Source organism: Pogoniulus pusillus, chromosome Z, assembly GCF_015220805.1.
Source record: "Pogoniulus pusillus isolate bPogPus1 chromosome Z, bPogPus1.pri, whole genome shotgun sequence".
Taxonomy (NCBI): Eukaryota; Metazoa; Chordata; class Aves; order Piciformes; family Lybiidae; genus Pogoniulus; species Pogoniulus pusillus.
In genome coordinates this window covers 19,527,726-19,816,083 of record NC_087309.1, presented here as the reverse complement: position 1 = coordinate 19,816,083, position 288,358 = coordinate 19,527,726, and the positions used below count along the sequence as shown (strand labels likewise).

General features: G+C 44.9%; 1 long non-coding RNA gene and 1 pseudogene across 1 annotated transcript; one reads left to right on the top strand and one right to left on the bottom strand.

Moving 5' to 3' along the window:
- Nucleotides 1-58,771: 58,771 nt before the first annotated feature.
- Nucleotides 58,772-63,226, bottom strand: LOC135193258 (uncharacterized). The gene is made up of 2 exons (XR_010309140.1): nucleotides 62,231-63,226; nucleotides 58,772-59,132 (listed from the first exon to the last, which is right to left on the bottom strand). It is a non-coding gene; the product is annotated as an uncharacterized LOC135193258 (long non-coding RNA).
- Nucleotides 63,227-93,701: 30,475 nt separating this feature from the next.
- Nucleotides 93,702-94,757, top strand: LOC135192914 (uncharacterized; annotated as a pseudogene).
- Nucleotides 94,758-288,358: the final 193,601 nt, after the last annotated feature.

Sequence of the window (288,358 nt, the reverse complement as noted above, 5' to 3'; positions counted from 1 at the left end):
AACTTCCTCTTCACATTCAGTCTGAATCTCCCCACCTCCAGCTTTGCTCCATTCCCTGATATCCTGAAAAGTCCTTCCCCATCTTTTTTGTAGGCATCCTTCAGATACTAAAAGGCCACAAGAAAGTCACCTTGGAGCCTCCTCTTCTGCAGATTGAACACCCCCAACTCTTTCAGTCTCTTCTCACAGCAGAGGTGCTCCAGCCCTCCGATCATCCTTGTGGTCCTTCTCTGGATATGCTCAAGCATGTCCACATCCCTCTTGTAATACTACTTCAGGTGAGGTCTCACCGGAGCAGAGTAGAGAGGGAGAATCACCTCCCTAGATCTGCTGGCTACACTTCTGATGCAGTCCAGTATCTGGTTGACCCTCTGGATTTCAAGTGCACACTGCTAGCTCATGTTGAGACATTTTCCAAAACTTTTTTTATACATTCCATTGAGAATCAGATGAGAGGAGTGGGCATAATGAGAGGAATGGCATAAAGTGTTCTGTGGCCATGAACTCATACTTTTTGTTTCCTGGTGGACTGATGCTCACTTAAGTTCAGGGAGAAGCATGTGCAACCTGTAAGCGGTCAGACATGTAGCTGAGCTCCTATGAAGAAGTGATTCCCAAGCAGAAGACATATAAAACTGGACTGCAACACGTCAGATTCCTGCATTTGGTATGAAGGCTTAGGGAGCGGTTTTCTACTTGTTTTGATATCAGTGTGCACTGTTTTGGGCCTCACAACTTAAAAAGGAAGTAGAGATGCTTAAATACACCCAGAGGAGATCAATAAATCTAGTGAAAAAGCCTAAAGTCATATTCTATAGCGCTGCTTCTGATTGTTGTGGTGGCCAAAGTGCAGAACCCTGCACTTGGCCTTGTTCAATCTCATCCCATTGGCCTCTGCCCACCCAGCCAGCCTGTCCAGGTCCCTCTGCAGGGCTCTCCTACCTTCCAAAAGATCAACACCTGCTCCTAGCTTGGTGTCATCTGCAAACTTACTGATGCTGGACTCAATCCCCTCATCCAGATCATCAATAAAGATATTGAACAGGACTGGGCCCAGCACTGATCCTTGGGGAACACCACCAGTGACTGGCTGCCAACTGGATGTGGCACCATTCACCACCACTCTCTGGGCTCTGCCATCCAGTCAGTTCTTGATCCAGCACCGAGTGAGTCTGTCCAAACCATGATCTGCCAGCTTGGCTAGGAGCTTCTTGTGGCAGACAGTGTCAAAGGCTTTGCTGAAGTCCAAGTAGACTACATCCACAGCCTTCCCCACATTCACCAGGAGGGTAACCTGATCATAAAAGGAGATCAGGTTGGTGAGGCAGGACCTACTCTTCCTAAACCCACGCTGGCTGGGCCTGATCCCTTGGCCATCCTGTAGGTGCTTTGTGATGGCACCCAAGATGACCTGTTCCATGACCTTGCCTGGCACTGAGGTCAGGCTGACATCTCTGTAGTTTTCTGGCTCCTCCTTACGACCCTTCTTGTGAATGGGTATCACAGTGGCCAGCTTCCAGTCTTCAGGGACCTCTCCAGTGAGCCAGGACTGCTGATAAATGATGGAGAGTGGCTTGGCCAGCTCAGCTGCCAGCTCTCTCAGCACCCTAGGGTGGATCCCATCCGGTCCCATGGACTTGTGAGGATCCAAATGACACAGCAGGTCCCTTACTGCTTCCTCATGGATTAGAGGGGGACTGTATTGGTCCCTGACTCCATCTGTCACTTCAGGAGTCCAGTTATCCTGGAGACAACCTGTCCCACTAGTGAAGATTGAGGCAAAGAAGGTGTTAAGCACCTCTGCTTTTTCCTGATCCTTTGTCACTATGATCCCCTCTCTATCTAACAAGGACTGGAGGTTGTCCTTGGCCCTTCTCTTGCCATTCATATATTTATAGAAACACTTTCTATTTTCCTTGACAGCCATGGCCAGCCTGAGCTCCAAGTGGGCTTTTGCCTCTCTAATTTTTCCTCTACAAGACCTAGCAACTTCCTTGAACTTCTCCTGGGACACCTCCCCTCTCTTCCAAAGGTGATACACTCTCTTTTTAATCTTTAATTCCTTCAGTAGCTCTCTGCCCATCCAGTCTGGCTGCCTCCCTCATCGACATGTAAGAAATGCAATGTCAGACTGGTACACCCCATTAATTTTTATATGAGGGGTAGAGGAAATAAAACACTATGAACTCTTAGTAGTCACTAACTGACTATTTTATCTATGAACTGAGAAGTTTTTGAGTTTAAACTTTCACGAGGCAGACAGAGAAGTAAAGAAACAGACAGACTGAAGATATGGATGAGAAGATGGGAAACTGGGGCTTGGAAAAATGTCAGATATTTATATGAAACAAAATTTTACCTCTAAGTACACTGTATTTCTTAAAGAAATGTTGATTTCTGGAAAGACAGAAAGGACCAAAACCCAAACCAAAGCAAACAAAAAAAGCCACTTGTTAAATGACATGTTTCAAGAGGTTGGTTGAAAGAGTTTGGGAAGAGACTTTACTGATGAATAGCAGTGAAGGACACGCATTTTTTAAATAAACTAGTATAGTATTTCTGCATTTAATAAGCAATTCTTGCAGATCATTAGTATCAAGCTTTATACTAGAGTTACTCTTTGGGATATTTATAGTAGGAATACATCTTAAAACAAGAGAAGTCAGAGGCAGACCAAGGTTTAAGCATCACAACATGTTTAGTGAGCAAATGAGTGTGAAAGAACATGAAAACATTTGTGAAAGAAATAGAGGTAGGGAGAATGGAAGTTTGAACTTTGTGGCTTACGTATTATGAGAGGTCACACAAGGTGACTGCTATTTTAGTTTTTGGCCTTAAAAATCCATGAATGAATTAATGAGTCTATGATTGTGGGACAAAAGCTAAAACAAGGTTCAAAGACTGCAAACCCACAGTCAGTTATTAGTGAAGACTTATGAAAATAAATAACTGGTGACTAACCTTGTCCTTAACTTGTATTCGAAGCTGCTGCTTTTTAAAGGGACACTGTCACTTTTTCCATCTTACAAGGAGAAGAAGAAAAAAAATATATTAAACCTTTGTCAACATAAACTTTCCTTTCAGGTTTATTGCAGTCATAAACTATACTGCACAATGAAAAAAAATATAGTGTCATCTTGAGTCCATCAAACTTGTCACTAAAAGGTTAAGTAATTTCTTAGCTTAGCTTGACCTAAAGAGAAAGATGCATGCTGCAGATATTAATACTCTTTTTTTTTCTTTTTCTTGCAATTGCAGACAAAATGTGCAAACAATAGATAGATACTGCATTAAACAATAGATAGATACTGCATTCAGATTCACAGCAGTTAGATAATTGCATCAGTAAGTTCCAAAGATTTGAAGGTTCACGCAGTGGGTGATTTGCAGTGCTAAGCATTATGGTTTCCAGAGAGATTCACATATTGAAAGTTGGTATATATGTGAGGTAACAATCCAGTCATATGCATTATGTTTGCCAAACTGGCTAGAGTTGTACTCACTGAGCCTATTTTGAACCTGATAGTCTAAGAATTCCCTTTTACCTTTTAATATTCAAACACAGCCTCATTGCATCTCTCTCTCTTTCTATCTTTTATCACTCCTCTTGTCTGTGCTCCTACATTCTTCAACTTCACTGTTCCTCTGCAATTCTGCAACTGCATAGACTTTAGATATAAACATTGAGAGAAAAATGAGCTGCTTCTGTTTATATGGGAACTGGTTCTACAGGGTTCTGCATTTTGGCCACAACAACCCCAAGCCGTGCTACAGGCTGGAAACAGAGTGGTTGGAGAGCAGCCAGGAAGAAAGTGTCCTGGAGTCCTGTACCCCTAAATTCCTCTCCTGCCTGGACTTCGGGGGGAAAGGGGAAAAGGGGAAAAGCCACCTGGTTTCCCCCCCACCTCGCCTGCCCTGCATCCGTGAAGGGGGGGAGGAGTGCCCCGTGAAGGGGGGGGGCGACTGCCCCGTGAGTTCCCGCGCTGGAGCCAGGCTGGGATTGACCGTGCACTTTCGCGCCTAAGGTGTGGTAACTCTGCCCTTTGCCTAGCGAAGGTTATAAATATTGGAGGTCTTCCCGCTTTTGGGGTTCCCGCTTTGGATTTTGCCTGTGCCTGGATGTATGTATCTGCCTGAGCTCACACACTCCCCTGTGCCTGGACTGCAGAGAGACCAAGGATTCGCTTTCCTGTTAGGCACACCTTTGTGTGCCTAACGACCCTTAACGACCCTTAACAACTCCTGCAGCCGCTGGAAAGGAAGAGGAACATAGACCTCACGAGCCAGCCTGAGTGAGTTCTTTGGCTTAGCTTAATTTAGTAAGAAACCGCTATTAATTAATAGCTGAGGCCTTTTCCAACTTCTAACTTTATTCTAAAATAGTCAGATTATTGATGGTATCCTTGTAGATTAATTCTCGTGTAACTGAACCTGTTTATTAAACTAAATTAATCTTTGTATATATAGTTGTGGGGGCGGGTTTTTGGAAAAATAAAAAATATCTATTTTTGATAAATTCTCGACTCGGCCACGTATTCCTGCCCTCTGCAACAGAAAGGGACCTGAGGGTACTGGTAGATAAGTAGACGGAACATGAGCCAGCAGTGTGCAGAGGTGGCCAGTAGGACAAGGGAGGTTATTCTTCCCCTACGCTCAACACTGGTCAGGCCACACCTTGAGTCCTGTGTCCAGTTCTGGGCTTCTTAATTCAAGAGAGATACTGAGATACTGGAATGTGTCCAGAGAAGGGTAATGAACTCGCTGAGAGGGCAGTTGCAGGGGGTGGAGTGCTACCTGCATGTGGGCAGAGTTAGCCAGCCCAAGGGGGCCGGGTTAGCCAGCCCAGGGGCTAGCCCTGTAGATTGTTATTGTAAGATGCCCTATCTGTACCATGTCAGTAACCATGGCCCAGGCATGAGCTATCCACATGTACCAATCCTAGACTAAGTTAGCTGTGCACACCTCTTCCAAGTAAGCATATAACTCACTGTAACACAGAAATAAAGTGGAGAATGAGCATCTAACCAAATTGGTGGACCAAGAGTTGTTCGTCCAGGGTGCAACACTGGCAACAGCCTATAATTTCATTCTTACCAAAATATCCCATCTAGGCTCAAACTAGCACAGCAGATCACATCAGAGGTATATCCACACTCAGAAAAGTCTAGCACCCCTATCACAGTATCATCACATTAAAGAAAAAAAAAAAGAAAAAGAAAAAGAAAGGGGGAAAAAAAGAGCATTTCTAGTCACATGTAATAGATCAATGCATGGATAATAGGTTAATCTACCTGCTGCTCACATGGCCTACTGCCCCTTCTTTCTCTCTCCTTCCCTGATGTGAGATAAAAAGAAGGAACATGGAGTGTTTTGTTGTGGAGGGCCTGTGGGCCCAAAAGCATGATTATTTATGCCTGCTCTGCCTAGATATGTCTCTCTGCCTGCACCAGGGGTAAACAAGCACAAACAGGCGCAACAGACCAGGGCCATAAAGTCAGTTGCCCAGGACACCTGATTGTGCAAGTCCCCACATGCCTACCTCGTGCCTGCCTGGTGCTGGGCCCATGTGATTCCCATATTTGGAGTCCAGGCCTGTGGGTTTTACCTAGTATGGTAAGGTTTGGCTGACTGCCAATCTGATTGGTCATTTGAGTGGCCAATGAGACCATTAACTGTCAGCCCACATTTAATAAAGAGGGGTGCATGGGCGCAAGTGCTAGACCCTTCCCCACGTTACTTGCGGCTCCACCACATGCCTGTTTGTCTGCCTGCATACTTCCTTGCAGCTGTATGCCTGCCTTTAGTCAGTGTTAAACCCGTGCTCAGACTGCATGGTATCCTGCCTCCGCACCTGGAGATCCTGCCTGCATACCCCCGGAGATAGCAGCCAGCAGGATCCAGCAGCAGTAAGGCCAGAGGCTCTTATTTCCCCTGACACCGGAGAATTCCAGCCTCGAAGTCCACAGGCAGAGACACTGAAGAATTGGACACTAGGCACAGTCTGACGCAGCCCTGGAGGGTGATTAATAATTGATAAGAACTGTGAGTAGATGCCTCTGTATAATTTTGATTATCTCTGCCATAAAGCAGAGAGCAGCTTTCAGCTCAGCTTTGCTGGGCAACTAGTGTAAGACCCCAAGCAGCATTAAGCCACAGCGAAAACTCTCTCTCTGTATATAGTTTGAATATTTGCTAGTTATTAACAAGTTTCTGTAGATATATATTCCCATAATGTCTTCATAATCATGTAAAGAACAATTTAATATTAAAGTTCAGTGGTTGGGGGTGACGAGAGTTGAAAATATTGGATTTAAATATATTTTTTTTATATAAATGTCCTCTCACATTAATCAATTTCTCCCCTCCATCAAATAGGTGTATGTACTAGGAATCCCCCTCCGTGACAGTTTTCATTGAGTTACCAAAATTATTTTCTAGTTTATTACAGGAATATCAGATTACACCAAAAGAGAGAGGGGAAGGAAAACCAGAAAAATACTCAAATTAATTTTTATAGGAACTTACACCACACAAAAATAAAAACAAAAAGAGAAGAAGCCTAATCCCACCCCAGAATTCAAACCACTGAACATCTCATGAGTGTGACATATCACCAACTTATGCCATGCAGCCAACATTGATGAAAAAAGTGTGGGATATATATACGTGTGTGTTTATATATATAATGTGGCTCAAACCATTACACTATAGGTGACTCCTTTTCTGAGGGGAATAGAGGGTATAATATGTCAGGCAGACCCTACTAGCTATTAGGGTCTTCAGCCCATTGTCCTGAAGCAGTCTGCAAACCCTCATACCCATGAGCCAGGGGCTCCTGAAGTAACATTATCCACCAGGGAAACACCTTCAGGAAATTAAGACTGTTCCATTCCCAAGGGGATGTGACTGACAGCCCAGTTGAAGTGCCTCTACACTTTTTTACTTCATACATCTTCTTACTTCATCAAGTCTCTGAAGTGTCTATATACCACTGAAACAAACGTGGGCAATAAACAAGATGAAATAAAAATCAGAGTACAGATGAAGAGCTATGATCTCATAACAATTACAGATACATAGTGGGATGGCACCAGTGACTGGAATGGAGTCCTTAGTGACTATACATTTTAGGAAGGACAGATTAACAAGATGAGGCAGTGGAGTTGGCCTCTATGTGAGCAAGCAGATAGAAGGATGTTGTGGGAGATAGTGTCAAATGTTTTACTGAATTCAAGATAAACCACATCTACCATCGTCTGTCTACCTGATTATGTCCTCATAAAAGGCTATCAGGTTGGTCAAACATGACTTCCCTTTAGTAAAACCATACTAACTTCTCTTAATGACCCCCTTGTCCTTGATATGCCTAAGGACAGCACCAAGGATAAGTTGCTCCATTACCTTTCCAGGTATGGAGGTGAGGCTGACCAGTTTATAGTTACCTGGGTCCCCCTTCTTAATCTTTTTGAATACTGGAGTGACATTTGCCTTCTTCCCATCTCCAGGCATCTCTCCTCTTTTGCTATTGCTTACTGAAGATGGTGAAGAGTAGTCTTGAAATGACCTGTGCCATCTCTTTCAGCAGTCTCTCTCAGAGTGCATGCAATCAGGACCCATGGACTTATGGATGTCCAAGTTACTCAACTGTTCCTTAACCCAGTCCTCATCAATCAAGAAAAACTTTTTTTTTTCTTGTCTTCCTCTGGGGCCTCAGTGATCTGGGACTCCTGAGCAGTCTCCATGATAGATGGAGACAAAGGCAGCATTTAGCAATTCTGCCTTCTTTGTGTCCTCTGTCACCCACATCATTCATCAGAGGGTTTACATTGCCTCTAGTGTTGGTTTCTCCTGCAATGTATTTGACTAAGACCTTTCTGTTGTCCTTGACCTCCCTTGCAAGGTTGAGTTCCAAAGAAGTTTTAGTCTTCCTACAGGTTTTAGCCTTCCTACTTGCCTCCCTACATACTCTGACAACAATATTATACTCCTCCCAAGTGGCCAGCCCCTCCTTCCATGATCTGCAGACTGTCTTCTTCCACTTAAGTTTACTTATCAGTTCCTTACCTAATCATGGAGGTCTCCTGGCTTCCTTTCTCAAATTCCTATTTGCTGGGTGTCATGGAAGGTAGCAGAGCCCTCTTGCAGGCCCCAGTTGTGCACACGATTGTGGCTCACATGAAGGCCAAGTCATTGCAAAATCAAAATAATATCTCTATCTGCTGTCCCAGCAACTACAGAGCCTCTGAGAAGATTTCTCCCTCAGAGGGGTAAAAGGTAAACATTGGCTATGTTTTGAGACAAAGATCTTGGTTCCCATTGCCCGGTGAACATCTGTTAGGGGCTGACCCCTGGGTGGTCCTACAGATTGTTTGGGGTAATAATTGTCCAGTTGTATGAATTGATTATAACTTTGTACCAATCTGTAAAATTAACGTAAAATCACCTGAACTGGCTAAACACACCTCTTTTGAACACTATAAAAATGCTGCATTTGCCTTAATTGGGAGACCTCTCTCGCTCTTAACCCTGCTCTCCTTCTGAATGACACCCTGCCTGCACACTCATCGCTCGGCATTCACACCGTAGTATTAAAAATTACGACCAGCTTGACACGAACTCGGCACGAACTCGTCAGCCTCAGGGGCCAGGGCCCAGCTCAGCCTGGACCTGCAGGAGGCTTGGACAACACGTCTGAATTCATAAATACTTTGAAACTCTTCTGAACTGCATTTGGACAGTGAGTAATTGACAAACTCTTTATTTAGAGACTGAATAATCTCTCAAGACTCAAATGAACTCTCTCAAAATCACAGACTCTCCTTATTTTAGCCATTCTATATTTTAATCTGCAACCGCGAACCAAGAACTTACGTGGGATAGCTATAAATAAGTTTGGGGAAGGGGTTTTCTAGTGTTTTAGTAATAAACCTTTTAATTTTCTTTTTTTATACATTGGCCTCGCATGTTATTCCCCATAAATTCCCCTATACTCCATTCCGTAACACTGGGATGTTCTGATTTTGAGCTTGTTCCTAATCTTGTCCAATGCGTAGATCTGCCTCTAATAACAGAGGGTCAAACTGGTAACTCTACTTTTGCAATAGCCTATTCATTAAAACAGCATTGCTAGAAGCTTGTGAGGTACCTAAATTCATTAAGCGTGATCAAATCAAAACCATATCTCAGTATACATTTCAATTCACAGCCATCTGAGCAAGACCTCTGCTCACCACCAAGAAAACAGGCTGAACATAACAAGGTGATATCCATCAAACAAACCCAAGCACATCTCTCTCTCTTCCCTTCCCCCCCACTTTTTTTTTTTTTTTTTTTTTTTTTTTTTTTTTTTTGTGAATGCAGTGGTGTGCAATTAGCAAAAACAGGTGCTAAGTATAATATCTGAGCATATAACTTACATAAGTGTGATGGTATAATTTCAGTGGCCTGTCACAAGCCATCTCTTAAAGTGTGACATCATTCTATGCCACAGAAAACCAATGGATCCAATAATCTTTGCTGTGTTAACCTTGACAAAATCATAACTGTGTTACCTCTCTATTTGTTTTGTGTCCACATGATCCTTTAAAGGAAAAAAACTAAGAAGAAATAATATCTTATCATACCCCTACAATAAACTCTTATCCTTAACTACAGTAATACTAAAAATTGATAAACTAAAGGAAAAATTAAACCATGGAATTGATTCTGAATACAGAAAAAGAAACCCAAAAGAAAATTTGAAAATGGATGTTACACTACCTAGCACTCTTCAAAAAATGATGAAGCCATGGCATGTAGAAAACAAAAAGGAAACCTTTAAGTCAGTCAACCCAAAAGAAAAAAAATTGTTAATCTATCATTTTTACCCTGTTAAAACATCGACAAACTTAATATTCTTACTCCAATATACTATTACAATTAACAAGAACTTAACATCTTATCCAATAACTTCTCAGATCTATCACAATCAAAAGGCTAAAAACATTATCACAATTTGCATCAGTAAAATACAACCAGTAAAATACAAAAATGTGAATCTGCCACTTTGCCACAGAAGGAGCTGGTGCCAGCTTTGCCAGCTGAGCTGGTGCAGGGGAGGGAGGCAGGGTGCTTCCCAATGCCAGGCTGTGCTCAAGCTGAGGAGGAGGGTGTGTGTGTGTCAAGCTGTGCTGGGTGAAACACAAAAAACCAAACCAAACAAAAAACAAAAACAAACAAACAAACAAACAAAAAAAACACATACAAACAAAAACCCCAACCACAACAAAAAAATTAAACTGAAAACCAGCCCCCTTCCCCAAACATCAAGACAAAGAGACCGCTGCAATCTTCCATTGTTTCAGAGCTTTTAAGTCCTTTTTCCCCCCTTTTTTCTCTAAACTTTATGATGCAATCCAAAGTGAAAAACTTGATCAGTCATTTCACTTCTGCAGGAACCTGTCCATTCCACTGTGTTCAAATCTTTAATCAATTAGGAAAAATTGGACAGAGCAGGAACTGAGCAATTTAGCAAGGCCTTGTGTGCCATTGTGGTGGTAATTTGTAACACCTTTTCTTGAAAACCTGTTGAATGCAAATAGCCTATCTCTCTGAAGCATCCAGTCTTAACACAGGCCCACTGCCCTCCCAACACAACACCTGTAACCACAGGAAATGCTGATGGGATCATTTCACAGGTCCCACAGCCCCGAGCTGCATTACACTCAGCCTTCTCAGGAAGATCTTACAGCCGTGGGGTTTGTTTCCTGGGGGGGTGAGCTATGAGGTGTGGGGGATGATAAGGGTGGATCTGGGACTGTTTTCCCTTGGAGCTGTTGTCACTGGAAGAGGATGAAACATCCAGTTCCTTGTCAGTAACTTAGATGAATTTTGAGTCTCTTCAGATGGCAGTTAATCACTCAGACAGGATTCAGCTTATCAGCAGTTGCAATCACAAATCTCTGAATAGAGGCAAAGATTCCTGAAATACCTGTCACAGAGGGGTATTCTGCCTCCTACAACAATTGTGGCGGAGGGGAGAAATTAATTGGTGTGAGATAACCTTCTATAAAAATATACAGTTTATTAAATTCAATTTTCTGAACTCTCGACACCCTTAACCACTGTATTTTAATACTAGAAGGATCTTACATAGTTATGAAAGACTGTTACGGAGGGGGTTTCTCTAATCTCCCTTATTTGGGGGGGTTGAGAAATTCATTTGAGATGGTATTAATTTTTTATAAAAAATAATTTATTAAAATTAATATTTACAAACTCTTGCCACCCCCAACCACTGTGTAATAAATTATAGTTATAGTGCAAGGTTATGAAAACAATTAGGATATGATTTATATAGGGATCTGATTAATAACTGTTAAATTATCAGCTATAGACAGAGAGAAAGATTCCCTTAGGCTTAGTGCCACCTTGGGACTATGCTAAGGAATCAAGCTTTACTTATAAGTGTTGCTCTTATTAATTATTAATCACCCTCCCGGGGTTGTGTCACAGCCTGTGCCCAGTGTCTGGACTTCCAGGGGCTGGAATCTTCCCGGCTTGAGAGGGAAACTGGGTGAATCCTCCCGGCTTGAGGGGGGACGATAAATCTTCCCAGTCTCTGGAGTAAACAGGTTTTGTCTAACCTTTTGTTCTCATGGCGTGAGATGGTCTCTACCTCAATGCTGCTGGTTCTTCTGAATGCTGCGTGTCCATGGATGATCAGCTGTCAGGCCTCCAGGGACAGGAGAGGGATGTCCATGCAGTTTCTGGCACAGTCCTTTCAATAGCTAGCAGGCTGTTTGTGTGGGTTTGCACACAATCTAGAAAGTCTATTCCTGGTTCTTCTTACCAGGCTAAAGCTGGGAGTCCGTGCTCTGTAGATAAATGCAAGATAGCTGGCCAATATGCACAGCTGGCTCTAGACTTAGGGGCTATCGGCTCCCCATATATATATCAGGTACAGGCTTGAATGTGCTCTGCATCTAAAGGTACGCAAACAGGTTATCTGTGAGTTGAAATCAATGCACGAGGTCTAAGCCTCAGTGAGCATGCAAGTGAGGGCCAGACTCTATGTCTAGGCCTTGCAAGCAAGTCAGGCAGCAGGACACTGCAATGTGGGTCAAAGAGCTGAGCTGCACTGCAGGCAGGGTCAGAGAGCTGAATCTGAATAGATCTGATGACAGCTGGGTCTGAACAGCTGAGTCTGAATACTCTGAACATGTGGTGCATCTTTTCACCCCTCTTTATAGACTGTGGGCTGAGGTTCATGGCCCTTCGGCTATCCAAAGTGACCAATCAGGTTGGCAGTAAGCCAAACCTTACCTTAATAGGTAGGAGCTGTTTGCCTCGACCCTCCTAAATATGGGGATCACATGAGCAGATCCCAGGGATACACGGACCGCGTGTGTATGTGTTACACAACCCTATTCACTACCAGTTGTCCTGGCAGGAAAACATGTCCAGGCATGTAGAGGCATAGGGAGGCCTCCGTTTTCGGGCCTACAGCCCCTCCACCACAAAGATATTCTAGGATTAGTACCAAACCATAACTTATTAATAACTAGGAAACAGTTTTGATTATAAACAGAGAGAGGATTTTTCCTTGTGGCAATTACTGCCTGGGGGGTCCATATGCTGCTTGCCCAGAAAGGTGGGCTGGAAGCTCTATATGCTCTACGGCAGGAGACAATAGAAATTACAGAGGCATTAAAGCATTTACTCACAAATCTGACTAGTTATGAATCACCCTCCAGGGCAATGTCACAGCCTATTAATAGTGTCCAAACTTCAGGGGAGTCTTTGCCCATGGACTTTGAGGCTGAAATCCTCCTGGCTTCAGGGAAAGGAGAATCTTCCTGGATTCTGGTGAAATGACAGTCTCTGATCTTGTTATCCTGGCAAAGGATGCAATCTCCACCCTTGTCTCCTGGCTTCTTCTGGATGCTCTATCCAGGGACTGCTGGCAGAACCTCAGGTGTACAGAGAGTACGATGCCATGCAATGTCAGCATGGTCTCATGCTGGCTTGTACGCTGATCTCATGCAGACAAGTGGAGTCTGCTCCTGGTTAACTCAGCAGCAGTGGCACGCTTACCAGGCAATAATAAGCAGCTGGCGTGCAATAGGATGCACAGCTGCACTGGAGTCTGAGCTCCACATATACACAGGCAAGCTTAAGTGAGCTCTGCAAGTGAGTACGCAGGCAGGCAAGCAATGCAGGGGAGTAAGCACATTGTTTACCTGTGTACCCCCATTTATTAAATGTGGGCTGAGATTAATGGCCTCTTGGCCACTAGAATGACCAATCAGGTTGGCAGTCAGCCAAACCTTACCATAATAGGCAAAAGCCACAGGCCTGGACTTTCCAAATATGGTAAACACACAGGCCTAGCACCCAGCAAGCATGAGCAGGGCACATGGGCTTGCACAAATATGTTTGTAACCACATTTTACAACCTGGACCCTGGGCAGGCCAGACTTTGTGGCACCAGGCCTATTGTGCCACTTTTATCCATTTAATGTGTTTACCTCTGGTTTGGGCAGAAAAACATGTCCAGTAAGAACAAGGCACAAACAAGCCTATTTTCAGGCCTTCGAGCCCTCCACACCAGGTTCTTTCCAATTCTGACTGACTCTGTGATCGCCATGGTGAGGGTGACAGAACACTGCAAGAGGCTGCTCAGAAAGATTGTAGATTTTCCTCTGGAGATTTTCAAAACCTGCCCAGATGCATTCACCTGTAGTTTACCCTAGATAATCCTGACTTGGCAGGGCATTGGACTCAATGGTCTCTGGAGATCCTTTTAAGTTCCTACCAGTCTATGATTCTGTGATTCTCTTTGGGGAAAATTCCCATGTCTAACTATGTGAGACCCTGAGTGTTTTGGCTGTCTCGAGTAGTGCCACTGAATGTGCATCTTGAACTCTACACACCTCTGGGGGTACTAGTGTGCCCTGTATCTGCCACACAGCTGGCCACTCCATTCCAATTCTGCCTGGATTCCAGAGAAAAGCCATCTGTCATGATGCCAGGCTTCATGCTGCCTGAAACATGGAGAGGATTATGTGGCACAAGTCTGCACCCTCATCATGAAGAAACTTGAAACTGCTCCTATGACAATGCCACAATTTCCAAGCCAGGGAAATAGTGATAACCCATCTCATTGATATGTATTTTTCCCATTGTTTTTCCTTCCCATTTTCCCTCTGCTCTGGTCCAATCTAATAGCCTTGGTTCATCAGCCAGTTTCCAAGGAAATTGTTTGAACCTTAGCACAATCACCTCCCATCCCTTGCAGGCCAGTATGGGTCATGAAGAACTGCAACAGGTTAATCCCACATGATGAGCTAACTTGCCTGTTTATCCCCAGCACAGAAGTGAGGGAAAAGTAGCACAGAAAAAATACAGGTTGAGATAAAGTGAGGGAGAGAAGAGTTTATAGCAAAAATTAGATAATATAAAGGACAATTACCATAGCTAATAATACAATGCACAATTACCTAAGTTTAGCCTATTTTGCAGAGAAAACAGATAGAAAGGCAAGAAAATAAAACAGCAGAAGGCAAAAAGGCAGTGTGTTACCCAATTCCCACCTGTCTCACTGCCATTCCTGCAGAGAAGCACTGACATCTGAAAACTTGGAACCCAAAAGCAGCAACTGGAACAAGAAGCAGTCTAGAAGGTTTCTAGAGTGTGTGGAAGACAACTTCTTATCCCAACTGTTACATGTGCCTACCAGGGGGCAGCCCTGCTTGACCTACTGATCACAAATAGAGAGGAGCTGGTGTGGGATGTGGTGGTTGGAGGCTGCCTGGGGTTCAGTGACCGCAAAATTAGAGAGTTTTCAATATATGGAGAAACCAGGAGGGGCATCAACAGAACCTCCACAGTGGACTTCCGAAGGGCAGACTTCAGCCTATTTAAGGAACTAATTCAGAAAGTTCCTTGGGAAAAAGCCCTTGAAAACAAAGGGGTCCAGGAAGGTTGGACCTACTTCAAGAAAGAACACCTGAAGGCACAGGAGCAGGCTGTGCCACTGAGCTGGAAGACGAGCCGACGAGGGAGGCAGCCAGACTGGATGGGCAGGGAGCTGCTGAAGGAATTAGAGATTAAAAAGAGAGTATATGGCCTTTGGAAAAGAGGGGAGGTGTCCCAGGAGAAGTTCAAGGAAGTTGCTAGGTCTTGTAGAGGAAAAATTAGAGAGGCAAAAGCCCATTTGGAGTTTAGGCTGGCCACTGCTGTCAAGGAAAATAAAAGATGTTTCTATAAATATATGAATGGCAAGAGAAGGGCCAAGGACAACCTCCAGTCCTTGTTAGATAGAGAGGGGATCATAGTGACAAAGGATCAGGAAAAAGCAGAGGTGCTTAACACCTTCTTTGCCTCAATCTTCACTAGTGGGACAGGTTGTCTCCAGGATAACTGGACTCCTGAAGTGACAGATGGAGTCAGAGACCAGTATAGTCCCCATGTAATCTGTGAGGAAGAAGTAAGGGACCTGCTGAGACACTTGGATCCTCACAAGTCCATGGCACCAGATGGGATCCACCCTAGGGTGATGAGAGAGCTGGCAGCTGAGCTGGCCAAGCCACTCTCCATCATTTATCAGCAGTCCTGGCTCACTGGAGAGGTCCCTGAAGACTGGAAGCTGGCCAATGTGATACCCATCCACAAGAAGGGTCATAAGGAGGAGCCAGAAAACTACAGACCTGTGAGCCTGACCTCAGTGCCAGGCAAGGTGATGGAACAGGTCATCTTGGGTGCCATCACAAAGCACCTACAGGATGGCCAAGGGATCAGGCCCAGCCAGCGTGGGTTTAGGAAGAGTAGGTCCTGCCTCACCAACCTGATCTCCTTTTATGATCAGGTTACCCTCCTGGTGAATGTGGGGAAGGCTGTGGATGTAGTCTACCTGGACTTCAGCAAAGCCTTTAACACTGTCTGCCACAAGAAGCTCCTGGACAAGCTGACAGCTCATGGCTTAGGCAGATTCACTCTGCACTGGGTCACGAACTGGCTGGAAGGATGGACCCAGAGAGTGGTGCTGAACAGTGCCACATCCAGTGTACAGCCAGTCACTAGTGGTGTTCCCCAGGGGTCAGTGCTGGGCCCAGTCCTGTTCAATATCTTTATTGATGATCTGGATGAGGGGATTGAGTCCAGCATCAGTAAGTTTGCAGATGATACCAAGCTAGGAGCAGGTGTTGATCTGTTGGAAGGTAGGAGAGCCCTGCAGAGGGACCTGGACAGGCTGGCTGGGTGGGCAGAGGCCAAAGGGATGAGATTGAACAAGGTCAAGTGCAGGGTTCTGCACATTGGCCACAACAACCTGAAGCAGTGCTGCAGGCTGAGGACTGAGTGTCTGGAAAGCAGCCAGGAGGAAAGGGACCTGGGGGTACTGATAGATAGTAGGCTGAAGATGAGCCAGCAGTGTGCCCAGGTGGCCAGGAGAGCAAATGGCATCCTGGCCTGTATCAGGATAGTGTGGCCAGTAGGACAAGGGAGGTTATTCTTCCCCTCTACTCAACACTGGTGAGGTCACATCCTGAGTACTGTGTCCATTTTTGGGCTTCTCAATTCAGGAGACATGTTGAGGTGCTGGAAAGTGTCCAGAGAAGGGCAACAAAGCTGGTGAAGGGCCTGGAACACAAACCCTATGAGGAGAGGCTGAGGCAGCTGGAGTTGTTTAGGCTGGAGAAGAAGAGGCTCAGGGGAGACCTCATTACTGTCCACAACTACCTGATGGGACATTTTAGCCAGGCGGGGGGTGGCCTCTTCTCCCAGGCAACTAGCAACAGAAGAAGGGGACACAGTCTCAAGTTGTGCCAGGGGAAGCATAGGCTGGATGTTAGGAGGAAGTTCTTGCCAGAGAGAGTGATTGGCATTAGAATGGGCTGCCCAGAGAGGTGGTGGAGGCACTGTCCCAGGAGCTCTTCAAGAAAATCCTGGATCAGGCACTTCGTGCCATGGTCTAGTTGGCTGGATAGGGCTAGGGGATAGGTTGGACTGGATGATCTTAGAGGTCTCTTCCAACCTGGTTGATTCTATGATTCATGTTACAATCTGAACTTCAAGACCTATTAATACTTTGTTCCAGCCACCACTTTCCATTTGAATTTGTTATGACAGCAGCATAGGAATTAATACAAAGAGTAGATTCAGTTTAATCCATTACTTTTGTACCTGATTAATAGAGATTTGGAAAAAGGTATATAACAAGTATTCCATGCCACTGCAATATGCTCTTGTGGCTAAGAAGGCCAGTGGGATCCTAGGGTGCATTAAGAAGTGTGCATCCATCAGATTAAATTAGGTTCTCCTTCCCTTCTACTCTGCCCCGGTGGGGCCCCAGCATGTGCCTTATGAGAAAAGGCTGAGAGACCTGGGGCTTTTTAGACTGCAAATGAGAAGACTGAGAGGGGATCTAATAAATGTCTGCAAATAAATGTGGGCTGGATGTTGAGAAGGAAGGGAATGACTCTTCTGGTTTGTGTCCTGTGATAGGCCAAGGGGGAATGGATATAAACTACAGTGCAGGAAGTTCCCTCTCAACATGAGGAAGAATTTCTTTACTATAAGAGTTATAGAGTACTGGAATAGACTCTCCAGAGAGGTTGTGGAGTCTCCTCTGGGGACTTTCAAAACCTGTCTGGATACATTTCTGCATGACATGCACTAGATTATATGGTCTTGCACGGGCAAGAAAGTTGGACTTGAAGATCTCCAGAGGTACATTCCAATACCTAACATCCTGAATCCCAAATCCTGACATAAAATAAACAAATTCCCTGTTTTGACAAGGCCTTAAATCTTTCCCAGGGAAAAAAAAATGTGCGGTAGTGACTTCTTTGCTCTATAATAGAACTGCTCATTAACTGATACTGCAGACAATGTGAGTAGGAATCTATGCCATGCAATTCCTCAGTAAGGAGTCCATCATCTAGGAGATGTGGAAAAAAATAAAATCATAAAATCTTAGAACTGTTTCAGTTGGAAAAAAACTCTAAGATCATTGAGTGCAACCATCAATCTAACACCACTATGGTCATTGAATCATGTCCCAGAGTATACACTTTGTTTTAAATACTTGCAGATATGGTGACCCCACCACCTCCCTGGGCAGTGCCTTACCACTCTTTCTGTAAAGAAACTTTTCCTAATATCCAATTTAAACAGCCCTTGGAGCAACTTGAGTTCATTTCCTTTTGTTCTGTTGCTTGACACTAGGGAGAAGACACAGACTCCAGTATCACTACAGCCTCCTTCAGGGAGTTATAGAGAGCCAGAAGGTCTCCTCTCAGGCTTCTTTATCCCAGGATAAACAATGCCATTTCCCTTAGCCACTCCTCATAAGACTCCAACACTTCACCACCTTTGTTGCCCTTCTCTGGACATGCTCCAGCCATTCAATGTCTTTCTTGCAGAAAGGGGGTCAAAACGGAGCACAGTATTTGAGGTGCAATTTCACCAGTACTGAGTACACGGGTGTCGTGGAGGGCCTGTAGGCCCGAAAAGAGGCTTGTTTATGCCTTGCCCTGCCTGGACATGTTTTTCTGCCAGGACTCCTGGTTGTAAACAGTTTGTGTAAGCCCCCAGCCACCCAACTGATGTCTCCCTGGGCTAAGCCCATGTGATCCCCATATTTGGGAAAGTCCAGGCAAGTGGCATTTGCATATTATGGTAAGATTTGGCTGACTGCCAACCTGATTGGTCATTCTAGTGGCCAAGGGACCATTAATCTCAGCCCACATTAAATAAATAGGGGTGTACAGGTAAACAAAGTGCTCAGACCCCCATGCTCAGACTCCATTGCATAGCTCCGATGCTCAGACCCTTGTGCTCTGGCTCATTTGCAGATGCCTGCCTGCGTACCTTACTTGCAGAGCTCATGTAAGCCTGCCTATATATATATATATATATATATATATATATATATATATATATATATATATCACAGTATCACAGTATCACAGTATCATCAGGGTTGGAAGAGACCTCAGAGATCATCAAGTCCAACCCTTTACCACAGAGCTCAAGGCTAGACTATGGCACCAAGTGCCACGTCCAACCTTGCCTTGAACAGCCCCAGGGACAGCGACTCCACCACATACCCAGGTAGCCCATTCCAGTGTCCAATGACTCTCTCAGTGAAGAACATTCTCCTCAACTCAAGCCTAAATCCCCCCTGGCGCAGCCTGAGCCTGTGTCCTCTTGTTCTGGCGTTGGCCACCTGAGAGAAGAGAGCAACCTCCTCCTGGCCACAACCACCCCTCAGGTAGTTGTAGACAGCAATAAGGTCAGCCCTGAGCCTCCTCTTCTCCAGGCTAACCAATCCCAGCTCCCTCAGCCTCTCCTCATAAGGCTTGTGCTCAAGGACTCTCGCCAGCCTCGTCGCCCTTCTCTGGACACGCTCAAGCATCTCAACGTCCCTTCTAAACTGGGGTGCCCAGAATTGAACACAGTACTCAAGGCGTGGTCTAACCAGTGCAGAGTACAGGGGCAGAATGACCTCCCTGCTCCTGCTGACCACCATTCCTGATGCAGGCCAGGATGCCACTGGCTCTCTTGGCCACCTGGGCACACTGCTGGCTCATGTCCAGAAGGGTGTCAATCAGTACCCCTAGATCCCTCTCTGTCTGGCTGCTCTCCAGCCACTCCGACCCTAGCCTGTATCTCTGCATGGGGTTGTTGTAGCCAAAGTGCAGCACCCTGCACTTGGAGCTATTGAACCCCATCCCACTGGACTATGCCCATCTGTCCAGGCAGTCAAGGTCCTGCTGCAGTGCCCTTCTGCCTTCCAACTCTGTCACATCTGCCCCCAGCTTGGTGTCATCTGCAAACTTGCTGATGACTGACTCGATGCCCTCATCCAGATCATCTATGAAGATGTTAAAGAGGATAGGGCCCAGCACAGATCCCTGAGGGACACCACTAGTGACTGGCCGCCAGATGGATGTGGCACCATTCACCACCACTCTCTGGGTCCGGCCCTCCAGCCAGTTCCTAACGCAGCACAGAGTGTTGCCATCCAAGCCCCAGGCTGACAGTTTAGCCAGCAGTTTGCTGTGGGGGACAGTGTCAAAGGCCTTGCTGAAGTCCAGATAGACCACATGCACAGGCCTCCCCACATCCACCAAGCGGGTCACCTGATCATAGAAGGAGATCAAGTTGGAGAGGCAGGATCTGCCCTTCCTAAACCCATGCTGGCTGGATCTGAGCCCTTTGACATCCCTTTGTTGCGCTCTTATCACCCCCAAGATAACCTGTTCCATCAGTTTCCCTGGCACTGAGGTCAGGCTGTTCCCAGGTTCCTCCATCTGACCCTTCTTGTGGATGGGGACCACATTGGCCAGTTTCCAGTCTCCTGGGACCTCTCTGGTGAGCCAGGACTGCTGGAAAATGATGGAGAGTGGCTTGGCCAGCTCAGCTGCCAGCTCTCTCAGCACCCTGGGATGGATCCCATCTGGTCCCATGGACTTGTGTGTGTCCAGATGGCTCAGCAGGTCCTGAACTAATTCCTCATGAATTTCCAGGGCAACACACCGCTCCCCGACCCCATCCCCCAGTTCAAGAGGCCACTTGCCCTGAACTCCTCCCTCCTTGCTGTTGAAAACTGAGGCAAAGAAGGCATTCAGGACCTCAGCCTTTTCTACATCATCAGTTATAGTGTTCCCCTCCTGGTCCAGTAAGGAGTGGAGGCTCTTCTTGCCCTTCCTTTTAGCGTTGATAAATTTATTGAAGTGCTTTTTATTATCTTTCATGGAAGTGGCCAGCCTAAGTTCTAGCTGGGCCTTAGCCTCCCTAATTTTTCTCCTGCATAATCTGGCTATCTCCTTAAACACGTCAGGAGAAGCCTTCCCCTCCTTCCAGAGGTGATACACCCTCTTTTTTTCCCCCAATTTCTTCAGGAGCTGTTTACTCATCTAGGCTGGTTGCCTTCCCCGCCGACTCATCTTTCGGCACATGGGAACTGCCAGCTCCTGTGCCTTCAAGAGCTCCTGTTTAAAGTAGGTCCAACCATCCTGGACCCCTTTGTTCTCAAGGACTGCTGCCCAGGGGACTTTGGAAATAAGTTTCTTAAGGAAATTGAAGTTTGCCCTCCGAAAGTCCGAGGTGTAGGTTTTGTTGTAATGCCTCCCTACCTCCATGCATATTGAAAACTGCACTAACTCATGATCACTACACCCCAGGCAGCCTCCCACTCTCACATCTCCTACCAGCCCTTCTCTGTTGGAGAGCAGGAGGTCAAGCTGAGCTTGACCCCTAGTAGGCTCACTTAACAGCTGGGTCATGAAGCTGTCCTCCATGCACTCTAGAAATCTCCTGGACTGCCTCCTCTCTGCTGAATTAAGTTCCCAGCAGATATCTGGCAGGTTAAAGTCACCCACAAGGACAAGATCTGATCTTGAGACAGCCTCCAGCTGTTTGTAAAATATCTCGTCTGTTTCTTCATCCTGGTTGGGTGGTCTATAACAGACTCCAACCAGGATGTCAGATTTATTAGTCCTCCCTCTGATTTTAACCCACAAGCTCTCAACCCCTGCATCCCTCACCTCAAGCTCAGTGGCATGGAGTGACTCCCTAATATACAGAGCCACCCCTCCTCCTCTTTTCCCTTGCCTATCTCTCCTGAAGAGGTTATATCCCCCCAGTATAGCAGCCCAGTCATGCCTGTCATATATATATGTGGAGTCTATAGCCTCCTGCCAGATGCTGTATTGCCTGCCTTTACCTACAGAGCTCAGACATCCTGCGCGCCCTCTGCCTATCATTGTCTGGTAAGTGCCTGTTGCCACTAAGATAACCAAGAAGCAGACTCTGGATTGTCTGCACACATGCAAGATCGGCCTGCTAGCCCCATGTGAACTGTGCTAGAGACTGCATGACATCCTACTCCTGCACCTGAGATCCTGCCTGACTCAGAATCCCTGGACAGAGCATCCAGAAGAGCCAGCAGCACAAAGGCAGAGATTGCATCCATTGCCAGAAGAACTAGCTCAGAGACCATCATTTCCCCAGAAACTGGGAGGATTCACCCTTTCCCCTCAAGCCAGGAGGATTCCAGCCTCAGAGTCTATGGGCAGAGACCCCTGAAGTCTGGACACTGGCATAGGCTGTGACGTAGTCCTGGAGGGTGATTATTGATTAATCAGAATTGTGGGTAAAAGCTTAAATGCCTCTGTAAGTATCTGTTGCCTCTGCCATAGAGCAGAATCAATTTTCAACCTGCTCTGCTGGACAGATAGCATAGACACCCCCAACGGTATTTGCTGCTGGGGAAAACTCCTCTCTCTGTTAATAGTTTGAATGTTTGCTAGTTATTAATAAGTTACTTACATATTTTATTCTAGAATGTTTTCATATCTGTGTAGAATATTTTAATATTAATATACAGTGATTGCTGGTGGTGAGAGTTCAGAATATTGAGTTTGATAAATATATGTTTTTATATAATATTATCTCACCCCAATTAATTTCTCCCCTTGACCAAATTTGGCGTGGGCAGCAGAATACCCCTCCGTGACAAGGGGCACAATGACTTCTCTGGTCCTGCTAGCCTCACTATTCCTGACACAGGCCAAGATGTTGTTTGCCACCTGGGCATATTGTTAGGTGATTTTCAGATGGATGTCAATCAGCACCCCCAGACACTCTACCACAATCCAATAGCTTTTCGTGGGCACTTAGTACCTAGGACACTTGATTTTGCTATGCCTTATACAAATGACCTTATCCAATTGACCAAAATCCCTCTAGAGAGTCTTTCTAGCTCTGAGCAGATCAATACCCCAATCTAATTTGACGTCACTTGCAATCTTACTGAAAGCACACTCAATCTCCTCATCTAGATAACCAATACAGATATTAAAGAAAACTGACACCTAAAGTGAGACCTGAGGAACACCACTTTTGACCACCCACTAACTAAATTTAACTTCTTTTATAGTAATTCTTTGGGCCCATCTGTCTAGCCATTTTTTGGCCCGTTGAGGCATCCACAAATCCAAGCAATGAGCAGCCAGTTACTCAAGGATGTTATGGGAAAACCATGTCAATGCTTTACTAAAGCTCAGATAAGTAAAACAAATCTTCATGATAAAATGGATCAACAGGTGTTTGGTTTTTTGTTGTTTTTTTTTTTTTTGTGTTTTTTTTTTTTCAGATTTAGTTCTGCAGAGTAAAACCAATTAAACAAAACAGGAAAACTAAAAATCTAGTGAGATACCAGTGCTTAGAATTGTTTCCAGTAGTAATAGCTGATTAGGGTGTTTTGTTTGTTTGTTTGTAATGAAATATTCGTTTTTACATTAAACAACTTGGTTGTATTCCTGTTTTACTTTACATAACTTTCTTCAATCCTGTCTAGTGTGAGGGATCTTTGACACTTTGGAAAAACTAGGAAGAGCTTCATCTAGATATTCTTCTTTGAGAAGTCTGTGTTCTTCTGAACTGCTCTACCTGAGTTTTATTAATCCTAGGTCTTTAGTGATGATCAAAGGAAATATTTTTGTGAAAGAAAATAGTTTATATAGATTCTGCTTAATAGGAATAATTCCCGCCGTGACATGAGAATCTCTAACCTTTCTTATTATTGCCAAGAGGTTTTTTAAGTAATTGAGTTTTGAAAATTACTTAATCACTCAGCTCTTAAAAACAGTTCCTGGAATTAATTTTCAGGGAATTATTTGCAAAACTTGTGAAAGATATAAAGTCTGAAGGACTTAAAGGCTATGGTCTGATCTGCCGCAGGCACTATTTAGCAAAGACAGTACTTCAGAAACACATCCCATAACTGGCTGAACTGGTATTGTGAATTAGCCCCAGTAGCAGAGGATGGTTTTCAAATATATCCAGGTTGTGACCACACACAGCATTGTATATTTACATTAAATTCTGATAGCAACTGAAGTATTATTTCACCTTTGTGGCATTGAGGTCACAGACCCTGTGGCTTGGTGAATGCAGAATCAGCTTTATTGCCCAAGACAGAGGTTTAAATGCATGGTGGAGTGTGTAAACAACAGGTAATCCCCAATGAAAGATGCCAACATGGCAAAAGGGCCTACTCGGGACTGCAGGCACAGCAGAGGGCTAGCCCAGCATAACACATAGACAGTTAAACAATAGACAGCATAAACGGAAAGCATCCTTTCTCAATATAACAGATAGCTAGCATTCTTCTCCACAAGGCTAGAGCCATGTTAGGGCTAAGGTGATACAGAACAATTCCTCCCTAATTGGATATCAAAGACTTTCTATTGCCTTGGCCGATTTCTCACAAACTGCTCTTTGTCCTCAGAGTTGTCCCTCTCTTTGCTGTCTCCTCAGTGAAACTTCATCCACACCAATTCCCAGGCACCTTGATTATTTGCAAGATTTATTTTTGTAGTGTTAATTCTTTGTTCTAGGATAAAAAACATGCAAAACGTATGATACAAAGGTTTAGCAATACAGAAAGCGAGAGTGATTGTGACAAGCATCGTCATGATTTTGACATAAAATTCTTCAGATATGTTCAAAAGAAGTCCATTAACTGGAAGCTCTATTAAGTGTCAGGAAAGCAATTCAAAGAATTTGAGCTATTGACAGGATGACATTTTTCATCTAGAAGCAACTTTCAAAGTTTTGAAACTTATTCCTTTTCTGTATTGTGTTGAAACATTAATTTTCTTAATGGATTATGTAGGACTAGAATTTGTGTCCAATGGAATGTAGGCACTCATCTCTCCCTTTCAAAACAAACAAACAAACCAAACAAACAAACAAACACACACCCTGAATTGCAATCGTTGTGTTTTTACCTAATATATTTTGTCAAAACAGAATGATAGGATACTACTCATCTTAATAAAATATATTCTGACCAGCAACATTTATCAACTGTTCTCTTTAGAATGCTAAAAGATTTTTTTTTTTTTTTTAAGGAAGAACAACACAGGGAACAATTAGATAACCATTTGAGAGAATATGTTACGCAGCTGAAGTCAGTGTAAAGTTTTAACTTCTTAGGCATCCCTAGGGGAGATTTTGTTCTGCAAACACAGTGTCACAACCCTTGTTGCAAGCATGTGCTGAAGCTTGTAATGCATTTCTTCTGAACCTTTAACACTTCTGCTTTCCACACAAGGTTCATTTACTTTTTTAAAAACAGATCAGAGTTGTTTTTATACTGTCTTGATTTTAATAGACACTGAGGTACCTTGAGTCCACATTTGAATGCCTTCGTCTAAGCAGATTTTAATGTGACTGGTTGGCAGTGAAAGGAAGAACATGGTTCCAATTCTAGAAAGCATCATTCCCTGTGTTTTCTGGTTCATTAATTATTCCTTTCAGAAATTTCTATACTACTTGTCTTTCTCATGTCCAGTTCCTTAATTAAAATTGTGAATGCCCTAAATGTTTAACTGAAATCCAGAGACTTTCTTAATTTGTCAGTTTGAGGAATAACTTCTCATGCATCACTAGTTAAGAGTTTGGCATAATGTTATTATATAATTATTTTATCCCCAACATTAGTATACAGTCTTTACTATGCCCATTTGAATGAGCTCTGTGTTTAGATAACTCTCTCTCTGTAATTTCTGTCCCTGTAGAATACCCACACTTGTCATTGGCTTACTTTCCCAATATCTGTAGCTCAGTACCAGTATCTTAGCCTGGTTGCAAAATAACACTTTGTGCTAGTTTGAAGCTAGATAGAATGTTTTGGTGAGAATAACTAGATTACAGGCTGTGAAAGGAAAACAATGGTGATGTCTACTTCCCTCACAGTCTTGCCAAGAAGTATGTGTAGAAGAAATTAAAATATTAGATAACACTCTTGCCATTTTTCCTTTCACTCTTGCTTGGGCTGCTGACTGAGATGCATCTCTCTAACACACCCTTCCATTTGGACTAACCCACCTTTGCTTCTTAACCTCTTGGTCAAACTTCTATTCTTCCTTGGGACTGGGCTAAGGTTGAGAGGGGCAGGGGGAAGGTGAAGGGGTGATTGAGAAGCCCTTCCTGGGGACTCAGGTTTCTGGGAGGGGAGTTGTGTTTCTGTATTACCTTTTATCTTGTATATTTCTGTCTATAACTGTATATACTGTTAATATCTCTTTGTATATTGTGCTAGCTGTAAATATAAGCTTCATTCATATTTCCAGAGCCAACTGAGAATAGTCTGGGTGATTTCTAAAGCGTGGGGGGGCAGAGAACACCCAAACCGTCACACACTTTGGTTTGGTTTTCCCCTGCTTCTATGTCTGATCCTCACATTCTCAAAGCCCATTCATCATTGCTTCATTTAACCAAACACTGAATCCCAAGGCAGTGTGGAATGCCTAGTTTGTACCTGCATGTCTGTAGAAGAGCATTCATTAACCTAGCTGTTTTAATTAGTTTGCTGCAATCTTTCTCCCCTCAGCTGAAACACATGGAGTGAATTTGTGATCAAATAGAATCTTATAAGAGTTCTTGACAGGATGAAAAAATCTAGAATACTGTACCATACTACAGGAAATACTATTTTAAATATTGTAACTGTTAAGACTTCAAGCACATGCTTTTATGACTCAACACAGGTCTTCCACCAGGAGATGTCACTGGGTGATGGCAGAGCCTTTTTTAGATTGAGGACTATGAGTAACACTGAGAACTGTAGAGAAAAAGACAATAAGGGCTTTCAAGGACAGAAGCGAGTTCATGTAAATATTTGTGGAATGAGCTCTGTGTTCTATTCATTCCTTCCTGAATTCACAGTTAATTTATGTTTTCCATTTCTAAAACACACTAAATTTTGCTTTGTGCCACAGGCTGATGTCCTGAGATGCCATGCCCAGCCTTCCATAGCTGTGCTAGTTTGAGACTACCTGGAATATTTAAGTGAGAAGAATTAGATTATGGGCTGTGAAAAGGAAGCAATGGTGATGTCTACTTCACTCATAGGCTTGTTGAAATTTATAAAAACAAGAACATAAACATAGATAACGCAGTGGGTCTCTGTCGCAGCTAGTGTCTGTACTTTTCTCCCTGGCCTGCTTTCTGTGTAACTAATCCTTCTGCTTTCTAACCACTCTGGCCAATCCTTCAAACTCACCTTACATGTAAGACAAAATCTAGAATAAGGTAAAAGGGTGGAGAGAAGGTGGAAAGGTGGTTGGGAGTCCCTCCTGGGCACTCTGGTGGGGTGTTGTGTTTCTGTATCACTTTTAACTTGTATATTTCTGTATATATCACAGTATCACAGTATCACCAAGGTTGGAAGAGACCTCACAGATCATCAAGTCCAACCCTTTACCACAGTGCCCAAGGCTAGACCATGGCACCAAGTGCCACATCCAACCTTGCCTTGAACTGCCCCAGGGACGATGACTCCACCACCTCCCCAGGCAGCCCATTCCAGTGCCCAATGACTCTCTCAGTGAAGAACTTTCTCCTCACCTCGAGCCGAAATTTCCCCTGGCGCAGCCTGAGGCTGTGTCCTCTTGTTCTGGAGCTGGCCACCTGAGAGAAGAGAGCAACCTCCTCCTGGCCACAACCACCCTTCAGGTAGTTGTAGACAGCAATAAGGTCTCCCCTGAGCCTCCTCTTCTCCAGGCTAAACAACCCCAGCTCCCTAAGCCTCTCCTCGTAGGGCTTGTGCTCGAGGTCTCTCACCAGCCTCGTCGCCCTTCTCTGGACACGCTCAAGCATCTCAGTGTCCTGTGCTAAGCTGTAAATATAAAGCTTCATTTCTTAACTCCATCCAACTGAGTCTGGTCTGGGTGATTTCGTAAGAGTAAGGTAGGTGAGTAACACCCAAACTGTATGCTGATTCATACCCCACTGAGGTTGTTAGGATGATGGTCTCTACCTGCTCACAGCTCTGGCCAGCCTAGCTACAGGCCCCATCAAGTTAGGCTCAGCTTGCAGGCTGATATCTGGGTCTGACCTCTGTCCATCCCTATCCCCATAAAGATGCTCAGCGTCTGAGACTGGGCCTGTCTCAGGGACAGGGGCCGAGAAGTAGCAGACAAGAATCATGGGACAGGCTCTGGCTCTATTTTCTACCACCGCAGAAGAACCCTCAAGGGAGTTGTCTGGCAGGTAGGTAGTGTGAGCTGTTCCATTTCAAAGGCTGTGGAGGATGTAAGTTCAAATTATACTCAATTTATTGAACTTCCCTTGCTTAACAAAGGTGTTTCTAGGAAGATGAGTTACACCCAAGAAGTCAGATTTTCAGGTGAAGTGTATAATTCTGAGAGATCAGTCTTACAGCCTGTGTCAAAACAGACTTTGGAGCTTTTGTGAAACTGCACCCTGGCATGAGGCACAGGAGCCTCTGAAATCTGCCAAGACATTCACCTTCATTGTGAGTGGCATGAATTGAAGTCTTCCACCTCTGCAGCACAAAGAAGCAGAAATGTAAACATGAAAGGCTGGATGCTGACTATCTGACTGCGATATTAGCATGGGTTTCTTACATTTGTTCTGTTGAAACTGTCAAAGTTCATATAAATACTTAAATACTCATTAGATTAGAGAGGGAAATTATTCTGTGCCTTAACAGTTAATTAAACAAGGGAGGGAATAAGTAAAATTTTGTGGTATGTATTCACAAATAACGACTGAAATCAATTTTTTAAAATACTGGTTTATCTATATTGAGATCTTCCTTGAAGTTTAGATATATACTGATGGTGATGTTATTTTTTTTTCCAAATGCTGATGTTTGGATGAAGAAATGTCCATAGAAATCTTGTTCATTGTTAATTTCAATTGTAAGAATTGTACATTTAAAAGTAATTGAATACAAAATAACAAGTGTGGGGATATTTTTGTTTTGTTTCATTTGTTGTTTGGTTTGTTTGGTCAGCTGGTTTGTTTTGTTTTCAGAAAGAAACTTTTACAGTTGTCCTGGCAGGCCATTAATCCTGCCAGGCAGGTTTAATCCTGGCTCTCTTCATCCAGTTGAAGCAGGGTCCAGGAGTGAGTATATAAGCAAACAATAAGAGTTTCATCCCAGCAAAGCCTTGAGGGTTAGGAGGCTTAGCACCATGTGTCAGGTGTCTTGTACTGCCCTCACCATGCCTGTGTGGTCAAAGGAGGCATGAAGCTTTGAATTCATTGGCCAGAACAATGGTGCTAGTGGCTATTGGGCAGTTTGACTTTCAAATCAAGTATATAAAGGTGGATAATTTAGAAACCATGCCTTTCTCTATTCTGCCTTCTCTACACTATCCTTTGGTACATGAGCCTTTGTCTGTACAGAGCCTTCCTACTCTCTTCTCATTTGTGGCTTGTTAACAGGAGGCCACGTGTATGCAGCTCACACTGGCCAGCTTAGCAGCATCTCCTTCCCCCTGTGCCTGAAATATTTGTATTTTATCCTGAGATCATCACGAGTTTGAAAGTGTCTTTCGTACAGGAGACTTAGGGCCAAAGAGTTGTGAGTACATGTGCTAGAGTGAATGCCAAGACTCAATATGCATTAGTTAGATTTTCTCCTATTCTCATGTTATTGTTTTCCAAGTTCTGATTGTTTAAAATGTTTAATTCTGTGCAATTGCTTCTTGTCAACCAAAAATCCAAAGAACCTCAGGGAATTTTCCCAATTTTCAAATATTAATATTACAAATTAATAGTAATAGAGAAATTAATAGTCACAATTCATAATGGATTATTAATTTCTGCTACACAATTTAGTGGAAGTTAGCTTATCAAATATATGGGTGAGTAGATAATGAAAATTTTGGAAATTAAAACAAAGTCCATTTTACAAGTAATTCCCAAAAACGCCCAGACCAACCCAAATCAACAACAATACGCAAACAATAAATACTTCCATTTGAAAATCATTGCAGAGGCACAGTCAACTTAAAAGTCAAATAGATTCATATATTGATAGAAAAACTGTTTTTTTTTTCACTGCCTTGAATCCTCTGAAGTAACTTAAGTAACTATACGTCTCAGTTCAGTCAAGTTCTGAAATTCAAGCTTAATGCCTTTACAAAAGAGACAGTTATACATCTACGTAACTGTGAGCACTTTCTTAGTAAGTTGGATTTAAAAGGATTAAAATATATAGAGAGATTTCAAAACTTTATTAGCCAAATGTAAAGAGCAGAATGACACATTCTGTTTTTACCAGGATCTGACCTTTCTGGATTTTGATGCAAACTGAATTAACAATAATGATGATATTCTCCATGACCTAATTTTGTTGGAATTCCTTCTGTTTCACATTATTTCTGTGGTTGTTAGATTTTCACAGTTTATTGCAATAGATTAGATCAATGCAATACCAGATGAACATCTTATTGACAGGAGCAGTGTGCAAGAGTTGCTTCCCATAAACTTTGTTAGACTTGCCAGCCCTCAAAGCTTTAGATATAGGCAGCCTAACAGAGAACTTTGCTCCAGAAGTATGCAGTATTTCACTATAATACCTCCATCATGGTCAATTAGCCAGACATGTTCCTGGCTTTTATCTTCAAAAATCATGCTTCTTATTTTTTGTGCTTCCAGAAGCTATTTTTGAGTAATTCAGTGTAATAAAGTGTGATGCTTTGGGCTCTTACCCACCCCCCCACACTTTTGGATTTGCCCCAGCTGACTCAGACGGCCTCTGGGAATATAAATGAAGCAATTTATTTTACAGTAGCAAATATACAAGCAGCTATTCACAATATATACAGTTATATACAGAAATATACAAAGGATAAACAATACAAAAGCACAATTCCCCGCCCAGAAACCTGAGTCCCCAGGAGGGGCTTTCAAACCACCCCAACACCTCCCCCCGGCCCTCTCAACCTTACCCCAGTTCCCAAGAAGAAGAGAGGTGCAGCCGAGAGGTTAGGGAGCAAGGTTAGTGGGAGCAAGGTTAATGGGATGTGACTAGGTCTGAAGGCAAAGGCAGAAGAAAAAGACAAAATGGAGAATGTTTCCTTCTTCTTCCCAGAGTTCTAAGCATGACTGTGAGCGAAGGAGACACAATTGTTTTTCATTTCACTGCCCACTATCTATTTTACCAAAACATTCTAGCTTGCTTCAAACTAGCACAATCCACCCCTTGTCTACTTCACTCAGAATCATCATAGAATCATCATAGAATCAACCAGGTTGGAAGAGACCTCCAAGATCATCGAGTCCAACCTATCACCCAGCCCTAGCCAGTCAACTAGACCATGGCACTGAGTGCCTCATCCAGTCTTTTCTTGAAGACCCCCAGGGACGGTGCCTCCACCACCTCCCTGGGCAGCCCATTCCAATGGGAAATCACTCTCTCTGTGAAGAACTTCTTCCTAACATCCAGCCTATACCTACCCTGGCACAACTTGAGACTGTGTCCCCTTGTTTTATTGCTGGTTATCTGGGAGAAGAGGCCAACCCCCACCTGGCTACAATGCCCCTTCAGGTAGTTGTAGACAGTAATAAGATCACCCCTGAGCCTCCTCTTCTCCAGGCTAAACAGGCCCAGTTCCCTCAACCTCTCCTCATAGGATTTGTGTTCCAGGCCCCTCACCAGCTTTGTTGCCCTTCTCTGGACAGAGTATCGCTGAGAATTATCCAATCTAATCTAAACTAATATTTACACTAAAACAATATATAAAAGTTCAGTTCACACTTCAATCAGATATAGGTGATTCAAAAGCTCAGAACAGGGACTCCCGGGTGATGTTGGGTTCGTGCTCACATACTGTAGATTTCTCTCAGTGTTGGACGCCGATGTTACCTAGAACAGAAAACTCGTAACAATTTGTATTACACACTCTGAATTTAAACTCTCTCAGCTAAGGTTAGATTTCTCTGTGGAATACACTGGATTTCACCATTCTCCTGCATTACTCAGTAGGTATGACCAGGACCTTCAGCAGAAACCACCCCTCAGACAGGTTTCCCTTCGCCTGTAGGAATAGGGGAATGGCCTGTTAGCAGGGAACAGCTGCCCAAGACGAAACAAAACACAGTATAGACCTTGGGCATGTAATGTGTGGGTCAGACAGACCTCAGAAGAGTAAGATAAGTAAGATCCTATGGTCAGGACTGCTCAGATAGTTGCATAGCAACTTATATCAAGGAGCAGAGAAGAAAGTAGAAACAGCGTCTTCGGCCTGAGCAGAGTATCAGCCAATCATGTAGTAGTTACTAACTTTTTACTGTAATTCTATCCAATCAGTGATTAACATGCTAGCCCTTCTGATACAATATATACCTGCCTATTTTTCTAATAAAGTGGATTTTTGGCTTGCATCAAGTCGTTGCCCTGTCCCTTCATTGCGGCAAATGGTGACTCCCGATGTGATATCGGTGCTTATCGTCTGGGATATGAGGACGACCGGCCGCAAGCCTCTGGGAACTGAAAGCTGCTGAAAGGAAGCAGATTGTGTGCCCTCACTTCATCACCTCCTCGAGATTGGTAGGTGAGCTCAGAGGAACTTAAACATGGGGAATCAAACCTCATATGAAGAAAGGGACGTTTATAAGCTCATGAAAGATTTTGTATATGAACATAAGAAAGACATATCTGGTTATGAGCTGGAATTACTTATGAGATGGGTCAAGGGTAAATTCCCTGACACTACAGAAATCACGGTTTTTGAGTCGGAACTATGGGACAATGTAGGGGTCTGTTTATGGGATCTTTCTACAAATGGTGATTTAGAAGCACAGCGCTTGCTTGCACCGTGGCAAAAGGTGTTTGAGGCTGTTAAAGAACAGGAGGGGAAGTTGGGGAGAGCATTTAATCCCGTAGACTTAAAGAAGAAGGGAATGCAGGTGAATGCTCTGATTCAACCCTCTGCCCCTCCCTTGCCTTTTGATGCTAATGACTTGCCTACTCTATCGGCGCCTAAGCCACGAGTGCGATTTGAGCCCACTGTGGGAACTTCGCAATCAACATCATTTAGCGAAGATAATTTTGAGTTAGTTCCCTTTGATCCCGAAAAGGAACCAGACCCGTATCTACCAGATGGTCATGATCCCTGTGTGGTGTGGGCAGCAATTAAACAATGAGCTTTAGACGAAGGGGATGCTGACATGGCAGGGCGTATTACGATTCCGCCCCAACCTGCCACAGTACCAGCCTGCATTATCCCAGCACCGGTGATCTATCCAGGGTGTGGCGGCAACCCCCAGTGGGAAGCTCTCAGCTTTTCAGTTACCAAAGAACTGCGTCATGTTGCCGCTGATAATGGACTGGGTTCACATTATTTCACGGGACTGCATGAGTCCGTTTGTGAAAGTTACGTTTTAACACTTTATGATTTGAAGACAATAGCCAAATTGCTTTTAAATTCTTCTCAATACATGCTTTGGGAGTCGGGATGGCGTCAGAGTTTAGAAACTGTTTTACAAAGGTTTGCAGTGGGAATAATCCAGCCCTGCAAGCCTTAACTATGGATTATCTGATGGGCACAGTGTGATGGTTTGGGGGTTACCCCGCCCCCCCACACTTTTGAATTTGCCCCAGCTAACTCAGACGGACCCTGGGAATATAGATGAAGCAATTTATTTACAAGCAGCTATTTACAATATATACAGTTATATACAATTATATACAGAAATATACAAAAGATAAACAATACAAAAGCACAGCTCCCCTCCCAGAAACCTGAGTCCCCAGGAGGGGCTCTCAAACCACCCCAACACCTCCCCCCACCCTCTCAACCTTACCCCAGTTCTCAGGAAGAAGAGAGGTGCAGCCAAGAGGTTAGGGAGCAAGGTTAGTAGGAGCAGGGTTAATGAGTTGTGACCAGGTCTAAGGCAAAAGCAAGAGGGAGAGACAAAATGGAGAAAGTTTACTTCTTCTTCCCAGAGTTCTCAGCGTGACTGTGAGAGAAGTTGACATCAATTGCTTTTCATTTCACTGCCTGTTATCTAGTTCTTTTACCAAAACAGTCCAGCCTGCTTCAAACTAGCACAATCCACCCCTTGTCTACTTCGCTCAGAGTATCGCTGAGAATTATCCAATCTAATCTAAACCAATATTTACAATAAAACAATATATATAAGTTCAGTTCACACTTCAATCAGATGTAGGTGATTCAAAAGCTCAGAACAGGGACTCCCGGGTGATGTTGGGTTCGTGCTCACGTACTGTAGATTCTATCGTAGATTCTCTCAGTGTTGGATGCCGATGTTACGTAGAAGAGAAAACTCCTAACAGATTGAATTTAAACTCTCTCAGCTAAGGTTAAATTTCTCCGTGGAATACACTGAATTTCACCATTCTCCTGCATTACCCAGTATGTATGACCAGGACCTTCAGCAGAAACCACCCCTCGGACAGGTTTCCCTTCGCCCGAAAGAGAAAATACCCAAACAGTTTTCCCTAACAGATTCTTTTCACATACAACAGGAACTTTATCACCGTCTACTGTTTGGACCAAGTCTGATTGTGCAGGTCCTGCTCTGTTTACTGAACCTCTACTATTTACCAACCAGGTAGCTTGTGCTAAACGTTTGTCCCAGTTTTTCAGAGTACCACCCCCCATGGCTTTTAGGGTGGTTTTCAGCAAACCGTTGTAGCGCTCAATCTTCCCTGAAGCTGGTGCATAGTAGGGTATGTGATAGATCCATTCAATACCATGCTCTTTGGCCCAGTTTTTCACAAGATTGTTCTTGAAATGAGTACCATTGTCTGACTCGATTCTCTCTGGAGTTCCATGTCTCCACAAGATCTGTCTCTCCAAACCAACAATGGTGTTATGTGCAGTTGCATGTGGAACTGGATAGGTTTCCAACCATCCAGTGCTGGCCTCTACCATCATCAGCACATACTGCTTGCCAGAACAAGATCGAGGTAAAGTGAGGTAGTCAATCTGCCAGGCTTCACCATACTTGTACTTTGACCATCTCTCACCATACCCTAAGGGTTTGATTCACTTAGCCTGCTTAATAGCAGCACAAATGTCACAGTCATGGATGACTTGGGTGATAGCGTCCATGGACAAGTCAACTGACCTATCACGAGCCCATCGGTATGTTCCATCTCTGCCTTGATGTCCAGATGAGTCATGGGCCCACCGAGCTAAGAACAGCTCACCTCGGTGTTTCCAATCAAGGTCAATGTCAAGATCAGAGTTGGTATCAGCTTGAGCAATCTTAGCAGCTTGGTCTGCCTTCTGGTTATGTTGATGTTCCTCAGTAGCCCTGCTCTTAGGCATGTGTGCATCTACGTGCCGCATCTACATGGGAATTTTCTCCAGCCGTGCATCAATGTCCTGCCATAGATCAGCACACCAAATAGGCTTTCCTTTCCTCTGCCAACCATGCAACTTCCAGTCCTTCAGCCAACCCCATAGAGCATTGGCTACCATCCACGAGTCGGTGTAGAGGTAAAGGATAGGCCAATTTTCACGTTCAGCCACATCGAGAGCAAGTTGAACAGCTTTTACCTCAGCGAACTGACTGGATTCCCCTTCTCCATCTTTCGTTTTGGTAACTCTCCTGGTTGGACTCCAAACCGCTGACTTCCATATTCGCTTGTTCCCAACAAGACGACAGGAACCATCTGTGAACAAAGCATAGTTCTTTTCCTGATCAGAGAGATCACCATAGGGAGGAGCTTCCTCAGCACGAGTTATTTTCTCCTCCGGAGGTTTGGAACAGTCTGTGCCCTCCGGCCAGTTGGTAATCACCTCCACTAGACCAGGTCAGTCAAGATTACCCATTCGTGCTCGTTGGGTTATCAAAGCCATCCATTTAGACCAGGTTGCATCTGTGGCATGATGTGGTGATGAACCTTTGCCTTTGAACATCCAGTTAAGAACTGGCAGTCTAAGAGCTAACAGCAATTGTGACTCAGTTCCAATCACTTCAGAAGCTGCTTTCACTCCCTCATAGGCTGCAAGTATCTCTTTCTCAGTCGCAGTGTAATTTGTCTCTGAACCTCTGTAGCAACGTCCCCAGAAACCAAGTGGACGACCACGAGTCTCATTTGGAGCTCTCTGCCAAAGGCTCCAAGTTGGACCACTGTCACAGGCAGCCATGTACAGAATGTTCTTAATGTCCGGACCAGATCTCACAGGTCCCAAGCCCACTGCATGGACTACTTCTCGTTTAATTTGATCAAAGGCTGCTTGTTGTGCAGGTCCCCACTCAAAATTGTTTCTCTTATGAGTCACATCATGCAGAGGTTTGACAATCTGACTGAAACCAGGAATGTGTAGTCTCCAAAATCCCACCACACCAAGGAAAGAAAGTGTGTCTTTCTTACTGGTGGGAACTGCCACAGTAGAGACTTTGTTAATCACATCCTGAGGAATGTAACGGCGACCATCCTGCCACCGCACTCCCAGAAACTGAATTTCTTTGGCAGGTCCTTTGACTTTGTCGCTCTTAATGGCAAAACCTGCTTGCAACAGAATGTCAATGATTTTGTTACCTTTCTCAAAGACTTCCTCAGCAGTTTGGCCCCACACAATGATGTCGTCGATGTACTGGATGTGTTCTGGAGCTTTACCTTTCTCCAGTGCATTGTGGATGACTGAGTGACAGACGGTTGAGCTGTGTTTCCACCCCTGAGGCAAACGGTTGAACTGGTACTGGATTCCTCTCCAGGTGAATGCAAACTGAGGCCTGCACTCCTTTGCTATGGGAATAGAGAAGAAAGCATTAGCAATGTCTATGGTAGCGTACCATTTATACAGAAATATACAAAAGGATAAACAATACAAAAGCACAACTCCCTTCCCAGAAACCTGAGTCCCCAGGAGGGGCTCTCAAAACACCCCAACACCTCCCCCGGCCTTACCCCAGTTCTCAGGAAGAAGAGAGGTGCAGCCAAGAGGTTAGGGAGCAAGGTTAGTAGGAGCAGGGTTAATGAGTTGTGACCAGGTCTAAGGCAAAAGTAAGAGGGAGAGACAAAATGGAGAAAGTTTACTTCTTCCCAGAGTTCTCAGCGTGACTGTGAGAGAAGTTGACATCAATTGTTTTTCATTTCACTGCCTGTTATCTAGTTCTTTTACCAAAACAGTCCAGCCTGCTTCAAACTAGCACACACAGGGCCGTTAGCCGATCCCGTTGCCCAGGTGAGAGATTGTCCGAGAGAAGCTCTGGACGCCACTAAGGAGGCTGCTAAGCGAGCGCTCCTTAAGATTCCAGATACCCGTAAACCCCAAAAGGCTTTTACGACTATCATGCAAGGACCAAAGGAGTCGTTTATGGACTTCGTAGCCTGTCTTTGTATCTCTAAAGAAAAGATACAAAAATTTGAACCTTGGCAATACCTGGGATGGAAAATAAGAGCTCAAAGAATAACACCTCAGAAGGTTCAGCTGCAAACTCAAGTGAGCAATTTGCATGACAGTCAAAAACTACTAGGTTCTATAAATTGGCTACGGCCTCTTCTGGGTATTTCTAATTCTGATTTGGCCCCACTACTTGAACTTCTAAAAGGTGACATTAATTTGTCTGCCCCCCGTTCTTTGACTCCAGAAGCAAAGAAAGCCATTCAAAAAATCTGTGAAGCCATACAATCGCGACAGGCTCATCTTTGGGACCCTGACCTGCCACTATTTCTGATCATTTTGTGGGATGATGTTAAACCTTTGGGTCTCATCTTTCAATGGGATTTGAGCCTGAAAGATCCATTGCTACTTCTTGAGTGGGTCTTTTTACCCCATCAGTCTTCAAAAACTATCTATTCCCAGCCAGAAATGTTTCTCATATTATCATGAAAGCTAGGAATAGTGTCGTTACCCTAACGGGCAAACAATTTTCAGTCATTTACACCCCGCTTACAGATGCTTATTTTATCTGGCTGATGCAGAAGTCCTTACCATTTCAAGTGGCAGTCCAGGGGTATGCGGGTCAGTTTTCAAATCACCCACCACCCCACAAATTGTTTCATTTATCTTTCGCTCTGGCAGAGGAACCTAAGAGAAGCTTTCAACCATTGGATGCGATTACCTTTTTTACAAATGGGTCAGGAACATCACAAAAGTCAGCAATAGTTTGGTGGGATGTTAATATGAATGTTGGAATTCAGAAGTTTTTTTATGTCCAGGTTCCTCTCAAATAGTGGAATTAGCAGCAGTAACACGTGTGTTTCAATTACATCATGATAAGCCTTTCAATTTAGTCACTGATTCTGCCTATGTGGCAGGGATTGTTATACGTGGTGAAGCTGCTGCACTTAAAGATGTTTCCAATCCTCACCTTTTTGATTTGCTGCAGAAATTGATTTTTCTTTTAAATAATAGACAACATTCATTTTTCATTATGCACATTAGATCTCATACTGACCTCCCAGGATTTCTTGCAGAAGGGAATCGTCAAGCAGATTTGCTAACTTTACCAGTTTTGACTTTACCTGATCGAATGGCTCAGGCTAAGCTCAGTCATATGTTTTTCCATCAAAATGCAAAAGGCTTCAGAAGGCAATTTGAATTGTCTGCTCAACAAGCAGCAGATATCATTGCATCCTGTCCAGATTGCCAACGTACCATTGTACCTACAGGTAGCGAAGGTGTTAACCTTCGTGGATTAAACAGCTTAGAAATCTGGCAATCAGATGTGACCCATGTTCCAGAATTTGGATTGTTTAAATATGTACATTCTTCTATTGATACCTTTTCTGGAGCATTATATGCCTCCTGTCACAAAGGAGAAAAAGCAAAGGATGCAAAAAAGCATTTTCTTAGAGCCTTTGCCATGGTAGGAGTGCCTCGAGCTGTTAAAACTGATAATGCCCTGCCTATATTTCTCAATTCTTGCAAAGCTTTTTTTCAGAATGGGGAATTCAGCATGTCACTGGGATTCTACACTCCCCTACAGGGCAATCTATCATTGAGAGAGCACATCAGACTTTGAAATCTCTTTTGCAGAAACAAAAAGGGGGAGGAGGGATTTCAGTGACACCTGAAGAAAGATTACAAAAGGCTCTCTATGTTTACAACTTTTTGAATTGCACAAGAACAGATGCTATTCCACCAATAGTGCGACATTTTGCAAATAATCGCCTTTTTGAGCTTCAGGAGAAGCCACCAGTTTTAATTCGTGATTTAGAATCAGGTAAAGTCAAAGGTCCTTATCCTTTAATAACATGGGGAAAAGGATATGCTTGTATTTCCACAGAGTCAGGTCCTAGATGGATACCAGCAAAATATGTTCGTCCCTACAAGGGATCGATTCAAGAAGATCAGACGGACAAGGACAAAGTAACATCTTTGACTCTAGGATGAAAGTTGCAGTTATTGTGATCTTGGGAATATGGGAGGTTGGATTAGTTGTTAGTTTACTTTAGTTAATGTCACTGAATTAGAATCGCTTTGTTTAGTTATGGTCACTTTTTAGAATTCATTTTTTATAAAATCTTTTGTGGGATGGGGACTAATTGGATTTATTTGTAGTGTGTAAAAATGCTTTGTTATGTATTGCTTATAATATTCTTGCTACTTATATTGCTGCTATGTATTTTGCTGTGTATTTAACGAATGATTGGTTGTGCTACTGTTAGGTTCTCCTTTGTATAACAAAAAGGGGGAGATGTAGGAATAGGGGAATGGCCTGTTAGCAGGGAACAGCTGCCCAAGACGAAACAAAACACAGTATAGACCTTGGGCATGTAATGTGTGGGTCAGACAGACCTCAAAAGAGTAAGATAAGTAAGATCCTGCGTCAGGACTGCTCAGATAGTTGCATAGCAACTTATATCAAGGAGCAGAGAAGAAAGTAGAAACAGCGTCTTCGGCCTGAGCAGAGTATCAGCCAATCATGTAGTAGTTACTAACTTTTACTGTAATTCTATCCAATCAGTGATTAACATGCTAGCCCTTCTGATACAATATATACCTGGTATTTTTCTAATAAAGTGGATTTTTGGCTTGCATCAAGTCGTTGCCCCGTCCCTTCATTGCGGCATTCGCCTGAAGATGAAAATACCCAGTTTTCCCTAACAGATTCTTTTCACGTACAACAGGAACTTTATCACCGTCTACTGTTTGGACCAAATCTGATTGTGCATGTCCTGCTCTGTTTACTGAACCTCTACTATTTACCAACCAGGTAACTTCTGCTAAATGTTTGTCCCAGTTTTTCAGAGTTCTGTTGCGGAGAGCAGGAATACGATACATGGCCGAGTTGAGAATTTATAAAAAATAGATATTTTTTTATTATTTTCTCAAAAACCCGCCCCCACAACTATATATACAAAGATTAATTTAGTTTAATAAACAGGTTCAGTTACACGAGAATTAATCTACAAGGATACCATCAATAATCTGACTATATTTGAAAGTCACAAGTTGGAAAAGGACTCAGCTATTAATTAATAGCGGTTTCTTACTAAATTAAGCTAAGCCAAAGAACTCACTCAGGCTGGCTCGTGAGGTCTATGTTCCTCTTCCTTTCCAGCGGCTGCAGGAGTCGTTAAGGGTCATTAAGGGTCGTTAGGCACACAAAGGTGTGCCTAACAAGAAAGCGAATCCTTGGTCTCTCTGCAGCCCAGGCACAGGGGAGTGTGTGAGCTCAGGCAGACACATACATCCAGGCATAGGCAAAATCCAAAGCGGGAACCCCAAAAGCGGGAAGACCCCCAATATTTATAACCTTCGCTAGGCAAAGGGCAGAGTTACCACACCTTAGGCGCGAAAGCGCACGGTCAATCCCAGCCTGGCTCCAGCGTGGGAACTCACGGGGCAGTTGCCCCCCCCCTTCACGGGGCACTCCTCACCCCCCTTCACGGCTGCAGGGCAGGCGAGGGGAGGGGGAACCAGGAGGCTTTTCCCCTTTCCCCCCGAAGTCCGGGCAGCAGAGGAATTTAGGGATACAGGACTCCAGGACAAGTTCCACCCCCGATGGCTTTTAGGGTGGTTTTCAGCAAACCATTGTAGCTCTCAATTTTCCCTGAAGCTGGTGCATAGTAGGGTATGTGATAGATCCATTCAATACCATGCTCTTTGGCCCAGTTTTTCACAAGATTGTTCTTGAAATGAGTACCATTGTCTGACTCGATTCTCTCTGGAGTTCCATGTCTCCACATGATCTGTCTCTCCAAACCAACAATGGTGTTATGTGCAGTTGCATGTGGAACTGGATAGGTTTCCAACCATCCAGTGCTGGCCTCTACCATCGTCAGCACATACTGCTTGCCAGAACAAGATCGAGGTAAAGTGAGGTAGTCAATCTGCCAGGCTTCACCATACTTGTACTTTGACCATCTCTCACCATACCATAAAGACTTGATTCGCTTAGCCTGCTTAATCGCAGCACAAATGTCACAGTCATGGATGACTTGGGTGATAGCGTCCATGGACAAGTCAACTGACCTATCACGAGCCCATCGGTATGTTCCATCTCTGCCTTGATGTCCAGATGAGTCATGGGCCCACCGAGCTAAGAACAGCTCACCTCGGTGTTTCCAATCAAGGTCGATGTCAAGATCAGAGTTTGTATCAACATGAGCAATCTTAGCAGCTTGATCTGCCTTCTGTTTGTGTTGATGTTCCTCAGTAGCTCTGCTCTTAGGCATGTGTGTGTCTACGTGCCGCACCTACACTGGAGTTCTCTCCAGCCGTGCATCAATGTCCTGCCATAGATCAGCACACCAAATAGGCTTTCCTTTCCTCTGCCAACCATGCAACTTCCAGTCCTTTAGCCAACCCCATAGAGCATTGGCTACCATCCACGAGTCGGTGTAGAGGTAAAGGATAGGCCAATTTTCACGTTCAGCCACATCAAGAGCAAGTTGCACAGCTTTTACCTCAGCAAACTGACTGGATTCTCCTTCTCCATCTCTCGCTTCGGTAACTCTCCTAGTTGGACTCCAAACCGCTGACTTCCATATTCGCTTGTTCCCAACAAGACAACAGGAACTGTCTGTGAACAAAGCATAGTTCTTTTCCTGATCAGAGAGATCACCATAGGAGGAGCTTCCTCAGCACGAGTTATTTTCTCCCCTGGAGGTTTGGAACAGTCTGTGCCCTCCGGCCAGTTGGTGATCACCTCCACCAGACCAGGTCGGTCAAGATTACCCATTCGTGCTCGTTGGGTTATCAAAGCCATCCATTTAGACCAGGTTGCATCTGTGGCATGATGTGGTGATGAACCTTTGCCTATGAACATCCAATTTAGAACTGGCAGTCTAGGAGCTAAAAGCAATTGTGACTCAGTTCCAATCACTTCAGAACTGCCATAATAGAGACTTTGTTGATCACATCCTGAGGAATGTAACGGCGACCATCCTGCCACCGCACTCCCAGAAACTGAATTTCTTTGGCAGGTCCTTTGACCTTGTCTCTCTTAATTGAAAAACCTGCTTGCAACAGAATGTCCATGACTTTGTTACCTTTCTTGAAGACTTCCTCAGCTGTTTGGCCCCACACAATGATGTCATTGATGTACTGGATGTGCTCTGGAGCTTTACCTTTCTCCAGTGTATTGTGGATGACTGAGTGACAGATGGTTGAGCTGTGTTTCCACCCCTGAGGCAAACGGTTCAAATCGTACTGGATTCCTCTCCAGGTGAATGCAAACTGAGGCCTGCACTCCTTTGCTATGGGAATAGAGAAGAAAGCATTAGCAATGTCTATGGTAGCATACCATTTAGCCTCCTTCGATTCCAGGTCATGCTGGAGTTACAGCATGTCCAGCACAGCTGCACTCATGGGTGGCGTCACCTCGTTGAGGGCACGAAAATCTAATGTCAGTCTCCAGTCTCAGTTAGGCTTGCTCACAGGCCCGATGGGACTGTTGAAAGGTGAATGAGCTTTCTCAATGACAGCCTGACTCTCCAGGTGACAAATTAGCTGATGAATGGGCAACAAAGAGTCAGGTTTAGTTCTGTACTGCCTGTGGTGCACAGCTGGAGTAGCAATTGGCACTTCCAAATCCTCTATGTCACGATGTCCCACAACTGCAGATTCATCTGAAAGTTCAGGTCTAATGGACAATTTCAATTTATCATCCTCAATCTCTACAGATGCTATTCCAAAATCCCATTTGTGACCCTTAGGATCTTTGAAACAACCTTGTCTCAAAAAGTCAATTCCCAAAATGCAGGGCGCATCAGGATCAGTTACAATAGTATGTGTCTTCCACTCTTTACCATTTAAGCTGATCTCAGCCTGTATCTTAGTTAACTCTTGAGATCCACCAGTGATTCCAAAAAAAGATATGGACTCTGTCCCTTTACAATTTGATGGCAATAAAGTACATTGAGCACCTGTGTCAACTAAAGCCCTGTATTTCCAAACTCTTGAACTGCCATGCCACCTAATAAATTCATTCCAATAGATTTGGTTCTCTCCACTATCCCTTTCCTCCTCCTGGCTGGAGGCAGGGCACCCCTAATGCTGAACATGGCATGTAGGGTTTACACAGTGATTGGTGTTGTGACAGGAATTGCAACTGTTGTAACAATTGCAGTTGCTCTCGGGAGCTGAAGAAGTGACAGCTACTTTTCTGGCATTATTGCCTCTGTTTCTGCCACTCTGCAGATCCCTGACCCTCTTTGAAAGAGCTGAAGTAGGTTTACCATCCCATTCGTTCATGTTCTCACCATATGTGTCACGCAGAAGTATCCACAGTGACGCACGTGATTGCTGCTGTCTGGGTGGAATTTGTCTCCTGCTGGGCTGGAATTGCCTTGCAGGAGGTGGGCGTCTGTTCCTGATTGCAGAAACATGCACCCATTCAGATGATGCAGGAATGGTATCTTTTACCAGATTGGTAATGGTTTTGAGATCCTCCTTCAGTTCTTTCATGGTATCTTTAAAACCATCTTTAAGCTCTGTAGTCATAGTCTTTATGGCACAGATTATACCAGAATGTGACAAGCTATCCTCAATCTGCCTGAGCTGGTCAGTGAATTCACCAACAGTGAAAGATCTTCCATTATCACTCCTTGCTAGAAACTTACTGACCAAGATGTTAGCATAGGATGAAGGAACAAGCTTAATCAGCTTCTTCATGAGACCTGTTCCCAAAGGAATATCGTCAGGCTCATGTGTGCCATGATCTCCAGAAAGCACTTCCTTCACAGCAAAGACCTTCAGAAGCTTAATTCCCTGCTCAATGGTGTTCCACTTCTTGGCAGCCCAGGGCAGATCATCTCGGGAAGGATACCTCATAGCCACAGCCAACAAAAGGCATGTCCACAAGCTAACCCTACCAAGAGGACTTGCTAGGTGTTTGTCCACTCCACTCTCCTTAGTGAGTGGTCCCAGCTGCTTGGCAGACTTGTCTCCTACCTGCAGAGCATTAGCACCAATGCCACAGCATCTCACTAGCCAGCTTAGGATTGGCTCTCTTGATTCCCTTGAGTATTCCTTTCTAACTTCCCTGACTTCTCTGAGAGGATCATTGGAGTCCTGGATGTCATCGTCCTCCACTTCCTCCTGTTGATCTGGTTGTCCTTGGCCTAGCAGAACCTTCTTCATAGCACTCCTAAACTCATTGGTACCATCCTCTCTCTTGGCAGCCAACCTCACAGCACTCTTCTCATTTGAGTATTGTTGTCTCAGCACATTTACAAGGTCTCACAGACTAACTATCTCCTCCTCCTCCTCTTGCTGCTAATCACCAGAGGTCCCCTCTCTTACATCCTCCTGTGAACCACACTTTGTCTTAGCTTTTGCCTTAGCAGATGCCAGAAAGACCTGAACAGCAACAGACTTGGACGTGTCTGCTGGAGGGTTCAAATCATTAGGGGTCTGACTTGGAGCTTGTGAGTTCAGATCTGCCTTACTTTTAATAGGAGGATTTTGGTTCTGGTCTGCTGGCTGGGAATTTGAATTGGCCTAGCTGTTGTCATTAGGATTTGGACTGACTGGGCTAGCGTTACCAGCATTAACAATGTTATAAGCGTTAGTGGGATTATTTGCCTGTCCTCCTGGGATGCCTGCCAACCCTGAGGTGTTTTGATTGTTGCTAGGAACATTCTGATTTTGGGTACCTGCCTGTGCTCCTGGGGCTCCTGCCGAACTCTGTAGATTGTTGTTGCTTTTGTTATCATTGTTTATATTAGTGGCGGGAACATTGGCCGTGTTCCCAGCACTTGGAGAAGGAGGGGCAGAGGCTGGCAGAGAGGCAGCAGATAACTGTGTTCCCTTGTTTTGCTGTTAAAGAGGCTACTTCTGAGACACAGAATTTTTCCTAGGTCTTACGGAAGCTGGTTTTGAATTTTTCACCAATAATGCCAAAATTAATATGAATATTAAAATCATGAGGCAAATATTAAAAACTGTGAGAAGAAAAACAGTTTTACACGAGCATGTGCCTAAACAAACAGTTGGAATTCCTGTTTTAGGCTGAATTATTTGCATCAAAGTTGTAGGTAAAGCAGAATTTTGATTGATTGTCACATTATTGATGAGTGCTCCCATAATATTACTTGTAATATTCTCAGAGATATTAAAACCAACATAATAAAGGATAAAATCACCCCAGCTCCAGAACATGCTTGAAACTTTGGCTTTAGCCTTCTTATAAGCTAAATCAATAAAATAAGCAACAATTTGAGCTTTTATCCAATTAAATGCCAAGAAAACAAAACCAGACCAGAGTAACACCCCACACAAGTACAATAGCTGCCTTATTAGCTTAATCTTAATTCCCAGACTTAATTACCAGTCACTCAAATAACTAGCCCCACGTAGGGCGTCAATTAAAAATGTGATGGTTTGGGCTCTTACCCACCCCCCCACACTTTTGGATTTGCCCCAGCTAACTCAGATGGCCTCTGGGAATATAAATGAAACAATTTATTTTACAGCAGCAAATATACAAGCAGCTATTCACAATATATACAGTTATATACAATTATATACAAAGGATAAATAATACAGAAGCACAATTCCCCTCCCAGAAACCTGAGTCCCCAGGAGGGGCTTTCAAACCACCCCAACACCTCCCTTTGCCCTCTCAACCTTATCCCAGTTCCCCAGTTCCCAGGAAGAAGGGAGGTGCAGCCGAGAGGTTAGGGAGCAAGGTTAGTGGGAGCAAGGTTAATGAGATGTGACTAGGTCTGAAGGCAAAGGCAGAATGAAAAGACAAAATGGAGAATGTTTCCTTCTTCTTCCCAGAGTTCTAAGCATGACTGTGAGCGAAGGAGACACGATTGTTTTTCATTTCACTGCCCGTTATCTAGTTCTTTTACCAAAACATTCTAGCTTGCTTCAAACTAGCACATAAAGGACTTCAATATGCTCTACCATTGTGACTGTAAATCCAGGTGTTAATACTCCCAAGTGACTCATCATCTCACTGCAGATACCCAATAAAGTTGCCATTGGCTTGCAATATACACTGAAGAAAACTATACAGCCAGCTGATCTTCTCATTAAAGAAAGTACTACTGTAGAATACCAGAATATTATCTGAGCTGACTAAGTTTTTAAAGACAAGAAATTATAGAACTAAATAATAGCTCTTTTCACAGATTGCATCTGAGAACAATCATGGAAGCTGTAAGAAACTACAAATTGAGGACAAGGAACCAGCTTGTAGAGCAGGACACAGATAATGGCGTCAGTCTGGTTTGTAAGCTGAATACTGGTTCTCCAGTCTCGCTTCTAAGAGTCATCCAATTCTGATAAATTCAGTATGATCTGACTTATCTCCGGAAAGGATGTAGTTCTGAAAGATTCACCATCTTTGACTGAGAGGAAATTTGGGGAAAGTGGATAAAATATTGCTAAGGAAATTGTTGATTACTTTTTTGCTTGCTACAGTAAAAAAAAAAAAAAAAAAAACAGATTTAATATTGTTGTTGTGATAACATCTTAGATGTAATAAATTTGTTCATATCAAGTGCAGGATAGATCTGGCCCAAATGAGTGAAAAATGGTAAGGAAAGTTTCTGTCAACTGCGATATTCTCATATCGCAGAGACCAGAGCAAGACTTAAAATTTTAGGGACTTTTCACTGCTTTTCTGATAGTAGTCAACTGAAAAATGGTTTTATTCTTGTATCATCCTGGATTTCAAGGACAGTGATATCTAGGGCAACTAGGAAAAGGAAAGGGAAAGGGAAAGGGAAAACAAAAGGGAAAGGTAAAGATGTCACGGTAGGCCGATAGGCCCAAAATAGGCTGAATACACATCCTGGCTTGCCCAGCCATATTTTTCTGCTCCACAAGAGAAGCAAGAGCAGGGAAGAAGACAAAAGAACCTGGATCCACTAAGTCTAAGGACTCTGATCCTCCCAGAGTCCTGTAGCAAACAAGGTACACACACTCAGCTTGTGCAAGGCCTATGCTTTTCCCAAATTTGGGTAAAATAAGCCATTGGCCTTACCTTATATGGTCAGGTTTGGCTAATTGCCATTCTATTTGCCTATTCTGTGTCCAAAGGGAAATGAATCTTGGCCCACATTGATAAAAAGAGATACGCAGGTAAACAACATGCTCTGCTGTGCTCCACTGTGCTATTCATGCCTGCTATTGTCCACTTCCATTGCTTACTGCTTTATTATTTGCCAGGAAACTCCACTGTCTTGAGTTTACCAGGAACAGGCTCTAAATGCTTCCACGCGATCAGCCTGTGTAGCCAGCATTCCATCATGCTGAGACTGCATATCACAAGATATCTGCCTGCACCTGAAAGTCTCCTGCTAAGATTAAAAGTCTTGGAGATACACAGATCATCCAGAGGAGCCAGGAGACAAGGTCAGCAATTGTCTGCCTCCTATCCCCAGATGCCTGGGAAGAATCAGGTCTCAGCAGCAAACAAGAGAGAGCTCCCTGAAAGCATTTGGGCATTGACTGGGACTGTGTCTAGCTCCATGAGTTGGTAATAATACTTTTGCGAGTAAATACTTAAAGCCTCTTTGTGAATCTCCTTTGCCTTCTGCCATAAGCAGAAAGAACTCCTTGAGTCCATCTAGTTGTCGTAGATGGGGTATTCTGTGACCTACACTGATTAAGTGGAGGGGAAAATTAATTAATGTGAGAGGATATTTATAAAAATATGTATTTATTAACTTCCAATATTTCAACTCTTGCCATCCCCAACCACTGGACTTTAATATTAACAGGGTTCTTTACACTGTTATGAAGACATTCTAGGATATATATCTACAGAAAACTTATTTATAACTAGCAAACATTCAAATTATATACAGAGAGAGTTTCCTCACAGCTCAATGCTGCCTGAGGTCTTGTACTGTTTGCCCAGCAAAGCTGAGCTGAACACTGCTCTCTGCTTTATGGCAGAGGTAATCGAAATTACAGAGGCATCTACTCACAATTCTTATCAATTATTAATCACGTTCCAGGACTGCGTCAGCCTGTGCCTAGTGTCCAATTCTTCAGGGTCTCTGCCTGTGGGCTTTGAGGCTGGAATTCCCCGGTATCAGGGGAAATGACAGGCTCTGGCCTTACTGCAGCTGGATTCTGCTGGCTACTATCTCCTGGGTTATGCAGGCAGGATCTCCAGGTGCAGAGGCAGGATTCTGTGCAGTCTGAGCACAGGTCCAACTCTTCCTCCTCAGGCCGATCAAACGCAGACAAGTGGGTCTGCTCCCGGCAACCCACGGCAATGTGCACACCAAGCAATCATGCAAAGGCAGGCATAAAGCTGCAAGGAAGTACACAGGCAGGCAAGCAAGCAAGCATATCATATCATAGTATCATAGTATCATCAGGGTTGGAAGAGACCTCACAGATCATCAAGTCCAACCCTTTACCACAGAGCTCAAGGCTAGACCATGGCACCAAGTGCCACGTCCAACCTTGCCTTAAAGTGCCCCAGGGATGGCGACTCCACCACCTCCCCGGGCAGCCCATTCCAGTGTCCAATGACTCTCTCAGTGAAGAACTTTCTCCTCACCTCGAGCCTAAACCTCCCCTGGCGCAGCCTGAGGCTGTGTCCTCTTGTTCTGGCACTGGCCACCTGAGAGAAGAGAGCAACCTCCTTCTGGCTACAACCACCCCTCAGGTAGTTGTAGACAGCAATAAGGTCACCCCTGAGCCTCCTCTTCTCCAGCCTAAACAGGCCCAGCTCCCTCAGCCTCTCCTCGTAGGACTTGTGCTCAAGGACTCTCACCAGCCTCGTCGCCCTTCTCTGGACACACTCAAGCATCTCAATGTCCCTTTTAAACTGGGGAGCCCAGAACTGAACACAATACTCAAGGTGTGGTCTAACCAGTGCAGAGTACAGGGGCAGAATGACCTCCCTGCTCCTGCTGACCACACCATTCCTGATGCAAGCCAGGATGCCACTGGCTCTCTTGGTCACCTGGGCACACTGCTGGCTCATGTTCAGGTGGGTATCAATCAGTACCCCCAGATCCCTCTCATGTGGCAGAGCTGCAAGTAATGTGGGGAAGGCCCTGCACGTGAGCCCGTGCACCCCTATTTATCAAATGTGGGCCGAGAGTTAATGGTCTCTTTGGCCACTGGAACTACCAATCAGATTGGCAATCAGCTGAACCCTACCACACTAGGTAAAACCCACAGGCCTGGACTCCAGGTATGGGAATCACGTAGGCCCAGCACCAGGCAGGCCCGAGTGGGGTGTGTGGGAACTTACATAATCAGGTGTCCCTTTGTTCTTGTTTACCCCTGGTGCAGGCAGAGAGACATGTCCAGGCAGAGCAGGCATAAGCAAGCCTGCTTTCAGGCATGCAGGCCCTCCACAACACTAGTGGGTAAGTGGTATATTGACTGAAAGAGGCATTGGACTGCAGGAATCTTCTCTTCCAATTCAATTAATGTTTATGTATTTTGCTAGTTATTACTAGATCTAGATATTATCTATGTAATGTTTCTATGACCGTGTAAGAACCTGATATTATTATTATTATTATTAAAATTAGTGGACAGGGGTGGCAAGAGTTCTGACACTCAACATTAATGGAAAAAATACCATCTCACATTAATTAATTTCCCCTTCACAAGGAAAGGAAAGGGAAAAGAACAACAATATCAACAACAAAAATTCAAAACTCAAACCCAACAAAACCCAAATCAAGCAAAAAAAAAACTAGTAACATCCTCCCCCCCCAAAAAAAAAAAAGCAACAACTCTGTATCTTCTAGAGTCAGGGCATGTGAAATTGGGTTCAGTGAAATGCCATGTTCGTGTAAGTATCAGTAACAGTAAAGAGATAATTTCAGAGCTCATGCATCCAAAATTTTTCTTTCCCAGACACTGCAAAAGCAATGCAAAGCAAACAGGCAGATAACCATCAGTGACAAAATGCAGTGAACTGAAATATTAGCCACACAAATTTTAATGTGCTTCTACTTGCCCATAGCTTCTGAGAGAGTAGTTAACAAGAACAAAAACAGTAATAACTGGGAACATTGAAATACTCCTTTTTAAATGATTTGAATACTGAAATAAAAATGTAAAGGAGTGAACATATGAGGAAAAGTTCTTCTGTATTAAACACTCCTGGACTCCAAATCTTCTCATTGCAGATGCACAGCTGGTAGCCATTGCAACAACAACTGTAATTCTGTAGTATCCTCCTATATAGGCTGTTGCAGCTTGTCTGTTTTGTATTCTCTGTCATGTCTTAGTCTCTTTTTATGGTTTCATTCTTTATCCTATGTAGTAGTAAACAGATAAGATATATTATTTTCTGGATATTTATGCAAGTTGCAGTAATAAAAGAACACTGTAGTCATAGTCACTTGGAAATTCAAGATTGACTTATATAATGATTTAGGGCTAACATTCATGGTGGAATAAATTTTTATTTTGTTAATGAATCATCTATAAAAGATCAACATTTCTTTATAAATATTGATTCAAAGACTGTTTCTCTAACACTGCAGCCACTATCAACAAAGTCTAAAGAAACCCCCCAAATATTATGGTATAAATTAATCCTTAAACATGAAGTCTGATGCATCCTGCATTTTTTTCCTAAAGTCCTTGTAAGTCACTTGGGATTTAAAAATTGCAAAATATTGCTTAGGAAAATTTTGGTATATGCACATATTAGGATTGTTTAGCAGATAAAGTCTCTGTCCCACTTACTTTCTCTCTGTATTGGAAGAGAATTAAAATAATAAACAATTTACTCAGAGAATAAAGTGCTCTGGGATCCATTGTTGGTTTCATGTCTGGTTTGGTTTTTTTTTCCTTTCAAAAATTGAGTCAAGGCAATATTTCTTAAAAAAATACTATATTAAGATAAGAAACAAACCTAGCATGTAAAAGCATTTTGATTTTTCAGCCTGTCAAATTTTGATGTGACAAACTGCAATTTATTGTGGAATAACTGTCCATTTCACATGCCATTTAAAGTCAGATTAACACTTTGAAATATTTTAGTGTGGATCTCAATAATTGGTCCTTATTTGGTTTGAAATGTCATTTGAAAAAAAATAAGAGAAAAAATTTCAAAACCAAGACAGTGTTGATGAAAGAACATTTCTACTTGGAAATCTGTCTGTGAGGAGTGTTGGGTCCTGGCACTCTGTATAGGGTTAACACTTCAGGGGGGAAAGCCCTGGACCTGACCCTAGGGGTCTAGACCACAACACAGGGGTGGGTCTGAACACCACCAGGTGATGGTTAGCCCACTCCCCACTTCCTGTCCCATAAAAGCAGGGGGACTTCCTCTCTGCCTCACTCTCTGCATCTCTCTGCACCCATTCAGCACCTCTCTGCATCTCCCTGACTCAATCATACCACCATTACCAGCCGTTTTACCACGTGGCCATCACCCACAAGGCAGACAAAGCCACAAGCACAAACTCAGGTTGTATTTATATGTTTTGTATTTTGCCTTCCCTTCCCTATACCACTGTAACCTCCCTACCTCAGATACCTCTTTTAAGTTATTGTTAAACTTTTCTTTTTTTACTTCCAAATCAAGTGAGATTGATTTATTTGGGTGGGCTTACTTCTCTCTCTCTGTCTAATTCCTTTCTTTGGGAAAGGAGGGGGAAGAGGGAAGGGCACTCTAGAAATTTATCTGAGTCTCGGGAAATTTAAATTAGAACTGAGACACACTCAAAGTTGAGGGTGGCAGAGACAATGGCTCCATTACATATGAGCAGATCAATGGTCTGCTTAACCTAGTGGCTGACTTGAAGGACGAAGTGCAAAGTCTAAGGGCTAAAAGGAATGTGAAAGGGAATTGGACCTATGGCACCATGCTCTGCAGACCTTCATAGTAGAGGGAGGTCAACCAAGAAGCAAGGAAGAATGCCTGCCAGAAGGGGAAATGGAAAACCCTTCCAGCCCTCTTCCCCTCTTCAGTTGCCCTTGCCCAACAGATATAAGGCACTAGAGGTTGAGAGTGAGATGGTTTTGGGGGCAGAAGCACTACCATCTGGGGGGTTCACTGAAGTAAACCAGTTGCCCCCTCACATCAGAAATAGTACCTAAAAGAAAAAGAGGAGGGTAGTTGTTACTGGTGATTCCTTCCTCACAGGAACAGAGGGCCCTGTATGCTGGTAAGAGGGAGTACTGCCTTTGTAAAAAAGGGGAGGTATTCCAGAAAGAGTTCAAGGATGTTGCTAGATCTTGTAGGAAAAAAAAATCAGAGGCAAAAGTCCATTTAGAAGTTCTGCTGGTAATGCTGTTAAGGAGAACAAAAAATGTTTCTTTAAGTAAACTAATGGCAAAAGAAGGGGCAAGGACAACCTCCAGTCCTTGTTAGATAGAGAGGGGTATATAGTGACAAAGTATGAGGAAAAGGCAGAGGTGCTTAACACCTTCTTTGCCTCAATCTTTAAGAGTGGGACAGGTTTTCTCCAGGACAACTGGACTTCTGAAATGACAGATGGAGTCAGGGTCCAGTATAGTCCCCATGTAATCTGTGAGGAAGAAGTAAGGGACATGCTGAGACACTTGGATCCAAGTGTCTCACAAGTCCGTAAGACCAGATGGGATCCACCCTAGGGTGATGAGAGAGATGGTAGATGAGCTGGCCAAGCCACTCTCCATCATTTATCAGCAGTCCTGGCTCACTAGAGAAGTCCCCAAAGACTGGAAGCTGGCCAGTGTGATACCCATCCACAAGGAGGGCCAGAGGGAGGAACGAAGAAAATGACAAACCTCTAAGCCTGGCCTCAGTGCCAGGAAAGGTCATGGAACGGGTCATCTTGAGTGCCATCTGTGGTGAAGGGGTAGCAGCCCCAAAACTGAGACTTTTCTATGCCTCTGCATGCCCAGACATGCTTTTCTGCCAGGACCCACGAAGCAGCAAACAAGTTGCGTAACACACACACACCCGGCCCATGTACCCCTGAAGTCTGGGCAGGTAATCCCCTATTGGGAGGGTCCAGGCATATCTCTATTGCCTATTGGGGCAAAGTTTGGCCTACGGTCAACTTGATTGGTCATGTTAGATATCCAATGAGCCACGAATCTCAGCCCCAGAGTCTATAAAGAGGGTGCACAGCAGCACCACGTGTCAGATATTCAGTCAGTCAGTCTGGTCAGATGATCCAGACTGTTTACCAGATCAGAAGCTTAGAGCACATGGACTCAGCTCTGATCCACAGAGGTATCCTGCTGCTCTGACCCGCTTGCATTGGCCTAGACAAAGGATCAGGCCTCGCTCACTCGCAAGCATTACAGAGGCTTAGACCTCGTCCATTGATCTCAAGGTGCAGTCAAGCTATCTGCAGCCCCTTTGAGAAGCAGAGCACATTCATGCCTGCACCATACATATATGGGGAGCTGAGAACCCCCTGCCTTGCATAGAGCTATCTTGATTCTCCTAAGGAGTTAAATCTCCCTGCAGCACGGCATAGACCCTGCTTACCTGGCATAAATGCTGCTTGCCAGCTATCCTGTAACTCCGGAAAGACTCAGAGCCAGCAGATCCCTTTCCAGATGGTCTGCAAACCTGCAAACACAGCCTGCTAGCTGCCAGTCCGTGTTAAGAGGCTACACGGGCAAATCCTTCTCCTGCATCAGGAAATACCTGCCAGCTGATCATCCCTGGACTGTGTTTTAATCTTCTTTTAACTTTTACTAACATCACATTCATACATCAAGCTAGGATGGACATGAATCTTTGTACTGAGATTTACCCTCTTGATTTATACTTGTTCTACGTCAGAGTTCAGATATACAAGTATTTATACACACAAGAATGCAAGTTTCCAAGCTATTATTGTCTGTTTTTTGAGATCTATGTTAATGGAAAACAACGTTTCTGTAAGTTACTAACAGCACTGGAACAAAGCATGTTGGTCTATATATGTATGTAGTTCAGTGTGACATTCCTGAGGGAATTTTTTAAAAGCTTTTTACCAGATGCCCTTGTCACCTGTTTCACAAGATTGTTTTAGCTGCAGTAACAGGTTCAGGAACATCAGCATGCCTTAATCAATATTCAGAATTCATTTTGCTATTCAGAAAACAGTGAAAAATCATCTCTGTGTCGTGGAACGCAGTTTTGCGGCAGAATTTATGGGGGAAATACGCGAGGCGTTGACTATTTTATCAGTGATTTATTGCAAAGAATGCGAATTCCCTCTTCCCGAAACTACACCACCACTGTGAATTCTTTTTGATTGAGATCAAAGTAACATTTCCGAATATGGCAAATTAAAGAGTCTACGATGTTTAAAGAGAGTTCTTTGAGTCTCTGGTTCGAGTTAATAGTTCATCAGCTACTCACAGTCTGTAGCTTGGCAGGGAGTCCCTTTCTCCCGATGAGGGTCCAGGCATGCAGGCTTTAGCCTCTGCGACTCGGCGTCCGCCCGAGGCGAGGCTAGATCGGCGAGCAGTTTGTTGTTGTTAAGTCCGGGGAAGGACAGGAGTGAGGTGAGATCCAGGGCAAAAGAGCAAAAGGCAAAAAGCAAAAGGCAAAAGGCCTCGATCCTGGCCTGTCCACCATTTTTATAATGTTCCAAAACAGGACTAGCCCACAATTCAGACCACTTTTACGTTGTTCACATACATTGGTAAAAAACAGTAAGCAATTTATATAATTGGATAACAATACCTAAACAATGTAAAGACCACCCCTCAGGCCAGCCCACCTGCAGGTGCTGGGCAGGCCTAAGATAGTCGTTTCTACTTAACCAAAACAATACCCTGTTGTCTGGAAAGCAAGGCCAAGTGAAAAGGAAACATGGCCAGTGTTTACCTCTCACTTACCCTAGGGAGAAATCTTCCCATGGGACTGAAAGATTGTTTTGGTTTTTCGATGCTTCTGGCTTGAATGTGAGGCACTAGAAACTACACAATATAGCAAAAGCTTAGAGAGCCTTTGCTACTCTCCATGACAGAAAGAGCACATCATTATAGATCCTTATACAAAGCATAATGGAGTAAGTGGAAAGACTTAAGTGTTTCAAGTCTGTTGGCAAAGCTAGCAAGAGTCCTGTAAAAGAGGAAAGGAGGAATGATGACAACCATTCAAGAAAATTAAACCGTCTGTTAGATTAAGAATATGACAACTTGCTAATACAAAGACATCACAAAACAAAGTAACTCTCCTATCATTCTTAAAATTCCAAGGACTTACAGAAGGATAAAACCCAGCAGATTATGTTTTTGTTTATTCAACTGAACTGATATCAGTCACACAAGATCTACTGAAGTCAGTATAACTATGCTGATATATATTACATCTGGACGTCACCAACGGGATGACATTTAGCAAGGCCAAGTGCAGGGTTCTGCACTTTGGCCACAACAACCCCAAGCAGCGCTATTGGCTGGGGTCTGAGTGGCTGGAAAACAGCCAGGAGGAAAGGGACCTGGGGTACTGATACATAGTAGGATGAAGATGAGCCAGCAGTGTGCCCAGGTGGCCAAGAGAGCCAATGGCATCCTGGCCTGCATCAGGAACAGTGTGGCCAGTAGGACAAGGGAGGTTATTCTTGCCCTGTACTCAGCACTGGTCAGGCCACACCTTGAGTCCTGTGTCCAGTTCTGGGCCCCTCAATTCAAGAGAGATGTTGAGGTGCTGGAGCGTGTCCAGAGAAGGGCGACAAAGCTGGTGAGAGGCCTGTAACACAAACTTTATGAGGAGAGTCTGAGGGAGCTGGGGTTGTTTAGGCTGGAGAAGAGGAGGCTCAGGAGAGGCCTGTAACACAAACTTTATGAGGAGAGTCTGAGGGAGCTGGGGTTGTTTAGGCTGGAGAAGAGGAGGCTCAGGGGTGACCTCATTGCTGTCTACAACTGCCTGAAGGGACATTGTAGCCGGGGGGGGGGGGGGGGGGGGTTGGGGGGTTGGTCTCTTCTCCCAGGCAACCAGCAACAGAAGAAGGGGACACAGTCTCAAGTTGTGCCAGGGTAGGTATAGGCTGGATGTTAGGAGGAAGTTCTTCACAGAGAGAGTGTTTTGCCATTGGAATGGGCTATCCAGGGAGGTGGTGGAGGCACCGTTCCTGGAGGTGTTCAAGAAGAGACTGGATGAGGCACTTGGTGCCATGGTCTAGTTGACTGGATAGGTCTGGGTGCTAAGTTGGAATGGTTGATCTTGGAGGTCTCTTCCAACCTGGTTGATTCTATGATTCTATGACATAGTTCAGAAAAATAGCCAGTTTCCCCTGAATGGAGGGTATGATTGCCTACACAGTGCATTAGCAGACTCAGTAGCCAGAGAATTCATACTGAAGTGATCTGATGCCAGAAAGAAAAATTAATCTTCATGTACTGGGAAGTATGTAAGTATAGAAAGTTTTCTTCCAGTTATTTAGTCTGGAGAAGACTGAGAGGAGATCTTACCAGTGTATACAAATATCTGAGGGGTAAGTGTCAAGTAAATGAGGCCAATCTCTTTGCTGGTCAGGAAATAAATCTAACTAGAACTAAGTATGAAAAATGTAAGGCAAATCTGTTTTATATTAGACTGCTTTTCATATGTTGTTGTCACGGATGGGTATTCTGCAACCTACGTCGATGAGGCGGAGGGGAGAAATTAATTAATGCGAGAGGATATTTATTAAAAAAATTATTTATTAAACTCCAATATTTTCAGCTCTTGCCACCCCCAACCACTGAACTTTAATATTAAATTGTTCTTTACACGATTATGAAGATATTATGGTCTTCAAGATGCTGGGAAAAGCAATTGAGGGAGATGGAGCACAGGTAATCTTTTCACCTATACCCTTAGTTGCAGGTTGGAATACTGAGAGGAATGGGAAATTGTACTTGATTAACAAGTGGCTCAGAGTCTGGTGCCACCAACAAAATTTTGGATTCTTTGATCTTCAGGAACTCTATATATGGCTCTGGGTCTGCTAGCAACAGATGGGGTACAGCTGACTCAGAGGGGGAGAAAGATCCTTGCACATGAGCTGGTTGGGCTTGTTGAAAGAGCTTTAAACTAGTGTCGCAGAGGGGATTCTGCCGCCTACACCAATTGTGGTGGAGGGGAGAAATTAAGTGGTGTGAGATGATATTTTATAAACATAAATGATTTATTAACTTCAATATTCTGAACTCTCTCCACCCCCAACCACTGAATTTTAATATTATTTTGGATCTCACATGGTTATGAAAAACATTCTAGGAATAATATCAAACATTAACTATTATTATCTAGCAAACATTCACCCTATAAACAAGAGAGAGGAACTTTCCTGTGGCAAATGCCGCTTGGGGTCAATAAGCTGTTTGCCCAGAGATGGGCTCAAGCCCTTTCTGCTGTATGGCAGAAGGCAATAGAAACTACAGAGGCATTAAAGCATTTACTCACAAATTCTGATTAATTATCAATCACCCTCCAGGGCTACATCACAGCCTATTAGAAGTGTCCAACCTTCAGTGAAGTTTGCTTGTGGACATCGAGGATGGAATTCTGGCTTCAGGGGAAAGGACACAATCTCTGCCCTTGTTTTCCTGGCTTCTTCTGGACACTCTGTCAAGGGTTTCTTTATCAGGAACTTCAGGTGCAGAGGCAGGATGTCATGCAGTCTCAGCATGGTGTCATGTGGACCATGCAGGCTGATCATGTGCAGACAATCCAAAGTCTGCTCCTGGTAACTTGGCAGCAGTGAAGCTTACCAGGCAGTGATAAGGCAGTGGGTGTTCAATAGGGTGCATGGCTGCACGTGAGACTGAGCTCTGTAGATACAGGGATACTTAAGCATAATAATGAGAGTGAGCAAGCACATTGTTTACCTGTGTATCTCTATTTATCAACTGTGGGCTGAGATTAATGGCCCATTGGCCACCAAAATGACCAATCAGGTTGGCAGTTAGCCAACCACACCATAATAAGGAAAGTCCACAAGCCTGGACCTCCTAAATATGGGGATAGCATGGGTCTAGCACCTGGTAAACATGAGCTGGGTGTGTGGGCTTATACAACCACGTTACACAACCACATTACACAACCTGGACTCTGGGCAGGCTGGACTTTATGGCACCTGGCCTATTGTGCCCCCCTTTGTGTTTACTTTTATGTGTTCACCTCTGGTTTGGGCAGAAAAACATGTCCAGGCAAGACAAGGCATATATAAGCCTATTATTGGGCCTATCAGCCCTCCACAACAACTAGAGTGGAAGGAGAAGGAAGTTAAACAGGACAGTAGTAGAGACAAACCAAAGGAGGCTGAGAGTGGTAGGCCAGAGACAGGGGTAAAGCCAGCAGCCCATCTGAAGTGTATGTATACTAATGCACACAGTATGGGTAACAAACAAGAGATGCTGGAAGCCTTGGTACAAGAGGAAAACTATGATGTTGTTGCCATCACAGAAACATGATGGCATGACTCACACAATTGGAGTGCTGAAATCAATGGCTACAGACACCTCAGGAGAGACAGACAAGGAAGAAAGGGTGGAGGAGCAGCCCATTAAGGATGCTTTGAATGTCACAGAGGTAGAAATTAAGGATGATCAGGTTGAGTCCCTATAGGTGAGAATTAAGGGGAAGGTGTCTCAGACGGGAAAGTTTGTTTGGGGGGAGGGGAGGTTTGAAGTAACGATATGCGAGGCCGATGTTTTGTAAAAAGGTATAAGTAATTTAATATTATACACTAGAAATCCCCTTCCCCAAACTTATTTGTAATTATCCCGCGTAGATTCTTGGTTCGTAGTTGAGATTTAATATACAGAATGACTAAAATGAAGAGAGTTTATGATATGAGAGAGTTCATTGAAGTCTTGAGAAGTTATTCAGTTTCAAATAGAAGTTTATCAATTACTCACTGTCCCAAATGCAGTTCAGAGAAGTTTCAAAGTCTTTATGGATTTTAAGGCACGTTGTCCGAGGCTCCACGGGTCCGGTCGAGCTGCATGCTGACTCCCGGGGCTCGTAAGGATCGGGCCCTTGTCCGGAACGGTGCAGTCTTGAGCTGGTTGCTTGCGATGCGAATGCCGCGTGTGTGTGCGTGTGTGATCAGCAATCAGGGTATCGAGCAAAAGAGGCACAGGGTATAGAGCGAGGGGCCAGTTAAGTTAAGGAGCAAGAGGTAAGGAGCTGCAAGTGGGTACATTTTTTTTTATAGTGTTTCAGAAGAGGTGTGTTCAACCAACTCAGTCAGACTCACGTTAACTTTACAGATTGGTACAAAGTTGTAATCAACCTATACAATTGGCTAATTCTTACCAAAAACAACTTATGGAACCACCCAGGGGTCAGCCCCCAGCAGATGTTTGTCGAGTGGTCACCGTGTCTGAGAATTCGAACCCTTTTTCCAAAACATAGCCATGTTTATGTCTTTGTTTCCCTGAGGGAGAGATTCTCTCAAGGCCTGTACGCCTGCTGGTACAGCAGCTGCGTCAGTGCAAGCAGATAGGAAATATTGTTTTGACTTTTTCGATGGAAGGCCTCTGAGCCACAATTTTGTGTACGAATGAAAATTCTGCAATAAGGCAAAAGGGCTCTGATCCCTTCCACGACATATTCCACCCCCTGGCTCATAGGCCAGAAAATAGAAAAAGAAATGGAATGTACAAACTATACACAACTATTATATACACAATACCTCTAAACCTTAAAACATACAAACAATGTACCTAATACATAAACATAACTATAATCTAAACCAGTTTAAGACAGATCAATCCCTATATACCCACCCCCTGAATAACAAATAGCTTTCTTAAACATTCACAAAACAAGAAATGTGTGAAAGCAACTCAGAAGTCTGGGACAATCCATCGCGCGCTTATGCGATGAGTTTTCCCACTCACATCGGTTGCTTCCCATGCGTACAACCCATTTGATTTCGATAGGGTCATAGGCACAACTCCAATCGAGGGCAAGTTTACCATTACTGGTTGTCCTACCTGTAACTTGTGTAGTGAGTGTTGATGGTGTTGGGATTTATCTGGTGGATAATTAACATTTCCTACTGGTTCATTAGGACAAAAGGCTTTGATTTTTGGACTACCATAATTGCCCCATCGATTATTTACAATGAAGACTGCACGTGATAAACGTTTATCCCAATCACCTCTTGATACAATGGCATGTTTCTTGATTAAAGCATTTGACCTTTCTACCACACCATTAGCTTGAGGATAGTAGGGAGTATGAAATACCCATGTAACTCCCTCACCCCTAGCCCAGTCTTGTACAGATGATGCTGTAAAGTGAGATCCATTATCACTTTGGATGTACTCTGGCATTGGTAAAAAACCGAACCACTGCTTCAAGGCCTCAATAGTCTGAGTGCCTGTGGCAGCATTAGTTGCTGTAGCCATGACCAATCCTGAGACTACTTCCACCCCCACCAGTATGTATTTCTTCCCATGTGAGGGTTTAAATGGACCCACATAGTCAATTTGCCATGTGCTCCATAGCTTCTTATCTTCTCTAATGTGTTGAGCTGGTGCTAGGTTGGGGTGATTGGCTTTCAGCCTAATTGTGCACTGTGGACAAGCTGAAATGATTGCCTGACAGGTGGTCATAGAAATTGGCCATCCTCTGGATCTACATTCGTAGTAGAGGTCTGCCTTTCCTGAATGGCCTCTTTTAATGTGTAGCCATTCAGCCAATCTCCACCACTCATCCTTTTCATCATTGACCATGTTTATTTTTGCTAGGTAATCTGCCTGATTATTCCAGGTTGCAGCTGGAGTTTGCTGTTTGGAGTGCCCTTTAACCCAACCTACTTGAAGGGGTCTGGATCGGCCTATCTCCAGCAGCCTTTTCCAGTCATCAGCCCTCCAAACTTCTACGTTTGAAACCTTCCACTGATTCGCTTCCCACTGGCAAATCCACTCAGTGGCGCCTTTGAACGTGGAGTAGGAATCAGTGTAAATGGTTGTTGCTCCATGCTCCGCTGCTAGCATGAGAGCACGCAGTTCCCCTACCTGTGCACTGCCATCACCTTCCTCAGTGATGGTTTGGCCTGTGCTAATCTCTAAGGCAGCGGCTTTGTAGTGCCACTTGAACCCCACCCTCCGTGAGGATGCATCTGTAAACCACACTCCTGACTTATCTGAGTCTGCGGTTATTGCTGGGGCCACCTGAATAGGAGAAGGTTTATATGGTTGACCCAGCAGTGCTCCATCAGGGTTTATGGGCTGCTGCAATTTGGTTACCTTTGTAGGTCCTTCTGTCAGTGTCAAAAGCTGTGAGATTCCCTCCAGGTAGGCATACCACTTTCTTACGGTAGCCTTTTGGGCAATCCCTTCTGGTGGAGGAGATCCTTTAAGGATCGATTTCAACAGTGGGAATGGGCCTTGCACTATAATATCTTGTGTAGTGCGAAGCTTCTCTGCCTCTTTGACAGCTCGAGTTAGGGAAAGGAGTCCCTTTTCCCATTCCGAGTACCGTATCTCGGTCTCTTTGAATGCTGTTGATGAAAATAAAAGAGCTCTGCTAGGACCATTGGGTCCCCTTTGAAATATTCCACAGTATGAGGCATGCTCGGAAAAACCCCATTCAGCCCTTAGGGCATCTTGTGGGTGTAAGGGCCCCAACTTCTGATATGCCTTCAGTTCATCTTTGAGAACTTTCAGGCTCTCAGAATGTCGTGGAGTCCAATCCCAAACTTTGTGTTTCTTAAGCAAATCATACAGAGGACGAGCAATCACGGAGAAACCTGGGATGTGTTTTCTCCAGTAGCCTAAGGTGCCCAACAATTGTTGTAGCTCCTTTCTGTTTTGGGGCATTTGGCCCTTTTCAATTTCTTGTAAGGTATCCTCTGGAACTGACACTGCACCTGCCACCCACCAAGATCCTAAGAATTTAACCTCCTGGCTTGGGCCTTGGCACTTCTCCTTTGGAATAGTCAGTCCTTGGTCAGTCAACAATTTTCGAATGTCCTCAGCTACCTTTGCAACCTGTTCCTTGTCATCTCCTCCTACCAAGATGTCATCAATGTAATGATAAACTTTAACATTTTTAGGAAGCTGAATAGTGTCAAGCAAAGCTGCAAGTGTGTTATGTGCAATAGTTGCACTGTGTTTGTATCCCTGTGGAAGACTGTTGAATGTGTATTGAATACCTTGCCAGGTGAATGCAAACTGTGGTTTGTCCTCTTCTCTCAGTGGCACCATGAAGTACATGTCCTTCACATCCATAGTTGCCATCCAGGCGTGAGAAGCTGCTTGAATGGCTGTCACTGTGGAAGATAAACTTGGAACTGCTGCAGTGAGAGGAAGAGTGTTATTATTGAGTTTTCTAAAGTCAATAGTTAATCTCCACCTGCCATCTGGTTTGCGGACTGGCCAGACGGGTGAATTGTAAGGAGAATGTGTTCTGGTGATGATCTTCCTTTTCTCCAGGTCAGTTATCACTTCAGTAATGCCTTGCCTAGCTGCTGCTGGTAATGGATATTGTGCAACACAAGTAATTTGTGATTTTGGTAGTGGAGGAGCAGTTTGCAACATTCGGACACGAGCATGAGCTGATTTTGCCCCTTTTGCCCCCATTTCATAATAACCAAAGCTCCATAATGTACCATCTGGAAGATGCCATCTCCTGCCTGCCAAAACATCAAATCCCAGAATATTTCCTGGATAGGGACTTAAGGCCACTTCTACTATAGTGCTCCTTTTTTCCCCAGGCAACCATAATCTTGTTTTAGCCAAGGGACATAGGTTGGGCTGTCCTGTGACACCCATTATCTTTACCTTTCTCCTGGATGGCAGGATTCTTAGGCTTTTTGCCAGTTGCACATTTAGCACTGTAATTTGTGCGCCTGTATCTATTAGATACTTCACAGCAGTTCTGTCCGGTCCTGTTGGAATCATAATAGCAGGTTCAGGTTTGTCAGACCATTGGCATGCATACACGAAGCGATAAATGTGGCCTGAATCATTCACCGCTACTTCTAGGTTTTTTGTTTGCTTTTGGCCCCCTGCTGATCAGAAGTAAAAGACTGATCAGGCTTGTTAGGAGAGGCGGCTCTGGAACTCCTACCGTGGTTCCCTCCTGTCTCTCTTTCTTCAAGGAGGTGTTTCATAGCCTTAGCTACTATATCTTGCATCCTCTTTTCTAAACCTCCCATTATTCCAAAAAATTCAGTTTTCATGGGGTCTCTCGCCCGGTTCCTTTTCAACAAATCATGGGGTTTCACCCCATATTTGGTGTTCTGCCTCTGGTATGCATCTTGCCCAAAATAGGGACTCTGCCCCCAGGACATCCTCGAGCTATAGCGACGATTTAGCTCAGGGCTCCCCCTGGGACTAGACCGTGGGCTCGCTCTAGGGCTCCTTCTGGGACTCCCTTTGGGACTTTCCTTGGGAGAAGCACTCTGGGATGCCTTTGCGTGCCGTACTTCCTGCTTCTTCCCACGTGGAGTGACCACGTAGCTGCCTTTGTTTCCAGGCTGCTTTTTCTCAGAAAAGGATGCCGGCGGAGATGCAGGTTCATAATAACCTAAATTATACCCTTTGATGGATAATTCCTCCAACAGATCTCCCCATGTCATGTGGTAGGTTAAATTATACCCTGTTGCATCACCAAATCGCACTATTTCCTCAATTTGCTCTTTTCTTGCATCGCATATGCTCCTTAAAGTTCCTGACAGACCTTTTACTAAGGGTCTTAACCGTCGTGGGTCTATCGGGGCATCCATAGGATTTGAATAAATTCCCCCCTCATACATAGCCTGCACACACGCTAACTTAGTAACTGCTTCATCCAATTCAGCACAAGTTGTGATACGAAATTTTGTTGGTTCATCCCTGTCTACAGGATCAAAAGAACTAGCCCAATAAAAGATTCTAGAACTTAATGCAACATCCCCCTCGGGACCATTCCCAAGGAACACTGCAGGTCCCCAGGAACTTCTCCCCACTTCCTCGCGGGACAAGATTACCGAATCGGCACCACTCTCCACCACCCTGTATACATAGTCAGTTATGGTTTCATGAGGCATGCGGGAATACATTTCCCTAAACTCACGCATCTGCAGTGCCGTGTATGGTCGGATTCGCGCAGTCGTCGTTCCTTTGCCCTTTTTCCCGTAAACGGTTTCCGATTTGAACACGGGTCTCACGGGGAAGGGTCTCATTCTCCCGTAGATTTCCTCCATTTCCTCATCGCTGCTGCTTGGTGTGTTTCCAGGCAACGGCTTGAGGCGGTACTTTTCTTTCCGGCGAGGCTGCGGATGTACGTAGTCATAGCTGCTGCTGTGCAATGGCGGCTGTGGATCAAATGGCGGATATCTGGCGTGGCGGTCCGTTTGAGTCGTGGCGGTATGAAGAATGGTCACTCGTGGCGACAGTGGCTGTGGTGGCGGCGTCCGCCGCTGATTTAGGGACGCTCAGGTGCGCGGCAAAGGGTCTGGTGAAGGCTGCAATTGCGGTTCCTGCTGCCGCGGCTGAAAAGATTTTGCCAACAAGTGCAGTTGTGAACTTTCAGTCCTTACCGGCGAAGAAGTTGACAAATCTCGGACAGCTGTCGGTTCTGACTGTTCTTCTGAAAAATGCATTTGGGGGTCCTCAGGTACCACGGATTCTGTATCGGCAACGGCACTCTCTCTGTCCCTTCGAGATAGCTGAAGCTCTTCTTGTACCGCTTCTAGTTTCTTGTTTTGCCATTGCATCTTAGAACGGAGATTCTGAATTTCAGCTTGTAACTTTTCGATCTCCTTTTCTTGCCTTCCACTTTGCCGTTCCCAGCTCTCTGACTCTTTTTTCAAGCGATTAATTTGTTCGTTAAAACGCTCTTTCGTTTCTTTCAATTCAAGTTTAGAACTATTGATACCATATTGCAAATTATCAAATTCATATTGCGCTCGGATTGAGCACGCTGCTACTGTAACGATGTGCTCTTTATCTTTATCTTCCTGCAAAGTCGTATACAACGTGGCTACCGTATCTGCCAACTTGTTCAAAATTTGTTCTGAGCTGACTAAATTATTTATATCCAGTGCCGGTTTTAAATGTTCCAATCCAATAATATCTGCCATTCTGTAAAATAAATCCGTCTTTCCTGACCCTGCTTCGTCTGCAGCCATTATGTCTCAGACGGGAAAGTTTGTTTGGGGGGAGGAGAGGTTTGAAGTAACGATATGCGAGGCCGATGTTTTGTAAAAAGGTATAAGTAATTTAATATTATACACTAGAAATCCCCTTCCCCAAACTTATTTGTAATTATCCCGCGTAGATTCTTGGTTCGTAGTTGAGATTTAATATACAGAATGACTAAAATGAAGAGAGTTTATGATATGAGAGAGTTCATTGAAGTCTTGAGAAGTTATTCAGTTTCAAATAGAAGTTTATCAATTACTCACTGTCCCAAATGCAGTTCAGAGAAGTTTCAAAGTCTTTATGGATTTTAAGGCACGTTGTCCGAGGCTCCACGGGTCCGGTCGAGCTGCATGCTGACTCCCGGGGCTCGTAAGGATCGGGCCCTTGTCCGGAACGGTGCAGTCTTGAGCTGGTTGCTTGCGATGCGAATGCCGCGTGTGTGTGCGTGTGTGATCAGCGATCAGGGTATCGAGCAAAAGAGGCACAGGGTATAGAGCGAGGGGCCAGTTAAGTTAAGGAGCAAGAGGTAAGGAGCTGCAAGTGGGTACATTTTTTTTTATAGTGTTTCAGAAGAGGTGTGTTCAACCAACTCAGTCAGACTCACGTTAACTTTACAGATTGGTACAAAGTTGTAATCAACCTATACAATTGGCTAATTCTTACCAAAAACAACTTATGGAACCACCCAGGGGTCAGCCCCCAGCAGATGTTTGTCGAGTGGTCACCGTGTCTGAGAATTCGAACCCTTTTTCCAAAACATAGCCATGTTTATGTCTTTGTTTCCCTGAGGGAGAGATTCTCTCAAGGCCTGTACGCCTGCTGGTACAGCAGCTGCGTCAGTGCAAGCAGATAGGAAATATTGTTTTGACTTTTTCGATGGAAGGCCTCTGAGCCACAATTTTGTGTACGAATGAAAATTCTGCAATAAGGCAAAAGGGCTCTGATCCCTTCCACGACAGAAGGCTAAGAAGGCTGACATTCTGGTAGGAGTCTGTTATAGACCAACCAACCTGGAAGAAGAGGTTGATTATTTACTCTTTAAGCAAATTGGAGGCTGCCTCAAGATCATCTGCCCTTGTTCTTGTGGGTGACTTTAACCTGTCAGACATCTCTTGGATTTTAATACTACAGAGAAGAAGCAGTCTAGAAGGCTCCTAGAGTGTGTGGAGGACAGTTTTCTATCTCAGTTCTTATGTGAGCCTACCAGAGATGCAGTCCTGCTTGACCTGCGGCTCACAAATAGAGAGGGGCTGATGTGTGATGTGGTGGTCGGAGGCTGCCTGGAGTCCAGTGACCATGAAATTATAGAGTTTTCAATATATGGAGAAACCAGGAGGAGCATCAAGAGAACCTCCACATCAGACTTCCAAAGTGCAGACTTTGCATTATTTAAGGAACTAACTCAGAAAGTTCCCTTGGAAACAGCCCTTATGAAACAAAAAGGTCCAGGAAAGTTGAATCTAATTCAAGAAAGAACTCTTGAAAGTGCAGGAACAGGCTGTCCCATTGTGCTGGAAGATGAGCTGATGGGGAGACAGCCAGACTGGTGGGGCAAGGAGTTTCTGAAGGAATTAAGGGGAAAAAAAGAGCATGTATCACCTTTTGGAAAAAAAAAAAAGGACGTACCCCAGGAAAAGTTCAAGGATGTTACTAGATCTTGTAGGAAAAAAAATTAGAGAGGCAAAAGCCCATTTAGAAGTTCCGCTGGTCACTGCTGTTAAAGAGGATAAAAAATGTTTCTATATGTATTCTAATGGCAAAAGAAGGGGCAAGGACAACCTCCTGTGCTTAGTAGATGAAGAGGGGAATATAGTGACAAAGGATGAGGAAAAGGCAGAGGTGCTTAACACCTTCTTTGCCTCAATCTTCAAGAGTGGGACAGATTGTCTCCAGGACAACTGGACTCCTGAAGAGGCAGATGGAGTCAGGGACCAGTATAGTCCCCCTGTAATCTGTGAGGAAGAAGTAAGGGACCTGCTGAGACACTTGGATCCTCACAAGTCCATGGCACCAGATGGGTTCCATACAGGGTGCTGAGAGAGATGAAAGATGAGCTGGCCAAGATGCTCTCTGTGATGGTTTGGATGTACCCCGCCCCCCACACTTTAGAAATACCCAACTAGGCTCAGCCGGCTCTGGGAATATGAATGAAGCTATTTATTTACAGCTACCACAATATACAAGCAGATATTTACAATATTATACAGTTATATACAAGGTAAAAAGTAATACAGAAACTCAACTCCCCTCCCAGAAACCTAAGTTCCCAGGAGGGGCTCTCAGCCACCCCTGCACCTTTCCCCTGCCCCTCTCAACCTTACCACTGTCCTAAGGAAGAATAGAGGTACAGCCAAGAGATTAAGAAGCAAAGGTGAGTGGAAGGTGAGGTTAGGGAGCTGCAGCTCAATCAGTGCTGAGCCAGAAAGTGAAGACAAAATGGCGAGAGTATTATCTAACATTTACTTTCTTCTTCAGCAAGACTTTGAGGGAAGTAGACATCACCATTGTTTTTCTCTCATAGTCTATAATCTACTTTTTCTCATGAATACATTCTAGCCTGCTTCAAACTAGCACAATCTCTATGATTAATCAACACTCTTGGCTCACTGGAGAGGTCCTCAAAGACTGGAAGTTGGCCAATGTGATGTTACAGCATTCCTTCAGGTAGTTGTAGATAACAATCAGGTCACCCCTGAGCCTCTTCCTCTCCAGGCTAAACAGCCCAAGCTCCCTGTGATGGTTTGGGGGTTAACCTGCCCCTCCCACACTTTATATTTGCCCCAGCTAACTCAGACAGCCTCTGGGAATATAGATGAAGCAATTTATTTACAGCTAGCAGAATTTACAAGCAGCTATTTACAATATATACAGTTATATACAATTATATACAGAAATATACAAAAGGATAAACAATACAAAAGCACAACTCCCCTCGCAGAAACCTGAGTCCCCAGGAGGGGCTTTCAAACCACCCCAACACCTCCCCCCGGCCCTCTCAACCTTACCCCAGTCCTCAGGAAGAAAAGAGGTGCAGCCAAGAGGTTAGGGAGCAAGGTTAGTAGGAGCAGGGTTAATGAGATGTGACCAGGTCTGAAGGCAAAGGCAGAAGTGAGAAGACAAAATGGAGAAAGTTTTACTTCTTCTTCCCAGAGCTCTCAGCGAGACTATGAGAGAAGTTGACATCAATTGTTTTCATTTTACTGTCTGTTATCTAGTTCTTTTACCAAAACATTCTAGCTTGCTTCAAACTAGCACACTCCCTCAGCCTTTTCTCATGGGGCTTGTGTTCCAGGCCTCTCACTAGCTTCGTCATCCTTCTCTAGACATGTTCCAGTATCTCAACATCTCTCTTGAATTGAAGAGCTCAGAATTGGGCACAAGACTCAAGGTGTGGCCTGACCAGTGTTGAGTACAGGGCAAGAATAACCTCCCTTGTCCTACTGGCCACACTGTTCCTGATGCAGGCCAGGATGCCATTGGCTCTCTGGGCCACCTGGGCACATTGCTGGCTCAGCTTCAGCCTACTGCCTATCAGTACCTCCAGGTCCCTTTCTTCCTGGCTGCTCTCCAGCAACTGTGTCCCCAGTCTGTAGCGCTGCTTCTGGTTGTTGTGGCCAAAGTACAGAACCCTGAACTTGGCCTTGTTAAATCTCATCCCATTGGCCTCTGCTCACCCAGCCAGCCTGTCTAGATCCCTCTGCAGGGCTCTCCTACCCTCCAACAGATCCACACTTGCTCCTAGCTTGGTGTCATCTGCAAACTTACTGATGCTGGACTCAATGCCCTCGTCCAGATCATCAATAAAGATATTGACCAGGGCTGGGCCCAGCAGTGATCCCTGGGGCACAGCACTAGGGGCTGGCTGCTAACTGGATGTGGCACCATTCACCATCACTCTCTGGGCCCAGCCCTCCAACCACTTCTTGACTCACATTAGAGTGAATCTGTCCAAGCCACAAGCTGCCAGCTTGGTCAGAAGTTTGTTGTGGAAGACAGTGTCAAAGGTTTTGCTGAAGTCCTGGCAAATTACATCCACAGCCTGCCTGTGGTGGATGGTCACATATGTCTATGCTTGCCTGGACATGTTTTCCCACCCAAACATGTTTTTCTGCCCGAACCAGAGGTAAACACATTAAATGGATAAAGGGATCACAACAGCCCTGGTGCTATAAAGTCTGGCCTGCCCTGGTTATATAAGGTTGATGTAAACAGGTTGTATAAGCCCACGTGCTTAGCGTGTAGCCCACCTATGCTCTTCCCATATTTGGGGGCAGCAGACTTATAGACCCTTCCTTATTTGGCATGTTTTGGCCTGCTGCTAAATGTTTATTGAACAATATTGTGGCCAAAGGACCATCGATCTCATCCCACATCTGATAAATACAGTGATTCAGGTAAACAAAGTGCCTTCTGCCACCTCCTCCACTCACCTGTCCTAGCCTTCTCGTTGCCTGGAGCCTCTACCTTTATCCACTATACATGACTCTTTGTTCCACGGTACGCTGCACTGATCCAGTGGGCGATCAACCAAGGCGTTCCTGGCCAACCACAGCTCCAGCCTGCCGCCAATCCAGCTCACTGCATCAGCCTGATTTGGCCCATGGAATCTTCTCAACATGCCCCAAAATCAGAATTGAACTATTACCTCCACGGAAATCAACTATGCGGCTTTCGCTACACGTATTTTGGGACCACAGAGACTGAATCTTCCAATTAGTGAGTAATTAGTTTCTCACCAACCTGATCTCCTTTTATGATCATGTTACCCGCCTGGTGAATGTGGGGAAGGCTGTGGATGTAGTCTACTTGGACTTCAGTAAAGCCTTTGACACAGTCTGCGACAAGAAGCTCCTAGCCAAGCTGGCAGCTCATGGTTTGGACAGATTCACTCTGTGCTGGGTCAGGAACTGGCTGGCTGGCAGAGCTCAGAGAGTGGTGGTGAATGGTGCCACATCCTGTTGGCAGCCAGTCACTAGTGGTGTTCCCCAAGGATCAGTGCTGGGCCCAGTCCTGTTCAATATCTTTATTGATGATCTGGATGAAGGGATTGAGTCCAGCATCAGTAAGTTTGCAGATGACACCAAGCTAGGAGCAGGTGTTGATCTTTTGGAAGGTAGGAGAGCCCTGCAGAGGGACCTGGACAGGCTGGATGGGTGGGCAGAGGCCAATGGGATGAGATTGAGCAAGGCAAAGTTCAGGGTTCTGCACTTTGGCCACAACAACCCCAAGCAGCACTATAGGCTGGGGACTGAGTGGCTGGAGAGCAGCCAGGAGGAAAGGGACCTGGAGGCATTGATAGATAGTAGGCTGAAGGTGAGCCAGCAGTGTGCCCAGGTGGCCAAGAGAGCCAATGACATCCTGGCCTGCATCAGGAACAGTGTGGCCAGTAGGACAAGGGAGGTTATTCTTCCCCTGTACTCAGCACTGGTCAGATCACATCTTGAGTCCTGTGTCCAGTTCTGGGCCCCTCAATTCTAGAGAGATGTTGAGGTGCTGGAACATGTCCAGAGAAGGGCAACAAAGCTGGTGAGGGTCCTGGAACACAAATCCTATGAAGAGAGTCTGAGGGATCTGGGATTGTTTAGGCTGGAGAAGAGGAGGCTCAGGGGTGATCTTATTACTGTCTACAACTACCTGAAGGGAGGTTGTATCCAGGTGGGGGTTCACCTCTTCTCCCAGGCAACCAGCAATAGAACAAGGGGACACAGTCTCAAGTTGTGCCAGGGTAGGTATAGGCTGGATCTTAGGAGGAAGTTCTTCCCAGAGAGAGTGATTTCCCATTGGAATGGGCTGCCCAGGGAGGTGGTGGAGGCACCATCCCTGGAGGTCTTCAAGAGGAGACAGGATGGGACACTTGGTGCCATGGTCTAATTGACTGGCTAGGGCTGGGTGCTAGGTTGGACTGGATGATGTTGGAGGTCTCTTCCAACCTGGCTGATTCTATGATTCTATGATTCTAATCGAACTGTATTGATTTGAGTAGCTAAGGAGTTTCATTGACTTTGCCAGTGGCACTTTATGCCACAAGACTCTCTGACCAGGACCTTTCCAAACCTCTACCAAATTGCTTAATCCTGCTGTAAATAGACATTCTGTAAAATAGATTCACTAACCGCGTACAAAGAATTTGTGTGGGTTAACTGTACAGAAGTTTGGGGGAAATTCTCTTTGTATATGTATTATTAAAGTATTTAAAACCTTTCAAATTGGCCTCATATCTAACCCCAAATGCAGCCTCAAACCCCTCTAAAACACTGCCCCACATTCACCAGGCAGGTAATCTGACCATAAAAGATCAGGTTGGTCAGGCAGGACCTGCCCTTCCTAAAACCATGCTGGCTGGGCCTGATCCCTTGGCCATCCTGTAGGTGCGTTGTGATGGCACTGAAGATGACCTTTTCCATAACATTGGTCAAGCTGAAATGTATGTAATTTCCCAGTTCCTCTTTCGGGCCTTCATGTGGATAGATATCATACTGGCCAGCTTCCAGCCTTCAGATATGCCTCTGAGCTGATTGTTTTCAGTTGTCATCAATCATGATTACCAGGAGCAAAGATATATTACTCAAATGAGTATCTGGAATCTGTTGTTAAATTGCGAAATATGAGTAAAGAATATTAATACAATTGTTACATATTTATTAATAACATTATTTTCTTACCTTATATGGCCTTTTGTGCTTGGTTGTGCAAATAGATTACAGAATGCATACAGTGTGTGGGAGAGTACCAAACAATTTTGGAAAACTAATAAAATACAAAGAGTAAGCTTTTGGAGATTTTTGCAGTGCAATATGCCACTCGCCCTCTAGGGGGACTCAAGAGGCTCCTTTCTGCTGAAGCAAAAAGGCTCAGTTACAGTTACAGAATAAACAGAATCAAAGTATCACAGTATCACAGTATTATCAGTGTTGGAAGAGACCTCACAGATCATCAAGTTCAACCCTTCACCACAGAGCTCAAGGCTAGACCATGGCACCAAGTGCCACATCCAACCTTGCCTTGAACAGCCCCAGGGACTGTTCCACCTCTCCGGGCAGCCCATTCCAGTGCCCAATGACTCTCTCAGTGAGAACTTTCTCCTCACCTCGAGCCTAAATTTCCCCTGGCACAGACTGAGGCTGTGTCCTCTCATTCTGGTGCTGGCCACCTAAGAGAAGAGAGCAACCTCCTCCTGGGAGTCTCCTGGGACCTCTCTGGTGATCCAGGACTGCTGGAAAATGATGGAGAGCGGCTTGGCCAGCTCAGCTGCCAGCTCTCTCAGCACCCTGGGATGGATCCTGTCGGGGTACAGAGGCTGGCGAGAGGCGAGATCGGGGTACTGACGACTCGAGACAGCAGCTTCTAGGCATCTGTGCATCAGTACATCAGTACCGCTTTATTAGGGTAGTGCAGTGTCTTATATAGTGCTCAGAGGAGGTGTTTCCAGCCAGCCTGGGGCTGGCAGAAGTGGACAGTACAGATTGGCCCCAAGTTATGTGTAAGGCAGAGATAGGTTACCTGTGGTAAACAACCTGTGAGTACCACCCAGGGGGGCTGGCCAGGGTCAGCCCCCTTGGGGCTGTGTCCGCCCTGGGGGCCGGCAGATTCCACCCCCTGACAGCTGTGCGTGGGTTGCTCATGGTTGCCAGCTTAGGCCCCTGGGAATCAGTAAGACCCAAGGACACTTCTCATCACAGGGCCTGATGTTTACATTTCATGCTCCGCTGCAGGAGAAAGCTTCCCGCAGGATCCCATCTGGTCCCATGGACTTGTGGGTGTCCAGGTGGCTCAGCAGGTCCTGAACTAATTCCTCATGAATTTCCAGGGCAACACACCGCTCCCCGACCCCATCCCCCAGTTCAAGAGGCCACTTGCCCTGAACTCCTCCCTCCTTGCTGTTGAAAACTGAGGCGAAGAAGGCATTCAGGACCTCAGCCTTTTCTACATCATCAGTTATAGTGTTCCCCTCCTGGTCCAGTAAGGAGTGGAGGCTCTTCTTGCCCTTCCTTTTAGCGTTGATAAATTTATTAAAGTGCTTTTTATTATCTTTCATGGAAGTGGCCAGCCTAAGTTCTAGCTGAGCCTTAGCCTCCCTAATTTTTCTCCTGCATAATCTGGCTATCTCCTTAAACACATCAGGAGAAGCCTTCCCCTCCTTCCAAAGGTGATACACCCTCTTTTTTTCCCCCAATTCCTTCAGGAGCTGTTTACTCATCCAGGCTGGTTGCCTTCTCCACTGGCTCATCTTTCAGCACATGGGAACTGCCAGCTCCTGTGCCTTCAAGAGCTCCTGTTTAAAGTGTGTCCAACCATCCTGGAACCCTTTGTTCTCAAGGACTGCTGCCCAGGGGACTTTGCAAATAAGTTTCTTAAGCAAATTGAAGTTTGCCCTCCGGAAGTCCAAGGTGTGGGTTTTGTTGAAGTGCCTCCCTACCTCCATGCATATTGAAAACTCCACTAACTTGTGATCACTACACCCCAGGCAGCCTCCCACTGTCACATCTCCTACCAGCCCTTCTCTGTTGGAGAGCAGCAGGTCAAGCAGGTCAAGTAAAGAGTTTTATTTACAGATAAGCTTTCTAGCATATTTTCTCACAAAATAGTACCTCCGGAATCTTTCCAGGGCTGTATTATAGCCCAGACAGTACCCAAAGGACTCGGAGGCATGCATTCATTGGTATGGTAACCAGCAGAACTGTTAGAGCTTTCCCAGAGCTCTGGCAGGGTGCTGGGGCTTGCGTGGTCTCTGACCTGGTCACAGTCCATTCTCAAGTGGACAGTGCTCTTCCAGGGATCTGAGATTGGCATGGAGGTTCACAGTTGTGCAGGCAGACATGATATCTTGCTGCTTGGCAGTAACCTGCTTTCTCTCACAACTCAAACTGTGGTGAGGTCTACGTAAGCAAGCTCTCAAGCTAACAACTGCTAATCGCTTGCAATAGATGTAACTGCTAGTGGCAGTAATGCATCTTGCTTGGGGGCACATGGCTCTCTCTACCTTAACCCTTCTGCACAGTCTAAGCTGTCATTATCTCCTGGTGGGGTTGTTCATGCTACAACTGCCCAGTTTCAGGCAGGTTTTGGCAAAGACTTACTTCCTACTGCATAGGCTGCTGTGCTTCTCACTGGTAATGAGGCACACAAAGTTTCTATGTAGACAAGCTTAAAGCATCAAAGCTTGGTATATCAGTAAGGCTGGTATTGAAGTAGTAGAGCTAGTTTAAATTAGAAGAGCCTGAGTATAATAAGGTATAGCAAGCCAAGGTGAGGCTAGGCAAAGCAAGGCAAGGCACAGCAAACTGCAACTTCTGGTGTACTTTGATCAATTGTCCGAGTCTTAATTGCTCAAATGGACAACTGAGATTATGGCATCCCTTAACTAATCAGAATGGCACTTTGCCAGAGCCAACCATATTAGGTGAAAACATCAGCTTACTTTACCCAAATTTGGGAAAACATAAGCTTTGTATGAGGCAGGCACAAGCCAAGTGTGTGTACCTAGTTTGCCACCAGATATAAACAGAAGCAAAGCAAGTTTGAGCAAGCCAGGGTTCTTAGACTCAGTGGCTCCTTCTACTTTGTCCTTTTTTGTGGGTCTTCCCCTAATCTTGCCTCTTCTCCCAGGCAACCAGCAATAGAACAAGGGGACACAGTCTCAAGTTGTTCCGGGGAAAGTATAGTCTGGATGTTAGGAGGAAGTTCTTCACAGAGAGAATGATTTGCCATTGGAATGTGCTGCCCAGGGAGGTGGTGGAGGCACCGTCCCTGGAGGTCTTCAAGAAAAGACTGCATAAGGCACTTAGTGCCATGGTCTAGTTGACTGGGTGCTAGGTTGGACTGGATGATCTTGGAGGTCTCTTCCAACCTGGTTGATTCTATGATATTAGGCCTATTTTGGCCTACCACCACAAACTACTGGCTTGATTTGGTTACTGAGTAATTATTGATTACACATATATGTTTTTTAAAATGAGATTTACTGCGTAAAACTGATGTATGTTTCTAGTTTTCAACATGTGTGCAGTCACTGAGAATAATATAATGAATAGATGGCTCTTTATATTACCTGCCATCTCCTGTATGGTTTTAGGTTTATGGTTTCAGATATTGCCCAACATAACTGTTCTGATAACATCAATTAAGTAAAAACATATTTAAAATTTTCTTTCCTGGGAAATGTAAGAAGTGAGAAATTTGTAAGATGTTCCACATATATACAGTACTGCAGATTCCAGAAAAAGACAAACAAATAAGACTGTATAATAATAATAGTTTTTTTAACAGAGTATGATACTCAGTTTCAAAACAGAACACACAAAAAACCCAAACCCACGCCAAAAAAGATAAAACGAAAACCAAATGAAAACTCATCACCAAAAAAAACCCAAACAAAAAAACAACAACAACAAAAAAACAAATCACCAGACACAGTATCCCATAAGTAGGCTTCTGCAATGAGGTTTCACAGTATCACAGTATCATCAGGGTTGGAAGAGACCTCACAGATCTAGATAATTAATACAGTTAAAGAAGTCATCACTATCTTTTTGTTATTGATGGCCACAGGTTGTTAAGCAGCAAGATTGCAGCTGCAAATCTATTTTGACTGAATGACTATCAGCAAGTGTCTAACTGGAAAGAATAAACTCCACATTTGCAAATTGCCATGGACTTCCAGTGAAAGGTTAAGGCTTATTCTTGTCCACTAAGCATCTGAATATCTGCTTGTCCACTAAGCATCTGAATATCTGCTTGTCCACTAAGCATCTGAATATCTGCTTGATTGCAAATTCATGCTGATTACAGAATTATTGTTCCTTGGCTAGTTAACACAGGGTCCCTGTCTGCTCTCCCTGGAAGTACTGTGCATACATGTTTATTCTCTATGTCCTTAGGCAGCAACAAAACAATTCCAGCACACTGTTAACTAGTTCAGAAGCCATTAAGTACCAAGATGAGGATCTACTCTGTTGGCTAAATTCCGTATTAATGGTACAGCAGAGACTGAAGCAGCCCCAACAGTAATTCTATATGGCAAACAGAACTAGAGGTAAGCACCACAGCTCTAAAAATGATGAACAAGGTCTGGAAGTGACAGTACAGGATATCATTACAGTGGCTTGATCAGGTGTGACTGAAGAAGTATGCTGTGATTTCTTTGTTACCATGGATGATACAGAAGTCAGGGTCCTTTTAATTAATTTTTGCCTTCTCCTTCCTTTTCTACAATGTTAAAGAAAACAGCTGGTAGCTGAGTTCTCGAAGCAGAGATTAAATCCTGCTGGGACAATATTTTGATCTGATTTTTTTTTGTTTTAATTATCAAAACAAATAGAAGCACTTCCCACAACCTTCTTCTTCAGAGAACACTATGAGGCACTTATGTGAAAGGTAAATTATGCCAGTGAAGATATTCTGAAAAACTGCCATTTCAGTCTATGAAAATGTATCATTCAAAAACTATATCACAGTATCATTAGGGTTGGAAGAGACCTCACAGATCATGAAGTCCAACCCTTTACCACAGAGCTCAAGGCTAGACCATGGCACCAAGTGCCACGTCCAACCTTGCCTTGAACAGCCCCAGGGACGGCAACTCCACCACCTCCTCGGGCAGCCCATTCCAGTGTCCAATGACTCTCTCAGTAAAGAATTTTCTCCTCACCTCAAGCCTAAATCTCCCCTGGCGCAGCCTGAGGCTGTGTCCTCTTGTTCTGGTGCTGGCCACCTGAGAGAAGAGAGCAACCTCCTCCTGGCCACAACCACCCGTCAGGTAGTTGTAGACAGCAATAAGGTCACCCCTGAGCCTCCTCTTCTCCAGGCTAAACAATCCCAGCTCCCTCAGCCTCTCCTCATAGGGCTTGTGCTCAAGGCCTCTCACCAGCCTCGTCGCCCTTCTCTGGACACGCTCAAGCATCTCAGTGTCCCTTCTAAACTGGGGAGCCCAGAACTGAACACAATACTCAAGGTGTGGTCTAACCAGTGCAGAGCACAGGGGCAGAATGACCTCCCTGCTCCTGCTGACCACACCATTCCTGATGCAGGCCAGGATGCCACTGGCTCTCTTGGCCACCTGGGCACACTGCTGGCTCATGTTCAGGTGGGTATCAATCAGTACCCCCAGATCCCTCTCTGTCTGGCTGCTCTCCAGCCACTCCGACCCTAGCCTATATCTCTGCATGGGGTTGTTGTGGCCAAAGTGCAGCACCCTGCACTTGGAGCTATTGAACGCCATCCCATTGGACTCTGCCCATCTGTCCAGGCGGTCAAGGTCCCGCTGCAGAGCCCTTCTGCCTTCCAACTCTGTCACATCTGCCCCCAGCTTAGTGTCATCTGCAAACTTGCTGATGACTGACTCGATGCCCTCATCCAGATCATTTATGAAGAATTTAAAGAGGATGGGGCCCAGCACTGATCCCTGAGGGACACCACTAGTGACTGGCCACCAGCTGGATGTGGCACCATTCACCACCACCCCCAAGATAACCTGCTCCATCAGTTTCCCTGGCACTGAGGTCAGGCTGACGGGTCTGTAGTTCCCAGGTTCCTCCCTCCGACCCTTCTTGTGGATGGAGACCACGTTGGCCATTTTCCAGTCTCCTGGGACCTCTCCAGTGAGCCAGGACTGCTGGAAAATGATGGAGAGCGGCTTGGCCAGCTCAGCTGCCAGCTCTCTCAGCACCCTGGGATGGATCCCATCTGGTCCCATGGACTTGTGGGTGTCCAGGTGGCTCAGCAGGTCCTGAACTAATTCTTCAGGAATTTCCAGGGGAACACACTGCTCCCTGACCCCATCCCCCAGTTCAAGAGGCCATTCTTCTCCTCCTCCTTCCTTACTGTTGAAAACTGAGGCGAAGAAGGCATTCAGGACCTCAGCCTTTTCTACATCATCAGTTATAGTATTCCACTCCAGGTCCAGTAAGGAGTGGAAGCTCTTCTTGCCCTTCCTTTTTGCATTGATAAATTTATAAAAGTGCTTTTTGTTATCTTTCACGGAAGTGGCCAGCCTAAGTTCTAGCTGGGCCTTAGCCTCTCTAATTTTTCTCCTGCATAATCTGGCTACCTCCTTAAACACATATATGTGACAAGAAGACACTGGGATGGTAGTGCATGGGATTAGCAGAAGTGTCTATAATGGAAAGAGAAAATCTAGAAATGATCAGTGAAGAATTTTAGTCAATACTTTCTTGTCATATTATGAGGAAATACTTCCCATTAAAAATTATATTGAGTTCAGTTCATATAAGCATATGGAAAGAATATACAGCTACAGATTTTTAAAGGGAGAATAAACAGGATAATGTGATCAATTGCAAGTTTCTTTTAGATTTAAAGCAAAATTATTGACCACTTGGGACAGGCCTAAATTTGCAATGAATTAGACTGATTAAAAAATCAGTGAAATGAAAGGCCCGTGTGCATATCAGATACCCTTGTTCAGTTTGTCTGTAAGTCCTGTTGAATCTTGTTTTTTACATAAATTGTGATGCTAACCCCTACACAAATTGTAGCACTACAAACTACTTGTTTTTACTTGTACAGAGAAAGGATTTTTCTTCACTAATATTCCTATGCTGAACCATACAAGAAGAGCAAAGTATTCAGGACAAAGTATTTTCATAATTTTTCATTATTTGATCTTGAAATACTGTTGAAGTTAAGGGAATTCAACATTTACAGTGCAATTTCCCTTGACAATTCTGGCTGTCTTAAATGCAAAATTTGATAATTAAAAGTCTACATAGTTCAGACAATGTGATGACATTATTCCAAACTTAGTAATATAATCAAATGTCACTGAGACTCAATATGTTTATTTCTCTCAAGCTTAAGAACTTCAAAATAACTTTTAAAAGCTTGTATGTAATCTGAATGTGTCAACTGGATTCTCTAACTTAATCAAGAAAGAGGACTAGACACCTGTAGCAGACATGTCATATCCTCCTACAGAATATACCAAGGCAGAGCTGTATGAATCGAATTCTGCAGCAGACTTTTCATTTTTGTTGAGTATAATCGATATTATAGCATACATTAATTATATTTATATTTGTAACTCTAAATTTATACAAACTGAACTTCATTTTAAATCTTGCCTTTAGATATTTTGTTCCTTGCTAGTGGTTTATGCAATACTACTGAACCAAATTAGAAAAAAAAAAAAAAAAGAGTTTTTTATGCAGTGTGTTTATCAACTGTGTTTATCAAAATAATTTTAAATGTCCAAGTTAATGCACTACTAAATGAGTTATTGTGCTTGTGCTGAACAACATCCACAGATCACACTCACCCTTTTTCAGGTTTTCAGATATTTCTATATGAAATGGTTTATTCTGTTATCAATGGTGAGAGGAAAAGCAGCAGAGAGAAGCATCTCAGAGAACACATCTCTGAAGACTTTTATCAAAGATATTTTATGAAAAGTTGTGCTAAATATTTAAGATTGTTTATACTATTGATATCACAGTATCACCAAGGTTGGAAGAGACCTCATAGATCATCAAGTCCAACCCTTTACCACAAAGCTCAAGGCTAGACCATGGCACTAAGTGCCATGTCCAATCCTGCCTTGAACAGCTCCAGGGACGGCGACTCCACCACCTCTCCAGGCAGCTCATTCCAGTATCCAATGACTCTCTCAGTGAAGAACTTTCTCCTCACCTCGAGCCTAAATTTCCCCTGGCGTAGATTGAGGCTGTGTCCTCTTATACTATTAAGATTGTACTTTTTATGCATTTAAAAAACTTATGTAGAATACAACAATGAGAAAGTTCTAATATGTGTTTGTTTATGTGTTTTCTTACTACTATATTGTTTTGCTAGGATATATATATTTATAAAGAAGTAACAAGTTTATTTTTGGCCTTATTGTTCCTGCAACTCAAATTTTTTTCAAAGTTTTAAACTATGTATAAAAAGTGAAAAAAAAATTAAATCACTGAACTGATATTCTTCATTGATTGATGTCCTCTTTGTTAAGGAGGGGTTTGAATCTGTGTTAGGAGTGAATTGTAATGAGGTCAATGTAAAAATTATTAAATAGTTTATTAAATATATAAAGAAAATTTCCCCAAACTTATTTACAATTAATACACACAGATTCTATGATGCAGTTGGTAAAACTATTTTTGCAGAATGTATATATTCAGTCAAATTAAATTTAAATGACTTAGGAAAGTTTTTTAGAAAGTATTTATAACTGGAGAGTCTTTCAGCACAAACTGCCACTAAAAGGTTAGACATAAACTTTCCCAAACTTGAGTAAAGAAAGTTAGTTTGCTCACTGGTTAAGAGTCTCAATATTTGTAAACCAAAAGCATAGAACAGGAAAATTACAGTCACAGCCACGTGGTGAAGTTCAAAGTGGTGGTGGGGGCTTTGCTGCGTGTTTAGTTCAGATTGAGCACATCACCTGAGAAGGGCCACAGACATGAGACAAGTATTCTGTGGCTCTTCAGGAAGCCATCGGAGTGGTCAGCCACCTGGGCAAAGTGGGATCCAGGTTTGTGGGCTGAAGCAGTCGGATTGAGGGCTGTGTATAGCAAGGAGTATATCCTCGGGGGGCGGTGCAGAGGGCTAGCACAGCAGCCGGCAGGTCCCGGTGTCACAACTCGTTGCTCGGCTATTGCTAGGTTGTTACCTATATTCTGGCTCATCTGAGTTCACGTTCTGTATCCCAGCCTAAGGGCAAGCTGTTTTCAGTCCCTCGGCTAGATCAGGAGGGGTCAGGGCTGCTGGTTGTAAGGAAGTCCCCAGTTACAGGTGATGCAAAGTGTTGTGGCACATAGAGGGGTGTAAGGCAAACGTGTAGCAAACAAAACAAAAACAGCAGCAGCAAACAAACAAATTTGCTAGGTTTTTAGCAATTTGACAATTGTTAAAATTGAGCACTTTCTGTTATCTCTTGTAGGTTCCAACGTCTCCAGCTTAATTAGCTCCAACACACCCTGTTCTGCCATTCACGTAGTGATATATTTTCATTTTTTCATATTCTTATATTCTGCTTTGCCATTCTTTTATTGACATAGTGTCATGGAGGGTAGCAGAAGCCCTTAGCAGGCCTCCCTGTTGTAAAAGTTGCAGTGTCTCACATTTTAAGCCAGAAGCATCGTAAAACCAAAACAATCCTTCAGCCCCATGAGAAAGTCTCTCCCTAGTCGAGATAAAAGGTAAACAGTGGCCACTGTTTTGGCTAGGGGGAACGGCAGTTCTCATGCCCGCTCGACACCTGGTGTGAGCCGAGCTTGGGGTGGTCTTAGAAATTGTTTTGGTAAGAACTGTCCAATTATATAGGTTAATTGTAATTTGTGCCAATCTGTAAGAATAACGTAGAATAGCCTGGACTAGAGGGTTACACCTCTTTTGAACATTATAAAAATGGTGTGCCTTCCTGGATCGGGGCTTGCTTGCTGGCTTGAGCTTGCTGGTACCCGCTCCTACCGCTCGCTCGCTAGCCTGCCTGCCTGCCTCGCTCCTGCCACGGTGCCCTCACGTTCCTGGTCGGCCCTGCCCGACGAGGGGCCCGCAGAGGCCTGAAACCTGCTTGGGCCCGATCCTGACGAACAAAGGGACACCGCCCAAACCTTCAAACTTTGCTGAACTGAACTACGAACAGTGAGTAAATTGGAGAAAGAACTCTTTACCTAAAGACTGAGTAACTTTAAAGACTCTCAAGAACTCTAAAGAAATCACAGACTCTCCTTTATCTGCTATTTTCTGAACTGTTATTTTACAACTTCAATCCAAAAGAACTCACGTGGGGAATTTAGTTCGGGAGGGGGATCTCCGTGTTTGAGCAATAAATCACTTAAAAATCCACAAGTGAGTCTCCACGTATTTTCCCCACAACCTCCCAAACTACCTTCCGTGACAAATTGGCGACGAGGATGGGATTGTAACCGTAGAATAACTACAGGTTTATGGCAGAAAATATCATGATGGAACAGCAACAGCCGCAGCTACAGGCTATGGCTGCTGAAGCAGAGTCTGAGTCTGCCAGAGTGGAGGCAGAAGATTCACTGGAGGCAGTAGCAGATGATCCAGTTGTTAAGTTGATGTCTGTTTTTGAGATCGCTCACATACGAAAGACTATGGATGCACTTGCAAATGATACCATGAAACAGGTCACCGATAATTTAATAGATATGGTTATTATGCTATATAAAGCTTTCCAAGACGTGGAAGGAATAGATAAAGAAAATCTTCTTGTGCTGGCAGTAGGCTTAATTCGAGCTCAAGATAAAGTAGATGAATTGGAGTATGAGTTGAAACAGGCGAGTGACGAAAGAGACAAGTTAAGGAGAGAAGTTGATTATCTCGATAAACAGCGAAAATGTTGGAGGCAGATCGGCCAGAAGGTGAGACAACAGGTTGAGGAGTTGAAAGCTGAGAATAGCAGGTTGAGTAGCGAGATTAATCGCGTGAACGTACCCGCGGTTGCCGATCAACGACTTCGGGAGTTGGAGGAGAGGCTAGAGGGGAAGTTTCTCCAAGTCTTTCAAGAATTACAGCTGCGAATGTCGCCATCACAGTCCCTGCAGCCACGCGTAGGGCAGCAGGGCCCAGAGGCGCTGTCGCCGCAGCAGTCCCCGGCATGGCCGGCACCCGTCCCTCTGCCGCGGACCTCAATTCGGCGGACGTCTCAGCCCGCGCCGCCGCCACTCTCTCCACAGATAACTGTTTTGCCTTCTCAGCCCCTGCCGCAAGCCCAGCCGGCTCTGCCGCCAGCGGCTCCAATACCATCTCAGCCCATGCCACAGCTGCCCCCACAGCCGCAAACGGCTCAGCAGCCCGTGCCAACGTCGCTTTTGCAACCAGTTTTGCCAGTCCCGATGCCTTCTCAGCCTCAGGCAACGGCTCAGCCGCAATTAACGATGTCTTTTCAACCGATTTTGCCTCAGCAGGTTCCGTTGCAGCTTCCGTTGCAGGTTCTGATTCCGCAGGCCATGCCAACGTCCATCGCGGTTAAACAGCCCGCGCCGCAGACACCATCTTCTGCGCACCCACGCCAACAGGCGCCATTACGGAGCGATGAGGACAGCACGCCTGCGCAGCCCCACTCCGAGCCGTCACCCGCAATCGCGTCAGTGAGCAGCGACACGGAAGTGGAGGAGATAACCGACAGCATGAGGAACGCATCTGTCAATCCCGTTTTCAAGACAGAAACCATTATAGGACCACGAGGACAGCGCACCACGACTCAGAAAACTCGACCGTACACCACATTGCAGAAGCAGGACATAGGGAAAGGTATTCCCGATTGCCTAACGAGACTATAACTGATTATGTTTATAGAATTATAATGAATGATGCTGAATCTGTAATTTTGTCTCTTGAAGAGGTAAAGGGATATTGTTGGGGACCTGAAGTGTTTCTAGGGAATGGTCCCGAGGGTGAGCTTGCATTGAGTTCTAGAATCCTTTATTGGGCTGGTGCTTATCATCCTTCAGAGAGAGGTGAGGTAATCAGATGTCGTATTTCAAATTGTGATCAGTTAGTTGAAACAATCACAAAGTTGGCTTGTATACAGGCCATGGATAATCGTGGAATTAACCCAAATCCTATGAGTCTCCCAATTGAACCAAATAGGCTTCATCCTTTGGTAAAAGGTTTGCCAGGAATTTTGAGAACTGTGTGTGAGGCTAGAAGGGAGCATATTGAGAAAGCGATACAAGAAAAGGTAAGAACAGGAGATAACACATTAAACCACACTACGTGGGGAGAACTCCTAGAAGAATTAATGTTTAAAGGGCGAAATCTAGGTTATACTGATACCACACCTTTACATCCATCCTGGTACAAATCAAGAACATTTGACCGAAGGAGCAAACCTCCACATGGAAAGAAGCCAGAAGTGAGGTATGCCAAAGCTTATGGTGGTCCAGAAAGCCCTGTGGGAAGCCCCAGGACGAGCCCACGGTCGAGCCCCAGGGGGAGCCCTGAGATCAACCGTCGCTCTAATTCGAGAACATTCTGGGGGCGGAATTCCTATTATGGGCAAGGTGACTACCCGAAGAAGAGACTGATGGAGTATGACCCCATGAAGACTGAAATTGGTGCTATGGGTAAAGCCATCATTGATGCAATGAAAAAACTGTTAGGCCAGGATGGAAATAAGACAAAACAGGGACGCAAGAGGGGTTCCAGAAACACCTCTCCCAATAAGTCAGGTCAATCTGATCAGCAAAGGGCTAAAAACAAGTCAAAAAACTAGAAGCAGCGATGAATGCTTCAGGCCACACTCATCGCTTCGTTTCTGCTTGTCAGTGGTCTGAAAAACCTGAACCCTTCATTATGATTCCAACAGGACCAGATAGAACTGCTGTTAAGTACTTAATAGACACAGGTGCACAAATTACTGTGTTGAATGAGCAATTGGCAAAACGCCTCAGAATCCTGCCATCTAGTAAGAAGATAAAAATAACAGGTGTAACAGGACAGCCTGACATATGCCACTTGGCTAAAACGAAACTATGGTTGCCTGGGGAGAAGAGAAGTACCCTGGTAGAAGTAGCATTAGCTGATTGTCAATATAATATTCTCGGATTTGATGTTTTAGCAGGTAGAAGGTGGCATCTTCCAGATGGAACATTATGGAGCTTTGGTGCTTATGAGGTGAGAAATAAGAGGGGAAAATTAGTACATGCTCGTGTTCATTGCTTACAAACTGCTCCTCCTTTGCCAAAGTCGCACATTACCTGTGTTGCACAGTATCCATTGCCAGCAGCAGCTAGGCAAGGTATTACGGAAGTGATAGCTGATCTTGAGAAGAGAAAGATCATCACCAGAACTCATTCTCCTTACAATTCACCTGTCTGGCCAGTCCGCAAATCAGATGGCCGATGGAGATTAACGATTGATTTCAGGAAACTTAATAGTAACACTCTTCCTCTCACTGCAGCAGTTCCTAGTCTCTCATCCACAGTAACAGCGATCCAAGCAGCCTCTCATGCCTGGATGGCGACTCTGGACGTGAAGGACATGTTTTTCATGGTACCACTAAGAGAAGAGGACAAACCGCAATTTGCATTTACTTGGCAAGGTATTCAATACACATTCAACAGTCTCCCACAAGGGTACAAACACAGTGCAACTATTGCGCACAACACACTTGCAGCTTTGCTTGACACTGTTCAACTTCCTAAAGATGTTAAGGTGTATCATCACATTGATGACATCTTGGTGGGAGGGAATGACAAAGAACAAGTTGCTACAGTAGCTGAGAATATTCGAAAGCTGTTAACTGATAAAGGGCTAACTATTCCAAAGGAAAAGTGTCAAGGTCCAAGCCAGGAAGTTAAATTCTTGGGATCCTGGTGGATAGCAGGTGCAATATCTGTGCCAGAGGACACCCTTCAAGAAATTGAAAAGGGTCAGATGCCCCAAAACAGGAAGGAGTTGCAACAATTGTTAGGTACCTTGGGCTACTGGAGAAAACACATCCCAGGTTTCTCTGTAATTGCTCATCCTCTGTACTATTTGCTTAAGAAGCACAAAGTTTAGGATTGGACTCCACAACATTCTGAGAGCCTGAAAGTTCTCAAAGATGAACTGAAGGCATATCAGAAGTTGGGGCCCTTGCACCCAAAAGATGCCCTGAGGGCTGAATGGGGTTTTTCCGAGAATGCCTCATACTGTGGAATTTTTCAGAGAGGACCCAATGGTCCCAGTAGAGCTCTTTTGTTTTCCTCAACAGTGTTCAAAGAGACCGAGACACGGTACTCAGAATGGGAAAAGGGACTCCTTTCCCTAACCCGAGCTGTCAAGGAGGCAGAAAAGCTTCACACTACACAAGACATTGTAGTGCAAGGCCCATTTCCTCTGCTAAAATCGATCCTCAAAGGATCTCCTCCACCAGAAGGAATTGCCCAAAAGGCCACTGTAAGAAAGTGGTATGCTTACCTAGAGGGAATCTCACAGCTTATGCCGCTGAGAGAAGGACCTACTAAGGTATCCAAATTACAGCAGCCCATCAACCCTGACAAGGCACTACTTGGTCAGCCATATAAGCCTTCTCCTATTCAGGTGGCCCCAGAAATGACCGCAGACTCTGATAAATCAGGAGTATGGTTCACAGATGCATCTTCTCGGAGAGTGGGGTCAAAGTGGCGCTATAAAGCCGCTGCCTTGGAGATTGCTACAGGCCAAACCATCACTGAGGAGGGTGATGGCAGTGCACAGGTAGGGGAGTTGCGTGCTCTCATGCTAGCAGCAGAGCACGGAGCAACAACCATTTACACTGATTCCTACTCTACATTCAAAGGTGCCACTGAGTGGATTTGACAGTGGGAAGCGAATCAGTGGAAGGTTTCAAACGTGGAAGTTTGGAGGGCTGATGACTGGAAAAGACTATTAGAAATAGGCCGATCCAGATCTCTTGAAGTTGGTTGGGTTAAAGGGCATTCTAAACAGCAAACTCCAGCTGCAGCCTGGAATAATCAGGCAGATTTTCTGGAGAATAAACATAGTTGAAGATGAGAAAGATGAATGGTGGAGATTAGCTGAATGGCTACACATTAAAAGAGGCCATTCAGGGAAGGCAGACCTCTATACGAGTGTAGATCCAGAGGATGGCCAATTTCTATGACTACCTGCGGGGAAATCATTTCAGCTTGTCCACAGTGTAGTTAGGCTTAGAACCGCACCCCAACTTAGCTCCAGCACAACACATTAGAGAAGACAAGAAGCTATGGAGCACATGGCAAGTTGATTATGTGGGTCCATTTAAACCCTCACATGGGAAGAGATACATACTGGTGGGGGTGGAAGTAGTTTCAGGATTAGTCATGGCTATAGCAACTAGTGCTGCTACAGGAGCTCAAACTATTGAAGCTTTAAAGCAGTGGTTTAGTTTCTTGCCAATGCCAGAGTACATCCAAAGTGATAATGGATCTCACTTCACAGCGTCTTCTGTACAAGACTGGGCTAAGGGTGAGGGAGTCACATGGGTATTCCACACTCCCTATTATCCTCAAGCCAATGGTATTGTAGAGAGAACAAATGCTCTGATTAAGAAACATGCCATTGTATCTAAAGGTAACTGGGATAAACGTTTGCCATATGCAGTTTTCATCGTGAATAACTGATGGGGTAACTATGGTAGTCCTAAGATAAGAGCATTTTGTCCTGACAAGCCAGTGGAGAATGTCAACCATCCACCGGATAAGTCTCGACACCTTCAACAGTCATTACACAGGTTAAAGGTCGGATAACCAGTAATGGTAAACTTACCTTCAATTGGAGTTGTGCCTATGACCCTGTCAAAACCAAATGGGTTGTATGCATGGGAAGCAACTGATGTAAGTGGGAAAACTCATCGCATCAGTGTACGATGGATTCTCCCAGACTTCTGAATTGCTTTAGCATATACCAGGTTTTCTTGCTTTGTAAATATTCAATAAAGCTGTGTGTTATTCAGGGGGTGGGCATATATAGGATTAATCTGTTTTAGGTTATAGTAATGTTTATGTATTAGTATACTGTTTATATCTGTATAATAGTTAAGAATACTTGTATTTTTGTTTTGTTTTCCGATTTTTGGCTTAATGTGAGCCAGGGGGTGGAGTATGTCATGGAGGGTAGCAGAAGCCCTTAGCAGGCCTCCCTGCTGTAAAAGTTGCAGTGTCTCACATTAATGCCAAGAGCATCGTAAAACCAAAACAGTCCTTCAGCCCTATGAGAACGTCTCTCCCTAGTCGAGATAAAGGTAAACAATGGCCACTGTTTTGGCTAGGGGGAACGGCAGTTCTCATGTCCGCTCGACACCTGGTGTGGGCCGAGCTTGGGGTGGTCCTACAGGTTGTTTTGGTAAGAACTGTCCAATTATATAGGTTAACTGTAATTTTGTGCCAATCTGTAAGAATAACGTAAAATAGCCTGGACTGGAGGGTTACACCTCTTTTGAACATTATAAAAATGGTGTGCCTTCCTGGATCGGGGCGCTTGCTGGCTTGAGTTTGCTGGTACCTGCTCCTACCGCTCGCTCGCTAGCCTGCCTGCCTGCCTCGCTCCTGCCGCAGTGCCCTCACGTTCCTGATCGGCCCTGCCCGACGAGGGGCCTGCAGAGGCCTGAAACCTGCTTGGGCCCGATCCTGACGAACAAAGGGACACCGCCCAAAACCTTCAAACTTTGCTGAACTGAACAACGAACAGTGAGTAAATTGGAGAAAGAACTCTTTACCTAAAGACTGAGTAACTTTAAAGACTCTCAAGAACTCTAAAGAAATCACAGACTCTCCTTTATCTGCTATTTTCTGAACTGTTATTTTACAACTTCAATCCAAAAGAACTCACGTGGGGAATTTAGTTTGGGAGGGGGATCTCCGTGTTTGAGCAATAAATCACTTGAAAATCCACAAGTGAGTCTCCACATATTTTCCCCACAACCTCCCAACTACCTTCCGTGACACTCACCAATTAATTTCTCCCCTCCTCCAAAATGGGCGAAGTCAGAAGAATACCCCTCCATGACAGTCTCATCCAACCTCTACCACTCTACAATTTCCTGATCTAATAAAACTATACATTCAAACACTGAAAAAAGAAAGATAATGACCCAAGTAGGGCATTTAGTTCCTTCTTCCATCTATAAAGCTCTGTCACAGACCACATCTCCAGGTGAAGTGTAGTGTTGTCACAGGTTACTACAGATCTTGATTATTCACTTGCAACTTGACCTAGGTGTTTGGTTGCTTGGGCACCAACAAACGCCTATTAAGTTTATGTTTCTGTACAGATATTGTGATAGTTGATCATAACAATATCATTAGCCTCACTGTTCTTTAATAATAACAAGCAGAGCATGTAGAAAGTAATTATAGAATCATAGAATCTATCTATACCTTCAAGATCATCCAGTCCAATCTAGCACCCAGACCTATCCAGTCAACTAGACCATGGCACTAAGTGCCTTATCCAGCCTTTTCTTGAAGACCTCCAGGGACAGTGCCTCCACCACCTCCCTGGGCAGCCCATTCCAATGGGAAAACACTCTCTCTGTGAAGAACTTCCTCCTAACATCCACCCTATACTTTCCCTGGCACAACTTGAAACTGTGTCCTCTTGTTCTGTTGCTGGTTGCCTGGGAGAAGAGACCAACCCCCCCCCCCCGGCTACAATGTCCCTTCAGGAAGTTGTAGACAGCAATGAGGTCACCTCTGAGCCTCCTCTTCTCCAGCCTAAAAAAGCCCAGATCCCTCAGACTCTCTTCATAAAGTTTGTACTCCAGGCCCCTCACCAGCTTTGTTGTCCTTCTCTGGAAACGTTCCAGCACCTCAACATCTTTCTTGAATTGAGGGGCCCAGAACTGGACACAGGACTCAAGGTGTGTCTTGACCAGTGCTGAGTACAGGGCAAGAATAACCTCCCTTGTCCTACTGGCCACACTCTTCTTGATGCAGGCCAGGACGCCATGGGCTCCCTTGGCCACCTGGGCACACTGCTGGCTCAGCTTCAGCCTACTATCCATCAGTACCCCCAAGTCCCTGTTGCAGAATGGCTAAAGGAAAGTGGACATGACTTAGAGGTGGGCAAGCAGGATGAGTATATGGAACTAAATTAAGGCTGTGCTAGGCCACACTGAAACAAAGGCCACATTGAAGAAACAAAGACATATTGAATAAACAAAGGCAGCATTTAATATAGTTAGCTAGGGAGGCGCTGTCCTTGATGAGTCGGCGGACAACTCAAGCAGAGCAGGATACAGCTAACTCTGAATAAGATACGAAGTAGTTTGCTGCTTGCAGCTGCACGTAGCAAGTAGGTGCACCATGAAAATGAGGTATTTAGAGATTCAGCCATTTAGCTTCTTACATGTATGCATATATTATCTGTAACACATATAAGCGTGCGTCTACTAAATAAAGTTGTCACTCGCTTTTGATCCACATTGGATTGTGCAGTGTCCTTGCATATTTGAGATTAGCCCTTCTCCGCGAGATCTGCCTCACCCTTTCCTCTTGGCTGCTCTCTAGCCACTCTCCCCAGCCTATAGCACTGGGGTTGTTGTGGCCAAAGTGCAGAACCCTGCACTTGATCTTGTTAAATATTATCCCATTGGCCTCTGCCCACCCATCCAGCCTGTCCAGGTCCCTCTGCAGGGCTCTCCTACCTTCCAAAAGATCAACACCTGCTCCTAGCTTGGTGTCATCTGCAAACTTACTGAGGCTGGAATCAATCCCCTCATCCAGATCATCAGTAAAGATGTTGAACAGGACTGGGCCCAGCACTGATCCTTGGGGAACACCACTAGTGACTGGCTGCCAACTGGATGTGGCACCATTCACCACCACTCTCTGAGCTCTGCCATTCAGCCTGTTCTTGATCCCGCACAGAGTGAATCTGTCCAAACCATGAGCTGCCAGCTTGGCTAGGAGCTTCTTGTCGCAGACTGTGTCAAAGGCTTTGCTGAAGTCCAGGTATACTACATCCACAGCCTTCCCCACATTCACCAGGCGGGTAACCTAATCATAAAAGGAGATCAGGTTGGTGAGGCAGGACCTGCTCTACCTAAACCCATGCTGTCTGGGCCTGATCCCTTGGCCATCCTCTAGGTGCTTTGTGATAGCACCCAAGATGACCTGTTGCATGACCTTGCCTGATACTGATTTCAGGCTGACATCTCTGTAGTTTTCTGGCTCCTCCTTATGACCCTTCTTGTGAATGGGTATCACATTGGCCAGCTTCCAGTCTTCAGGGACCTCTCCAGTGAGCCAGGACTGCTGATAAATGATGGAGAGTGGCTTGGCCAGCTCAACTGCCAGCTCTCTCAGCACCTTAGGATGCATCCGCTCCGGTCCTATGGACTTGTGGGGATCCAAATGTCTCAGCAGGTCCCTTACTTCTTCCTCATGGATTAAAGGGGGACTATATTGGTCCCTGACTCCATCTGCCACTTCAGAAGTCCAGCTGTCTGCTTTCACCACTTGTGAGTAGGATCAACTGGCAAACTTCTAGTCTAAGCTGACTTTCTGTAGGAATGCTGTCATCCTTGTAAGGAAACTCAGGAAACGTGGGGCAGAAGAATTAGGTACTAATTACAAAATATGGTCCAAAGAGTGGTGGTCAATGGTGCAAAGCCTATCTGGAGAAATGTAACTCATGGAGTTCCCAGGGATCACTGCTAAGTCTGCTCCTGTTCAACACCTTTAACAATGATATTGAAGAAGGGGCAGAGCATCTGCTCAGCAAGTTTGTTGATGATACCAAACTGGGAGGCTTGGCTGATACATCTGAAGGCTGTGTGGTCATTCAGTGAGACTTGTACAGAGTGGAGAATTGGGCAAAGAGGAAACTAATGAGGTTCAACAAGGATAAATGCAGAGTCCTGTACCTGGGAAGGAGTAATAAACTGCACCAGTTGTGAGAGTCTAAATACTCTCTCTCGGTCATCAACAAAGATAAAGATTGCATCGTCTCTCCTTAATCACCAAAGATAAAGAAGATTGCATCATCTCTCCTTAATCTTGTTACTTCTGGGACTCAGACTAGGTGCTTGGCCAAAGCTCAGGGATGCAAATCCAACAAACAACACCTTCAAAACTCCTGGACCTCACCCTGGCTGGAATGCCCAGGAGGCCTACATCTTACCTCAGCTACCCCCAAGAGAAAAGGTTTATGTGTATGCAGGATGTGGACAGGTGCAGCCAGGGAGAGGGTGGAGGCCCTCCCTCCCGGTGATGCCGGACCCCTGTGAATGCGTGAGAATGCACAGGAAGATGCCCTGAGGGGCTGCAGCTGGACACTGAGCAGAAAACTGTATAAAAAGGCAGGAGAAATGCCTGCCAAAGTGTGGCATTCCCAGCAGACTAAGGGTGGCATTCCCAGCGGACCACCAGTGACATTCCCACCAGACCACCCGTGCCCTCTCCACCGGACCACCAGTGGCACTCCCAGCAGACTAAGGGTGGCATTCCCAGCAGACTAAGTGGCATTTCCATCAGACCACCAGCGGCATTCCCAGTGGACCACCAGTGGCATCTCCACTGGACCACCAGTGGCACCTCTCACTGGACCACCGAGGGCGGACCACCACCAGACCACCAGAGCTACACATCACCCCAAAGAAACTCTGACAAACTCCACAGAAGATCATCCTTGGGCCACGCATCCATTTCTCTCTCTCCCCTCCACCTGCGACTGAGGGTAATATGATCACAGCCTTTTTCCCTTCCCTGCTCCTTCTTCTCTTCTCCATCGTTCTCTTTATCATTCTCTCTCCCCCTTCTCCCCTCTCTCACTTGGTTCTGATTTTTCTCTCTCGCCCTTCTCCCCTCCCTCCCTCTGTTTTGCCCAACCTTATCCTTTAATAAATAGTTCATGGTGATATATGGTTTCATTTGCACCTTAATTTCACAACACGGAATCCATAAGAACTGGTCTTGCTCCTCTGGACAGAGATACTGTTAATCTCTATTCCACCGGACCTTGACATTTTTTGGTGTCACGGACAGGATTCTGTGTAGTGAAAGTATCATCAGGAAACTATTGCATTTCTGAGAACCCCAAAGTGTGCATGAGTGTGTCTGAGATGTACTCTGAGAGCAATGCTTGTGGAGCAGAGTGTGGGAATTTTTCAAATGTCTAAATGTGTCTGCATTCCTGGGAAAGAATATTTTAGGGTACAAGTGTTGATTTTACAGTGTGACCTTCCCGAGAATTCTTAGTACCCTGTGGTAAATATGAAATATTGTGTAAAGTGTGTCCTCTTGAGGAGAGTTACCTCCACAAGAAGTCTAGTAAAATTGAGAATATTGTGTAAAGTGTGTCCTCTTGGGGAAAGCTCCCCAAGAAGTCTAGTGAACCAAAACAGAACAGTTTCTCTTTTGGTAAAGTGTGTCCTCTTGGGGAAAGGTTTCCAAGAAGTCTAGGAAACTAAAACTGAGAAGTTTCTTGCAAAACATGTTCTCTTGGGGAAACAGTCTGACTGTCCTCTCCGAGAAGCCTGATCATGGTGTGATCTCCCTGGAGGAATTTATTGTGTGTTTTCCTAGGGAACAGTGTTTGTGAGTGAGCTTTCTTTGAGCAGTTTTTGTAGGGAAGATTTTGAGGTATAAGGTCCATGTGTTGTTGTGACCTCCCCGTGAAGCTTTTATCTTAAAGGCAATGGCCACGGCGGAGAGGCTTTTGTGTCTGTTGGAAGCTCACGGAGCTCGCCCGTCTGCGCAAGGGCTGGATTGGGCCCGTGAGAACTGGAGTAACTTTCAGAGTGTGACGGACCGAATTGTGGCCCTGCAGAAAGAAGCACGGGCCAAACTGGGAAAGGGCAAAGCTTTCATCTGTACAGTTTTGGGTCCATGTTTAGCCGCTTCAATAGATGAAAAACAAAGCCAAAACAGATGAGAGAATAAAATAATTTCCTCCTTGCAGGATCTGGTAGATTTCCTGCAAGGGCATATTGTAACTTTAAAGGATGAAGTGGCAGATCTTAGAGATAGATTAAAAGAAGAGCAACAGTGGTGAAATTGTTTTTTGAAGGAGGAAATGCAAGCAGAGTCAAAACAGAAAGACCCTGCCCCCATGTACCCTCAGGCAGAACTGGCAGCAGCAGAGGAAGCTGCTGCTCGCATGTGGCCTCTCATTAAAACTGAAATGCTCTATGACAATGAGGATGGCACCCCTGCCATCACAACGAAAGAAGTACCCTTTTCTTCCACTGATCTGGCCAAACTGGGTAAAGAGTTTAGACGTTTGGCTGGAGAGTCTGAGGTGGAATATGTATGGCGTGTTTCTAAAATGGGAGGGGATCAAATTAGGTTAACAGAGGCTGAAGCCATGGGCTATTGGGATGCTAATATTTTCCTAACTACAGGAAATAGGAGTGGTCCCTGGAGCCTCACTCAGCGAGCAGCTTTCTGGGCTGGAGGTTTTGATTCAAAGGAGAGAGGAGAGCTGCTAGTTCTGAGGGGAGACGTGAATCAGATAATGGAAAATGTGCAGAAGGCAGCTTGTTTGCAAATGGTCTATGATCGAGAACTGAAACATCATTTTGAATCGCCCCTTTCTCTCTTGGTGGACTCAAAGCGAATGATTCCTCTGGTCAGGGGACTCCCTGACTCCCTTAAGATGAAAGGCATTCAGCTTCAAAAGGAAATAGCTGACACCCCACTTACCTCCCGAATACAAGCTGCTCTGAGGGAGAACTTAACATCCGGGAGGAGCCATCCTGATTCCAGATGATGGACGTGGGAAGAGGTGGCCAGGGAGCTATTAGATTATGCCAGGCAGTATGGGGTGTCTGAAGAAGTTCATAAGCCTGAGCCTAGAGGCTTGAGGCATGTGAAAATTAATCGCCCACCTCCAAGTCCAGACCCCCGGAGTCAGATGTTTCGAATCCCCAAGCGACACTCGACTAGGGGAAGGGAGCACCTGAACACTAGACAGTATTGGTGGGGGGTAGCCTGAAAGAAAGGTATCCCAAAAGAAGTGATTGATGGGTTATCTGCAGTGCAGTTGGAAATCGTTGTAAAAAAGTGGCCAAAGTCTAGCCAGAAACTCGAGCCCATTGCACCCCCCTTGATAGGCTTATCTGATGTGGGGAAAGGCGTGCCCCTTTCTCAGCCTCAGGGAAACTGAGGGCTTCACCCCTCAGTGGTGAGTGGGGAAGGTGAAGCCTAGAGATCTGTGAGCTCACCAATCAATTGTAAAATTATACAGGGTTTGGGAGGCGGATTTGGTTTGTGCTTTAAGCTGAAACCATCAAAGGCACTCACAGGCCCATTCAAAGTAATTAAGCCACCTCTGTTAAGAGCTTCACTTGGGGAGGCACAGGGAGCCTCTCGTTGGGTGGGGGGTGTCTTGCACTGATACCTTATCAGTATCTGAGGGAGCTGACTAAAAAGTACCAGCTCCTTCTGAAATGCTTGATGTATTGTCAGAAGGACTTGTGTTGTTACCATATTGAAGACCTCTCAAGTTTTGCAGGCTACAAGTCTCCTAGCAGCATCACTATGCCAGAGGACTGCACTTTCCTCACAGCCTGGCAGTTTCATCAGATCCACGGGGAAGCTTTACCTAAGCTTCAATGGACTCCCAACTGAAGGACTGATGGGGTGGGGGGATATGGAATTAATGTATTCTGTTCTGTTTTGTTAAATGATTCAGCATTGTTCTTTCATCTAAAATATGTCTTGGGTGTATTGTCTCAGTGAGAAATTACCTGGGTGCTTCGTATTGCAATATGATGGGTCGTGCACATCCTGAGGGGAGATGGAACAATGTCCTTTTCCCTAACACATTGGCAGGGACAAAATCTATAAAAAGTTACCACCTAATTGGACTGGGGTATGCTATATTGGACTGATTCACCCACTGTTTTTCTTACTTCCAGGTGGAGAAGGAAATGGCCTGGGAATCAAAGTATATGATAATTTGGGAGGAAAGAGAAGGTCCGTCTCCACTCATTTGGCAAAAAGGTGGGGAAAAGGTGACTGGACTCCCCAACGGATTATTGAATATTATGGTCCTGCTACCTGAAAACCCTGTGAATGGCTCTTGATTATCTGTTAGCAGAAGAAGGAGGGGTTTGTGGAAAATGAAATGATTCTAACTGTTGTCTACAGATTGATGGCAATGGGAAAGTAGTGAGACAATTATCTTCTGGGATTCGAAAATTAGCTCATGTACCTGTCCAGACCTGGGAAGGATGGAACATGGACTGGCTCTCCTGGCTTCCAGGGGAACCTTGGGTTACACAGATGTTTTTTTATGTGTTATGTGTTTTGGCATTGTTACTTTTCTTGCCATGTACCATTCCCTGTTTTATACAACTGATTCAACAGGTAGTATCCAATATGCAATTTGTATCCACTGATGGTGTGAAACACGTTTGGGCCATTACCCAATTAAAACCCTTGTCTATTGTGAAAATTGTATAAAACTTCCCTATTTTCCCCTAAACCTTCCCTTTTCCTTTCTCCCCCTCCTATCCTTTTTCCCTCTTTTATCTTCATTGACAGGGTGGTGTGAGAGTCTAAATCCTCTCTCTCAGTCATCAACAAAGATAAAGATTGCATCATCTCTCCTTAATCTTGTTGCTTCTGGGACTCAGACTAGGTGCTTGGCCAAAGCTCAGGGATGCAAATCCAACAAACAACACCTTCAAAACTCCTGGACCTCACCCTGGCTGGAATGCCCAGGAGGCCTACATTTTACCTCAGCTACCCCCAAGGGAAAAGGTTTATGTGTATGCAGGGTATGGACAGGTGTAGCCAGGGAGAGGGTGGAGGCCCTCCCCCCTGGTGACGCCGGACCCCTGTGAATGCGTGAGAATGCACAGGAAGATGCCCTGAGGGGCTGCAGCTGGACACTGAGCAGAAAACTGTATAAAAAGGCAGGAGAAATGCCTGCCAAAGTGTGGCATCCCCAGCAGATTAAGGGTGGCATTCCCAGCAGACTAAGTGTGGCATTCCTAGCGGACCACCAGTGGCATCTCCCATCAGACCACCAGTGGCACCTCCACCGGACCACCGAGGGCAGACCATCAACAGACCACCAGACCTGCACACCACCTGAAGAACCTCTGACAAACTCCACAGAAGATCACCCTCGGGCCACGCACCCGCCTCTCTCCCTCCCCTCCATCTGCGGCTGAGGGTAATATGATCACAGCCTTTTTCCATTCCCTGCTCCTTCTTCTCTTCTCCATCGTTCTCTTTATCACCCCCCCCTTCTCCCCTCTCCCCCTCTGTTTTGCCCAACCTTATCCTTTAATAAATAGTTTCATGGTGATATATGGTCTCGTTTGCACCTTAATTTCACAACACGGAATCCATAAGAACTGGTCTTGCTCCTCTGGACAGAGATACTGTTAATCTCTGTTCCACTGGACCTTGACACTAGTACAGGTTGAGAGGTGATCTGCTGGAGAGCAGTCCTGTGGAGAACAGCCTGGTAGTCCTGATAGACAAATTCTCCCTGGAACAACGATGTGCCCTTGTGGCCAAGAAGGCCAATGGGATCCTGGGGTGCATTATGAGGAATGTGTCCAACAGATCGAGGGAGGTTATTTTCCTCTTCTACTCTGTCCTAGTGTGATAGTTTGAAGCAAGCTAGAATTATTTGGTGAAAAGAACTAGATAATAGGCTGTGAAAAGGTAAACAATGGTTGCGTTTCCTTCCCTCATCAGTCTTGCTGAGAGTTCTGGGAAGAAGAAGGTAAACATTTTATAACATTCTCCATTTTGTTTTTCATTCTGCTTTGAGCTTCAGACCTAGCCACATCTCCTTAACCCCACTGCCACTAACCTTCCTTCTTATCCTCTTGGCTGCACCTCTATTCCTTTCTCAGGATTTGGGGTAAGGTTGAGAGGGCAAGGGGAGGTGCTGGGGTGGTTGAGATCCCCTCCTGGAGACTCAGGTTTCTGGGAGGGGAGTTGTGCTTCTGTATTGTTTATCCTTTATATATTTCTGTATATAACTGTATATACTGTAAATATCTGCTTGTATATTGTGCTGCTGTAAAATAAATAGCTTCATTTATATTCTCGGAGGCCTCTGAGTTAGCTGGGGCAATTCCAAAAGTGTGGGGGGGAGGGTAAGAGCCCAAACCATCACACCTAGTGAGGGACCAATTGTAATATTGCATCCAGGTCCAGGCTCTACAGTTCAAGAGGGACAGGAACGTACTTGAGAGAGTCCAACAGAGGGCTATAAGGATGATTAAGAGATTGCAGCATGTGCCTTATGGGGAAAGGCTGGGAGACCTGGGGCTCTTTAGTCTGCAAAGGAGAAGACTGAGCGGGGATCTAATAAATGTTTGCATATATATGAGGGCTGGATGCCAAGAAGGAAGGGAATGACTCCTCTGATTTGTGCCTGTGATAGGCCAAGGGGCAATGGTTGTAAACTACAGCACAGGAAGTTCCACCACAACATGAGTAAGAATTTCTATACTGTAAGGGTCACTGTCAAAGTACTGGAACAGGCTCCCCAGAGACATTGTGGTGTCTCCTTCTCTGGAGACTTTCAAGACCCATCTGGATGCATTTCTACATGACCTGCACTAAAATATATGATCCTGCTCTGGCAGGGGTGTCGCGGAGGGGTATTCTGCCGCCTACACCAATTTTGGTGGAGGGGAGAAATCAATTCTATAAAATATATATTTATTAAATTCAATATTCTGAACTCTCACCACCCCCAACCACTGTATATTGATATTAAAAAGATTCTACACGGTCATGGAAACATTCTAGTATTAAATATCTACAGTAAATTCTTAATTACTAGCAAACAGTTCAAACTATAAACAGAGAGAGGAGTTTCCCGGCGACTTAATGCCACTTGGGGTCTATATACTATTTGCCCATCAGAGAGGGCTGAAAACTCTTTCTGCTCTATGGCAGAGACAATGAATATTACAGAGGCATTAAAGCATTCACTTACAATTCTTATTAATCATCAATCACCTTCCAGGGCTATATCACAGCCTATTACTAGTACCCAAACTTCAGAGGAGTCTTTGCCTGTGGACTTTGAGTCTGGAATCCTCCTGGCTTCTGGGGAAAGGAGATTCTTCCTGGCTTCTGGGGAAATGACTGTTTCTGACCTTGTTCTCCAGATGAAGGATGTAATCTCTGCCTTTGTCTCCTAGATTCTTCCGGATGCACTGTCCAGGGATTCTCAGCCAGGATCTCAGGTGCAGAGGCAGGATGTTGTGCTGTCTCAGCATGATGTAATGCTGGCTACATAGGCCGATCATGTGCAGACAAGTGGAGTCTGCTCCTGGTTAATACAGCAGCAGTGGTGCTTACCAGGCAATGATAAGGCAGTGGGCATCCAAGGTGTGCACAGCTGCTCGGGAGTCTGCACTCTGTACGTAAAGGCAGGCAATACAGGATCTGGTCCTGATAACTCACCACAGTGGCATACAAGCATGCATAGCTGGCTGGGAGATTATGGGCCCAACATATATATAGGCAGGCTTAAGTGAGCTCTGCGAGGGAGTATGCAGGCAGGGGAGTCTGAATGATTGGGAGAGTCCAAGCATGTTGTTTACCTGTGTACCCCTATTTACTCAATGTGTGCTAAGATTAATGGCGCCTTGGCCACTAGAATGACCAATTAGGTTGGCAGTCAGCCAAACATTACCATAATAGGCAAAAGACACAGTGCCTGCATTCTCCAAATATGGGAATCACATGGGCCTTACACTAGGCAGGCACGAGCTGGGTGTGTGGGGGCTTACACAACATGTTTACAATCAGGAATCCTGGGCAGACCAGACTTTATGGCACCAGGCCTGTTGTGACTCTTTGGGCTCATTTATTCGTTTAATGTGTTTACCTCTGGTTTGGGCAGAAAACCATGTTCAGGCAGGGTAAGGTATAAATAAGCCTGTTTTCGGGCCTACACATCCTCCACGACAAGGGGTATTGGACCCAAAGACCTCCAGAGGTCCGTTCCAACATGTAACATCCTGTAATCCTGTGATCTTGTGATCCTTTTCCAAATGTTGAAGATTTTGTATTAGTCAATTTATTGTAACATTTGATGCCTTGTAAAGTCAAATACCCTACTTTTTTAGTGTATAAAAGCGTAATTTGCTTTAAACAAGCTTAGCTGCTCATCAGTTCTCTATTCACTCCCAACTGTGACAGTCTCCTAAGCCATCCGCAAGTGACCCTGCCTTTTGTGGCAAATCGATATATCAGAAACACATAGGTCTTCTGAATAATTACTCAGATTCTTCAAGTTTGTTACAGAGTGCTCAAAATGCATGTTACACAAACCTAATCAATATGCTCCAGTAATTGTTTGAATCAGGGTTTGATCCTGATTTAAACCCTATCTTGAACAAGGACTTGGAAGTTAGTCTCCAGAGTCCCAGTCAACCTCAGTTAGTCTGTGACTCTTGGGAAATTGAATACTGGTGCTAAATTCATTAGCATCTGGAGGCTTTAGATGTTTAAATTTTGATATGTTCTGAGAACTGCATGTCTCAGCTTCCACTTATTGCCTATGACAATCTATCTCCTATGCTTAGTGGGTCTGGAGAGGTGCCCACACATAAGTGTCAAGTTTGATGTGATATCATAGAACTATAGATTAGGTTGGAAGGAACCTTCAAAGGTCATGTAGTCCAAACCTCTTACAGTGAGCAGGGATATCTTCCACTGAATCAGGCTGCCCAGGGACCTCTCAAGCCTGAACTTAAATATTTCCAAGGGTGCAGCCTCAATTACCTCCCTGGGCAACCTGTTTCAGTGCTCCGCTACCGTCATGGTAAACAGCTTCTTCCTAAAGTCCATTCTAAATCTAACTGTCATGGAGGGTAGCAGAAGCCCTTAGCAGGCCTCCCTGTTGTGAAAGTTATAGAGTCTCACATTAATGCCAAGAGCATCGCAAAACCAAAACAATCCTTCAGCCCCATGAGAAAGTCTCTCCCTAGTCGAGATAAAAGGTAAACAATGGCCACTGTTTTGGTTAGGGGAAACGACAGTTCTCATGCCCGCTTGACATCTGGTGTGGGCCAAGCTTGGGGTGGTCTTAGAAATTGTTTTGGTAAGAATTCTCCAATTGTATGGATTAATTATAACTTTGTGCCAATCTGTAAGAATAACGTAAAATAGCCTGGGCTGGAGGGTTACACCTCTTTTGAACATTATAAAAATGGTGTGCCTTCCTGGATCGGAAGCTTGCTTGCTTGAGCTTGCTGGTACCTGCTCCTACCTGCTTGCTCGCTAGCCTGCCTGCCTGCCTCACTCCTGCCGTGGTGACCTCTCGCTCCTGATCAGCCCTGCCCGACGAGGGGCCTGCAGAGGCCTGAAACCCGCTTGGGCCCGATCCTGACGAACAAAGGGACACTGCTCAAACTTCGAATCCTGCTAATTGAACTACAGAACAGTGAGTAAATCGGAGAAAGAACTCTTTACCTAAAGACTGAATAACTTTAAAGACTTAAAAGATCTCTAAAGAAATTACAGACTCTCCTTTATCTGCTATTTTCTGAAATGTTATTCTACAACTTCAATCCTAAAAGAACTCACGTGGGGAATTTAGTTCGGGAGGGGGATCTCCGTGTTTGAGCAATAAATCACTTGAAAATCCACAAGTGAGTCTCCACGTATTTTTCCCACAACTTCCCAAACTACCTTCCGTGACACTAACCTTTTATAATTTAAAATTATCGCCCTTCATGTCTTGCATATTTGGAATGCTGTAATCAGTTGCTACAGAGTCTCCAGGAGAGACAGGCAAGAGAGAAGGGGTAGAGGAGTGTCCCTGTATATTAGGGATGTTCCAGATGTCACTGAGGTAGAGATTAAGGATGATCAGGTTGAGTCCCTACAGATGAGAATTAAGAGGAAGGCCAAAATTGCTGACATCCTGGTAGGATTCTGTTACAGACCACACAACCAGGAAGAAGAGGTTGATTTACTATTCTTTAAGCAACTGGAGGCTGCCTCCCTTGTTCTTGTGGGTGACTTTAACATGCCAGACACCTGCTGGGACTTTAAGACTGTGGAGATGAAGCAGTCTAGAAGGTTCATAGAGTGTGTGGTGGACAACTTCTTATGTCAACTGCTACATGAGCCTACCAGGGGTGCAGCCCTGCTTGACTTGCTGCTCACAAATAGACAGGAGCTGGATGTGGTGGTCAGACTCTGCCTGGGGCCCAGTAATCATGAAATTCTAGAGTTTTCAATATATGGTGAAGCCAGGAGGGGCATCAACAGAACTGGACTTCCAAAGGGCAGACTTCAGCCTATTTAAGGAGCTTACTCAGAAAGTGTCTTGAGAATCAGCCCTTCAAAACAAAAGGGTCCAAAGGAACCTACTTTAAGAAAGAACTCCTGAAGGCACAGGAGCAGGCTGTTCTATTGTACCAGAAGATAACCCGATGAGGGAGGCAGCCAGACTGGATGGGCTAGGAGTTGCTAAAGGAATTAAAGATAAAAAAGAGGGTGTATCACCTTTGGAAAAAAGGGGAGGTATCCCAGGAAGAGTTCAGGGATGTTGCTAGGTCTTGTAGGAATAAAAGCAGAGAGGCAAAAGAGCATTTAGAACTTCATCTGTTAAGGAGAATAAAAAGTGTTTCCAAAATTATATTGTTCCGGGTTAGGGCAGATCCCTCCCCCAGGGAGAATAAACTCACCACAACACAGATTTTTTTTGAAAGTCAGGGAAAGGTGAAATTGTATTTTTTCCATTGCAAGTATAGCAGTGTAAAGAGACATAACAACTAGAGAAGAAAAAAAAAAAAAAACAAACAATAAAATAACCTTAAGGGAGATGTGGGAGGGATCAAGTGGCAGCAAAGCAGCAGAAGCAGCAGCAGCCAAAACAGCAGCCAGGGAAGATAGGCAGGTGCAGCTCAAGCAGCAAAAGCCAGCAGAAGGGGGAGAACAAGCTGTAGTTGTAGACATTAAGCTCTTGATACCCCAATGAAATTATATTATCTATTGTTGCAATTATATGGCCTATCCCTGGAGTGTCCATCTCTCCCCTATGTCTGAGCTAGAAAATCAGCTCAAACACCACATATATTAATGTCAAGAGAAGAGGCAAGGACAACTTCCAGTTTTTAGTAGATGGAGAAGGCAATATAGTGACAAAAGATGAGGAAAAGGCAGAGGTGCTTAACGCCTTCTTTCCATCAATCTTCAATTGTGGGACAGGTTGTTTCCAAGACAAACGGCCTTCTGAACTGGCAGATGGAGTCAGGTACCAGTATAGTCCCCCTCTAATCCATGAGTAAGAAATAACGGACCTGCTGAGTCACTTGGATCGTCGCAAGTTCATCAGACCAGATGGGATTCATTCTAGGATACTAGGAGAGCTGTCAGATAAGCTGGCCATGCCAATCTCCATCATTTATCAACAGTCCTGGCTTACAGGAGAGGTCCCCAGAGACTGGAAGCTGGCCAATGTGACGCCCATCCACAAAAAGCACTAGAAGGAGGATCCAGAAAACTACAGAGCTGTCAGCCTGACCTCAGTGCCAGGCAAGGTGATGGAACAGGTCATCTTGGGTGCTATCACAAAGCACCTAGAGGATGGCCAAGGGATCAGGCCCAGACAGCATGGGTTTAGGTAGAGCAGGTCCTGCCTCACCAACCTGATCTCCTTTTATGATTCGGTTACCCGCCTGGTGAATGTGGGGAAGGCTGTGGATGTAGTATATCTGGACTTCAGAAAAGCCTTTGACACTGTCTGCCACAACAAGCTCCTAGCCAAGCTGACAACTCATGGTTTGGACAGATTCACTCTGAAATGGGTCAAAAAGTGGCTGGAAGGCAGAGCCCAGAGAGTGGTGGTGAATGGTGCCACATCCAGTTGGCAGCCAGTCACTGGTGGTGTTTCCCAAGGATCAGTGCTGGGCCCAGTCCGGTTCAATATCTTCAGCAGTGTGCCCAGGTGGCCAAGAGAGCCAGTGGGGTCCTGGCCTGTATCAGGAAGAGTGTGGCCAGTAGGACAAGGGAGGTTATTTTTCCCCTGTACTCAATACTGGTCAGGCCACACATTGAGTCCTGTGTCCAATTCTGGGCCCCTCAGTTCAAGAGAGATGTTGAGGTGTTGGAGCATGTCCAGCGAAGGGCAACAAAGCTGGTGCGGGTCCTGGAGCACAAATCCTATGAGGAGAGGTTGAGGGAGCTGGGGTTGTTTAGGCTGGAGAAGAGGAGGCTCAGGAGTGACCTCATTGCTGTCTACTCCTACCTGAAGGGACATTGTAGCCAGGTGGGGTTGGCCTCTTCTCCCAGGCAACCAGCAATAGAACAAGGGGACACAGTCTCAAGTTGTGCCAGGGAAAGTATAGGGTGGATGTTAGGAGGAAGTTCTTCACAGAGAGAGTGTTTTCCCATTGGAATGGGCTGCCCAGGGAGGTGGTGGAGGTACTGTCCCAGGAGCTCTTCAAGAAAAGACTGGATGAGGCCCTTGGTGCCATGGTCTATTTGACTGGATAGGGCTAGATGATAGGTTGGACTGGATGATCTTGGAGGTCTCCTCCAACTTCATTGATTTTACGATTCTATGATTCTATGAACACTGGTCAGACCACATCTTGAGTACTGTGTCCAGTTCTGAGCCCCTCAATTCAAGAGAGATGTCAAAGTGCTGGAGCATGTCCAGAGAAGGGTGACAAAGCTGGTGAGAGGCCTGGAGCACACAAACCCTATGAAGAGAGGCTGAGGGAGCTGGGATTGTGTAGCCTGGAGAAGAGGAGGCTCAGGGGTGACCTTATTGCTGTCTACAGCTACCTGACGGGTGGTTGTGGCCAGGAGGAAGTTGCTCTCTTCTTCTGGTACTGGTTGTGGCCAGCACCAGAATGAGAGGACACAGCCTCAAGCTACGCCAAGGGAAATTTAGGCTCGAGGTGAGGAGAAAGCTCTTCACTGAGAGCGTCATTGGACACTGGAATGGGCTGCCCAGGGAGGTGGTGGAGTCGCCGTCCCTGGAGCTGTTCAAGGCAGGATTGGACGTGGCACTTGATGCCATGTTCTAGCCTCGAGCTCTGTGGTAAAGGGTTGGACTTGATGATCTATGAGGTCTCTTCCAATCTTGGTGATACTGCGATACTGTGAGTCTTCTCCTGGCAACTTGCAGCAGTGGCTCACAACAGGCAATAATAAGCCAGTGGGCATGCAATATGGTGCATGGCTGCATGGGAGACTGAGCTCTGTAGATAAAGGCAGACAATACAGAATCTAGTCCTGGCAACTTACTGCAGTGGTGTGCAGGTGTGCATGGCTTGCTAGGAGACTCTGTCTCCATAGAATAAAGTAGATGCACTGTGAGTGAACAGTCAGGTAGGCAGGCATAAACAAAAAGCAGTGCGGGTGAGTCCAAGCAAGTTGTTTACCTGTGTACCTCCATTTATCAAATGTGGGCCTAGGTTAATGGCCCTTTGGCCACCAAAATGACCAATCAGCTTGGCAGTTAGCCAAACTTTACCATAATATGCAGAATCCACAAGCCTGGATGTCCCAAATATGGGAATAGCATGGGTCTAGCACCCAATGGGCTGTAAGCTAGGGGCACAGGCTTATACAACCACCTTACACAATCAGAGGCCCTGGGCAGGCCAGACTTTACGGCACCAGGTTTGTTACGCCCCTTTGTGTTTATGTGTTTACCTCTGGTTTGGGCAGAAAAACATGTCCAGGCAAAACAAAGCATATATAAGCCTATTTTTGGGCCTATGGGCTCTCCATGACACCCAGATGAGCTTGCTTGAGCTGGTGACAAATCCAGTATTGCACCCCCTCACTTATGGGTGTCTATTTCTTTCAAGAAGTTATTTTCAGGGCACTCCATGAACTTCTTGGATTGCCTATAGATTGCTGTGTTATTTTCCCCATAATGTCAGGGTGATTGAAGTCCCCCAGCAGGATGAGAGCCTGTGTGATGCCTCCTGCAGCCAGAGTAAGAGTGTTTCAATAGGCTCTTTGTGACTGAGGAGCCTCTGATCACCAGTTTCCCCTTGTTTTAACTCCTACTTAGAAACTTTTGACTCATTTATGGCTATCCTTTAGGGGCAACTCTTCACATTTAATCCACTTCTTAACAGAGGGGGTAATCCCTCCACTACTCCTTCCCCTCCTGTTCCTTCTGAACAAATTGTATCTATTACTAATGTCATTCCTGACATTTCTTTGCTGGCTTCTTTGATGCCTTCTTTGCTGTGAATTTCTTTGCTGACTTCTACTCCCTCAGGAGCCACCAACAAGTCAATCTTCTGCTTATCACAGGCAAGCCTGATTTCTTCCCCTTTCCTCTTCACATGTAATTTAAAAGCTTATCAATGACTCTTACTAGTTGCTGAGCAAAGACCTTCCTTCTCTTTGAGAAAAGTGGCTCGTGTATTGTGCTGAGTAGGTTAATCCACTATGAAAGAATGCAATTTTTTATGCTGATACTAGTCACAGAGCCTGAATTAATGGAATGAAACTGCTTGCTGCTTCCAGTATCTCTGCCTACCAGTGCTAGGAAGGAGGGAAAGATAACCTGTGCCCCAGATCCCTTCACTACTGTCCTAGGCCCCTAAAGTCTCTTTTAATTGCCTTTGGACTACAGCTTTTTCACCGCCCACATGGAAGAATAATAATGGGTATTTGTCTGAGGTCTGAACTAGGCTTGGAAGTTTACTGGTGATATCTCTAATCTGGGCTCCTGGGAGGCAACAGACTTCCCTGTAAAAAGTGCGTGCCTGGCATATTGGACCCTCTGTACTTTTCATAAGAGAGTCACCTATAGCTATGATTCTCCTTTTTTTTCCTTTATAGAAGTGGTGATAATACTTTGGGAAGTAGTCATTTTTTATGTTTGTAAACTCTTTAGGGTGACCGAATCGATACTCGTATAGTCTTTTGAATGATTCTCCATCTCTAGAGACTTGTGCTTATTGCATAGTGACACCTGGGGAGACATAGTGAGCAAAGAGAGACTTCACTTGCCTTTGCTAATGGGGGCTTACTTCCACCCTCTATGTTCTTTTGGGACCCTATCCACATTCTATCACAGGAAGGATGCCCTATCCACTTGCTTCTTTGATTCTGAGATTCCAGTCACTTTTTCTGCCCATGTTCCTGTCTCCAGAAGGTCAGAGTGTGCTTCCACGTGTCTACCTTACAGGATCACAGGATATTAGGGGTTGGAAGGGACCCAAGGAGATCATTTAGTCCAACCCCCTTTCCAGAGCTCCCTGATATTACTTAGCCTATCCATTTCCTTTCTTAGTATAACCACCAGTATGAATAAATAGTTCCACATGATCACATCTCACACAAACACTTTCCTTACTTTAAACTACTTCCTAAGAGATACTGTGGCTCTTGCTGTAGCTGGAGACCTGAACAGATGTGTGTTTTTGAGTGATCTCAATCTGAACAGATACAACCCTTGTGGCAAGTGAAGAAGAGGATGTGGCCTTTCTCCAGGTGGGCACCATAATTAAACTTCCTTGTTCCTGCTGAATTTCCCAGTTTACCTTTGTTCTAGGCAAGCTATTTCACCCTACCTGCTTTAACTGCCGTACAAACTAACACATTATGCCCTTTCTGATGCACTGTTCTCTGTTTACCTGCCGTGTTTGGTGCTTTTCTGGATAGCCATCTGTCGTGGAGGGGATTTCTCTATTCCTCTCCTGTTAGGGGGAGGTGAGAGATTAATTTGAGGTAGTTTTGATTTTTTATAAAATTATTTATTAAAATTAATATTTACAAATTTACACCACCGCTAACCACTATGAAATTCAAGTTAATTTGCAAAGTTATAAAAATAGCTTTGGGATATATTTACAGGGATTGATTATTAAATGGAATTATCAAATTATTAACAATTATTGACAGAGAGAAAGATTCTTAGGCTTAATGCCTCTTAACAGCTCTAGTGTTTGCCCAGCGAGGGCTGAAACTATGTGTGCTCCTCAGATAGAGGTAACTTATAGTACAAAAGAATTGAAGCTTACTTATGTGTGCTGTTCTTAAGCATTAATCATTAAATCACCCTCCCGGGAGTCATCTATCTCAGTGTATGCCCAGTATTGGGGTTTTGGTGAGCTGGAGTCTGTCCTGGCTTGCAAGGGATGATAAAGCTTTTCCCAGTCTTCCCAGTCTCTGGGGTGAATAGAGTTTTCTCTAACCTTTTCTCCTGGGGTGACCTCTGACTCTATGCTTCTGCTTCTTCTGGAAGCCATGTCCAGGGATGGTCAGCTGGCAGGAATTTCCCGATGCAGGAGAAGGATTTGCCTGTGTTGCTTTTGACACGGTCTGGCAGCTAGCAGGCTGTGTTTGCAGGTTTGCAGATTGTTTGAGGGTCTGCTGAGCTCTGGGTCTTTCCAGAGTTACAGGATAGCTGGCAAGTAGTATTTATGCCGTGCTGCAGGGAGATTTAACTCCACAGATGAATCAAGATAGCTCTAGGCTTTAGGCAGGGGCTCTCTTGGCTCCCCATATATGTATGGTGCAGACATGAATGTGCTCTGCTTCTCAGAGGGCTTGCAGATAGCTTGGCTGCGCCTTGAGATCAGTGCATGAGGTCTAAGCCTCTGTAATGCCTGCAAGTGAGCAAGGCCTGATCCTGTGTCTAGGCCAATGCAAGCGGGTCAGGGCAGCCGAATGCTGCTGTGGCTCAGAGCTGAGTCTAAAATGCTCTAAGCTTCTGAACTGGTAAACAGTCTGGACCATCTGATTGGACTGAACAGGACAGAACGTCTAACATCTGACCACATGGTGCTGCTGTGCACCCCTCTTTAAAGGCTCTGGGCCGAGATTCGTGGCTCATTGGACATCTAAAATGACCAATCAGGCTGGCCGTAAGCCAAACCTTGCCCCAGTAGGCAGTAGAGACATGACTGGACCCTCCCAATAGGGGATTACCTGGGCGGACCCCAGGGGTATACGGGCTGGGTGCGTGTGTGTTACACAATAGGTTTGCTGCCTCGTGGGTCCTGGCAGAAGAACATGTCTGGGCATGTAGAGGAATAGAAATGCCTCAGTTTTGGGGCTGCTGCCCCTCCACCACACCATCACTCTCTGGAAACAGATATAGCCCAGTTTGGGAGTAAACAATGCCCCTTCAGTGCTGCATCAGCTGCCACAGACTGTTTTGCTGATTTCCTGCCTGGAAATCTCAAGGGTCCTTGAGAACTCTGTCTGCCTGTTGCAAGAAAGCCTCTCACCTTTCTTGGTCTAGCTTCAACCTAGCACACAGTCCTTAGTGGTACGTGCAGAAGTCCCATGGAGGTACTTTGGGTTATCTGGTAAAATTCAGGTTACTACAGTTTTAATCTGAATTTCACTCTTCAGTTTTTGGACTGAATCACTGTTTCCATGTTATGCCATACTAAGCTCTCAAAAAATACTATCAGAAGAAAATGCATGTTTTTTGAAAATCTCTGTTTCTCTAGAAATTCAGAATAAGTGAAATGGTGGATTTTCCATTGTTGCAGAATGCAGTTTAGCGGAATTTATGGGGAAAAACATGCAAGGCCGATTTGTAAAGGATTAAATGATTTATTGCTAAAATACGGAAAATCCCCTTCCCCAAACTTATCTATAACTATCCCACGTAGATTCTTTGGTCCGTGGTCACAGACAAAAATGCAGGAATGACTAAAATAAAGAGAGTCTGTGATTTTTAAGAGAGTTCTTTTGAGTCTTGATAAGTTGCTCAGTCTTTAAGTAAAAGTCTGTTGGTTACTCACTGTTCAAAGCAGTTTCAACAAGGTTTGAAGTATTATTGAGTTCAAGGCATGGTCCAAGCCTTCTGCAGATTTGGGCCGAGGTAAGCCCTGGCCTCTGAGGATCGGGCGTTGTTGATTTCGTGCCAAGCAGGGTTGAGAGCAAGAGGTTTCAAGGTGCAAGAGTAGGGAGTGTGGAGTGTGAAAAAAAGAGATCCTCGATTATGGCATTTTATAGTCTTCAAAAGAGGTGTGCTCAGTCAGCTCAGGCAATTTTTACGTTATTTTTACAGATTGGTATAAAGTTATAATCAATTCGTATAATCGGACAATTCTTACCATAAACAACCTGTAAGACCACCCAGGGGTCAGCCCCCAACTGGTGTCCAGTGGTGCCATGGGAATCAAGGCCTTTTGCTCAAAACATAGCCAATGTTTACCTTTTACCTTTCCTAGGGAGGAATCTTCCCAGGGGCCTTGTAGCTGCTGGAAATATTGTTTTGGATTTTGCGATTGTATGGCTTCATGTGAGCCATCACACTGTGCAGAAATGAAGCCTGCTAAAGGCCTTGCTACCTTCCATGACATCCATCTAGAAAGCCCTTCAGGTTTGTTAATCTTGAGATTTTTTAAAATATTTTTTAGTCATTAAGGAAGAATCACCATTGTCATCCTACATATGATGCTCTATTTACATTCATTTAATACTTGTGGAAAACTATAATTCAAGAGTCCTGAACACAGGAGTTCTAAGTTGAGTGATTTAAAGAAAAAACGTCAATCAGCAATGATAAAACAAGGTTCTTCTCTTAGTCTTTACATATAATGTAAAACCCTCCATTTTTAGTATGCAAATGGTAATCTTGTCACTCTGGATTTTTGAAGACAGGTGAAAATGTAACATACCAAGTTGCAATTCACCCCCAAGTGCCTCCCTCTGACATCATTTTTTTCCATTAATTTAATTTTCTTTGGCCACTAAGCTTATAATATAATTCCCTAGAGTAGTAGCTAGAACTCTTATCTGAGTTCTAGCTTTCCAATCTTTCTTCATAGGTGTTTAATGTATTTTTTAATTAGTATTTAATTTTACAGTCAATGGGAAGTAGTGTTTTAAGTGACTTCAGTATTTCAGAAACTGTCCCTATGAGAAAAGTCCTTTCTCATTTGCATAAAGCTAATAGTGCTAATACTTAGTGTTAAATCTATCATTTAAGTGTTAGGTCCAGGTGCAGAAAAAAAAGGAAAAAGTTTGGGGTATACGCTGAACAACTGTCACTTTATTGATGTTTCCTTGTAGGTGTTAGGAGATGCAAATTAGGAATAGTCTTGATTAAGGTAGTGTCATGGAGGGCCCACATCCCAAATAGGCTTATTCATGCTTTGCCCTGCCTGAACATGTGCTTCTGCCCATAACCAGAGGTAAACACACAAACAAGCACAAAGTAACACAATAGACTTGGTGCCATAAAGTCTGGCCTGCCCAGGGTCCAGGTTATGTAATGCGGTTGTGTAAGTGGTTGTGTAAGCCCCAGATGCCAACCTTATGGGCCACCGGGTGCAAGGCAAATGTTATCCCCATATTTGGAAGATCCAGGCCTGTGGCTTTTCCCTATTATGCAAGATTTGGCTGGCTGCCAAGCTAATAGGTCATTTTGGTGGCCAATAGGCCATTAATCTCGGCCCACATTTGATAGATAGAGATACACAGGTAAACAACGTGATTGATGGCTCTCCTTATTATGTTTAAGCCTGACTGTATCTATGGAGCTCAGTCTCCTGTGCAGCCGTGCACCCTATTGCACGCCTGCTGCCTTATAACTGCCTGGTAAGCTCCACTGCAACCTAGTTACCAGGATCAGATTCTGGATTCTTGTCCTGGAGTCCTGCACCCCTAAATTCCTCTCCTGCCCTGAGCCGTGAAGGGGGGAGGACTGCCCCGTGAGTTCCCGCGCTGGAGCCAGGCTGGGATTGGCCGTGCACTTTCGCGCCTAAGGTGTGGTAACTCTGCCCTTTGTCTAGTGGAGGTTATAAATATCGGGGGTCTTCCCGCCTTTGGGGTTCCCGCTTTGGAGTTTGCCTGTGCCTGGATGTGTGCGTCTGCCTGAGCTCACACACTCCCCTCACCTGGACTGCAGAGAGACCTTCAAAGATTTGCTTTCCTATTGACACCTTTGTGTGCCTAACGACCCTTAATGACCCTTAACGATTCATCTGCAGCCGCTGGAAAGAAGAGGAAGACAGACCGCACGAGTCAGCCTGAGTGAGTTATTTGGCTTAGCTCAATTTAGTAAGAAACCGCTATTAATTAATAGCTGAGGCCTTTTCCAACTTCTGACTTCCAATATAGTCAGATTATTGATGGTATCCTTGTAGGTTAATTCTCATGCAACTGAATCTGCTTATTAAACTAAATTAATCTTTGTATATATAGTTGTGGGGGCAGGTTTTTGGGAAAATAAAAAATATCTATTTTTGATAAATTCCTGACTCAGCCACATGTTAATTCCTGCTCTCTGCAACAGTATGTTACAGTGAGTAGGGTAGTTCAATCATAGAATTTCTACATGAAAAGGGATGCCTAATCACAGGACATGATTTAATTTGGGCTCAGCAAATTTGTAAAAGCCTAGAGAAAATCCTGGAAAAATTAGCTGAGTACTCAGACCCTGTGATTACTGACTCTCCAACGGAGCATTTCTCTGTTGTTCTGGGGCAGTCATGACCCAGACTCTGGCTGAATTTGAAAATTATGAAAAAAGAATTCAGGCCTTGGAAAAAGATTTATTAGCAGAAAAAGCTAAGAGCCAAAATATCTGGGAGAACATGCTGGCGCAGACAAAGAGCCTGACCACGGCACTGACTGCCCAGATGAAAGAAAGGCTTGTAATGTCTTCAGACACTACCTCTTCAGTCTCCGTATCTGAATGTGAATTGAGTGATTCACGGGAATCGGGGAGAAAAGCAGAGAATGCCCCGAGGGGCTCTTCGGGGGAGAGGAGTTCCCCGAAACCAGGCAGAAAAGACTCTGCTAATGACTCAGAGAATTCCTCTGCATGTGCTTCTGTGCGGCAGAAAGCCTCAAAGCCACGCAGAAAGCCCAGGTCATAGAATCATAGAATCATAGAATCATAGAATCAACCAGGTTGAAAGAGACCTCCAATATCATCTAGTCCAATCTATCAACCAGCCCTATCCAGTCAACTAGACCATGGCACTAAGTGCCTCATCATCATAGAATCATAGAATCATAGAATCAACCAGGTTGGAAGAGACCTCAAAGATCATCCAGTCCAACCTATCACCCAGCCCTAGCCAGTCAACTAGACCATGGCACTGAGTGCCTCATCCAGTCTTTTCTTGAAGACCCCCAGGGACGGTGCCTCCACCACCTCCCTGGGCAGCCCATTCCAATGGGAAATCACTCTCTCTGTGAAAAACTTCTTCCTAACATCCAGCCTATACCTACCCTGGCACAACTTGAGACTGTGTCCCCTTGTTCTATTGCTGGTTAACTGGGAGAAGAGGCCAACCCCCACCTGGCTACAATGTCCCTTCAGGTAGTTGTAGACAGTAATAAGATCACCCCTGAGCCTCCTCTTCTCCAGGCTAAACAGGCCCAGTTCTCTCAACCTCTCCTCATAGGATTTGTGTTCCAGGCCCCTCACCAGCTTTGTTGCCCTTCTCTGGACATGTTCCAGTACCTCAACATCTTTCTTGAATTGAGGGGCCCAGAACTGGACACAGTACTCAAGGTGTGGCCTGACCAGTGCTGAGTACAGGGGAAGAATAACCTCCCTTGTCCTACTGGCCACACTGTTCCTGATGCAGGCCAGGATGCCATTGGCTCTCTTGGCCACCTGGGCACACTGCTGGCTCATCTTCAGCTTACTATCTATCAGTACCCCCAGGTCCCTTTCCTCCTGGCTGCTCTCCAGCCACTCAGTCCCCAGCCTATAGCGCTGCTTGGGGTTATTGTGGCCAAAGTGCAGAACCCTGCACTTGGCCTTGTTAAATCTCATCTCATTGGCCTCTGCCCACCCATCCAGCCTGTCCAGGTCCCTCTGCAGGGCTCTCCTACCTTCCAACAGATCAACACCTGCTCCTAGCTTGGTGTCATCTGCAAACTTACTGATGCTGGACTCAATGCCCTCGTCCAGATCATCAATAAAGATATTGAACAGGACTGGGCCCAGCACTGATCCTTGGGGAACACCACTTGTGACTGGCTGCCAACTGGACGTGGCACCATTCACCACCACTCTCTGAGCTCTGCCATCCAGCCAGTTCTTGATCCAGCACAGAGTGAATCTGTCCAAACCATGAGCTGCCAGCTTGGCTAGGAGCTTCTTGTGGCAGACAGTGTCAAAGGCTTTGCTGAAGTCCAAGTAGACTACATCCACAGCCTTCCCCACATTCACCAGGCGGGTAACCTGATCATAAAAGGAGATCAGGTTGGTGAGGCAGGACCTGCCCTTCCTAAACCCATGCTGGCTGGGCCTGATCCCTTGGCTATCCTGTAGGTGCTTTGTGATGGCACCCAAGATGACCTGTTCCATGACCTTGCCTGGCACTGAGGTCAGGCTCACAGGTCTGTAGTTTTCTGGCTCCTCCTTATGACCCTTCTTGTGTATGGGAATCACATTGGCCAGCTTCCAGTCTTCAGGGACCTCTCCAGTGAGCCAGGACTGCTGATAAATGATGGAGAGTGGCTTGGCCAGCTCAGCTGCCAGCTCTCTCAGCACCCTAGGGTGGATCCCATCCGGTCCCATGGACTTGTGAGGATCCAAGTGACTTAGCAGATCCCTTACTGCTTCCTCATGGATTAGAGGGGGACTGTACTGGTCCCTGACTCCATCCACCACTTCAGGAGTCCAGCTGTCCTGGAGACAACCTGTCCCACTAGTGAAGATTGAGGCAAAGAAGGTGTTAAGCACCTCTGCCTTTTCCTCATCCTTTGTCACTCTATTCCCCTCTCTATCTAACAAGGACTGGAGGTTGTCCTTGGCCCTTCTCTTGCTATTCATATATTTAAAGAAACACTTTTTATTTTCCTTGGCAGCTGTGGCCAGCCTGAGCTCCAAGTGGGCTTTTGCCTCTCTAATTTTTCCTCTACAAGACCTAGCAACCTCCTTGAACTTCTCCTGGGACACCTCCCCTCTTTTCCAAAGGTGATACACTCTCTTTTTAATCTTTAATTCCTTCAGCAGCTCCCTGCCCATCCAGCCTGGCTGCCTCCCTCGTCGGCTCATCTTCCGGCTCAGTGGCACTGCCTGCTCCTGTGCCTTCAGGAGTTCTTTCTTGAAGCAGGTCCAACCTTCCTGGACCCCTTTGTTTCTAAGGGCTATTTCCCAAGGAACTTTCTGAATTAGTTCCTTAAATAGGCTGAAGTCTGCCCTTCGGAAGTCCAGTGTGGAGGTTCTGTTGATGCCCCTCCTGGTTTCTCCACGTATTGAAAACTCTATAATTTCATGGTCACTGGACCCCAGGCAGCCTCCAACCACCACATCCCCTACCAGCCCCTCTCTATTTGTGAGCAGCAGGTCAAGCAGGGCTGCCCCCCTGGTAGGCTCACGTAACAGCTGGGATAGGAAGTTGTCTTCCACACATTGCAGAAACCTTCTAGACTGCTTCTTCTCTGCAGTGTTTAAGTCCCAGCAGATGTCTGGTAGGTTAAAGTCGCCCACCAGAACAAGGGCAGGTGATCTTGAGGCAGCCTCCAGTTGCTTAAAGAGTAATAAATCAACCTCTTCTTCCTGGTTGGGTGGTCTGTAACAGACTCCAACCAGGATATCAGCCTTGTTGGCCTTCCCCTTAAGTCTCACCCATAAGGACTCAACTTGATCATCTTTGATTTCTACCTCCATGACATCCAGAGCATCCCTAATATACAGAGCCACTCCCCCGCCCTTTCTCCCTTGCCTGTCTCTCCTGAAGAGTCTGTAGCCATTGATTACAGCACACCAATCATGTGAGCCATCCCACCATGTTTCAGTGATGGCGACAATATCATAGTTTCCCTCCAGCACCAGAGCTTCCAGCTCCTCTTGTTTGTTACCCATACTGCGTGCATTAGTGTACATGCACTTCAGCTGGGCTGCTGCTTTTACTCCTAGCTCTAGCCTACCTTCCTCAATTCCCTTTGATTTATCTCTGGTGCTGTCATGTTTAACCCCCTCCCCCTTCCATTCTAGTTTAAAGCCCTCTCAACAAGCCCAGCCAGCTCATGTGCCAGGGTCCTTCTCCCCTTCTGTGATAGTTGTGTCCCATCTGCTGATTGCAGACCTGTGGCAAGATGAAGTTCCCCAATATCAAAGAATCCAAAGTTATGTTGGATGCACCAACCTCTGAGCCACTTGTTCATCAAATATGCTTTCTTATTCTTCTCTGTATTCCAGCCTGTGACTAAGGGTATAGATGAAAAGATTACCTGTGCCCCTGCTCCCTCAACTGCTTTCCCCAGTGTCTTAAAGTCCCTTTTGATAGCTTTTAGCCCTCTGTTATTAATCTCATCATTCCCTGCCTGTATAACTAATAAGGGATAGTAATCAGAGGGCTGCACTACAGTAGGCAGCCTCCTGGTAACATCCCTGACCTGGGCTCCAGGGAGGCAGCAGACCTCCCTGTGGAAGGGGTCTGGTCGGCATATGGGGCCCTCTGTTCCCTGCAGAAGGGAATCACCAATAACAATTACCCTCCTCTTTTTCTTCTGGGTACTTGTTCTGATGCGAGGGGGCAACTGAGTTGCCCTCCCAGCTGGTGATGCTTCTGCCTGCTCCAGGATCACCTCATCCTCAACCTCTAGTGCCCTATATCTGTTATGTAAGGGCAGCTGGGGATGTGAAGATGGCTGGAAGGGTTTTCCCTTGCCCCTTCTGGCAGGCACCTGCATCCATTCTTCTTGGTTGCTCTGTTCGTCTCCCTCTGGCAAGGGGGACTGCAGAGCATGTTGCTCTTTTGTACCTTCCCTTTCAGCCTTCAGTCGTTCCACCTCTCCCTTGAGTTCAGCCACCAGGGTAAGCAGACAATCAATCTGCTCACACCTAATGCAGCCATTGCCTGTGTCGAGTGCCAGGCTCCAGCACTCCTCACATCCAGACGTCTGGACGCCTGCACTCCTACAGGTGGGCTCTGTTTGGGTGCCCACAGTTTTACAAGTATTATACAGCTTGGACCTAGTTCGAACCATGTCTGCTATCCTGAAGGTCCGCTGCGAGTTGTTAGCTGTGGTGGGTTTTTTTTTTTTTTTTTTTTTTTTTTTTTTTTTTTTTTTTTACCAGTGGCGCGCGCTGGGCTCAGCAGAGACAACTAGCTTCGCCTCTGCCGCTCCTCGTTTAAATGTGCCGCTCGCCAGGCACCGCCCTCTGACTCACCTTCCTGCGAGCACTTAGCGCCTGCTTGCCGCTCCCTGCCTCCCTCTGGGCTCCTCAGAGCGAGAGAGCCTCAAGAAAAGAGGAGAAAAAAGGCTGCGAGAAAGCGCGTTTCAGCTGAGCTAGCCTGGGTCCTGCTCTCTTGCCGAACCAGGCTGTGGCTTCGCCTCTGCCGCTCCTCGTTTAAATGTGCCGCTCGCCAGGCACCGCCCTCTGACTCACCTTCCTGCGAGCACTTAGCGCCTGCTTGCCGCTCCCTGCCTCCCTCTGGGCTCCTCAGAGCGAGAGAGCCTCAAGAAAAGAGGAGAAAAAAGGCTGCGAGAAAGCGCGTTTCAGCTGAGCTAGCCTGGGTCCTGCTCTCTTGCCGAACCAGGCTGTGGCTTCGCCTCTGCCGCTCCTCGTTTAAATGTGCCGCTCGCCAGGCACCGCCCTCTGACTCACCTTCCTGCGAGCACTTAGCGCCTGCTTGCCGCTCCCTGCCTCCCTCTGGGCTCCTCAGAGCGAGAGAGCCTCAAGAAAAGAGGAGAAAAAAGGCTGCGAGAAAGCGCGTTTCAGCTGAGCTAGCCTGGGTCCTGCTCTCTTGCCGAACCAGGCTGTGGCTTCGCCTCTGCCGCTCCTCGTTTAAATGTGCCGCTCGCCAGGCACCGCCCTCTGACTCACCTTCCTGCGAGCACTTAGCGCCTGCTTGCCGCTCCCTGCCTCCCTCTGGGCTCCTCAGAGCGAGAGAGCCTCAAGAAAAGAGGAGAAAAAAGGCTGCGAGAAAGCGCGTTTCAGCTGAGCTAGCCTGGGTCCTGCTCTCTTGCCGAACCAGGCTGTGGCTTCGCCTCTGCCGCTCCTCGTTTAAATGTGCCGCTCGCCAGGCACCGCCCTCTGACTCACCTTCCTGCGAGCACTTAGCGCCTGCTTGCCGCTCCCTGCCTCCCTCTGGGCTCCTCAGAGCGAGAGAGCCTCAAGAAAAGAGGAGAAAAAAGGCTGCGAGAAAGCGCGTTTCAGCTGAGCTAGCCTGGGTCCTGCTCTCTTGCCGAACCAGTCTTTTCTAGAAGACCCCAAGGGACGGTGCCTCCACCACCTCCCTGGGCAGCTCATTCCAATGGGAAATCACTCTCTCTGTGAAGAACTTCTTCCTAACATCCAGCCTATACCTACCCTGGCACAACTTGAGACTGTGTCCCCTTGTTCTATTGCTGGTTGCCTGGGAGAAGAGGCCAACCCCACCTGGCTACAATGCCCCTTCAGGTAGTTGTAGGCAGTAATAAGATCACCCCTGAGCCTCCTCTTCTCCAGCCTAAACAACCCCAGCTCACTCAACCTCTCCTCATAGGGTTTGTGTTCCAGGACCCTCATCAGCTTTGTTGCCCTTCTCTGGAAACGTTCCAGCACCTCAACATCTTTCTTGAATTGAAAGGCCCAGAACTGGACACAGGACTCAAGGTGTGTCTTGACCAGTGCTGAGTACAGGGGAAGAATAACCTCCCTTGTCCTACTGGCCACACTCTTCCTGATGCAGGCCATGATGCCATTGGCTCTCTTGGTCACCTGGGCACACTGCTGGCTCATCTTCAGCTTACTATCTATCAGTACTCCCAGGTCTCTTTCCTCTTGGCTGCTCTCCAGCCACTCAGTCCCCAGCCTATAACGCTGCTTGGGGTTGTTGTGGCCAAAGTGCAGAACCCTGAACTTGGCCTTGTTAAATCTCATCCCATTGGCCTCTGCCCACCCATCCAGCCTGTCCAGGTCCCTCTACAGGCCTCTCCTACCTTCCAACAGCTGAGGCCTTTTCCAACTTCTGACTTCCAATATAGTCAGATTATTGATGGTATCCTTGTTGGTTAATTCTCATGCAACTGAATCTGCTTATTAAACTAAATTAATCTTTGTATATATAGTTGTGGGGGCGGGTTTTTGGGAAAATAAAAAATAGCTATTTTTGATAAATTCCCGACTCGGCCACGTATTAATTCCTGCTCTCTGCAACAGTGAGGCAGGACCTGCCCTTCCTAAACCCATGCTGGCTAGGCCTGATCCCTTGGCTATCCTGTATGTGCTTTGTGATGGCACCCAAGATTACCTGTTCCATGACCTTGCCTGGCACTGAGGTCAGGCTCAGAGTTCTGTAGTTTTCTGGCTCCTCCTGACTGGACTCCCCCGTGTCTAGCGGAGAAGAGAGCTCCATTGAGGAGGGCGCCATGGTGCAGAAGCATGTGCTGCCTGTAATAAGGACTCAGTCCGTGAAGGGCAGAAAAGGCGGTGCAGGGACCACCGTTATCAAAAAGCAGTTCACAGATGCACAGCTCAGTGACTTACAAGTCAAATATGCGAGAGATGCTGGAGATTCAATCGCTGATTATGTGTATCGAGTGTCCCGAGCTGGTGGGGTCCGGGCCCTTCTAGACTCATGGGAAGCAGCTGGAGACTGCGGGGACGATGTGTTCCTGACACGTGAACCCGAGGGGACACACAGCCTCACTGCCCGGATAGCTTACTGGACAAGCAGCGTCCGCCCAGCCTACCGTGGGGAGCCGACGGAACAATAGGTCACAAGCTCCTCTGAGCTCATCACTGCTCTCCGCAGACTTGCCTGTGTCCAGGCTATCTATGATAAGGGACATTATGATTGCCCGTTTTATGCCCCTGTGGACCTGGAGAGACTGCACCCTATTATGAAGGGTTTGCCAGCAACTCTGCAAATCCAAGTAATGAAGAATGTTGAAAAGATTCAACGTGTGATTGCAAAAAATGCAGAGGACGATGCCAAAGAGCATGTAATGACTTGGGCTGAACTATTAACTGACTTAAATGCCCACGGGCTGCAGTTTGGGTTTGGGTCTCCTGAAGGAAAAGGGGCAGGGGAGAGACAGTCTCGTGCTTCTCCCCCAGAAATTTCCAGGACCCTGTGCAGGCAGGTCCGGCCAGTGCAGGACTGCCCCCCCAAGGGGGGATGGGTCCTGCAGGCTTCTTCCCGAGGGGAAGGGGCAGAGACCAACAGAGTGACTGGAGACCCAGAGAAAAGAACAGTTGGTATAGACAAGCCCTGACTTTAGGGGTATCAAAAACTGTCTTAAAGCAGCTGGCAGACTGGCAGCTGAAGGATTTAGTGCGGTGCCTTGAGAAGTCAGATGCAAAATCCAGAGGCAGCTGCGAGAAGCCCAGGGCCAGTGGCAGTGGCACCCCCAGCGGTGGCTCCCGGAGCGGCTTGCCCAGAAGTGGCAGCCCCCCCGCTGGGAACTGCAGCTTGCCCCCAGACAGAATGGTTAACCCTCTCTCGTCTCCCACATGGGAGGCAAAACACTGAATTACTGTAATTGTGGCTCGGCAGCTTTTAATGGTCAGAAGACACAGGGAGAGCTACAGAAACCCCCAGAATAAAGACCTGCTGCCTAGGTGAGCCATGTGGTCACTGACCACCTGCCTAGTACAAAAGGCTAACCTATAGGGGTAGTGCCAATGGCACGGGGTAAACCCAGAGGCTTATATGCCTGGGAAGCCCTAGATGCAAATGGAAAAGGCCACCGGATCAGCGCACGGTGGATCGTCCCCAATTATTAATTGTCAAGCCTGGCCTTTATAGGCCAAGGCAGGTTTTGTCTCCTTACAGGTTAAGGTCGAGGCAGAGGACCAGTTCCTGACCACCTGACCAGCACCTGGGAAAGGGAGAGCCAGCTACACGAGAGATGGAGTCATATCACTGGGGTGGCCAGTGGATGATGGCATCTGGACCCACGGACTGTGACCTCCAGCCATGGACTCAGAGCATCTAAGGTTCTGCCATGAACTTTGTTGCTCTACCAGAAACAGAGCAATCTTCAAATTGACTGTGTAGCTTTATTTAATACTGTTTGGGGCTATTGTTAAGCCTTGTTAAGTATTGTTAAATATTGTTGGGGCGATTAATGTGTTATATATATTGTTAATGTTGGAAAAGGCTAAGCTATATATATATATTAATAGGTTACTAAATTGAAGTGGGATCACCTGTCACTCAAGTTCTAGACAAAGATGCTCATTACCACCGGGGTGGGATGTCCTGGAGTCCTGTACCCCTAAATTCCTCTCCTGCCCTGCAGCCATGAAGTGGGAGGACTGCCCCGTGAGTTCCCGTGCTGGAGCCAGGCTGGGATTGGCCGTGCGCTTTCGCGCATAAGGTGTGGTAGCTCTGCCCTTTGTCTAGTGGAGGTTATAAATATCGGGGGTCTTCCCGCCTTTGGGGTTCCCGCTTTGGAGTTTGCCCGTGCCTGGACGTATGTGTCTGCCTGAGCTCACACACTCCCCTCGCCTGGACTGCAGAGAGACCTTCAAAGATTTGCTTTCCTATTGACACCTTTGTGTGCCTAACTACCCTTAACGACCCTTAACAATTCATGTGCAGCCGCTGGAAAGAAGAGGAAGACAGACCGCACGAGTCAGTCTGAGTGAGTTATTTGGCTTAGCTCAATTTAGTAAGAAACCACTATTAATTAATAGCTGAGGCCTTTTCCAACTTCTGACTTCCAATATAGTCAGATTATTGATGGTTGTCATGGAGAGTAGCAAAAGGCTCTCTAAGCTTTTTGCTATATTGTGTAGTTTCTAGTGCCTCACATTCAAGCCAGAAGCATCGAAAACCCAAAACAATCTTTCAGTCCCATGGGAAGATTTCTCCCTAGGGTAAGTGAAAAGGTAAACACCGGCCATGTTTTCCTTTCCACTTGGCCTTGCTTTCTAGACAACAGGATATTGTTTTGGTTAAGTAGAAACGACTATCTCAAGCCTGCCCAGCACCTGCAGGTGGGCTGGCCTGAGGAGTGGTCTTTATATTGTTTTAGGTAATGTTATCCAATTATATAAATTGCTTACTGTTTTTTACCAATGTATGTGAACAACGTAAAAGTGGTCTGAATTGTGGGCTAGTCCTATTTTGGAACATTATAAAATGGTGGACAGGCCAGGATCGGGTGCTCGTGATCGTGCTCGTGCCCTTGCGCCCTTGCCCTAGCCTTCTGGGTCTGCGTCTTGTCCTTCTGGGTTTTTCCAGCCTTTCTGTTTTTTTTTCCCGGACTTAACAACAACAAACTGCTCGCCGATCTAGTCTCGCCTCGGGTGGACGCCGAGTCGCAGAGGCTAAAGCCTGCATGCCTGGACCCTCATCGGGAGAATGAGAGACTCCTACCAAGCTACAGACTGTGAGTAGCTGATGAACTATTAACTCAAACCACAGAAACTCAAAAGAACTCTCTTTAAACATCATAGACTCTTTAATTTGCCATTTTCGGAAATGTTACTTTGATCTCAATCAAAAAGAATTCACAGTGGTGGTGTAGTTTCGGGAAGAGGGAATCCGCATTCTTTGCAATAAATCACTGATAAAATAGTCAACGCCTCGCGTATTTTCCCCATAACTCTGCCGTGAAACTGCGTTCCACGACAATGGTATCCTTGTAGGTTAATTCTCATGCAACTGAATCTGCTTATTAAACTAAATTAATCTTTGTATATATAGTTGTGGGGGCGGATTTTTGGGAAAAATAGAAATAACTATTTTTGATAAATTCCCGACTCGGCCACATATTAATTCCTGCTCTCCGCAACAATTGTCTGCATGCCATCAGCCAGCATGGTCCACGTGACACAGTGCTGAGACTGCACAACATTCTGCCTCTGCACCTGAAGGTCCTGCCAAAGAATCCCTTGACAGAGTGTCCAGAAGAAGCCAGGAGAAAAAAGTCAGAGACTGGCCATCCTGCTGAAGCCAGGACAATTCCAGTCTCAAAGTCCATGGGCGGACTCCCCTGAAGATCGGTGTGCTAGTTTGAAGCAAGCTGGAATGTTTTGGTAGAAGAACTAGATAACGGGCAGTGAAATGAAAAACAATTGTGTCGACTTCTCTCACAGTCACACTGAGAACTCTGGGAAGAAGAAAGACTTTTTCTCCATTTTGTTTCTCACTCTTGCTTTTGCCTTAGACCTGGTCACATCTCATTAACCCTGCTCCTACTAACCTTGCTCCCTAACCTCTTGGCTGCACCTCTTTTCTTCCTGAGAACTGGGGTAAGGTTGAGAGGGCGGGGGGAGGTGTTGGGGTGGTTTAAAAGCCCCTCCTGGGGACTCAGGTTTCTGGGAGGGGAGCTGTGCTTTTGTATTGTTTATCCTTTGTATATTTCTGTATATAATTGTATATAACTGTATATATTGTAAATAGCTGCTTGTAAATTCTGCTAGCTGTAAATAAATTGCTTCATCTATATTCCCAGGGTCCGTCTGAGTTAGCTGGGGCAAATTCAAAAGTGGGGGGGGGGGCGCGAGGTAACCCCCAAACCATCACATTTTTTATTTGGCTTTCCCAACGTGGGGCTAGATATTTTTGAGCGACTGGAAATTAGCTCTAGGAATTAAGATGAAGCTAATCAAGCAACTATTGTATTTGGTTGGTGCATTGCTCTGGTCTGGTTTTGTTTTCTTGACATTTAATTGGATAAAAGCTCAAATTGTTGCTTATTTCATTGATCTGGCTTATAATAAGGCTAAAGTTAAGCTTTCAAACATGTTCTGGAGCTGGGGTGATTTGATTCTTGGTTATGCTGGTTTTAGTGTCTCTGAGAATATTCAAAGACATTACAGGAGCTCTGGTCAATAATGTGACAATCAATGGAAATTCTGCTTTAAATATGGCTCTGATGAGAGTTATTCAGCCTAAGACAGGAATTCCAACTGTTTGTTTAGGCACATGTTCGTGTAAAACTGTTTTGCTTCTCACAATTTTTAATATTTGCCTTATGATTTTAATATTCATATTAATTTTGGCATTATTGGTGAAAAATTCAAAACCAGATTCTGTAAGAGCTAGGAAAAATTCTGTGTCTCAGAAGCAGTCTCTTTCACAGCAAAACAAGGGAACACAGTTATCGGCTTCCCCCTTGCCAGCCTCTGCCCCTCCTTCTCCAAGTGCTGGGAACACGGCCAATGTTCCCACCACTAACGTAAACAATGATAAGGATAACCAAAACAAGCCACAGAGTTCAGCAGGAACCACAGGAGGACAGGCAGGTACCCAAAATCAGAATGTTCCTAGCAAAAATGAAAACAAGTCAGGGTTGGCAGGCATCCCAGGAGGACAGGCAAACAATCCCACTAATGCTAATAATACTACTAGTGCTAGTAACACTAGCCCAGTCAGTCCAAATCCTAATGACACCAGCTCAGCCAATTCAAACCCCCAGCCAGCAGACCAGAACCAAAATCCACCTGTTAAAAGCAAGGCAGATTTGAACTCACAAGCTCCAGGTCAGACCCCTAAGGATACAAATGCTCCAAGTCAGACCTGAACTTTTAGATGAATCTGCAGTTGTGGGACATCATGACATAGAGGACCTGGAAGTGCCAATTGCAACTCAAACTGTTCATCATAGGCAGTACAGAACTAACCGTGACTCTTTGTTGCCCATTCATCAGCTGATTCGTCAATTGGAGAGTCAGGCTGTCATCGAGAAAGCTCATTCACCTTTCAACAGTCCCATCTGGCCTGTGCGCAAACCTACGGGCGACTGGAGACTGACAGTTGACTTTCGTGCCCTCAACGAGGTGACGCCACCCATGAGGGCAGCTGTGCCGGACATGCTGGAACTCCAGTACGAGCTGGAATCAAAGGAGGCTAAATGGTATGCAACCATAGACATTGCTAATGCTTTCTTCTCTATTCCCATAGCAAAGGAGTGCAGGCCTCAGTTTGCATTCACCTGGAGAGGAATCCAGTACCAGTTCAACCGTTTGCCTCAGGGGTGGAAACACAGCTCAACCATCTGTCACTCAGTCATCCACAATGCACTGGAGAAAGGTAAAGCTCCAGAACACATCCAGTACATCGACGACATCATTGTGTGGGGCCAAACTGCTGAGGAAGTCTTCAAGAAAGGTAACAAAATCATTGACATTCTGTTGCAAGCAGGTTTTGCCATTAAGAGAGACAAGGTCAAAGGACCTGCCAGAGAAATTCAGTTTCTGGGAGTGCGGTGGCAGGATGGTCGCCGTTACATTCCTCAGGATGTGATCAACAAAGTCTCTACCATGGCAGTTCCCACCAGTAAGAAGGACACACTTTCTTTTCTTGGTTTGGTGGGATTTTGGAGACTACACATTCCTGGTTTCAGTCAGATTGTCAAACCTCTGCATGATGTGACTCGTAAGAGAAACAATTTCGAGTGGGGACCTGAACAACAAGCAGCCTTTGATCAGATCAAACGAGAAGTAGTCCATGCAGTGGGCTTGGGACCTGTGAGATCTCGTCCGGACATTAAAAACATTCTGTACACGGCTGCCAGTGACAATGGTCCAACTTGGAGTCTTTGGCAGAAAGCTCCAAATGAGACTCGTGGTCGTCCACTTGGTTTCTGGGGACGTTGTTACAGAGGTTCAGAGACAAATTACACTGCAACTGAGAAAGAGATTCTAGCAGCCTATGAGGGAGTGAAAGCAGCTTCTGAAGTGATTGGAACTGAGTCACAATTGCTTTTAGCTCCTAGACTGCCAGTTCTAAACTGGATGTTCAAGGGCAAAGGTTCATCACCGCATCATGCCACAGATGCAACCTGGTCTAAATGGATGGCTTTGATAACCCAGCAAGCACGAATGGGTAATCTTGACCGACCTGGTCTGCTGGAGGTGATCACCAACTGGCCGGAGGGCACAGACTGTTCCAAACCTCCGGAGGAGAAAATAACTCGTGCTGAGGAAGCTCCTCCCTATGGTGATCTCTCTGATCAGGAAAAGAACTATGCTTTGTTCACAGATGGTTCCTGTCGTCTTGTTGGGAACAAGCGAATATGGAAGTCAGCGGTTTGGAGTCCAACCAGGAGAGTTACCGAAACGAAAGATGGTGAAGGAGAGTCCAGTCAGTTTGCTGAGGTAAAAGCTGTTCAACTTGCTCTTGATGTGGCTGAACGTGAGAATTGGCCTATCCTTTACCTCTACACCGACTCGTGGATGGTAGCCAATGCCCTATGGGGTTGGCTAAAGGACTGGAAGTTGCATGGTTGGCAGAGGAAAGGAAAGCCTATTTGGTGTGCTGATCTATGGCAGGACATTGATGCACGGCTGGAGAGAACTCCAGTGAAGGTGCGGCACGTAGATGCACACATGCCTAAGAGCAGAGCCACTGAGGAACATCAACATAACTAGAAGGCAGATCAAGCTGCTAAGATTGCTCAAGTTGATACCAACTCTGAACTTGACATTGACCTTGATTGGAAACACCGAGGTGAACTGTTCTTAGCTCGGTGGGCCCATGATTCATCTGGACATCAAGGCAGAGATGGAACATACCAATGGGCTCGTGATAGGTCAATTGACTTGTCCATGGACGCTATCACCCAAGTCATCTATGACTGTGACATTTGTGCTGCTATTAAGCAGGCTAAGCGAATCAAACCCTTATGGTATGGTGAGAGATGGTCAAAGTACAAGTATGGTGAAGCCTGGCAGATTGACTACATCACTTTGCCTCGATCTCGTTCTGGCAAGCAGTATGTGCTAACGATGGTAGAGGCCAGCACCGGATGGCTGGAAACCTATCCAGTTCCACATGCTACTGCACATAACACCGTTCTTGGCTTGGAAAGACAAATCATGTGGAGACATGGAACTCCAGAGAGAATTGAGTCAGACAATGGTACTCATTTCAAGAACAATCTTGTGAAAAACTGGGCCAAAGAGCATGGTATTGAATGGATCTATCACATACCCTACTATGCACCAGCTTCAGGGAAGATTGAGCGCTACAATGGTTTGCTGAAGACCATCCTAAAAGCCATGGTGGGGTGGAACTCTGAAAAACTGGGACAAACATTTAGCAGAAGCTGCCTGGTTGGTAAATAGTAGAGGTTCAGTAAACAGAGCAGGACCTGCACAATCAGATTTGGTCCAAACAGTAGACGGTGATAAAGTTCCTGTTGTACGTGAAAAGAATCTGTTAGGGAAAACTGTTTGGGTATTTTCTCCTTTGGGCGAAGGGAAACCTGTCCGAGGGGTGGTTTCTGCTGAGGGTCCTGGTCATACATACTGGGTAATGCAGGAGAATGGTGAAATCCAGTGTATTCCACAGAGAAATTTAACCTTAGCTGAGAGAGTTTAAATTCAATCTGTTAGGAGTTTTCTCTTCTAGGTAACATCGGCGCCCAACACTGAGAGAATCTACGATAGAATCTACAGTACGTGAGCACGAACCCAACATCACCTGGGAGTCCCTGTTCTGAGCTTTTGAATCACCTACATCTGATTGAAGTGTGAACTGAACTTGTATATATTGTTTTAGTGTAAATATTGGTTTAGATTAGATTGGATAATTCTCAGCGATACTCTGAGCGAAGTAGACACGGGTGGATTGTGCTAGTTAGAAGCAAGCTGGAATGTTTTGGTAGAAGAACTAGATAACGGGCAGTGAAATGAAAAACAATTGTGTCGACTTCTCTCACAGTCACGCTGAGAACTCTGGGAAGAAGAAAGACTTTTTCTCCATTTTGTTTCTCACTCTTGCTTTTGCCTTAGACCTGGTCACATCTCATTAACCCTGCTCCTACTAACCTTGCTCCCTAACCTCTTGGCTGCACCTCTTTTCTTCCTGAGAACTGGGGTAAGGTTGAGAGGGCGGGGGGAGGTGTTGGGGTGGTTTAAAAGCCCCTCCTGGGGACTCAGGTTTCTGGGAGGGGAGCTGTGCTTTTGTATTGTTTATCCTTTGTATATTTCTGTATATAATTGTATATAACTGTATATATTGTAAATAGCTGCTTGTAAATTCTGCTAGCTGTAAATAAATTGCTTCATCTATATTCCCAGGGTCCGTCTGAGTTAGCTGGGGCAAATTCAAAAGTGGGGGGGGGGCGGGGTAACCCCCAAACCATCACAATTGGACATTTACAATCATAGAATCATAGAATCATAGAATCAACCAGGTTGGAAGAGACCTCCAAGATCATCCAGTCCAACCTAGCACCCAGACCTATCCAGTCAACTAGACTATGGCACCAAGTGCCTCATCCAGTCTTTTCTTGAACACCTCCAGGGACAGTGCCTCCACCACCTCCCTGGGCAGCCCATTCCAATGGGAAATCCCTCTCTCTGGGAAGAACTTCCTCCTAACATCCAGCCTATACCTACCCCAGCACTACTTCAGACCCTGTCCCCTTGTTCTGTCGGTGGTTGCCTGGGAGAAGAGGCCACCCCCCCACCTGGATACAATGTTCCTTCAGGGACCCTTCAGCCTCTTCGCCAGGCTAAACAACCTCAGATCCCTCAGCCTCTCCTCATAGGGTTTGTGTTCCAGGCCCCGCACCAGCTTTGTCGTCCTTCTCCGAACACGTTCCAGCACCTCAACATTTCTCTTGAACTGAGGGGCCCAGAATTGGACACAGGACTCAAGGTGTGACCTGAACAGTGTTGAGTGCAGGGGAAGAATAACCTCCCTTGTCCTACTGGCCACACTGTTCCTGATGCAGGCCAGGATGCCATTGGCTCTCTTGGCTACCTGGGCACACTGCCGACTCATCTTCAGCTACTAGGTACCAGCTCCCCCAGGTCCCTTTCTTCCTGGCTGCTTTCCAACCACTCTCTCCCCAGCCTGTAGCTCTGCACTTGGCCTTGTTAAATCTCATCCCATTGGCCTCCGCCCACCCATTCAGCCTGTCCAGATCCCTCTGCACGGCTCTCCTACCTTCCAACAGATCAACACCTGCTCCTAGCTTAATGTCATCTGCAAACTTACTGATGCTGGACTCAATTCCCTCATCCAGGTCATCAATAAAGATGTTGAACAGGACTGGGCCCAGCACTGATCCTTGGGGAACACCACTAGTGACTGGCTGCCAACAGGATGTGGCACCACTCACCACCACTCTCTGAGCTCTGCCATCCAGCCAGTTCCTGACCCAGCACAGAGTGAATCTGTCCAAACCATGATCTGCCAGCTTGGCTAGAAGCCTCCTGTGGCAGACAGTGTCAAAGGGTTTGCTGAAGTCCAGGTAGACTACATCCACAGGTTGTGATATAGACCAGGAGGGTGATTGGTAATTAATCAGAATTTGTGAGAAAATGTCTTAATGCCTCTGTAATTTCTATTGTCTTATGCCATAGAGCAGAAAGAGCTTGAGCCCATCTACTGGGCAAATAGCATATTAACCCCAGGTGGCATTAAGCCGTGGGGAAAGTCCTCTCTGTGTTTATAGTGTGAATGTTTGCTAGTGATTAAGAAGTTACTGTTTGATACTATTCTTAGTATGTCTTCCATGACCTTGTTAATGAACAAATATTAAAATTCAGTGGGTAGGTGGGGGTGTGTGCCTAGAGTTCAGAATATTGAAATTAATAAAATTATTCTTTTTATAAATATAATCTCATACCAATTAATTTCTCTTCTCCATCATAATTGGTGGTGGCAGAATATCACCTCCATGACAGTCAGTGAGGATATATGTGATGTATGTCAGTAAAAGCTTGTTCAAACCTTTATCTGGAACCTTAAATTCTCTTTAATAGCAAGAATTATTTCTCTTTGAAAGTATAAGGCAAAAGTCTGTTAAAACAATTAACAGATTAATTCAGTAGTTTTACAAACAAGAATTACAATAATCAGTTATTGAAAATATGCACATTTTGAACTAAACACTAAAAAAGGTGACAAAGAAAATAAGCAGAATCCTAGTTTTCAGATGTGAAGCCTTTAATTGGCTGATAAATTTCCTCTGCTTGCTTCAGCAAATTTTTATATCTTACTGTTAACTACATAAAACAAAATTTCAGCATTTATGTTTCTGCTCAATAAGCTTGGAGAATTTTCGTAAGTAAACACCCATAAGATGTGCGTGGCTATCACATTTTTAGCTATTTCATTCCTCTATGTACTGCAAGTTCAGGGTATGAATGTAAGTATTGCCTCCAGTGACCCACGTACGATTGAGGTAATTTCACCCCTCATCCAGTTTGTGAAAAGATGTAACTCTGTGTGTTTGAAATTTTAATATAATAGAAACAGAATGGAAGAGTTAAGGTAATTAAATTTCACAGAATCACAGAATTGTCAGAATTGAAAGAGACCTTAATGATCATCCATCTCCAACATCCTGCCATAGGCAAGGACACCCCATACTAGATCGGATTGCTGAGAGTCACATCCAGCCTGATCTTAAAAACATCCAGGGATGGGACTTCCACCACCTCACTGGGCAACCTGTTCCAGTGTCCCACCACTCTCATGGCAAAGAACTTCTTCCTAACATTCAGTCTGAATCTACTCACTTCTGATTTTGCTCTATTCCCTCTAATCCTATCACTAAGAGACATCCTAAGAAAGTCCCTCACCAGCTTTCTTGCAGGATCACAACCCACTTTCTTGGAAGGTGACAATAAGGTCTCCTTAAAGCCTTCTCTTCTCCATACTGAACAGCCCCAACTCTTTCAGTCTGTCCTCATAGGAGAGGTGCTCCAGCCTTCTGATCATCCTCATGACCCTTCTCTGGACACATTCCGGTACATCCATATCTTTCTTGTAATAGGGGCTCCAGAACTGGACAGAGTACCCCAAATAGGGTCTCATCTGAGTGGAGTAGAGGAGAAGAATCACCTCCCTTGACCTGCTGGCCACACTTCTTCTGATGAAGCCCAACATACGGTTGGCTCTCTGGGCTGCAAGTGCACACTAATGGCTCATGTTGAGCTTCCCCTGAGTCCTTTTCTTCAGGGCTGCACTCAGGCCAGTTACTACCCAGCCCATATCAATGCTTGAGATGATCCCAACCCAGATGCAGGACCCTGCACTTAGTCTTGTTGAACTTCATGAGATTGGCTTAGTTCTACCTGTCCAGCCTGTCCAGGTCCCTCTGGATGGCATCCCTTCCCTCCAGCATGTCAGTCACATCACACAGATTGTTTTCATTAACAAACTTGCTCAGGGTGCACTCAGTGGCACTGTCCATGTCACCAATGAAGATGTTAAATAAGACTAATCCTAGTACTGATCCTCCACTTGTCATTGGTCTCCAATGGGACATGGGCCCATTGGCAGCCACTCTTTGGGTGTGGCTGTCAAGCTAGTTCTTTATCCAGAGTTGTCCATCCATCAACCCATATTTTATCAATGACCAGACCAGAGTGTTGTGTGAGACAGTGTCAAAGGATTTGCTCAGATCCAGGTAAATTATGTCAGTTCTTCATCCTTTGTCTATTGATATTATGACCTTGTTATAAAAGGCCACCAGATTTGTCAGGAATATTTCACCCTTGGTGAAGATATGTTGATTATACCAAATCACCTCTATTATTCTTCTGTTTCAGCAGTACCTCTAGAAAGATCTGCCCCATAACGTTACCAGGCACAGAAGTGAGACTGAGTGGCCTATAGCTCCCCCATTCTTCTTTCTCTCCCTTTTTTCAACACAAAGCTTTGTTGTTTTTCAGTCTTCCCATGCTTGAAGGAATTTGTGGCAAATTTGAGGAAGAAAGAGGAGACGATTGATGCAATTCAATTGTAATGGTGCAGATCAGAGATAATGATCAGAAAGATTAATATTCTTGTCTATGGATAACTGTTCCTGCAAGATGTTCTTCTTTACTCATCTTTGGAGTTTTGAAGACTTTACAATTATTCTTGAAAATACAAATACATTGTGCTGAAGAAAAAAAAATGTGTTTCATGCATGTGTTATGAAATACTACTTTACACTTTAAGCACAATATTTAGAAAACAAAACAAACAAGCAAAAAATTTTCAGCCAAAAAGCTGATGAGTGCCAGTGTGACTCTGAGAAGAATAAATCTGCTTCCATGAAAGCTTCATAACTGTCTTCTTCTGAGCAGCTATGTCGCACATAAGCACAGGAAAACAAAAAACAAACAAACAAAAAATGTATCCAATGCTTTGCTGCCTTTTATGGTTAGTAATGCATCTCCACTCAGACAGCCACCTGTCTGAAGCAATGTTTTCAGAATTCTTTTAGCTCATTTTTCTCAACTGTGGCTATATGACGTGTGTAAAATGCCATTCAGTCAAAATATGACAAAATTAAAGATGTATATAAATGTTTTTACCAAGAGTTTTACCAGGGGTTTTGCCATACCTCTAGTATTGTGTCCAATTCTGGGCCACTCAATTCAAGAGAGATGTTGATATACTGGAACGTGTCCAGAGAAGGGTGATGAAGCTGGTGAGAGGCCTGGAACATGAGCCCTATGAGGAGAGGCTGAGGAAGTTGGAATTGTTTAGTCTGGAGAAGAAGAGGCCCAAGGATGGCCTCATTTCTGTCAATAACTACCTGAAGGGAGGCTGAAGCCAGGTAGGGGTTGGTCACGTCTGCTAGGCAACCAGCAACAGAACAGGGGGACATAGTCTCAAGTTGTGCTGGGGGAAGTATAGGCTTGATGTTATGAGGAAGTTCTTCTCAGAGAAAGTGATTTGCCACTGGAATGGGGTGCCCAGGGAGGTGGTGGAGTTGCCATCCCTGGAGCTGTTAAAGAAAGGACTGGATGAGGCACTTAGTGTCATAGTCTAGTTAATTGGACAGGGCTGGGTGATAGGTTTGACTGAATGATCTTGGAGGATTCTATGATTCCAGGAAAATAAACTAAGTAAATTTGGTCAATAATGTAAGATTAGAGATAAAAAAATCCTGAAAATTCATATCTAATTTCTCAGAGATTTCTGCTCGCATTACATGTATTCACTGTTATATTCACTAGACATGATACCTTACAAGTTTTTAGTGAACTTTTCTTTTTCCACAAGGCACAAGACAAGGTCTAATATCTCAAGGACTTATACAGTTTATCACTAGGTTTCACCACTGAACATTTTAGATCTCAGTTATCAGCAGCTCTCCTCATTGTTTGCATTCTGACTTACCTGGTCTCCTAAGTATACTGGTATTTTACATCTATGTTTAATGGGCATAAAAACAACACAAGGTGCAGAATAACAGAACACCAGTTACATAGAACATAGAAACACTCCATCTGAAAAATACCTCAAAGATCATCATGTCCAACCCTTGATCCAGCATTAAAAGGTCAACACTAAACCATGTACCTAAGTGCCAGATCCACATGCTGCTTAAACATCTTCAGGGACAGTGACCCCAACACTGCCTTGTGTGATATCTGATAATTCTCTCTGTTTAGAAGTATCTCTTAGTGTATAGCCTGAATCCCACCTGGTGCAGCTCTAGTTCTAGCACATGACATCAAAAAGAAGCTGGCTCCCCCCTCACTCCAACCTTTGTTCAGGTAGTTGTAGAGAGCTATGAGGTCTCCTCCCAGCCTTCTCTTCTCCAGACTAAACAACCCCAGCTGCCTGAGATGCTCCTCTGTGCTAGTTTGAAGCAGGCTAGAATGTTTTGGTGAGAAGAACTGGATTGCATGTTGTGAAAGGAAAACAATGGTGATGTCTACTTCACTCATAGGCTTGCTGGGATATATAGGAACAAGAAATAAAAACATAGATAACCACTCTCACTTGGGATGCTGGCTGAGCTGCATCTTACTCTCTAACCTCACCCTCCATTTTGAATGAATTCACTTTGCTTCCTAATCCCCTGGCCAAACTTCTATTCTTCCCTGGGACTGGGGTAAGGTTGAGTGGGGTAGGGGGAAGGTGAAGGGGCAGTTGAGATTCCCTTCTGGGGACTCAGGTTTCTGGAAGGGAGTTATGTTTCTGTATTACCTTTTTACCTTGTATATTTCTGTATATAACTGTATATACTGTAAATATCTGCTTGTATATTGTGCTAGCTGTAAATAAATAGCTTCATTCATATTTCCAGAGCTAGTTGAGTCTAGTCTGGGTGATTTCTAAAGTGTGGGGGGCAACGAAAACCTAAACCGTCACATCATTTTATTGTGGCACTCCAATGTGGGGAAAATTAATTTTGAATGATTGTTAATTAACTCTGTGAATCAGAATGAAGCTAATGAAGAAGCTATTTTACCTAGTGGGAGCTATTTTATGGCCTATTTTCTGTTTTCCTGTTTATAAGCGGATCAAAGCCCAAATTGCATACCTACTGTTTAATCTAATTTTGAAGAAGATCAAAGCTCAACTTACATCCATTTTTTGGAATTGGGAGGATTTCATCCTTGGTTACATTGGTTTTAATGTCACTGAGTCTTTTACCAGTAACATTACAGGGGCATTCACCAGTGACCTTACAGGAAATGGAAGTATGACTTCTTCTGCTTTATCTACAGCCTTAATGAGGGTAATACTTCCTAAAACTGATGTAGCACACAGTTGAATTTTATTCATGTCAGACTGTGGCATTTCTGTTGAGTGTGATTTTAGGTCTTGTAACTTTGATTTTCTTATTAATTTTGGCATTATGTAAGAAAAGTTTGAGTGTGATGCCTTTAAGAAATAAAAAGAAGGTGCCAGTTGTCCTGGAGTCCTGTATACCCCTAAATTCTTCTCCCTCTGTGGTTTCAACGGGAGAGGAAAAGGCACAAAAAGACCTGATTCCCCCCCCTGCCCTGCAGGTGTGAAGAGGGGAGAGCAACGGGCTCTTCTGGCATGAGGGGTGTTCCATGAAGTGCTTGTGCTGGAATCAGGCTGTAATTAGCTGTGGTCTTCGTGCCCAGGAAGTGGTAATTCTGCTTTTTGTCTAGGAAGGGTATAAATATTGGGGTACTTCCCACCTTTAGGGTTCCCGCCTTAGAGATCGTGCCTGCCTGAGCATTTGTGCCTGCCTAAGACTTCTCCCCCTGCCCCCCTCACCTGGCCTGGATAGATTCTGCAGAAAGAGCCCAGAGCTCCAAAGGATGGCTTCCACCCATTAGCGTCCTTTGTGCACCTGAATACCTCTTAATGACCCCTAATGATGGCATCAGAAGAGAGCAAGAGGACAGACCGCTGGACCAAGTCAGCCTAAGCGTGAGTTATTTTGGCTCAGCTTTATTATTAAGTGGGAAACACTATTCATTAAGAGCTCAAGCCTTTTCCAACTGCTGACTTCAAAAATAGTCAGATTATCTATTGCAGACATGTAGATTTTCTCAAACAAACTGAATCAGTTAACTAAAACTAAATTAATTTCTGTATATAGTTTTGGGGACGGGTTTTCAGGAAAATAAAATAACTCTATTTTTGTGTAAATCCCTGACTCGTCCACATTAATTACCTGCCTCCACAACAGTAATGGTGCAGCAAAAGCAGAGTAGTTCAATCGTAGAATTTCTTCATGAGAAAGGATGCCTAATCACAGGACTTGATTTAATTTGGGCTCAGAAAAATTGTAAAAATCCAGAGAAAATCCTGGAGAAATTAGATGAGAGTTCTGACCCTGTGATTACTGAGTCTGCAACAGAGTGGTACACTGTTGTTTTGGGTTCAGTGGTGACCCAGGCTCAGGCTGAATTTGAAAATTATGAGAAAAGAATTCAGGCCTTGGAAAAGGACTTATTAGAGGAAAAGGCAAGGAGCCAAAATATCTGGGAGAACATGTTGGCACAGACAAAGAGCCCTGCCGAGGCTTTGAGTAGCCAGGTGAAAGAAAGACTTGTAGTGTCTTCAGATGCCCCCTCTCTGCATATGAACTGAGTGATTCACAGCTGCAGGAACTGGGGAGAAAAGCAGAGAGTGTCCCCAGGCACGTTTTGGGGGAAGGGTATTCTTTGAAGTCAGGTAGGAGAAACACCATTAGTGACTCGGGGAATTCTGCTGTGTCTGTCTCTGTGTGGTGAAAAGCTACAAAGCCACACAGAAAGCCAGGGTCCCAACTGGACTCTACCATAGCTAGCGGGGAAGAGAGCTCGGGTGAGGAGGGCGCCATGGGGCAAAAAAACATGCTGCCTGTCACAAAGACTCAAATCTCCAAAAGTAGAAAAGGTGGTGCAGGTACTACCATTGTCAAAAGGCAGTACACAGACATGCAGCTCAGTGATCTGCAGGTCAAATATGCAAGAGAGCCAGGTGATTCCATAGCAGAGTACGTCTACAGAGTCTCTTGAGCTGGTGGGGACAAAGTCTTTCTAGAGTCCAAGGAATCAGCCAGAGACTGAGAGGGATGATGTGTTCCTCACGTGTGAACCCGAGGGGATGCATAGCCTCATCTCCCTAATCTCCTTCTGGGGAAGTGGCTTTCGTCCAGCCTACCGGGGAGAGCCAAAGGAACTCAGGGTCACCAGCTCCTCTGAACTTATAACAGCTCTCTGCAGACTTGCTTGTGGGCAGGCTATATATGATAAGGGAACAGAGGGCCCCATATGCCGGCCAGACCCCTCCCACAGAGAGGTCTGCTGCCTTCCTGGGACTGGGGTCAGGGATGTTACCAGGAGGCTGCCTACGGTAGTGCAGCCCTCTGATTACTATCCCTTATTGGTTATACAGGCAAGGAATGATGAGGTTGACACCAGAGGGCTAAAAGCTATCAAAAGGGACTTCAAGGCACAGGGAAAAACAGTTGAGGGAGCAGGGGCACAGGTAGTCTTTTCATCTTTACCATTAGTCACAGGTTGGAATGCAGAGAGGAATAGGAAAGCACATTTAATTAACAAGTGGCTCAGAGGCAGGTGCCTCCAACAAAGCTTCAGATTCTTTGATATTGGGGAACTTCATCTTGCCGCAGGTCTGCAAGCAACAGATGGGATACAACTGACTCAGAGGGGGAGAAGGACCCTGGCACATCAGCTTGCTGGCCTCGTTGAGAGGGCTTTAAACTAGAGTGGAAGAGGGAGGGGGTTACACATGACAACACTAGAGATAAATCAAAGGAACTTGAGGATGGTAGGCTAGATATAGGGGAAAAAACAGCAGCCCAGCTGAAGTGCATGTACACTAATGCATGAAGTATGGGTCACAAACAAGAGGAGCTGGAAGCTTTGGTGCTGGAGGAAAACTATGATATTGTCTCCATCACAGAAACGTGGTGGCATGACTCGCATGATTGGAGTGCTGGAATCAATGGCTAAAGAAAGACACTTCAGTAGAGACAGGCAAGGGAGAAGAGGTGGAGGAGTGGCTCTGTATATTAGGAGTGCTCTGGATGTCATGGGAGTGGAAATCAAGGATGATCAAGTTGAGTCTTTATGGGTGAGAATTAAGGGGAAGGCCAACAAGACCAATATCCTGGTTGGAGTCTGTTCTAGACTACCCAATCAGGAAGAAGAGGTTGATTTATTACTCTTTACACAACTGGAGGCTGCCTCAAGATCACCTGCCCTTGTGCTGGTGGGCGACTTTAACCTAGCAGACATCTGCTGGGACTTAAACACTGCAGAGAAGAAGCAGTCTAGAAGGTTTCTAGAGTGTGTGTAAGACAACTTCTTATCCCAGCTGTTAAGTGAGCCTACCAGGGGGGCAGCCCTGCTTGACCTGCTGCTCACAAATAGAGAGGGGCTGGTGGGGGATGTGGTGGTTTGGAGCTACCTGGGGTCCAGTGACCATGAAATTATGGAGTTTTCAATATAGGGAGAGAGCAGGAGGGGCATCAACAGAACCTCCGTGCTGGACTTCCGAAGGGCAGACTTCAGCCTATTTAAGGAACTACCTCAGAAAGTTCCTTGGGAAAAAGCCCTTAAAAACAAAGAGGTCCAGGGAGGTTGGACCTACTTCAAGAAAGAACTCCTGAAGGCACAGGAGCAGGTTGTGCCACTGTACAGGAAGATGAGCAGACGAGGGAGTCAGCCAGACTGGATGGGCAGGGAACTGGTAAGGGAATCAAAGATAAAAAAGAGAGTATATTGCTTTTGGAAAAGGGGGGACTTGTTCCAGGAAAAGTTGAAGGAAGTTGCTAGGTCTTGTAGAAAAAAAGTGAGAGAGGCAAAAGCCCATTTGGAGGTCAGGCTGGCCATAGCTGTCAAGGGAAAAAAAAATGTTTCTTTAAATATATGAATGGCAAGAGAAGGGCCAAGGAAAATCTTCAGTCCTAATTAGATAGAGGTGGGAATATCGGGAAAAAGGATGAGGAAAAGGCAGAGGTGCTTAACACCTTCTTTGCCTCAATCTTCAAGAGTAGGACAGGTTGTCTCAATGACAGCTGGACTTCTGAAGTGGCGGATGGAGTCAGGGACCAGTATAGTCTCCCTCTAATCCATGAGGAAGAAGTAAGGGACCTGCTGAGACACTTTGATCCTCACAAGTCCATGGGACCGGATGGGATCCATCCTAGGGTGCTGAGAGAGCTGACAGCTGAGCTGGCCAAGCCACTCTCCATCATTTGTCAACAGTCCTGGCTCACTGGAGAGGTCCTCAAAGACTGGAAGCTGGCCAATGTGATTCCCATACACAAGAAGGGTCGTAAGGAGGAGCCAGAAAACTACAGACCTGTGAGCCTGACCTCAGTGCCAGGCAAGATGATGCAACAGGTCACCTAGAGTGCCATCACAAAGCACCTAGAGGATGGCCAAGGGATCAGGCCCAGCCAGCATGGGTTTAGGAAGGGCAGGTCCTGCCTCACCAACCTGATCTCCTTTTATGATCAGGTTACCTGCCTGGTGAATGTGGGGAAGGCTGTGGATGTAGTCTACTTGGACTTCAGCAAAGCCTTTGACACTGTCTGCCACAAGAAGCTTCTAGCCAGCCAAGTTGGCAGCTCATGGTTTGGACAGATTCACTCTGTGCTGGGTCAAAAACTGGCTGGCTGGCAGAGCTCAGAGAGTGGTGGTGAATGGTGCCACATCCAGTTGGCAGCTGGCACTAGTGGTGTTCCCCACAGGTCAGTGCTCGGCCCAGTCCTGTTCAACATCTTTACTGATGATCTGGTCGAGGGGATTGAGTCCAGCATCAGTAAGTTTGCAGATGACACCAAGCTGGGAGCAGTTGTGGATCTGTTAGAAGGTAGGAGAGCCATGCAGAGGGACCTGGACAGGCTGGATGGGTGGACAGAGGCCAATGGGATGAGATTCAACAAAGCCAAGTGCAGGATTCTGCACTTTGGCCACAACAACCCCAAGCAGCGCTATAGGCTGGGGACAGAGTGGCTGGAGAGCAGCCAGGAGGAAAGGGACCTGGGGGTACTGATAGATAGTAGGCTGAAGATGAACCAGCAGTGTGCCCAGGTGGCCAAGAGAGCCAATGGCGTCCTGGCCTGTATCAGGAAGAGTGTGGCCAGTAGGACAAGAGAGGTTATTCTTCCCCTATGCTCAGCACTGGTCAGGCAACACCTTGAGTCCTGTGTCCAGTTCTGGGCTCCTCAATTCAACAGAGATGTTGAGGTATTGGAAACATGTCCAGAGAGGGGCAACAAAGCTGGTGAAGGGCCTGGAACACAAACCCTATGAGGAGAGGTTGAAGGAGCTGGGGTTTTTTAGGTTGGAGAAGAGTAGGCTCAGGGTTGACCTCATTGCTGTCTACAATTACCTGAAGGAACATTGTAGCCAGGTGGGGTGGCCTCTTCTCCCAGGCAACCACCGACAGAACAAGGGGACAGGGTCTCAGGTTGTGCTGGGGAAAGTATAGGCTGGATATTAGGAAGTGTCTTGCCAGAGAGAGTGATTTCCCATTGGAATGGCCTACCCCGGGAGGTGTTGGAGGCACTGTCCCAGGAGCTCTTCAAGAAAAGACTGGATGAGGCCCTCGGTGCCATGGTCTAGTTGACTGGATCGGGCTGGATGATAGTTTGGACTGGATGATCTTGGAGGTCTCTTCCAACCTGGTTGATTCTATGATTCTATGACTGCCCCTTGAATGCTCCCGTAGACCCAGAGAGACTGCATCCTATTATGAGGGGTTTGCTAGTGAGCCTGGAAATCTGAGCAATGAGAAATATAGAGAAAATTCAAAGGGTGATTGCAAAAAATAATGAGGACGATGCCAAAGCACATGTAATTACTTGGGCTGAACTGCTAACTGACTTAAATGCTCATGGGCTCCATTTTGGGTTTGGGTCTCCTGAAGAAAAAAGGTCTGGGGAGAGGCGATCTGGTGCTTCTCCCCAGAAAAATCCAGGACCCTGTGCAGACAGGTCCGGTCAGTAAAGTACTCCCCCCACAGTGGGACCAGTCCTGCAAACTACTTCCCAAGACATACGGGAGGAGACTAACACAGTGACTGGAGATTCAGAGAGCTGAAAGCTCCAAAAAATAGATGGTACAGAGGAGCCCTATCTCTAGGGATATCTAAAACCATCTTAAAGCATCTGGCAGTTTGGCAGCTGAAAGATTTAGTGAGGTGCCCTCAAAATCTAACTGGCAGACCCAGAGGCATCCATGAGAAGCCAAGGGCCAGCGGCTCGCCCAGCAGTGGCTCTCAGAGGGGCGGCACACCCAGAAGTGGCAGCTCCACCCCGGGGAACTTTACTTCAGCCCCAGACAGAAAGGTTAACCCTTTCTCGTCTCCCAGACAGGAGGCAAAACACTAAATTATTGTAATAGTGGCTCAGGCAGCTTTTACTGGTCAGCAATCACAGGGAGAACTACAGAAACCCCCAGAATGGAGACCTGCTGCCTAGGTGAGCCACACATGGTCACTGACCACCTGCCCCAGTACAGAGGGCCAAAGAAGGCTACTTAAATTACCCTCTAATGGCACAGGAGAAACCCAGGTGCTTATATGCCTGGGAAGCCCTAAGTGCAAAGGCAAAATGCCACTGCATCAGTGCACGGTGGATCATCCCCAATTATTAATTGTCTAGCTTGGCCTTTACAGGGCAAGGCAAGTTTTTTTTTCCCTATAGGATAGGGCCATAGCCAAGGACCAATTCCTGACCAATACCTGGGAAAGGATACCATCCTTGCGTCATCTGAATAGGTGCATGTTTCTGCCATCAGGAACAGACGCCCACCTCCTCAAAGGCAATTCCAGCCTAGGAGGAGACAAATTCCATCTAAACCACAGAAATCACATGTGTCACTGTGGATAATTCTGTGTGACACATACGGTGATGTGCTAGTTAGAAGCAAGCTGGGATGTTTTGGTAAAAGAACTTGATAACAGGCAGTGGAATGAAAAACATGGTGTCTCCTTCTCTCACAGTTACACTGAGAACTCTGGGAAGAAGAAGTAAACTTTCTCCATTTTGTTTTCTTTTTCTGCCTTTGCCTTCAGACCTAGTCACATCTCATTAACCTTGCTCCTACTAACCTTGCTCCCTAACCTCTTGGCCACACATCTCTTCTTCCTGAGAACTGGGGTGTCGGGGTAGGGAGGCTGGCGAGAGGTGAGATTGGGGTACTGACGACTCGAGACAGCAGCTTCTAGGCATCTGTGCATCAGTATATCAGCACAATTTTATTAGGGTAGTGCAGCGTCTTATATAGTGTCTCCGAGGAGGTGTTTCCAGCCAGCCTGGGGCTGGCAGAAGTGGACAGTACAGATTGGCCCCAAGTTATGTGTAAGGCAGAGATAAGTTACCTGTGGTAAACAACCTGTGAGTACCACCCAGGAGGGCTGGCCAGGGTCAGCCCCCCTTGGGGCTGTGTCCACCCCGGGGGCGGGCAGCTTCCACCCCCTGACAGCTGTGCGTGGGTTGCTCATGGTTCCCAGCTTAGGCCCCTGGGAGCCTCAAGGCTCCAAGGACACTTCTCATCACAGAGTCTGATGTTTACATTTCATGCTTCGCTGCAGGAGAAAACTTCCCACACTGGGGTAAAGTTGAGAGGGGCCGGGGGAGGTGTTGGGGTGGTTTGAAAGCCCCTCCTGGGGACTCAGGTTTCTGGGAGGGGAGTTGTGCTTCTGTATTGTTTATCCTTTGTATATTTCTGTATATAATTTTATATAACTGTATATATTGTAAATAGCTGCTTGTAAATTCTGCTAGCTGTAAATAAATTGCTTCATCTATATTCCCAGGGTCCGTCTGACTTAGCTGGGTACCTACAAAAGTGTGGGGGGGCGGGTAAGAGCCCAAACCATCACATACTGGGTAATGCAGTGAACAGAACATGAACATGAACATGAACAAGTGGGACGGTCAACCTACTTCAGCTCTTTCAAAGAGAGTCAGGGAACTGCAGAGTGGCAGAAACAGAGGCAGCAATGCCAGAAAAGTAGCTGTCATTCTTCAGCTCCCGAGACCAACTGCAATTATTCCAACAATTGCAATTTCTCTCACAACAACACCAATCACTGTATACACCTCACATGTCATGTTCAGCATTAGGGGTACCCTGCCTCCAGCCAGGAAGAGGAAAGGGATAACGGAGAGAACCAAATCTATTGGAATGTACTCCTTAGGTGGCCTGGCAGTTCAAAAGTTCAGAAATACAGGGCTTTAGTTGGCACAGGTGCTCAGTGTACATTGTTGCCATCGAATTGCAAGGGGACAGAGTCCATATCTATTTTTGGAATCACTGGTGGATCTCAAGAGTTAACAAAGTTGCAGGCTGAGATCAGCTTAAATGGTAAAGAGTAGAAGACACATACTATTGTCACTAGTCCTGATGCGCCTTGCATTCTGGGAATTGACTTTTTGAGACAAGGTTGTTTCAAAGATCCTAAGGGTCACAAATGGGCTTTTGGAATAGCATCTGTAGAGATTGAGGATGGTAAATTGAAATTGTTCATTAGACCTGAACTTTCAGATGAATCTGTAGTTGTGGGACATCATGACATAGAGGATCTGGAAGTGCCCATTGCAACTCAAAGTGTTCATCATAGGCAGTACAGAACTAACCGTGACTCTCTGTTGCCCGTTCATCAGCTGATTCGTCAACTGGAGAGTCAGGCTGTCGTCGAGGAATCTCATTCACCTTTCAACAGTCCCATCTGGGCTGTGTGCAAGCCTAACCAAGACTGGGAAATGACAGTAAATTTTTGTATCCTGAACGAGGAGACTCCACCCATGAGTGCAGCTGTGCTGGACATGCTGGAACTCCAGCATGACCTGGAATTGAAGGAGGCTAAATGGTATGCTATCATAGACATTGCTAATGCTTTCTTCTCTATTCCCATAGCAAAGGAGTGCAGGCCTCAGTTTGCATTCACCTGGAGAGGAATCCAGTATCAGTTCAACCGTTTGCCTCAGGAGTGGAAACACAGCTCAACCATCTGTCACTCAGTCATCCACAATGCACTGGAGAAAGGCAAAGCTCCAGAACACATCCAGTACATCGACGACATCGTTGTGTGGGGCCAAACTGCTGAGGAAATCTTCGAGAAAGGTAACAAAATCATGGACATTCTGTTGCAAGCAGGTTTTGCCATTAAGAGAGATAAGGTCAAAGGATCTGCCAGAGAAATTCAGTGTCTGGGAGTGCAGTGGCAGGATGGTTGCCATCACATTCCACAGGATGTGATCAACAAAGTCTCCACCATGGCAGTTCCCAAAATTAAGTAGAACACACTTTCTTTTCTTGGTGTGGTGGGATTTTGGAGACTACACATTCCTGGTTTCAGTCAAATTGTCAAACCTCTGCATGATGTGACTTGTAAGAGAAACAATTTCAAGTGGGGACCTGAACAACAAGCAGCCTTTGATCAGATCAAGTGAGAAGTAGTCCATGCAGTGGGCCTGGGACCTCTGGGATCTGGCCCAGACATTAAGAACATTCTGTACATGGCTGCCAGTGACAATGGACCAACTTGGAGTCTTTGGCAGAGAGCTCCAAATGAGACACATGGTCATCCACTTGGTTTCTGCGGTCGTAGCTCCAGAGGTTCAGAGGCAAATTACACCCCAACAGAGAAAGAGATACTAGCAGCCTATGAAGGAATGAAAGTAGCTTCTGAAGTGATTGGAACTGAGTCACAATTGCTTTTAGCTCATAGATTGCCAGTTCTAAACTTTATGTTCAAAGGCAAATGTTCATCACCACATCATGCCACAGATGCAACCTGGTCTAAATGGATGGCCTTGATAATACAAAGAGCACAAATGGGTAATCTTGATCGACCTGGTCTGATGGAGGTGATCACCAATTGGCTGGAACTCACGGACTCTATAAAACCCCAGAGGAGTAAATAACCCATGCTGAAGAAGCTCCTCCCTATGATGATCTCTCTGATCAGAAAAAGAACTAGGCTTTGTTCACAGATGGTTCCTGTTGTCTTGTTGGGAGCAAGCAAAGACAGAAGTCAGAAGTCTGGAGTCCTACCAGGAGAGTTACTGAAGCAAGAGATGGAGAAGGAGAATCCAGTCAGTTCGCTGAGGTAAAAGCTGTCCATCTTGCTCTTGATGTAGCTGAATGTGAAAATTGGCCTATCCTTTACCTCTACACCGACTCATGGATGGTAGCAAATGCTCTATGGAGTTGGTTAAAGGACTGGAAGAAGCATGGTTGGCAGAGGAAAGGAAAGCGTGTTTGGTGTGCTGATATATGATAGGCCATTGATGCACAGCTGTAGAGAATTCCAGTGAAGGTGCGGCACGTGGACACACACATGCTCGAGAGCAGAGCCACTGAGGAACACCAACACAATCAGCAGGCAGACCAAGCTGCTAAGATTTCTCAAGTTGATACAAACTCTGATCTTGACCTTGATTGGAAACACTGAGGTGAACTGTTCTTAACTTGGTGTGCCCATGATTCATCTGGACATCAAGGCAGAGATGGAACATACCGATGGGCTCGCGATAGGTCAGTTGACTTGTCCATGGACGCTATCACCCAAGTCATCCATGACTGTGACATTTGTGCTGCTATTAAGCAGGCTAAGCAAATCAAACCCTTATGGTATGGTGAGAGATGGTCAAAGCACAAGTATGGAGAAGCCTGGCAGATTGACTACATCACTTTACCTTCTCCTCATTCTGGCAAGCAGTATGTGCTAACGATGGTAGAAGCCAGCACCGGATAGCTGAAAACCTATCCAGTTCCATATGCTACTGCATGTAACACCATTCTTGGCTTGGAAAGACAAATCATGTGGAAACATGGAACTCCAGAGAGAATTGAATCAGACAATGGCACTCATTTCAAGAACAATCTTGTGAAAAATTGGGCCAAAGAGCATGGTATTGAGTGGATCTACCACATACCCTACTATGCTTCAGCTTCTAGGAAGATTGAGCGCTACAATGGTTTGCTGAAAACCACCTTAAAAGCCATGAGGGGTGGAACTCTGAAAAACTGGGACAAACATTTAGCACAAGCTACCTGGTTGGTAAATAGTAGAGGTTCAGTAAACAGAGATTTGGTCTGAACAGTAGACAGTAATAGAGTTCCTGTTGTAGGTGAAAAGAATCTGTTAGGGAAAACTGTTTGGGTATTTTCTCCTTTGAGCAAAGGGAAACCTGTCCAAGTGGTGGTTTCTGCTGAAGGTTCTAGTCATACCTACTGGGTAATACAGGAGAAATGGTGAAATCCAGTGTATTCCACAGGGAAATCTAACTCTAGCTGAGAGAGTTTAAACTCAGAGTGTATAATACAAGATGTTAGGTGTTTTCTTTTCTACGTACCATTGGCATCCAATGAAAGAATCCAAGAGAGAATCTAGAGTACATGAGCACGAACTCAACGTCACCTGAGAGTCCCTGTTCTTGTCTCATCTGTGAGGAGACAAACTGTTCTGAGCTTTTGAATCACCTACATCTGAGATAACTGGAATGAAGTGTGAACTTAACTTGTAATATTCATTAGTGGAAATATTGGTTTAGATTAGATCAGATAGTTCTCAGCAATACTCTGAGTGAAGTAGACAGGGGTGGATTGTGTCAACACTAAAACATGTACCTAAGTGTGAGGTCCACATGCTACTTGAACATCTTCAGGGACAGTGACCCCAACACTGCCTTGTGTGATATCTGATAATCCCCTCTGTTTAGAAGTATCTCTTAGCATTCAGGCTGAATCCCACCTGGTGCAGCTCTAGATCTAGCACATGACATCAAAAAGCAGCTGGCTTCCCCCCCACTCCAACCTTTGTTGAGGTAGTTGTAGAGAGGTATGAGGTCACCTCCCAGCCTTCTTTTCTCCAGACTAAACAACCCCAGCTGCTTCAGATGCTCCTCCAAGGTCACGTGCTCCAGGCCCTTCACCAGCCTCCTTGACCTTCTCTGAACACACTCCGCAACCTCAATGTCTCTCTTGTAATGAAGGGTACATAACGGAACACAATACTCAAGATGTGGCCTCACCAGTGCTGAGAATAGGGGAATGATCAACTTTCTGTTCCTGCTGGCCAAAGTGTTTCAAATACAAGCCAGGATGTCATTGGCTTTCTTAGCCAACTGGGAGCACTTTTGACTCATACTTAATCAACTGTCAGATGGAACCCTCATGTCCTTCTCTGAGTCACAGCTTTCCAACCACACAACCCCAAGGCTAAGTCATTGTGACCCCAGCAGAAACATTCCCATTAAGGGAAGTAAGAGCATTAAATCAATCAAGTTAATTTATAGAAGAATGTATTTATGTGTTTGTTTATTAAATAATTGCAAGAGAAATGGCCAAATGTTTTGAAATATTAGGAGTTTGTATTAGCATCTTTCTCTAATGATCTAAAAATACAAATTCCATAGGCAGAATACAAAACTCTGAATTAAACATTAGAATCATAGAATCATAGAATGGTTGGAAAGGACCTCAAGGATCATCCAGCTCCAACCCCCTGCTGTAGGTAGGGACACCCTAAGCTAGAGCAGGTTGCTCAAGGCCTCATCCAACCTGGCCTTAAACATGTCCAGGGAGGAAGCACTGACAACCTCCCTGGGCAACCCATTCCAGTGTCTCATCACCCTCGCTGTAAAGAATTTTCTCCTTACATCTAGTCTAAATCTCCCCTCTTCCAGCTTAAACCCATTACCCCTCATCCTGTCATTACAAGACCTTGTATATAGTCCTTCCCCAGCCTTCCTGTAGGCCCCCTTCAGATACTGGAAGGCCACTATAAGGTCACCTTGAATCCTTCTCTTCTTCAGACTGAAGAGCCCAAATTCTCATAGCCTGTCCTCATAGTAGAGGTGCTCCAGCCCTCTGATGAACTTCATGGCCCTCCTCTGGACTCGGTCTGACAATTCTATGTCCCTCTTGGGTTGGGGGAGAATCTCCTCCCTTGCCCTGCTGGCGATACTTCTCTTGATGCAGCCCAGGATACATGTGGCTGTCAGGGCTGCATGTATCCACTGCTGGCTCATGTTGATCTTTTCATTAATCCAGACCTTCATGTGCTCTTCCTCAGGGCTGCTCTTCAGCCATTCACCACCCAGCCTGTATCTGTGTCTGGGATTGCACCAGCCCAGGTGCAGGACCTTACACTTGGCCTTGTTGAATGTCATAAGGTTGACCTGGGCTGATGTCTCCAGCCTGCCCAGGTCCCTCTGGATGGCATCTTTTCCCTCTAGCAAGTTGACTGTTCCACACAGCTTGATGTCATCTGCAAACTAGCTGAGAGTGCACTTTATTCCGCTGTCCATATCACTGACAAAGATGTTAAACAGCACTGGTCCCAGAACTGACCCCGGAGACAGAAAGACAACAGGTTTTCTGAGGAGCCACTGTCGGAGTCAAGAGGCTGGTGAGAGGCAAGATCGGGGTACTGACAACTTGACTCAGCAGCTTCTATGCATCACTACACTTTATTAGGGTAGCGAAGCCTCTTATATAGTGCTCAGAGGAGGTGTATACAATCAGTCTGGGGCTGGCACAAGTGGACAGATTGGCCCAGAGCCACGGGCAAAATGCAGATAGGTTGCCCTGTCCCAAAACAACCTGTGATCTCCACCCCAGGGGGCTGGCAGGCTCAGCCCCCTGTGGCTGTGTCCGCCCCAGGGGCTGGCAGGTCCAGCTCCCTGCAGGTGTGCGTGGGTTGCTTACTGTAGCTTCCAGCTCAAGGAACCTGGGAACTACAGACCCGTCAGCCTGACCTCAGTGCCAGGGAAACTGATGGAGCAGGTTCTCTTGGGGCCAATAACTGCGCACCTGAGGGATGGCAAAGATCTCAGGTCCAGCCAGCATGGGTTTAGGAAGGGCAGATCCTGCCTTTCTAACCTGATCTCCTTCTATGATCAGGTGACCCGCTTGGTGGATGTGGGAAGGCCTGTGGATGTGGTCTATCTGGACTTCAGCAAGGCCTTTGACACTGTCCCCCACAGCAAACTGCTGGCTAAGCTGTCAGCCCGTGGCTTGGATGGTAACACTCTGTGCTGGGTTAGGAACTGGCTGGAGGGCCGGACCCAGAGAGTGGTGGTGAATGGTGCCACATCCAGATGGCAGCCAGTCACTAGTGGTGTCCCTCAGGGATCAGTGCTGGGCTCCATCCTCTTTAACATCTTCATAGATGATCTGGATGAGGGCATCGAGTCAGTCATCAGCAAGTTTGCAGATGACACTAAGCTGGGGGTGGATGTGATAGAGTTGGAGGGCAGAAGGGCTCTGCAGCGGGATCTTGACCGCCTGCACAGATGGGCAGAGGCCAATGGGATGGCATTCAATAGCTCGAAGTGCAGGGTGTTGCACTTTGGCCACAACAACCCCATGCAGAGATGCAGGCTGGGGTCGGAGTGGCTGGAGAGCAGCCAGACAGAGAGGGATCTGGGGCTACTGATTGATACCCGCCTGAACATGAGGCAGCAGTGTGCCCAGGTGGCCAAGAGAGCCAGTGGCATCCTGGCCTGCATCAGGAATGGTGTGGTCAGCAGGAGCAGGGAGGTCATTCTGCCCCTGTACTCTGCACTGGTCAGACCACACCTCGAGTACTGCGTTCAGTTCTGGGCCCCCCAGTTTAGGAAGGACACTGAGATGCTCGAGCGTGTCCAGAGAAGGGCGACGAGGCTGGTGAGAGGCCTCGAGCATAAGCCCTACGAGGAGAGGCTGAGGGAGCTGGGATTGTTTAGCCTGGAGAAGAGGAGGCTCAGGGCTGACCTTATTGCTGTCTACAACTACCTGAAGGGTGGTTGTGGCCAGGGGGAGGTTGCTCTCTTCTCTCAGGTGGCCAGCACCAGAACAAGAGGACACAGCCTCAGGCTGCGCCAGAGGAAATTTCGGCTCGAGGTGAGGAGAAAGTTCTTTACTGAGAGAGTCATTAGGCACTGGAATGGGCTGCCTGGGGGGGTGGTGGAGTCGTCGTCCCTGGGGCAGTTCAAGGCAAGGTTGGATGTGGCACTTGGTGCCATGGTCTAACCTTGGGCACTGTGGTAAAGGGTTGGACTTGATGATCTGTGAGGTCTCTTCCAACCTTGGTGATACTGTGATACTGTGATACTGTGACATTCTCCCATCACAAGTTCTCATGTTTACAGCTCATGTCCCGCTGCAGGAGAATTCTCCCACAAACCACCAAGCATCAACAGTTTGTATCAAAACTATGAGTCACACGTGCTCAGCCCTTCAGAAATCTGATATTTAGTTTAGTTGATTTCATAATTTCTTGATGTCTGCCTTTACTTTCTTACATCAAACTATCTTGATCTACATTTGTATATAAATCTTGCTTATGATTTTACTTTCAGTTATCTTTGCAGCATAGAAAAGTGTTCTAAAATAAAGCTAGTATGTATTAACAGGGTTTATGATATTGTTTCAAATATTCCTGTTGAAAGCAAGACTTCAAAAACCTAAACAACTTAAAACACAATGGCAAGCGAAGCCCTAAACAGGTTATAGCTGTCACTGTACTGTATCTTTTGTCTCCAGCTGCAACGGTATGTTGTCCTGGGTTTGGTTAGGATAGGGTCAGTTTTCTCATTAGAAGCTGAAACAGACCACATCCAGCATCAGCAGCTGAATCAGCAAATGAGGTGTTTGAAACCATACTGTCATCATGCCTGCTATGTAAAGGCAGGGTTACTACATGCAGGTATGGTGGGGTTTGGATCATGTGGCACTGGGTGAGTAGGTTGTCTCTTATATCACTCACTTTATTAGTGCTACTGTTGTGTTCAAGAAAAGCCTGGATGAGGCACTTAGTGCCATGGTCTAGTTGACTGGATAGGGCTGGGGGATAGGTTGGACTGGATGATCTTGGAGGTCTCTTACAACCTGGTTGATTCTATGATTCTATGATTCTATGATTCTTATTCTTTCTTTGTATTAGTCTGCTAAACTCCTCTTATCATAATGCATTGGGTTTTGCATTTTGCTCTCAATTTTGCTTCCCATTCTGTTGGGCAGGAAAACGGATGTGGCAGAATAACACATGAGTGGTTGTTTGGGGCTTAGCTGCATGCTGCTAGCTGCATGCTGCTGTTTGGTACAACATCAGGTTGGGAATGATGGGTTTTAAAAAAATCCTGTAGGGAGTAGAAGGTTGTTATTCAATCCCACAATTCTGCTTTCTCTTTATAAACTCACAATGAGGCCAGCTCATTCTCATTTCCTCCTCCTCCAGCCCTGTGTTGGTCGGGAGATGTTTAAATCATGACAAACATTTAAGGAGTAGGCCTATTTTGGGGCCTCTAGAGACTTATGTTTAGGCCTTTTGGATGGCAGAGGCATTGCAGGGGGAGGATTGGAGCACCAGGGGTTATAGATTTAGTTTTGGGTTTGGGGAAAAAAATCAAGGGAGTAGCTGTGGATGCTGTATATGCTTTATAATTTCTTTTCAGTATCTCTCTCTCTAAATATAATTCTGTTGTTTTGTTTTGTTTTGTTTTGTTTTTCTTCAATTCATTTGAGACCTTCCTTCTGTTTGCTCTCTTAAAAAAAAACAAAACCAAAAACAAAAACAACAGGTACATGCTTGATGAAAAAATATCTGAACCTTATTAAAAAGTGGAACTGAACATGTCTCCCACATCTTTGCTAAGCGTTCAACATACTTACATGTTCATTTAAAGGAAAGATATGAGCATTAATCTGTTTGGAAAGAGATGTGGAAACTACTGCAGTGCATAGATATCCCTGTTACTATAAATGCTTTTTAAGCCTTTTTACCATTGTCTTCTAGAATTAGATTTCCCAGAAGACATGAACAGAACAAAGCCTAGTTGCTGCATTGTAATCGATGCTAGGTATGAGTTAGGCTGCTCATCTCTGCCAAACCTTAATACAGTTATAAGTATCTAGGGAACTTTAAACTAAAGAAGTCATGTAGCAAAGGATTTTAAGCTTCTTGGACATTAGGGCTCAGTTGAGGATGACAGTTTAAGTGCTTACTGTACATTTTGTGTAAGTCCTAGATTAGATACTCAGGTTCTTATATCCCATAGAGTCCTAAGTTTTTGATGCACTGAACTGAACTGAAGTGTTTAGCTGACAGGCTTAGTCACTTAAGATCTTGATAGAGGAAGAGTTGGGCCACCTGTAATCTGAACCAGTCTTCTGAGTTCTCCATCTTTGTCAGCTGACTGCAGGAGAAACCCAGGGAGAACAAGTTTGCAAAGACAGGTGTTAGTCATGCATGACTTTAATAGTTAAAGCCAGGTGAAAAGTGCCAAAGAAACACTATCTCGCTGCTGAAAGTCACAGAGGAACAGAAATTCAAAATCACCTCATGTATTCAAACTCCAGTGTTTTAACCTACTGCCTGAACATAAATACAGTGTGTTAACACCTTCTTGCCTCAATTTACATGCTTTCAGGGCTGTGCTTATACATCAGGAATATTTGGAGTCTTCATTAAAGTAAAACTGGCACAATTCTTGAATGAAAGTTAGGACAGGGTGGAAATGAAGAATGACAAAATATACTTCACACGTGTGCAAAAGTGTTTCTCAGAGTACGTCCTTATCAATTCATCTGACTTATCAGGACAGTGGAAAAAAATTCTTTCATTTTGAAGTAACAAAATGTTGCTATGTATTTGATCTGAAAGTCAGCCATTACTTCCAGATAACTGCATTTGTGGCAGTAGCTTTTTCATGTTTGCAGTTTGCTGGAATCTAGGCTGGCATTTTACATTATTAAGACTATATAAAAGCTTTAGCAAATCGCCAAGACCCATTTCCCTTATCCTTCCATATTAAGCATTACCTGGGCTTATATGACTCCTAATGTGAAACACACTTGCTCACAGCAGTGAGTGGCAATTCTGGGTACATCAAACCCCAGGTGAGGAGTAATTACGATTCAATGCCAAGATTAATGTTGTCATAACTTTAAAATACGGCTGCCATGACAAAGTCCCCCTGCTGTCTGAGGATAGCCCAGACACAAATGTGTTAGAATAACTCCTGCATTTCCCTTAGCACCATTTGTGTCAGGTAAATCTCTAGCTAGTTCTCAAATAATGACGGTAAAAGCACTGAGAAAAAAAAAAAAAAAGTAAGTAGAAAGACAAGGACAGATGGGATGAAAATAGAATAAAATTACCTATTCCATGCACAAAGTGCTGTGTGGAGGAAGAAGGAGAAGACTGTGGCATGACAAAATAGATTTTATTTTAATAGCACCCATAGTTAGAAATATTTGGGACTTCAATGGGCAATAAATTCTAAACACTTTGATGAACATGTGGAATTGTGTCCTTGTCTTCTCATTACTACTTTTACCAAAAAATGTGAAACACAAAGGCTTCTTACCACAGATACTGCTGAGTTCTACAGTATTCCAGGACCTGATTTGCTTTTTGTAAGAGCAGCTCAGAAATGTGATTAAAGTCAGGTTTCAGTACTTTATTTGACCCAATTATCTGTTCCTGCCTATTAGACTGAAGCAACACAGCATTGCAAGTAGTGTGCTCTGCCCTGCCTCAGTTCTCTACCCTGCCTTAGTGCTCTGTCCTGCCTCAGTGATTTGCTGTGCTCTGCCTGCTGCATGGTAACAAGCCCTGATGTTTTAGTCTTGAATTACATGAAAAATTACTGTGCCTAAAATTTACCAGGAGAAGTCATTAAGTGCCTCATGACTTGACAAGAAATGCCACTTACAATGTGCTCTCTGCACGTCTGTAAGATATCCTGCCTGCAACTCTGCAAATCTCCATACCAAATCTGGTGTCCAAGAAGAACCAGGATCACATCAGAGATTGTTTGCTTTTTCCCAACACCTTCTTAGAGCCTGGGAAGATCTAGAAGCCTCAACAGCTATTAAGACACCAACAGAACTCCCTTCAAGTGTTTGGGTACTGTCTGGAAACTATAACTCAGTCCCAGGAATTTTGAGAAAATATTTAATGACTCTGTAATTAAAACTGAATGTACCTTCTGCCTTGATCAGAAAGGGGCTTGGTGTAACGGAGGGGGTAATTACGTAATAAGAGATTATATTTTTCCAAAATTAGGAAGTTTATTAATTTTAATATTCAGGAGTCTTTCCCCCCAACCACTAATATTAATAATGATCAGATTCTCTTGCAATGGTCTTGGAAACATTATACAGAGGAATAATATGGGATCTAGAACATTTAAGAAATAATAAGCAACTGGAAGAGAAGGTTCTTGTGGTCATGTCCCAGGATGAGGCTACAGGGTTAAAAAAAAAAATTTGGGGACTAGAAGATTGTTATTCAATCCCATAATTCTGCTATCTCTTTATAGACTCACAACAAGGTCAGCTTGTTCTCCTTTCCTACTCCTCGTGCCCTGAGTGTGTGATGTGAGGCAATTTATCAGCTACATATAAGAGGTAAGCCTCTTGGATGGCAGAGGGGTTGGGCAGGAGGGTGCAGGGGGGACAGGATTGGAGCACTGGGGAATGTAGATTTAGTTTTTTGGGGATGGGGAAAACTTCAAGGTGGTTTGCCATGGTAATTGCTTTGTAATGTCTATCACTGTATTTCTCTCTCTCTGATTTGATTTAAGAGTTTTAATTTCTGTTGGCTCTCTTTAAAAAAAAAAAACAAAAAAACCAAAAAACCCAGAATTTTGGTGTCCTATACGGGGAATCAAGATGATTGGTTTTGCATGGACTGAATTGGAGAAAAACACAGAATTAAAGCTTATGAAAATTGGTGCCTTTTAGTGAAACTGGCATGGAGAGTTGGAAGATATGGAGAAATGAGCCGCTCCCCTCTTGGGTGGTGGAGGAGGGAGAGAGAAGTGGCAAGAAGTGCGTTGAAAGGTCTGAGGCTGAAAATGATATGGAACCCCCGCCTCTGAAGTGGCTATGGCTCGCACTGACCCACAGCAGGTGCTGAACGCCCCTGCATGGGGAGAGCTGGAGGGGTGGGTGTTGTGGAGGGCCTGTAGGCCTGAACAGAGGCTTATTTATACCACTACGTGCCTGGACATGTTTTTCTGCCAGGACCCCTGGCTGTAAACAAGTTGTGTAACACACACACACCCAGCTCATGTATCCCTGGGGCCAGTCCATGTGATCCCCATATTTGGGAGAATCCAGACAAACAGCCCCCTGCCTATTATGGCAAGGTTTGGCTTACTGCCAACCTGATTGGTCACTCTGGTGGACAAAGGGCCCGTTAATCTCAGCCCACAGTCCATAAAGAGGAATGCACAGGTGAACCATGTCTTCAGCTCAGCTCAGCTCAGTGACCCTGCCTGCGGTGCAGATCAGCTCTCTGACCCACCTGCAAGGATCAGACTCAGCTCTGACCTTCACCTGAAGTGCTCAGCCTCTCATACTCATACGCTCAGATGCCATTGTATATCTCTGATGCTCTCTGAGGCTCAGATCTCATGCATTGATCTTGATCACAGCTAACCCGCCTACATACCTTAGATGCAGAGCTCATTTAAGCCTGCGCATACATATATAAGGAGTTGATAGCCTCCTAAAACCAACTGTGTATATTTGCAAGCTGTCTTGTTTTATCTACGGAGCTCAGACTCCCAGCAGCCTAGCACTTTGCATGTCCACTGCTTATTACCTGGAGAGAACCAGAAAGTAGACTTCTGGATTGTCTGCACACGTACACACATGGCCTAAACCCATGTGAAGGAATTGTGCCAGAGCCAGCATGGACATTCTCCTGTTCCTGTAATCCTGCCAAGACGATAATCCTTGGACACAGCATCCAGAAGAAGACGGTATCATTGAGGCAGAGATCATCCCATGCCAGGAGAACAAAGGTTAGAAAGTCTAAGACCCCAGAGACTGGGAAAATTCACCTATCTCCCCTCAAGCCGGGAAGATTCTAGCCTCACAAAGTCCACAGGCAGAGCCCCTGAAGTCCAGACACTGGGCACAGGCTGTGACACAATGCTGGAGGGTGATTAATAATTAATAGCAACACTTATAAGTAAAGATTTATTTTCTCTGTAATATAAGTTACTCTACCATAGAGCAGAAAGAGTTTCAGCCTCTCTGCTGGGCTAATAGCATAAGCTCCCAAGTAGCATTAAGACAAAGGGGAAACTCCTTTCTCTGTTTATAGTTTAATGTTTTGCTAGTTAGTAAACAAATCCCTGTATATATTCTATCCTAAATGGTTTTCATAATCTTACACAGAACTAAATATTAATACACAGTGGTTGGGAATGGCAAGAGTTCATAAATATTAATTTTAATAAATTATGTTTTTATATAAAATTTATATTGACTCAAATTAATTTCTCACCTCTGCCAAATAGGCGTAGGCATAGAGAACCCCCCTCCACAACAGTAGGGTAGAGTGGAGCAGGCAAACCCATGCATGTTGTCCCCTCCAGATGGGAATCTGTGGAGGTGGGAACATGGGTGGTGGAAACGCAGGTGGATCCAGACATGCCATTAGCCTCCCCTGGACCTGCAGATCCAGGCAGCGTTTTGAAGATGGTGCCACGTGGAAGCACCACCATCCTCTTCGGCAGGCTGATCATCATTGCAGCCATCCTCTTGCTGGGTGCAGCCATTCCCTATTCAAGGGAATGAGCTGGTGACTCCAGAAGAAGCAGCTGTGCCTCAGTATCCCTCTTGTCCCAGCACAGGCAGGCCGAGGCTGTAGAGAGTGAGCCTGCATTGGGAGTGTGTCCAGTGGGGACAGATGCGGAGAGCAGCGATAGGGATTCCCATCCACCGCTGCTACTCAGCCTTTACAGTGGCGGAACGGGCAGTACCGAGCATGAGAGGGGGAGGGGGTTTGCTCCGCTTCCCAAGCACACCTGCCGGTTCTGCACAGAGTAGCCAGCCAGGACTAGTGGCAAAGGGCAGTGTGTCCCCGCGTTTCCCCGCTGAGTTTCCAGCGGAGGCAGAAGCAGCAGTGGCAGCCCTGGAGCAGAGTTCAAGTGACAGGGCGAGCCACAAGGGTGCCCTGACAGTAATGCTTCCTCTGGCCGGTGAGGCAGTGGCAAGGATGGACATTCCTGGTCAGGCAGTGGTTGCTGTGAATGTCACTCATCCCATTTTCTTCCCAGTTCTGCCACCTGCCTCTTGTCCACCACCAGATCCTCTTCCTTTTCAGTTGTCTATTGAAAAGGTGGAGGGAGAGGTGCTGGGAAACATTAAATAAAATTTGAAGTGATTTTGTTCAGATTGGGGAAGATAAGGGCACAGACTGGTGGTGTGGTGGGTTCACTTCTGATTTTGTATCTGGAGTGGATGTATTACAGGACAGAACCCTCAGGGTGGTGGATGGCTTGGTCCAAGAGACAAGTAGAAACATGGGACTCTTGTAGATAGGGGAACTCATCTGTGACAGAGAGATGGAATTCACCTGTGACAAAGGGATCTTCATTCCTGCACAAGTGAGAAGCAAACTGGAGCAACAGCTTGAAAAAAATGGAAATGAACTGACTTAGTTGCCCCATTTGACTGCCCCAAGGGTGGAGACACACCCTTTGAGACAACTGTGGACTGAGCCAGATTGTGCCAAGAAGGACTCTAAGAGAATCTGCAATGAGTAATTGAGACTTTGCAGTGGGCAGTTGCATGGATGCACAGACTGCAAAGATTTGAGAATGGACTGGGACTGTCTGTTATTTGATGTTGAGTGCTTCTGAACACAATGTAGATGGAAATAGAGTTCCTTTGTTTGTGAAAATAATTTGTTGGGAGAATTGTATGGGTGTTTTCTGCCTTTGGGTGGGGGAAGTCCAGGACATGTATGTTGGGCAATGCTAGAGGGTGGCAAGATCAAGTGTGTTCTGCAAAGAAGTTTTGATTTGGACTGAGACAGTTTGAGTTTAAAGTATGTACAAGTTGTTATTGATTTTTTTTCCAGATAGTGGATGTCATCTGAAAAGTCCCATTTCTTGAGTAGAACTGTGCCCAGGATCTGAGCAACAGGTGGGTTTGAAGAGAAGCACCGTAAAGATGCAGAATTTAGACGGCACTGTTCAATGTATAGTCTAGTTAGAGGAATAGTGTGATGAGCAGGAATTATAGGATTGAATATAGGGGTGGAATGTCCCAGGCTGAGGCTACAGGGTTAAAAAAAAATTCTGGGGACTAGAAGATTGTTACTTAATCCCATAATTCTGCTATCTCTTCATAGACTCACAACAAGGTCAGTGCGTTCTCCTTTCCTCCTCCTTCTCCTGCCCTGAGTGTGTGGAGGTGTTGTGTAGGCAGGGAATTAATGTGGCCGAGTCAGGATTTTTTATACAAAAATAGAGTTATTTTATTTTCCCAAAAACCTGCCCCCAAAACTATATATACAAAGATTAATTTAGTTTAATTAACAGATTCAGTTGCTTGAGAATATCTACAGGGATGTCATCGATAATCTGACTATTTTGGAAGTCAGAAGTTGGAAAAGACTTTAGCTATTAATTAATAGCGTTTCCCACTTAATAATAAAGCTGTGCCAAAATAACTCATGATCAGGCTGACTTCATAGTGAGGTCTGTCCCTCTCGATCCCTTTCAGCAGCTGCAGGTGGGTCGTTAAGAGTCGTTAGGCTTTACAAAGAGTGTCAATGGGTGAAGCAGTCCTTGAAGCTCTTTTTGTATCCAGGCCAGGCGAGAGGAGGGGGAGAACTCTCAGGCAGGCATGAACGTCCAGGCAGTAATGGACTCCAAGGAGGGAACGAACTCCAAGGCAGGAACCCCAAAGGCGGGAAGCCCCCAATATTTATACCCTCTCTAGCCAATCCCAGCCCGATTCCAGTGTGGGTAGTGCACGGGGCACCCCTCATGCAGGAAGGAAAAGCCTTTGCTCACCCCCTTCACACCTGCAGGGCAAGCTGGGGGGGGGGGGGGGGGGGGGGGGGGGGGTGGAAACCGTGCATCTTTTCTTCTCCCATTCAAGCCACAGAGGGAGAGCAATTTAGGGGTATACAGGACTCCAGGACAGGCAGGAGACAATTTATCGGGAACATGAAAGCAGTAGGACTCTTCGGTGGCAGAGGCATGGGGCTGGGGCAGGGGAGGATTGGAGCACTGGGGAATGTAAATTTAGTTTTTTGGGGATGGGGAAAAGTTCAAGGGGCTTTGCCATGGTAATTGCTTTGTAATGTCTATCGCTGTGTTTCTCTCTCTCTGAACACAATTCTGTATTTTCTCTCCAATTTGATTTGAGAGTTTAATTTCTGTTGTCTCTCTTTAAAAACAAACATGACAGGTCAATATACCACTTGCAGCTAATCATAGTACTTGTCCACTAGAGGGACTCAAGGAGCTTCTTTCTGCTTATAGCAGAAGGTAATTGGTGAGTTACAAGAGGTTTTAAGTACTTACTCACAAATATTAATCTCCAGCTTGCAGGGCTAGTTTCAGATTCAGACAGTACCCAAATACTTCCATGAAGTTCTGTTGGTGTCTCGTCAGCTGCTGAGGCTTCTGATTCTTCCCAGGCTTCACAGGATGCTGTGGAAAGGAGCCAGACAATCTCTGATGTGGTCCTGATTTCTCTGGACAGTCTGTGTGTCCCTTAAAGACCCCTCATTTTGGCGGCTGTAGGCAGAATGTCTTGTATTATGCAGTTTTAGCACAATGACACACTAGTTATGCAGGCCTATTGTGTGAAGGCAATTGGAACCTGTTCCTAGTAAGTTCAAAGGAGTGTAGTTTCCAGGCAAATAAACCCCGAGTATCAATATGAGCCAGCAGTGTCCACATGCAGTCCAGATGGCCAACCATGTAATGGACTGCATCAAGAGAAGTGTGGCCAGCAGGGCAAGGGAGGTGATTCTCTCCCTTTGCTCTTGTCAGACCCTACCTGAAGTACTGTGTACAGTTCTAGAGTCCCCAGCACAAGGACATTGAACTGTCAGAGCGAGTCCAGAGGAGGGCCATGAAGTTCATCAGAGGGCTGAAGCACCTCTACTATGAGGACAGGCTACAAAGAGTTGGGGCTCTTCAGTCTGAAGAAGAGAAGGCTTCAAGGAGATGTTATAGTGTCCTTTCAGTATCTGAAAGAGGCCTACAGGAAGGCTGGGGAAGGACTATATACAAGGTCTTGTAATGACAGGATGAAGGGTAACTGGTTTAAACTGAAAGAGGGGAAATTTAGACTAGATGTAAGGAGAAAATTCTTTTCAGTGAGGCTGGTGATACACTAGAATGGGTTACCCAAGGAGTTTGTTGGTGCTTCCTTCCTGAAGGTGTTTAACTTCAGGTTGGATGAGGCCTTGAGCAACCTGTTCTAGCGGGAAGTGTCCCTGTCTATGGCGGGGGTTGAAACTGGATGACCTTTAAGGCCCCTTCCAACCTAAAGTATTCTATGATTCTGTCAGAGTTTATTACTTTGTGGAGAACTAGCTTATAGTTTAAGATAGATGGCAGAATTCACTGAGGCAGAACACTGTCAGAAGCAGAGACTATGGCAGTAGCAGCAAGCAAGCAAGCATAAATACAATGGCAGAGTGCATTGTGTTACCTGTTCAACTCCTTTTATTACTACAGCCCAAGACTAATGGGCTTCTTTGGACACAGAATAGGCAATCAGAATGGCAGTTAGCTGAGTTTAACCATAGTAGCTGAAGCTACAGGTTTACTTTACCCAAGTTCTGGAAAAATATAGGCTTTGCATGAGGCAGGCACAAGCCAGGTGTGTGTACCTTGCTTACCACAGGATGTAAACAGGAGCAAAATAAGTCTGGGCAAGCCAGAGTCCTTAGATTCAGGGGCTCCAGGTTCTTCATCTTCCTTCCCACAATTGCTTCTCCCCAAAAAAGAGAGAGGGAGAGCAGAAAAACAGGTCTGGGTAAGCCAGGTTATGAATAAGTGTATTATGGCCTATTTAGGCCTACCACAATACCTGGAGAAAGTATTTTATGAGTAAATATTCAAAAGCCTCTCAAGTCTCTTTAGTGCACAAGTGCTATATTGACTGCAAGATTCTCTTTCAAATTTCTAGTAGTTGAATTAATGCTTGTTATAGTGTTGCTAGTTATTTCTTAAGTGTTCTAGATTCCCTGATTTTCCCTCTGTTTTTTTTTTTTTTTTTTCATGACTGTGAAGATAGCCTATTATTAAAAATTATGGTCTGTGGTGAGATTCCTGAATATCAAAATTAATAAATTAATTAATTTTGGAATAAATTCTACCCACACCATTACAGTATTAGGAAGCAAAGCCACAAACACACCCTTTATTCTCTAGAACTGTCAAATAAACTATCTCACTCTGTGGTTTATGGCTATATGTTTATTCAGGCCATTAAAGTAAATGATTATAGAACATGCTTCTCTAAGAAGTGACTTGTTTTGCTAGATCAGTTGCAATTATCATCATTACTCTCTGAACAGAAAGAAATCTAAAAAACAAAAGATAAATGTGCGGTTTGTGGATAATTGGAATATTTTAGTGGGAGAAATTGAATCCTTGGCTGTGAGAAAAAATAACAATGAATTAGATCATTCATTCTTCTGATGAGAGATGAAAATAGTCAAAATATAGATAAGGCACTCACTTCTTACCCACTTCTCACTTAGTTCCTCACTACTACTTCTCTGTTGTTCTGTGTGTCTGGTTACATCTTGGTTTGGCTGCTCTACATGAGACCCATGCAATTCTATCTAACCTCCTTGCCATGTTTTTGACACCTCACTTGAGATCATAGAATCATAGAATCATAGAATCATAGAATCATAGAATCAACCAGGTTGGAAGAGACCTCCAAGATCATCCAGTCCAACCTAGCACCCAGCCCTAGCCAGTCAACTGGACCATGGCACTAAGTGCCTCATCCAGGCTTTTCTTGAAGACCCCCAGGGATGGTGCCTCCACCACCTCCCTGGGCAGCCCATGATGTCTGCCAATTTATCATGTGAGCTATACAGAGATTGATCTGGTTATTTATGGGTGGTGGTGGTGATGAATTATTCAAAATTAATAATCTGTATTAATTTGATATCCAGACAAAGATTGTTAATAACTGTTTATTATCATTAAATCTCACTAGAAAATTTATTCACAAGGTTTGAAATGCAGAGTTTGGAAATGTATACACACAAGAATCAGGCAAAACTAGAGCACTTATTACTTAAAGTGGCAAACACCAACATTATACTGAAAGAGAAGATTCTTGTGGTTAAATATACTGCTTATCCACTAGATGGACACAGGATGCTCTTTTCTTCTTAAGGCAGAAGACAATAGTGAATTACAAGAGGCTTTAAGTACTTACTCACAAAATCTTATTTCCCAACTCGTGGAGCTATCTACGGCTTCAGACAGTACCCAAATACTTTCAGGGAATTCTGTTACTGTCTTGTCAAGCTGAGGCTTCTGATTCTTTCCAGGCTTCAAAGTGCTGGGAAAGAAGGAGACAATCTCTGACCTTATCTCTTGGCTCCTCTGGATGATCTGTGTATATCCAGGACTTCCCATCTTGGCAAGAGACTTTCTGGTGTAGGCAGAATGTCTTGCGATGTGCAATCTTAGCACGGATGTCATGCTGGCTATACAGGCAGATTGCATGGAGGAATTTAGAGCCTGTTCCTGGTAAACTGAAGAAAGGCAGTTTCCAGGCAATTCAGCAGAGCTAGCTTACAGTTTTAGCATAATACTGCAGAAGGCAATGACAGACTCACTGCCATAAACAGAGAGAAATAGCAGCAGGCACTAGCAGGAATGAATAAAATATCAGAACACATTGAGTCTACCTGAGTATCTCTTTTTATCAATGTAGCCTGAGACTTATGGGCCTTTGGACACAGAATAGCCAATCGGAATGGCAGTTGGGCAAGCCTGACCATATTAGGTTGTGATGGTTTGGGTGTTACCACCCCCCCACTCTTATGAAATTGCCCAGAGTAGACTCAGCCATCTGGAAATTAAGGAATGAAGCTTTATATTTACATCTTAGCACAATATACAAACAGGTATTTAAAATATATACAGTTATATACAGAAATGTAAAAGTTTAAAAAGTAATACAGAAACACAACACCTGTCCCAGAAACCAGAGTCCACAGGATAGGCTCCCAACCACCCTTCCACCTTTTTTCCACCCCTTTATTCCAGAGTTTGCCTTACATGCAATGAGAGTTTAGGGGATCAGGCAGGGGGGGTTAGATAACAGAAGGATTAGTTATACAGAAAGCAGGCTAGGGAGAAAAATATAGGCACCAGCTGTGACAGAGACCCACTGGGTTATCTATGTTTATGTTCTTGTTTTTATACATCTCAGCAAGCCTATAAGTGACATAGACATTACCATTGTTTCCTTTTCACAAACTATAATCCAATTTCTCTCACTAAACTATTCCAGTTAGCCTCAAACTAGCACATAGGTGAATCCATAGGCTCGTTTTACTCAAATTTGGGAAAAGCATAGGCCTTGCACAAGGCAGGCACAAGCTATGCCTGTGTACCTTGTTTACCACAGGAGCAAAACAAATCCAGGCAAGCCAGAGTTCTTAGACTCAGTGGCTCCAGTTTTTCTGTCTTCTTTCCCATGGTTGCTTCTCCTCAAAACAGGAGAGGGAGATCAGAAAAACATACCTGGGCAAGCCAGGACTTGGATAAGCCCATTTTTGACCTATCAGGCCTACCGTGACAAGGGGGAAAGCAGGAGGGAGAGAGATTGATTCAGGAGTCTTCTTGGCAGTTTGACTGTTTCAGGAGGGATTTTGTATTTCTGTATTACCTTCGTAAATATCTGTGTATATTGTGTATATATGTGCTTGTGAGTTGTGCTAAGCTTTAAATATAAAGCTTCATTCCTTAGCTTCCAGTTGACTGAGTCTAATCTGGGTGAATTCCTAACTGGGGGTGTGGAGGGGGTGGCTGTAGTTCCCAAACCATCATAGCAAAGAATATGACTGGGTCAAATTAAGAGGTAGCAAATAAATACTGCTTTCATTCCAGTTACTGTCTTTGCAGCAACACAGACTTCAGAGAAGTCTGTACACATCAGTCAAATCCCCTTGGCTTTGATATCAATATTTAGATCAATGGTTTCTGCAAATGTCTAAAACAACACCTTCATTGACATTACTACTCATTCTAGAGACATTGAAGCTATCAGGTGTTTGTACTGTCATGGAACAATTTTAGTCGGAGGAAAAAAAATAGAAACAGCTAAGGTCATCCAACCCCTGTCACATCTTCTAAGGTGATGCTGGTGGTTTTAATTCCATGTTTAGTTCAGCAAGAGAGATATTCTCTCTGCTGGAGATACGTTCTCTGCTGAAGGTATTCAGCACATTGTCTGCTGTCTCAAGGCATTTATTTTGCTATTTATTTAAGAATACTTTAAAGAAGATCATTCATGCTGCATTAACAATAATATTAGAAAAGTTACCTATTTTTCCACAGCTGTTTTTAGCTTTATCACACATATTACATGAATGTATATATACATATTTTTTATTCTCCCATAAAATAAAAAGATTAATGTGCCATTCTTTGCACACAGAAAACAAAGGACCTTCAGACAAAAAACAACAACAATGAAAAAAAAACCCCAACACACAAACAAACAACAAAAAAACCAAACCCAAACCCAAAATCCAAACATACACACACACACACACAGAGCCAACCAAATAAAACTAACCAACCCCCTCTCAAAAAGCAAAAAATACCCCACAACACAAAAAAAATCCAAACCACCAACTCCAAAGCAAAACAGAAATCAATGATAACAAAACCTAATACTCCCCTAAAAACCTAATACTCCCCTAATCCTCGTGTGTGTGTGTGTGTGTGTGTTTGTGACTTAAGTCACCTTCTTCCCTGGGAATATCACTAGCCAAGATGTAGGATCACAGGAATGCCATAGTCTGAATAGAGCCTTCTGAAGGTGCTTTGACATGTTCTGTAGACTCTGAGGACAAATAAATGTGCAGATTGCAGTTCCTATTTACGATACAGACATGTATAACCCATAACAAAACATCTTTCTCTGTGCATCAAACCTGACCCCCAAACCCAGGAACTCCTTTCTCCTTTCACCTTTTTGGTGCAGAGCCCTATTCTTTTTACATATGTAACATGTTGGTATACATGTCTTCAATTTTAGTGGACATCTAGGAACCTTCTATCTTATCATTGTCCATGACACATTTTTTTACATAGTGAGAGCATTTTTGTCAAATATTTTAAGAGAGAGATTTATATATAATAAATATAATAATATGTAATAATAAACACTTAAAGAGAGTATGGACCTGAAGGAAATAAGCAGCTCTAGACAGTGTTCATTTTTTCTTATTAAATATGCCAAGGTATGTAAACATATTTGAATGTAGATGTTTGTAGCATGCACATTTGGTGCTCTGGGATGTTACTTTTTGGGGGATAAATTCTGCTCAGTGCAGCCCAGACAAGTTTACAGTCTCTTTATCTTAATTAAATCTTTTTAATGATTCAGAACAAATTTTAAATTCCCACTTTACGTTTCTCCACTCACCAACATATACTGTATATATGGCTTCAGATTCCAGAATGACATTGTGGAGAAAGAATGATTTGGAATATTAAAATTAATTTTAACTAGTTATTTATAAATAAAACATATTGACTGATATTTTATTGTAAATAACATAACAATTCATGTCAGGAGCCCTATTGAGAACAATCTTGATAACAAAGAATATTTAGGAAGTAGCAATAAAATACTGAGTGTAATTATTTACTAATGTAACTCCATATATTTGCATGGTAATTCTCTAGTCGGTTCTGTTGCCCATTTTTAAGATGATACAGTTATATAGTAGAAACAGATGTTAAATTAGTTTATAAAAAGCTACTAAGGCCAACTGTAGCAGCAGATTGCTTGTAAATAATAGGCAAGATTATAACATTCAGATTACAACAGAATGCAATAGTTTCATACGCAGGTACAAATTAAAAATATACATACTGTGGACAAGGTGCAAAATGGATTAAATTAAGATAATGGTAAAAGAAATGGACTCAGCAGTATGTTAATATTGTAGAACTTTACTAATACTGTGATCCTGCCAAGGAATTTTAATGTGTCTTCTATCTTCAGTTACGATGTTGCCTGCAAAGCAGTAGTTTGAAGGTCTTACTAATATTCTTTAAACACAAAAATCTTTTCAAAGTATTTAAAATAACTTGGTGCAATATAAAGCTCTGTCTATTATGATAATAATAGGAACAAGCCCTTAATTCATTTAGGTCATAAATTTTTTTTACAAATAAGAGTCTGTTGTATTCAGTAAAACTGAGGAACTATTTTGTAGTAGAAACAGAGACTTAGCCCTAACTATGGCAGCACAAATGTCATTTTGATAATGAGGCAGAATTCTCTTCTGCTTTACTAATCTCTGTAAACATGATTCTACAACACAATAAAATAAAATAAATAAAATAAACCTTATAAACTCTGCAAGGAACAGAATTATTTTGTTTGTTTGTTTGTTTGTTTGTTTCTTTCTTTGTTTGTTTGTTTGTTTCCCTCTCAGTCCTAAAAGACATGTTCCTAATTCAAATTAGGTTAAATAAGATTTTAAATTAGTTCAGTCTTTATTAACAGTATAGTAGAAATAGGTACGCATGGGGGGAAACTTCATTAACTATCTGAAAGGTATTAAAAATTGCTAAAGAGGAACGGCCCATTGGAAAAGCTCTGCCTGTTTTGGGCTGGAATCAGTGTTGTGAAGGCAGGGAATTAATGTGTCTGAGTAAGGAATTTATAGAAAAATAGAGTTATTTTATTTTCCCGAAAAGCCTGCCCCCAAAACTATATACAGAAATTAATTTAGTTTTAATTATGAGATTCAGCTCGTTTGAGAAAATCTGCAGGATACCATAGATAATTTGACTATTTTGAAAGTCAGAAGTTGGAAAAGGCTTGAGGTATTAAATGAATAGCATTTTCCTAATAAGAAAGCTGAGCCAAAATAAACTCATGGTCAGTCTGGCTGAAAAGGGTGGACTTCTGCTTGTCTTCTCCGGTTCTCTTTCAGAAGCCTCAGGAGAGTCGTTAAGACCTTAATAGGTGTAAATGGGTGAAGCAGTCCTTTAGAGCAGAGTGCCAGGGGCTCCTGCTGCAGAATCTATCCAGGCCAGGCAAGGAGGGAGGAGAAGTCTCAGGCAGACACAAACGCTCAGGCAGGCATGACCTCTAAGGCAGGAACCCCAAAGGCGGGAAGTCCCCCAATATTTATACCCTTCCTAGACAACAAGCAGAGTTACCACTTCCTAGGCATGAAGACCACAGCCAATTACAGCCTGATTCCAGTGCAGGCACTGCACTGAGCACCCCTCATGCCGGAAGGGCCCCCTTGCTCTCCCCCTTCATTCCTGCAGGGCAAGGCGGAGGTGCAGGGGGGGGGGGGGGGGGGGGGGCAATAGGCAGCTTTTCCTCTCCCATTCAAGCTACAGAGAGAGAGGAATTTAGGGGAACACAGGACTCCAGGACAACCAGTTTGGCTATTGTACAAGAAAATACTTTGAAGAAGAGCAGAGTTAAGTATGTTTTATTTTTACCAATTCAAAATATACATCAAGTTAATGATAAGCCAACTTTTTAATAATTCCTCACAGAAATGGTTATTGCAGCTCCTACTAAAATACTAGACCTGTTGATTATGAATCTTTTATACATTGTGAATAGCATTACAGTGATTGAGGCAACATTGTGGGCAGGCCAGACTCAGTGGCTCCAGGTCCTTTTGTGTCTGTTTCCCATGCTTGCCTCTCTGGTGGGGCAGAAAATCATGCCTAGGCAAGGCAGGACATGTATAAGCCTATCAGGCCTACCGTAACAGTCTGTTTGGTCCATTTCTGTTGGAAAATGCACTAGTTTGGAAAAAAAAAATCTTCAATGTAGAACATAACAGCAGAATAGCAGAGTTCTGGTGCCTGAAATATGTATGCACACATACATACCCATGGTTTATGTGCTTTCATTCTACTGTATCAGGAGCAAAGAATGGAGAAACAGTGAGAAAAAGAAGGGGTGTAAAGGAAGATTTAGCTAACTTCAAACACAGTACTGAATGGTAAAACAAACTGAGGTTCCCTGTATTCATACTGCCGTTCTGAAACATTTCGTTGGGAAGACAAAGAGAGAGGGAGAAGGACCCTGGCACATGAGTTGGCTGGGCTTGTTGAGAGGGCTTTAAAATAGAGTGGAACGGGGAGGGGGTTAAATGTGACAGGACTAGAGATAAATCAAAGGAACTTGAGGATGGTAGGCTAGAGATAGGAGTAAAAGCAGCAGCCCAGCTGAAGTGCATGTATACTAATGCATGAAATATGGGTAACAAACAAGTGGAGCTGAAAGCCTTGGTGCTGGAGGAGAACTATGATGTTGCTGCCATCATCAAAACATGATGGGATGACTCGAATGATTGGAATGCTGTAATCAATGGCTACAGACTCTTCAGGAGAGATAGGCAAGGGAGAGGAGGTGGAGGAGTGCCTCTGTATATTAAGGATGCTCTGGATGTCATGGGGATAGAAATTAAGGATGATCAAGTTGAGTTTTTATGGGTGAGAATTAAGGCGAAGGCCAATAAGACCAATATCCTGGTTGGAGTCTGTTCTAGATCACCCAATCAGGAAGAAGAGATTGATTTATTACTCTTTACACAACTGGAGGCTGCCTCAAGATCACCTGCCCTTGTGCTGGTGGGCGACTTTAACCTAGCAGACATCTGCTGGGACTTAAACACTGCAGAGAAGAAGCAGTCTAGAAGGTTTCTAGAGTGTGTGTAAGACAACTTCTTATCCCAGCTGTTACGTGAGCCTACCAGGGGGGCAGCCCTGCTTGACCTGCTGCTCAGAAATAGAGAGGGGCTGGTGGGGGATGTGGTGGTTGGGAGCTACCTGGGGTCCAGTGACCATGAATTATAGAGTTTTCAATATAGGGAGAGAGCAGGAGGGGCATCAACAGAACCTCTGTGCTGGACTTCTGAAGGGCAGACTTCAGCCTATTTAAGGAACTAACTCAGAAAGTTCCTTGGGAAAGAGCCCTTAGAAACAAAGGGGTCCAGGAATGTTGGACCTACTTCAAGAAAGAACTCCTGAAGGCATAGGAGCAGGCTGTGCCATTGTACAGGAAGATGAAATGATGAGGGAGGCAGCCAGACTGGATGGGCAAGTGTGGTGGAGGGGCAGGAGCCCCAAAACTGAGGCCTCTCTATGCCTCTACGTGCCTGGACATGTTTTTCTGCCAGGACCCAGAAGGCAGTAAACAGGTTGTGTACCACACACACACCCAGTCCGTGTACCCCTGAGGTCTGCCCAGGTGATCCCCTATTGAGAGGGTGCAGGCAGACATCTACTGCCTATTAAGGTAAGGTTTGGCTTACTACCAACCTGATTGGTCACTTTAGATGTCCAAATGAGCCACGAATCTCGGCTCAGAGTCTATAAAGACGGGTGCAAAGGTGCACCACATGTTCAGAGCATTCAGAGCATTTGGAGAGTCCAGACTCAGAGGACCAAGCTCAGCTCTCTGATCCACATAGCACCACAGATCTGCTTGCATGGCCTAGACACAGGATCAGGCCTTATTCTCTTGCATACTTATAAGGCTCAGACCTCTTGCATTGATCTCAAGGCGCAGTTAAGCTGTCTGCAAACCCTTTGAGAAGCAGAGCACATGCACGCGTCATTTGGTACACATATGGGGAGCCGAGAGCCCCCTGCTTAAGCTCAAGAGCAGCTGTACATACTGTCTTGCTATCCTGAATTTGTCTAAGGAGCTCAAGTCTCCCTGCAGCCTGACAGACCCTGCTTGCCTGGCATATACTGCTTATTAGCTGTTCTGTAAGTCTGGAAAGATCCAGGCCCAGCAGACCCTCAGGCAGTCTGCAAACCTACAAAAACAGCCTGCTAGCTGTGAGACCGTGTTAGAAGCTACACGGACAAACAACCCTTTACCACAATTCTCAAGGCTAGACCACGGCACCAAGTGCCATGTCCAATCTTGCCTTGAACAGCTCCAGGGATGGCGACTCCACCACCTCCCCAGGCAGCCCATTCCAGTACCCAATGAGTCTCTCAGTGAAGAACTTTCTCCTCACATCGAGCCTAAATTTCCCCTGACGTAGCTTGAGGCTGTGTCCTCTCGTTCTGGTGCTGGCCACCTGAGAGAAGAGAGCAACCTCCTCCTGGCCACAACCACCCCTCAGGTAGTTGTAGACTCCAGGAGAGAAGGTTAGAGAAATCCTGTTTACCCCAGAGACTGGGAACACTTGTCATCCCCTGCAAGCCGGGACAGATTCCAGCTTCACCAAGACCTGAATACTGGGCACACGCTGTGACACAATCCCGGGAGAGTGATTAATAATTAATACTTAGGTGCAACACATTTAAGCAAGCTTTAATTCCTTTGTAATATAAGTTACCTCTGTCTTAAGAGCAGACACAGTTTCAGCCCCTACTGGGCAAACAGTATAGTTGTTAAGAGGCATTAAGTCTAAGGGAATCTTTCTCTCTGTCTGTAGTTGTTGATAATTTGATATTTCCATTTAATAATCAATCCTTGTAAATATATACCAAGCTGTTTTCATAATCTTGCACAACGAACCTGATTTCATAGTGGTTGGGGCTGGCACAAATTTGTAAATATTAATTTTAATTAAAAAAATTATATAAAATTAATACCGCCTCAAATTAATTTCTCACCTCCCCCTAACAGAGGATAAATAAGAGCAATCCCTCCACAACAGCAAGGAGCTGCTAAAGGAATTAAAGACTAAAAAGAGAGTATATCACCTTTGGAAAAGAGGGGAGTTGTCCAGAAAAAGTTCAAGGAAGTTGCTAGGTCTTGTAGGAAAAAAATGAGTGAGACAAAAGCCCATTTAGAACTTAGGCTGGCCATAGCTGTCAAGGGAAAAAAAAATAAATTTCTATAAATATATGAAAGGCAAGAGAAGGGCCAAGGACAACCTCCAGTCCTTACGAGATAGAGAAGGAATAGAGTGACAAAGGATAAGGAAAAGGCAGAGGTGCTTAACACCTTCTTTCCATCAATCTTCAGAGTGGGACAGGTTGTCTCCAGGACAGCTGGACTCTTGAACTGGCAGATATAGTCAGGGACCTGTATAGTCTCCCTCTAATCCATGAGGAAAAAGTAAGGGACGTGCTGAGACATTTGGATCCACACAAGTCCATGGGACTGGATGACATCCATCCTAGGGTGCTGAGAGGGCTGACAGCTGAGCTGGCCAAGCCACTCTCCATCATTTGTCAACAGTCCTGGCTCACTGGAGAGGTTCCCAAAGACTGGAAGCTGGCCAATGTGATTCCCACACACAAGATGGGTCACAAGGAGGAGCCAGAAAACTACAGACCTGTGAGCCTGACCTCAGTGCCAGGCAAGGTCATGAAACAGGTCATCTTGAGTGCCATCACAAAGCACCTAGAGGATGGCCAAGGGATCAGGCCCAGCCGGCATGGGTTTAGGAAGGGCAGGTCCTGCCTCACCAACCTGATCTCCTTTTATGATCAGGTTACCTGCCTGGTGAATGTGGGGAAGGCTGTGGATGTAGTCTACTTGGACTTCAGCAAAGCCTTTGACACTGTCTGCCACAAGAAGCTCCTAGCCAAGTTGGCAGCTCATGGCTTATACAGATTCACTCTGTGCTGGGTCAGGAACTGGCTGGATGGCAAAGCTCAGAGAGTGGTGGTGAATGGTGCCACATCCAGTTGGCAGCCAGTCACCAGTGGTGTTCCCCAAGGATCAGTGCTGGGTCCAGTCCTGTTCAATATCTTTACTGATGATCTGGACAAGGCGATTGAGTGCAGAATCAGTAAGTCTGCAGATGACACCAAGCTAGGAGCAGGTGTTGATCAGTTGGCAGGTAGGAGAGCCCTGCAGAGGGACCTGGACAGGCTGGATGGGTGGGCAGAGGCCAATGGGATGAAATCTAACAAAAACCCCAAGCAGAGCTACAGGTTGGGGACAGAGTGGCTGGAGAGCAGCCAGGAGGAAAGGGACCTGGGGGTACTGATAGATAGTAGGCTGAAGATTAGCTGGCAGTGTGCCCAGGTGGCCAAGAGAGCCAATGGCATCCTGGCCTGTGTCAGCATTAGTGTGGCCAGTAGGACAAGAATCATAGAAACTTAGGATTAATCAGGTTGGAAGAGACCTCCAAGATCATCCAGTCCAACCTATCCCCCAGACCTAGACAGTCAACTAGACCATGGCACTGCCTCATCCAGTCTTTTGTTGAACACCTCCAGGGACGGTGCCTCCACCACCTCCCTGGGCAGCCCATTCCAATGGGAAATCCCTCTCTCTGTAAAGAACTTCCTCCTAACATCCACCCTATACTTTCCCCGGCACAATTTGAGATTGTATCCCCTTGTTCTATTGCTGATTGCCTGGAAGAAGAGGCCACCCCCCACCTGGCTACAATCTCCCTTCAAGTAGTTGTAGACAGCAATGAGGTCACCCCTGAGCCTCCTCTTCTCTAGGCTAAACACCCCCAGCTCCCTCAGACTCTCCTCATAGGCTTTGTGTTCCAGGCCCCTCATTATCTTTGTTGCCCTTTTCTGGACATTTTCCAGCACCTCAACATCTTTCTTGAATTGAGGGGCCCAGAACCGGACACAGAGAGGAGGCTCAGGGGTGACCTCATTGCTGTCTACAACTACCTAAAGGGAGGTTATAGTCAGGTGGGGGGCTGGTCTCTTCTCCCAGGCAATCAGCAATAGGACAAGTGGACACAGTCTCAAGTTGTGCCGGGGGAAGTCAAGGCTGGATGTTAGGAGGAAGTTCTTGACAGAGAGAGTGATTTGCTCTTGGAATGGGCTGCCCAGGGAGGTGTGGAACCACCGTCCTTGGAGGTCTTCTAGAAAAGCCTGGATGAGGCACTTAGTGCCATGGTCTAGTTGATTGGATAGGGCTGGGTGCTAGGTTGGACTGGATGATCTTGGAGGTCTCCTCCAACCTGGTTGATTCTAAAGAAGGATCTTAAGAGAGGGTACACAAGGTTCAGGTTTAGTGCTTCAAATTCTGAATAATGTCCAGACATGTTCTCCCATTTCCCTTCTTGCTTCTGGAATGGAGACATGCAGGAAGGAGGACAAAGGGGCCTGGAGCCACTTAATCTAAGGATTATGGCTTCTTCAGACATGTTTTGGTCCTTTTTACACCTTGTGGTAAAGAAGGTTCATACACTTCTTGTATCCTTGCCTTGTATAAGGCTCATGCCTTCATAAATTTGGTTAGTTCTGGCAAAAAATGGATCTTTTTATCTCAATTGCCAATTGGACCAATGATCTTCAGGTAATTGATAAATGTAGGCCAGGGTTGTAAACAATTTGCCTTGTCATTTATTACTTAACCTTGTGGCTTTAAGCTATGCCTTGATATTTTAAACTTGTTTTCTAGAATTCTGCTGTGCCTCAGATTATCAGGGAGAAGGACAATAGCTGTACATTGCAATAATGCTTCAGTGTATTTACTGAACCAGGCCATTTCCAGGAGCCTGAATCTCCACCAGCAGGTAATGACAGCCTAGGCCATGCAGAAAAGGGGTAAGACAGGGAGAGGCAAGTGCCTCCGAGAAAGCTGCATTACTGACACTCAGAGCTATAGCCACTGGAAGCAATACGCCACTCCAGATTGAGTGCCCACATAAACAAGCCTCACAGCAGGTTATTTCCAAGCAGCAAGACATCATGCTTGCCTGCACACCTGTGCTAGTTTGAAGCAGGGTAGAATGTTTTGGTGAGAAGAACTAGATTACAGGCTGTGAAAGGAAAACAATGGTGAGGTCTACTTCCCTCAGAGTCTTGCTGAAGAAGAAACTAAAACATTAGATAACACTCTCGCCATTTTTTCTCTCACTCTCGCTTGGGCTGCTGACTGAGCTGCATCTCTCTAGCACACCCTCCACTCACCTTTGCTTCTAAAACTCTTGGTCGAACCTCTATTCATCCTTGGGATTGGGGTACGGTTGAGAGGGGCAGGGAGAAGGTGCAGGGGTGGTTGAGAGCCCCTCCTGGGGACTCAGGTTTCTGGGAGGGGAGTTGTGTTTCTGTATTACCTTTTACCTTGTATATTTCTGTCTATAACTGTATATACTGTAAATATCTGCTTGTGTATTGTGCTAGCTCTAAATAAATAGCTTCATTCATATTTTCAGAGATGACTGACTCTAGTCTGGGTGATTTCTAAAGTGTGGGGGGGGCGAGGAACACCCAAACCATCACAACACCTCAGAATCTCCATGCAGAGAACAGACCAAGACCTGGTCAGAGTACTGTGAGAGTCCAAAGGAAATGCTAAAATCTTTCACCAGATACCATACTGATTACAGTGCTCCTCCAAGTATTTTGTGTGCTATTGTGCTAGTTTGAAGCTAGCTAGAGTGTTTTGGTGAGAACTAGATAACTGCTGATGTCTACTTCACTCATAGACTTGCTGAGCGGTATAAGAACAAGAATTCAAACATAGATAAGGGAGTCACACTTCTGCTTGGAAGCTCTGAGTTGCATGTCTCTAGCCTGTCTTGTCTCTGACTAATCCTCTTTGCTTCCTAACCCCCTGGCCAAACCTCCATTCTTCCTTGGGACTGCGGTAAGGTTGATAGCGGTGGGAGAAAGTGGAGGGGCAGTTGGTTTCTGGGAGGGGTGTTGTGTTTCTGAATTACCTTTTACCTTGTATATTTCTGTATATGCTGTAAACATTTGTTTGTATATTGAGTTAAACTGTAAATATAATCTTTATTCAAAATTTCCAGAGCCTGATGAGTCTAGTCTGGGTGATTTCCAAAAGGAGGGGGATGGGGGAAGAGGAGGGCAGGTAACACCCAAACCATTACCCTGGTAAATTAATGTTGTGAATAAACTGACCTACTTTCTATAAAGACTCTTTGTAATTGAAGTGTTCTGTTTCTACTCTGTACCTAGCTGCCTTTAGCAGAAAGTAGCCTCCTGAGTCCCCCTAGAGGGCAAGAAGCATATTGTACCACAGGAATATCTTTCCAAAAGTTCACTCTTTTACATTTTCCTAGTTTTGCTAAGTTGTTTGAAATTTTTTGGTACTGGCCTACAAACTGTATGTATCCTGCATTCTATTTGCAGAACCAAATACAAAAGACTCTATAAAGAAAAAACAATAATTATATTAATAAGCAATAGTAATCATTTCATTGATTTTGTTCTTAGCATAATTGCAATTAATAACTGACACAACACAGTGGAAATGGTCAACATGAGTTTTCTTTCACTTTTTAATTTTCTTTTGTTCAATTATAAAAATATGTTTTGTTTTGGTTTTTTTTTGTCAAAGTCTTTGTCATCACAAACCTGGAACTTCAGAAATACAGGCTCTGTTGTCAAAGTATCAGTATAGGTCAGTAATTTCTGAAAAACAAAACAAAGAAAAAAAGTTACAATCAATCAAACAAACAAAAAACAACCAACCAAAATATATTAATAATAATTGTATTTTTCTTAATATTTTCAAAAAGTACAAGTTGTCTTTTAACAGATTAAAGTTTGTGGAGATTGTTTTTTATTCCTTATTTTCAGCATTTTTTTTTCAAGAGTCCATACCAAATGGTCATTCAATATTATTCCACCTTGGTGTTTACCTAAGATGCCTATTTCTTAAAGTTAACTAATTTCACATTATGTTTTACAATTTTTGCCAGTCTTTTTTCCTCTCAGATTTATTTCTAAGTATGGTAGAATAATGACTTCCTGGCTGGATGGTGACCCAGGAAGAGTCTAGTAGCAGTAATGGGATATAATTCTGACATGAAATTACTGTTTCAGAATATATAAAAGCAAGAAAGATTATATAAGAAAATTGCCATTTATTTCTGTGATTCTTAATTTTAGTGCTTATGTTTGTGTTTTAGTACTCTTTCATTGTGGTATTCCTGGATACGGTAAAACATCAGGATGCATACAGGAATGTGTGAATGCAGAAATATTAGGTGAAATGGAATTCATTTCAGTAATTAGCCTGCATAATTTTAAGAACAAAACCTCCACTATCCACAATTTCATAAGACCATAGTTTAATTTTTAGTAGTCCTGAAAACACAGTCAACTTCTTTTTGGATGAGTTTTCTGTCACATGACTTTATTTATAAGTGGGAAGGGAAGGGAAGGGAAGGGAAGGGAAGGGAAGGGAAGGGAAGGGAAGGGAAGGGAAGGGAAGGGAAGGGAAGGGAAGGGAAGGGAAGGGAAGGGAAGGGAAGGGAAGGGAAGGGAAGGGAAGGGAAGGGAAGGGAAGGGAAGGGAAGGGAAGGGAAGGGAAGGGAAGGGAAGGGAAGGGAAGGGAAGGGAAGAGTGCCAGAGAAAACCATGAAAAAAGGTGCTAAACATTTAAGTACTGAAAGGAATCATCAAGAAAACTGTATTTATTTTTCAATTAAATTCAATCACAGTGTCTTATGATGCATGACTATAATGAATGCATGACTAAAAATGACTAAACCTGGTTAAGTTTTCTCTATTTACAGAATATCTGGATTGTGGTGAGTAGGAAACAGAGGTACTTTTGATTATGATTTCACTATATCTTCTCTGCTAGTTAAAGATCAGTAGTTCAGCACCAGATGATTCGGACACATGAATGAAATAGCTGAAATTATTTAGCAATGCAAAAATAATTCTGATGCTAATGAGGGCTAAAAATTGGATTCAGAAGTTTACAGAGTACACTAAACTGAATAAAATTGTCAGCATAACATTTAAATTACTTTTTTTTTAAATAAGCTTGGCTATTTACAAATCATCAGACAATTACGTCCTCCAAAACTATTTAATATCAATTCACTGTGCCTTTTTAACAGCTCACTCGACTAATTACAAATAAATTGAAAAAAATACCTTGCAAATTGCAAGAAACTGACCAAAAAACAATTGCATATTGTTAAACTAACCCTGCATAATAGTTTTAATTCGCATTACTTTCTCTGCTCCAAACACTGACTATTTTGGATTAGTCTGAAGCATTGAAAGAATAGTATTTACCTCTGAATTATCTGTTTTGTTTTGGTTTTTTTTTTCAGTTAAACAATGCTGTTGACTGACAAAAATATTGAGAAAATACATTTAATCTTTTCCTTTATGCAGTTGTTATTGCCACAAAAATATATCTGTAAGAATAATTCTTGGAGAGGAACACCAAATGTTTTTTTCCTTAAAATGTGGACTTCGGGTCTCTTAAAACTGAGAAGGCTAACCACAATAACAGACTGTTACCACAGAGTCTGACAATGACTGAGTCTCAAATATGTAAAAATCATAGAATCATAGGATCAACCAGATTGGATGAGACCTCCAAGATCATCTAGTCCAACCCATCACCCAGACCTATCCAATCAACTAGGCCATTGGATTAAATACCTCATCTAGTCTTTTCTTGAACACTTCCAGGGACAGTGACTCCATCACCTCCCTGGGCAACTCATTCCAATGGCAAAACACTCTCTCTGGCAAGAACTTCCGCCTAATATCTAGCCTAGACCTCCCCTGGCACAACTTGAGACTGTGTCCTCTTGTTCTGTTGCTGGTTGCTTGGCAGAAGAGACCAACCCCGACCTGGCTACAATGGCCCTTCAGGTAGTTGTAGACAGCAATGAGATCACCCTTGAGCCTCCTTTTCTCTAGGCTAAACAACCCCAGGTCCTTCAGCCTCTGTCCTCATGCTGGGCAGTGCTCTGCATCTAATCTTTTCCTGTTGTTGTTGTTTGGGCTTGGTTTGTTTAATTTTGTTGTTGTAGTTGTTGTTTTGTTGTTAGGGGGTTGCTTTTTTTGTTTTGTTGGTGGTTTGTGGTTGATTTTTGTTTGTTGATGTTTGTTTGTTTATTTGTTTTGTCTTTTTTTTTTTTTTCTGGCAGATTGTCCATGGGTGAAAATATGCCCAAAAAATTCTTGTAGAAATGAAAGGTGACGTTGAAGTATTCCAGATATAGTTTCCTACACTTCAGCAGGAAGTACGTTTCAAAAATCTGGGGTTATCCACTATTGTTGCGGAGGGCAGTAATAATTCGTGGCCGAGAAGAAAATTTATCAAAAATAGATATTTTTTATTTTTACAAAACCCGCCCCCACAACTATATATATACAAAGATTAATTTCGTTTGATAAACAGGTTAAGTTGCATGAGAATTCTACGAGGATACCATTAATAATCTGACTATATATATTTGGAAGTCAGTTTTTGGAAAAGGCTTTAGCTATTAATTAATAGCGGTTTCTTACTAAATTAAGCTAAGCCAAATAACTCACTCAGGCTGGCTCGTGCAGTCGGTCTTCCTCCTCCAGCGGCTACAGGAGTCGTTAAGGGTCGTTAAGGGTCGTTAGGCAGACAAAGGTGTGCCTAACACCAAGGCAAGTCCTTTGGTCTCTCTGCAGTCCAGGCACAGGAGAGTGAGCGAACTCGTCCAGGCACAGGCAAAATCCAAAACGGGAACCCCCAAAGGCGGGAAGACCCCCAATATTTATACCCTTCGCTAGACAAAGGGCAGAGTTACCACACTTTAGGCGCGAAAGCGCACGGCCAATCCCAGCCTGGCTCCAGCGCGGGAACTCACGGGGCAGTCGCCGCCCCCTTCTCGGCTGCAGGGCAGGCGAGGGGGGGGGGAAACCAGGCGGCTTTTCCCCTTTCCCCCCGAAGTCCGGGCAGGAGAGGAATTTAGGGGTACAGGACTCCAGGACATCCCACCCCGGTGGTAATGAGCATCTTTGTCTAGAACTTGAGTGAGAGGTGATCCCCCTTCAATTTAGGAACCTATTAATATATATATATGGCTTAGCCTTTTCCAACATTAACAATATGTAACACATTAATCGCCCCAACAATATTTAACAATACTTAACAAGGCTTAACAATAGCCCAAACAGTATTAATAAAGCTACACAGTCAATTGAAGATTGCTCTGTTCCTGGTAGAGCAACCAAGTTCATGGCAGAGCCTTGGATGCTCTGAGTCCATGGCTGGAGGTCACAGTCCGTGGGTCCTGATGCCATCATCCACTGGCCACCCCGGTGATATGACTCCATCCCTTGTGTAGCTGGTTCTCCCTTTCCCAGGTGCTGGTCAGGTGGTCAGGAACTGGTCCTCTGCCTCGGCCTTCACCTGTAAGGAGACAAGACCTGCCTCGGCCTATAAAGGCCAGGCTTAGCAATTAATAGTTGGGGACGATCCACCGTGTAATGATCCGGTGGCCTTTTGTACTGGGGCAGGTGGTCAGTGACCACGTGGCTCACCTAGGCAGCAGGTCTTTATTCTGGGGGCTTCTGTAGCTCTCCCCGTGACTGCTGACCATTAAAAGCTGCCGAGCCACTAATACAGTAATTCAGTGTTTTGCCTCCCGTATGGGAGACGAGAAAGGGTTAACCTTTCTGTCTGGGGACGAGCTGCAGTTCCCAGCGGGGGGGCTGCCGCTTCTGGGCGAGCCGCTCTGGGAGCCACCGCTGGGCGTGCCGCTGCTGCTGGCCCTAGGCTTCTGGCGGCTGCCTCTGGATTTTGCAGCCGATTTCTGAAGGCACCGCACTAGATCCTTCAGCTGCCAGTCTGCCAGCTGCCTTAAAACAGTTTTTGGTACCCCTAAAGTCAGGGCTTGTCTATACCAACTGTTCTTTTCTCTGGGTCTCCAGTCACTCTGTGGGTCTCTGCTCCTTCCCCTCGGGGAGAAGCCTGAAGGACCGGTCCCCCTGGGGGGGCAGTCCTGCACTGGCCGGACCTGCCTGCGCAGAGTCCTGGGATTTTCTGGGGGAGAAGCACGAGACTGTCTCTCCCCAGCCCCTTTTCCTTCAGGAGACCCAAACCCAAACTGCAGCCCGTGGGCATTCAAGTCAGTTAACAGTTCAGCCCAAGTCATTACGTGCTCTTTAGCACCATCGTTCTCTGCATTTTCTCCAAGCACACGTTCAATTTTCTCAACATTCTTCATTAGTTGGATTTGCAGAGTTGCTGGCAAACCCTTCATAATAGGGTGCAGTCTCTCCGGGTCCACAGGGGCATAAAATGGGCAATCATAATGTCCCTTATCATAGATAGCCTGGACACAGGCAAGTCTGCGGAGAGCAGTGATGAGCTCAGAGGAGCTGGTGACCTTTAGTTCCGTCGGCTCCCCCCGGTAGGCTGGGCGGACACTGCTTGCCCAGTAGGCTATCCGAGCGGTGAGGCTGTGTGTCCCCTCGGGTTCACGTGTCAGGAACACATCGTCCCCCCAGTCTCCAGCAGCTTCCTGCGAGTCTAGAAGGACCCGGTCCCCACCGGCTCGGGACACTCGATACACATAGTCAGCGACTGAGTCCCCAGGATCTCTCACGTATTTGACTTGTAAGTCACTGAGCTGTGCGTCTGTGAACTGTTTTTTGATCACGGTGGTCCCTGCACCGCCTTTTCTGCCCTTCACGGACTCAATTCTTGTAACAGGCAACACGTGCCTCTGCACCGTGGCGCCCTCCTCACCGGAGCTCTCTTCTCCGCTAGCTACGGGAGAGTCCGGTCGGGACCTGCGCTTTCTGCGTGGCTTTGAGGCTTTCTGCCGCGCAGAGGCATGTGCAGAGGAATTCTCTGAGTCTCTGGCAGAGTCTTTTGTGCCTGGTTTCGGGGAACTCCTCTCCCCCGAAGAGCCCCTCGGGGCATTCTCTGCCTTTCTCCCCGATTCCCGCGAATCACTCCATTCAAATTCAGACACGGAGACTAAAGAGGTGGTGTCTGCAGGCGTTACAAGCCTTTCTTTCATCCGGGCAGTCAGTGCCGCGGTCAGGCTCTTTGTCTGCGCCAGCATGCTTTCCCAGATACTTTGGCATTTAGCTTTTTCGGCTAATAAATCCTTTTCCAAGGCCTGAATTCTTTTTTCATAATTTTCAAATTCGGCCAGAGTCTGGGTCACGACTGACCCCAGAACAACAGAGAAATGCTCCGTTGGAGACTCAGAAATCACAGGGTCTGAGCGCTCAGCTAATTTCTCCAGGATTTTCTCCGGATTTTTACAATTTTTCTGAGCCCAAATTAAATCAAGCCCTGTGATTAGGCATCCCTTTTCTTGTAGAAATTCTATGATTGAACTACCCTGCTCGCTGCGCCATAATGTTGCGGAGGGCAGTAATAATTCGTGGCCGAGAAGAAAATTTATCAAAAATAGATATTTTTTATTTTTACAAAACCCGCCCCCACAACTATATATATACAAAGATTAATTTCGTTTGATAAACAGGTTAAGTTGCATGAGAATTCTACGAGGATACCATTAATAATCTGACTATATATATTTGGAAGTCAGTTTTTGGAAAAGGCTTTAGCTATTAATTAATAGCGGTTTCTTACTAAATTAAGCTAAGCCAAATAACTCACTCAGGCTGGCTCGTGCAGTCGGTCTTCCTCCTCCAGCGGCTACAGGAGTCGTTAAGGGTCGTTAAGGGTCGTTAGGCAGACAAAGGTGTGCCTAACACCAAGGCAAGTCCTTTGGTCTCTCTGCAGTCCAGGCACAGGAGAGTGAGCGAACTCGTCCAGGCACAGGCAAAATCCAAAACGGGAACCCCCAAAGGCGGGAAGACCCCCAATATTTATACCCTTCGCTAGACAAAGGGCAGAGTTACCACACTTTAGGCGCGAAAGCGCACGGCCAATCCCAGCCTGGCTCCAGCGCGGGAACTCACGGGGCAGTCGCCGCCCCCTTCTCGGCTGCAGGGCAGGCGAGGGGGGGGGGAAACCAGGCGGCTTTTCCCCTTTCCCCCCGAAGTCCGGGCAGGAGAGGAATTTAGGGGTACAGGACTCCAGGACATCTATGCACTTATACGGTTTGTTTTCCCATTTATGTCTGTGGCCTCCCACATATATAACCCCGTGCTAGTTTGAAGCAGGCTAGAATGTTTTGGTGAGAAAAAGTAGATCATAGGATGTGAAAAGAAAAACAACGGTGATGTCTACTTTCCCTCATAGTCTTGCTGAAGAAGAATGTAAACACTAGATAACACTCTCGCCATTTTGATTCACTCTTGGGCTGGGCTTTGACTGAGCTGCAGCTCCCTAACCTCTCCTGCCACTCCCCTTTGCTTCTTAACCTCTTGGCTGAACCTCTATTCTTCCTTAGGACTGGGGTAAGGTTGAGAGGGGAAGGGGGAAGGTGCAAGGGTGGTTGAGAGCCCCTCCTGGGGACTCAGGTTTCTGGGAGGGGAATTGTGTTTCTGTATTACTTTTACCTTGTGTATTTCTGTATATAACTGTATATATTGTGAATAGCTGCTTGAATATTGTGCTAGCTGTAAATAAATAGCTTCATTTATATTCCCAGAGCCTGGCTGAGTCTACTTGGGTACTTCTAAGGTGTGAGGGGGTGGGTTGCACCCAAACCACCTGTCGTGGAATGCAGTTTAGGGGAAATTTATGGGGAAAACAGGCGAGGCTGACTTGTAAGATCAAGTGATTCATTGCTAAAATACAGAGATCCCCTTCCCCAAAACTAAACTACCCACATAAATTCTTTTGATCCGAGGTTGCAGATAACATTGCAGGAAAATGGCAAAATAAGAGAGTCTGTGTTTTTAAAAGTTCTTTGAGCTCTGAGAAGTTACTCAGTCTTTAGGTAAGAGTTCGTTGGTTACTCACTGTTCAAAGTAGTTCAGCAGAGTTTTGAATTGTTTTATGAAGTTCAGGGCGTTGTCCAAACCTTTCCGCAGGATCAGGCAAGCCCTGGCTTGGAAGGATCGGGCGTCCGCTGGTCTCGTGGCAAGCAAGTTCAGCTGGGGCAGCATGAGAGAGAGCGGGCGTGCAGGTGAGCAGTCTGAAGCTGGAGCTGGAGCAAGCTGAAGCTGCAGCTCCCGATCAAGGCAGACACACCATTTTTATAATGTTCAAAAGAGGTGTGCTCACCAGTTCAGGCTATTTTTATGTTACTTTTACAGATTGGTACAAAGTTATAATCAACCTGCACAATTGGACAATTCTTACTACAAACAACCTGTAAGACCACCCAGAGTTCGGCCCCCTGGCAGGTGTTGAGCACACATGAGAACCAAGGTCCCCTCAAACCAAAACAGAGCCATTGTTTACCTTTTATCTGCACTAGGGAGGAATCTTCTCAGGGGCTAGAAATACTGTTTTGGTTTTTTTGATGGCTTTTGGCTTACAATGTGAGACACTGTAACATGCACAGCAAAGGCCCTACAAAAGAGCTTTGCAGCTTTGCTACACTCCATGACCCCACCATCATATTTTATTTGGCTTCTCCCAACGTGGGGCAAATTCGTTTGAGTGACTGTTAATTAACTCTGGGAATCAGAATGATGCTAATAAAGACGCTGTTGTACTTGGTGGGGGATACTATGTGGTCTGTTTTCTGTTTTCTTGCATTCAATTGGATCAAAGCCCACATTGTTTATTACTTTCTTAATCATAGAATCATAGAATCTGATTCTATGATTCTATGATTCTACTGCTTTAACTACCACATTAATGAGGGTAATTTACCCCCCAGACGAGATGCCAGACCCTTGTTTAGGATTTTACTGTAGGCAGACTGTGGCATATCTGGTGGCTGTGATTTTATATCTTGTAATTTTGATTTTCATATTAATTCTGGCATTATGTGTGAAAAATTCAAATGCAATGCCTACAAGAAATAGGAAAGTCTCTGTCTCAAAACCAAATTCAGGGACAGTTTCTCAACAACTACCTTCTCCCCAGCTAGTCCCTGCACCTCCCTCTCCAGATTCTGGGAAAACTGCCAATGTTCCTAATAGGAATGACAACAAAGATAGCAAAGCAAGATTGTCAGGCATCCCAGGAGTACAGGCTCAAAGTCAGAATGTTCCTAGTAACACTGATAATACTAGTAACACTAGCTCAGACAGTCCAAATCCCCAGCCCCAGACAGCAGACCAGAACGCTGTTAGCTCTAAGGCAGATCTGAACTCATAGACCCCAGGTCAGACCCCCAATGATTCAAACCCTCCAGCAGACATGTCAAAGTCTGTTGCTGTGCAGGCCTTTTTGGCACCTGCTAAAGTGAAAGCAAAGACACAGCACTTGACAAAGTGTGATTCAAAGGAGGAGGTAAGAGAGGGGACCTCTGGTGAGCAAGAGGAGGAAGAGGAGGCATTTAGTCTTTGGGACCTGGCAAACATGCTGAGATCCCAGTACTCGAATGAGAAGAGTGCTATGAGGTTGGCTGCCAAGAAAGAGGATGGTTCCAATGAATTTAAGAGTGCTATGAGGAAGGTTCTGTTTCTAGGCCAGGGTCAACCAGATCAACAAGAGGAAGAGTAGGAGAATGACATCCAGGATTCCAACGATCCTCTAAGAGAGGTCAGGGAAGTTAGGAAGGAATACTCAAGGGAATCAGAAGAGCCAATCCTAAGCTGGTGGGTGAGATGCCGTAGCATTGGTGCTAATGCCCTGCAGGTAGGAGACAAGTCTGCCAAGTAGCTAGGACCACTCACCAAGAAGAGTGGAGTGGACAAATACCTAGCAAGTCCTCTTGGTAAGGTTAGCTTGTGGACACACCTTCTGTTGGCTGTGGTTATGAGATATCCTTCCCGAGATGATCTGCCCTGGGCTGCCAAGAAGTGGAACACCATTGAGCAGGGAATTAAGCTTCTGAAGGACTTTGCTGTGAAGGAAGTGCTTTATGGAGATCATGGCACTCATGAGTCTGATGACATTCCTCTTAGAACAGGTCTCATGAAGAAGCTTATTAAGCTTGCTCCTTCATCCTATGCTAAAATTTTGGCTAGCAGGTTTCTATCAAGGAGTGATAATGGAAGGTCTGTCACTGTTAGTGAATTCACTGACCAGCTCAGGCAGGTAGAGGACAGCTTGTCACATTCTGCCTTAATCTGTGCCATAAAAACTCTAGGTACAGAGATGAAAGAAGGCATTGAGAATGGCATTAAGAACAGCATGAAAGAACTGGAGGAGGATCTTAAAAACATTGCCAATCTGGCAAAGGATACCATCCCTGCATCATCTGAATGGGTGCATGTTTCTGCAGTCAGGAACAGACGCCCACCTCCTGCAAGGCAATTCCAGCCCAGCAGGAGACAAATTCCACCTAGACATCAGCAATCACGTGCATCACTGTGGATAATTCTGCGTGACACATATGGTGAGAACATGAACAAGTGGGATGGTCAACCTACTTCAGCTCTTTCAAAGAGAGTCAGGGAACTGCAGAGTGGCAGAAACAGAGGCAGCAATGCCAGAAAAGTAGCTGTCACTTCTTCAGCTCCTGAGAGCAACTGCAATTATTCCAACAATAGCAATTTCACTCACAACACCACCAATCATTTTGTACACCCTACATGCCATGTTCAGCATTCGGGGTGCCCTGCCTCCAGTCAGGAGGAGGAAGGAGATAATGGAGAGAACTGAATCTATGGAATGTATTCATTATGTGGTGTGGTAGTTCAAAAGTTCAGAAATACAGGGCTTTAGTTGACACAGGTGCTCAGTGTACATTGTTGCCATCCAATTGCAAAGGGACAGAGTCCATATCTATTTTTGGAATCACTGGTGGATCTCAAGAGTTAACCAAGTGTTGTTGAGGGGAAAAGTTTGTTTGGGTTTCAGGAAATTAAGTGCAAGGCTGAAATTGAAAGCATTTAAGAGATTTATTACTATAAACACTAAAAATCCCCTTCCCCAAACTTATTTATAACTATCCCATGAAGTTCTTGGTCCACGGTCATGAATTAAAGGTATAGAATGGCTAAAATGAAGAGAGTCTGTGATTTTTTGGAGAGTTCACTGGAAGCTTGAGAGATTATTCAGTTTTAAATTAAGTTCGTCAATTACTCACTGTCCAAATGCAGTTCAGAGAAGTATTAGAGTATCATGGATTGATGAGCGCTGTTTGAGCTTCTGCATGTCCAGGCCGACCTGGATGCTGGTCTGTGCCGATGCGTGTGTGTGAGCGTGTGCGAGGGTATCAGTCAGAAGGAGAATGAGCCGAGCAGAGTAACAAGCAAAAGGGTATAATAGGGTATAAGTGTGCTCAATTAAGGCAAATGCAGCATTTTTATGGTGTTTCAGAAGAGGTGTTTCTTACCAGACTGATGCTAATACAAATGTACAATACCAATTGGTTTGAAGTTATAATCAATTCATACATTAGATAATTTTTACCAAAAAAACCCTGTAGCACCACCCAGGGGTCATCCCCCAACAGAAGTTGATCGGGTGATCACAATGCATGAGAACCAAGGTCCCTTATTGCAAAACAATAGCCTATGTTTATATTTTTGCCCCTCTGGGGGAGAGATCTTCCCAGAGACTGTGCAGCTGCTGGGACAGCAGCTGCCATCATACAGGCAGATAGAAACATTGTTTTGACTTTTCGATTGAAGGCCTTTATGGGAGCCATTACTTAGTGTACAAATGATGGTTTTGTAAAGAGGGCTCTGCTACCTTCCACAACACCAAGTTGCAGACTGAGATAAGCTTAACTGGTAAAGAGGAGAGGAAACATACTATTGTAACTGGTCCTGATGCGCCTTGCATTTTGGGAATTGATTTTTTGATACAAGGTTGTTTCAAAGATCCTCAGGGTCACAAATGGGCTTTAGAATAGCATCTATAGAGATTGAGGATGGTAAATTGAAATTGTCCATTAGACCTGAACTTTCAGATGAATCTGCAGTTGTGGGACATCATGACATAGAGGATCTGGAGGTGACAATTGCTACTCCAGCTGTGCACCACAGGCAGTACAGAACTAACCGTGACTCTCTGTTGCCCATTCATCAGCTGGTTCGTCAACTGGAGAGTCAGGCTGTCATTGAGAAAGCTCATTCACCTTTCAACAGTCCCATCTGGCCTGTGAGCAAGCCTAACTGAGACTGGAGACTGACATTAGATTTTCGTGCCCTCAACGAGGTGACGCCACCCATGAGTGCAGCTGTGCTGGACATGCTGTAACTCCAGCATGACCTGGAATCGAAGGAGGCTAAATGGTATGCTACCATAGACATTGCTAATGCTTTCTTCTCTATTCCCATAGCAAAGGAGTGCAGGTCTCAGTTTGCATTCAGCTGGAGAGGAATCCAGTACCAGTTCAACCGTTTGCCTCAGGGGTGGAAACACAGCTCAACCATCTGTCACTCAGTCATCCACAATACACTGGAGAAAGGTAAAGCTCCAGAGCACATCCAGTTCATCGACGACATCATTGTGTGGGGCCAAACTGCTGAAGAAATCTTCGAGAAAGGTAACAAAACCATTGACATTCTGTTGCAAGAAGATTTGGCCATTAAGAGAGATAAGGTCAAAGGATCTGCCAGAGAAATTCAGTGTCTGGGAGTGCAGTGGCAGGATGGTCGCCGTCACATTCCACAGGATGTGATCAACAAAGTCTCCACCAAGGCAGTTCCCACCTGTAAGAAGGACACTCTCTCTTTCTTGGGTGCAGTGGGATTTTGGAGACTACACATTCCTGCATTCAGTCAGATTGTCACACCTCTGCATGATGTGACTCATAAGAGAAACAATTTCAAGTGGGGGCCTGAACAACAAGCAGCCTTTGATCAGATTAAACAAGAAGTAGTCCATGCAGTGGGCTTGGGACCTCTGGGATCTGGCCCGGACATTAAGAACATTCTGTACACGGCTGCCAGTGACAATGGTCCAACCTGAAGCCTCCAGCAGAAAGTTCCAAATGAAACATGTGGTCATCCACTTTGTTTCTGGGGATGTAGGTACATAGCTTCAGAGGCAAATTACACCCCAACAGAGAAAGAGATACTAGCAGCCTATGAAGGAGTGAAAGCAGCTTCTGAAGTGATTGGAACTGAGTCACAATTGCTTTTAGCTCCTAGATTACCAGTTCTAAACTGGATGTTCAAGGGCAAAGGTTCATCACCACATCATGCCACAGATGCAACCTGGTCTAAATGGATGGCTTTAATAACCCAACAAGCAAGAATGGGTATTCTGGACCGACCTGGTCTGGTGGAGGTGATCACCAACTGGCTGCAAGGTATAGACTGTTCCAAACCTCCAGAGAAGAAAATAACTCATGCTGAAGAAGCTCCTCCCTATGATGATCTCTCTGATCAGGAAAAGCACTAAGCATTGTTCACAGATGGTTCCTGTCATCTTGTTGGGAACAAGTGAATATGGAAGTCAGTGGTTTGGAGTCCTACCAGGAGAGTTACCGAAGCGAGAGATTAAGAAGGAGAATCCAGTCAGTTCGCTGAGGTAAAAGCTGTTCAACTTGCTCTTGATGTAGCTGAACGTGAAAATTGGCCTATCCTTTACCTCTACGCTGACTCATGGATGGTAGCCAGTGCTCTATGAGGTTGGCTAAAGGACTGGAAGAAGCATGTTTGGCAGAGGAAAGGAAAGCGTATTTGGTGTGCTGATCTATGGCAGGACATTGATGCATGGCTGGAGAAAATTCCAGTGAAGGTACAGCATGTAGACCCACACATGCCCAAGAACAGAGCCACTGAGGAACACCATCACAATCAGCAGGCAGACCAAGCTGCTAAGATTTCTCAAGTTGATACAAACACTGATTTTGACCTTGATTGGATACACCGAGGTGAACTGTTCCTATCTTGGTGGGCCCGTGATTCTTCTGTACATCAAGGCAGAGATGGAACATACACTTGGCACGCGATAGGTCAATTGACCTGTCCATGGATGCTATCACCCAAGTCATCTATGACTGTGACATTTGTGCTGCTATTAAGCAGGTTAAGCGAATCAAAGCCTTATGGAATGGTGAGAGATGGTCAAAGTACAAGTGTGGAGAAGCCTGGCAGATTGACTACATCACTTTACCTCAATCTCGTTCTGGCAAGCAGTATGTGCTGACGATGGTAGAAGCCAGCACTGGATGGCTGGAAACCTATCCAGTTCCACATGCAACTGCACATAACACCATTCTTGGCTTGGAGAGACAGATCATGTGGAGACATGGAACTCCAGAGAGGATTGAGTCAGACAATGGCACTCATTTCAAGAACAATCTTGTGAAAGACTGGGCCAAAGAGCATGGTATTGAGTGGATTTACCACATACCCTACTGTGCACCAGCTTCAAGGAAGATTGAGGGCTACAATGGTTTGCTGAAAACCACCCTAAAAGCCATGAGGGGTGGAACTCTGAAAAACTGGGACAAACATTTAGCACAAGCTACCTGGTTGGTAAATAGTAGAGGTTCAGTAAACAGAGCAGGACCTGCACAATCAGACTTGGTCCAAACAGTAGATGTAGATAAAGTTCCTGTTGTAGGTGAAAAGAATCTGTTAGGGAAAACTGTTTGGGTATTTTCTCCTTTGGGCGAAGGGAAACCTGTCCGAGGGATGGTGTCTGCTGAACGTCCTGGTCACACCTACTGGATAATGCAGGAGAATGGTGAAATCCAGTGTATTCCACAGAGAAATCTAACCTTAGCTGAGAGAGTTTAAATTCAGAATGTATAATTCAAGCTGTTAGGAGTTTTCTGTTCTAGGTACCATCGGTGTCCAACAATAAGAGAATCTACAGTATGTGAGCATGAACCCAACATCACCTGGGAGTCCCTGTTCTCGTCTCATCTGTGAGGAGACAAACTGTTCTGAGCTTTTGAATCACCTACATCTGAGATAGCTGGAATGAAGTTTGAACTGAACTTTTAATATTCATTAGTGTAAATATTGGTTTAGATTAGATCAGATAGTTCTTAGCAATACTCTGAGTGAAGTAGACAGGGGTGGATTGTGCTAGTTTGAAGCAGGGTAGAATGTTTTGATGAGAAGAACTAGGTCATAGGCTGTGAAAGAAAAACAATGGTGATGTCTCCTTCCCTCAGAGTCTTGCTGAACAAGAAAGCAAAACATTGACTTGATGATCTGTGAGGTCTCTTCCAACCCTGATGATACTGTGATACTGTGATAACACTCTCACCATTTTGTCTTCATTCTCTTGCTCTGGCTGCTGACTGAGCTGCATCTCCCTAACCTCTCCTGCCACTCCCCTTTGCTTCTTAACCTCTTGGCTGAACCTCTATTCTTCCTTAGGACTGGGGTAAGGTTGAGAGGGGCAGGGGGAAGGTGCAGCGGTGTTTTAGAGCCCCTCTTGGGGACTCAGGTTTCTGGGAGGGGAATTGTGTTTCTGTATTACTTTTACCTTGTATATTTCTGTATGTAACTGTATATGTTGTAAATAGCTGCTTGAATATTGTGCTAGCTGTAAATAAATAGCTTCATTTATATTCCCAGAGCCCGGCTGAGTCTACTTGGGTACTTCTAATGTGTGAGGGGGTGGGTTGCACCCAAACCACCACAAACTGTCTTGGTTTAGTTAGGGTCATAGACATGATTCCAATTGAATGCAAATTTACCAGAACTGGTTGACCCACTTGCAGCTGTGTAAGTGTCATGAAGGGGTATTCTGCGGCCTATGTCAATTTTGGCGGAGGGGAGAAACTAATTGGGGTGACAAAATGTTATATAAAAATATATATTTAACTCAATATTCTGAACTCTTGCCACCCCCAACCACTGAACTTTAATATTAATATTCATTCTCACACGGTTAGGAAAACATTCTAGGATATATATATCTACAGAAACTTACTAATAACTAGCAAACATTGGGGTTGTTTAGCCTGGAGATGCGGATGCTCAGTGGTGATCTTATTTCTGTCTACAACTACCTGAAGGGAGGCTGTAGCCAAGTGGGGAGTGGCCTCTTCTCCCAGGCAACCAGCAATAGAACAATGGGATACAGTCTCAAGTTGTGCCGGGGGAAGTATAGGCTGGATGTTAGGAGGAAGTTTTTGCCAGAGAGAGTGATTTCCCATTGGAACGGGCTGCCCAGGGAGGTGGGGGCACCATCCCTGAAGGTCTTCAAGAAAAGACTGGATGAGGCACTTAGTGCCATGGTCTAGTTGATTGGCTAGGGCTGGGGGATAGGTTGGACTCGATGATCTTGGAGGTCTCTTCCAACCTAATTGATTCTATGTTTCTATGATTCTAGGATTCTAGGATTCTAGGATTCTATGATTCTATTAACACAGAGAGTTTTCCCCGCAGCTTAATGTTGCCTGGGGTCATATACTATTTGCCCAGCAAGGGTGAGCTGAAAGCTGTTTTCTGCTTTATGGCAGAGGTAATAAAAATTACAGAGGCATTCAAGTATTTACTCACTATTTGTATTAATCAATAATCACCCTCCAGGGCTATATCATGGCCTATGCCAGTATCCAAACTTCAGGGGAGCTTTGCCTGTGGACTTTGAGTCTGGAATCCTCCTGGCTTGAGGGGAAAGGATGAATCTTTCCAGATTGTGGGGAAATGGATTTTCTCTAACCTTTTCTCCTGGTGAAGACGCGATCTCTGCCTTTGGTGTTGCTGGCTTCTTCTGGATGCTGTGTCCAGGGATTCTCAGCTGGTAGGATCTCAAGTGCAGGAGGAGAATCTGTCATGGTTCGCATGTGGCTAACAGGCCGCTCGTGTGCAGACAATCCAGAGTCTGCTTCCTGGTTATCTCAGTGGCAGTGGCATGCTTACCAGGCAATGATAGGCAGTGGACATGCAGGAAGTGCGTGGCTGCTGGGAGACTGTGCTCCATAGGTAAAAGCAGGCAATGAAGGATCTGGTCCTGATAACACAGTGGTGTGCAGATGTGCACAGATGGCTAGGAGACTATAGACTCCACATATATATATATATATATAGGCAGGCTTAAATGAGCTCTGCAACTAAGGTATGCAGACAGGGGAGCTCCAAGTGGGTCACAGCATGAGGGTCTGAGCCTCTGAGCATCGGAGCTATGGAATGGAGTCCGGGCATGGGGGCCTGAGCCATTGGGGTCTGAGCAGCTGAGCACGTTGTTTACCTGTGCACCCCTATTTATTGAATGTGGGCCAAGATTAGTGGCCCCTTTGGCCACTAGAATGACCAATCAGGTTGGCTGTTAGCCAAACCTTACCATAATAGGCAGAAGTTGCTTGCCTGAACTTTCCCAAATATGGGGATCACATGAGCTTACCCCAGGAGACATGAGCTGGGTGTGTGGGGGTTTACACAACCTTTTTGCAACCAGGGGTCCTGGCAGAAAAACATGTCTAGGCAGAAATAGGCATAAATAAGCCTCTTTTTGGGCCTACAGGCCCTCCACAACAGTCAGCAAGTGTGGAGAATTTTGTTTTGACCCACCTGGCATGTAGTTAGTATCCCTCACTGGCTCAGTAGGACAGAATGCCTTAATTTTGGGGTTGCCATAGTTTCCCCACCTGTTGTTCATAGTGAAAACTGCATGAGGTAGATGTTTGTTCCAGTTGCCTCTTGAGACATTGGCATGTTTATTAATAAAGTCATTTATCCTCTCTACAATACCATTAACCTGGGGGCAATATGGAGTATGGAATAGCCATTTAACTCCCTCACCTCTAGCCCAGTCTTGTACTGACGTTGAGGTGAAGTGTGATCCATTGTCACTCTGGATACACTCAGGCATTGGTAGAATGCTGAACCACTGTTTCAGAGCCTCATCGGTTTGAGCTCCTGTGGCAGTACTGGTGGCTGTGGTCATCACTAAACCTGAGACCACTTCCACCCCCACCAGTATGTACCTTTTCCCATATGAGGGTCTGAGAGGACCAACATAATCAATTTGCCATGCATTCCATAGCATTTTGTCTTGCCTGATATTTTGGGCCAGAGTCAGAGTAGGATGATTTGCTTTAAGCCTAATTCAGCACTGTGGACAGGCTGAGATAACTGTCTTACAGGCTGTTATAGAAATTGGCCATCCCCTGGACCTGCATTCATGATAGAGGTCTGATTTTCCTGAGTGACCTCTTTCGATATGCAACCACTCAGCTAATTGTTACCAGCCATTTTTCTCATCACTAACAATGTTGATTTTTGCCAGGTGATCCACCTGTTCATTCCAGATTGAAACAGGTGTTTGCTTTTTGGAATGCCCTTTCACCCAGCCCACTTTAAGGGGTCTGGACCAGCTTATTTCCAATTGTCTTTACCAATCAGTAGCCCCCCACACTTCAGCATTTAAAACCTTCCACTGATTCACTTCCCACTGACAAATCCACTCAGTGGCACCTTTGAATGTGGAATAGGTATCAGTTGTATGGTTTCTGCCCCATTTTCTGCTGCCAGCATGAGAGCACATAGTTATCCCACTTGTGCACTGACATCACCCTCCTTAGTGATAGTTTTGCCCATGCCAAACTCCAGGGCTGCAACTTTATAGTACCACTTCCATCCCACCCTCTGGGAGAATGCAATTGTGAACCATACTCCTTTTTTATCAGAGTCTAACATCACTTCAGGAGCTACTTGAATAGGAGGTGGCTTTTAAGGTTGGCATAGATGTGATTTATCTGAATTTATAGGCTGTTGTAACTTGGACAACTTTGTGGGCTATTCTCTTAAAGGCATCATCTGTGCAACCCCCTCCAAACAGGCGTACCACTTTCTCACAGTGGCCTTCTGGGCAATTCCTTATGGTGGAGGAGATCCTTTGAGGATCGCCCTCAGCAGAGGAAAAGAGCCTTGCACTGCAATATCTTAGAGTAGTGCAAAGCTTTTCTGCTTCTTTGACAGCTCAGGTTAGGGAGAGGAGTCCCTTTTCCCATTCAGAGTACCTCTTTTCAGTGTCTTTGAATGCTATTGAAGAGAAGAGGAGAGATCTGTTAGGGCCTCTGGGTCCCCTTTGGAATATCCCACAGCATGAGGCATGTTCTGAAAAGCCCCATTCAGCCCTTAAGGCATCTTGTGGATGCAAAGGTCTTGGTTTCTGACAAACATTTAATTCATCTTAAAGGACTTACAGGCTTTCAGTATGTCTTGGTGTCCAGTCACAGACTTTGTACTTTTTAAGCAAGTCATAGAGGGACCAGGCAATTATGGAGAAGCCTGGAATATGCTTCCTCCAGTAACCCAAGGTACCCCGTAGCTGTTGCATCTCTTTTTTGTTGCTGGGTGTTTGGCACTTTTCAGCGGCTTCCAGAGCATCCTCTGGCACTGACACTGCACCTGCTATCCACCAGGATCCATGAAATTTGATTTCTTGGCTTGGGCCCTGACACTTAGCCTGTGGGAGGTTTAGCCCCTGGTTGGTTAAAAATTCCCAGATGGCTCCGCCTACTCAGCCCATCTGTTCTTTGTCATTTCCCCCCACTAAAATGTCATTGATGTAATGATAGATAGGAAAATCTTTTGGAATCTGGATTGTGTTTAGCAATGCTGCTAGAGTGTTGTGTGCTATAGTAGCACTATGCTTGTAGCCTTGTGGGAGACTAGTAAAAGTGTATTGGATACCTTGCCAGATGAAGGCAAACTGTAGCTTGTCCTTCTCCCTCAGCAGTACTGTGAATAACATGTCCTTGACATACATGGTAGCCATCCAGGTGTGGGATGGTGCTTGAATGGCTGTTACTGTGGAAGTTAGACTTGGAACTGCAGCAGTGAGAGGAAGTGTGTTACTGTTAAGTTTCCTATAATCTATTGTGAGTCTCCACCGTCCATCTGGCTTGTGGACTGGCCAGACAGGTGAATTGTGTGAGGAGTCAATCCTTGCAATAATCTGTCTTTTTTCCAGGTCAGCAATCACCTCTGTAATGCCTCACCTGGCTGCCGTTGGTGGTGGGTACTGTGCAATACAAGCTACATTTGATTTTGGCAATGGGGGAATAGTTTGCAAAGTGCAGATTTGAGCAAGTTTTATTCCCTTTGCCCTCACCCCTTAAGAACCAAAGCTCCATAGTGTGCTGTCAGGAAGATGCCACCTCTTAACAGCCAAGACACCAAATCCCAAGATATTTTCTGGATAAGAACTTAAGGCAACTTCCACTATGGTGCTCTGTTTGTCGCCTGGAAGACACAGCCTCATTTTGACCAGGTGTCAGGTGTCAGGCAGTCCTGTGACACCTCTTGTCTTTATCTTTTTCCTTGATGGCAGAATTCTCCGGTGCTTTTCAAGCTGCACATTCAACACAGTTATCTGTGCACCTGTATCTATAAGAAATTTTACAGCAGTCCTATCTGGTCCTGTAGGGATCATAATAAAAGGTTCTGGGTTATCAGACCATTGGCAGTCATTAAAAAGTGATGAATGAGGCCTGGAGCACTCACCACTGTGTTGAGTTTTTTGGCTTGCTCCCAGTACTCTTCTGGCCAGGAACAAAAGGGTTATCTGCTTTATTTGGTGAAGCAGCTTTAGGACTCTTACTGCAGTCCCTTTTCTTGTTTTTACCATGGCTGCTATTGTGGCTGTGTGTCCTTGTTCCCTTTCCAGTTACCACCTTTGTCCAGGTAAGACTCCTCAAAGACTTTCATTAAGTATTTGAAACATTCTGTATCTTCTTCAGACAATCCTACTCTAAGTCCTTCTTTGTATCTTCCCCTAATTGGCAAATCATCAGGTTTAATACCGTATCGTGTGTCATGCTTATGGTTGAAATCCCACCCCTGGGGTTTCCAGTGTGACAGCAATTTGTTTCTTGGCTGCTGTTTGTGCTTGCAGAATACACTGTGGGGGATGATTCAGTATGGCACACTTCTGGTTTCTCACCACGTGGATGTGCTAAGAAAGACAGCATGTAACTGCCTTTAGATCCTAAGTAACGTTTCTCATGGGAAGGCATTGGTGAGGTTACTGGTTTAGAATAGTCCTGATGCTGACCCTTCTCAGATAATTCTATTAACAGTTCCTCCCAACTTGGCAGCCAGTCACTAGTGATGTTCCCCAAGAATCAGTGGTGGGACCAGTCCTGTTCAACATCTTTACTGATGATCTGGACAAGGCGATTGAGTCCAGCATCAGTAAGTTTGCAGATGACACTAAGCTAGGAGCAGGTGTTGATCTGTTGGAAGGTAGGAGAGCCATGCAGAGGGACCTAGACAGGCCAGATGGGTGGACAGAGGCCAACGGGATGAGATTGAACAAGGCCAAGTGCAGGGTTCTGCACTTTGGCCACAACAACCCCAAGCAGTGCTACAGGCTGAGGACAGAGTGGCTGGAGAGCAGCCATGTGGAAAGGGACCTGGGGGTACTGATAGATAGTAGGCTGAAAATGAGCCGGCAGTGTGCCCAGGAGGCCAAGATAGCCAATGGCATCCTGGCCTGTATCAGGAACAGTGTGGCCAGTAGGACGAGAGAGGTTATTCTTCCCCTGTACTCAGCACTGGTCAGGCCACACCTTGAGTCCTGTGCCCAGTTCTGGGCTCCTCAATTCAAGAGAGATGTTGAGATACTGGAACATGTCCAGAGAAGGGTGTGATGGTTTGGGGGTTACCCCGCCCCCCCACACTTTTGAATTTGCCCCAGCTAACTCAGACGGACCCTGGGAATATAGATGAAGCAATTTATTTACAGCTAGCAGAATTTACAAGCAGCTATTTACAATATATACAGTTATATACAATTATATACAGAAATATACAAAGGATAAACAATACAAAAGCACAACTTCCCTCCCAGAAACCTGAGTCCCCAGGAGGGGCTCTCAAACCACCCCAACACCTCCCCCCGGCCCTCTCAACCTTACCCCAGTTCTCAGGAAGAAAAGAGGTGCAGCCAAGAGGTTAGGGAGCAAGGTTAGTAGGAGCAGGGTTAATGAGATGTGACCAGGTCTAAGGCAAAAGCAAGAGTGAGAAACAAAATGGAGAATAAGTCTTTCTTCTTCCCAGAGTTCTCAGCGTGACTGTGAGAGAAGTAGACACAATTGTTTTTCATTTCACTGCCCGTTATCTAGTTCTTCTACCAAAACATTCCAGCTTGCTTCAAACTAGCACAAAGGGCAATGAAGCTGGTGAGGGGCCTGGAACACAAACCCTATGAGTAGAGGCTGAGGGAGCTGGGGTTGTTTAGGCTGGAGAAGAGGAGGCTCAGGGGTGATCTTATTACTGTCTACAACTACCTGAAAGGAGGTTGTAGTCTGGTGGGGGTTGGTCTCTTCCCCCAAGCAATAAGCAATAGAAGAAGGGGACACAGTCTCAAGTTGTGCCGGGGAAAGTATAGGCTGGATGTTAGGAAGAAGTTCTTCCCAGAGAGAGAGATTTGCCATTGGAATGGGCTGCCCAGGGACGTGGTGGATTCACCGTCCCTGGAGATGTCCAAGAAAAGCCTGGATGAGGCACTTGGTACCATGGTGTATTTGACTGGCTAGGGCTGGGTGATAGGTTGGACTGGATGATCTTGGAGGACTCTTCCAACCTGGTTGATTCTATCATTCTATGATTGTAAGTCATGTGGTGCAGTATGGCATTCTCTTCAGAATTATTTACCTTAACTGCCCATTGTATCTGTTCTCTTTTGGCATCACATACACCTTTAAGAGCTGCTGGTAGACCTCTAACTAAAAGCTTAAGTTTCAGTGGGTCTATAGGGGCATCGAAAGGAGATGGGTATGTTCCACAACTGTACATGACCTGTACACATGCAAGTCTTTTGATTGCAGCCATCAGTTCAGCTTCTGTAGGCTCCTTTCTGTCTAAGGGGTCCAGAGATCCTGCCCAGTAACAAATTCATGACATTAGGGAATAATCTCCTTCTGGACCTGTGCCTAAAATTATTTCTTTTACTTCCTCATGGCTTAAGATAATGGTATCCCCATCCAATTCCGCTACACAAACAAAGTTTGTTACCATCTCATCAGGCTCATGTGCAAATGTTTCCCACAGCTTACACAGCTTTGCTCCATTGTATGGCCGCACACATATGGTGGTCGCTCCACAGCTATGGATATTCTCTGTATATGCTTGTTTGAAGATAGGACGTACATAGAAGGGTTTTCTCTTTACAGAGTCTTCCTCAGAGCTGTGGTCCATGGATCTGAAGTTTGGGGAATTATTTTCTGATCTGAAATGTGTGTTTTTTCTCTGGGGCTTTCCCCCTCAATCGTGCTGGAGTGGGTCAGGGTAAGATGCCAAACTGAATATATCTGAGTTTGAGGGTGTCTCTCCTGGCAGCGACTGCAGAAGTACTTTGGGCAACAATGGAGCGAACATGCATAGTAGCTTTTTGTCTGTAGTAGCTAGCCAGCTTGGCTCTTCTGCCACTGTTAGTTCCTAGTCTTTGGACATATAATCCTTTACTTTAAAATTCTCCTCCTTTGATTGCAGTCCCGATAGATTATGGAATGAAGGTACAGAGGGTTGGGGTTCAGACAGTCTTTCCTTATCCCCCTGAATCTCTTCAGAGATATGGAGTTTTAAATTCTCGGGAGGAAAACTAGCAGGATCAGACACAATCAGCTTTATTACTCCATTAAGGCAGCACTTCTTTTTTTCAGTGCAAATAAGTCATGCAGCTTTTGATTTTGTGCTTCTGACTTTACTAATTCTCTTTTCAAATTGTTAACCTTTTCTTTTAGACCCTCTACAGTGTCTCTCATTGTATTAAATTCACTTTGTGCATGAATTATGCAAGGTGCTAGCATAGTAGCTTTACTTTTGTCTATGTCTGTCAAATCTGTGCATAACTCAGCCACTTTATCAGTCAATATCTCAATGATTTCATCTGAATTAGTCAAATTTTCCATAGCCCTGAGATTTTAATCATAGATCCTATTCAGCAAAAAAGTTCACCTATTGCGTACCTTGCTCATTTTTCTGCACCACAGAATCTGGGTTAGGTGTGAATTGTAATGAGGCTGATGGAAAAAAATTATTAAATAGTTTATTAATTATACAAAGAAAACTTCCCCAAACTTTTTTACAATTAACACACACAGAGTCTATGATGCGGTTGGTAAAACTGTTTTGCAGAATGTATATATATAGTCAAATGGCTTAGGAAAAATCTTTAGAAACATTTATAATTAGAGATACTTGCAGCACAACCTGCTGCTGAAAGGTTAAGCAACAACTTTTACAAACTTGAGTAAAGAGAGTTTGGGTACTCACTGGTCAAAAGTCTCAATATTTGCCCTCCAAAAGCATAAGCAGGAAAACACAGACAGTGAAAGCCATGTGGTGGACTTCATGTGGTAATGAACAAGCTTTGCTGCTTGTTCAGTCCAAATTGAGCATGACATCTGAGAAGGCCTACAGACATGAGGGAGGTCTTCTGTGGCTGTCAGGGAGTCATCGGGTGCTCAGCAGCCACCTGGGCAAAGCAGGGTCCAGGTTTGTGGGATGGAGCAGTCTGATTGAGTGCTGTGTATAGCAAGGAGTCAGCCCTCAGGCTGGCACAGCAAGCTGGAGTGGTGGGCCAGCAAGTTTCAATGTCAAAACTCATTGCCAGGTTGTTTCTGGATCATTACCTATATTTAGGCGCAATCAGACAGGGTCATGATGCCAGTCATAGGCAAGTCCCCACTTACGCACAGTGCAAAGCGTCCTGGCACACAAATGCATGTAAAGCAAACAGGTAGCGAACAAAACAAAAGCAGCAGCAGCAAACAAGCAAGTTTGTTAGGGTTTTAAGCACTTTGGTGAGCATCTTTGACCAATGGCAACAGGGAAAACCACCCCTAGAGACAATCCTGAATTATTTCTCCAAAAAAGGAAGACGCGTGGGCCTAGGATTGTGACCTGTGTTTATCACAAAACAAAGCAAGCTGAAAAACAAGGCCAAATATGGGGTCTGTGATAGACTGAGAGGTGCCAAAGCTTTTGTCTGCTTTCCCATTTCTTCCACCCAGGAAGAAGAAGCAGGAAGGGGGGTGGTGAGGGGGTGATGAAAAATGGGTATTTGGGCAGGTGTTTAGGGCATGTGATGGTTATGTGTTCTAGGCATAATTTGGACCTTCTGCCACATCTTGCTAGGCACAGAGGTGAGACAGACTCATCTGTGGTTCCCTTCTTGAAGATGTGCATTATGTTTGCCCTTTTTCAGTGAGCAAGAACAGCACATGTCTGTCCTGATGTCGTGGAGGGATATTCTGCCACCTACACCGATTTTGGCGGAGGAGAGAAATTAATTGGTGCAAGATAATATTCTATAAAAATATATATTTATTAAATTCATTATTCTGAACTCTCACCACCCCCAACTACTGTATATTAATATTAAATGGATCTTACACGGTTATGAAGACATTCTGGGATTAATATGAACAGTACCTTATTAATAACTAACAAACAGTTCAAACAATAAATAGAGAGAGGAGTTTCCCCGTGGCTTAATTCCACTTGGGGTCTATATACTGCTTGCCCAGTGTGGTGGAGGGGCTGCAGCCCGAAAACAGAGGCCTCCCTATGCCTCTACTTGCCTGGAAATGTTTTCCTGCCAGGACCCATGGTAGTAAACAGGTTATGTAACACACACATACCCAGTCTGTGTTTCCCTGGGGTCCGCCCAGGTGATCCCCCTATTTGTGAGGGACCAGAAAAACAGCTCCTATTTATTAAGGTAAAGTTTGGCTTACTGCCAACCTGATTGGTCACTTTAGATGGCCAAAAGGGCCATGAATCTCAGCCCACAGTCTATAAAGTGGGGTGCAAAGGTGCACCACATGTTCAGAGTGTTCAGACTTAGCTGTTCAAACTCAGCTGTTCAGACTCAGCTCTCTGACCCTGCCTGCAGCACAGCTCAGCTCTCTGATCCACATTGCAGCTCTGACCTGCACCCGAAGTACTTACCTGCTCACACCCACATGCTTGGAAGCCAAAGCACTGCTCCGATGCTCACTGAGGCTTAGACCTCTTACTTTGATTACAAGGCACAGTTAACCTGCCTGTGTACCTTTAGAAGCAGAGCACATTCAAGCCTGCACCTGATACATATATAGGGAGCCAATAGCCCCCTAAGCCAAGAGCCAACTGTGCGTACCGGCCACCTATCTAGCATTTATCTATGGAACACAGGCTCCTAGCTTCCTCCTGGTAAGAAGGACTAGGACGGCAGACCTTCTAGATTGTCTGCAAACCCACTGTCGTGAAATGTCATTTGGGGAAATTTATGGGGAAAACATGCGAGGCCGATATAAAAGAAAACTGAATGATTTATTGCTAAAGTATGAGAAATCCCCTTCCCCAAACTTATTTATAATTATCCCACATAAATTCTTTGGTCCGTGGTCGTAGAAATGACTAAAATAAGAGAGTCTTTGATTTTTTTAAGAGAGTTCTTTGAGTCTTGAGAAGTCACTCAGTCTCTAAATAAAGAGTCTGTTGTTTACTCACTGTTCCAAGCAGTTCAACAGGCCTTGAAGTATTAATGAGTTCAGGGCATTGTCCGGGCCTCCTGCAGGTTTGGGCCGAGGTGGGCCCCCCTGGCCTCTGAGGGTCGGATGTTGTTGATTCTGTGCCAAGCAGGTTCAGCAGGGTTGAGATTGAGAGATCACAGGAGCAAGAGAGCTGGAGAGCGGGAGCTGGCAGGAGCAAGAGAGCACTCCCAATCAAAGCAGACACACCGTTTATAATGTTTAACAGGGGTGTGCTTAACCGGTTCAGGTGATTTTTACGTTATTTTTACAGATTGGTACAAATTTATAATCAATTCACATAATTGGACAATTCTTACCATAAACAGCCTGTAAGACCACCCAGAGATCAGCCCCCAACAGGTGGTCAGCGGACATGGGAACCAAGGTCCCCCCAAACCAAAACAAAGCCAATGTTTACCTTTTACCCTTCCTAGGAAGGAATCTTCTCATGGGTACTGTGGCTGCTGGAAATATTGTTTTTGGTTTTGTGATTGCTTTGACCTTCAATGTGAGGCACTGTAGCATGCACAACAGGGGCCTGCTAAAGGGCCTTGCTACCCTCCATGACACCCACAAACACAGCCTGCTAGCTGTGAAAGGACCGTGCCAGTAGCTGCACAGACAACATTCTTTCTCCTGTTCCTGGAATCCTGCCAGCTGATCATCCCTGGACATGCAGCATCCAGAAAACCAGCAGCGTCGAGGCAGAGACCACCTCACACCAGGAGAGAAGCTTAGAGAAAACCTGTTTACCCTAGAGACTGGGAGATTCATCTAGTTTTCCCCTCCAGGTGGGAAGATTCCAGCCCCACAAAGTCCAAACACTGGGCACAGGCTGTGACACAACCCCAGGAGGGTGATTAATAATCAAGGGCAACACATCTAAGTAAGCTTTGATTCCTCTGTATTATAAGTCACCTCTGCCTTAGAGCAGACAGCTTTCAGCCCCTGCTGGGCAGACAGCATAGTTCTTAAACAGGCATTAAGCCTGAGGTAAAACTCTTGTTGTCTATAGTTGATAATTTGACGGTTAATAATCAGATCCCTGTACATATATATATCATATCCTAATTGTTTTCATAACCTTGCACTAGAACTAATCAGTGGTTGGGAGTGGCAAGGGTTTGTAAATATTAATTTTAATACATAATTTTTATTAAAAAATAATACCACCTCAAATTAATTTCTCACCTCCCCCTAATAAGGGAGGCATAGAGAAACCCCCTCTGCAACACCCAGCAGGGTGGGCTGAAAGCTCTTTCTGCTCTGTGGCAGGAGGAAATAGAAATTACAGAGGTATCAAAACATTTACTTAAAACTCTTATTAATTATCAATCACCCTCCAGGGCTGCGTCACAGCCTATTACTAATGTACAAATTTCAGGGGAGTCTTTGCCCATGGACTTTGAGGCTGGAATCCTCCCAGCTTGAGGGGAAAGGAGTATCTTCCTGGCTTCTGGGGAAAGGATGCAATCTCTGCCCTTGTGTTCTGGCTTCTTCTGAATGCCCTGTCCAGAGATTCTTAGGCAGGACCTTCAGGTGCAGAGGCAGAATGTCGTGCTGTCTCAGCACGATCTCATGCTGGCTAGCAGGCCAATCACATGCAGGCAAGTGAAGTCTTCTCCTGGTTAACTCAGCAGCAGTGGCGTGATAAAGCAGCGGGTGTACAATAGTATATACAGCTGCATGGGAGTCTGAATTCCATAGGTAAAGGCAGGCAATATAGGATCTGGTCCTGATAACTCACCACAGCAGTGTGCAAGTGTGCACAGCTGGCTGGGAGTCTGAGCTCTGCTAAGCCTAACAATGAGTGAGTGAGCGAGCAAAGGAGCCTGTGCAAGCAAGTAAGCAATGCAGGGAAGTCTGAGCATGTTGTTTATCTGTGAGCCTATATTTATCAAATGTAGGCTGAGATCAATGGCCCCTTGGCCACTAGAATGACCAATCAGGTTGACAGTCAGCCAAGCCTTACCATAATAGGCAAAAAACACAGGCCTGGACTTTCCAAATATGGTAAAAACAACAGGCTAGCACCAGTGAGCATGAGCTGGGTGTGGGGGGGCTTACACAACATGTTTGCAAACAGAAATGCTGGGCAGACCAGATTTTATGGGACCAGGCCTATTGTGCTCCTTTTATCCACTTAATGTGTTTACCTCTGGTTTGGGCAGAAAAACATGTCCAGCCAAGGCATAAATAAGCCTATTTTTGGGCCTACAGGCCCTCCACGACACATGAACTTTCAAATATTGTCCCGGGTTAAGGCAGATCCCCCCCCTCCCACCCCGGGAAGAAATAAACAAACTCACCACAACACAGACCTTTTTTGAAAGTCAGGGAAAGATGAAATTGTATTTTCTTATAGTATAATAATATAAAGAGAGATAATAACTAGAGAAGGAAGAAAAAAAAAACAAAAAACAATACAATAACCTTTAGGGAGATGGTTGACGGGTCAAGTGGTGGTGAAAGCAGCAGAAGCAGCAGCAGCCAAAACAACAGCTGGGGACGATAGGTGAAGCTGAAGCAGCAGAAGCCAGCAGGAGAAAGGGGAGAACAAGCTGTGCTTCTAGACATTAAGCTCTTGATGCTCCAATGAAATTATATTAAATTATCTATTGTTGCTATTATGTGGCCTATCCCTGGAATGTTCATCTCTCCCCTATGTCTGAGCTAGAGGATCAGCTCAAACGGCCACAATCTACCCCTTTAATATAAATTTACCATTGCAGCATCAAGTCATTCTATGTAACTAGGGATAACATCAGTATCATAGATGGCCATTTTTCCAGGCTTCAAGCATCTTTCTTCAATTTTCGGTCATTCTTCTTCCCATTTCCGTCTGTCTCAGGCGGTGGCTAGCTCAATGGTTTTTCTAGAACAGTCAGATGTTTTCTTCAATGAGTGGAATAGAGCAGGACTCTTGGCACTCTCAGGGCTCATGCTCATGGATAGTGGGCTCTTCATGACTTTTGGGCACCACAATCATCTGCAAAAGAAGTTATAACAACATATCTACATTCTTTCTGCCAATGTCAGATTCTTTTATGGCACACATTGTATTTTACCATTTTTTCTGCATAACCCAATATGTATGACCAGGTCATTCAGCAGAAACCACCCCTCGGACAGGCATAGCCTCCACCGAAGGGGAGAATACCCAAACAGACTTGCCCAACAAATTCTTTTCACGAATGACAGGAACCCTGTCACCTTCTACCTTTTGTAAGACCTCTGAATGAGCTGGGCCAGCTCACTTGGTGGAACCTCTACTATTCACTACCCAAGTGGCTTGGGCTAGATGTTTCTTCCAGTTCTTTAAAGTTCCTCCTCCCATTACCTTTATAGTTGCTTTCAGCAAGCCATTGTAGCATTCAATTTTGCCTGAGGTGGGTGCATAGTAGGGGATGTGATAGATCCACTCAATGCCGTGCTCTTTGGCCCAAGATTTTATGAGATTGTTTTTAAAGTGGGTACCATTATCTTTCTGGATTCAATTCTCTCTGGAGCACCATGTTGCCACAGGATTTGTCTTTCCAAGCCCAAAATGGTGTTACGTGCAGTCGCAGGGGAAACTGAATAGGTTTCCAGCCATCCGGTGCTTGCTTCTACCACGATCAGCACATATTGCTTTCCAGTCCGAGAACGAGGTAGAGTAATGTAATCAATCTGCCACGCTTCACCGTATTTGTACTTTGCCCATTGCTCACCATACCACAAGGGCTTCAGATGCTTGGCTTGTTTAATAGCAGCACAAATATCACAGTCATGTATAACTTGTGTTATAGCGTCCATGGAGATGTTGATTGCTCTGTCCTGTGCCCATTGATAGGTAGCATCTCTGCCTTGATGTCCTGGGGAATCATGGGCCCACCGGGCTAAGAACAGTTCACCTCGGTGTTCCCAATCTAAATCCAAATCACAATTCACATTGGTTTGAAACACCTTGGCAGCCAAATCTGCCTGATGGTTGTGCTGATGTTCCTCAGTAGCTTTTCTTTTGGGCATGTGAGCGTCTATGTGTCGTCCTCTTACAGGGATTTTCTCTAGACGGGTAGCAACGTCCTGCCATAAGTCAGCAGCCCAAATTGGCTTTCCTTTCTGTTGCCAATTATTTTTCCAGTCCTTTAGCCAACCCCATAAGGCATTAGCCACCATCCACGAATCAGTATAGAGGTAAAGCACGGGCCACTTCTCACGCTCAGCCACATCAAGAGCAAGTTGGATAGCTTTTACCTCTACAAACTGGCTCAACTCACCTTCTCCAGCTTTTGCTTCAGCCCCTGCTCGTATAGGGTTCCAAACTGCAGCTCTCCATTTTCGCTTGTTTCCAACATGGCGACAGGAATCATCAGTAAATAGAGCATAGTTCCTTTCTTCTTCAGACAAATCACTGTAAGGAGGAGCTTCCTCAGCCCGATTTACTCGCTCCTCTGGAGGATTTATACAGTTTGTGCCTTCTGGCCAGTCGGTGATCATCTCCACTATGCCAGGTCGTTCAAGAATCCCCATGCGTACTCGCTGTGTTATGAGAGCCATCCACTTAGACCAGGTAACATCAGTTGCGTGATGTGGCGATGACCCCTTTCCCTTAAACATCCAGTTCAAAACTGGTAATCTGGGAGCCAAAAGAAGCTGAGAGTCTGTTCCCATTACTTCTGAAGCAGCTTGTACACCTTCATAAGGAGCAAGGATCTCTTTCTCCGTTGGTGTATAGTTTACTTCTGACCCTCTATAACCTCTACTCCAGAATCCAAGTGGTTGACCACGTGTTTCTCCTGGGGCTCTCTGACATAGGCTGCTTGTTGTTCAGGTCCCCACTGAAAGTTGTTCCTCTTTCGAGTTACATCATATAAAGGTTTTACAATTTGCCTGTATCCAGGGCTGTGCATCCTCCAAAATCCAACTGTTCCCAAGAAAGACAATGTGTCCTTCTTATTTGTGGGATTTGCCATGGCAGAAACTTTATTTATCACATCCATTGGAATGTGATGGTGACCATCTTGCCAATGAATTCCCAAGAATTGGATCTCTCTAGCAGGTCCCTTCACCTTGTCTTGCTTTATGGCAAAACCTGTCTTCAGCAGAATGTCAATTTTTTGTTACCTTTCTCAAAAAACTTCTTGTGCCGTGTTCCCCCAGACAATGATGTCATCAATGAACTGCAGGTGCTCTGGATCTCCACCTTTCTCCAGTGCCTCATGGATCACTGCATGACAGATCGTCGAGCTGTGCTTCCACCCCTGGGGCAAACGATTAAATGTATATTGGATCTCGCTCCAGGTGTAAGCAAATTGAGGCTTGCATTCTCCTGCTATTGGAATAGAAAAGAAAGCATTAACGACATCTATGGCTGCATACCATTTGGCCTCCTTGGATTCCAGCTCATCCTGGAGTTCTAACATGTCTGGCACAGCAGAACTCATGGGCGGAGTCACTTCAATTAGGCCACGGAAATCAACTGTCAGTTGCCATTCTCCATTTGCCTTTCGCACAGGCCATATGGGACTACTGAAAGGTGAATGGGTCTTTTTAATGACGTCCTGGTGCTCCAGATGATGAATCAGATCATGTATGGGCACCAAAGAGTCACGGTTTGTTCTATACTGCCTGTGGTGTACAATTTGAGTAGCAACTGGTAACTTCACATCCTCCACATTATACTGCCCAACAACTGCAGACTCATCTGAGAGCTCAGGCCTAGCAGACAACTTCAGTTTATCTCCAACAGCTTCTACAGTTGCTATTCCAAAAGTCCACTTAAAACCCTTGGGATCCTTAAAGAGCCCTTCTCTCAGAAAGTCAATTCTCAAGATGCAAGGTGCATTTGGACCCATTACAATGACATGCCTTCGCCAATCCCTCCCAGTCAAACTCATCTCTGCTTCTAACCTTGTCAATTCTTGAGAGCCTCCTGTAATTCCAGAAATAGTAATAGACTCCATTCCTTTACAATTTGAAGGCATCAATGTGCATTGTGCACCCGTATCCACTACAGTCTTGTATTTCTGAATTTTCAAGGTACCACGCCATTTAACATATGCATTCCAGTATATCTTGTTGTCTTCCTGGTCCCTGTCCTACGCCTGGTAAGAAGCAGGGCCTCCCTAATGTTGGCCATTACAATTGCAATTGGCACAGTGTTTAATCACAGTATCACAGTACCATCAGGGTTGGAAGAGACCTCACAGATCATCAAGTCCAACCCTTTACCACAGAGCTCAAGGCTACACCATAGCACCAATTGCCACATCCAATCTTGCCTTGAACAGCTCCAGGGGCTGCGACTCCACCACGTCCCCAGGCAGCCCATTCCAGTGCCCAATGACTCTCTCAGTGAAGAACTTTCTCCTCACCTCAAGCCTAAATTTCCCCTGGCGCAGCCTGAGGCTGTGTCCTCTTGTTCTGGTGCTGGCCACCTGAGAGAAGAGAGCAACCTCCTCCTGGCCACAACCACCCTTCAGGTAGTTGTAGACAGCAACAAGGTCACCCCTGAGCCTCCTCTTCTCCAGGCTAAACAATCCCAGCTCCCTCAGCCTCTCCTCATAGGGATTGTGCTTGAGGCCTCACACCAGCCTCATCGCCCTTCTCTGGACATGCTCAAGGGCCAGTGGGATGAGATTTAACAAGGCCACGTTCAGGGTTCTGCACTTTGGCCACAACAATCTCAAGGAACACTACAGGCTGGGGACTTAGTGGCTGGAGAGATGCCAGTAAGAAAGGGACCTGGGGGTACTGATAGATAGTAAGCTGAAGATGAGCCAGCAGTGTGCCCAGGTGGCCAAGAGAGCCAATGTCATCCTGGCCTGTATCAGGAACAGTGTGGCCAGTAGGACAAGGGAGGTTATTCTTCCCCTGTACTCAGCACTGGTCAGACCACACCTTGAGTCCTGTGTCCAGTTCTGGGCCCCTCAATTGAAGAAGGATGTTGAGGTGCTGGAACATGTCCAGAGAAGGGCAACAAAGCTGGTGAGGGGCCTGGAACACAAATCCTATGAGGAGAGGTTGAGTGAGCTGGGCTTGTTTAGGCTGGAGAAGAGGAGGCTCAGGGGTGATCTTATTACTGCCTACAACTACCTGAAGGAACATTGTAGCCAGGTGGGAGATGGCCTCTTCTCCCAGGCAACCAGCAATAGAACAAGGGGACACAGAATCAAGTTGTGCCAGGGCAGGTCTAGGCTGGATTTTAAGAAGAAGTTGTTCACAGAGAGAGTGATTTCCCATTGGAATGGGCTGCCCAGGGAGGTGGTGGAGGCACCGTCCCTGGTGGTCTTCAAGAAAAGACTGGATGGGGCACTTAGTGCCATGGTCTAATTGACTGGCTGGGGCTGGGTGATAGGTTGGACTGGATGATCTTGGAGGTCTCTTCCAACCTGGTTGATTCTATGATTCTATGATTCTAATTCTTCATGAATTTCTAGAGGAACACACCGCTCCCTGACCCCATCCCCCAGTTCAAGAGGCCACTTGCCTCCTTCTCCCTCCTTACTGTTGAAAACTGAGGCGAAGAAGGCATTCAGGACCTCAGCCTTTTCTTCATCATCAGTTATAGTGTTCCCCTCCTGGTCCAGTAAGGAGTGGAGGCTCCTCATGCCCTTCTTTTTAGCATTGATAAATTTATAAAATGATTTTTGTTATCTTTCACGGAAGTGGCCAGCCTAAGTTCTAGCTGGGCCTTAGCCTCTCTAATTTTTCTCCTGCATAATCTGGCTACATCCTTAAACACGTCAGGAGAAGCCTTCCCCTTCTTCCAAAGGCAATACACCCTCTTTTTTCCCCCCAATTCCTTCAGGAGCTGTTTGCTCATCCAGGCTGGTCACCTTTCCCGACAGCTCATCTTTCAGCACATGGGAACTGCCAGCTCCTGTGCCTTCAAGAGCTCCTGTTTAAAGTAGGTCCAACCATCCTGGACCCCTTTGTTCTCAAGGATTGCTGCCCAGGGGAATTTGCAAATAAGTTTCTTAAGCAAATTGAAGTTTGCCCTCCAGAAGTCCAAGGTGTGGGTTTTGTTGTAGTGCCTCCCTATCTCCCTGCATATTGAAAACTCCACTATCTCATGATCACTACACCCCAGGCAGCCTCCCACTGTCACATCACCTACCAGCCCTTCTCTGTTGGACAGCAGCAGGTCAAGCTGAGCATGACCCCTAGTAGGCTCACTTAACAGCTGGGACATGAAGCTGTCCTCCATGCACTCTAGAAATCTCCTGGACTGCCTCCTCTCTGCTGAATTAAGTTCCCAGCAGATATCTGGAAGGTTAAAGTCACCCTCAAGGACAAGATCTGATGATCTTGAGACAGCCTCCAACTGTTTGTAAAATACCTCATCTGTTTCCTCATCCTGGTTGGGTGGTCTATAACAGACTCCAACCAGGATGTCAGATTTATTAGTCCTCCCTCTGATTTTAACCCACAAGCTCTCAATCCCTTCATCCCTCACCTCAAGCTCAGTGGCAAGGAGTGACTCCCTAATATACAGGGCCACCCCTCCTCCTCTTCTTCCTTGCCTATCTCTCCTGAAGAGGTTATATCCCCCCACTATAGCACTCCAACCATGCCTGTCATCCCACCAAGTTTCTGAAATGGCAGCTATATCATAATCACCCTGGTGGACCAGGACTTCCAATTCCTCCTGCTTGTTACCCAAGATGCGTGCATTGGTGTAGATGCAATTCAGCTGGACTCTCAGTTCCTCAATTGTCCCTAGTTTCCTTCCCACTCTCTCCTTCTCAGAGAGAGTAATTGCCTCACTCACCCCCTTCAGACCTAGTTTAAAGCCCACCTAATGTGCCCTGCTAACTCCAGTGCCAGGAGTCTCCTGCCCCTCCTAGACAATTGCACCCCAATTTTTTTTTTTTTTTTTCCCATTCTCCATCTCACCGCTTCTTCTCCATCACTCATTTCCAACAGCGCGACCTCACGGCTGCGGTAGCCACCAGTGACGGTGCCCTTGCCCTGGCCCCAAGCCTCACTCTGTCTCACCTGGCCCTCAGAGGAGACGGGGCCATCCCGGCTGCCACTGCGGCCTCAGACGGGGGTGGGGAGAACACAGACGCGCACAAAATGGCGGCTGTCGCTGCTCCCAAGCACAGCTGGCCACTGGTGCCACACAAAGGTGACGCAGGCAGGCCCCGTCCACTGGGGTGTTATTTGAATCATCACCAGAACCATCTGAATCATGTGGGGAAACTGAGGCAACTACTCTTTTAGGCTTCTCACTCTGTAACTCTCTCACTCTTTTTAGGAGAAGAGAGGTAGGTTTTCCATCCCATTTATCCATGTTTTCACCAGACTGGTCGTGTAAGATTAGCCAAAGACACCCACGTGACTCTTGTCTATTTTTTAGTGAGTTAGGTTGAATTGGTCTTCTAGGAGGACGCCTATCCCTGATGGCTGAGACATATACCCACTCTGAGGGTGAAGAAGAAAGTTCACTGTCCTTTGACAACTATGAGAGGGAGGTTTTAAATTCCTCCTTGAGTTGTTTCATGCTATCTTTAATCTCTTCAGTCATAGTATTTATGGCTGACACCAAAACATTAATTGTAAGGCTATCCTCTATTTGCCTCATTTGACCAGCGAATTCACCCACAGTCATAGAAGTTGTTGCATCATCTTTCCCCACCATTTTACTTGCCAATGTATGGGCATAATTAGAGGGGGCGAGCTGAATAAGTTTCTTTAGGAGAGCTCGGCTCATAGGTATCTCCTCAGGGTCCTCCTTTGTATAATCTCCATAGATTAGCTCTCTTATGGCCATCTCTCACAAGCACTGAACCCCTTGTTCAATTGTATTCCAGCATAAGGGTCTCCAGGGTAAATCATCCCTGTTAGGGTACCGCAGTACCACAGCTGTCAATACACGTGACCAGAGGTTAGAGTTGCCTCCAAGATGTCCTAAGTGCTTATCTATGCCATTGTCTCTCGAGAAAACTCCCAACTGCCTTTACTGTCCGAGGATTTATTTCTATGGTGTCCATGCCTCCATCCCAGCATCTGTTCAGCCAACTCATCAGCAGTTTTCCCTCTTTCCGGGCATAGTCTTGCCTAATATGCCTGACTACCTTCCATGAAAATGGGGCTTTCTCCTCATCATCACTATCATCCATCTCCTGAATATATTTTCCCTTTGCTTTAGCCATTCTACTCCTTGTGCCCACAAGGGTACTAGCCTTCACACCAGCCGATGTACCCTCTCCTGTACCCTCTTCCCTTTGCTTCATGAGTTAAGCAGACTTCTGAAGCTCTTCATCCACAGCAAAAGGGTTACCCTGCTCTGGTATATCCCCATCATCATCTGAGCTATCACAGTCCTCAAGGGTAGCTGCCATTTTTCTCTTCATTTTAATCGGAGCAAGGGAGACCTTATCTAAAGTAAACTGTGTCTTACTCTGGGAGGTGCCTTTCATTGAATCATCTGAATTTTGTTTGTTTGCCTGGCTCTGTTCCTCACATAGTAGTGGAGCTGAGGCTGAGGCAGAAGGACCCTTCCCCACAGCAGCAACAGCAGCCGGCTCAGCAGAGACAAGTGGGGCTAAGGCAGGAGCAGTGGCATTAGCAGGCTCGATGGTGTTAGTGGGCTCACCCTCCGAAGACCCTGCCGCACCCCCGGTTACCACTTCCGGTCCCCTGGTTGCAGGCAAAAGAGTCTTTGCCTCAGCAGCCTCTCTACTGGCAGAGGCTCTGGTGTCAGCGACCCTCCTACAGATCAAAACGTTCGAGCCTCATTTTCCACAAACCACTTCCTCAACTTTATCTGTGCAAGGAACTTTGCCATAGCCCACACCATCTGCAGCCAGATCCAGCACCGCCGCAGCAGCCCTTTGTAACTGCACCCCCGCAGGGGTTCCGTCACTGCTATGTTTACTTTCCTCCGTTCTATTAGGTACGAATGGAAACCAGATTGTTTCCTACCTCCATGCTTCAGGGTCAGTGGGGTACGGGCCATGTCCAACCATTTTTCCTCCTCTCAAAGGCTCCGAGGCAGGACATTTTGCTTCTCTTCGAGCAGTCCATCTGCCCAGTGCCATGACCCCCCCCTCCCCCATTTCGGTTGCAGACTGTTTCTTTAACCCTTAGCTCCCTGCTATTGCCTCCGGAGAAAGTAAAAACCTCACTTACAGCCTGTTTGTTCCTGCATTTCTCTCGTCTCCACACTACAACCAGATCTACAATAGCAGCCAAAAAAATCAAGTTCACACATATTAGGCATGCTACTAGGTAGCTCATCTCTTCCAAATAACTCCTAGTCTCTGACACCAGTGTAACATACGGCACACTCTCAATGACATTCCTAAACCCTAAAACATTCCTAACAACATCTCCAACCTTCATTAGCATAGCTTTTACCGAGTCCCAGACCATCTTAGCAAAGAATGAACACACCTCATAGTGCACCATAGCTGTAAAACACTGCTGAACCGATAGAGTCAGAACTGAGGCAATAATAGGCCAGAATATATCAAACAACTTCATTTTTCCCTGATGTTCTTATTCTGATCATCAATAAACAGGGGAAAAAAAAAAACAAACAAGCCAAGATTGTGTCCCACATTTGGAAAAGCACCAAAATTAATGTCACGGGTTAAGGCAGATTCCCCCACCCTGGGGAGATATAAACTCACCACAACACAGACCTTTTTTGAAAGTCAGGGAAAGATGAAATTGTATTTTCTTATAGCATAACAATATAAAGAGAGATAATAACTGGAGAAGGAAGGAAAAAAAATACAGTAACCTTTAGGGAGATGGGCGAGGGGTCAAGCGGCAGCAAAACAGCAGAAGCAGCAGCAGCCAAAACAACAGCCAGGGACGATAGGCGAAGCTGAAGTAGCAGAAGCCAGCGGGAGAAGGGGGAGAACAAGCTGTGCTTCTAGACATTAAGCTCTTGATGCTCCAATAAAATTATATTAATTTATCTATTGTTGCCATTATGTGGCCTATCCCTGGAATGTTCATCTTTCCCCTATGTCTGAGCTAGAGGCCACAAATATGATGGACAGTGGTCTAACATCTTCATCCACCAGTTCCCTCGGGATCTGTGAGTGAATCTCATCACACCTCATGGGCTTCTGCATAGAATCATAGAATCATAGAATCATAGAATCAACCAGGTTGGAAGAGACCTCCAAGATCATCCAGTCCAACCTATCACCCAGCCCCAGCCAGTCAATTAGACCATGGCACTAAGTGCCTCATGCAGTCTTTTCTTGAAGACCCCCAGGGACGGTGCCTCCACCACCTCCCTGGGCAGCCCATTCCAATGGGAAATCACTCTCTCTGTGAAAAACTTCTTCCTAACATCCAGCCTATACCTACCCCGGCACAACTTGAGACTGTGTCCCCTTGTTCTGTTGCTGGTTGCCTGGGAGAAGAGGCCACCCCCCACCTGGCTACAATGCCCCTTCAGGTAGTTGTAGACAGTAATAAGATCACCCCTGAGCCTCCTCTTCTCCAGGCTAAACAGGCCCAGTTCCCTCAACCTCTCCTCATAGGATTTGTGTTCCAGGCCCCTCACCAGCTTTGTTGCCTTTCTCTGGACATGTTCCAGCACCTCAACATCTTTCTTGAATTGAGGGGCCCAGAACTGGACACAGTACTCAAGGTGTGGCCTGACCAGTGCTGAGTACAGGGCAAGAATAACCTCCCTTGTCCTACTGGCCACACCGTTCCTGATGCAGGCCAGGATGCTATTGGCTCTCTTGGCCACCTGGGCACACTGCTGGCTCATCTGCATGTGCAGATTCCATAGGTGTTCATGAACATGATCTTCAATTATAGTGGGCAGATCTTCCTTCTCCCAGTCCTTACTTTTGACCTCTGGGACTTGGACATTATGGTTGGAGCCCTTTCCGTTGAAGACTTTCATGCTCTCCTTTTCTTAAGAAACAGCAATATCAAGGCTTCATTCTTGCTGTCCTCACTGTGAGAAGTCACTAATTCAGAAGTCCTTTCAGGGTATTTCCTCTTAGTCAGCCTTCATTAAAGCTTGGGTTTTGTTGTTTTGTTTTTTTTTTTTTTTAACCCTCTCTATAGAGCAGCAATAGTTATCTCATAGTTAACCAGTAATGAATAACTACTGGTTAATGAATAATTGTAACCTCAATTGAAATCAAGGGAAGCCTGAGGTTCAAGTCCCATTCCTATTTACATTCTGCAAGGTAACATCGCTCTCAGTGTGGGCCAGAGACTTCATTTTATGCCTACCTTATCAGCTGCATATATGCCACTGTGGTAGCATGGGGTATTTGATAAGAATGTGTGTCACAAAGCATTCAAACTCCATAATCATCTCTAAGCCACAGGAGTTTAAAAATGAAGTGTGAAGTCATCTTTCAATTTTGAATGCACAAGTAAGCAAAGAGAGTAATTGGTATTTTATATTTAATTCAGCTGCAAAGAGCAGAATCTTACCTTGAAATTTAATTAAAAGCCTTCCCCTCAGCCCCCTCCCACATGCACAGCCAGCTATCTATCAACAGGGAGTCAAGTTCCCCTTTCTCACAGCCCCAATGAAAACACAGTGGAGAATTTGGTCCAGCAATTTACAGAGTGTTGGTGAGAGCCCTGTCATAAAAGGAAACATATAACTGTCCTGGAGTCCGGTATACCCCTAAATTCCTCTCCCTCTGTGGCTTGAATGGGAGAGGAAAAGCCACTTGTTTCCCCTCCCACCCCAGCCTTGCCCTGCAGGCGTGAAGGGGGTGAACAGGGGCCCTCCCAGCACCGTGCAGTGCCCACACTGGAATTGGGCTGGGATTGGCTGTATCCTTCACGCCTAAGGAAGTGGTAACTCTGCTCTTTGTCTAGAGAGGGTATAAATACTGGGGGGACATCCTGCCTTTGGGGTTCCCACCTTGGAGTTTGTTCCTGCCTGAACATTCGTGCCTGCCTGAGACTTCTCCCCCCACCTCTTGCCTGGCCTGGATACAAAAAGAGCTTCAAAGGACTGCTTCACCCATTGACACCTTCGTGAAAAGCCTAACGACTCTTAACGACCCTCCTACAGCTGCTGAAAGGGAACGAGAGGGACAGGCCACACGACGAAGTCAGCCTGATCGTGAGTTATTTTGGCTCAGCTTTATTATTAAGTAGGAAACACTATTCAACTAATATCTAAAGTCTTTTCCAACTTCTGACTTCCAAAATAGTCAGATTATCGATGGCATCTCTGTAGATATTCTCAAGGCAACTGAATCGGGTAATTAAAACTAAATTAATTTCTGTATATATAGTTTTGGGGCTGGGCTTTTGGGAAAATAAAATAACTCTATTTTTGTATAAAAATTCCTGACCCGGCCACATTAATTCCCTTCCTCCACAACAATAACTTTCAGCTAAGACTCCCTCCTACCATTAAGAAACAACAGAGGCTTTTAATTTTTTTATTAAGGATTAGTGTGCTGTGTCTCACACTAAATGAGTCTTTCTTATTCACTAATTTTGGTCTCCACTTTGTCCATATTTAGAAAAATACAAAGCAAACCAACAGCAATAAAATTTCCCATCTTTTTAGGCCTCTGTTGCAGAGGGGGAATTCTCAATACCTACACCTATTTGGTGGAGGGGAGAAATTAATTGGGGCGATATAATTTTATATTAAAATATATATTTATTAATATCAATATTCTGAACTCTCACCACCCCCAAACACTGCATATTAATATTAAATATCAATACACAGTTATGAAAACAATCTAGGATAAAATATGTACGGGAATTTGTTAATTAACTAGCAAATATTCAAAATATAAACAAAGAGAGGAGTTTTCCCCACAGTTAAATGCTGTTTGGGGTCTCTATGTTATTTGCCCAGCAGAACAGGCTGAAAATGATTCTTGTCTATAACAGAGGCTGCAGATATTTACAGAGGTAATAAAGCATTTACTCACAATTTTTATTAATTATTCATGACCCTCTGGGGCTACGTCACAGCCTGTGTCTAATATCCAGACTTCAAGGGATCTCTGTCCATGGATGTTGAGGCTGGAATCCTCCCAGCTTGAGGGGAAGGGATAAATCTTCCCAGCTTGTGGGGACATAGGTTTCTGACCTTTTTCTCCTGGCAAAGAGGCGATCTCTGCCTTTGGTGCTGCTGGCTTCTTCTGGATGTCCTGTCCAGGAATTCTCAGCTGGCAGGATCTCAGGAGAATATTGTGATGTCTCTGGCATTGTTGTCACAGCTAGCAGGCCGTGTCTGTGTGCAGACAATTCAAAGCCTGCTTCCTGGTTATCTGAGCAGTAACGGCTTACCAGGCAATGATAGACAGCAGGCATGCAAAGTGTGTGTGGCTGCTGGGAGTCTGAGCTCCGTAGGTAAAGGCAATGCAGGATCTGGTCCTGATAATGCAATGGCGTGCAGATGTGCACAGATGGCTTAGGAGACTATAGGCTCCTCGTATGTATATATATATATCTATATATCTATATATCTATATCTATATCTATATCTATATCTATATATATATATATATATATATATATATATATATATATATCAGCAGGCTTAAATGAGCTCTGCGTCTAAGGTATGCAGGCAGGTGAGCTGCAAATGAGTCAGAGCATGAGGTCTGAGCCTCTGAGCATCTGAGTGGCTGAGCTATGCAGGGTCTGTGCCTGAAGCTCTGAGCTGAGCACTTTGTTTACCTGTGCACCCCTATTTATTGAATGTGGGCCAAGATTAATGGCCTCTTTGGCCACTAGAATGACCAATCAGGTTGGTAGTTAGCAAAACCTTACCATAATAGGCAGAAGCTGCTTGCCAGGACTTTCCCAAATATGGGGATCACATGGCCTCACCCCATGGAGACACGAACTGGGTGTGTGGGGCTTACATGATCTTTTTCCAACCAGGGGTCCTGGCAGAAGAACATGTCCAGTCAGTGCAAGGCATAAGCAAGCCTATTTTCGGGCCTACAGGCCCTCCATGACAGCCTCATTCAAATATATTGTATTTATATCTTTTCTCCCTGAGAATGACATAGAATATTGCAGGCATATTCTTGTAAATGAGATTGTCAAGTAGTGTCAGAGATGATTAGTGGAAAAGAATGGAAACTTATATACTATGGTATAGGGTTGAGAAGAAGTACTGCAGCAAAGCTGAAAAAATCCCCACCTTTTCAAGTTGAGAGCTATGGATTTTTTGGCCTACCTCTTTTCCAGTATGGAGTTCAGACCAGTTTTCCTGGCTGTTGAAGACTTCTGAAAAGATAGAACTAATATTTTTTGGTCAAATTTAGGTCAAATGCTGGTGTAAAAAAAAAAAGGTACAATCATCTTTGCCTTAGAAACTTAATGAGAAGAATGTGCATGAGTGTTCCCAGTGTAAACAGTGGTGTAATAAATAAAACTATGGTTATCACTGGGAACGTGGTTATGCTGACTTTAACCATCTACTTTCTGTTTGATGTTCTTTCTGTCACATGTCACTTATGAATTGACCATTGCCATGTGAAAAATGGCCAGCACACCCCCCTCCCCACTACCTTTTCTCCCCTCCAGTATTTAGAATTACTATTCATTGTGCCTTCTTGCAGCTCATTTTTGTGGAAATACTAGAAACCTCTTGTGCTTCAGATAATAACTCAATGATAGTAGAGTGTGCATGCATAGGATTTCTCAAGGAAATCAAAGAAAACACTTTAAAAAGCTAAATTATTCAATTTAAATAATGCAGGTATGAAAGATATCTCCATAACAATGTTCAGCAGGGATGTACCTCCAAACTGTGCAAGTCTGCGAAAAAGTGTGTATTTGGATTCTGGTGAAGAACTGATTATATCTGGACTGCCACAGCATTATCTTGTCCATAAAAAGTTATACAGCCAAGAAAAAAGAAACAAAAAACCAAACCCAAAAATAACAGCACTCAGACAATCAATAAAATATAAAATAAATTTCAAAAAAAAAGAAACAAAGAAAGAAAACCTTGTGGAAGACAGGAGATTTAAAGGGAAATATATGAAATACATGGCAGTTGTTCATTCCAAGGTTTCATGCAACAACTTCCTGAATTCTTATAACTATCCATTGTCAGAAGTAAGCTGCTGAAATAAATAGGCCAATGGTCTAGTTCACTCTGCAAATCCTTGCTTTTGTAAGGAACAGTTATAGTGAATTCAAACTACAACAAAATTAATTACAGGAGGAAAGGTATTAACTCATGCTGCAAAATTAAGTGAGTTAAGCTCCTCCTTACACACATACATACACAAGTACTGATTTGCTAATTGATTACTGAGGAAAACACCTAATATTATTACCTGTGTAAGAAGAATATGTCTTAAACTCCAGGGAGGAATTAAATAACTCTTGTTCCTGAAGACATTACTAAAATTAATATTTGAAATTGGAGAATTGAATGCTGCAACAACATGACACTGAACCTTTGAACTAAATCCTCAAAAAATTGAGGATTATGGCTATATAAATCTAAACGGCCTACAAGTTGAGTCCAGCTGAAATTGTGAGCTCAATTCTGTCTGTAATGTCTTTTTAACATACTTAATTTTTATCAGACATGAAGAATAAGTATGACTTGCTTGGGAAAGATGTTCACATTCCTCTGGTTAAAATCTCTCTTTTGTTCCAGACTGTCCAAATCTGCTGAAATCACAACATAGCCCTCAAAGGCAGATGAAGTATTTTTGATTTTTTTTTGTTGGGTTTATTTCTTTGAGGTTTCCTGTTTGGTTTTATTTTGTTTTGTTTTGTTTATTTTTTCCACATGTGAGAACTGATCACTGTATGAAATGTGAAAAGACAGAACAAAATATTTTCTCTTAATGAATTAGGTCCATTAGGAATCAATTTTCACAGCAAGACTTATCAAATGTGATCCTAGCAGTAATTGCTACCTAACAGAATACTGATAGCCTATGAAATCAATAGAAAGAAACAGGCATTTTAAAAAATATATCCTCATGTAGGCTATTTTAGATATGTTTAGTTCATCACATCTTAAAAATAAAAGACATCCATTAATGAAAAATGCATCTTTCTGAGTTTATGTATCAGTGAGTTCTGATTCCTATAACTTTCTGAATTTAGAGGTGTTGCTTCAAACAAGGAGATATTAGTAAAAGGTATAATTATATGAGTATTTATTATTGGAATATTCAACAAAAAATATTAATTTATCATGACATTATGAGATGTTATAAGGAATTACAATTATAGCATGTATACAATTTTCTTGAAATCATGCCATCAAATAACCAAAGACCTAATCAACATCAGATTTTATGTATGTTAAATGAAACCACGCATTTAATGCTATCCTCCTTTTATTACTTTTTTTTTTTTTTTATATATATATATTATGTTATGAACGGAAGATTGAGAAGGTTTTAAATTTTATATAACTGTATTGAGATAATTTCTTTCTTGTCAAGGTCTGTAGCTAACCTGGTGACACGCAACAAAATCTTATGTAACTGACATTACACAAATATAAATAGCTGTCTGTGGTGGAAGGTCCAAATTATGCCTAGAACACATAACCATCACATGCCCTAAACACCTGCCCAAATACCCATTTTTCATCACCCCCTCACCACCCCCCTTCCTGCTTCTTCTTCCTGGGTGGAAGAAATGGGAAAGCAGACAAAAGCTTTGGCACCTCTCAGTCTATCACAGACCCCATATTTGGCCTTGTTTTTCAGCTTGCTTTGTTTTGTGATAAACACAGGTCACAATCCTAGGCCCACGCGTCTTCCTTTTTTGGAGAAATAATTCAGGATTGTCTCTAGGGGTGGTTTTCCCTGTTGCCATTGGTCAAAGATGCTCACCAAAGTGCTTAAAACCCTAACAAACTTGCTTGTTTGCTGCTGCTGCTTTTGTTTTGTTCGCTACCTGTTTGCTTTACATGCATTTGTGTGCCAGGACGCTTTGCACTGTGCGTAAGTGGGGACTTGCCTATGACTGGCATCATGACTCTGTCTGATTGCGCCTAAATATAGGTAATGATCCAGAAACAACCTGGCAATGAGTTTCGACATTGAAACTTGCTGGCCCTTGTGAGAGTCTAAATCTTCTCTCTCTTGTTCATCAACAAAGATAAAGATTGCATCGTCTCTCCCTAATCAACAAAGATAAACATCGTCTTTGTCAACTTTGGGGCTCAGACTAGGTGGTTGGCCTAAAGCTCAGGGATGTAAATCAACAGACAATGCCTTCAAAACTTCTGGATCTCAGCCTGACTGGAATGCCCAGGATACCTACATCTTAGCCACCCCAAGGGAAAAGGTTTATGTTGTGAGAAGCTTTCTCCTGCAGCGGAGCATGAAATGTAAACATCAGGCCCTGTGATGGGAAGTGTCCTTGGGTCTTACTGATTCCCAGGGGCCTAAGCTGGCAACCATGAGCAACCCACGCACAGCTGTCAGGGGGTGGAATCTGCCGGCCCCTGGGGCGGACGCAGCCCCAAGGGGGGCTGACCCTGGCCAGCCCCCCTGGGTGGTACTCACAGGTTGTTTACCACAGGTAACCTATCTCTGCCTTACACATAACTTGGGGCCAATCTGTACTGTCCACTTCTGCCAGCCCCAGGCTGGCTGGAAACACCTCCTCTGAACACTATATAAGACGCTGCACTACTCTAATAAAGTTGTACTGATGTACTGATGCACAGATGCCTAGAAGTTGCTGTCTCGAGTCGTCAGTACCCCGATCTCACCTCTCGCCAGCCTCCGTACCCCGACATTATGTGTGTTCAGGGTATGGACAGGTACAGCCAGGGAGGGGGCAGAGGCCCTCTCCCCAGTGGTGTCAGACCGCTGTGAATGCATGGGAATACACAGGAAGATTTCCTGGGGAGTTGCAGCCAGACACTGAGCAGAAAACTGTATAAAAGGGAGGAGGGAGGCCTGCCAAAATGTGGTACTCCCACCAGACCACCAGTGGCACTCCCAGCAGACCACCAGTGGCACCTCTACCAGACCACCAAGGGTGGACCACTACCAGACCACCAGAGCTCCATACCACCCAAAGAATCCTTGACGAACTCCACAGAAGATCATCTCTGGGCCACGCACCCATCTTTCTCTCTCCCCGCCCCTACCTGTGACTGACGGTAATATGATCACAGCTCTTTTCCTTCCCTGCTTCTTCTCTTCTCTTCTCTTCTCTTCTCTTCTCTTCTCTTCTCTTCTCTTCTCTTCTCTTCTCTTCTCTTCTCTTCTCTTCTCTTCTCTTCTCTTCTCTTCTCTTCTCTTCTCTTCTCAATTACAGAAACATCATTAAGTTTGCAAAGTCAAGTACTCAAAATAAGTTAGAGAATGCTTGAATTAAGTTTGTTCATGAAACATTAAATTGGCACCCTTGTATGGGGGCATTATGGAGCAGTCTTTAATTACATGATCACATGTTATTTTTTCCACAGGGTGCCTGCCACCTTCTGTTAATTAAGGATTCAGAGGAAAACTTAATTTTCACATTCTCTAATTTCTGCAGTCTTGAATTTGCAACCTTAATGATGTTATTTTAACAGAGGGGTTTGGCAGGGATGAAGAAAGAAGCAGGTGTGCCTATATGTACCTAAGTTAAGAAAATCAACATTTTAAAGGTGATAGTCATCACATGATTTCACATTGATAGCCAGCTATATCTTTGGCAAAGATGAAAACATAAAGTTAAACTCAGAGGAATTAAGCTCATTTTCCTCAAAAAGTGCTATTAAAAATCATAAAAATCGGGTTGCCATTTAGCTGACAAGTGGAAGAGGCATATTTTCTATCACTTTCCACTGGTGTTGACTACCTTGCTAGAAATGGTTGGATTTAATATTATTGGTCTCTTTCTCAGTTTTAAAGAAAAAATATGAACTGGATTATTGAAGTACAACTCACTTTATCCTGATCCAGTTTCTTTTTTTCTGAGAGCTCTTCAGATCTTCTCCATTATCGATGTCTTTATAAGCAAGTTTACAGCCTTAAGTTATTGGAGGAGCAATGTATGCCATTTTCTCCACCTTACATTTCTTATGTTTCTTTTGTCTGTCTTCTCTATTTTAACATCTTTGCTAAAAATTTGTAACAACATGGTGGAGCACTATACAGGATACCCACACGTGGTGATTACAACATACTGCTGGATGCATGCTTCGTAATCATAAAAACTTCTCATGCTATCATTTAGTAAGAGGTTGTGTCATAATTGTTGTGGATGGATCTTCCCACTTCTGTAAAGATGTCCTTGTTTCTTTGTCACATTTTATGTCTCTATCTGTAATTGTCTTTTTTGTCTGTCTGTCAGTGTGCCTGAGTGTAAGGAGTTAAGTTTGTTTTCCTCTAATTGATTCAACATTGTTTGCCTTCCCAGTGTGTTTCACACCATTGTCTCTGAAGGACCTCTGCAAGAACCACAAATTCTGTGTCAATAACCAGTAGATACCATGGCTCACTGTGACAAGTTTTTGTGGGCCTTCTCATGGACAGGACTCTCAGAAGATGACTGACACAGCAGTTTCTCAATGTGTTTTCACACCATTACCACAAGCTCTGATAATAGTGTCTGATAACCAGATAAAGCCACAAGTTCCACTCTCAAGAGTGTTACCATGACGCTAGGATTGGCACAGGTCATGGGACCAGTGGTGACACTAGCCAAATGTGCCATAAACATGCAACTGAATGGGGGAGTGTGCTGTGTATGGGACTGGAAAAAGTATAAAAATCTCAGAGGTAACGGGGAGAGTTTGACACTTCCCCACCAATCAAGACCTTCAGGATTAGCAAGACATCACCTGGATCTATATTGGTAGACATCTTTTTGCTTTTCTACCCCTTGCTTTTTTTCTTCCTCCTTGTGGCCATATGAGCTAGATTTCTAATTCAGACATAGGAGAGAGGTGAACATTCCAGGGATAGGCCATATAATTCAATGATGGATAAGTTAATATAATGTCATTGAAGCATCAAGAGCTTTATGTCTAGAAGCACAGCTTGTTCTTTCCCCTTTGCTGGCTTCCACTGCTTGAGCTGCATCTGCCTGTTATCTTCCCCTGCTTCTGTTTTGGCTGCTGCTTTTGCTGCTTTGCTGCTGCTTGACCCCTTCCCCATCTTCCTTAAGGTTATTATATTTTTCTCTAGACATTTATTTCTCTTTATAGTGTTATACTTACACTATAAGAAATACAATTTCATCTTTCCCTCACTTTCCAACAAAAATCTGTGCTGTATTGAGTTTATTCTACTGGGAGAGGGATTCAAGTGCTTTTTTTTTCCAAAGTAACTACTTGGTTCCTTCTTGGTTTAATTCTGGGGATCAAAAAAAGGAACCATCCCTCCCATAAAAGTGGATTGAGACACTGAACACAATATATATATTTGTTATTTTGCTATACATGCATATAAAATGTGAACATGCATAAAACATATGGACAAACTTTACTTTCGACAACCTTGAAATACAGTATGACAGTATCACAGTATCATCAGGGTTGGAAGAAACCTCACAGATCATCAAGTCCAACCTTTTGCCACAGAGCTCAAGGCTAGACCATGGCACCAAGTGCCACATCCAATTTTGCCTTGAACAGCTCCAGGGACAGTGACTCCACCACGTCCCCAGGCAGCCCATTCCAGCTGCCAATGACTCTCTGTGCTAGTTTGAAGCAAGCTAGAATGTTTTGGTAAAAGAACTTGATAACAGGCAGTGAAATGACAAACAATTGATGTCAACTTCTCTCACAGTCACGCTGAGAACTCTGGGAAGAAGAAGTAAACTTTCTCCATTTTGTCTTTCTCTTCTGCCTTTGCCTTCAGACCTAGTCACATCTCATTAACCTTACTCCTACTAACCTTGCTCCCTAACCTCTTGGCCACACATCTCTTCTTCCTGAGAATTGGGGTAAGGTTAAGAAGGGCCGGGGGAGGTGTTGGGGTGGTTTGAGAGCCCCTCCTGGGGACTCAGGTTTCTGGGAGGGGAGTTGTGCTTTTGTATTGTTTTATCCTTTATATTACTTCTGTATATAATTGTATATAACTGTATATATTGTAAATAGCTGCTTGTAAATTCTGCTAGCTGTAAATAAATTGCTTCATCTATATTCTCAGGGTCCGTCTGAGTTAGCTGGGTACCTACAAAGTGTGTGGGGGGGCGGGTAAGAGCCCAAACCATCACATTTTTAATTGGCTTTCCCAACGTGGGGCTAGATATATTTGAGTGATTGGAAATTAGCTCTGGGAATTAAGATGAAGCTAATCAAGCAACTATTGTACTTGGTGGGGATTATTGTGTGGCCTGTTTTCTGGTTTTTTGTGTACAACTGGATCAAAGATCAAATTGGTTATTTCTTGCTTCATGTAGTTTTTAAGAAGGTCAAAGCTAAGCATTCAAGCATGTTCTGGAGCTGGGGTGATTTGATTCTTGGTTATGCTGGCTTTAATATCTCTGAGAATATTACCAAGGATATTACAGGAGCTCTGGTCAATAATGTGACAATCAATGGAAATTCTGCTTTAAATACGTCTCTAATGAGAGTTATTCAGCCTAAGACAGGAATTCCAACTGTTTGTTTAGGCACATGCTCGTGTAAAACTGTTTTGCTACTCACAGTTTTTAATATTTGCCTCATTATTTTAATATTCATATTAATCTTGGCATTATTGGTGAAAAATTCAAAACCAGCTTCTGTAAGAACTAGGAAAAATTCTGTGTCTCAGAAGCAGTCTCTTTCACAGCAAAACAAGGGGACACAGTTATTGGCTTCCCCCTTGCCAGCCTCTGCCCCTCCTTCTCCAAGTGCTGGGAACACAGCCAATGTTCCCGCCACTAACATAAACAATGATAAGGATAACAAAAACAACGGGCAGAGTTTGGCAGGCGTCTCAGGAGTACCGGCAGGTACCCAAGGTCAGAGTATTTCTAATAACAACAACAATCCACAGAATGTTCCTAGCAACAATCATAACACTTCAGGGTTGGCAGGCATCCCAGGAGGACAGGCAAACAATCCCACTAATGCTGGTAATGCTAGCCCAGTCAGTCCAAATCCTAATGACACCAGCTCAGCCAATTCGAACCCCCAGCCAGCAGACCAGAACCAAAATCCTCCTGTTAAAAGCAGGGCAGATCTGAACTCACAAGCTCCAAGTCAGAACCCTAATGATTCAAACCCTCCAGGTCAGACTCCTAATGATTCAAATCCTCCAGCAGACACATCCAAGTCTGTTGCTGTTCAGGCCGTTATGGCACCTGCTAAGGCAAAAGCTAAGACAAAGAGTGGTTCGCAGGAGGATGTAAGAGAGGGGACCTCTGGTGATTAGCAGCAAGAGGAGGAAGAGGAGATAGTTAGTCTGCAAGACCTTGCAGATGTGCTGAGACATCAATACTCAAGTGAGAGGAGCGGTGTGAGGTTAGCTGCCAAGAGAGAGGATGGTTCCAATGAGTTTAAGAGTGCTATGAGGAAGATTCTGTTAGGCCCAGTACCACTAGATCAACAGGTGGAAGAGGAGGTGGAAGATGACATCCAGGGCTCCAAGGATCCACTCAGAGAGGTCAGGGAAGTTAGGAAGGAATACACAAGGGAATCAGGAGAGGCAATACTAAGCTGGCTAGTGAGATGCCATAGCATTGGTGCTAATGCCCTGCAGGTAGGAGACAAGTCTGCCAAGCAGCTGGGACCACTCACTAAGGAGAGTGGAGTGGACAAATACCTAGCAAGTCCTCTTGGTAGGGTTAGCTTGTGGACACACCTTCTGTTGGCTGTGGCTATGAGATATCCTTCCCGAGACAATCTGCCATGGGCTGCCAAGAAGTGGAACACCATTGAGAAGGGAACTAAGCTTCTGAAGGAGTTTGCTGTGAAGGAAGTGCTTTATGGAGATCATGGCATACATAAGCCTGAAGACATTCCTCTTAGAACAGGTCTCATGAAGAAGCTGATTAAGCTTGCTCCTTCATCCTATGCTAACATCTTGGCCAGTAAGTTTCTAGCAGGGAGTGATAATGGAAAATCTTTCACTGTTGGTGAATTCACTGACCAGCTCAGGCAGATAGAGGACAGCTTGTCACATTCTGGTATAATCTGTGCGATAAAGACTATGACTACAAAGATGAAGGATAGCATTGAGAATGGCATTAGAAATGGCATGAAAGAACTGAAGGAGGATCTCAAAAACATTTCCAATCTGGTAAAGGATACCATTCCTGCATCATCTGAATGGGTGCATGTTTCTGCGGTCAGGAACAGACGCCCACCTCCTGCATGGCAATTCCAGCCCAGCAGGAGACAAATTCCACCCAGACATCAGCAATCACGTGCGTCACTGTGAATAATTCTGCGTGACACATACGGTGAGAACATGAACAAGTGGGATGGTCAACCTACTTCAGCTCTTTCAAAGAGAGTCAGGGAACTGCAGAGTGGCAGAAACAGAGGCAGCAATGCCAGAAAAGTAGCTGTCACTTCTTCAGCTCCTGAGAGCAACTGCAATTGTTCCAACAGTTGCAATTTCTCTCACAACACCATCAATCATTGTGTACAACCCACGTGCCATGTTCAGCATTCGGGGTGCCCAGCCTCCAGCCAGGAGGAGGAAAGGGATAGTGGAGAGAACCGAATCTATTGGAATGTATTCATTAGGTGGCCTGGCAGTTCAAAAGTTCAGAAATACAGGGCTTTAGTTGACACAGGTGCTCAGTGTACTTTATTGCCATCCAATTGCAAGGGGACAGAGTCCATATCTATTTTTGGAATCACTGGTGGATCTCAAGAGTTAACTAAGATACAGGCTGAGATCAGTTTAACTGGTAAAGAGTGGAAGAAACATACTATTTTAATTGGTCCTGATGCGTCTTGCATTTTGGGAATTGACTTTTTGAGACAAGGTTGTTTCAAAGATCCTAAGGGTCACAAATGGGCTTTTGGAATAGCATCTGTAGAGATTGAGAATGGTAAATTGAAATTGTTCATTAGACCTGAACTTTCAGATGAATCTGCAGTTGTGGGACATCATGACATAGAGGATCTGGAAGTGCCCATTGCAACTCAAAGTGTTCATCATAGGCAGTACAGAATTAACCGTGACTCTTTGTTGCCCATTCATCAGCTGGTTCATCAATTGGAGAGTCAGGCTGTCATCGAGAAAGCTCATTCACCTTTCAACAGTCCCATCTCTCCTGTGCATAAACCTATGAGTGACTGGAGACTCACAGTTGACTTTCGTGCCCTCAACGAGGTGACTCCACCCATGAGCGCAGCTGTGCCGGACATGCTGGAACTCCAGTACGAGCTGGAATCGAAGGAGGCTAAATGGTATGCTACCATAGACATTGCTAATGCTTTCTTCTCTATTCCCATAACAAAGGAGTGCAGGCCTCAGTTTGCATTCACCTGGAGAGGAATCCAGTATCAGTTCAACCGCTTGCCTCAGGGGTGGAAACACAGCTCAACCATCTGTCACTCAGTCATCCACAATGCACTGGAGAAAGGTAAAGCTCCAGAGCACATCCAGTACATCGATGACATCATTGTGTGGGGCCAAACTGCTGAGGAAGTCTTCAAGAAAGGTAACAAAATCATAGACATTCAGTTGCAAGCAGGTTTTGCCATTATGAGAGACAAGGTCAAAGGACCTGCCAGAGAGATTCAGTTTCTGGGAGTGCGGTGGCAAGATGGTCACCGTTACATTCCTCAGGATGTGATTGACAAAGTCTCTACCATGGCAGTTCCCACCAGTAAGAAGGACACACTTTCTTTTCATGGTGTGGTGGGATTTTGGAGACTACACATTCCTGGTTTCAATCAAATTGTCAAACGTCTGCATGATGTGACTCATAAGAGAAACAATTTTGAGTGGGGACTTGAACAATAAGCAGCCTTTGATCAAATTAAGCGAGAAATAGTCCATGCAGTGGGCTTGGGACCTGTGAGATCTGGTACAGACATTAAGAGCATTCTGTACACGGCTGCCAGTGACAATGGTCCAAGCTGGAGTCTTTGGCAGAGAGCTCCAAATGAGACACGTGGTCGTCCACTTGGTTTCTGGGGACGTTGCTACAGAGGTTCAGAGACAAATTACACTGCAACAGAGAAAGAGATTCTAGCAGCCTAAGAGGGAGTGAAAGCAGCTTCTGAAGTGATTGGAACTGAGTCACAATTGCATTTAGCTCCTAGACTGCCAGTTCTTAACTGGATGTTCAAAGGCAAAGGTTCATCACCGCATCATGACACAGATGCAACATGGTCTAAATGGATGGCTTTGATAACCCAACGAGCACGAATGGGTAATCTTGACCGACCTGGTCTGGTGGAGGTGATCAACAAGTGGCCGGAAGGCACAGACTGTTCCAAACCTCCGGAGGAGAAAATAACTCGTGCTGAGGAAGATCCTCCCTATGGTGATCTCTCTGATCAGGAAAAGAACTATGCTTTGTTCACAGATGGTTCCTGTCATCTTGTTGGGAACAAGCGAATATGGAAGTCAGCAGTCTGGAGTCCTACCAGGAGAGTTACCATCCATGAGTCAGCGTAGAGGTAAAGGATAGTCCAATTTTCATGTTCAGCCACATCAAGAGCAAGTGGGACAGCTTTTACCTCAGCGAACTGACTGCATTCTCCTTCTCCATCTCTTGCTTCAGTAACTCTCCTAGTAGGATTCCCACTGCACCCAAGAAAGAAAGGGTGTCCTTCTTATTGGTGGGAACTGCCATGGTAGAGACTTTGTTGATCACATCCTGTGGAATGTGACAGCGACCATCTTGCCACCACAGTCCCAAAAACTGAATCTCTCTGGCAGGTCCTTTGACATTGTCTCTCTTAATGACAAAACCTGCTTGCAACAGAATGTCAATGATTTTGTTACCTTTCTCGAAGACTTCCTCAGCAGTTTGGCCCCACACAATGATGTCGTCGATGTACTGGATGTGCTCTGGAGCTTTACCTTTCTCCAGTGCATTGTGGATGACTGAGTGACAGATGGTTGAGCTGTGTTTCCACCCCTAAGGCAAGCGGTTGAACTGGTACTGGATGCCTCTCCAGCTGAATGCAAGCAGAGGCCTGCACTCCTTTGTTATGGGAATAGAGAAGAAAGCATTAGCAATGTCTATGGTAGCATACCATTTAGCCTCCTTCGATTCCAACTCGTACTAGAGCTCCAGCATGTTTGGCACTGGTGCGCTCATGGGTGGAGTCACCTCGTTGATGGCATGAAAATCAACTGTCAGCCTCCAGTCTCCATTAGGTTTACGCACAGGCCAGATGGGAATGTTGAAAGGGGAATGATATTTCTTGATGACAGCGTGATTCTCCAGTTGACGAATCAGCTGATGAATGGGCAACAGAGAGTCACGGTTAATTCTGTACTGCCTGTGGTGCACAGTTGAAGTAGCAAGTGGCACTTCCAGATCCTCTACGTCATGATGTCCCACAACTGCAGATTCATCTGAAAGTTCAGGTCTAATGAACAATTTCAATTTATCATCCTCAATCTCTACAGATGCTATTCCAAAAGCCCATTTGTGACCCTTAGGATCTTTGAAACAACCTTGTCTCATAAAGTCAATTCCCAAAATGCAAGGCACATCAGGACCAGTTATGATAGTATGTTTCTTCCACACTTTACCAGTTAAACTGATCTCAGCCTGCATCTTAGTTAACTCTTGAGATCCATCAGTGATTCCAAAAATAGATATGGACTCTGTCCCTTTGCAATTGGATGGCAATAAAGTACACTGAGCACCTGTGTCAACTAAAGCCCTGTATTTCTGAACTTTTGAACTGCCAGGCCACCTAATGAATACATTCCAATAGATTCGGTTCTCTCCACTATCCCTTTCCTCCTCCTGGCTGGAGGCTGGGCACCCCGAATGCTGAACATGGCACGTGGGTTGTACACAATGATTGGTGTTGTTATGAGAGAAATTGCAACTGTTGGAATAATTGCAGTTGCTCTCAGGAGCTGAAGAAGTGACAGCTACTTTTCTGGCATTGCTGCCTCTGTTTCTGCCACTCTGCAGTTCCCTGACTCTCTTTGAAAGAGCTGAAGTAGGTTGACCATCCCACTTGTTCATGTTCTCACCGTATGTGTCACGCAGAAGTATCCACAGTGACGCACATGATTGCTGATGTCTGGGTGGAATTTGTCTCCTGCTGGGCTGGAATTGCCATGCAGGAGGTGGGCGTCTGTTCCTGACTGCAGAAACATGCACCCATTCAGATGATGCAGGGACGGTATCCTTTATCAGATTGGCAATGTTTTTGAGATCCTCCTCCAGTTCTTTCATGCTGTTCTTAATGCCATTCTCAATGCCTTCTTTCATCTCTGTGCCTAGAGTTTTTATGGCACAGATTAAGGCAGAATGTGACAAGGTGTCCTCTCCCTGCCTGAGCTGGTCAGTGAATTCACCAACAGTGATAACCTTCCATTATCACTCCTTGGTAGGAACATGCTGGCATCGATGTTAGCATAGGATGAAGGAGCAAGCTTAATCAGCTTCTTCATGAGACCTGTTCTACGAGGAATGTCATCAGACTCATGCGTGCCATGATCTCCATAAAGCACTTCCTTCACAGCAAACTCCTTCAGAAGCTTAGTTCCCTTCTCAATGGTGTTCCACTTCTTGGCAGCCCATGGCAGATCATCTTGGGAAGGATATCTCATAACCACAGCCAACAGAAGGCGTGCCCACAAGCTAACCTTACCAAGAGGACTTGCTAGGTATTTGTCCACTCCACTCTTCTGGGTGAGTGGTCTTAGCTGCTTGGCAGACTTGTCTCCTACCTGCAGAGCATTAGCACCAATGCTACGGCATCTCACTAGCCAGCTTAGTATTGGCTCACCTGATTCCCTTGAATATTCCTTTCCAACTTCTCTAACCTCTCTGAGTGGATCATTTGGGTCCTGGATGTCATCCTCCTACTCTTCCACCTGTTGATCTGGCTGTCCCTGGCCTAGAAACAGAACCCTCCTCATAGCACTCTTAAACTCATTGGAACCATCCTCTTTCTTGGCAGCCAACCTGACAGTGCTCTTCTCATTCGAGTATTGGAATCTCAGCATGTTTGCCAGGTCCCAAAGACTAAATGCCTCCTCTTCCTCCTCTTACTTACCAGAGGTCATAGAATCATAGAATCATAGAATCAACCAGGTTGGAAGAGACCTCCAAGATCATCCAGTCCAACCTAGCACCCAGCCCTCTCTTACCTCCTCCTTTGAATCACACTTTGTCAAATGCTGTGTCTTTGCTTTCACTTTAGCAGGTGCCAAAAAGGCCTGTACAGCAACAGACTTGGACGTGTCTACTGGAGAGCTTGAATCATTGGGGGTCTGACCTGGGGTCTGTGAGTTCAGATCTGCCTTAGAGCTAACAGCGTTCTGGTCTGTTGGTGGCTGTGGAGGATTCGAATTCGAACTGACTGAGCTAGTGTTGCTAGTATTATCAGTGTTATTAGGAACATTCTGACTTTGAGTGTTTGCCTGTGCTTCTGGGATGCCTGCCAATCCTGCTTTGTTGTCATTCCTGCTAGGAGTATTGGCAGCATTCCCAGAATCTGAAAAGTGAGCTGCAGGGACTGTCCCTGGCTGGGAAGGAGATTGTGTTCTTGAATTGTCTTTGTTTTGATTTGGATCACTTTGTTTTTGCAACACTGTCCTCTTTGGTTTAGAGACAGAGACCTTCCTAGTTCTTATAGGCATGGCACTCGAATTTTTGACACATAATGCCAGAATTAATATGAAAATCAAAATTATAAGGCATAAATTGACACCTATGAGTAACATCATGGTCTGACATGAACAAAATCCTAAAGAAGAGTCTGGCAACTCAGTTCTGGGGTAAATTACTCTCATGACGGCTGTAGATAAAGCAGTATTTTGATTGCTTGTAAAATTATTGGTAAATACCCCTGTAATGTTACTGGTAAGATTTTCAGTGACAGTAAAACCAGCATACCCAAGAATGAGATCACCCTGGGGCCAGAAAATGGTTGTGAGTTTAGCTTTAGCCTTCGTGTAAGCTACATTAAGAAAGTAATAAACAATTTGGGCTTTGATCCAGTTGAATGCAAGAAAACAGAAAGTAGGCCATGTAATAGCCCACACCAAGTGAAATAGCTGCTTCATTAGCTTCATTCTGATTCCCAGGGTTAATTAACAATCACTGAAATGAATTTGCCGCATGTTGGGGAAAGACAAATAAAATATGTGATGATTTGGGTGTACCCCACCCCCACACACACTTTAGAAGTACTCAATTAGACTCAGCCGGACTCTGGGAATATAAAGGAAGCTATTTATTTACAGCAGCACAATATACAAGTATCTATTTACAATATATACAGTTACATACAGAAATATACAAGGTATATTGGAGTCTGTTACAGACCACCCAACCAGGAAGAAGAGGTTGATTTATTACTCTTTAAGCAACTGGAGGCTGCCTCAAGATCACCTGCCCTTGTTCTGGTGGGCGACTTTAACCTAGCAGACATCTGCTGGGACTTAAACACTGCAGAGAAGAGGCAGTCTAGAAGGTTTCTGCAATGTGTGGAAGACAACTTCCTATCCCAGCTGTTACGTGAGCCTACCAGGGGGGTAGCCCTGCTTGACCTGCTGCTCACAAATAGAGAGGGGCTGGTAGGGGATGTGGTGGTTGGAGGCTGCCTGGGGTCCAGTGACCATGAAATTATAGAGTTTTCAATACGTGGAGAAACCAGGAGGGGCATCAACAGAACCTCTGTGCTGGACTTCCGAAGGGCAGACTTCAGCCTATTTAAGGAACTAATTCAGAAAGTTCCTTGGGAAATAGCCCTTAGAAACAAAGGGATCCAGGAAGGTTGGACCTACTTCAAGAAAGAACTCCTGAAGGCACAGGAGCAGGCAGTGCCACTGAGCCGGAAGATGAGCCGATGAGGGAGGCAGCCAGGCTGGAAGGGCAGGGAGCTGCTGAAGGAATTAAAGATTAAAAAGAGAGTGTATCACCTTTGGAAAAGAGGGGAGGTGTCCCAGGAGAAGTTCAAGGAGGTTGCTAGGTCTTGTAGAGGAAAAATTAGAGAGGCAAAAGCCCACTTGGAGCTCAGGCTGGCCACGGCTGCCAAGGAAAATAAAAAGTGTTTCTTTAAATATATGAATGGCAAGAGAAGGGCCAAGGACAACCTCCAGTCCTTGTTAGATAGAGAGGGGAATAGAGTGACAAAGGATGAGGAAAAGGCAGAGGTGCTTAACACCTTCTTTGCCTCAATCTTCACTAGTGGGACAGGTTGTCTCCAGGACAGCTGGACTCCTGAAGTGGTGGATGGAGTCAGGGACCAGTACAGTCCCCCTCTAATCCATGAGGAAGCAGTAAGGGATCTGCTAAGTCACTTGGATCCTCACAAGTCCATGGGACCGGATGGGATCCACCCTAGGGTGCTGAGAGAGCTGGCAGCTGAGCTGGCCAAGCCACTCTCCATTATTTACCAGCAGTCCTGGCTCACTGGAGAGGTCCCTGAAGACTGGAAGCTGGCCAATGTGATTCCCATCCACAAGAAGGGTCGTAAGGAGGAGCCAGAAAACTACAGAGCTGTGAGCCTGACCTCAGTGCCAGGCAAGGTCATGGAACAGGTCATCTTGGGTGCCATCACAAAGCACCTACTGGATAGCCAAGGGATCAGGCCCAGCCAGCATGGGTTTAGGAAGGGCAGGTCCTGCCTAACCAACCTGATCTCCTTTTATGATCAGGTTACCCGCCTGGTGAATGTGGGGAAGGCTGTGGATGTAGTCTACCTGGACTTCAGCAAAGCCTTGGACACTGTCTGCCACAAGAAGCTCCTAGCCAAGCTGGCAGATCATGGTTTGGACAGATTCACTCTGTCCTGGATCAAGAACTGGCTGGATGGCAGAGCTCAGAGAGTGGTGGTGAATGGTGCCACATCCAGTTGGCAGCCAGTCACCAGTGGTGTTCCCCAAGGATCAGTGCTGGGCCCAGTCCTGTTCAATATCTTTATTGATGATCTGGACGAGGGCGTTGAGTCCAGCATCAGTAAGTTTGCAGATGACACCAAGCTAGGAGCAGGTGTTGATCTGTTGGAAGGTAGGAGAGCCCTGCAGAGGGACCTGGACAGGCTGGATGGGTGGGCAGAGGCCAATGGGATGAGATTTAACAAGGCCAAGTGCAGGGTTCTGCACTTTGGCCACAATAACCCCAAGCAGCGCTATAGGTTGGGGACTGAGTGGCTGGAGAGCAGCCAGGAGGAAAGGGACCTGGGGGTACTGATAGATAGTAAGCTGAAGATGAGGCAGCAGTGTGCCCAGGTGGCCAAGAGAGCCAATGGCATCCTGGCCTGCATCAGGAACAGTGTGGCCAGTAGGACAAGGGAGGTTATTCTTGCCCTGTACTCAGCACTGGTCAGGCCACACCTTGAGTCCTGTGTCCAGTTCTGGGCCACTCAATTCAAGAAAGATGTTGAGGTACTGGAACATGTCCAGAGAAGGGCAACGAAGCTGGTGAGGGGCCTGGAACACAAATCCTATGAGGAGAGGTTGAGGGAACTGGGCCTGTTTAGCCTGGAGAAGAGGAGGCTCAGGGGTGATCTTATTACTATCTACAACTACCTGAAGGGACATTGTAGCCAGGTGGGGGTTGGCCTCTTCTCCCAGGTAACCAGCAATAGAACAAGAGGACACAGTCTCAAGTTGTGCCAGGGTAGGTATAGGCTGGATGTTAGGAAGAAGTTTTTCACAGAGAGAGTGATTTCCCATTGGAATGGGCTGCCCAGGGAGGTGGTGGAGGCACCGTCCCTGGGGGTCTTCAAGAAAAGACTGGATGAGGCACTCAGTGACATGGTCTAGTTGACTGGCTGGGGCTGGGTGATAGGTTGGACTGGATGATCTTGGAGGTCTCTTCCAACCTGGTTGATTCTATTATTCTATGAAAAGTAATACAGAAACACAACTCCCCTCCCAGAAACCTGAGTCCCCAGGAGGGGCTCTCAACCACCCCTGCACCTTCCCCCTGCCCCTCTCAACCTTACCCCAGTCCTAAGGAAGAAGAGAGGTTCAGCCAAGAGGTTAAGAAGCAAAGGGGAGTGGCAGGAGATGTTAAGGAGATGCAGCTCAGTCAGCAGCCACAGCGAGAGAGTGAAGACAAAATGGCAAGAGTGTTATCTCATGTTTACATTTATCATTCAGCAAGACTCTGAGGGAAGGAGACATCACCATTGTTTTCTTTTCACAGCCCATAATCTAGTTCTTTTCTCACCAAAACATTCTACCCTGCTTCAAACTAGCACAATATTCCACCCCTTAGACCATTTCTACCTTCCACCAGACAGTCTCTTTTTCCAAAGATAGGAAAATGTGTCCACGTGTTAAGAGTTCTTAAGTGCTTCTTGGTACCTGGCTATGTCCCAAGACATCGTGCTTCTCTGTCACAGGTTGGTGAGGTGTGAGAAAGACAGGAACATGGAGAAAGAATCAGGGAAAACAGAAACAATCCTTTCTTCTTGAGACAAAGTCTTTTCTTCTGGACGGAAACATCAGCAAGTCTTTTCTGTAGGGCATCAGGAAAACAGGTGTAGGTGAGATGTTGTAGACTTCCTCTGGAAGGAAATCAGGAGGTCTTTCACTGTAGGGCATCAGGAAAACAGGTGCAGATGAAGGGTTGTAGGCATCCTCTGGATTGCTGCTTATGTAGTGTGAATTCTGTTGGATGCCTTGTTGTGATAACGTAGTGCCGGGGTTACCTAGATTGTGCAGGGACTGGAACGATGCTGAGACACCAATGTAATGTACAAGTCAAACCTTTATTGCAGCTAAAAGCAATGCTTATATAGAGTGCCAATACAACGTGTATAATTCTGAAAGGTTGCGCAACAGACTATGGGCTGTTCACACACCCTAGAAGCAAATTTGACTGGCCAGCCCCCCTTTTACCCCTTTGCACAGCTAACTTTGCAGCTTCTCTGCCAACTTTTCAAGGTTGTTTTCCCTGACTTTGCACTCGTTATCTCACAACCTTCTCTGCATCCTAATGTGGCTCTCTTATTTCAAATCAGTCAGTGCTGCCCAAACCCTAGCAATGTAGACTTCTGGATTGCTGCTTGTGTGGTGTGGGTTCTGTTGCATGCCTTGCTGTGATGATGTAATTAGAAAAGAAACTTATAACCACTTATCACTATTAAACAATAATTATACAACTATTGTACAAGATTATATGGAGCTGTGTTACTGACTATGAGATTAGACCTTTTCATCCAGAGATAGATTTATCTGGGGAGCACACTGCATAGTACCAGTTTCAAGCATTACCCAGTAGGTGTGGCTAGAACCTTCAGCAGATACTACCCCTTTGATAGGTTTGTGCCCCCCTCCAGAAGCAGGAACAACCCACACAGTTTTCCCCAATAGGTTCCTTTCTCAGACCACAGGAACTCCATCTCCCTCAACTATAGGCAATAGGGCAAATTGAGCAAGTCCAGTTCAGCTGACTGACCCCCTCCTAGTCACTAGCCAGGTGGCTTCTGCTAGGTGTTTCTCCCAGTTTCTGAAGGTTCCACTCTCCATAGCTTTCAGGGTGATTTTCAGCAGGCCATTGTGGCACTCAATCTTTCCTGCAGTTCGTACATTGTATGGGATATGGGAAAAGCATTCAATCCCATGTTCTTTTGCCTAGTTGCTTACAAGATTGTTCTTGAAATGTGTTCCCTTGTCTGACTCAATTCTCTCTGGCATACCATGTCTCCACAGGATGTGTCCCTGCAGACCCAGAATGGTGTTGTGGGCAGTAGCATGAAGCACTGGTAGGTTTCCAGCCATCCAGTGCTTCCCTTCACCATGGTTAACACATACTGCTTGTCATTGTGAGATTAAGGCAGAGTGATGTAATCAATCTGCTAGGACTCCTCATATTTGTACTTGGACCACCGTCCCCCCGTACCACAAAGGTTTCATGCACTTAGCTTGCTTTATGACAGCACAGATGTCACAGTCATAGATAACCTGGGCTGTGGCATCCATGGGTATATCCACTGACCTGTCATGGGCCCATTGGTATGTGGCATCTCTTCCTTGATGGCCGGAAGAGTCATGTGCCCACCAAGCTAAGAACAGTTCACCTTTGTGTTTCCAGTCCAGATCCATTTGGGAGATGTGGGCAGCCAAGTCATCTTGGTGGTTGTGCTGTTGCTCTTCAGTGTCTCTGCTTTTGGGGATGTGAGTACTGATGTGGCAGATTTTAACTGGCAATTTTTCCAGGCGTGCACAAATATCTTTCCAGTGGTCAGCCGCCCAAAAAGCCTTCCCCTTTTATTAAAACACATCGGTGGAGCACCTGGGTAAAATGACTCTTTGTTCAATAATATGGTTAGATGGTCATAGTCCACTTTATTTCCATGATGCAGAGACTTACATGCATTCTTGTAAGAGGCATGATCCTCTAAGATTGGTTACATATAGAGGGTACAGGGTTACATGTAAGGCATGGATAAGTCAATAGACCATAACAATCTGAGGGTCAGCCTCTGGGGCTGGCTAAACTCTGCCCACCTGCAGCTGGCACTCCACCCCCTGCAGCTGCATGTGGGGGGAAGCTACCCAGCGCCTGGTATTTTAACTCCCAAGATGGAGCCTTGGAGCTAAAAGGAGTGGTGACTCCATTCCAATCACCTCAGAAGCAACACAAACACTCTCATAGGCAGCTAGAATTTATTTTTCTGTGGGAGTGCATGTGATGGAGGGCCTGTAGGCCTGAAATAAGGCATATTCATGCCTTGCCCTGCCTGGAAGTGTTTTTCTGCCCATAACTCGTTATGTAAGCACATAACGAGGACAAAGGGGCACAACAGACCTGGTGCCATAAAGTCTAGCCTGCCCAGGGCCTCTGGTTGTGCAAACATGGTTGTGTAAGTCTGTTGCAGAGAGATATTCTGCCTGTACACCGGTTGTGACGGAGGGGAGAAATTAATTAATGCAAGAGGATAATTATATATAAAAATATATAATTATTAACTTCCAATATTTCAACTCTCGCCACCCCCAACCACTTAACTTTAATATTAAATTTTTCTTTACACAGTTATGAAGACATTATGGGAATATATACCTATAGAAACTTAGTAATAACTATCAAACATTGAAACTATTTACAGAGAGAGAGTTTTCCCTGCAGCTTAATGTCACTTGAGGGTCTTACACTATAATCTGCTCTCTGCTTTATGGCAGAGGTAACAGAAATTACAGAGGCATTCAAGTATTTACTCACAATTCAGATTAATAAGAAATCACCCTCCAGAGCTACATCATAGCCTATTGCAAGTGTCCAATTCTTCAGAATCTCTGCCTGTGGACTTTGAGGCTGGAAGCCTCTGGTTTCAGGGGAAATAAGAGTCTCTGACCTTGCTGGTGGCTTCTTCTGGTTGCTTTCTCGAGGGGTACACAGGCAGGATCTCCAGGTGCAGAGGCAGGATTCCATGCAGTCTGAGCATGGGTCTAACGCTGGCTTCTCAGGCCGATCAAATGCAGACAAGTGGGTCTGCTCCTGGCAACCCATGGCAGTGGTGCACCGGGAAATCATATAAAGGCAGGCATAAAGCTGCAAGGAAGTACACAGACAAGCAAGCAAGCAATGTGGTGGAGCCACAATTAATGTAGGGAAGGCTGCACATGAGCCCATGTACCCCTATTTATTAAATGTGGGCCGAGAGTTAATGATCTCATTGGCCACTAGAATAACCAATCAGGTTGGCTGTCAGCCAAACATTACCATACTAGGCAAAACCCACAGGCCTGGACTCCAAATATGGGAATCATGTGGTCCCAGCACCAGGCAGGCATGAGCTGGGTGTGTGGGGACTTACACAATCAGGTGTCCTGGACAATTGACTTTATGGCCCCAGTCTGTTGGGCCCCTTTGTGCTCGTTTACCCCTGGTGCAGGCAGAAAGACATGTCCAGGCAGAGCAGCCATAAATAAGCCTGCTTTCGGGCCTACAGGCCCTCCACCACAAAGTCATGCAACCAGCTTGTGCCTGCCTAGCGTAAGGCCCGTGTGATTCCTATATTTGGGAGGTCCAATTCTGAGGCTTTTACCTATTATGGTAAGGTTTGTCTGACTGCCAAACTGTCACTCTAGTGACCAAGGGGCCATTAATCTCGGCCTACATTTAATAAATGGGGGTACACAGGTAAACAAAGTGCTCAGGCTCCCCTGTAGTGCTCACTCACTCTCATTATTATGTTCAAGCCTGCCTTTACCTACAGAGCTCAGTCTCCCATGCAGCCGTGAATCCTATTGCACGCCCTCTGCCTTATCATTGCCTGGTAAGCTCCACTGCTGCTGAGTTACCAGGAAGCAGTCCCTGCATTGTCTGTAAGTGATCGCCCTGCATGGCCAGCGTTATATCGTGCTGGCACCATACAGTGTCCTGCCTCTGCACCTGAAGGTCCTGCCTAAGAATCCCTGGACAGAGCATCCAGAAGAAGCCAGGAGTAAAAGGTCAGAGACTGTCCTTTCCCCAGAAGCCAGGAAGATCCTCCTTTCCCCTGAAGCTGGGAGGATTCCAGCCTCAAGGTCCATGGGAAGACTCCCCTGAAGTTTGGACACTTGTATAGGCTGTGATGTAGCCCCGGAGGGTGGTTGATAATTAATCAGAATTTGTAAGTGCGTGCTTTAATGCCTCTGTAATTTCTGTTGCCTCCTGCCATAGAGTAGAAAGAGATTTCAGCCCACCTTACTGGGCAAGCAGCATATTGGCTCCAAGTGGTATTAAGCCATGGGATATTCCTCTCTCTGTTTAATAGTTTGATTATATGCTAGTTATTAACAAGTTAAGTTTGAGATATTCCTATAATGTCATCCATAACCATGTAGATCCATATTAATATTAAAATACAGTGATTGGGGGTGGCAGAGTTCAGAATATTGAAGTTAATAAATATATATTTTTATAGAATATTAACTCACACCAATTAATTTCTCCCCTCCACCATAATTGGCGTAGGCAGCAGAATACCCCTTCATGATGGTGTAGTTGGCCTCTGAGCCTTTGTACACTTAGCCAGCAGGCCCAGTTGTACTTACACACAAACCAGCATTAACAAAATCTGCTTTCTGGGCCTGAACCAGACCTTGGATTTCAGTGTTTGTGCATCCTTTGTTGGACACTAGTTTTTGGTTGCACCGAGGGAAACACGCACTCTAGAAGCAGTACATCTGTTCCACTGACTTGTTTGTTTGTTTGGTCGGTTGGTTGGTTTTTGTTTGGTTTATCAGGTTTGTCTGTGGCAGTAGCAGGTTGCATGGTCTGCATGGCAATACTACCTCCTCTTTTTTCTTTTTGCCACTGACAAATGTTTCCGAAGACATGATCCTTATCCTTAGAGAAAAAACCTAAGAAACTTCCTGTAACATTCCTATATCCTAAGTATCTTATATCCCGTAATATCCTATATCCTAAAATATACCCATTATAAACTCTTGGCCTTAACTATATTATCTATTAACTAAAAAAATCTACCAACTAAGGGAAATTAAATTGTTGAGTCATTACTGAGGAAAACCAAAGAAAATCAAGAAAATACTACTGTGGACAGATTTCTTACTAACAGAGGACATGAACTGATAAACAAGGAGCAACCCCATGCTGCAGAGTGTCCTTGAGTCCATTCCAGAGGCAAGAAGTAAGATGGTAATACCAGCACCCCACTTGCAGCTGCAAGGAGGCAGGTTCTGCTGACCATAGAAGGCTGACCCTACAGATTGTTTATATAAGTTTGACCTATCTGTACCTCACACATAGAATCATAGAATCATAGAATCATAGAATCATAGAATCATAAAATCAACCAGGTTGGAAGAGACCTCCAAGATCAGCCAGTCCAACCTAGCACCCAGCCCTAGCCAGTCAACTAGACCATGGTACTAAGTGCCTCATCCAGGCTTTTCTTGAACCCCCCCTCCAGGGACAGTGACTCCACCACCTCCCTGGGCAGCCCATTACAATGGGAAATCACTCCCTCTGTTCAAGAACTTCCTCCTAACATCAAGCCTACACTTCCCCTGGCACAACTTGATTCTGTGTCCCCTTGTTCTATTGCTGGTTGCCTGGGAGAAGAGGCCACTCCCCACCTGGCTACAATGTCCCTTCAGGTAATTGAAGACAGAAATGAGGCCACCCCTGAGCCTCCTCTTCTCCAGGCTAAACAATCCCAGCTCCCTCAGCCTCTCCTCATAGGTTTTGTGTTCCAAGCCCCTCACCAGCTTCATCACCCTTCTCTGGACACGTTCCAGCACCTCAACATCTCTCTTGAATTGAGGAGTCCAGAATTGGTCACAGGACTCAAGGTATGGCCTGACCAGTTTTGAGTACAGGGGAAGAATAACCTCCCTTGTCCTACTGGCCACACTGTTCCTGATACAGGCCAGGATGCCATTGGCTCTCTTGGCCACCTGGGCACATAGCCTTAAGCCTATCTGTGCCTTTCACATATACCAATCTTAACTAAGTTAGCTATGCATGCCTCTTCCAAGTTAGCATATAAGTCATTGTATCACAGAAATTGACAGAGAACAATTATCTAAACACGTTAGTGTTACAATTATTACTCAGGTGGTGCAATGCTGGTATATTACATTCATGGAACTGTGGAGAGATTTTTGCTAATAGGACATGAAATGATAAACATGAGCAACCCATGCTGTAAAGTGTCCTTGGGCCCATCCTGGGAGTTAAGATACCAGGTGCTGGGTAGCACTCCCCACATGCAGCTGCAGGGGGTGGAGTGCCAGCTGCATGTGGGCAGAGTTAGCCAGCCCAAGGGGGCTGGGTTAGCCAGCCCTGGGTATGACACCTCAGAATGTTATGGTATATTACCCTATCCATGCCATGCTTGTAACCCTGTACCCTCCACATGTAATCAATCCTTGTTGTGCATGCCTCTTGCAATAAAGCATATAATTCACTGTACATGGAAATAAAGAGGGAGAATGACTATCTAATATTGATGAACAAAGAGTCATTTTACCCACATGCTCCACCAGCAAATGGTGACTAAACCGTGAAACAGGCATTCGGGTAAGACCGAGGTAGAGCACCAGGTAGGACTGGTAGGCTGAGGTTGGTAAGTGTCGACTAATCTGAGGACATTTTTGTATTGAAAAGTAATGTCAGTCAGTGATGCTGGACCAGAGGGCGCTGTCCAAGGAAGGGGGGCAATAGCTGGATGCCCAGGGCCATTGCTGGGCACTCTGTGTTTGCAGGTCAGGCTGTGAGAGGGATGCAGCACTGCATTTTGGCAAGCCTATTCTCTGTGAGAAGGCTTATGCTGTTATGGAGGGGTTTTGTCTGCATTTGGGGTAAGATATGAGGCCGAATTTTGAAAGGTTTTTAAATAATTTAATAATATATACAAAGAGTATTTCCTCCAACTTCTGTACAGTTAACTCACACAAATTCTTTGTACGTGGTTAGTGAAACTATTTTACAGAATGTCTATTTACAGCCAAATTAAGCAATTTGGTAGAGGTTTAGAAAGATTCTGGTTAGAGAGTCTTGTGGCATGAAGTGCCACTGGTAAAGTCACTGAAATTTCTTAGCTACTCAAATTGAGAGAGTTCAATTACTCACTAAGTGGAAGTCACAGTCTCTGTGGTCCCAAATATGTGTAGCGAGAGCCACATAGTTGATCCTCATGGATCTAAATAATTCAGTTCAGATTTTTGGGGCACGCTGCGAAAACTTCATGGGCCAAATCGGGCTGATGCGGCGAGCTGGAGCAGCGGTGGGCTGGAGCAGCAGCAGGCCGGAGCGGCGGCTGGCCAGGAATGCCTTGGTTGATCACCCAAGGATCAGTGCAAAGTACCGTGGGACAAAGAGTCATATATATATCAGATAAAGACAGTGGCCCCAGGCAATGAAGAGGTTAGGAGAGGTGAGCAGGGGATGGTGACAGGAGGGGATAGGCACTTTGCATACCTGAATTGCTCTATTTATAAGATGTGGGCCGAGATTGATGGTCCTTTGGCCATAATACTGTCCAATAAGCATCTGGCAGCAGGCCAAAACACTCCAAATAAGGAAGAGTCCATAGGTCTGGTACCCCCAAATATGGGAAGAGCACAGATGGGCCATACACTAAGCACGTGGGCTTATGCAACCTGTTTACATCATCCTTATATAACCAGGGAAGGCCAGACTCTAAGGCACCAGAGTGCTCCTCTTGTCCGCTTAACGTGTTTTCCCCTGGTTTAAACAGAAAAACACTTTTCGGTGGGAAAACATGTCCAGGCAAGCATAGGCCTGTGAATAAGCCTATTTGGGCCTGTGTGGCCCTCCACGACAATCCAGGACTAAGCTCCGTGAGCTGAATGCATAGGAAGCTAGAGGGACTCTGTGTACTGGATCTAGGCAGAGCACTGGAGGAAGGTGGGAGATGCACTGTGGAACTGAGTTGCTGCTGATGGTAGAGCTGTTAAAATCACTCAATCAATCAAATCCTCCTTGTGAGATGTAAATCATTGCCTTAGTGGACACAAAAAGTCTGATGATAAGGCACAATGGCTGCCGCACATGACTGGGAACCGCCCCGACTGGGATCCATAATCGCAGCTGCCGATAGGTGCTCAGCAGCAGAAGCCGCAAAAGTCTTCTCAGTTTGAAAGAGTTTTCAGGACTGCCGTAACACAGCTTGGCACTGCAGCTGTGCATTCTGTGATTAATTTACTGAGTGCTGCAGCACCTCTCAACACACGATCAACAGGGTCCATATGCCATCTGAAACGCAGCCCCTTCTTATGAAGGGGACTAGTTGAAATTTGAGTTTGGGGTAAAATGCAATGAGGCTGATTCAAAAGTTATTAAATAAGTTGTTAATATATACAAAAAAATTCCCTCAAACTTATTTACAACTATCCACACAAGTTCTTTGATGCAGTTAGCAGAACTATTTTACAGAATGTCTATATGCAATGGAATTTTGAAAGGTTTCAGAAAATGTCTTTAATAGAGAGTCTGTTGGCTTAATTCACCGCTTGTGAGATTGATTAAAATTCTTTAGCAACTTGAACAAAGATTTAAGAATACTCACTAGTCCTAAAGTCTGTGGCCCAAAACATAGGCAGGAAAGTCCTGTGGCAAATTCCATGTGGGCTGCAAAGTGGAATCAGCTTCTGGCTGAGGTGGCTAAGGTGGCTGAGGTGACGGGCGAGTGAGTGGCAGGTGAGTGAGAAATGAACGAACATGCCAGCACCTTATTCCCCTGTTCGCCCCTATTTATAGCATAATGGCCGAGGCTAATGGTCTCATTGGCCACACAATCACCCAATCACCTCTGGCGATCACCCAAGTAGACCCAAAAATGGAAGAACCCACAAGCTGTTGTCTTCCAAAAATGGGGGGCGCATACATCTTGCATGCAACAGGGGCGTGGTCCTTTTGAAGCCCCTCTCATGCAACTGGATTAAACCAGACTACGTTGCCTGGGTTTCTTTGTCCTGTTTTCCTGCCTCTGGCTGCAATGCAGACAGGCAGGTAAATAAGACATGACATGCTTAAGCCCATTTTATGCCCTTTAGGACTGTTCACCACAATACCATCCCCCACTCCCCCCCAGAGACAGCGTGCAATGCAGGATAGAGATTTTTCACTCTTAAGCTGTACAGGATGAAACAACTGAGGAGGCAGAGGGATGAAAAGCAGAGAGAAAAAAAAAAAAAAAAAGATACAGCAGAGCGACCACACCAGAGAAACTGGACAACCCCCCTTTCTACCATGCAGCAAGCAGACTTGGATCCACCCTTCACCATACCCCACACCGTCATAGTGCCACCCCCCCCCCCCCCCAGCAGAACGCACCTGCAGACGTGATGCTTCCTGATGAACCTCCAGAAATTAGAGGGCTGAATCCAGCCGGGGCAGAGTCTGTCGGACCTTTGTCTTGCTTTTCTTGGTGTTGCGTTATGGGGACTGAGGGGAGCGGCAGGAATGGGTGCATTGGGGAAAACATCAGTGGGAAAAAGCTATGGGGTCCGATTACTATTTAAATGGCTCACATAGCCTCATTAAATTGCTTAGCTCCTGCCTCCTTCTTTTTTTTTCCATTCGTGTTCCTGCCTTCTGTCTGAGTGTGTGAGAGACAAACAGAAGATTAGAAGTTTTTAGAGTAAAGTATCAGGAGGTTGTATTTGATGAAACTGTAGATTTAATACTGAGGTAAAGGACAGGAAACATATGAGGGAGAGGAAAGAAAAGAAACAACAGCCATTAGGTAATAGTGGTGGACAGGCCAAAAAGCCTGGGGGCTGGGCGACACAGAGGTCTGAGGCAAAAGTGGTGAAATCTGCTGCTGAGAATGCCAGCCCCCACCCTGCCCCATCTGCAGAGCGGCTCACAGGGCCCATTCCCCCCACCTCTTTCCTCCCTCCTTATCTCTTTGCAGGTTTTGCTGGAGCAGCAGAGTCCTTTGAACTATTTGGGCTGGAAAATTACTGAGGCCACAATGAGACCTCAAAAGATTGACTTACACACAGACTTGAAAATACTGACAGATGTCCAAAAGTTTATGAATGATGTTCAGTGGGTTCGAAAGATAGTGGGAATAGCCAGTGAGGACTTAGAACCATTGTTGCCTCTATTGCAGGGCAGAGATGCACATAGGCGCATCTCCTAAATGACCCAACAGCAGTCAAGTTGATAGCCAATAAATTCCTGGCTGGTGTATCCACCCATTGCCTTGCCGATCAACCCCTAGTGCTTCTATGTGTCAATAGGCAGTGACATCCTTTTGCATTCATTGCTCAGTGACAAAAAGAAAAGAGGGAAATTACCAAGGGTAGGAGAGATGCCAGTGCCACTGACAACGAGTGGAAGATCATAGAATGGGCATTCTTGCCCACTCCTCCAAAGAACACCATGCAGACCCATGCAGAAGCACTTGCTGAACTGATTAAAAGGGGTAGGCTTAGAGTCACTGAAATTGATGGAAAGGAGCCAGCTATGATTTGTGTACCACTGACCAATGATCAGCTGGACTGGTGCCTCTACAACTCTGCACCATTACAGGACCCTGTTGGGGTTTACGGGGAAGATAAGTAATGTTTATCCAGCTAGAAGGACCTGGCAGGTAGTTAAAGACCTACAGTGGTTTAGAATTCAAAAATTAAGCCCCATACCTATACCTGGACAAACAGTATACAGAGACATGAGTAGGAGCAAAAGGAAAGCAGTCTGTACATGGCATAACAGTGGTCGATAGCATCATCACCTTATGGTAGGAACTAGAGACGACTCACTAGAGACCCTAGAATTAACAGCAGTAGTGTGGGCATTTAAAAACTGGGCACAAGAGCTGCTGAATGTGGTCACTGACTCCCTTTATGTTGCAGGTGTCATCACTAGAATTGAAGATTCATTGCTCAAAGCACCAAGAAAAGAAAGACTAGCACAGTTGTTGCTAGAACTCAGACATTACCTCTCTCAGCGAGAGCATGAACACTGTGCAATCCACATTAGAAGTCACCATCTAGATTCTGGATTCGGAGAAGGGAACGTTAGAGCTGATAAGCTAGTGAGCGCCAGTCAGATAGTTCCCCAAGTAAATGTGTTCGAACAGATAAAGACAGTCCTGTATTTTTGAAAGCTTTTGATGGTAATATATTTTGGAGTTTAGGAGTTTACTGGAGAAGCTGTTAATTGCAATGGGATGAATTTTGAGATGATTTTAGTAGCTTGGTGAGACAGCTGACTGAAGTGGACTGTGTTTAGCACTTGTTAGGCATTGTAGTGGAATATTATGGCAAGAAACTGTTTTTGTAACTGTATAGGTTAATGCTTAATTCTTTCTGTGATGATTCTAAGGTTCCTTTTTTCTGAGAATACCATGGCATTATCTTCTTGAATTTTCTTTGCTTTTTCTTGAATTTCCTTCAGGTGATAGATTTTTAACTTGATAAGATAGGATAAGTTAGGATAAGTTAAGGCTAAGGGTTTGTAATATAAAAATTGTAGGATTTTAGGATATAGGGACATCATGGGATTTTTTTTTTTTTTTTTTTTTTTTTTTTTTTTTTTTTCCCCTGTATATCTGGGCATCCCTGGGATCAAAAAAAAAAAAAAAAAAAAAAAAAAAAAAAAAAAAAAAAGAGGGAGAAAAAGAGGTAGAGAGGAAAGTAGGAGAAGAAGAAATATTTTTTTTTGAAATTTCTGTAATTACATCATACAGACTAGACCAATGGATTTGTTAGCCTAGAATATTAATATGTTTACAATTGGTTTTGTATTTGTTTGTGCATTTGACCATTTATGTTCACAGGCCTTAATGGAGACCAGCTTGTTGTGACCAGCCTGTTTTGTTAAAGTGAGCAGAAGTCTTGCTCAGATGGAAGAATTGTGGAAAGGCCTTGAAAGGAGCACTGAAATGATGACTGTATGGGTATATAGATCATAAGGCTTTGATCATGGATAATGAATTTGGGTATTTTCATGAGATTTAGTAGTACCTGTTGTAAGGGACAAAACCCACTTAACTGGCACAGATGGTGATGTGCTTGTTATCTTTTTGCAAGGGCCCTGCAAAAAGATGAGAAACACTGCCTTAATTTTTTAAAAGCAGATAAAAGATTGTGGGAAAACGGCCTAACAGCATAGCCTGAAAGTAACATCTAGGGCATATCTTTGTATCATATCTAGAAATTAGTAATTCTTAAGCACAACAGACAGATGTAGCTCATAGCTGAGGAGTGTAATGAAAACATCAAGATTTCTGAGAACTGTAGAGTGAATCCAGGACAGTGGAGTCTGAAGAAGAATATTGGACAGCTGATACATCTGCAAATCTACAACATCAACTGCCATGCAGAACCAACGAGGATGTGGTACACATGCACACTCCTGTGACTGTGAGGATTCATCTGGACTTTTGGCTTTCGAACACATGGCTTCCCATCGCTTCCAGAAAAAGCTTTTATGATTGTTAGCTAAGCTTGGGTTGCTGGCTTGCCAAACTAGTGTTACTAGTGAAAGCTCAAACAGGTTTATTCTCTTTCTGAATTTAGCACTATTGGTTTGTAGCTGTATTATTTACCCCAGTGTTGAACAGTCTGTGTAAAGTTGAAGATCAAGCCTGGGTTGCTCAGAAGAAAGAGAGGGAAATGTGGAGAGATTTTTGCTAACAGGACATGAAATGATAAACATGAGTAACCAGCGCTGTGACGTGTCCTTGGACCCATCTTAGGAGTTAAGACATCAGACACTGGGTAGCACCCTCCACATGCAGCTGTAGGGGGTGGAGTGCCAGCTGCATGTGGGCAGAGTTATCCAGCCCAAAGGGGCTGGATAAGCCAGCCCTGGGTATGACACCTCAGAATGTTATGATATATTACCCTATCCATGCCATGCTTGTAACCCTCTGTTGCAGGAGGGGGATTTCTGTTCCTATGTCTATTTGGTGAAGGTGAGAAATTAATTTGAGGCAATAAACATTTTATATAAAAATATAATTTATTAAAATTCATATTTATGAACTCTCACCACCCCCAACCACTGCGTATTAAAATTTAGTTCTGTGCAAAGTCATGAAAACAATTTAGGACAGAATATATACAGGGATTTGGTTATTTAACAAGCAAACATTAAACTATAAACAGAGAGAGGAATTTCCCTTTTGGCTTAGTGCCGCTTGGGAACTTATGCTATTCACCCAGCAGAGGGGCTGAAAGTCTTTCTGCTCTAAGGCAGAGGTGACATATTACAGAAGCATTAAAGCTTTACTTATAAATGTTGCTATTAATCACCCTTCCGGGGCTGTGTCACAGCCTGTGCCCAATGTCCGGACTTCTGGGGATCTTTGCCTGTGGACCCTTGGATGCTAGAATATTCCTGGCTTGAGGGGAGTTAGGTGAATCTTCCCAGTCTCTGGGGTCTTAGGCTTTCTAACCTTTTCTCCTGGTATGGGACGATCTCTGCCTTGATGCTCTTGTCTTCTTCTGGATACTGCATCCAGGGATTATCAGCTTGGCAGGATTACAGAAACAGGAGAAGAATGCCCGTGCTGGCTCTGGCACAATTCCTTCACAAGTTCAGGCCATGTGTGTGTGTGCAGACAGTCCAGAAGTCTGCTTCCTGGTTCTATTCAGGCAATAAGCAGTGGGCATGCAAAGTGTGCTAGGCTGCTGGGAGTCTGAGCTCCGTAGATAAAGCAAGACAGCTTGCAGATATGCACAGCTGGTTTGGGAGGCTATTGGCTCCTTCTATATATAAATGTGTGCAGGCTTGAATGAGCTCTGCATCTAAGGTACGCAGACAGGTTAGCTGAGATTGAGATCAATGCATGAGGTCTGAGCCTCAGAGAGCATCGGAGCTATGCAATGGCATCTGAGCATATGAGTATGAGCAGCTGAGTGCTTCAGGTGGTCAGAACTGTGTCTGATCCTTGCAGGTGGGTCAGAGAGCTGAGCTGCGCTGCAGGCAGGGTCAGAGAGCTGAGCTTAACTGAACAGGTGGTTCACCTGTGCCTCCCTCTTCATGGACTGTGGGCTGAGATTAATGCACCCTTTGACCACCAGAGTGACCAATCAGGTTGGCAATAAGCCAAACTTTACCATAGTAGGCAGAAGCTGTTTGCCTGCACTCTCTCAAATAGGGGGATCACATGGATTTGCCCCAGAGGGCCACAAGCTGGGTGTTTGTGGCTTACACAACCTGTTTACAACCAGAGGTCCTGGCAGAAAACATGTCCAGGCATGTATAGGCATAAAGAAGCCTCTGCTCGTGCCTACAGGCCCTCCACCACCCCCTCCATGTGTAACCAATCTTAGTTGTGCACACCTCTTGCAAGAAAGCATATAACTCACTGTACACGGAAATAAAGCAGGAGAATGACTATCTAATCATATTGATGAACAAAGAGTCATTTTACCCAAGTGCTCCACTGACATGGAACTCCTTGAAAATGCTCTGGTACCCAGAAAAGGAAAGAATCTCACAATCACAAAAAAAAATTACACATTAACAAAACAACTTCTTATCATAATATTCCATTATATTCTACCAGTTACTTAACATACTCTATCTTAATTACTCTATTTTAATTACTTAAGTCTTATCACAATTACCCTGCAAAAACTATTCCAACACTTATCCTATTACAATTAGCATCTTATCCAGTAAACTGTTGAACTCTAAGATCTATTGCAATCAAAGCTAAAAACATTATCAGGATGTTAGTTCACAAAATAGCTCTCACAATTGCGCTCTGTCCCTTTAAGAATGAAGCACTTCTCTCCTCAGAAGCTGCTGAACCTTGAACCTACAAGGAAAAAAAAAGAAAGAAGGAAGGAGGGAAGGGGGAAGGCAGGGGGGGGTGGGCCCCCACCAGTCCAGCAGGCAGGGTGGGTGGCTGTGCTGCAGGCAAATCCTGAAGGGAATGCCCCTCCCATGGGTCTGATGACTCCCATGGCTTCCATAGATGAATTATCTTCTTCCCCTCAGCTTGTGACTGTCACAAGTAGAACTGATATGGCTCAACAGAGTTGCTACTTTGTTCTTCCAATCCTCCATCTTTGCAGCCAAGAAGTTAACTTTCTACGCAGATGAATATAAGCTGAGGATACTTTAGAAGACAGCAATTAATCACTCAGGACTTCTATGGCATTCAGCTTATCAGAAATTCCTCAAATACCTTTGTAGCTTCTGCCACTGGCTTCCTGTTTCTCTTTCTCAGGGGTTTTCTCATCACATCCCAGGTGATTCTAAGATAACTCCTTTGTGCCATAAATATAACTTTTAAAGTTTCCCAAAATACATCTCTCACAGAGAGAAAAGTGTTGGAGAAGTTCTTACAACTGCTCATTCCTTCCCCTTCTCATACTTCAGCATCAGATTTTTCACAGGTGATAATACAGTAGTTCAGAAAAACTTTTCAAAACGAGAAGGCTCCTTGTCACCCTTGACAGCTGTCCTGGAGTCCTGTACCCCTAAATTCCTCTCCTGCCCAGACTTCGGGGGGAAAGGGGAAAAGCCGCCTGGTTTCCCCCCCCCTCGCCTGCCCTGCAGCCGTGAAGGGGGCGGGGACTGCCCCGTGAGTTCCCGCGCTGGAGCCAGGCTGGGATTGGCCATGCGCTTTCGCGCCTAAGGTGTGGTAACTCTGCCCTTTGTCCAGAGAAGGTTATAAATATTGGGGGTCTTCCCACCTTTGGGGTTCCCACTTTGGATTTTGCCTGTGCCTGGACGTATGTGTCTGCCTGAGTTCGTTCACTCTCCTGTGCCTGGACTGCAGAGAGACCAAAGGATTCACTTTCCTGCTAGGCACACCTTTGTCTGCCTAACGACCCTTAACGACCCTTAACGACTCCTGCAGCCGCTGGAGGAGGAAGACAGACCGCACGAGCCAGCCTGAGTGAGTTATTTGGCTTAGCTTAATTTAGTAAGAAACTGCTATTAATTAATAGCTGAGTCCTTTTCCGAAATCTGACTTCCAAATATATAGTCAGATTATTGATGGTATCCTCGTAGATTAATTCTCATGTAACTGAACCTGTTTATCAAACGAAATTAATCTTTGTATATATAGTTGTGGGGGCGGGTTTTTGTAAAAATAAAAAATATCTATTTTTGATAAATTTTCAACTCGGCCACGAATTAATCCTGCTCTCCGCAACAACAGCTGAATGTGCATTGCCAGATGGGTCTTCATCAGTCATTTCAACCGGAAAAGCAGGAGTGGCAATAAGCGCTTGCATGGCATCCACAACAATCTGTTGTCCTGCTTTCAATCCTCTTTTTATGGTGATTATGTCCCTCCAAGTTGGACCCAGGTCCCTAGCCACCTTGCCAGCTTTATTGCCGTTGACAGTGGCATCCAATAGGGAACTACCAACAATGCTCCACTCATGCAGACTAAAGAACAGGGGAATTTCTTTCATGTATCTCTTGCCCTTAGCTCATTTAATCAACTCACAGAGTTTTTTCTCGCTAGCAGGGATGCATCTCTTAGAGAGTACTCAGTAACAATTGAACCACCACTTCTGATTCCATTGTGACCTGTCCTACCTTGCAGAGATCTGGATCTGGATCCCAGATTCCAGCTCTTGCATGCCGATTGCCTTGCAATGCCTGCTTCTGCTCCCATGTCACCCATCCCCATCTTTGTGTTCAGTGAAGATCTGGGATCGCTACTTTGACTGACGCTGAGCCAGTCCAGTCTGTTCAAACACCATTTGTCAGTGAAAATCACAGCCAGAGTCATGATGCCATACCAATATGGTTAAAATCATGCTTCCTTTATTACGGTGATACAGCTTTCTTTTATGCCAAACTTAGAAGAGGTGTATTCAGTTAGCTTAGTTAGAATTGGTACATATGGAAGGCACAGATAGGTTAAGGCTTAAATAAAACAATTGTAGGGTCAGTCTCCTGCGGCCAGCAGATCCTGCCCCTTTGCAGCTGGACGTGGGGGTTTGTTTCATCACCTTAGTTCCTTCCTCCAAGATGGGCTCAAGGACAGTCCCCACAGCATGGGTTGCTCATGTTTGTCAATTCATGTCCTCTGTCAGCAAGAAATACATCCATAGGTGCAAGTGGGTTTACATTTGATTTGGGTTTGTTTAGTTTGGCTTTTTTTTTTTTAATGGAAGTGTCTTGGTGTGGTTTAATTCTTCTGTTTTTCTTAAATTTTATTTAGACAACTTTGCACTGCTTTTCCACTTTTTTTTTTTTTTTTTTTTTTTTTTTGGGTGGTTTTCATTTTCTGTTTCTGTTTTTTCATGGCCATCTACAAAATGGTAATATATTTCCCCCTATAATCTTAACAAGATAAGTTAAGTCGAATTCATATAATGTTCCTAGATCCCCACATTAAGCAAAGACTGAGCCTAAAAAGCATGATACCCAGCCTCTGAAATTTTGGAAGATATTAGAGTACTTGAGCATCACAAGTATGTCTTCATAGGACAGGCCCTTAAAACCACTCCTGAAACTCTATAATAATATAAATAATAAAGTTTTCAGTAGATATCAACCTACTACTAAATGCAATTTCTTTGCTTGAAAATCTTGTGAATTCAAGGCCATTAAAATAGATTCTCCTAGAGACTCCAGTCTGACAAAAAAACAAACCCAGAGATATATTGAGAAAGGATTTAATTATTACTGTTCTAAATCATGAAATGCTATTTTTTCTATGTAATAATTGCCTAAGTTTGTCTTCAAAGGGCATTTTAATAGTGCTAATACTAGTAAATATTGCTCATCTTCTTATTGAATTGCCATTTTAATAGTTCCCATGGTTTCTAGAAGTCATTTATTATTGTTTTATTGTAGAAAGAATCTCACTTTAATTATGTCATAATTGTTTGTAAGCCATAGAATTTTAATTAATGCAAATGGCTTAAAGGCACACACTGAGCACAGACTTTATGTTATGATTTGTCTTCCAGGCTCTCCACTCTGTAACAAATGCCTCAACATGAGTTATTATGAGCTGAAGTTTTCCTGGTCCTTTTTCATTGTTACTGGTTTTTTATATTTTTTTTTTAGTCTTTTCCATTTTCTTAATTCCTTGCTTCAGTTATAATTACTTCTAGGTTCTTCCTTCTTTAATCTCATTTCAATAGATGATAATCCATATGTTTCAAGACACATCACTAATATAACCTTTAAAAAGTACACATGGGTATAAACGACAATTAAACCATAGACTATGCAGTTATGTTTCCTGAAATATATGTTTCTTTGATGGCAAGGATTCATCACTAAATTAGAGCTTCCATTTAAAAGAAAAAAAAAAAAAGAGAAAAGAAAAGTGGGAGTTGAGAGGGTTTGCAGTGGTTTGGGTGTACCCCACCCCCCCCACACTTTAGAAGTACCCAATTAGACTCAGCCGGGCTCTGGGAATACAAATGAAACTATTTATTTACAGCTAGCACAATATATAAGCAGATATTTACAATACATACAGAAATATAAAAAAAAAAATAAGGTAAAAGTAATACAGAAACACAACTCCCCTCCCAGAAACCTGAGTCCCCAGGAGGGGCTCTCAACCACCCCTGCACCTTCCCCCTGCTCCTCTCAACCTTACCCCAGTCCTAAGGAAGAAAAGAGGTTCAGCCAAGAGGTTAAAAAGCAAAGGTGAGTGGCAGGTGAGGTTAGGGAGATGCAGCTCAGTCAGAGCCCAGCCCGAGAGTGCAGACAAAATGGCGAGAGTGTTATCTAATGTTTTCCCTTCTTGTTCCCATACATCTCAGCGAGACTGTGAGGGGAGTTGATATCACCATTATTTTTCCTTTTGCAGTCTATGATCTGCTTTTTCTCACCAAAACATTCTACCCTGCTTCAAACTAGCACAGTGTTATGGGGGATATTTGGACAGTTGGTTTATCCAGTTGTGGTTTGCTTTTTGATTTGAGTTGGTGTGGTGTGAGGGCCAAATGGCCCAAAATGAGTCCTAAGTAAGCCCCAAATATAAGCTAAATACATTCTGGCATGTCCAGGTATAGTCCCCTAATCTCCCTCCTGATTCTGGAGTCTGGGCAAATGCCAGAAAGGAACAAAAAGGGCAGAAGCCAGGCAGTATGGATAAAAAGGACCTGCCCAGGCATGGTTTGCTTATGTCCATATCTTATGGTAAACAAGATGCACACACTTGGCATATGCTTGCCTTGTGGAAGGTTCATACTTTCACTCAAATTTGGACAAATTCCATTTCTTTGGTTAATGGCTTTGCATTCCTGTGTTGCCAATGGTTAAATCAATGCTTGGGTAAATGACAAAAAAACAACACATATTGTAAAAAAGGTTCTTTGTTGCTCTGTGCCTTGCCTTGCTGCTCTGTGCCTTACCTTGTTGCTTTGTGCCTAGTCTACCCAGAATTCTGCTGTGCTCAGTTTACCCCAGAGGTGACAAAGTGCTACACTTTGGCCACAACAACCCCTAGCAGTGCTACAGGCTGGAGACAGAGTGACTGGAGAGCAGCCAAGAGGAAAGGGACCAAGGGGTACTGATAGATAGCAGGCTGAAGGTGATGCAGCAATGTGCAACAGGTGGGCAGGAGAGCCAATGACATCCTGGCCTGGATCAGGAACAATGTGGCCAGTAGGACAAGGGAGGTTATTCTTCTCAAATACTCAACACTGGTTAGGCCACACCTTGAGTCCTGTGTCCAGTTCTGGCTCTTCAATTCAAGAGAGATGTTGAGATACTGGAACATGTCCAGAGAAAGTTGACAAAACTGGTGAGATACCTGGAACACAAGCCCTATGATGAGATGCTGAGGGAACTGGTGTTGTTTAGCCTGGAGAAGAGAAGGCTCAGGGGTGATCTCATTGCTGTCTACAACTACCTGAAGGGAGGTTGTAGTCAGGTGGGGGTTGGTCTCTTCTCCCAGGAAACTAGCAATAGAACAGGGGGACACAGTCTCAAGTTGTGCTGGGGGAGGTATAGGCTGGATGTTAGGAGTAAGTTCTTCCTAGAGAGAGTAATTTGATATTGGAATGGGCTGCCCAGGGAGGTGGTGTTGGGGAGGGGAAATTAATTGATGTGAGATCATATTTTCCAAAATTAATATTGTTTATTGATTTTGATATTCGTCACCCCCAACCACTGATTTTAATAATATTTTGGTTCTTACGCAGTTATGGAAACATTCTATGGACAATATCTACATCTAATATAACCAGAAAAATATATAAACATTCACTGAACTGGAAGAGATGCCACCAGTGGTCAATAAACCACTTCCCCAGCAGATGGGCTCAAGCTCTTTCTGCTCTATGTCGGAAGACAATAGAAAATTACAAAGAGGCATTTAAACATTTACTCACAGATTATTATTATTATTACCCTCATGGGGGCTAGCCACAGTCTGGAGAGCGCCCAAATACTTTCAAAGCACTCTGTTTCATTGGATGTTGATGCTGGAATCTTCCCGGCTTCTGGGGAAAGGACACAGACAATCTCTGACTTTATTCTCCCAGATTCTTCTGGACAATCTGTGTATATGTCCAGTGATTCTAGGCAGAGTCATCAGGTGCAGAAGGCAGGATGTCGTGAAGTTTCAGCACGATGTCATGCTGACCACACAGGCCAATTGCGTGCAGATATCCAGGGTCTGCTCCTGGCAACTCGCAGCAGTGGAGTTTACCAGGCAATCAATAGGCAGTGCACAATAGCAGCATGGCTGGGCACAGCAGAGAGAGCACGGCAAAGAGCAGGGAATCAAAGCAGTGAAGCAAAAGTAGGTTGTTCACCTGTGTATCTCCTTTTACCAATATGGGCCAAGATTAATTGCCCTTTGGACACAGAATAACCAATCAGGATGGCAGTTAGCTGAACCAAACCATATTAGACAAAGCCACAGGCTTGCTTTTCCCTAATTTGGGAAAAGCACGGGCCTTGCAGTAGGCAGGCACAAGCTAAATGTGTGTACCTTACACCACAGGACCCTGGGCAGTCCAGATTCAGTGGCTACAGGTCCCTTTGTGTCTGTTTCCCATGCTTGCCTCTCTGGTGGAGCAGAAAAGCATGCCTAAGCAGGGCAGGACATGTATAAATCACAGATTGGAATGCAGAAAGGAATAGGAAAGCGTATTTGATTAACAAGTGGCTCAGAGGCTGGTGCCTCCAACAAAGCTTCGGATACTTTGATATTGGGGAACTTTATATTGCCACAGGTCTGCAAGCAACAGATGGGATGCAACTGATACAGAGGGGGAGAAGGACCCTGGCACATGAGTTGTTTTGGCTTGTTGAGAGGGCTTTAAACTAGAATGGAAGGGGGAGGGGGTTAAACATGACAGGACTAGAGATAAATCAAAGGAAATTGAAGATGGTAGGCTAGAGATAGAGGTAAATGCAGAAGCCCAGTTGAAGTGCATGTACACTAATGCACAAAGTATGGGTAACAAACAAGAGGAGATGGAAGCTTTGGTGATGAAGGAAAACTATGATATTGTCACCATCACTGAAACGTGGTGGGATGACTTGCATGATTAGAATGCTGTAATCAATGGCTACAGACTCTTCAGGAGAGTCAGGGAAGGGAGAAGAGACGGGGGTGTGGCTCTGTATATTAGGAGTGCGCTGGATGTCATGGGGGTAGAAATCAAGAATGATCAAGTTGAGTCATTATGGGTGAGAATTAAGGGGAAGGCCAACAAGACCGATATCCTGGTTGGAGTCTGCTCTAGAGCACCCAACCAGGAAGAAGAGATTGATTTATTACTCTTTACACAACTGGAGGCTGCCTCAAGGTCACCTGCCCTTGTTCTGGTGGGCAACTTTAACCTACCAGACATCTGCTGGGACTTAAACACTGCAGAGAAGAAACAGTCTAGAAGGTTTCTGCAATGTGTAGAAGGCAACTTCTTATCCCAGCTGTTACATGAGCCTACCAGGGGGGCAGCCCTGCTTGACCTGCTGCTCACAAATAGAGAGGGGCTGGTGGGGGATGTGGTGGTTGGGGGCTGCCTGGGGTGCAGTGACCATGAAATTATAGAGTTTTCAATACATGGAGAAACCAGGAGGGGCATCAACAGAACCTCCACACTGGACTTCCGAAGGGCAGACTTCAGCCTATTTAAGGAACTAACTCAGAAAGTTCCTTGGGAAAAAGCCCTTAAAAACAAAGGGATCCAGGAATGTTGGACCTACTTCAAGAAAGAACCCCTATGGCACAGGAGCAAGCTGTGCCATTGAGCTGGAAAATGAGCCGATGAGGGAGGCAGCCAGGCTGGATGGGCAGGGAGCTGCTGAAGAAATTAAAGATAAAAAGAGAATATATCACCTTTGGAAAAGAGGGGAGTTGTCCCAGGAGAAGTTCAAGGAAGTTGCTAGGTCTTGTAGAGGAAAAATTAGAGAGGCAAAAGTCCATTTGGAGCTTAGGCTGGCCACAGCTGTCAAGGAAAAAAGAAAATGTTTCTATAAATATATGAATGGCAAGAGAAGGGCCAAGGACAACCTCCAATCCTCATTAGATAGAGAAGGAATGTGGTGACAAAGGATGAGGAAGAGTCAGAAGTGCTTAACACCTTCTTTGCCTCAGTCTTCAATAGTGGGACAGGTTGTCTCCAGCAGAACTGGACTCCTGAAGTGGCAGATGGAGTAAGGAACCAGTATAGTCCCCCTGTAATCCATGAGGAAGAAGTAAAGGAACTGCTGAGACATTTGGATCCTCACAAATCCATGAGACTGGAAGGAATCCGTCCTACAGTTCTGAGAGAGCTATCAGATGAGATGGCCAAGACACTCTCTCTAATTTGTCAGCAGTCCTGGCTCACTGGAGAGGTCCTCAAAGACTGGAAGCTGGCCAATGTGATGCCCATTCACAAGAAGGGTCGTAAGGAGGAGCCAGAAAACTGCAGAGCTGTCAGCCTGATGTTGCAGAGGGCAGGATTTGATACGTGGCCGAGTCAAGAATTTATCAAAAATAGATATTTTTTATTTTCCCAAAAACCCGCCCCCACAACTATATATACAAAGATTAATTTCGTTTGATAAACAGGTTCAGTTACATGAGAATTAAATCTACAAGGATACCATCAATAATCTGACTATATTTGAAGTCAGAATTTGGAAAAGGACTCAGTTATTAATTAATAGCAGTTTCTTACTAAATTAAGCTAAGCCAAATAACTCACTCAGGCTGACTCGTGCGGTCTGTGTTCCTCTTCCTTTCCAGCGGCTGCAGGAGTCGTTAAGGGTCGTTAAGGGTCGTTAGGCCCACAAAGGTGTGCTTAACAGGAAAGCGAATCCTTGGTCTCTCTGCAGTCCAGGCACAGGGGAGTGAACAAACTCAGGCAGAGACATACGTCCAGGCACAGGCAAACTCCAAAGCGGGAACCCCAAAGGTGGGAAGACCCCCAATATTTATAACCTTCTCTGGACAAAGGGCAGAGTTACCACACCTTAGGCGCGAAAGCGCACGGCCAATCCCAGCCTGGCTCCAGTGCGGGAACTCACAGGGCAATCGCCCCCTTCACGGGGCAGTCCTCCCCCCCTTTGACGGCTGCAGGGCAGGCGAGGGGGGGGGGGAAACCAGGCGGCTTTTCCCCTTTCCCCCCGAAGTCCGGGCAGGAGAGGAATTTAGGGGTACAGGACTCCAGGACACCTGACCTCAGTGCCAGGCAAAGGCACGGAACAGGTCACCTTGAGTGCCATCACAAAGCGCCTACAGGATGGCCAAGGGATAAGGCCCAGCCAGCATCGGTTTAGGAAGGGCAGGTCCTGCCTCACCAACCTGATGTCCTTTTATGATCAGGTTACCCGCCTGGTGAATGTGGGGAAGGCTGTGGATGTAGTCTACCTGGACTTCAGCAAAGCCTTGGACACTGTCTGCCACAACAAGCTCCTAGCCAAGTTGGCAGGTCATGGCTTGGACAGATTCACTCTGTGCAGGATCAAGAACTGGCTGGATGGCAGAGCCCAGAGAGTGGTGGTGAGTGGTGCCACATCCAGTTGGCAGCCAGTCACTAGTCGTGTTCCCCAGAGATCACTGCTGGGCCCAGTCCTGTTCAATATCTTTCTTGATGACCTGGACGAGGGGCTTGAGTCCAGCATCAGTAAGTTTGCAGATGACACCAAGCTAGGAGCAGGTGTTGATCTGTTGGCAGGTAGGAGAGCCCTGCAGAGGGACTTGGACAGGCTGGATAGGTGGGCAGAGGCCAATGGGATGACATTGAAGAAGGCCAAGTGCAGGGTTCTGCATTTTGGCCACCACAACTCCAAGCAGCACTACAGGCTGGGGTCAGAGTGGCTGGAGAGCAGCCAGAAGGAAAGGGACCTGGGGGTACTGATATATAGTAAGCTGAAGATGAGGCAGCAGTGTGCTGAGGTGGCCAAGAGAGCCAATGGCATCCTGGCCTGTATCAGGAACAGTGTGTCCAGTAGGAAGAGGGAGGTTATTCTTCCCCTGTACTCAACATAGGGCAAGCCACACCTTGAGTACTTTGTCCAGTTCTGGTCCCCTCAATTCAAGAGAGAGTTTGAGGCACAGGGACGTGTCCAGAGAAGGGCAACAAAGCTGATGAAGGGCTTGGAACACAAACCCTATGAGTAGAGGCTGAGGGAGCTGGGGTTGTGTAGCCTGGAGAAGAGGAGGCTCAGAGGTGACCTCATTGCTGTCTACAACTACCTGAAGGGAGGTTGTAGTCAGGTGAGGGTTGGTCTCTTCCCCCAAGCAATAAGCAATCAAACAATGTGACACAGTCTTAAGTTATGCCAGGGAAAGTATAGGCTCTATGTTAGGAGGAAGTTCTTGGAAACCTATCCAGTTCCACATGCTACTGCACGTAACACCATTGTTGGCTTGGAGCGACAAATCATGTGGAGACATGGAACTCCGGAGAGAATTGAGTCAGACAATGACACACATTTCAAGAACAATCTTGTGAAAAACTGGGCCAAAGAGCATGGTTTTGAATGGATCTATCACATACCCTACTATGCACCAGCTTCAGGGAAGATTGAGCACTACAATGGTTTGTTGAAAACCACCCTAAAGGCCATGGGGGGTGGAACTCTAAAAAACTGGGACAAATATTTAGCACAGGCTATCTGGTTGGTAAATAGTAGAGGTTCAGTAAACAGAGCAGGACCTGCACAATCAGATTTGGTCCAAACAGTAGACGGTGATAAAGTTCCTGTTGTACGTGAAAAGAATCTGTTAGGGAAAACTGTTTGGGTATTTTCTCCTTTGGGCGAAGGGAAACCTGTCCGAGGGGTGGTTTCTGCTGAACGTCCTGGTCATACATACTGGGTAATGCAGGAGAATGGTGAAATCCAGTGTATTCCACAGAGAAATTTAACCTTAGCTGAGAGAGTTTAAATTCAAGCTGTTAGTTTTCTGTTCTAGGTACCACCGGCGCCCAACACTGAGAGAATCTATGATAGAATCTACAGTACGTGAGCACGAACCCAATGCCACCTGGGAGTCCCTGTTCTGAGATTTTGAATCACCTACATCTGATTGAAGTGTGAACTGAACTTGTATATATATTGTTTTAGTGTAAATATTGGTTTAGATTAGATTTTATAATTCTCAGCGATACTCTGAGCGAAGTAGACAAGGGGTGGATTGTGCTAGTTAGAAGCAAGCTGGAATGTTTTGGTAAAAGAACTAGATAACAGGCAGTGAAATGAAAAACAATTGATGTCAACTTCTCTCACAGTCTCGCTGAGAACTCTGGGAAGAAGAAGTAAACTTTCTCCATTTTGTTTTCTCACTTCTGCCTTTGCCTTCAGACCTAGTCACATCTCATTAACTTTGCTCCTACTAACCTTGCTCCCTAACCTCTTGGATGCACCTCTCTTCTTCCTGAGAACTGGGGTAAGGTTGAGAGGGCCGGGGGGAGGTGTTGGGGTGGTTTGAAAGCCCCTCCTGGGGACCTAGGTTTCTGGGAGGGGAGTTGTGCTTTTGTATTGTTTTATCCTTTATATTACTTCTGTATATAATTGTATATAACTGTATATATTGTAAATAGCTGCTTGTAAATTCTGCTAGCTGTAAATAAATTGCTTCATCTATATTCCCAGAGGCTGTCTGAGTTAGCTGGGGGAAATACAAAGTGTGGGGGGGCAGGTAAGAGCCCAAACCATCACAAGAGAGTTATGTGCCATTGGAATGAGCTGCCCAAGGAGGTGGTGGAGACACTGTCCTTGGTGGTGTTCAAGAAAAGACTGGATGAGGCACTCGGTGCCGTGGTCTAGTTGACTCTATAGGGCTGGGGGATTGGTTGGACTGGATGATCTTGGAGGTCACTTCCAACCTGGTTGATTCTATGATTCTAAGCCTATTTTGGGCCTATGAGGCCTACCACAAGAGGTGGTGGTGTCCCCATCCCTGGAGGTGTTCAAGAAAAGCCTTTATGAGGCATTTAGTGCCATGGTGTGTTTGATTGGACAGGTCTGGGTGATAGGTGGGATTTGATGATCTTGGAGGTCTTTTTCAACCTGGCTGATTCTGTGATTCTGTAATCCTATGGTTCTATGCTCAACATGTCATCCATAGAGAAGAAATTCTTTGCCAACATCTATCAGGAATTATGGCTAGCTTTTAACATACTATCATCCTCAGTTTTACTGAGAACCCCCTTGGCAGGCAAGAGTCACCTAAACTGTACAAGAAGGGGTAAGCATCGGCTAAGCTCAGTGTCCTTGGGTAACGCTGTATCACTGCAACTTCCAGTTACAGTCTGAGCACCTCAGGGAAGTCAAGAAAGGTAGTAACGCCCTGTGAACCTGTGAGGAACCCACTGGGAGAAAGCATGTGGCTCTAATAAGTTAAATTTAAGTGGCCTCTAATTAAGTTAAGGCATTTTTTTGTATTAATAAATAAGAAGTATTATTTTTTTTTAATATATTCTTTGTTAATAATAACAGCCTTCATAGTTGTTTGATTTTGTTTGTTCATTTTTTCACTATAGATTTATAGACTGGTTTGGCTTAGGAGAAACTCCAATTATATTTAGAATTGGAAGATCTCAAAGAATTCTCATGATTAATGTAAATATTCTGTTCACAGCCCTGAAATGTGAGGAAAAATATATTTAAAAATAAAGATTTTTAAAAAATAGAGAGAATAAAGCTTCCAAAGTTCCTGCTAGAGGATAAGTAATCTTGATTTCCCAGATGAATACAAAATAGAGACAGAGACAATGTCTTTAGCAGATTCTCACCTAGATGTACTTAAAAATTATTTTCATCACAATAGTAACATATGACTTTAAATCAGGAGCTTCATGTTCTAAGTGATGCTTATGCACAAAAATTATTCTGTTAGAAGGCAAAGCTGAAATGGACAACATTACCATTTTTACAGAGCACAAAGAAATGATACATATAGAAACTAAAGACCGTGAGAAAACATGAGGAATTTTGTTTTCACTGTGAGAGCAACAGAATACTGGAAAAGGTTGCCCAGGGAGATTGTGGAATCTCTCTCTTTAAATATATTTTAGTCCTACCTAGATGCATTCCTTACACCTTTTCCACCCTCTCCCTTATCCAAGATCCCCCTTACATGAAGGGTGAGGTGGGAAAGGTCAACAAGAGGTGTTAGGATTAGAATGATTAGTTGCAAATATACATGTTCAGGCAGAAGAGTTAATATAGCAGCAGGAAGCCACAGATTGACCTTATCTTTGTTTGTGTCCTTGTTTTTATATGTCTCAGCTGAAAAAATGCATAATACATATTTCACCATTATTCTCTTTTCACAGCCAATAATCTAATTTCCCTCATTAAAATATTCCAGTTAGCCTCAAACCAGCACATATTCCAAATATCTCAGCAAATTACATATCTGAATGCTCCACATGTCATTCTTTTCCACCTTAATTTCCATTGACATAAAAGTAAGTAGCAATTAATGTCAGGAAAAAAATACTTATTGAACACATTAGCTAATTTTTGCTTGCCTGCCTTGCGAATTCCAAATTCCGAATTTGTTCCTTCCAAATCCATTCTGAATTCCTTACGAATTCCTTTCTTCCTTAAAAATTTCTTTCTCCCTTCTGGATTTCTTATTTTTTCTCCTTTTGAATTTCTTCCTTCCTTTCAAACTCCGTTCTTACTTTCTTCCAAATTCCTCTTCTCATAATTAATTCCTGTCTTTGTTCCAAATTCCTTCTTTTATTTATTCCTGGAGTCTGTTTTAAAAGTTTTGTTTAAAAATATTTTTCTGGTATTTTTTCTCTCCTCATGGGAATGTACTTTAGGAAAAAAAATTGCAATATATAAAAATGAGTTTTTTGTGGGTTTTTTTTGTGTGTGTTTTTTATTAAATTATATGTGTAATGTGGTGTTCAATTAAATAGCCACACTATTTTTTAGTTGGTTAGGGCTTTGTTGCATTTTTTTTCTTTGTTTTGTTTTTTAGTTTGTTTATTTGGTTTTATGTGGTTGGTCGGTTGCTCTTTTTTCACTAAGTACAATATAAAAGTTATTTCATCTTCAATTCTCCAAATGATGCTTGAAAGCAGTTTATGTTGTAATTAGTGTGAAATCCATACTTTTAGATAAGGTAGTTTGATACACACAGTCCATTACTCTGAAGAACCTGAACATTATACTGGTCATCCATAGCCATGCTTGGTCAGCTTCATATAGGTGTAGAAGTAAAACAGAAATCACACTAGGGATATAGTTGAATCTTCCTCTGATAACATTTTTTTCCCAGTTCTGATGACACTAAGATTTTATGGCAGAGTTTGGAATCATTACTTCTCTGTCATTTCCCAGATCAGTAATTAATCATTTTTACACTCAAAAAAAGAGCATTTTAATGGCTATACATGAAAAGAGATGGCTGTTATTAGACCTGAGAACTGTCCTTAGAATGACAATACATTATTTCATCCATTTACCACTGAGTAAACTTATGTTTGTTTTTAATGTGTATGTAAACGTATGGTCACTGTTAATGGAGAAGGGAGAGTATACTATGCTACTATTGTTATACTTGCACTATTAATGTAATTCAAAATGGTTTACCATTGGTATGTCCTGCACTGGTAGACAATGAGTTTTACAGTTTAAGAAGGACAGATTTTTCTGCAGTGTAATTAAATAATTAATAATGTAAGTGATTCCTTAAGAAACTGAGAAATTGGAATTGACATCTGCTTTCAAATCTTCTGTTAACAATCACAGAATGTCCTGGCAGGGCATGAATCCTTTAGAGTAAGCAGGCCACTGCTTTTTCTCCCTTCATTGCAGGGTCCAGGAGTTGAGTTAAGGAGCAGACAAAATAAACAATGGAGAGTTGGCTCTAGTAAGCCTGCCCTATGTGGGTAGCAATTCAGTGTTAGGTGTATTGTGCAGCCTTAGACATGTGCCTATTGTCTTTTAGGGCATATATGTATAACTCTCATGAGGCATGATACTTGAATTGATTGACCAAAACTTCTGATACTTGTGCCTATTGACCAGTTTGATTTTCAAAATGTATTTAATTGGGGAATTATTTGAAAAAGCTTGCCTTTGTTCAAGCCTTTCTTCAGACTTTCTTCAAGTGGCTTCTTCTCCATTATCTGTTCATTACTTGGGCTCCTGCAGCAAAGCTATTGACTGTGGACAGATGTTTGCAGCAGTAGCAACTTTACAGAGACTCAGTTTTCCTCTCCTTCCCTCTGTCTTTGAATATTTTGTATTGTTACCCTCAGGATTATAATTGTGGTTTTTGGAAGTGTTTTTGTACTGGAAATATACCTGGGAAAACAGTGCATTGTGAGTATTTGGGCTAGGTATTATTAAGGCTACATAAATTATAAACTTAATAGACTCACCAAGAAAGAATGTTTGGACCACCTTGTAACCATCACCATTACCGCCTGCTACTACATACTCAGAATTTTCCTGTTTTCCACATTCCTATGTTCCAAGTTCTGACTGTTTAGATTACTTCATCTGTATTTATAGATACCTTTTGCATAGATACTTGTTGTTGACTGAGAATCCAAATTAATTTCATGCAATCCAGTGATCTGTTTAATATTAATAAATATTAATATTCATACAGGGAAATTAATTTTCATTATATATTAATTGTAACAGAGAGAAATTTAGAAATTATTGCGAAACCTGCAAAAGGAAGATGTTAATAGTTTTGTAAAGGTTTCTTTGGGAAAAAAAAAAAAAAAGTTGATTGGAATATGTCTTCCTTAACGCACAATTACAAAAGTAACAATGCAACATGTTCAGTTCTGGGGCCCTCAGTTCAAGGACAGGGAGCTGCTTGAGAGAGTCCAGTGCAGAGCAACAAAAATGATTAATGAAGATGAATATCTTCTTTATGAGGAGAGACTGTAGAAGCTGGGGCTTTTTAGCTTGGAGAGGAGGAGTCTGAGGAGAGACCTCATTAATATTTATAAATATGTAAGAGATGAGTGCCAGGAGGATGGAGCCGGCCTCTTCTTGGTGAAGCCCAGTGACAGAACAAAGGACTGTGAGTGAAAGTTGAGACACAGGAGGTCCCATGTGAACCTGAGGAGGATTTTTTTTCATTGTGAGGATGGCAGAGCACTGGAACTAGCTGCCCAGGGAAGCTGTGGATTCTCCTTCTCTGGAGATATACAAGAACCATCTGGATGCAATTCAGTGTGATCTGCTCTAAGTGATCCTGCTCTGGCAGAGATCTGGACCAGATGATCTTTCAAGGTCCCTTACTGGCCCTTGACATTCTATGATTCTATGAAAAGACATTTCAGGGAAAAAAAAAAGTGTATTTAATGTTGACTGTGTAAAAATGTGATTTGTGGTACTGCAAAGATTGTAAATTGTTAGGATAAATTTGTTAGGATAAATTTGAGAAAATTACAACTGGCAAGAGTTTTAAAAAGAGTTCGAACAACAGGGCAGCTTGCAATAGGCACTTGGTACCAAGCAAGACCAAGCCTTTATCATATGGCTTAGCAAAAATAGCATCTGTCTCAGGATTTAGATTAGTCTCCTTGACCCTAAGTGGCTTGTCCTGGATACAAAAAATTCCTCTCACTCCATGGTTTGAATGGGAGAGGAAAGGCATGAAAAACCTCTTTCACCCCTCTGCCCTGCAGGCTTGAAGGCAGGGGGAAGCAAAAGGTCCTTACAGCACCTTCCTGGTGCCCGGGTTAGGGACATCACCAGGAGAATCCCTAACCTAATCCAGTCCTCTGATTATTACCCCTTGTTGGTAATACAGGCTGGCAGCGACGAAATTGAAAAGAAGGGGACCAGGGCAATTAAAAAGGAATTTAAAGCCCTGGGGAAATTGATAGATGGGGTGGGAGCGCAGGTGGTGTTCTGCTCAGTTCCCTCTGTGGCAAGGGAATTCACAGAGAGGAATAGCAGAACCTACGATATCAACAAATGGCTGAAGGGATGGTGCGAGCGGCAGCGTTTTGGGTTCTTTGACCATGGGGGAGCTTTTACTGTGCCGGACCTGCTGGCTTGTGATGGGGTGCAGTTATCTAGGAAGGGCAGGAGAGTCCTGGCAATGGAGTTGGCAGGGCTCATTAGGCGGGCTTTAAACTAGGTCTGAAGGGGGTGGGTGAGGAAATTACTCTCTCTGAGAAGGAGAGAGATGGAAGGAAACTAAGGACAATTGAATCGAGAGCCCAGCTGAAGTGTATCTACACCAATGCACGCAGCTTGGGTAACAAACAGGAGGAATTGGAAGTCCTGGTCCACCAGGGGGACTACGATGTAGTTGCCATTTCAAAAACTTGGTGGGACGACAGGCATGACTGGGCTGTTATACTGGAGGGATATAACCTTTTCAGGAGAGACAGGCAAGGAAGAAGAGGAGGAGGGGTGGCCCTGTATATTAGGGAGTCACTCCATGCCATTGAGCTTGAAGTGAGGGATGAAGGGGTAGAGACCTTGTGGATTAAAACCAGAGGTAGGACTAATAAATCTGACATCCTGGTTGGAGTCTGTTATAGACCACCCAACCAGGATGAGGAAACAGATGAAATATTTTACAAACAGTTGGAGGCTGTCTCAAGATCATCAGATCTTGTCCTTGTGGGTGACTTTAACCTGCCAGATATCTGCTGGGAACTTAATTCAGCAGAGAGGAGGCAGTCCAGGAGATCTCTGGAGTGCATGGAGGACAGTTTCATGACCCAACTGTTAAGCGAGCCTACTAGGGGTCAAGCTCAGCTTGACCTGCTGCTGTCCAACAGAGAAGGGCTGGTAGGAGATGTGATAGTGGGAGGCTGCCTGGGGTGTAGTGATCATGAGTTAGTGGAGTTTTCAATATACAGGGAGGCAGGGAGACACTTCAACAAAACCTACACCTTGGACTTTAGGAGGGCAAACTTCAATTTGCTCAAGGAACTTATTTCCAAAGTCCCCTGGGCAGCAGTCCTTGAGAACAAAGGGGTCCAGAATGGTTGGACACACTTTAAACAGGAACTCTTGAAGGCACAGGAACTGGCAGTTCCCACATGCCGAAAGATGAGCCGCAGGGGGAGGCGACCAGCCTGGATGAGCAAAGAGCTCCTGAAGGAATTGGGGGAGAAAAAGAGGGTGTATCGCCTCTGGAAGGAGGGGAAGGCTTCTCCTGATGTGTTTAAGGAGGTAGCCAGACTATGTAGGAGAAAAATTAGAGAGGCTAAGGCTCAGCTAGAACTTAGGCTGGCCACTTCTGTGAAAGTTAACAAAAAACACTTTTATAAATTTACCAACGCTAAAAGGAAGGGCAAGAAGAGCCTCCACTCCTTACTGGACCAGGAGAGGAACACTATAACTGATGATGAAGCAAAGCCAGAGGTCCTGAATGCCTTCTTCGCCTCAGTTTTCAACAGTAAGGAGGGAGGAGGAGGAGGCAAGTGGCCTCTTGAACTGGGGGATGGGGTTGGGGAGCGGTGTGTTCCCCTGGAAATTCATGAGGAATTAGTTCAGGACCTGGTGAGTCATCTGGACACCCACAAGTCCATGGGACCAGATGGGATCCATCCCAGGGTGCTGAGAGAGCTGGCAGCTGAGCTGGCCAAGACACTCTCCATCATTTTCCAGCAGTCCTGGCTCACCAGAGAGGTCCCAGGAGACTGGAAAATGGCCAACGTGGTCCCCACCCACAAGAAGGGTCGGATGGGGGAACCTAGGAACTATAGACCCGTCAGCCTGACCTCAGTGCCAGAGAAACTGATGGAGCAGGTTATCTTGGGGGCAATAACTGCGCACCTGAGGGATGGCAAAGAGCTCAGGTCCAGCCAGCATGGGTTTAGGAAGGGCAGATCCTGCCTCTCCAACCTGATCTCCTTCTATGATCAGGTGACCCGCTTGGTGGATGTGGGGAGGCCTGTGCATGTGGTCTATCTGGACTTCAGCAAGGCCTTTGACACTGTCCCCCACAGCAAACTGCTGGCTAAGCTGTCAGCCCATGGCTTGGATGGTAACACTCTGTGCTGGGTTAGGAACTGGCTGGAGGGCCGGACCCAGAGAGTGGTGGTGCATGGTGCCACATCCATCTGGTGGCCAGTCACTAGTGGTGTCCCTCAGGGATCAGTGCTGGGCCCCATCCTCTTTAACATCTTCATAGATTATCTGGATGAGGGCATCGAGTCAGTCATCAGCAAGTTTGCAGATGACACTAAGCTGGGAGCAGATGTGACTGAGTTGGAGGGCAGAAGGGCTCTGCAGCGGGACCTTGACCGCCTGGACAGATGGGCAGAGGCCAATGGGATGGCATTCAATAGCTCGAAGTGCAGGGTGCTGCACTTTGGCCACAACAACCCCATGCAGAGATACAGGCTGGGGTCGGAGTGGCTGGAGAGCAGCCAGACAGAGAGGGATCTGGGGGTGCTGATTGATACCCACCTGAACATGAGCCAGCAGTGTGCCCAGGTGGCCAAGAGAGCCAGTGGCATCCTGGCCTGCATCAGGAATGGTGTGGTCAGCAGGAGCAGGGAGGTCATTCTGCCCCTGTACTCTGCACTGGTCAGACCACACCTCGAGTACTGCGTTCAGTTCTGGGCCCCCCAGTTTAGGAAGGACACTGAGATGCTCGAGCGTGTCCAGAGAAGGGTGATGAGGCTGGTGAGAGGCCTTGAGCACAAGCCCTATGAGGAGAGGCTGAGGGAGCTGGGATTGTTTAGCCTGGAGAAGAGGAGGCTCAGGGGTGACCTTATTGCTGTCTACAACTACCTGAAGGGTGGTTGTGACCAGGGGGAGGTTGCTCTCTTCTCTCAGGTGGCCAATGCCAGAACGAGAGGACACAGCCTCAGGCTACGCCAGGGGAAATTTAGGCTCAAGGTGAGGAGAAAGTTCTTCACTGAGAGAGTCATTGGGCACTGGAATGGGCTGCCTGGGGAGGTGGTGGAGTCGTCGTCCCTGGGGCAGTTCAAGGCAAGGTTGGATGTGGCACTTGGTACCATGGTCTTGCCTTGGGCACTGTGGTAAAGGGTTGGACTTGATGATTTGTGAGGTCTCTTCCAACCTTGGTGATGCTGTGGTACATGAGGTGACCCATGCAGATGCTTGTGCTGAAATTGGGCTGGTGCTTGGCTGTGTTTTCGCACTTAGAAAATGATAATTTGACACTTTGTCTAGGAAAAGGTACAAATATAGAGGGTTCTTCCCACCTTGGGCTGCTTCCTGACTTGCTAGATCCTGTCTGGAGAGTCCTCTGCCACTGCAAAGGCTAGGCTCTTGCTGTGACTGGATCATACCTGATTTGGATGGCTCCCCCACTTAGCACTCTTTTGTGCAAGCTGACAAGCTTAAGGAGCCTTGTGTCCTTTTGAGAAAGACAGCTGGAAGCATACAGACCACCCTCTCTCAGAACCTAATCAGTAACTAATTGATAACTGTCTCCCGGACAAGGGAACCCTAACAATTTTGGCTCTCCTCTCCTGTTGTGAGAGCAGCGTTGTCCTGTGTCCATCCCAATTGAGAAGAAGTGCTCAAGAAACTTCTGAGTTTGGCAGCTCTGTGACTCATCTCAGACTTCTGTGACATGGATCTCTATTACTGGATATCACCAGTAACACCAAAGGCTGCTCCTGCAGAAAGAATCCAGCAGCGATCTTTGCCAAGTACCTCATTTTTTTTTTAAACATAAAGAAACAATACCTTTGTGAAAATATTTAATTTGTAAAAGAAGGAAAATCTTTGTAACAAATATTTTTAACAATATAATTACAAATATTCAGAGTTTTCCTTTTTTTATTATTCAAAAAAACAAAACACAAAAAAACATGCCTATATGTATGTTGGTGGATAAACTGTAATGACATGAAATTAGACACAGAAACATATCTAAAATTAAATAGAGATAATTGTAACTGTACTGGGTACTATGTAAATTGTATCTGTGGGACAAAAGCATTTTCAGTAATTCTTCTGTATATTTTGGTCTCATTCTTTCAACTTAAGTGTGAAAAGTTTTTACACGGTCAGTATATGATAAATGTTACCTTCCAAAAGATCCCTCTCCTTCCAATGAAGTTCTTAGATTACTGGCCAATTTTATGGACAACATTTCACAGATACTGCAAGCTTCCCTGTTGCAAGCACCTTGAAAATTTTCTGTAGGGATCTGAGAATGTATTTGTCACTGAAAATATTTTCAGAAATATTTCTTCAGTGTCACAAAGTGACAAGGGAATGGACATATTTTCCTCTTCTAATTTATATTAGTGGCTGCATTTATTGTGGAAAAAAAATATATATATTATTTCTAAGAAATGGCCTCCAGTTCAAATTCTTAAATGGCATAAATTGCTACAACTCTACTGATCTGCCCTGTTATTTGCAGTTGTATTCATGAAAAGGAATTTAATGTTTTTCTGATTTCACCAAATAGCCTTCCATTTCACCTTTCATTCTCCAGGGTAGTGATTATAAGATGTTGAAGACAACATGTATTTGGGGAAAGAGTGACTTTTTGCCTCAGGCATATTCACAAGTATTTGCAGTTTTGCTGCAGGGCAGAGGTAGAATGTAATCGTAAGTGCCACAAAAATATTTCTTTTCACAGTCAACTTGAATAGCTTTTCAGACCAAGATTAAATTCATGAATATTTGTGAAGAAATTAGTCCATATGTAGAGGGAGTTCTTAGGGACACGGTTTAATGTTGACACTTCAGTGCTGAGTTGAGGGTTGGACTGGATGATCTTTGAGATCTCTTCCAATGAGATGTATTCAGTGATTCTGTAATATAAGATTATATATCAGGATGAGCTTGCTCTGCATACGTGTAGAATTCTCTAAGAGTTATACATCCAGATTCCTTCACAGTCAGTGGAGAAAAATGGGAGCTTCTGGAATAATACTAATCTCAGGCATATATATAAGAAGGGTCAAATGAAGTATGTTCTAGAAGAACCTGATTTTTTTTCTTTGATCATATCTGGTGACTACTTCACAGAAACATCTCTACTCTATCACACACAGGCAGAAAAGAAATCTGGTCTCCACTTCACACATAATTATACATATAAAAAACATGCTAGCAGAGAAACAAGTATGTGGAATCAGCCTCTCATTAATTAATTTTGCTCTCAATGTGTCTGAAGCCAGACACCAATGTTTGGTATCAATTATGGTAGTCATTTCAGTTCTTTTTATAGTGTGTCTTCCCAGCTGTAGAAAGGGATGAATACATTATTTTCCCCAAATAGCATCCTATTCCATCACTCTTCCTCCAACAAGAAGGAGCAATGGAAAAGTCCATAGGCTTCCTACCTGTATTAGTTGTGATGTGCACTGTCTCTGTTGTGGGGTAGGTGAGTATTACATCACTGCGCCATCACAGCCTTGTCTGTGTCTTAATAGCAATGTCTTCACTCTTTTGAGGACTGCATTTATATGGCATTTTCTTACATTATGCTATGTATTTTAAAATCTGGTTTAGTCAGGGCCCTACTTAAGTCCTATAGTTATAGTATATGAAAATCATTTGACTGAAAACACAAAGAAAAAAATAATGAAATCAGTGTCTGAATTACCACAAAGCTAAACATATTACAGTGTTCTGCTTTAAAACTGGCAGTAATTTGTGGCCTTTTTTAAAAATATATTTATTCCAATGAGAATAACTCTTAATAGCAACAACTTGTCACCACTTCAATCTCATTGATTTTGTTTACACACAGGGATGTAAAAGTTTATCTTTGTGGATTGCTTAAAAAATACAAATAAAAATAAATCTAATGTACATTTTTGTTCCAACTGGCTTTCTTGATAGACAGCTGCCCACAGCTCAGTGGTTATTCTGTTCAGTGTACTTTAATTTTCAGTTTTCAAGTTTTTCTGCAGCCCATTCAGAAATAAATTCTCAGAGAAAATTGAGCTCTGTCATGGATGGATTAGTACTATAATAGTTGGTCACATATCTTGCATGAAACTTTTCAAAAGCAAGGCAAATGAGAAGGAAATTAAATTAATTTCATACTTCTTCAAGCACACTAAAAGACTTTCTCTTGAAGTAATCTGTAAAGTACCACTAGTTTATTGGAGGTTCACATAACTACCATTACATTCTACCTTGCCACAATCTCATACATTGGGTGACTGCTTTTTCTGAACTGATGGCACCTGCAAAATGTTGTCCACAGACACTGAGACGCGAATACTGTTTCTTAAATAAAATACATAGGTCCTAGGAATGACATAAATAAAAGTATTTGAAGCAAATTTGGATACTATAGGTTATAGGTCAATGAAATCTGAAAGGGAGATACATGGAGGAGACATAACATTTGCTATGTGATGAATTGATAAATTGAAAGAGAAGAAGGGTGGAGAGGAGGAGTAAGAGCAGGACAGAGAAAGCATAATACAAGTTTTTTTTTTCTAGACAATATCACAGTATCACCAAGGTTGGAAGAGACCTCATAGATCATCAAGTCCAACCTTTTACCACAGAGCTCAAGGCTACACCATGGCACCAAGCGCCACCACGTCCAATCCTGCCTTGAACAGCCCCAGGGACGGCGACTCCACCACATCCCCAGGCAGCCCATTCCAGTGTCCAATGACTCTCTCAGTGAAGAACTTTCTCCTCACCTCGATCCTAAATTTCCTCTGGTGTAGCCTGAGGCTGTGTCCTCTTGTTCTGGTGCTGGCCACCTGAGAGAAGAGAGCAACCTCCTCCTGGCCACAACCACTCCTTCAGGTAGTTGCAGACAGCAATAAGGTCACCCCTGAGCCTCCTCTTCTCCAGGATAAACAATCCCAGCTCCCTCAGACTCTTCTTGCAGGGCTTGTGCTCAAGGCCTCTCACCAGCCTCGTCGCCCTTCTCTGGACACAATCAAGCATCTCAATGTCCCTCCTAAACTTGGGGCCCAGAACTGAACGAAGTACTCAAGGTGTGGTCTAACCAGTGCAGACTACAGGGGCAGAATGACCTCCCTGCTCCTGCTGACCACACCATTCCTGATGCAGGCCAGGATGTCACTGGCTCTCTTGGCCACCTGGGCATACTGTTGGCTCATATTCAGGGAGGTATTGATCAGCACTCCCAGATCCCTTTCTGTTTGGCTGCTCTCCAGCCACCCCGACCCCAGCCTGTATCTCTGCATGGGGTTGTTATGGCAGAAGTGTAGCACCCGGCTGTCATGGAGGGATTTCTCTTATTCCTCCTCTGTCAGGGGGAGGTGAGAAATTAATTTGAGGTGGTATTAATTTTTTATAAAATTATTTATTAAAATTAATATTTACAAATTTGTACCACCCCCAACCACTATGTAATCAAGTTCGTATGTGCAAGTTTATGAAAACAGTTGGGATATATTTACAGGGATTGGATTATTAAATGGAAATATCAAATTGTCAATAACTATAGACAGAGAGAAAGATTCCCTTAGGCTTAATGCCTCTAAACAACTATACTGTTTGCCCAGTAGGGGCTGAAACTGTGTGTGCTCTTCAGACAGAGGTAACTTATATTACAAAGGAATTAAAGCTTGCTTAAATGTGTTGCCCTTAAGTATTAATCATTAATCACTCTCCCGGGATTGTGTCACAGCGTGTGCCCAGTATTCGGGTCTTGGTGAAGCTGGAATCTCTCCCAGCTTGCAAGGAGATGACAAGTGTTCCCAGTCTCTGGGGTAAACAGGATTTCTCTAACCTTCTCTCTTCCTGCATCAGGAATGGTGTGGTCAGCAGGAGCAGGAAGGTCATTCTGCCCCTGTACTCTGCACTGGTTAGACCACACCTTGAGTATTGTGTTCAGTTCTGGGCCCCCCAGTTTAAAAGGGACGTTGAGATGCTTGAGCATGTCCAGAGAAGGGCAACAAGGCTGGTGAGAGGCCTTGAGCACAAGCCCTACGAGGAGAGGCTGAGGGAGCTGGGATTGTTTAGCCTGGAGAAGAGGAGGCTTAGGGGTGACCTTATTGCTGTCTACAACTACCTGACGGGTGGTTGTGGCCAGGAGGAGGTTGCTCTCTTCTCTCAGGTGGCCAGCACCAGAACAAGAGGACACAGCCTCAGGCTGCGCCAGGGGAGATTTAGGCTTGAGGTGAGGAGAAATTCTTCACTGAGAGAGTCATTGGACACTGGAATGGGCTGCCCGGGGATGTGGTGGAGTCGCCGTCCCTGGGGCAGTTCAAGGCAGGATTGGACATGGCACTTGGTGCCGTGGTGTAGCCTTGATCTCTGTGGTAAAGGGTTGGGCTTGATGATCTGTGAGGTCTTTTCCAACCCTGATGATACTGTGATACTGTGATACTGTGAAGTGGTCTCTGCCTCTATGCTGCTGCTTCTTCTGCATGCCGGTGTCCAGGGATGATCAGCTGGCAGGATTTCCAGGTGCAGTAGAAGGATTTGTCCGTGTAGCTTCTGACAGTCAGTCTCACAGCTAGCAAGCTGTGTTTGTAGGTTAGCAGACAGTCTGAAAGGGTCTGCTGGGCCTAGAATTTTCCAGACTTACAGAACAGCTGGCAAGCAGTATATGCCAGACTGCAGGGAGACTTTAGCTCCGTAGATAAATGCAGGATAGCAAGCCAGTATGTACGGCTGCTCTAGGCTTAGTCAGGGGGCTCTCAGCTCCCCATATATGTATGAAGTGCAGGTGTGCATGTGCTCTGCTTCTCAAAGGGTTTGCAGACAGCTTAACTGTGCCTTGAGATCAATGCAAGAGGTCTGAGCCTTATTAATGTTTGCAAGTGAGGCCTGATCCTGTGTCTAGGCCATTCAAGCAGGTCAGGGCAGCAGGGTGATGCTATACGGATCAGAGAGCTGAGCTTGAACCTCTAAGTCTGAACCTCTGAACACTCTGAACATGTGGTGCTCCTTTGAACCCCTCTTTATAGACTCTGAGCCAATATTCGTGGCTCATTTGGCCATTTAAAGTGACCAATCAGGCTGGCAGTAAGCCCAACCTTACCTTAATAAGGTTGCCTGGACCCTCCCAATAGGGGATTACCTGGGTGGACCCCAGGGGTACACGGACTGAGTGTGTGTGTTACACAACCTGTTTACTGCCATAGGTCCCTGGCAGAAAAACATGTCCAGGGATGTAGAGGCATAGAGAAGCCTCAGTTTTGGGGCTGCTGCCCCTCCACCACACCGGCACTTCGAGCTATTGAATGCCATCCCATTGGACTCTGCCCATCTGTCCAGGCAGTCAAGGTCCTGCTGCAGAGCCCTTCTGCCCTCCAACCCAGCCACATCTGCCCCCAGCTTGTTGTCACCTGCAAACCTGCTGATGACTGACTCCATGTCCTTATGCAGATCATCTATGAAGATGTTAAAGAGGATGGGGCCCAGCACTGATCCCTGAGGGACACCGCTAATGACTGGCCACCAGCTGGATGTGGCACCATTCACCACCACTCACTGGGCTCAGCCCTCCAGCCAGTTCATAACCCAGCACAGAGTGTTGCCATCCAAGCCATGGGCTGACAGCTTAGCCAGCAGTTTGCTGTGGGGGACAGTGTCAAAGGCTTTGCTGAAGTCCAGATAGACCACATCCACAGGCCTCCCCACATCCACCAAGTGGGTCACCTGATCATAGAAGGAGATCAGGTTGGAGAGGTAGGATCTGCTCTTCCTGAATCCATGTTGGCTGGACCTGAGCCCTTGCCTATCCCTCAGGTGCGCAGTTATTGCCCCCAAGATAACCTGCTCCATCAGTTTCCCTGGCACTGAGGTGAGGCTGATGGGTCTGTAGTTTCTGGGTTCCTCTATCCGACCCTTCTTGTGGATGGTGTGATGGTTTGGGCTCTTACCCACCCCCCCACACTTCTGAATTGCCCCAGCTAACTCAGTGTAGCCATTTGAGCTGATCCTCTAGCTCAGACATAGGGGAGAGATGAACATTCCAGGGACAGGCCACATAAATGGCAACAATAGATAAATTAGTATAATTTCATAGAATCATAGAATCAACCAGGTTGGAAGAGACCTCCAAGATCATCCAGTCCAACCTATCACCCAGCCCTAACCAATCAACTAGACCATGGCACTAAGTGCCTCATCCAGTCTTTTCTTGAACACCTCCAGGGACGGTGCCTCCACCACCTCCCTGGGCAGCCCATTCCAATGGGAAATCACTCTCTCTGGGAAGAACTTCTTCCTAACATCCAGCCTATACCTACCCCGGCACAACTTGAGACTGTGTCCCCTTGTTCTATTGCTGGTTGCCTGGGAGAAGAGGCCACCCTCCACCTGGCTACAATGCCCCTTCAGGTAGTTGTAGACAGTAATAAGATCACCCCTGAGCCTCCTCTTCTCCAGGCTAAACAGGCCCAGCTCCCTCAACCTCTCCTCATAGGATTTGTGTTCCAGGCCCCTCACCAGCCTTGTTGCCCTTCTCTGGACATGTTCCAGCACCTCAACATCTCTCTTGAATTGAGGGGCCCAGAACTGGACACAGTACTCAAGGTGTGGCCTGACCAGTGCTGAGTACAGGGGAAGAATAACCTCCCTTGTCCTACTGGCCACACTGTTCCTGTTTCATTGGAGCATCAAGAACTTAATGTCTAGAAGCACAGTTTGTTCTCCCCCTTCTCCCACTGGCTTCTGCTGCTACAGCTTCGCCTATCTTCCCTGGCTGCTGTTTTGGCTACTGCTGCTTCTGCTGCTTCGCCGCTACTTGACCCCTCCCCCATCTCCCTTAAGGCTATTGGGTTTTTTTGGTTTTTTTTTTCAGGGAAAGATAAAATTGTATTTTCTTATTATATAAGTATAACAATGTAAAGAGAAATAATAACTGGAGAAGGAAGGAAGGGGAAAAAAAATACTGTAACCTTAAGGGAGATGGGGGAGGGGTTAAGCAGCAGCGAAGCAGCAGAAGAAGCAGTAGCCAAAACAGCAGCCGGGGAAGACAGGCGAAACTGCAGCAGCAGAAGCCAGCGGGAGAAGGGGCAGAACAAACTGTGCTTCTAGACATCTTGATGCTCCAATGAAATTATACTAATTTATCTATTGTTGCCATTTATGTGGCCTATCCCTGGAATGTTCATCTCTCCCCTATGTCTGAGCTAGAGGATCAGCTCAAATGGCCACAATCCACCCCTTTAACATAATTTACCATTGCAGCATCAAGTCATTCTATGTAACTAGGAATAACATCAGTATCGTAGATGGTCATTTTTCCAGGCTTCAAGCATCTTTCTTCAATTTTCTGTCATTCATCTCCTTATTTCCATCTGCCTCAGGCATTGGCTAGCTCAATGTTTTTTTTCAATGAGTGGAATAGAGCAGGAATCTTGGCACTCTCAGGGCTCATGCTCATGGATAGCGGGCTCTTCATGGCTTTCTTGGGCACCACAATCATCTGCAAAAGAACTCATAACAACATATCTACATTCTTTCTGCCAATGTCAGATTCTTTTGTGGCACACATTGTATTTTACCGTTTTTCTGCATAACCCAATATGTATGACCAGGTCCTTGAGCAGAAACCACCCCTCGGACAGGTGTAGCCTCCCCCGAAGGGGAGAATACCCAAACAGACTTGCCCATCAAATTCTTTTCACGAATGACAGGAACCCTGTCACCTTCTACCTTTTGTAAGACCTTTGATTGAGCTGGGCCAGCTCGCTTGGTGGAACCTCTACTATTCACTACCCGAGTGGCTTGGGCAAGATGTTTCTCCCAGTTCCTTAAGGTTCCTCCCCCCATTGCCTTTAAAGTTGTTTTTAGCAAGCCATTGTAACGTTCAATTTTGCCTGAGGCGGGTGCATAGTACGGGATGTGATAGATCCATTCAATACCATGCTCTTTGGCCCAGTTTTTCACTAGATTGTTCTTGAAATGAGTAGAATTGTCTGACTCAATTCTCTCTGGAGTTCCATGTCTCTACATGATCTGTCTCTCCAAGCCAAGAATGGTGTTGCGTGCAACTGGATAGGTTTCCAGCCATCCGGTGCTGACCTCTACCATCATCAACACATACTGCTTGCCAGAACGAGATTGAGGTAAAGTGATCTAGTCAATCTGCCAGGCTTCTCCATACTTGTACTTTGACCATCTCACACCATACCATAAGGACTTGATTCGCTTAGCCTGCTTAATAGCAGCACAAATGTCACAGTCAGAGATGACTTGGGTGATAGCATCCATGGACAAGTCAATTGACCTATCGCGTGCCCATCGGTATGTTCCATCTCTGCCTTGATGTCCAAATGAGTCATGGGCCCACCGAGCTAAAAACAGTTCACCTCGGTATTTCCAATCAAGGTCAATGTCAAGATCAGAGTTGGTATCAACTTGAGAAATCTTAGCAGCTAGATCTGCCTTCTGGTTGTGTTGATGTTCCTCAGTAGCTCTGCTCTTAGGCATGTGTGCGTCTACGTGCCACACCTTCACTGGAGTTCTCTCCAGCGGTGCACCAATGTCCTGCCATAGATCAGCACACCAAATAGGCTTTCCTTTCCTCTGCCTACCATTCTTCTTCCAGTCCTTTAGCCAACCCCATGGAGCATTGGTTACCATCCACGAGTTGGTGTAGAGGTAAAGAATAGGCCAATTCTCATGTTCAGCCACATCAAGAGCAAGCTGAACAGCTTTTACCTCAGCTAACTGACTGCATTCTCCTTTGACATCCTTTGCTTCAGTAACTCTCCTAGTCGGACTCCAAACCGCTGACTTCCATATTCACTTGTTCCCAACAAGACAACAGGAACCATCTGTGAACAAAGCATAGTTCTTTTCCTGATCAGAGAGATCACCACAGGGAGGAGCTTCCTCAAGCACGAGTTATTTTCTCCCCTGGAGGTTTGGAACAGTCTGTGCCTTCTGGCCAGTTGGTGATCGCCTCCATCAGACCAAGTTAATCAAGATTCCCCATTCGTGCTCGCTGGGTTATCAAAGGCATCCATTTAGACCAAGGTGCAGCTGTGGCATGATGTGGTGAACCTTTGCCCTCGAACATCCAGTTAAGAACTGGTAGTCTAGGAGCTAAATGCAATTGTGACTCAGTTCCAATCACTTCACAAGCTGCTTTCACTCCCTCATAGGCTGCTACTATCTCTTTCTCTGTTGCAGTATAATTTGTCTCTGAACCTCTGTAACAACGTCCCCAGAAACCAAGAGGATGACCACGTGTCTCATTTGGAGCTCTCTGCTAAAGACTCCAAGTTGGTCCATTGTCACTGGCAGCCGTGTACAGAATGTTCTTAATGTCCGGACCAGATCTCACAGGTCCCAAGCCTCCTGCATGGACTATTTCTCGTTTGATTTGATCAAAGGCTGCTTGCTGTTCAAGTCCCCACTCGAAATTGTTTCTCTTATGAGTCACATTATGCAGAGGTTTGACAATCTGACTAAAACCAGGAACGGGTAGTCTCCAAAATCCCACCACACCAAGAAAAGAAAGTGTGTCCTTCTTACTGGTGGGAACTGCCATGGTAGAGACTTTGTCAATCACATCCTGAGGAATGTAACAGCATCCACCTTGCCACCGCACTCCCAGAAACTGAATTTCTCTGGCAGGTCCTTTGACCTTGTCTCTCATAATGGCAAAACCTGCTTGCAATAGAATGTCAATGATTTTGTTACCTTTCTCAAAGACTTCCTCAGCAGTTTGGCCCCACACAATGATGTTGTCGATGTACTGGATGTGCTCTGGAGCTTTACCTTTCTCCAGTGCATTGTAGATGACTGAATGACAGATGGTTGAGATGTGTTTCCACCCCTGAGGCAAACGATTGAACTGGTACTGGATTCCTTTCCAGGTGAATGCAAACTGAGGCCTGCACTCCTTTGTTATGGGAATAGAGGAGAAAGCATTAGCAATGTCTATGGTAGCATACCATTTAGCCTCCTTCGATTCCAGCTCGTACTGGAGTTCCAGCATGTCCGGCACAGCTGCACTCATGGGTGGCATCACCTCATTGAGGGCACAAAAGTCAACTGTGAGTCTCCAGTCACCATTAGCTTTACGCACAGGCCAGATGGGACTGTTGAAAGGTGAATGAGCTTTCTCGATGACAGCCTGACTCTCCAGTTGACGAATCAGCTGATGAATGGGCAACAGAGATTCACGGTTAGTTCTGTACTGCCTATGATGAACAGTTTGAGTTGCAGTTGGCACCTCCAGATCCTCTATGTCATGATGTCCCACAACTGCAGATGCATCTGAAAGTTCAGGTCTAACGGACAATTTCAATTTATCATCCTCAATATCTACGGATGCTATTCTAAAGCCTATTTGAGACTCTTAGGATCTTTGAATAAACCTTGTCTCAAAAAGTCAATTCCCAAAATGCAAGGCACATCAGGACCAGTTACAATAGTATGCTTCTTCCACTCTTTACCAGTTAAACTGATCTCAGCCTGTATCTTAGTTAACTCTTGAGATCCACCAGTGATTCCAAAAATAGATATGGACTCTGTCCCTTTGCAATTGGATGGCAATAAAGTACACTGAGCACCTGTGTCAACTAAAGCCCTGTATTTCTGAACTTTTGAACTGCCAGGCCACCTAATGAATACATTCCAATAGATTCGGTTCTCTCCACTATCCCTTTCCTCCTCCTGACTGGAGGCAGGGCACCCCTAATGCTGAACATGGCATGTGAGGTGTACACAGTGATTGGTGTTGTTGTGAGAGGAATTGCAACTGTTGGAACAATTGCAGTTGCTCTCAGGATCTGAAGAAGTGACAGCTACTTTTCTGGCATTGCTGCCTCTGTTTCTGCCACTCTGCAGTTCCCTGACTCTCTTTGAAAGAGCTGAAGTAGGTTGACCATCCCACTTGTTCATGTTCTCACCGTATGTGTCACGCAGAAGTATCCACAATGATGCACATGATTGCTGTTGTCTGGGTGGAATTTGTCTCCTCCTGGGCTGGAATTGCCTTGCAGGAGGTGGGTGTCTGTTCCTGATGGCAGAAACATGCACCCATTCAGCTGATGCAGGAACCGTATCCTTTACCAGATTGGTAATGTTTTTGAGATCCTCCTTCAGTTCTTTCATGCCATTTCTAATGTCATTCTCAATGCTATCCTTTATGCAATCTCTAATACCATCTTTAAGCTCTGTAGTCATAGTCTTTATGGCACAGATTATACCAGAATGTGACAAGCTGTCCTCTATCTGCCTGAACTGGTCAGTGAATTCTCCAACAGTGAAAGACCTTCCATTATCACTCCTTGATAGGAATTTACTGGCCAAGATGTTAGCATAGGATGAAGGAGCAAGCTTAATCAGCTTCTTCATGAGGCCTGTTCCCAAAGGAATATCATAAGGCCTATGAGTGCCATGATCTCCATAAAGCACTTCCTTCACAGCAAACTCCTTCAGAAGCTTAATTCCCTGCTCAACGGTGTTCCACTTCTTGTCAGCCCATGGCAAATCATCTTGGGAAGGATATCTCATAGCCACAGCCAATAAAAGGTGTGTCCACAAGCTAACCCTACCAAGAGGACTTGCCAGGTATTTGTCCACTCCACTCTCCTTAGTGAGTGGTCCCAGCTGCTTGGCAGACTTGTCTCCTACCTGCAGAGCATTAGCACCAATGCCACAGCATCTCACTAGCCAGCTTAGGATTGGGTCACCTGATTCCCTTGAGTATTCCTTTCTAACTTTCCTGACTTCTCTGAGGATCATTGGAGTCCTGGATGTCATCTTCCTCCTCTTCCTCCTGTTGATCTGGTGGTACCAGGCCTAACAGAATCTTCGTCATAGCACTCTTAAACTCATTGGAACCATCCTCTCTCTCAGCAGCCAACCTCACAACACTCTTTTCATTTGAGTATTGATGTCTCAGCACATTCGCGAGGTCTCACAGGCTAACTATCTCCTCTTTCTGCTCTTGCTGATCACCAGACGTCTCCTCTCTTACATCCTCCTGTGAACCACATTTTGTCTTAGCTTTTGCCCTAGCAGGTGCCATAACGGCCTGAGCAGTGACAGACTTGGACATGTCTGCTGGAGGGTTTGAATCATTAGGGGTCTGACCTGGAGCTTGTGAGTTCAAATCTGCCTTGCATTTAGTGGCAGGAGTTTGATTCTGGTCTGCTGGCTGGGAATTCGAACTGGCTGAGCTGGTGTCAGTAGGATTAGGACTGACTGGGCTAGCATTGCCAGCATTAGTGGGATTATTTGCCTGTCCTCCTGGGATGCCTGCCAACCTTGACGTGTTATCATTGTTGCTAGGAACATTCTGATTTTGGGTACCTGCCTGTGCTCCTGGGACTCCTGCCAAACTCTGCCTGTTGTTATTGTTATCTTTATTGTTTACATTCCCTGCCGGAACATTGGCCGTGTTCCCAGAAACAGGAGAAAGAGGGGCAGAGGCTGGCAAGGGGGAAGCAGATAACTGCGTTCCCTTGTTTTGCTGTGAAAGAGACTGCTTTTGAGACACAGAATTCTTCCTAGTTCTTACAGAATCTGGTTTTGAATTTTTCACAAATAATGCCAAAATTAATATGAATATTAATCCCATGAGACATACATTAAAAATTGAGTGAATCAGAACGGTTTTGCACAAGCAATTTCCTAGACAAACCTCTGGAATCCCAGTCTTAGGCTGAATCATTCTCATCAAAGTTGTGGGTAAAGCAGAATTCCAATTGATTGTCACATTATTGATAAGTGCTCCTGTAATATTACTGGTAAGGTTTTCAGAGGCATTAAAACCAGCATAACCAAGGATGAAATCACCACAGCTCCAGAAGATATCTGAGACTTTGGCTTTAGCCTTCTTATGAGCTAAATCAATAAAATAAGCAACAATTTGAGCTTTTATTCAACTAAATGCCAAGAAAACGAAACCAGACCAGAGTAACGCCCCACACAAGTACAATAGCTGCCTTATTAGCTTCATCTTAATTCCCAGAGTTAATTAACAGTCACTCAAATAAATCTAGCCCCACGTTGGGTGCCAATTAAAAATGTGATGGTTTGGGCATTAACCCACCCGCCCACACTTTTGAATTTGCCCTAGCTAACTCAGACGACCTCTGGGAATATAAATGAAGCAATTTATTTTACAGCAGCAAATATACAAGCAGCTATTCACAGTATATACAGTTATATACAGAAATATACAAAGGATAAACAATACAGAAGCAGAACTCCCCTCCCAGAAACCTGAGTCCCCAGTAGGGGCTCTCAAACCACCCCAACACCTCCTCTTGCCCTCTCAACCTTACCCCAGTTCTCAGGAAAGAAGAGAGGTGCAGTCAAGAGGTTAGGGAGCAAGGTTAGTGGTGGCAAGGTTAATGAGATGCAGCTTTGTCAAAGCCCAGAAGCAAAGTGAGAGACAAAAAGGAGAATGCTTTACTTCTTCTTCCCAGAGTTCTCAGCGTGACTGTGAGAGAAGTTGACATCACAATTGTTTTCCTTTTCACTGCCCATTATCTAGTTCTTTTTCCAAAACATTCCAGCTTGCTTCAAACTAGCACAGATGGGGATCACGTTGGCCAGCTTCCAGTCTCCTGGGACCTCTCTGGTGAGCCAGAACTGCTGGAAAATGATGGAGAGCGGCTTGGCCAGCTCAGCTGCCAGCTCTCTCAGCACCCTAGGATGGATCCCATCTGGTCCCATGGACTTGTGGGTGTCCAGGTGGCTCAGCAGGTCCTGAACTAATTCCTCATGAATTTCCAGGGCAACACACTGCTCCCCGACCCTGTCCCCCAGTTCAAGAGGCAACTTGCCTTGAACTCCTCCCTCCTCATTGCTGAAAATTGAGGCGAAGAGGGCACTTAGGACCTCAGCCTTTTCCTCATCGTCAGTTATAATGTTCCCCTCCTGGTCGAGTAAGGAGTGGAGGCTCTTCTTGCCCTTCTTTTTAGTATTGATAAATTTATAAAAGTGCTTTTTATAATCTCTCACAGAAATGGCCAGCCTAAGTTCTAACTGGGCCTTAGCCTCTCTAAATTTTCTCCTGCATAATCTGGCTACATCCTTAAACACGTCAGGAGAAGCCTTCCCCTTCTTCCAAAGGCAATACACCCTCTTTTTTCCCCCCAATTCCTTCAGGAGCTGTTAGCTCATCCAGGCTGGTTGCCTTCCCCTCCAGCTCATCTTTCGGCACATGAGAACTGCCAGCTCCTGTGCCTTCAAGAGCTCCTGTTTAAAGTAGGTCCAACCATCCTGGACCCCTTTGTTCTCAAGGACTGCTGCCCAGGGGACTTTGCAAATAAGTTTCTTGAAAATTGAAGTTTGCCCTCTGGAAGTCCAAGGTGAGGGTTCTGTTTTAGCTCCTCCCTATCTCCCTGCATATTGAAAACTCCACTATCTTGTGATCACTACACCCCAGGCAGCCTCCCACTGTCACATCTCCCACCAGCCCTTCTCTGTTGGAGAACAGTAGGTCAAGCTGAGCTTGACCCCTAGTAGGCTCACTTAACAGCTGGGTCATGAAGCTGTCCTCCATGCACTCTAGAAATCTCCTGGACTGCCTCCTCTCTGCTGAATTAAGTTCCCAGCAGATATCTGGCAGGTTAAAGTCACCCACAGAAACAAGATCTGATGATCTTGAGACAGCCTCCAACTGTTTGTAAAATATCTCATCTGTTTCCTCATCCTGGTTGGGTGGTCTATAACAGACTGCAACCAGGATGTCAGATTTATTAGTCCTCCCTCTGATTTTAACCCACAAGCTCTCAATCCCTTCATCCCTCACCTCAAGCTCAGTGGCATGGAGTGACTCCCTAATATACAGAGCCACCCCTCCTCTTCTTCCTTGCCTATCTCTCCTGAAGAGGCTGTATCCCCCCACTATAGCACTCCAATCGTGTCTGTCATCCTACCAAGTTTCTGAAATGGCAGCTATATCTTAATCACCCTGGTGGACCAGGACTTCCAGTTCCTCCTGCTTGTTACCCAAGCTGCATGCATTGGTGTAGATGCACTTCAGCTGGGCTCTTGATTGCTCAATTGACTCTAGTTTCTGTCCCACTCTCTCCTTCTCAGAGAGAGTAATTGCCTCACTCACCCCTTCAGATCTAGTTTAAAGCCCACCTAATGTGCCCTGCTAACTCCAGTGCCAGGACTCTCCTGCCCCTCCTAGACAACTGCACCCCATGAGCACTGAGCAGGTCTGGCTCAGTAAAAGTTCCCTCATGGTCAAAGAACCCAAAATGTCGCTGCTTGCACCATCCCTTGAGCCAGTTGTTGATGACATACATTCTGTTGTTCCTCTCTGTGAATTCCCTTGCCACAGAAGGAACTGAGCAGAACACCACCTGTGCTCCCACCCCATCTATCAATTTCCCAGGGCCCTAAATTCCTTTTTAATTGCCCTGGTGCCCTTCTTCTCAATCTCATCTCTGCCAGCCTGTATTACCAGCAAACATATAGAAGCTGTAGCCATTTCCTGTTGTGGAGAGGGAAAAGTCTATATTGCTTTTAGCAGTCAATTTGATTCCTTTGTCATTTGCAATGAGAGCATCACTTCATTCCTTTAACATATCTGTGCATGTCTCTGATAGTGTAACAATTGATGTTTTGTTTCTTCTTAGATTAAGATAAACAAATATCTGCATTTTTTGGGATAGTTATTTGATTCAGCCTTCATGATGAAAACTATTTGCAAAGTAAAGAAAAATATTGCAGAGATGTTCATGCATTGACAGTGTGTAGGATAACTGCCTAGCTTAAGGTGGGACAGGGATACAGGTTCATTTAGTGCAGTTCAAGATGTAGGTCAAAATGCTTACAATCATAAGGTGGTTATGCTATCTCTTGAAATTAAGAACTGCAAATCTGACCTACTAAATGGCTGAAGCACGGAGTCTTATAAAGACAAGATGGCCCTGTTTCAACTAAAACTAATGGAGCAAGGTTAAACCAACTAAAACCCTGCAGCTTTAAAACAGATTTTTAAGTCTATGGTGCCTGAGCAAATATCTTAGTATAATTAGCTACAATTTTAATGTTTACATAAACACATGTCAGTATGATAATGAATCAAATGGAGTACATGATACATACGATTATGTTCCTTAACTCTCCACCCAAACCATGCTGAACATTGTGTGGAGTGCAAATAAAGGCCTAATACATGTCCTTGCCTTGATATGGTCCCATGATTCCCTTCCCTCTGCTGAGGTGGGGAGCAGAGTGCAGGAAAGAAGACAAAAGGCTTGGAGACACTCAGTCTGAGGGTCCAAGATTTGCCAAGACTTGTTCTGCTTTGCAGCGGTAAACAAGGTGCATACATTTGTTTATGCATGGCCTGTGTTCTCCCAAATGAGGGATACGTCATCTTGAATACTGTGTCCAGTTTTGGGCTCCCCAGTTTAAGAGGGACAGGGTTCTGCTGAGGAGGGTCCAGCGGAGAGCTACGAGAACAATTAGGGGACAGAAGGGCGTGGCTTATGAGGAGAGGCTGAGTGACGTGGGCCTTTTTAGTCTGGAGAAAAGAAGACATAGAGGGGATTTGATAAATGTTTATATTAATCTGAAGGCTGGTCAGGAGGGGGAGACAGGCTCTGTTCACTTACTCCCTGTGATAGGACAAGGAGCAATGGGTGTAAGTTGCAGTAAAAGAGGTCCCACCTCAACACAACGGGGAACTTCTTTACTGTAAGGGTCACAGAGCAGTGGAACAGGCTCCAGAGAGGTCATGGAGTTGTCTTCTCTGGAGACTTTCAAGGCCTGTCTGGATGTGTTCCTCTGTGATCTGTGTTAGATAGTATTGTCCTGCTCTGGCAGGGAGGTTGGACTCGATGATCTCTTTGGATCCCTTCCAGCCCCTAACATCCTATAATCCTATCATCCTATGATCTAATATGGTCAGTTTTGGCAAAGTGCCATTCTGATTGGTGAATCTCTGTGGACAAAGGAGGCATTACATTCAAACAAATAATAAATGCATCTAAGAGGTAAACTACATACTCCCTCTGCTCTGTCTCATGACTCTCTGCCCTGCCACAACGTGCTCTCTGCTATCATGCTCAGACTCATTGTGGTGGTTTGGGTGCTACCCACACCCCATACTTTGGAAATCACCCAGACTAGATTCAGTCAGATCTGGAAATTGAATGAAGCTTTATATTTACAGCTTAGAACAACATACAAGCAGATATTTACAATGTATATAGTTAAAGACAGAAATATACAAGGTAAAAGTTAATACAAAAACACAACACCCCTCCCAGAAACCTGAGTCCCCAGGAGGAGCTTCCAACCAGACTTTCACCTTCTCCCACTCTCCTACCTTACAGCAGATGTTGCCTTGTGCCCCAAGGAAGAATGAAGGGTTCACCAGGAGGGTTAGGAAGCAGGGGGCTTAATCAGAGAGACACAGGGTGAGGTTAGAGAGAAATGCAGCCCACAGCCTGGACAAAAAGTGACTCCTCTAGTTCTGTTTGAATTCTTGCTCTTATAACTTTCAGCAAGCCTACGACTGAAGTAGACATCACCATTGTTTCCCTTTCACAGCCTGCAATCTAGTTCTTCTCAGCAAAAACATTCTATCTAGCTTCAAACTAGCACAATCCATCCCTGTCTATTTCACTCAGAGTATTGCTAAGAACTATCTGATCTAATCTAAAACAATATTTACACTAATGAATATCACAAGTTCAGTTCACACTTCATTCTGGCTATCTCAGATGTAGGTAATTGAAAATCTCAGACACCAGCAAACAGTTTGTCTCCACACAGATGAGAAGAGAACAGGGACTTCCAGATGATATTGGGTTCATGCTCACATACTGTAGATTCTCTAGTAGTTTCTTTAGTTGAATGCTAATGGTACATAGAAGAGAAAACTCCAAACAGCTTGTATTATACACTCTGAATTTAAAATCTCTCAGCTAAGGTTAGATTTCTCTGTGGAATACATAACATTTCAAGACTCTCCTGCATTACCCAGTATGTATCACCAGGACCTTCAGCAGACACCATCCCTCAGAGAGGTTTCCCTTTAATACAAGGAGAAGATACTCAAACAGTTTTCCCAAAAAGATGTTATCACATACAACAAGAACTTTATCACTGTCTACTCTTCGGACCAAATCTGATTGTGCAGGTCCTGCTCTATTCACTGAAACTCTACTTTACACAAGCAAGTCGCTTGTGTGATATGTTTGTCCCAGTTTTTCAGAGGTCCATCCCCCATGAATTGAGGGTGGTTTTCAGCAAACCATTGTAGCCCTCAATCTTCCCTGAAGCTGGTGCATAGTAGGGTATGTGGTAGATCCATTCAATACCGTGCTCTTTGGCCCAGTTTTTCACTAGATTGTTCTTGAAATGACTGCCATTGTCTGACTTGATTCTCTCTGGAGTTCCATGTCTCCACATCATTTGTCTTTCCAAGCCAAGAATGGTGATACATGCAGTAGCATGTGGAGCTGTATAGGTTTCCAGTGCTGGCCTCTACCATCGTTAGTACATACTGCTTGCCAGAATGAGAAGGTATAGTGATTTAGTCAATCTGCCAGGCTTCTCCATACTTGTACTTTGACCATCTCTCACCATACCATAAGGGCTTGATTTGCTTAGCCTGCCTAATAGCAGCACAAATGTCACAGTCATAGATGACTTGGGTGATAGCATCCATGGACAAGCCAATTGACTTATCACGTGCTCATCGGTATGTTGCATCTCTGCATTGATGTCCAGATGAATCATGGGCACACCAAGTTAAGAACAGTTCACCTCAGTGTTTCCAATCAAGGTCAAGATCAGAGTTGGTATCAACTTGAGCAATCTTAGCAGCTTGGTCTGCCTTCTGGTTGTGTTGGTGTTCCTCATTGGCTCTATTCTTAGGCATGTGTGCGTCTAGGTGCCGTACCTTCACTGGAATTCTCTCCAGTTGTGCATCAATGTCCTGCCATAGATCAACATACCAAATAGGTTTTCCTTTCCTCTGCCAACCATTCTTCTTCCAGTCCTTCAGCCAACCCCATAGAGCATTGACTACCATCCATGAGTCAGTGTAGAGGTAAAGGATAGGCCAATTTTCATGTTC